The 287,733-nt window shown below is 39.0% G+C and overlaps 18 protein-coding genes across 38 annotated transcripts; 9 read left to right on the top strand and 9 right to left on the bottom strand.

Moving 5' to 3' along the window:
• Positions 1-2,930: 2,930 nt before the first annotated feature.
• tmem178ba (transmembrane protein 178Ba) lies at positions 2,931-8,039 on the top strand. Its single transcript, XM_053235602.1, has 4 exons — positions 2,931-5,690; positions 6,308-6,424; positions 7,141-7,278; positions 7,397-8,039. The coding sequence occupies exons 1-4, from the start codon at positions 5,336-5,338 to the stop codon at positions 7,654-7,656; spliced, it is 870 nt and encodes a 289-aa protein (XP_053091577.1). The 5' UTR covers positions 2,931-5,335; the 3' UTR covers positions 7,657-8,039.
• A 72-nt stretch (positions 8,040-8,111) lies between these two features.
• cnot4a (CCR4-NOT transcription complex, subunit 4a) lies at positions 8,112-22,754 on the bottom strand. 3 transcript variants are annotated; one of them, XM_026918404.3, is made up of 13 exons: positions 22,530-22,754; positions 19,709-19,940; positions 17,770-17,967; positions 16,215-16,301; positions 16,030-16,131; positions 15,355-15,480; positions 15,040-15,164; positions 14,710-14,919; positions 13,312-13,369; positions 12,959-13,214; positions 11,000-11,410; positions 10,535-10,780; positions 8,112-9,519 (listed from the first exon to the last, which is right to left on the bottom strand). In XM_026918404.3, the coding sequence occupies exons 2-13, from the start codon at positions 19,880-19,882 to the stop codon at positions 9,203-9,205; spliced, it is 2,310 nt and encodes a 769-aa protein (XP_026774205.2). In that variant the 5' UTR covers positions 19,883-19,940; positions 22,530-22,754; the 3' UTR covers positions 8,112-9,202. The 3 variants fall into 3 exon arrangements, with proteins under 3 accessions (XP_026774205.2, XP_026774206.2, XP_053091576.1); XM_026918405.3 differs by having other exon boundaries at positions 10,535-10,777; XM_053235601.1 differs by lacking the exon at positions 15,355-15,480.
• A 1,822-nt stretch (positions 22,755-24,576) lies between these two features.
• Positions 24,577-34,386, bottom strand: zgc:136858 (uncharacterized protein LOC678543 homolog). 8 transcript variants are annotated; one of them, XM_034305610.2, is made up of 19 exons: positions 34,237-34,386; positions 33,862-33,957; positions 33,064-33,178; positions 32,711-32,885; positions 32,513-32,624; positions 31,236-31,342; positions 31,010-31,136; positions 30,705-30,825; positions 29,529-29,614; positions 29,287-29,417; positions 29,041-29,100; positions 28,882-28,945; positions 28,667-28,761; positions 27,945-28,073; positions 27,668-27,782; positions 27,440-27,577; positions 26,289-26,455; positions 25,259-25,341; positions 24,577-25,140 (listed from the first exon to the last, which is right to left on the bottom strand). In XM_034305610.2, the coding sequence occupies exons 2-19, from the start codon at positions 33,920-33,922 to the stop codon at positions 24,942-24,944; spliced, it is 2,085 nt and encodes a 694-aa protein (XP_034161501.2). In that variant the 5' UTR covers positions 33,923-33,957; positions 34,237-34,386; the 3' UTR covers positions 24,577-24,941. The 8 variants fall into 8 exon arrangements, with proteins under 8 accessions (XP_034161501.2, XP_026773175.3, XP_026773174.3 ...); XM_026917374.3 differs by having other exon boundaries at positions 33,862-33,939; positions 34,237-34,374; XM_026917373.3 differs by having other exon boundaries at positions 34,179-34,370.
• A 716-nt stretch (positions 34,387-35,102) lies between these two features.
• Positions 35,103-46,057, bottom strand: LOC113529289 (interleukin-17 receptor A). The gene is made up of 13 exons (XM_034305810.2): positions 46,053-46,057; positions 45,903-45,924; positions 40,545-40,697; positions 40,406-40,430; positions 39,668-39,820; positions 39,403-39,527; positions 39,158-39,278; positions 38,420-38,467; positions 38,165-38,325; positions 37,973-38,047; positions 37,798-37,867; positions 37,575-37,697; positions 35,103-36,664 (listed from the first exon to the last, which is right to left on the bottom strand). The coding sequence occupies exons 1-13, from the start codon at positions 46,055-46,057 to the stop codon at positions 35,784-35,786; spliced, it is 1,962 nt and encodes a 653-aa protein (XP_034161701.2). The 3' UTR covers positions 35,103-35,783.
• Positions 46,058-46,641: 584 nt separating this feature from the next.
• On the top strand, positions 46,642-50,135 carry tnni4b.1 (troponin I4b, tandem duplicate 1). The gene is made up of 5 exons (XM_026917567.3): positions 46,642-46,683; positions 47,417-47,548; positions 47,643-47,732; positions 49,203-49,376; positions 49,485-50,135. Exons 2-5 carry the CDS (start codon positions 47,444-47,446, stop codon positions 49,569-49,571), a joined length of 456 nt encoding a protein of 151 aa, XP_026773368.2. The 5' UTR covers positions 46,642-46,683; positions 47,417-47,443; the 3' UTR covers positions 49,572-50,135.
• A 1,055-nt stretch (positions 50,136-51,190) lies between these two features.
• On the top strand, positions 51,191-54,254 carry LOC113528756 (troponin I, slow skeletal muscle-like). Its single transcript, XM_026917448.3, has 7 exons — positions 51,191-51,201; positions 51,309-51,312; positions 51,745-51,789; positions 51,921-52,052; positions 52,863-52,952; positions 53,109-53,282; positions 54,107-54,254. The coding sequence occupies exons 1-7, from the start codon at positions 51,191-51,193 to the stop codon at positions 54,191-54,193; spliced, it is 543 nt and encodes a 180-aa protein (XP_026773249.1). The 3' UTR covers positions 54,194-54,254.
• A 4,434-nt stretch (positions 54,255-58,688) lies between these two features.
• Positions 58,689-61,538, top strand: LOC113529383 (troponin I, slow skeletal muscle). Its single transcript, XM_026918549.3, has 6 exons — positions 58,689-59,230; positions 59,301-59,432; positions 59,515-59,604; positions 59,895-60,068; positions 60,665-60,754; positions 60,970-61,538. Exons 2-5 carry the CDS (start codon positions 59,307-59,309, stop codon positions 60,749-60,751), a joined length of 477 nt encoding a protein of 158 aa, XP_026774350.2. The 5' UTR covers positions 58,689-59,230; positions 59,301-59,306; the 3' UTR covers positions 60,752-60,754; positions 60,970-61,538.
• Positions 61,539-61,802: 264 nt separating this feature from the next.
• LOC113529382 (troponin I, slow skeletal muscle) lies at positions 61,803-65,130 on the top strand. The gene is made up of 6 exons (XM_053235282.1): positions 61,803-61,855; positions 62,473-62,611; positions 63,940-64,071; positions 64,210-64,299; positions 64,488-64,661; positions 64,805-65,130. Exons 1-6 carry the CDS (start codon positions 61,803-61,805, stop codon positions 64,892-64,894), a joined length of 678 nt encoding a protein of 225 aa, XP_053091257.1. The 3' UTR covers positions 64,895-65,130.
• A 520-nt stretch (positions 65,131-65,650) lies between these two features.
• On the top strand, positions 65,651-72,117 carry bpgm (2,3-bisphosphoglycerate mutase). Its single transcript, XM_026918592.3, has 3 exons — positions 65,651-65,802; positions 67,981-68,603; positions 69,401-72,117. Exons 1-3 carry the CDS (start codon positions 65,693-65,695, stop codon positions 69,574-69,576), a joined length of 909 nt encoding a protein of 302 aa, XP_026774393.2. The 5' UTR covers positions 65,651-65,692; the 3' UTR covers positions 69,577-72,117.
• Positions 72,118-77,178: 5,061 nt separating this feature from the next.
• On the top strand, positions 77,179-114,758 carry cald1b (caldesmon 1b). 3 transcript variants are annotated; one of them, XM_053235299.1, is made up of 16 exons: positions 77,179-77,338; positions 89,005-89,112; positions 95,417-95,554; positions 100,670-101,144; positions 101,248-101,286; positions 103,576-103,617; positions 103,762-103,829; positions 104,049-104,307; positions 104,506-104,643; positions 105,617-105,660; positions 105,773-105,848; positions 105,937-106,077; positions 106,175-106,294; positions 109,120-109,188; positions 110,059-110,089; positions 112,410-114,758. In XM_053235299.1, exons 2-16 carry the CDS (start codon positions 89,039-89,041, stop codon positions 112,421-112,423), a joined length of 1,728 nt encoding a protein of 575 aa, XP_053091274.1. In that variant the 5' UTR covers positions 77,179-77,338; positions 89,005-89,038; the 3' UTR covers positions 112,424-114,758. The 3 variants fall into 3 exon arrangements, with proteins under 3 accessions (XP_053091274.1, XP_026773922.3, XP_053091273.1); XM_026918121.3 differs by lacking the exons at positions 109,120-109,188; positions 110,059-110,089; positions 112,410-114,758 and adding an exon at positions 101,385-102,242 and having other exon boundaries at positions 77,180-77,338; positions 106,175-106,449; XM_053235298.1 differs by lacking the exons at positions 109,120-109,188; positions 110,059-110,089; positions 112,410-114,758 and having other exon boundaries at positions 77,180-77,338; positions 106,175-106,449.
• Positions 114,759-114,981: 223 nt separating this feature from the next.
• Positions 114,982-121,697, top strand: tnnt2d (troponin T2d, cardiac). Its single transcript, XM_026918127.3, has 12 exons — positions 114,982-115,127; positions 115,420-115,476; positions 116,290-116,297; positions 116,514-116,538; positions 116,620-116,677; positions 116,773-116,889; positions 117,714-117,791; positions 117,894-118,007; positions 119,151-119,263; positions 119,769-119,859; positions 119,988-120,025; positions 121,500-121,697. Exons 2-12 carry the CDS (start codon positions 115,439-115,441, stop codon positions 121,534-121,536), a joined length of 717 nt encoding a protein of 238 aa, XP_026773928.1. The 5' UTR covers positions 114,982-115,127; positions 115,420-115,438; the 3' UTR covers positions 121,537-121,697.
• A 598-nt stretch (positions 121,698-122,295) lies between these two features.
• dnm1l (dynamin 1-like) lies at positions 122,296-136,128 on the bottom strand. Of its 5 annotated transcripts, XM_034306213.2 has the most exons (20): positions 135,875-136,128; positions 133,562-133,706; positions 132,986-133,021; positions 131,757-131,803; positions 130,801-130,872; positions 130,612-130,698; positions 130,356-130,518; positions 130,090-130,210; positions 129,840-129,971; positions 128,636-128,842; positions 128,245-128,365; positions 127,771-127,926; positions 127,494-127,583; positions 127,321-127,413; positions 126,778-126,831; positions 126,527-126,598; positions 125,054-125,209; positions 124,679-124,788; positions 123,837-123,996; positions 122,296-122,670 (listed from the first exon to the last, which is right to left on the bottom strand). In XM_034306213.2, the coding sequence occupies exons 1-20, from the start codon at positions 135,974-135,976 to the stop codon at positions 122,614-122,616; spliced, it is 2,181 nt and encodes a 726-aa protein (XP_034162104.2). In that variant the 5' UTR covers positions 135,977-136,128; the 3' UTR covers positions 122,296-122,613. The 5 variants fall into 5 exon arrangements, with proteins under 5 accessions (XP_034162104.2, XP_026773926.3, XP_034162105.2 ...); XM_026918125.3 differs by lacking the exon at positions 132,986-133,021 and having other exon boundaries at positions 133,574-133,706; XM_034306214.2 differs by lacking the exon at positions 126,527-126,598 and having other exon boundaries at positions 135,875-136,127.
• Positions 136,129-136,635: 507 nt separating this feature from the next.
• On the bottom strand, positions 136,636-141,932 carry dnajb9a (DnaJ heat shock protein family (Hsp40) member B9a). Of its 2 annotated transcripts, none has more exons than XM_026917338.3 (3): positions 141,777-141,932; positions 139,558-139,788; positions 136,636-139,085 (listed from the first exon to the last, which is right to left on the bottom strand). In XM_026917338.3, exons 2-3 carry the CDS (start codon positions 139,772-139,774, stop codon positions 138,655-138,657), a joined length of 648 nt encoding a protein of 215 aa, XP_026773139.2. In that variant the 5' UTR covers positions 139,775-139,788; positions 141,777-141,932; the 3' UTR covers positions 136,636-138,654. The 2 variants fall into 2 exon arrangements, with proteins under 2 accessions (XP_026773139.2, XP_053091276.1); XM_053235301.1 differs by lacking the exon at positions 141,777-141,932 and adding an exon at positions 141,563-141,732.
• Positions 141,933-144,252: 2,320 nt separating this feature from the next.
• si:dkey-219c3.2 (transcription initiation factor TFIID subunit 4) lies at positions 144,253-188,256 on the top strand. The gene is made up of 15 exons (XM_034306108.2): positions 144,253-145,567; positions 146,642-146,805; positions 147,270-147,359; positions 148,190-148,351; positions 148,648-148,770; positions 149,417-149,506; positions 151,542-151,721; positions 151,808-151,883; positions 151,997-152,108; positions 154,127-154,296; positions 159,938-160,068; positions 163,280-163,405; positions 165,478-165,534; positions 171,158-171,274; positions 187,147-188,256. The coding sequence occupies exons 1-15, from the start codon at positions 144,274-144,276 to the stop codon at positions 187,306-187,308; spliced, it is 3,054 nt and encodes a 1,017-aa protein (XP_034161999.2). The 5' UTR covers positions 144,253-144,273; the 3' UTR covers positions 187,309-188,256.
• Positions 188,257-189,309: 1,053 nt separating this feature from the next.
• Positions 189,310-208,563, bottom strand: kctd15a (potassium channel tetramerization domain containing 15a). Of its 3 annotated transcripts, none has more exons than XM_026917749.3 (5): positions 207,844-208,563; positions 205,148-205,323; positions 202,822-202,966; positions 197,582-197,887; positions 189,310-192,209 (listed from the first exon to the last, which is right to left on the bottom strand). In XM_026917749.3, the coding sequence occupies exons 1-5, from the start codon at positions 207,853-207,855 to the stop codon at positions 192,051-192,053; spliced, it is 798 nt and encodes a 265-aa protein (XP_026773550.1). In that variant the 5' UTR covers positions 207,856-208,563; the 3' UTR covers positions 189,310-192,050. The 3 variants fall into 3 exon arrangements, with proteins under 3 accessions (XP_026773550.1, XP_026773551.1, XP_053091403.1); XM_026917750.3 differs by lacking the exon at positions 207,844-208,563 and adding an exon at positions 207,444-207,787; XM_053235428.1 differs by lacking the exon at positions 207,844-208,563 and adding an exon at positions 207,126-207,396.
• A 5,297-nt stretch (positions 208,564-213,860) lies between these two features.
• On the bottom strand, positions 213,861-276,383 carry si:ch211-269c21.2 (carbohydrate sulfotransferase 8). Of its 2 annotated transcripts, none has more exons than XM_034305850.2 (5): positions 275,070-276,383; positions 243,693-243,883; positions 217,705-217,736; positions 216,120-216,584; positions 213,861-215,951 (listed from the first exon to the last, which is right to left on the bottom strand). In XM_034305850.2, the coding sequence occupies exons 2-5, from the start codon at positions 243,850-243,852 to the stop codon at positions 215,355-215,357; spliced, it is 1,254 nt and encodes a 417-aa protein (XP_034161741.2). In that variant the 5' UTR covers positions 243,853-243,883; positions 275,070-276,383; the 3' UTR covers positions 213,861-215,354. The 2 variants fall into 2 exon arrangements, with proteins under 2 accessions (XP_034161741.2, XP_026773547.3); XM_026917746.3 differs by lacking the exon at positions 275,070-276,383 and adding an exon at positions 259,457-259,819.
• A 197-nt stretch (positions 276,384-276,580) lies between these two features.
• Positions 276,581-284,387, bottom strand: adal (adenosine deaminase-like). 2 transcript variants are annotated; one of them, XM_053235507.1, is made up of 11 exons: positions 284,197-284,341; positions 283,355-283,412; positions 282,879-283,009; positions 280,772-280,832; positions 280,600-280,687; positions 280,440-280,521; positions 280,236-280,362; positions 278,454-278,534; positions 278,223-278,361; positions 278,028-278,128; positions 276,581-277,936 (listed from the first exon to the last, which is right to left on the bottom strand). In XM_053235507.1, the coding sequence occupies exons 3-11, from the start codon at positions 282,965-282,967 to the stop codon at positions 277,745-277,747; spliced, it is 960 nt and encodes a 319-aa protein (XP_053091482.1). In that variant the 5' UTR covers positions 282,968-283,009; positions 283,355-283,412; positions 284,197-284,341; the 3' UTR covers positions 276,581-277,744. The 2 variants fall into 2 exon arrangements, with proteins under 2 accessions (XP_053091482.1, XP_026773548.3); XM_026917747.3 differs by lacking the exon at positions 283,355-283,412 and having other exon boundaries at positions 284,197-284,387.
• Positions 284,388-284,419: 32 nt separating this feature from the next.
• On the bottom strand, positions 284,420-286,725 carry cplx3a (complexin 3a). Its single transcript, XM_026917752.3, has 3 exons — positions 286,375-286,725; positions 285,082-285,169; positions 284,420-284,949 (listed from the first exon to the last, which is right to left on the bottom strand). The coding sequence occupies exons 1-3, from the start codon at positions 286,530-286,532 to the stop codon at positions 284,725-284,727; spliced, it is 471 nt and encodes a 156-aa protein (XP_026773553.1). The 5' UTR covers positions 286,533-286,725; the 3' UTR covers positions 284,420-284,724.
• Between the last annotated feature and the right edge of the window lie 1,008 nt (positions 286,726-287,733).

Raw genomic sequence — 287,733 nt, 5'->3', positions numbered from 1 at the left:
GTTTCAAACTGAGAATCACTGGAGCAGCTCTGCACCTTGTTAGAAAATGAAATACTGACTACATTAATACAGAATTATGCAGCACAGTATTATGGATATTAATTTGAAGAACTGAAACTGAAATACACACATTTATGGAGCTGAAGTTCTATTCATTCTGTGTTTGTTTTTTATATTTGCTTGCAGAAATATATCCCATTATAAAATCTTTTGTCAGCTAAACAGTTTGGACAGTAAATGTCCTACAGCAGCCTGTACTAATGTCCTCAGCATTACTGCAGAATTTGCTGCAGGATGCACTGGGATGCACAGGTGCGGCATAGATGTGCGTATTTGCAGAAAATATACTGCATACTCCATAATAAACTTTCCTGTGTAATCATATAGCTACCGTTTAATCTAGCTGTGAGCAATGCCACCCCCATAGCTCTTTTACTCTTTCACTCTCTCTCTCTCTCTCTCTCTCTCTCTCTCTCTCTGTCTCACCCCAGCTGCTGACTCACTGCCATTGGCCCGGAATATGCTGCCTTCCTGCATTACACACATGCTCACCTTCCTCCATTAGTACCAGATCAGCATTTGTGCAGTAGTCATTGGGGAGGGGCTGTTTAGCAGAGACTCATATCATATCATAACATAACATACATTATCCTAATATATATCTTGCAAAAGGAATAATCAAGAAATCAGATTATCATGGTCATGCCACCGTCAATGACATGACAATTATCATATTAATGTAGGGATTTTTTATTACAATTTTCTTTGGAAGGAGGGGAGGGCAGATACTGCTACTTTCAGCCTATATACTGAATACGTGTGTGACATTAGTGCTACAATTGTCAGTCACCAATGTTATTTTTATTTTATTACTTAAAGCAGCAGTTTGTCATTTTTAGAGCCCTCTGCTGGCTGTTAGACAAATCTCAAGCTTATTTCTGGGCCAGAAAAATAAATTCTTTAGTCTGTCTAGCTCTCTCACCTCCTTATCTGTATACTCTGCTAAAACAGATGAAGCTCTAAAACCTTCAACTTTCATGCTAATACCTCCGTAATATCGTTAATCAGCCAAGCTGGGTCTCTGCTGTAGCTAGGTGTAACTGCATTGTACAGCTGCATTGCATTCTGGAATTTTTGAGTCCAAAGTCTGCTGGCTCCACGACTTCTACATTGGATTTCTCATTAATATGATTCTCAGGAGTATGAATACGAAATTGTCATATTGTTGAGAATGTCACTGAAAATGGTGAGTGAGAAAACAAGCTCTTGCTTTTTTGTTTTAAGGAGTTAACAGTGAAAACTGACCCTTACCGCTTATGTTGAAATTTCTTTCATATTAAATGGCATTGTAGTTGCACTAGCAATGTCGCCCTGTGACGTCAACGTTACACACAACCACTGACTTCTCACAGGAATCACGGAAATACATCAACCATCAAATTACCATCAGGAACGCTCATTACAAAAGAGCTCAATATAAACATATTTAATGTGTTTAAGGGTGGAGTTTTTCTTTACAAATTTGTCACACTTGTAATTCACTTATACACTGTATTACTTAGATTGGTAAGTTTATTTAAGAAAGGAATAGTCTTATTGTTTTAATAACCAGTGATTTTAAAATGGTGTTCAGTTGCGGTCATAGCTGACTCTGCAGTGATGTAAGAGTCGATGGAGAACATTGCAGGGATGAGCTCACCACATGCTCTATTACACACAATACCAGCAGTGTATATCACTACATCACACTGGAGGGGCTACAGAGAAGCCACTACAATAGATTAGATTAGATTTTTATCACCTAGTAAAACACTCTCTGTAGCCAATTAACCATCAGAAAAGTTTGAGACAGTGTAATTATTCTCCACTTTTTCCACAGAGCAGTGTTTACAGTGACACTTATTTTCCAGCGTAAATCAGAAAGGATACATAAAGATTTGATCCAAAACGTTTATGTAGCTGGACAAAATCATTTAATACAAATGAATAAATGAATAAATAAACTGCTGTTTTGCTTGTATGGTTCTACTTATATTTACAGTATTAGCTAGACTTCATCCTGGGTGGGCGCCTGAGGACTGAGGCTGTGGCTGAGGGTAAGTGCACTGCTGCCATCTTGTGGACACAACTGGAACATCACCTATGTGCAAAAACGACATGATAATAAAAATATGGACATAATCATATAATTAATGTCACCCTACCTCAGGTGAAGAGACTTGGTATGTATGAATAGTATGAATGACAAAGGAATGTGATCAAATTCACCTTTTATGCTATCGTTTGAAAATATTACTTAGCAATATAATTTGAAAAGCTAGCCAAATGGTGACGTTATTTTATTGTCAAAGTCTTGGAGTCGACTCTTCGATTCTTTAATCCTAGACACTGTGAAGGGAGAGTCGACTCTTCGATTCTTTAATCCTAGACACTGTGAAGGGAGAGTCGACTCTTCGATTCTTTGATCCTAGTCACTGTGAAGGGAGAGTCGACTCTTCGATTCTTTAGTCCTAGCCACTGTGTTGCGAGAGTCGACTCTTCGATTCTTTGATCCTAGTCACTGTGAAGGGAGAGTCGACTCTTCGATTCTTTGATCCTAGTCACTGTGAAGGGAGAGTCGACTCTTCGATTCTTTGATCCTAGTCACTGTGAAGGGAGAGTCGACTCTTCGATTCTTTGATCCTAGTCACTGTGAAGGGAGAGTCGACTCCTAGGCTGGGGGGTGTGGGAGGGGGGGGGGCGTCACCATTGCTTATTTTTTGGAGACATTTTCAAATGGTAGCACACCAAGTCAGTAATGTATCTAAACCCTTTTTCATACTGTCTTCGGGACTGGAGAAAATGATTTTCCAAGGCAGCTAATTCAAACAATTTTGGCGCGGAAATGAACCAATCAGAAACCAGGAGGGGTTAGCGGATATGACGTGTATCGAGCTATATAACAGATGCCGCTAGGGGTTTTTGTTCAGAGAGTACACCTCCTAACCCTAGGTAATTTCTTGCTTCCTGTCCGGTGTGATTACTGTTTTTCTCTCCAGCTTTCAGTAAGTAACAGGAAGTTTGCCATGGCGCTCCGGTGTTTATAACAGTTAAAAAAAAAAAAGCTTGGAGAGTGCTCTCTGAAGCTCAGTGTTTCCGGTTTGCGCGTGCCGTGTTGTGGACAGCCAGGCTGCCGCCAAGAGGTCTCCCCTCTGCCGCAGTGCGCGCGAGCCCGGAGCACACACCACACACTGAGCAGATCAAACTGAGCATGGCTGCACTTTGCACATCCTTCCAGTGATCATGCAGAAGTGGCCCCTGCTCAAACACATGCCTTCGTAAGCAATTCCAGCTTGCTGTTTCATGTACTCTGAGCTGTCTTCATTTTTTTTTTTTTTTTTTTGTTACTTTAATGTTTAGTGATCTGACGCATGCTTTAGCTGTGTTTTATTCTCAGCCAGCAGACATGGACATCAAATCATCAACATAGAGCTTAGAATCATTTAAAGATGTTGCTCTGCTGTGTGCTGATATTCTTCCTTGCTCATAAATACTTTTTATGCTGGAAATTTCTTTAAAAATGTGTGAATGAGCCTACATCTAATTGCATATCAGTAAAATTTCATGATCAACCAAATCTTGTCTTGATACAATTAAAATTTCACTGAAGATGCTTCAGAGAGACTTGGACCAGTTTTATTTTAATTAAATTAAAAGTTTTACAGCACCCAATGTGCTTTAATGTGTTTCCACTCTAGTTAGTGGGATTTATAAAGAAAATTGACGCACATCATAATGACAAATTGACATGCATCAAGAAACAAGCCTTTCAGAGAGCTTAAGCCCTCAAAGTTGCTAAATTGCCTGATATAAAAGTGATTCTGAAAATGATTGACTTCTTTGACATTGTTCTTTCTTCCTGTAGTGGAAGAAAGGAACAGGACTATGCCCTTGCACACTTGATTCAGCTTGTATGACCAGATTATGGTTTAATACTAGCATGGAGAGTGAGATGTGTGGTTGTCTGGTCTAAAATGCATTAATGATTAACTATCAGGTTTGGCAGGGGTTGGTGAAAGCATTTGCTGATCTCTAGATGCACAGAATTAATTTGGCTCATCATTAAAACTAGTGTTTCTTGCTGGATAGTTTTGGTTAACTACTCTAATGCTCGGGGCTGGACAGGGGAAATGGTGAAATCTGTACATTGGTGTCTAAGCAAAGGCTTTTGCTCCCTTTAAACAAATTGCACTGTCTTTTTGGGAAATGCTGCATTAAAGAAATTCACTCTGTAATGATCTGGTCCTTTTATTTATTCTTTTATTTTAAATAAAAAAAAAAAAAAAATCTTAAAATACTTTGCTTGTAGTTCCTCTCTTTGCAGGTTGCTCCACTAGAGGTCACTACCTTCTCAACATGTATGCCCTTTTTATTTATTATTTTAAGAAAAAAAAATCCAATTTCTTTGCCTTTCAGAGTCTTCTTTCTCTTGACAAGACGAAGACTGGACAAATCTGCTGGCTTTTTGAGGCAACACCTTTCAGCTTTACCAAGAAGTCTCATTTCTGTTCAGTGTATGATCTCTGTTGTTAGGTTAAATACCTACTTGAGAGTAGCCTATAGGCCTACAATTTAACCACAAAATAAAGCCAACAGCTATTTTATTGGCTGGAATACTTATTTATGGACATTTGTGTAATTGTGTAGTAGAACATTTAATCCTCAGGGCTGAATTCTTAATTAACTTTAAGGACTACCTAATCATAGCAATGGATTAAACTGATTTGGAAATCTCTTCAGGTTACAGAACCAGAATTAAAGCAGATTTGTTCTAAGCACATGACCTGCAGTGGAAATGTGGACAGTCTTCTATGTATCTATGTATCTATCTAATGCATTAGCATAATGAATATTAATACCGTGTTATGCCTTTAGGGTATAAACAGGGTTAATTTATTAGGATAAAATGTAAATGTATTAAAATATAATGCACCTGTATAATTATGTAATAGAATTTTAGATATATGTAGATAGAGTAGGCAATGCAATGATGAAGCATTATTTGTGTACTGAAGAAATAGCTTGTTTTTTATTCACTGCAATGAACTAGCCATAAGTCAGTGAATGCAGTTGAGGGAAGAGCGGAAAGGTTGGATGTGATTCGCCGGAGTCTCGCGCAGCCGAGTCTGCCCTTAACGGTGCATTCAAACTGAACAGAGCTTCTGTGATTAACCGAAAGCTCGTATTTGCACGTGAATATTATTCTGTAGCCGGAGCATGCTGAGATTGTTTTGATCGGATGGAGCTGCTGGTGGTGCTGGGCTGCTGATGCGGCCTGAGCGGATCCGCTGCTGTGATGGCGATGGGTAAATGGCTGCTGTACGCCGGTCTCGCGCTTTCTCTGCTCGCTCTGTGCTTCCTCACGGTCGCGATATCCTCCGATCACTGGTACGAAACGGACGCCAGGAGGTACAAAGAGCGCTGTCGGGCTTTCTCGAGCCGTCGCACCGACCCGGGCTTCATCTACATCCCGAGCCACAGCCTGCCGCTGCGCGAGCCGCGGCCACTGATGCTGCGCGAGCGGAGGGAGCTGTTCGGCGCGAGCGCGGCGGACGAGTGCAAGCGCCGCTACAACTCCACCACCGTGGGGCTGTGGAGCAAATGCTACCGGCTCGGCTTCGACCAGAACATCGAGGAGCTCATTAAGAAAGGTAAGCACCTTCATCAGCCATTTTTTTTTACAAGCATTCCTTCCAGCAGTGTCTGATGTTTCAGTGGCATGGTTAATGAATCAGCTGAAGCCATGACAGTGCTGACACTCATGTTTTTCCTCACAACGCTTAGGCCACATCACTTCACACATATAACATCAAGCTGAGATGTGACACTGTCAAACCCTAACAGATCCTCACAAGCAGACACACTCCTCAGACACAAAGACCTAAGCTGCTGCACAGCTCTTTGCTACTATTTATAAAGTGGTTAATAACATTATACACTTGACAGCTTATAAAGTGCATAGATAAATATGATATAAAATATATTAGTTGGGAAAAATCATGATTTTACACATGTGAATGATAGGCCTTTTCCTGAATGCCACACATATATAAATAGATAGACAGATAAGGACCATATGTTCAGGAGCAGTACAGGCAAATGCCATCTGTGTAGCTGACTCATGCTGATGCTCATTATGAATACCACTGGCTCTTTTCCTTTGTCCCAGCTCCTGTCTTTCATATCTCTAGTAGTAGGTTGCAACATGCTCTTGTGTCACCTGATAACACTTGGCCTAAACTTGAACTTTCCTTCAAAATACACTTAGGGACTATCGAGAGGTGCTCCTACATCAAGTACTACTACACTTCGTCGACTCTGGTGCGTAAGGGTATCTCTTACAATATCACCAAGACCATTCAGCAGGACGACTGGCATGCCTTGCGTAAGTGAGATGTGCTCCATATTAAGAGAATATACTGAACTGTGGTCATTTATGTCATATGGATTAGGGGTTCGCAAAATTTTTGATGCCAGAGACACCTTGAAATGTAAAATAAATAATAATAATAAAATATGTAATTAGTCCAATTATTTTAATATTGGGCACATTAGATTTCATCAGATTGCACATTAGATTACATTATTTCTAGGCCTACTTGTATTTGAGTAATCTTCTATGCTTCTAATCGAATCTTCTATTCAATCTTCTATGGAAGTGAGCAAGGCAAGCAGGATTGTAGTTAGAAACTGTGGACCAAAAACACTCTTTATGTTCATATAGTGCTTTGTGCACCATAAATCTATTCATGTTCAGACATTGTCCAGCTGTAGTCCTCTGCATTCAACACCACCTTTCACCCCTCTAGCAATGGTCCTGAAGACAAGTGATAAAAATACACACCTAATCCAAACGGCTGCCTACACATGCTTTTGATATACTACATCATTGTATTAGCTAACCTACTGTTCATGTTGACCTTATGGCCTATCGGTAATAAATCAAGATGATTTGATTAGGAATATCATTCCAGAAAATGATTAAACCCTTGTGAATAAGGGGTGAAAGGTCTTTAAGATTATACCCCAAGCCACTTTATCACATTTGACACAGATAACTTGAAATCTTGATGGACATTTGATGCACAACTTGTTCCTCAGATCTGCGCCGGATGACAGCGGCCTTCATGGGCATGGCTCTGTCCATCATCCTGTTTGGCTGGACGATAGGACTGCTGGGCTGCTGCTGGGATCAGGGCCTCATGCACTACGTGGCTGGCCTGCTTTTCCTCATGGGAGGTAAGACTTGTAACATCAAGACCATCGCACATCTGACAATCTGTCCTGATGTCATTTCCCATTTCAAGCCTTTTTGCTTTAGCATTAAATGTTATTACCCCTTTTGTTTTTATCATAGGTACGTTTTGCATCATCGCTCTGTGTACCTGCGTGGCTGGCATCAATTTTGAACTTTCCCGCTACCCACGCTACATATTTAGCCTCCCAGATGACATAAGCCACGGTTACGGCTGGTCCATGTTCAGCGCCTGGTGTGGTTTGGGTCTGACACTTATTGCTGGTTTCTTCTGCACTCTGGCACCTTCTATTCAACCTCCACCACCACCTAGCCGTACCCCCTACCCCAAGTCCCGCATGGAGAATGGCACGGTGTGCTAAACTACTATGGAAAGGGCAGGAGGCGTGAAAGAATACATGCCTTAACTGTGTGTGTTCAGAGTGACATTCTGAACTTTTTAAAGGGAGTGAACACTCCAAATGTAAGCATGGACTTCCTGTGTGTGGACCACTGCAGTAAAAGCAGTTGTACAGATGTATAAACGCACTTGTCTTGACGTGATCAGAATATCCTCGATGGAGCAGTTCTTGTTCTTTTTCAGTGTGCATTGTGCATTTTCTTGATTTGAGAACATTTCACAAGACACATTCACAAAGACATCAAAGTTAAATATATAAATATATATCTGATGACAATAATGTGTCAGTAACATTACGTGCTGTTGTGATGTGCCCATTAGATAATAAAAACTCTTATTTTAAAAGTGCTGTGCATCATTTCTTTACTTTATGATGACTACAGAAATAAAAGGGGAAAAAACAGATTAAAACAGAGGCACTGAGTATTCAATTTTATTTAGGATTTTGTTGTTCCAGATCTGCAGAAAAGTCAATTCTTTTTTTTAGCTCTTCACTTTGTATTAAATGTGTTATCTCAGCAGCATGTTTAAAAACGAAGAGGTTGTACTATATTGAATTTTTCCTGAAAGAATGAAGGAGTGTGTCTGATAAATACTGTTTAGTATGGGCCACACAGCAGAGACCAAAACAAAAGAGAAATGATTAGGAGGGCCTGAATTGGCCAGGTGGTGTTACTAAAACATCAGTCATTACTAACCATTATCAGCACTTTATCTGCCATTTTTGCCACCCTTCCTTAGCTTTAGCACAACTACGTATTTCAGATAGTCATGTTTAGCAACCGTGCACTGCAATCTTGATGCTTTTCACTAGGAGTGGAGTGACAAAGTGCCACATAGTGGCACCTTGCACCCACCATAGGTCATGTGGTAGTGAGATAGGCCCCAAACCCCCGGCCATCAGCAGGGCAGCGCTCCATCCTCTGATACAGAGGTACAGCAGTGACTCCCCACATGCTGTCTGGGGGCATCAGGGGGTCTCTATCGATGCTTTGTGGCATTAAGACTTGTGCATTTAAACCATGCTTACACAAGGGTGACAAGTTCTGTTTTCATAACCTCCTTCTACTTCTGCAAGCCAGTCTAAATGTAAGACTGTCCAAACCTCACTGACATTGACAAGTATTTCCTCTGAAATGACTGTCCAAATGAGCTCACTGATAAACTAGTCATTAAGATCCCTGTCATTAAGTAACACATTCACAGTATTAGATCAAAAGTGGAGCCTAGAATGGATGAGTCCTGTATGAGTTTTTAACCATTATTAATAGTGTGCGCATCAAATGCTTCTCAAACCCTCCTTGATTGCTTACATGTGAACGATGGCCTTACCCCCCCCCCACCAAACTGTTTGTTAATGTGTGCCTCAAAATACAGGTGAGAGGAGGAGGATAATGGAGAGGGACAAAGGGTCAGACAAATAAGAGCTTATGTTATTAATGATCAGGATATTTGCGCATCATTACAGTTAAGTTAACAGGGATGGAGAAAGTGATGAGGTTCTGTCCCTAGTGGCGCTCCATGGCAGCGCTCTGTAGGAGGTCTGTTGTCGTCTGCACTGGAGGTCTGAAGGCTGTCTGGAAGCCTGGGGGAGGAGAGTGGAAGTGGCTGGGAGCGAGCGATGGAGGAGGGAGGTACGGCGCCCAGCCGCCTCTGTGCAGAGGAAGCCGAACTGTGGAGTCCAGCAGGCCCGAGTGACGAGGCTGAGACACCACTGAACCGCTCGGGCCGTCTATCTCAGTCAGAGCTTGTAGAGACTTGAGCCAGTGCGGAGGGTTCTCGTCCTGCACACAGTCCAAACTGTTGCCGGTGGATGATGGGATACCTGGAGCAGCAAAGCAAGAGAAAACAAGAACAAAAACAGAAGTTGGTATTTCAGTTAAAAGTCTGGTATTTGGATCATTTTTACAACTTTGCCATGAAAAACAGCAAATATTTTTAAAGACATTAATCATTTTTCTTCCATGACCTGATGTCATTCAGAGGGCATTTTTGCTTGATAAGGCAAAGGTTGGAGGGTCATAACTTAATATTTCAATAATAAGCATTTTGGTGGAAGATGATGGAAAAATAAGCATTCAGACTTGTATTGATACCAATAAACTGTGCACAATATGACCAGAGACACAGTCTAATGGGGGTTTAAAATAAAAAAGTTAGTTATGATTTTAGGCTGTATTTAAAAAAAATGTAGTCAGATGATATAAAAATCATAACAGAGAAGGATTATGTAAGCCTTGCCTTTGAGACAATATTTTAGCTTTCAATGTTTTTATCACTTTTATTCTACCTGTTATTCTGAGTGTATAGCTGCTCTAAAGGAGGTTCTTTTTAACAGTACCGCCTATGTAGTTTGCTGAAATTGCCAATATGTCGTCTGTTTCTTCCTTGGCCTGCAGAGTTCTTATTTTGTGTTTATTTTTTTCCCCCCTCACTAATATCGATATCCACCGTCACCATACTCGCTCTGTTCATGTCAAATTAGCTTGAGTTGATATTACAGAGATGAAATGACTCTGCTCCTAACCTCCTGATGTCAGTTTATTCGCAAACTCTTTTGCAAAACGTGGAATGGTTAATTAATAGGTACCTGTTCTGAATCAGCTCTGGCACTTCACCAGTAGAAAGGGGTTACAAATCCCAACTGGAAATGTGCCCAGGTGTGTTCACTTATACACTGGTACCACAAGTGTTAAATATTCAGACTACAAAGACCTTCAGTCAGCTGTTTTAAAAATCTTTGAGTGTGTAATCTGTAATATGTAATTTACATATTACAATTAATATTATGTACATATGTAATAATAAGTAATATGTAATAATATGTAACATGCAAGTACCAGTGATGATGGCTGGGTCCATCCAGCTTGTTGTGCCGTCCCAGCTCAGGCTGTGCGAGAGTCCCACTGAGCCTGTCGGGATCCCCATGTGGTTCATACTGGAGGTGGAGGAAGAGGAGGAAGAGGAGGATGATGATGTGGAATTTGGGATCCCTCCGAAGTTGATGTTGATGTTTGGAAGGAGTGCTCTCAGGCCGTCCTGCCACTCTTTCACATTTATGCTTTCCACTGAACCACTGTTTTCTGCTGAAAAAGGAAAGACAGTAAGAGAAGTAAGAGACAACTGCAGTGCATCTGAAGCAAATGTCCGAAGCACACAAAGAACTGGGAATGAGTTCAAAAACATGGTATTTGGATCACCAGGTTACAGCTGGACAGCTGCGCCTATCCCAGGTGTGACTATTTATTATCTGAAGACGCAGTTTAGTGGTTAAACAGTGTTAAAGCTATTGTGAGTGCACGCACCTGATATAGTTATTCCCCCAAGGCCTGTGCTGTGGTGTGGTGGTGGGCAGCCTGGGTCTAGGAAGTGGCTGTGTGTGATGTGGTTCAAGTGTGCGAGGTTGTTGCGGGTGGGCAGGCCCATCCAGGGCTGGCGTGCAGGGGTGGCGTGGGCGTGTGCGGGCAGGCTGAAGGAGTTGTAGAGGCCACGGTGCTGCAGCGGGGGAAGGCGTGGCTGGCCATTAGGAAGGACTGACGGGGAACGCGGCGAGGTTTCCTGCACCGACAGCTCCTTCTCGATGAGGTCAGCCAGTGCTTTCCTCGTCACATCGAACGGGTCAAAGCCTAGATCATCCTCCTGCTGCTGCTGCTTGGCCGAAGAGCCGAAGCCGAAAGCTGCTTGCCAGTCAGTGGATGAGGACACAGGGATGGTGTCTGGAAAAGACAGGCTTGGTGTTAACATTCACACTGCAGCATGCAATCGCTCTGTTCCTCTAGTATGACTTACAGGGCATGTAGCCTGTAGGCATTTATTTATTTTAAAAAAAAAAAAAAGTGAATCTCTGTGTTCATGAGCTAGAATTCGACAAATATGTGAAAGAGATAGAGAGCTCTCTGAGAGACAATTCTGACAATGATCCAGTTTCTGTCCTAATCTTGCATACAAGTAAAGGCTAATTATCAGGTTTCCTATTACATAACAGTAAGAAATTATAGAAGTCGAAAGTTGTCCTAGTGAGACAGGAGCTGAAAACATGACTGAAGATGAAGGTCACATCAGGAACGGAGAACTGTTTTACACAGCCTCAATAAAGTATAATATAATATAATATGCTAATAAAGCATAATAATATTTGGGCTATTTACTGGAGCCATTTATTCCTGAACTTCCCACTTATAGAAAACATTTTCATTAAAATTGTCTTTAGACTGAAGTTTATATAAGCCTACTTGATTTTGAATTATTAAAGTTTGGATTTAAATCTGTTCAAAAACCCATGATAATGTGGGATTTGACTTCCACTACATTAACATTTTTTTTTTAAATCACAGACCCCCCTGGCTATGAGAACCACTGGCCTAAATAATAATGAGCTTGCACAGCATTTCTGTCCAAACCTCTTCCACAAGACAATCTCATGCACTGGCGATGAAACTTAAAGGTATTTCCACAATGCGAAAGTCAGTAGATTAATCAAACACTGTTAGCACTTACAGCACAAACACTGAGAGATAACATTTCTGCACCATTAATCAACAAAAGTAATCAACAGGCCGGTCTCGAGCAGATTGACAGCTCGTCAGGGTTTACCTGAATAACTGACGGAACCCGACATTAAAATTATAGAGTCAGAGATGATGAACAAGTGTATGTGACTTGGAAGTGATATCATGGATAACTAGTACAATTAACAAAAGCAAACAAATCCTAAAAAACTCTCTCTCTCACATATACAGACGTGCTTTGCCTTTTCGGCGTGTCTATATTTGCATTCAAGTCATTTTGAGGTAGAAGACACACACGTATATATTAAAGACATGTCACAAGCAAAAAAATAAATAAAATAAAATGTTGGCAAATACAGTTAGAGGGTAAAAATATCCAGAGAACATCAGCAAACTGCTTAGTTGCAGCATGACCTTCGTGTAAAACAAAAAAAATTTTTTCATTCCAAATGTTGATAATGTAAGTAATTGTCCTACTCTTGCAAATAATTTGTTATGTCAGTCGTTAGTAATTGCAGTCGTAATGATTCTTAGGGGTCATTATGATAGGCTTAATAAATATGGGCCATGAACAGACTGTTAGCTAATCTGGGTGCAGTGGTAGCTCAGTGGTTAAGGTTCTGCTCTCCTGAATGTATGGTCATATGGTCAAATCCTAGAGCTGCAAGAGAACCTCTGCTGGGCTCAACCATTTACTTTAGATAATGTTAGATAAATTTAATGAGATAATATAAACACTGAGCTGAGTAAATATACCTGAGGTAAAGAGGCTCTGGGGTTCAGGGGTCATGGGCCAGTCAGATCCACCCTGTGGGGAGCTGGGGAAAGAGGGCAGGCTGCTGGGGATGGGGTTCGGATGTCTGAAGTTACTGTTGTCTGAGAAGAGCGACTGAGACTCAGCGGGAGCTCCCTCAAACGGTGAGCGAGCTGTGAGTTCTGCCACGCTGATGGGCACTGCCAGGCTTGGCTTAGAAAACCCAGGGGGAGGGGAAGGCGAGTCACTGTTCGGGACCTGAGAAAGCGAAAATACATACAAAATGTATGTAAACGTTACATAAGTTAACACTCCTTCAGCATGTATACCCTAAAGTGTAAAGAGTAGTTCTTACCTGTGCTATATTCTCTCCGTTCCCTATACTTACAGGTTCTGTAGGTTTATCAACAGGACTGAAAGAAAATCAAGATGTTTATCAGACCAAATGATTCCACATTAACAAAAGTACTATATGCCATACTGCATTTTAATAGCAGCTGGGTTACCATCTACCAATTTAAATGAAATACTGGTTTATCGATTAAAAAAAAAGATTTTTCAAATAAATGACACCATAAGTGTGCATCTCTCCATTACTACATTCAAGACAGGAAACACTAAACCAGGGGTGTCCAATGTCCGGCCCCAGGGCCAAATACGGCCCGTGGACAGATGTTAACTGGCTCGTGCCTTCTGTGTTAGAATGGACTGTATAATAGGTGGCCTGTTGGCCACACGTTGCAGTTTTTCCTGTCACCAGAAGGTGGCAGGAGACTGTGCTAACAAAATTAGCTATAATGCGAGAGCCTTTTTTTCTCTGACTAGACCTGCAAATTAATGAATGATATTTACTCATGGATTCATGGTTCCTCTCATATTAAAGCACTCTGAGTTAATATTCATTATTTATTTTCAACATCAATATACTATAGTAGTATTATGTCTCCTAACCTTTGCTGCTGTAACAATGCAAATTTCCCCATTGGGGGACGAATAAAGGATTATCTTATCTTATGTATATGTATGTATATACATATACATACATAGAGTATATATGACTGGCCCTTGGGTATTTCGATGCGGTCTAATGTGGCCCCTTTTGTAAAAAGCATGGACACCTCTGCACTAAACGGATGAGCCTTACCACCCAGGAAGGAAGTTCCTTACTAGCTATTTTTTTTCTCTCTCTTGAAGTTAATAAGACAAAAAACGTAGCTTGTCATGTTACTGAAAGACTGAAGACTTTCCTGTGGTGGAAAACTTGCAACTGACTGTTACAAAGTGCTGATACTGGAGACTCCTTCCACAAACATTAAAAAAACTATCCTTACAGAAAGCTTCATCATATTAACAAATATAAATTTTTCTTTGTTAATTAACACATTTTCTAAAAATACTAGAATTTCTAGAAATGACGTAAAGAAAGAGCGCATTAATATAAATCTGTGATTGCACCCAGAAAGGCTGCTGTTACAGAAAATCAATCAACAACTACTAACCAATCAGATTTGAGAATTCAACAGTGCTGTGGTATACTGTAAAATATATTCTCTGGCTATGCTTAAATTGCACACTATTGTACTAAAGTCTGTTGGAATAGTAGTATTTTGACCTTCATATGATGTGATTTTGATTTGCTCTTCTGATCAAATCAGAAGATCCAATGTAATCCTGTGACATTCTTTTCAGAATATTTGATTTAGAGTTGCTTGGTTAAAAGTTCTTAAACATTTGGATGAAACACAATGTGTACCTGGTAGGTTCTAAGACTGAGGGAAAGTGCGAGAGTCCTGTGTTTTGATCTGTTCCTAACTCAGTGTCTGGTTCTTCCGGGGTCATGTGATCTGAGTCTGTCAAACAATCTAAAAGGGGCGGGGACTTTCGATGTTCTGTCGGTAAACCGTTCACTAGTTTACCGTAACCCTGTAATAAAGGCCAACCATCTTTACCACCGCTGTTCTGTCTGTGGAGGAAAAAACACAGTTTGCTTACGGGATGATTTTTAAACCATAAGGTGAAGCAATCTTTAATATTTAAGATGCAACTTTGCTACAGTATGAAAAGCAGACCAGAAAATCCCCACCTTTGGGTAGCATTTGCTTTGTTTTTAGACTTTTCTCCTCCACATGTTGAAGTTTGTAGAAAGTTGGGATTTGCTTTATAAAGATCTTGGAGTAGTTTTTGTTCATATTCCTGGTGTTTCCCAGCCTACATAAACAAAATGACACATTACCAATATATTAAGACAAATTTTACAAGATGATCATCTGCTTCACTTGTGACCACAAAGAATTGCTTCAGTCTCTTCTATATGGTCTGTTTCAGCTAACATATTTTTTATAACTTTTAAGAAAATGCTTTTCCAGTGATGATAAAGAAAACACGGGTCTGCTCTCACCTGCATCTCCTCTTTAGTAAAACTAGCCGCCTCATCTCCTAGTTCATGCAGATACATGCAGTCCGGCTTAGGGCACTGCATACTTTTGAGAAAATAGCTGCAGTATTTTGTTGTGCCTAAAGAAGCCTATAAGACAAAAACAGCTAGCTCAATATAAACATCTACCTCCAATAAATAAATTCACTTGAAATTTCGGCCCAATTAAGTGCCAATAACCATCTGTTCAACATGAGATATTGTTACTGTAGGCAATATGGCAAAAAACACAATATCACCATATTTGAAGTCACCAGCCTTTTTGACCATACATCAAGTTGTGTATGGTCAAATCTGATCATAAAACAAGTGTATGCAAAATCCACCATCATTTTCCTTATTCATTAATTGAATCTTTGGCACATGTGTATGATCAAACTCATGTCTGGTCAAAGCGAGTGTAATATTTTAACAACCTCAAGAAAAGCTTGATCTGACCTGGATGCAGTCTTGAACAGGTTATTCGAAGGTACTCAAAGATGCTTAAATATCATCACACATTTCTTTAAGGTTATTAATTCATATCGACATTAAGACATCTTACATCTTAATGAAAAAAATCAGTCAAAGATTATAATATGAAAACATCACATCAGCATCAGTAAACCTATATGAAATGTGTTGCAGTATTGTGCTCACCTTGAGTGTTCTCCCATCGACTACCACATTATTAACACACTGTATTGCTCTTAGGGCATCTTCTGAGCGGATGTATGTAACGTAGGCACTGGCACTAGGACCCTGCGGAGTAAACGTGTATATTGTTTATTTACAGATAGACATTTTGGCTTACAAACCATTTCTGTGGTTGAGGTTACTCTCACCTGTGAGCCCGCATACGACGTACTGTTATTGATGACCACTTTATGTATTTTGCCAAACTTTCCAAAATACTCCGGCCTCTTAAGGACCTGCAAAATTGACATATAACTACAGAGTTTAGATCATCAGAACAGCACAGGAACAACACACGAAGACAATAAAGCAGCAATCAGTCTAAGGCGTATATAATCAAGAAGTGCTGTACTTTTAGTTGCAGTTCATCAACTGGAAAATGAGAAACTACACTGAATCATTTCTGCACTGAATAGGTTCCTTTTTGGAAGTTCCACTCACTCTGATATTAAACTCATGGTTAAGAGATTCACAAAACAAAGCACCAACTGCACCTGGGGCTTTTACAAACATTGATAATATAACAATGTCTTCTTGACAATATCACAATGACCTTCACTGGTTTTCTAAACCCATATATTCAATACCACTCTGATATGCACTGAGATATGACATTTTGGATTCCACATAAACACACTTAAACAACCTAAATACATAAATATAGCTTTAATCGTATGCCAGGCATGGTGCTTTTTTGGTTAGTTCCGCATCTCTTAGCAAACCAAGCATCCAGCTATTTTTACTCACTTTGCTGTGGGTTTTAAAATCCCAAATTAGTAATGAGCGCTCCTTCTTATCACACTACCAGTCCATGAAAGCAAAGTGGCTGGAAAATTGAGGTACAGTACTTTTTTTTTTTTTAAAAAAAAAAAAGGAATGATGACTCACCCAATCTGTTACTGACGGTACAATGCAACATGGCACATATTAGATCCACTACGCTACACTTGGGTCAGTAAGACAATTCTGATTTCTGCAATTGTATTTTATGGGTACAGCATAACAGACATTTCATTCTAATGTTAATCTTTACAAAATTATGACAGATTTTATATGATGTCTGCGTGCAATGATGACGCTGGGTCAAGTCACTATTACTGGTAAATTGTAACAGATGCTATTATATTCATTATATTACATTAATATTAATTTTAAATGATGATCTAGTCAGCATGAAGTATGTAATGAAAAGTTTCATGTTTAGCATGAGACATAGGCTGCCACAGTAATTACTGATAATGGTGACATAAAAATCTCTTTGGATCTAAACGGCCATGACTATTACTGACACAACACACCTGCCATATTTATGACATGATCATGTATGCAACAGAATCACTGGATGAGAAAAAATGTCATGATATAACTCAGCCTAGAAGAGTAATGACCTCTAAATAAAATATTATGCTAAATGTTACAGATTCATGTTCATTTCCAACCATTAAAGCGTCACAATATCCCATGCTGTGCTAAAGGTGTATCCCAAAGGTGAAAACAGGTGAAAATATACTACAGCATGATCAATCACAAATGGTCAGTAACAACAGTGTGTCTTAAACATGCGTAATTAAAGCCAGCTCTCTTGTTTACTAGTTACAAACCTGAAATAAGCAGGGGATGACATTAGTCAATGCCTGAGATGTGTTACTAACAATAGCTGCTGTTCCATCAGAAACTCTTTGTGTGTTGTAAAGCTCCTCTTACCTCAGGGTCCGCGAGCCTCTGCGAGAGACCCACCACGAACACGAGGTTCCGCTGCACCACGCGCACGCTGGCCAGGTGCTTCCGGTTCTCCGTCACCTTCTGCTTCTTCTCGTTCTGCTTCTGCTTCTTCTCGTTCTTTATCCTCTGGATCTCCTCCTGTGAGAGGGGCTTGTACACAGCCGGATCCTCAGGGTACGGCTATAGCACACACAGGACGATCGATTAGACACTGCTGTGCACTTTCATGCTATGAAACCCCACGAAACAAAACCCTCGCAAAACAAAAAAACACCTTGCAAAACAAAATCACAGCATAAATGTTCTAATCAGCAGTGTATAAATATGAAAACGATTAACAGCAGAAAAGGACACTGGTGAAGGGAAATATATCATCCTCCAAATGCAGACTCTAGCACTCAGCGACAGTAGTATTCCCGGAGACGAGGGTGGGTACTGAGCTTGCTCATTGTGCCTTGGGCCTCCACTTACACAATACTAATACAACTTTGACTTCAGCTTAGACTGTGACTAGACTGATTATTTGTGAACTGCAATGAAAATAATCTGTAACGTAACAGGGTCAAATCCTAAATGGCTTCCTATTGGACATATTGTGCACTACACAATGTTTATATTATATACAAATATAATTGTCCCATAAAGTGAATAAAGTGGGACAGTGATAATGTATATATGGCCAAAAGTTTGCGGACACCTGACCATCACATTCATATTTACTTTTTTGATCATCCCATTTCTGATTTAGTCCTCCTTTGCTGTTATAATAACCTCCACTCTTTTGAGAAGGCTTTCCACTAGATTCTGGAGCATGGCTGTGAGGATTTGTGTTCATTCAGCCACAAGAGCATTAGTAAGGTTAGGCACTGATGTCAGGCGAGAAAGCCTGGGGCACAGTCAGCATTCCAATTCATCCCAAAAGTGTTCAGTGGGGTTGAGGTCAGGGCTCTGTGCAGGCCACTCGAGTTCCTCCACACCAACCTTGGCAAGCCATGTCTTCATGGAGCTCGGTTTGTGCTCAGGGGTATTGTAATGCTGGAACATGTTTGGGCCTCTTAGTTCCAGTGAAGGTAAAATTGTAATGCTACAGAATGCAGAGACATTTTATGTAATTGTGTGCTTGCAACCTTGTGGCAACAGTTTGGGGAAGACCCACATATGGGTGTGATGGTCAGGTGTCCACAAAATTTTGGCCATATAGTGTATATAGGGAGCAGGAAGCCTTTCGGGGTTTGGCCCACTCTCTCAGGGCTGATGGTTACCATAGAAACAGGCATAAATATGGTTGGCATTGTTAAACATGTTATGGAGAAAAGTACATGTGCAGTATGTACAAATGTGTTTTCTACACGATTTCTATGTTATATTTTAAATTAAGGTATATTAGGTTTGAAAATGTTATATATCTGATCTTTTACAGGGTTATGAGCCTTTCTCCGTTCGAGTAAACATGAGCCTGGTCTTGTATAACTGGAAATAACTGCCCGGGAGTGCTGCCAAAATGGCCGCCTTTGTGGTGGTCAGACTTTACCATAATGCTTAGCATTGTTGTCGCTATGGTTACCACATGAGAGACGCAAGCGATTTTCATCTGCTGCATCAGACTCTATGTTGAGTGGGAACTCTGACTCTAACTCAAACAGGAAGTAGAGAGACACAGGCAAAGTAGAGAGAATTTCATCACCTGCTGTGTTTAAATCTGTGGGTTTGCTGGCATTCACATCGTCCAATTTACTGAACATCGCTATAGATGGAATCTATCAGCAATTCCCAATGCTGGCAATTGGCTCAAGAATAAACATCCTAATAAACATCACTCATTCATCCATCCCTAAACTACGAAATGAGAGCAATTAAACACACTATTCTCTAGGCGGGGAAGCAAGTCCCTAAGCATCATCCACCAGCAGCAGCACCGTACCTTTCTGCAGGCTGGGCAGAGGCCGTTCTCGTCTGTGCGGATACGATGCCAGCAGAAACGGCAGATCTGGTAGCCGCAGGTACACGGGAAGAAGTTGACGTCATCGATCTCCAGAGGCTCCATACAGAGAGGGCACTCCATTGGGTCTTCCTTCAGCTCAGGGCTACGGGACATCTTATTGCACTGGTACAGGGGCGATCACGGCAACTCACCAGAATGAGACACAACAAAGCTGGAAGGAGATGGGAGATGCAGAGAGGACAGATTTTAGGCATGAAGATGAGATTTGTGAGGACTGCTGGCGCAGGAAAACATAAGTCATTACCAGTGGCCACCAGCGGTCATGTAAATTGACAGCATATAGTAACATGATCACAATGGAAGTAACACAAGACTCAGTGTACATTCCAAACAGGGGAACAGAGTCATTTAGTCACCACATCTGATTTCACATCTCATCATCAAGGTTACGTCTAATCACTAATACAATAATCTTTGTGTCAATATAATACATTGATGAGGTCGTAGTGATTTTTTTAAAAATACAGTACAGATATCAAAGCTCTGAGTATTACCTGATACTCGATACTGATTAATACTGAAATCCTCTTAGTAACTGAGTCGATTATCTATGAGAAAGTTATGAGAAACATGATGGAGGTGTGCTTCATGACAATGTCTGCTCTATGTTCATGTGCCTCCCTAAGAGGCAGTAGAGAGAATTCTCCTAACTGTATATAATCCTATAGCTCTTAATTCTACTAATACTGAATTCTTAATCACATGGAAAACAGATGTTGTTTATTAAATCTTTAGAGTCAGTAAGTTTTCTGCCACAGGAAAGTCTTCAGGACAGAGGTCACTGTGCTTCGCTGTTTCTCTGTAACATGACAAGCTGCTTTTTTTTTTGTCTTAACTTCAGGAAAGAGAAAAAAACGATAACGTTGAGAGAACGACTCTTTAGAGTTGCTATAACGTAAGTGATAACAGCAACTCGAAGACAATCCACAACATTAAATGTAACTATAAATGGATAAAAACTATAAACCATTCCAACCGTCAGGTCACATCACACCACCCTGTCGTTGATTATGTTCTTGTAATTGCGCACACTGTCGTGATTTATCCCTTAGAAATATTTATAATATTTACAGCAAGAGATTAAAGCTCATTTTGGAAATTTCCTTCATATTTTGGAGGAAAATCAGTAGAAGGAGCTACATAAAATACATTCCTAACAACTGGTCAACACAAAGTGATGTAAAGACAATCAGGATTTTGAAAACAGTCTAAAGAGACAGTAAAGTTGGATACAATCTGACTGAGCTAAAAAAAAAAAAATCACAGAAATTAAGAAGATGCGTATCCAGTATTGAGTATCAATGGTGCTGGAAAGGTATCAAGGTGGAGATGACACATTTTCTGATGTGATGAGACGTTGACTGAGACAACACAGATTTTGCATTGAGCACAGGACATAATTTGTCTTGCGTAACATGGCCAGAGTAGCTCACTGAAAGTCACTTGGTTATCGTGAAGATGTCCGTATCGTGTATCAGTTGAAATTTCAGTCCTGTATCAAAAACGGAAAAGCTGGCATGTAGTAAATGCAGGTGGAAATTTTTAATCTGCTGTCAGAAAGCGTAGATTAATTTTCGATAACAGCAGCTTTTCTGTGAGGATGCGTTTATTTAACATTTATGGAAGGAGTCTTCAGTGTCAGCGCTTTGTAACAGTCAGTTATCTAAAAATGGGAAAGACTTCAGAACAGGGGACTTTGCGCTTTGTGGTTTCTCTGTAACATGGCAGGCTGTAAATTGTCTTGCAAAATACCTTATTAACTTCAAGAGAAATGAAAAAGAGAAGCTGGTGAGGGAACCACTGTTTATAGCGCCTATAATGTAAGTAATAACCCAAACCTGTCCTGCACAACATTAAATGTAATGATTGCAATCAATGACAAGTCGTTCTTTAATAAATAAAAAAAAATTATATGTTGCCAAACTGCTGTGGTATAAGAGGGATGAAAAAACCTCCTGTTCTATGTGAAGAATAAACCACTGCTTTGTGTCGATGCCACATCACACCACCCTGTTGTTGATTACTTTCCTATAACAGCATGCCCTCAGATGATGATTACATATCATGCTACACTAACAGTGAACAATATTTCCATTTGCCAATTATTTTTCAAAGACAACTCAGCAACAGCCAAAAACTCTGAAGAATTATAATAATTACAGTTACTATAATGTATGTATCGTTTTACAACTATAACCAGAAACGTCTAAAAGCTGGTGTTATATAAAAATCTGTCATCTCTGTAACTCGGGTTTCATGGTGACATGTTTCGGCGGTAACAGGTTTCAGAGTGACACCGGTCAGGTGCTTCCACAGCTGGGACAGAGCTCGAAGAGACGAGGGGCAACCAAAACACACCACATAAACCTCCTCTTTCAATTCACACACCAGCAGGAACAAATCTACCTCCCCCCTCGGGCATTTCAACACTTATGATAATCTAGGAATCACAGTTTTTCCGGTATATTCGTGTGTTTTTGAGTGGCTGAGTGTGTTAGAGACTGCGGCCTACACCGGCCCGAAGCCTGCGCCTCTCCCACTGCTCACTCCGGCTCTGGCCAAAGGGACGCCCGGTGTCAACCTTTGACTTTTCCCCTCTACTCCCACTTAGGCTTCGAGGTGCTTCCACAAGGGGTGTCGTATATAAAAATCAGTATAAGTCTATTAAAAACATAACATTTTCAACACAACTGTGGTGAGAACATTTACGGCGAGCGGTAGGTAGTTTTTGGATACTCACTTTAGCCGGGATTCCTCTCCGAAGATATTTGTACAAATATCAGGGCGGAAATTGTTTTCTCAAAGCAGCTGGAGTTTCTCTACTATCCTGTCCGGCTCTGTTCTGGTTTGAAATCTTGGTTTTGATATTTAGTCTAGTCTAACTATTTCTTTAGGCAGCAGCGTCTTACTACCATCTTACATTAAATTGAGGAGGAGGGAATACAGTATCCGCTCACCGCGCACTGTGTTTGCGCACATAGGGCCGAAATGCATTGTGGGAGATGTAGTTCATTACGGTTAGCGCCCTACCGTACAAAACTACAGTTACATTCTTGGGACAGGGGTCAACTTGTGAACTAAGCACCATGCGTATTCAAGTTTTTCTTTTTTTCTAGTAGTTCTTATTAACAGTTACAACACAATGCTGTTGAATTCGTGAATCTGTTTCATCAGAAGGTGTTGATTAATTTTCCATAACAGCAGCTCTGACAATAGTAATTCAATTCAATTTTATGTATATAGCACTTTTCTCCACTTTTAACAAAGGACATTGTCACATAGCAGCTTTACAGATATCTGGATATGGATACAGATTTAGATTTATCCCTAATGAGCAAGTCAGAGGCGACGGTGGCAAGGAAAGAGACGACATGAGGTGTGAGACAACACAAGGAAGAAACTGTGAGAGAAACCAGACTCAAGAGGGAATCTTTCCTCTTAGTGAGAATGTAAATCATTACTCGTCTACAGTTGCGTACTATAGAGTGAAGCAGTGCTAAGTGTGCTGGAAAAATCTTCAGTATAAGCATCAGGACCATTGTTGATTTCCATAGAGTTTTAGCTTTAAATCTTTAAATTTATAATATCTAGATGAATGAGACTTGAGCATAGTTTTTAGCAAGTCCAATCATTAGGCTGTCCAAGTGACAACATCGACAATCATCTTAAGGGTATCCATAAGGTACCATCCACAGCTACCTGATGGTAAACTTTAGGCTATCCATGCGGGGCCATCCTCAGCAGCAGTGATTGATTCTCAGGTCAAGGAGACTCCAAGCAGAAGCTAATTCAAATCACAGGATTATATGAAGTAACTATAATGATTATATTATATTAATAAACCTTAATTATTTAAGGTTGGCGTGGATGGTGTGGATCATTCTACAGTGGATAACTTCACCTGGACATTATAGATTTAAAGATCTAAAGCTAAAACTCTACTGAAATCAACAGTGGCCCTGATGCTTATACTGAAGATCTTTCCAACACACTTAGCACTGCTTGACACTATAGTACACAACTGTAGAAGAGTAATGATTTACATTCTCACTAAGAGGAAAGATTCCCTCTTGAGTCTGGTTTCTCTCACGGTTTCTTCCTTGTGTCGTCTCACGCCTCATTTGAATGTTGACTTGTATAGTCAACGCTCCACATAATCTAGTTATGATAAAGCATAAATGGATAAAAAAGTGTTATTGTTATTATAAAAGTTGCTGTGTTGAAGCTTTCTATAAGGAGACATTTATTTAAGGTTCACTTCAGTCAGTGTCAATGTGTTGAAGGAACTAACATGTTTTACAGATGCTCCACTACCTTTAATGTAGCTATAAACAAAGTATGACATGACATTGATAAATTAAAAATTGTAATTGTTGTCAAATTGCTATAGTATAAGGGGAATAAAACTTCAGGATGCACTATTATAGCATAATAATTAACGTTAAGGTGGTAACAGTAACTCTGCGTCCTGTCAGGTCACAGCACATCAGCCTGTTGTTGATTATTTTCCTAACAATACTGTTTTTTAAAAAGCAAGAGAACACTTATTCTCTCATGTGTGTCTCATCTAAACACTTATTGTTATAGAGTAACAGTTGTAGTCTGTTATTCATTTTATATAATCACATCTTTTACGAGTTTATTGATTAGACTACTATTACAAACGTGTTTCAAGTAAAGGTTTTTTTTTTTTCATTCTCTTCTCTGTGCAGAGAAATGTGACAAACTTCCTGTCTGTGGTAATCTCCCATACACTACAGATGAGTTAGAAATGAGGTTAAAAACAGTGGAGTTTAATATCCCTTTAATATACATATAATAGTTATAGAATTATGAGTGACTAGTAGGTGTGGCATCTAGTTTGAATGTGTCAGACCTGCTCCATATGTTGCACATGAGGAATGAGGTAGTCTTGAAAAACATCTCCTGAAAACAGTCTCCTAGGAATTGTAATAATCGTACATATGTTATGCTACAAAAAAAGTGAACAAACTTCAAAAAGCACAGCAAAGCTGTGTTGCTCCATCTGGTTCTGTTATCAAGATAACATCATGAATTAAGACGGGAATTATGTAGTATGATGAGATGGCAGTTCAAATTTGCTTTATTTGGGTATACTATGATTTTATTTAAAAAAAAAAAAAACAGTTTATTATGACTCCATCCACATGCAGGTTGGCTTGGGCCAGGGTTGTGGGTGCACCCTGTCCGGGAGGATGGCGTCTGCGGTCAGAGATGGAGCGATGGGGTGAGGAGAGAATAAAGAGAGACGTGCAGCAAGGAGGCCCATTCGCACACAGGTGTCTGTGTCTTTCCCCTGCAGGATCCCTGCCATCATTGCACCTGCAAGACTGAGATAGATAGAGAGAGAGAGAGAGAGAGAGAGAGAGAGAGAGATTGTGAAGGTTAGCATATATGGACAAAACAGTGAGACATGTTCCAAAAAGTGGACAGGTGAGGGTTGTGTACCTGTCTCCTGCTCCAGAGACGTTGACCGTTTCCTCAGAACGTACTGACAGTGCCGGGTAGTACACAGCACACAGTCTTCCTTTCTGCACAGAAACATCCTCTTCAGTGCCATACCTCACCGCAAACGCATCATGTTCAGCAGTAGCTGTGTGTGTGTGTGTGTGTGCATTCTAGTGCATGGAAGAAGCTGAATTAGTGACAAGCTCCATAGTACAGCTTTTTCTAGGCAGCACTTTCTCAGTAGAGTTTGTTATACATTGTGTCGACACTCAATGGCCACTTTATCAGTTAAACCTACCATATAGCTGGTCGTTATATGTGGACAGATCATAGATTCGTTTGAACTTGATGTATGAGTGTTCAAAATAATGAAATTCAACATTTTTTTCATAAAAAAAATCTACTATAAAGAGCAGTAAACAGTAATAAACTGATCAAAGACAATATCTGGTATGACAACCCATGGCGTTTTAAAAATGAATCAGTAGTCTGAGGTCCATTTTGTGCAGTTTTTTAAGGAAACTGGCTGGTAGGTTTTACTGAGCATCTTGGAGAATCTGTCACAGTTCCTCTGGAGACTCTGGCTGTCACACTTGCTTCTGTTTCTGCAGGTAAAACCTGACAGCCTTCATTATATTTTTTGTCTGAAAAGTAGTCTATTACATAATATGTTACTGACATGCAAACATTTTTCTGTAACATTAAGTTTTTTTTTGTTTGAAAAGTAATGTTTGGAAATCTATTTTTTTTACTGACTTAATAATGACAACATTTTTTATTTGCAAAAAAGTGAGGGTGGTTAAGACTTTTGCACAGTAGTGTACCATATGTCATGTGCCACACACCAGGATACAAGCATGTGCACTTACAAAGTGCATCTACAATATATGGTAGTTACCTGCTAAAATAGCCAAAAAGTGTTGCTACGGCATAGTGGTAGTAACTAATAAACTAGTATAGTATATCATAATGTGTTACGATGACAAATCAAGTTTAAGTGCTGTTAAGTCCTATAAGCAATCCTTCATACCCGTTTGTGCTTTCGGGGTCGCAGACTGACCGTTCCAGCCTCATGCTCTCCACAGACCAACACTCCCAGTGCGCCCAGTGTCACTACCACACAATGCAGGTGCTCCAGCAGGGGGCGAGAAAGAGCTGCTGCACACCCCAACATGTCCTCCAGAGAGCTTGGTAACACTGAAAATGTCATACACTGTTTTAACAAGGGACATGGAAATCATGTTGCTTTTCCTAAGTAAGAAATAAAACACTTGGGATTTGCTGTTATAGGAAAATAATCCAGACAGGGAGGTGTGACGCAGCCCGATGTGAAACAAAGTTACTGTTAACACTCTAAAGTGAGTTATTTTCCTAAAACAGCATGTCCTGAAGTGGGTTATTCCGTAATGTTTACAATTTTTAATTTACTATTGAATGACATGCCATAAAGTCTATACATTTACAGTTACATTTAATGTTGTGCAACGTATGTGAGACACATTTTTCCGGCTTGTCATGTTACCAAGAAACGGGAAAGGCTTCTGTCATGAAGACTTTCCTGTGGTGGAAAATTTCTGGAGCGTTACAAACCCAAGACTTCTTCAATAAACATTAAATAAAAGTCGCCATACAGAAAGCTTTGCCATATTAACATTTATGCATTTTTCTTTGTTAAATAACAACCTGTTTTTTAATCCATGTTTTATTATGAGGCTAAGATTATGTGACATCATCACATCATGTAAGTCCCTGTGAATGAGTTGCTACTATAGAAATGATAAAGTATGAAAATGAGCACATTCTAATTATTAATATAAATATATATATCTGTAAATCTGTAGTTTGAATTACAGCCAGCATTACTGTCAGAGCCATGCTGTTATAGAAAACGAAACACCTTCTGACCAATCAGATTTGGGAATACAACAGCGCTTTGGGATAATTCAACTTGGCAATCACTGGTTGCTTTTGGGTACAGCACAGACCCCAGAAATCAGCAGAACTCACAGAGTGTTTTTGATTGAGATCTTTCCAGCTAATACAGGAAATGAGTCATCGCTTGCTTTTTTTGTGTTTGTCTGTGTTCCTGAGTGTGAGTCAAGAGCAATATGACAAGTTACAAGCAGCATACACTTCACCATCAGTTATCAGTGATCATTTGTGGTTGATAGCATGATGTACCCTGTGGAGTAGGTAGACAGAGAGTCTTGTTCATGGTGCATAGCTCTGCCAGGTTGGGCGAAGTGTAAGAGAGTGCCTTCCAGCTCTCTGAAATGAAGGGCTTACAGGCCTTATCAGCATCCGTGGGCTCATACCATACTGAAATACACACACACACACACAGATGACGCACAGTTGTGGATTGAAGTATCTCAGTAGCTGAATCTGTTTTTAGAGCTCTGGATGTACCTGGAACTGAATGTTTCTTGGCGAGGCTGCATACATAGTCAATAGTAGAAACAGGAATGTTGCCATCAAGAACCACAAGAGACGCAGAGGAAAGCTGGTCCTCGTACTGCGAAACCTGTACAACATTTACAATCCGGCACAATTTCTTGGACATGCTATCTAGCCACTGATGTTAACCCTTAATTGTAGCTATTCTGACTATTTTGTACTTCTGGTGTCAGTCATTCAAAGAAATGTCATACTTACATACTCAATCAACATACTCAGTGGCACTCACATACTGCTCTTTGATTTCCTGGTGGATGTCCATGTCCCCAAGTCCTAGACTCAGCTCTCCACTCTCCATGATGACAGCACAGTAGGTGGCCGTTCGCTGACCCTGCAATCTCGCAACTGCATGAGTGTCCTGTTGAATGCACAGCAAAGATCTGGTATCTCATTCGCGTACGCACTAGTTGACGTCGAACTGAGAGTACACACTAGGACACTGATAAAGTCTACATATTCTAAATTGCTCTGCTTGTGCATGGCCACACAAAGACATTCTAGACAATCATGTGCCTCCAACTTTGTGGCAACATTTGGGGAAGATCCACGTATGGGTGTGATGGTCAGGTTTCCACAAACGTTTGGCCATAAAGTGTACCTAACACAGGCTCTCAAACTCAAAGCTAAGCAGATAGCTCCATATGGTGTACATGTGTATGAGGTGTGAAGACGAAAGGGAAAGATGGCTGTATGGCAGCAGTGTTTATTAAAAGACTGCAATGTCTCTATGTGCCTTTGTTGGAGGGTTTCCATATGAGTGCCCATGCACACAAGGAGGTATCCAAGTGTTAAAATGGGTGAAGTAGAACTACAGTTTCATTAAACTTAACTGTAAAAAAGTGTCAATTTTTAGTCAACATCAGCACTGCCATGATGACTGATCTCATCAGTCGATCAAACCTAAATAAAGCCCTGTCATTGCTGAATTTATCAGTGTCATACAGTGCTTACCATATGCTTACAGTAGTTGAGCACGGCATCACTATGCAAATCTGCTCCAATGGCTGAGATGAACAGAACTTTTTGACCCAGTCTACTCAAACAGTCTTTGGGGACAATTGTAAACAGAAAGAAAAGGAGTTATGAACTCTAGATTTACAGCAAATCATACATTAAAATAAAACTTTATTCATGAGAAATCAGCACTAAAGAACATGGTGTTTTACCTGCAATATTCCTACCCACTCCACCAAAGGACTGACAGACACTTCCTGGGTTTGTCTGTCCAAACTTATACATAAAACAGATTGTTGAACAAAAGGTTATGACTAAATTAATTTACAAAGCTTTATGATATCATGATGCATGAATATGTTTACCCATACCAATAACTTCTTGCTTGTTCCTTTAGCAATGAAGTCAACATTTACACCTCCAACAACAATCTGTAGAAGATAAGAAATTAACTCAGACACCTACTATAAAGCAAAAACTGTAAACATTTTATGTCAGTTTTCTGGACATGATTAATCAGGTGCACGGTAACATAATATTCAGTTCAAATTTAGGATTAATCAGCATCTGAGAAGTGTGTGTGTGTGTGAGATGGATATTATATGGATATTACATACAGTTTTAGGTTTTGAGGCCTGGTTCTCATCCTCATGTCTCCTACAGCCTCCTCGTGGATGACGTATGCGCTCAGAAAGGGCATGTGCTATCTGACTGCCCACCTTGGCATTATTATGAATTAGAGCTATGTCTAGGAGAGAGATGTGATAAGGAATTAACTGAACCACAAGTGAAAGTAAATATGTGAGGTAAATAATGATTGCTCTCTGTGAGAGATTAAGACAGATTGATGGATGGATACTGGCTCGGAGAGACTGTCCCACAGTCAGCTCATTGACTCTGTGTAGGATGAAGGGGGTCACATCTCTTCCTCTGATTCCTTTCATCCTGTGGATATACAGAACCTGCTGATGAAAATGGGATTCCTTTTGCTTTGTGTAATACCAGTGTCCTGTTGTAGACGTGAATCTCTTGACAGCCAGTTATAATTAACCCTAATACAAGCTTTAAAAATTCTTTCCACACAAAAAAACCCTTAAATTCTCCGCAGGAAGTGTAGATTAAAATCACCTACAACTTGTTTCTTTCCATATGGAGTAATGCTTTAGATTTGTGTAGCTGATTTAAAATAGTGTGACCAGATAATAGAAAAGGGTAAAGAAACAGCTACACTTTTACCCTCATCAAGATTATATGAATATGTAAATTGAGGACATCTCCAAATTGAGGACATCTCTTATTTTCCCCTAACAGCATGCCGTGAAATGTTTACTCCTCTTATACCACAGCAATTTGCCAACGCCAACATTTTTTATTTATTAAAGAACGACATTGTACATTTTATCCATCTACAGTTATGTTCAATGTTGTGGAATGTCTGCGAAACAAGTCAGTTCTTGTTATCACTTACGTTATACTCTATAACTGATATATGTTCCATCACCAACATTTTTGTTTTTTTCCTCTTTCTTGAAGTTAAAAAAAAAAAAAAAATGCAGCTTGTCATATTAGCAAGAAACCACACAGACTTTCCATGGTGGAAAACTTAAAGGAATTGCTTTACCACTGTTAAAATGTTGACACTGGAGGTTACATCAAAACGTCTCCTCAAAGAAAACCTCACCATATTAACAATTTCACGTTTTAATACGTTACTGTGAAGTGTCCTCCATGTGAATTAGTTGTTGCTATAGAAATGCTAACAAATTAGAAAGAGCAGCCGGCACTACTGTCAGAGCTGCTGTTATAGAAAATTAATCAACACCCTCTGATAAGTCAAGAATTCAACAGCGCTGTGGTGATATAAGACTGAACATTTGTCCCCAAAATAAAGAGCACTCGATCTAATGCCTCCAATAGCATTTCCAAAACCCTGGCTTGGATATAATTCCATTCACCCTTATTACAGACTGACGGTCTTGGTTTGAGAACGAAAGTTAAAAACCTCCATAAGTATTCCCCAGGCTGTCTGCATTACCTGGCTTCAGTCACAGCAGCTTGTATGGCATCTTCTATCTGCTGTCCAGCAGCAGCATGTTCATCTGGAATAGGCACAGCAAGCAGGACTCCACTCTGAAGGCCCAAAGAGAGTGTACTCGCTGTGAGAAGAGAAACAGTAACATGTCCACTTAGGAACAACAATCTGCTACCAAAAATATGACTATGCTCCTCACATAACTGATACTGATTTAGCAGATGATAAAGAAGCTTTTGTTGATTTAATTTATTCCCTACAATAAAAAAAAAAAAAGATGATCAGCAATGATAATTTTTCAAACTTACCAATAAGCTCAGCTGCTTCTTCAGCATTGAGGACATTGTAAGGTGATGTGTATCCACTTTTATGAGAAAAGAAAGCTGGGAAACTCTTTGACTCTCCGTAAGTGGCTACACAGACCCCTTGAGTTTCCTAGGATTATACCATATGTAATAAAATAAGTATACGTATCAGATTTTGCCACTGATCTGACTTAATAAACCACTTCCTTTTAAAAAAAGGATCACTGACCAAGAACTCCAGCGTGCGGCCAATGTCCAGGATGGACTTTACCCCAGCAGACACAACAGCAATCGGAGTGCGGCCCAGTTCAGTCAGATCTGCGCTGACATCCAGGGCTGTGAGGAATATTCACTTATTGCTCATTACAGAAGACTGTAACTTATTCACTTATTGCTCATTACTGTCATTCATAATCTCATAGAGCAAAATGATGCTTAAATCTTAAATTCTAAAAAAAAAAAATTGTCACACATTCACAAAGCGAAGCTGACAACTCAGTGGAGTTAGTATTGAACATGTGACAGGTACACTATATGGCCAAAATTATGTGGACGCCTGACCAATACCCCCATAGCTGGGTCTTTCCCAAACTTTTGCCACAAAGTTGGAGGCAAATGATTGTCTATAATGTCTTTTTGTGCTGTAGCATTACAATTTCCCTTCAGCGGAATTAAGGGCCCCAAACATGTTCCAGCTTGACAATGCCCCTGTGCACAAAGCAAACTCCATGAAGACATGGTTTGCCAATGTTGGTTTGAAAGCATTCAAGTGGTCTGCACAGAGCCCTGACCTCAACCCCACTGAACACCTTTAGGATGAACTGGAACACCAGCTGCACACCAGGCATCCTCACCCAACATCAGTAATACTCTTGTAGCTAAACGAGCACAAATCCCCAAGCAGCATTTCAAAATCTAGTGGAAAGCCTTCCCAGAAGAGTGGAGGTTATTAGAACAGCAATGGAGCACTAAATCTAGAAAAAGATGTTCAAATAGCACATATTAGTGTAGTGGCCAGGTGTCCACAAACTTTTGGCCATATATTTTAAGTATTAAAGCATCAAAAATATAAAAGCCAATCATATCGCAGTTTAGAAGTACACACCATGCAACACTACGGAAAGGGAGTGGTTATGGCCAGGAGCCAGGGGGGCAAAATTGGCCGTGCTCTCTAGGTGGGAGGGATGTTATACTCTCTCTCTCCCCTGTCAATCACAGTGACACTAGCCACTCTCGGGTATCTATATGCTCGTGTATGCAGAATAGGACAGATAGTGCTTTCCTCAGACGCAGCATGAGCAGCAGGTGGAAAAGATACGTTTGGCTAGCTTCTCGTGTCTCGAAGGAGGCACATGTTAGACTTTACCCTTCCCGGGTGGTAGCTGTTGTATGATAGGGGAGAGCTAGCTGGTGAGTGGGAATGGGCAGGTGACCAAACTGGGAAAGAATGTAATTAAATGATTCTACTGATTCTATTATATTTTAGTAATGCTCAGTGTGACTTACTATTTTCTCCATCTCTGTGTACTCCACCGATACCTCCAGTCACAAAAACAGGAATTCCCGCTTTGTGCGCTGCAATCATTGTACCTGAGACAGTAGTTCCTCCAGACAAACCCTACTGATTCAATCACTCACATATCATTCATATTCATAATGAAGATCTTTTTATAATGAGTGAAAAAGCATTATGAATGTTTCCACCTTGCTGATAACATAAGGCAAGTCTCTCCTGGACACCTTGAGGGTCGTTTTACTGCGGGCCAGGAAGTCAAGCTCATCTGAAGACAAGCCCACATGCACCTTTCCCTCCAGAACAGCCACCGTGGCTGGAGTCACGCCCTCAGCTCTCACAATGTCCTCCACCTCTTTGGCTGTACTAGAAATGAAGTGTTCATTCAATTCATGGGTGGAGCACATTTGATATTTGATATCAACTAATCATTCATTGTTTATCATCAAGATGCTTATGCTTTGCTTTCTCTATGTGGCAAACTATTTATATAGAAATACAACAGGCAGTTGGCATGTCCACTGATCAGATGGACATTGTCTACCTCAGGTTTTGAGGGTACGGCATTCCATGTGTGATGATTGTGCTCTCCAGAGCCACGACAGCTCGGTGCTCAGCTAGAGCCTCACACACGGTGGGGTGAATTTTAAACAGCACATCTGGGGAAAATACCCAACCGATTACACATCAATGGTTCAGGCTGCTGAACCATTGGCAAGTAATAGTAACTATTAAAATTATATGTAATTGGACATACAGATGAGTGACAAATTAAAAGTAAAAACCACATAAAGTAAGGTGTCACCACAAATGACCAAAACAGCTTCTTTGCAAACTGGCATAAATCCTACAAGTCTCTGGATCTGCACTGGAGCGATGAACACTACTCTTTATAACACTGAGGGATATTCCCTCAGTTGAATGTTTTGATGATTGTGATGAGGAGCATTGTTTAAAATGTTGCTCCGAAATCTCCCAAATGGGTTGGTATCTGGTGAGTGTGAAGGTCATAGCATGTGATTTACATTACATTTAATCCTCCTAAAAAAAAATGAGCTCTCATGGCAGGGCCATCCTAGAAGACACCACTCCCATCAGGATAGAATTGTTTCATCATTGAATAAAGGTGATCAGTCAGAAGAACCTGGTATTGATTTGCATTGTCTCTTCCCTCTAAGCTGAGGTAAAAATGGAAATGGAGGCAAATGGAGGTAAACCATATCAACAAAATGCTTCTTACAGCACAACAGAGTCAGCGCTTTTTTCTTTAATTTGTCACCTGTCTGTAAGTTTTTGGAACATCTGGGCTATAGTTTACTGAAGTATGCAGTAAAAGCTTTACCAGATCTGCAGGAAGTTGCTGATATGTAGCGCTGCAGAGTGGATGACAGCTTCCCCAGCATTTTTATACCAAAGGAATCTCAGCGATGGAAAAATACTGCAAAGTCAATCAGCCCCCACTCACACAGCAATCATTATAACTAACATAATATAGCACATTTTTTTAAGGAAACAATGCTCAGCAAATAGCATGCAAAGTGAAGAAGTCAATTAACTATTCTAGTGAAATAGCAGCATAGTGCTGGATTTGTAGGAGCTGGTGTACTTTGGATCAGACTGCAGAATGCACCAAGATGCATGACTTAAAACAACACTTACAATATGTCGGTTAAGCACGTGCCAGTCCTCAAATAAAATCCTCAGTCAGGTCACTTACTTGCGAAGAGGAGGCTCAAGTCTGATGACTCGTGTTACAGCAGTGCTGTCAAAGTCTCAGCTGCTAAAACCAGCACAAATACACAGGTTTAGCACTGATTTAACATATAGATTAGCAAACATGCTAAAGGGGAGGAGGTGAACTTCGACCAGAGCTGTAGTCTATTTGTTTTTGACCAAAGGCCACGAGTCGTTTAGCTGTGTCCATTTTAGTTTACTAAATAGTGCACAATAATGATCTTTAACTACCTAAACAGTGCTACTGAACTGCATGAACTGAATCACTGAACTTAATCAAATGCAATGTGTCTTAAAATTCATACAATTTTTTTGTTTTCTTTGTTGTTTGTTTGTTGTTTGTTTGTTGCCCAGTGTCTTGATGAATCAACAACAATAAATTCATTTGTTTGATTGCTTGTTTTTTTTATTAATGAAGACATTTTTTCCTTTTCCTATACTGATACTGAAACCTTGAGCAACAGCCGATATCTGATATTTTTTCTTTGAAACTACACACACACACACACACACACACACACACACACACATATGTGTGTGTGTGTGTGTGTGTGTAGTTTCAAAGAAAAAATATCAGATATATAATATATATATATATATATATATATATATATATATATATATATATATATATATATATATATATTAAAACTGAAGCACTTTGCTTAAAATACAGGAAAAATTACATATCTAAAAATATGACTTCCAGAAAAAACACAGCTTTTTTCAGTTAAACTCTTTCACAATAAAATCACTTACATTGCAAATATAAAAAAAAAATACAGTATAAATATAATAATTCTATCTTAACAAAAATACAATGAAGTCTCTTTATATGTAAACATTTCCAGTTACAAAAATATAATAATAATAATAATAATAATAATAATAATAATTCCCTCCATTTTCGCTGGTATACCAGGAATACCCAATACCATTCCTGAGTATCAGCTCTGTGCCATCTCTTTTATTTATTCGTTTATTGCTTGCATGCTTGCAAAAAATCACACTGTGCCTAAATACTCCAGAGTCTAGATTTCTACATTTTAATTCAGTAACCTTGAATATATTTATTCTCAGTATGATTACTTACTGCTGAAAACATTTTCATTAATCATCAAAAAAACGTTCCAGTGGTATTAATGTATTTCCACCTATGCTGAGGTATTTTCAATGGGATTTATATTCTGAATTCTTGACATCTTTAGAAAAATATATTTATGACATCAGTGTGATGTTTTAATCCAGTATGATTATTGGCCACTGAAATGTTTATCCATCGTGAAAAAAATTCCCCCAAAATTCCGCTTGGGGATCAATAAAGTAAGTACATCTATCTATCTATCTATCTATCTATCTATCTATCTATCTATAACCTTTACTTTGCTTCAGAGTGATTCATATCATGTTAATGCAGAAGGCTGTCGTAACGCTATTGTTATCTGTTCTTCTTTTGTCTTTCTTTCATGTGTGATTGACACACTTTCTTTCATGTGCAATGAGTACTCAAGCTGAGTGCTGTTTCAGATATTACAAGCTGCTTTGCCTCATGCATTTGACCTTTGACAGTGCTTGTGAGTACAGGAGCTGACACGAGATTTCCTTGATCTGCAGTTCATTCTGAAAGATGCAATAACAGTTGTTTTCTGTACCGTCCTCCTGCTCAAGGTCATTCTCCTCAACTTCTTCATGTACATCTACGAGCTCCATTTCAAACCAGTTTGGGTTTGTTAGTTGGTATTCCTGAAATGCCTTAATGGCATCTCTTAAGGCTCTGCCAGATGGACAACTGTGGTAGTCATCTCCTCCAAGGCCATCAATGTGTTTAATCCTTCCAGGTTCATACTTCTCCTTGTTCAGGAGTCTGAAGAAGAGCTCTTCAAATTGCTTCATCAGCTGGTAATTTACAGCCACATGAAACACAGCAGGTACATCCTTCTCACTGCACACGTCACTGAAGTAAGCTACAGCGTACTTCCCAAAAGACGGAGCACGCACAAATTCTGGTATGATGAGGCTGAGAGCCAGGGTCAGCATATCCCCCATGGGTGAACAGGCATCCTCCCGGGTCATCACCCTGCGCCCTCCGCACATGGCATTCCACTTGGCACACACCCCCGGAGAACACAAGATGAGTATTTTATCAGAAGTATTGGTGAGTCTCTTCCTCTGCATATCCAGCCACTGGAGGCTGCCTATAGTGCTGAGGCATGTAGAGTCCAGCAGGTCGAGTGTGACTTCAGTTCCACATTTGGCCCTGAGGAAAGCACACAGCTTCAGGACGATCTCTGTATACATGGGGTGGTCCTGAGAGTAGATGATCAGGACCTTACTGCACTCTAGTACTGGAACTGTTTCCAGGTTGCCCATGGTGTTATGGTCCGTGGTGTTATGAGAAGAGGAAGATGGCTCTGTCATAGATGGAAGATCAGGGAGAATTTAACTAAATACAATTTCATTTACAGTGTAAATGAAATAAAATAAAAATAAAGGAAAACAAAGGAAATGCCACAAAATAAAAATAAAAAATCTGAAACAGTCAATTATCCAAAAAATTAAATTAACAAATTAACCTTCACCTAAAAGCCATCAGTGGGGGAAAAGAAAATTTTTAAAGTAATGTATATGTATATGTATATCTCAGCATTGTAGAATTCTCAAATCTGATTGGTCAGAAGTTGATTAATTTTCTTTAACAGCAGCTCTGACTGTAGTGCACCTGCAAACCACAAGGTTATATTAATGTGCTTGTTCTAATAAGTTATCATTTTTATAGTAACATCTCATTGATAGAAATTTGTATAGCAGATGCTCCACATTTAAGGCTAATAAGAGCTAGATTAAAAACATGCTGTTATTTAACAAAGAAAAATGTATAATCTTTGATATGGTGAACTTTTCTGTAAGGAGATGTTTCTGGACATTTATGGAAGGAGTCTCTGGTGTCAGTGGTTTGTAAAGGTCAGCAGGTTTTCCACTACAGGAGAGTCTTCAGGATAGAGGATAATATGACAAGTAAAAAAGAGAGGCTGTGGAGAGAACGACTGCTTATAGCTTCTATTATGTATGCAATAACTACAAAGTAATTTGTCCTGTGGATGTTCCACAACATTAAATGTAACTATAAATTGATAAAGAGAAAGTACTATATGTTGTTTTTTAATAAATAAAAAAATGTAAATGTTGGCAAATTGCTGTGGTATAAGAGCAATAAAACACTTCAGGACATCTTGTTATTGGAAAATAATCAACATCTTTGTTGACAGCTTTCTTTTATCAGCACAGCCTAAGTGTTTTTTTTTTTTCTTATTTAATGTATACCTTTATGAATGGCTCTAATTCTGTTATACAGGAAAACAGCAGTGAACGCACAGAATAACAGTCCTGCTTGGCCAAGAAGTGTCCAAACCATGAGCTGTCTCTTGGTTGATGGAATGGTATAATCTGAAATAAACAGCAATTTAACATTGTTGATTACGGAAATAGTCTTAGTCTTGCATCCACATGTATAGGAAATTATTTAACAATGTATTAAAATACTTACAGGAGCAAATATTAACCTTTTGTTGGTGATGTGAACACTTTTCCATGCATCGTATAAAAAATGGTTTAATCTGTTAAAAAAGAAAGAAAGAAAGAAAGCATACATTTTTTTGTTATAAGCACTGGAAACACAGGGAAACTCTTAATTTGTCTATTTGAATTATTTTGGAACTCACCCCAAAGAAGACCTCACAGCGTTTTAACTGCCAAGCGTTTAGAGAGAAATTGACGCTGATTGAAGTACGATTGTCCTTTAAAACCAAAATATTTTGAATCATTTTAACCTAAAGGGGTCATGCTATGTAGAATGAAGAATAAGGAATTATAAAAAATGAAGTTTACAAAAGCAGCCAGTAAAAACACAGTACCTTTGAGACTGTGCATGGCAGCTCGGTGTGGAAATCAGCAGAACGAATGTATACTCTGTACGTGTCAGAGAACTGTGCTGTATTAAATATCAGTTCAATCATGACCCCATTTCCCCCGTTATCTCTCACTGACCATGTCATGTTGGGATCCCAGAGGCTGCCTGTTATAACACCACATTTCCCATTTGCACATAAGAAACAAGTATAACCTTATAAATAGGGCAATTTCTGGAGCCAGGAATAAACACAGCTCACCGTTCTCCAAGCACACACGGAGGCTTTGGAATTTATGATGTCCACAACCTTTACAAAAGTGAAATATTAATTATCATCTGACATACACTCACCATCCACTTTATTAGGAACACCAGTACACCTGGACATTCATGAATTTATCCAAACACCCAGTCATGTGGTAGAAACACAATGCATAAACAAGTCAAGAGCTTCACTTAATGTTCAAATCAAACATCAGAATGAGGAAAAAATGATCTCAGTGACGTTGACCATGGGAGGGTTGTTGGTGACAGAAAGGCTGGTTTGAGTATTTCAGAAACTGCTGGGTTTTTCTACACACACAACAATCTCTAGAGTTTACACACAATGGTGCAAAAAAACAAAAACAGTGAGTGGCAATGCATCCAACCAAAATCAAAATCCAGTGAGTGGCAATTCTGTAGGTGGAAAAGCCTTCTTCATGAGAGAGGTCAGAGGGGAATGGCCAGACTGTTCTGAGTTGACAGGAAGTCAATGGTAACTCAAATAACCACTCTTTACGACTGTGGTGAACAGAAAAGCATGTCAGAACATGGATAACTGCATGAGCCTGCAGGAGTAGAGGTGTTCCTGATAATGTGGATGGTGAGTGTATACAACATATAACTTTTTGTAAAGATTATTGTATATTTAAGATATATAATAAAACATGTAAAGAAAATATAAAGTGTAAAACATCTCAGTTGGTGACGATAATCATCACAGCCTCTTACATACCTGGAACTGTTATATTTAGCAATTTTGCATGTCCACCCACATCTGGCTTTGGTAAATTAGACACTGAAACCTGATATGTCATTCCTGGATCAACAACAATTTGATCAAGTGCAAAAGACCACTACAAACGGAATACAAACAGAATACAACGATAATTTAGAATAAGTTATAAAACTCAGTAATAAAAGCCTGAAGGTCATTAATTAGCTGAAAAAGCATCGACTACACTTCAGATATGATCTTACTGGCTCAAAGTCTGGCCGTTGAATCCAGGAGAAATTGCTCTTGAAGATATAGCTAATACACAGACTGTTGTTTGTGGTGAATTCAAGCACATGCACCTTCATCCCCTGCAGGCTGTATATGCTTGCTGCAGGAAGAATTAGAAAAAAAGATCAGCTGAATGAACACTGAAATGAAAATGTATCAAATATTTATGCAGTGCTTATGAATTTCATATAAAGTCCCACTGTGGCTATTAGCTTTAATGCCTATTTACTTATATCTTACCATCAGACAACTGTGTTAGTATGAGAGACAACACAGGAACTGTTTCGTTCCTCTCATCTGCCTTGGATTTCACCTGGAAGTCTACAGTGGGGTGTGGACTTGGAGCCTCGGATCTCGGCTTCACCCAGTCTTTAACCGAACAGTTCGGCCTGCCTGAAAGATTCATGGTGATATAGTGAGTAACTGCGGTGTACTAAAGTAGTTGTTGTAGATGTAGTAAAACTTAATAGTATGTTTTAGACAGATGTTCATCTGTTTTGACTGGATTAAAGTACACATCTGCAATGGGATTAAAGCTTTCACCTCTTACAGAAGCACTTTGATTGCATAGTGTTTAAATATGGGGAGTTTTTGTTTTGTTTTATATTATTTTACAGTTTAACCACTACTGGCAATTAAATAAGGAAAATAATTACACTTGTCTTCCCTCAAATATCTAAATAATGGAAAAAATTGGATTCTACCAGGACTCTAAATGAGTGCTTTATTAAAGGCAGTTGTTTGGCCAAGCAGTTACTGCATGACTGTAAGTTAGTGTAAGCTGAAATTTGTCTTACAGTTAATATTAGACAGTTATGTTGTGTGCTACATGTGCCTAATTAGAGTGAGCCTTTCTCAGTTAGATCTAAATATTTATGCAATTTCTAATTCTTTTAATATGTTCACCACTAACTTCTCTTCCTGTGGCTCTCAAAGTTTTAATAAATAAAAAGTAGTAAAATGAAATTTGATACTTACTTACTTGGACACTGCAGGATAAGTCCTAACAAAGAAAAAGTAGTGTAGTTAGTGAATCAGATTAGTCAGATCTAGATTTCATAACATAAACATAAAAATGAAAGAGAAAATTTAGAAATGAAGAGAAATGTCTTCTCACTGCCTGAGAACATTGCAGTGGAGGCTGCTCTATAAACCCAAGAGGAGAAATCTGTACAATCACACCTGAGAGCAACAAAAAGACAAAAATCATCTTTTTAAAATGTAAGACTTCAAGCAGCACAAGCAGAATGAACTCTCCTGAAGGTGAGGGCTGAAGAGTGAACAGCTTTTTCACAGGGTAAGCAGGAAATGAGAAGATCAGATAATTGCAGCAGTGAAACCTCTTACAATTTCATGTGACACGCACCTGGTCAAATATTTCCACTCCTTTCTATTTTCATTTCTTTGCTAAAGATTGTAGAAACATGGCATGTTTAGAGTATAGTCTTAGAGTATATGTAATTATGTGCTAAACACACAATTAAATAAGTAATTAGATTAATTTATTTACATGAGATATAAATTCACATCTGCATAATATAGACATGTATGTTTATTTCAATCATATTTTACACACTGCTATCGAATATTTATAGAAATACTCACTACTCACTAGAGGGCAGTAGGCAGTAACATATCAGCAATCAGCAATAAATTTGGAAACATTTCTAATGGCCTAATATATATATATTTTCTTTCATCCATTGTGAAAGCATATATACGCTTCATTCACAGTGTCATTATGGTTTGGTTCAAGACACATAACATCATGCTCAGATCCCACCTTATTTAGTATAAAATGCTATAGAACCAGTTAACACAATACATAATGAAGACAAGCATATGAAATATGAAATATGAAATATTAAACTCTACAGTATTATAAGAAGCTTTGAGAAGCCCCATTACCTCACACTGACGTTCACACTGACGCTCCCCAAAGATTATTACACATTCCACTTCCTGTCTGTCAGCCAGCTACAGATAACGACTGCACTGCTCATAAAGATATCACACTTGTACACATATTCTTAGTTATAGTAAAAGGTTTTGACCATATTTGTAGGTTCACCGATGACACTAATATGGATCATGCCATACTAAGAGCAGACCTGTTTGTGATAAAAGGATTTTAGTATAACATGAATTCAATTAACTGTTTTCTGTATAGCATTTTTAACAATAGAAATGGTCACTCATTCAACCATCCATCCATCCATTTTCTGTACTGTTTATCCTACACAGGGTTGCAGGGAGCCTGGAGCCTATCCCAGGGGACTCGTGGTACAAAAACGAGGTGGTGATGCTTCATGAAGCTTCAGATCACGAGCAGTTCCTTCCCTACTCCATACTCTTGTTTTCCCATCATTCAACTTGATCTTTGTCTAATCTGTCCATACAATGTTGTTCAAGAGCTGCACAATCCTTTTTAGATGTTTTTGACAAACTCTAATCTGGTCTTCCTGTTTTTGAGGCTAATGGTTTCCAATCTTGTGGTAAACCCTCTGTATTTACTCAGGTGAAGTCTTCTCTTGATTGTTGACTTTGACACAGATACGTCTACCTCCTAGAGGGTGTTCCTGATCTGACCAACTGTTATGAAGGGGTTTTTCTTCACCAGGGAAATAATTCTTCTGTCATTCACCATGATTATTTTCCATGGGCCTTTTGGTGTTCCTGAGCTCACCAGTGTCTTCTTTCTTTTTAAGAATGTACTAAATAGTTGATTTGGTACCTAATGTTGTTCCTGTTTCTCTGATGGGTTTGACCACATACAAAAATTGCTGCAATTCCTACACCATTTACCTGATTAGGATGTACTCTCAAAGTAAAGCTGATATTTGAGCTGATATTCATTATTTAATTTCAACTCCAATATACTATGGTAGATAGCTAAAATAACAATAACTTGGTCAGTGTCTCACTATGTATCGAGCTGACTGTATGTGTAGACAGATCAAATGATGAATATGTACACTGTAAATATGTACAGTAGCCTTTAAAAAGGTGCAGTAGAAATGGCAAGATATATAAGTACAGTGAGATAGATAGGTATATACTAGGGGTGGAAGGATACAACGTATTGTATAATTTTACATGTGACTCTCGATTAAATAGGTCTGTGTTATAAACAATAAATTTAGTACTTTTCTTTATCTTGAATCACGAGAAACTACAGGAGTTTTAAAAAAAACATGTGTCTCATATGTATACCAGCATATTGGCTCGGGAAATGCAATCAATGGCTATGTTCAGAAGTAAGCAGGAACTGGAAGATTCATCCCAATCTTTACATTGTGGAGTTTGGGAGCACTTCACCTTCCCAGGAAGTTGTGACACTGGCTGACTGAATCATTACAGTATGCAAAATCTGCACAGCTATGCTGCTAAGAGTTGGAATGGATCACACAAACACTGTGTCATTATTAAATTTCAGTAGTTTTACAGTAGTTTTAAAATTTTGAATGTTTTTGAATCATTTGAATATCGAAATCCAAGGAATACATTCAGACAATCATTATTATTATTTTTTTTTTACATTTGTGGAACCAAGAACAACAGCACCAGCAATGGTTGTTAGTAAAAAATCCACTGAATGGTATGAAGTAGAGGCTGGAGCTGAGTTCTTTCTAGCCAAGTCTGTAGTTACAAAGCCTATCTAATTACACTTGGTGAAATGCCCCTTAGCTTTCATGTGCATTGGGGCTAATTTATTTAAACCTTTTCTGACACATCCATAACCCGTCATTAATGGCGGTTGAGCAGTGATTGTATGGTAATTGTTTTTAGTGTTGGGAAAAAGATATTTACAATATAATTAATAAATATGTACTACCTGATAAAACAAACATTACTTACAACCAAATGAGTACTCAAACCATGTTACAGTCCTTGAGTTATATCTTGCCCTCACCCCATTTCTACAGCTATGTGGGGCACATACCAGCTGAACACATTTTGGTCTGATCTGCATATACGGTCTTCAGAGGCACGACTGGTCATAAGGGATGCCTCTTAATTTCTCAGTATTTACAAGGAGGTCATTCAATTTAAAAACATTGGTGATAAGGACTGCTAAATATTGACATGGATTTGATTTACATGTGTTACAGTAATGATATATAGTTATGTGATTTGATCTTATCTGCTTGAATGTTTACAGAATGTTAAACAGTGAGTGTGTCTGCATGGTTGCACTTGTTTTTAAACATTTATGATGATTTTTATGAGCATCCTGGATTTATATGGATTCTAAAAATTCCAAAGATGCCCCTGTGTGTGTGTATGTGTGTGTGTGTGTGTGTGTGTGTGTGTGTGTGTGTGTGTATGTGTGTGTATGTGTGTGTGAGTGAGTTTTAGAGCCCCATATGAATGCCACGCTAAATGGTGGAGCCAGAGATCAAGGACATGCCCCCCATGGTAATGCACACGTGAAAGGGACACAGATGCGTAACAGAAATAATTCAACAGCTCTATTTTGGTTAGCCATTCACAAGAGAGTATTCGAACCATAAATCTATCATGCAAAAATCATAAAATGCCTTTTCTTCTCTGGCCTTGCCACACAGCTCACTCTCCCTCTTTCTCATCGAGGTCAAGGTAGGTTTGGATTATGACTTGTCTAATAAGGATAGATATGAGATGGTGTCAAAGAATATTAGCAGCCTGGATTGATTGTGATTGTTATTGTACTTATAACAAACTCGAGGACTTTGGGTGAATAATATTATTTGTCTGGAAACTTCATAGTCTCAGTAATTGAAGTACTAACCTGGATTGTTCCTTGTTGCTGGGGTGGTACCAGTATGTATCTAAGTATACAAGTGTACATAATTGACCACTGAAAGCATTATAAAGCTTTATTATAAAAACTAATTAGAGGTACAACACATATGCACTTTTCCAGATAAAAGATAGCCTACATACTGAAGGTTCAAAACATTGACCCACACCAGTGACAAGGAAAAGTACAGTCCCTTTATTCCTGAGATTGTAAAGAGTATCTGAGCACTGAACAGTCTGCTGAGGCTAATTCTGAGGGAAAGTGTGCTATGAAATACTCCAGCTTGGTTCTTGGTGCTAGTCAGCCATCCTGAAAGGAGGAATGTAACTATAGACATAAATGGCGTCAGATTTACGCAATGAGGAGGTGCAGGTGAGCTTTAGTCTGTCTAGTAAATCTGCTCTGTGTGAGGCGCAAACTGTGATTTAAAACCCGCTGTGAAATGATGGAAATGAGAGAGCTGAGATCTAAAGAGGAAATGCACACTCAGGGGAAATGATAAATGTGATAATAAAGTGTAAACGGTTAATACGGATCATATGCTATTGGATCCCCAGCTGTTGTTTTTACGTTAATAAAACTATTTGGGTAATACTGCAAGCAAATATTAAAGCAATTTTCAAAATTTCTTGCGCTTGATTGCGGCTGGTATAACAATAAAATGTCCTGTTTGGTATGTGCAATTTCTTTGTTAAATGTAAGAAAAGTATCTGGTTGTGGTGTATTTGGGTTGCCAGATCTGCGTAAGAAAAGCAGGCATTATTAAACATTTCGTATTCCCAAATAGTTCTTTAACCAAGTTGCCAAATGGTTCAGTATTCTGTCCTAAATAAAAATATCTATGAGTGGTTAAAAAATTAACCAGGAGATATAAATCATCCAAATTCTGTGTGAAATCTGCGCACCTGGCAACTCCACAATTTAAACCTGTTTTTAGAGGACAACGATGCGCAAAACTTGCCATTAATTTCCCAATGTTTATATGTATATGAACTTTAAATCAGCCACACTTCCGGTTTCTCCAGCCCTTTTGCACAGTCATGAGGGACAAAAGCGCACTTTGCGCACTGAACTGCGCGTTTAGACTTGTGTGCCACATCCAACCGTGATCCTGCACATTTTAATATTTTCCATGCTCTCAGTACACTCGCGTCAACTAATCAGCTAATGAACCCTTAAATGTGCACTAAAATGGGGGTTCTCCAGGAGCAGGTTTGCAAGTACACATGGCACATTGTTCAGCCTGAATGCTTGACCTCAGACCCACTGCTGCTGTGGACCAGGAGTCACCTCAAGCCCTTTGTATCTGCTCCTTTATTAGCTCTGCTTTTATGTGCTTCCTTAATCACCTGTCACTCACTGGCTGTTGGCATGGGGCCACTTTATTAAAGAAATAACTCACCTCACTAATTGTAAGCAAGATTTGGTGTTGGATTAACTAAAAGAATGAGTAAAATGGCGGAAGAGTCACATAACCTTCTATGACAACCTTCTTGGGTTGCAAGGACAAAAGATAGACAGGCTCCTGTTGTGTGGTTGCCTCTTTAAAGATTTCAAACCTGGTAGCCAAGATTTTATGGTAGCCCTGGTTGCCATCCAGCAGGTTCAAGGCTGCAGCTGCTAGCGTATCTTTGAGAGAGGAAGGAACGGTAGCAATGTTCAAATATAGCCAGACAGGAACACTTATAGCACCTCCTGGCCTTCAATTAAGCAACTACAATAAAACATGAACAAATACACAGAACAGGACAGAGAACATCATGTGCAGGTCTATATTCAGTCTGTTGGAACTAAGATAAAGCTGTGCTCATGTCTTTCTAAAATTCGACAGACTTGCTTTACGTCATCTTGGTAAATGGTATTTGTATTAGGCAATGTTTCCTAATGATTCCCAAGCAAGTTGCACATACTTTCCAACTAGATCAGGACTGATTTAACTGTATTTAATTAGCATCAGTAACACTGTGTTTTCCTTTTCTTAAAGGGCACAAAGGGAACTATGTCTGAAGGGTAACGTGACAACCTGTTGCTGATTATATAATAGTAATAATGATTATTAGTCAGAGAAATGTTTATTCAATTAATCAATATTTGCTCTCTTTTTTCTTTTTTTCCACTCTACATAACAACCCAGACCGGTAAGTCGAACCATGAAGTCTTCTACTTCACAGTTGTTTCACATTACAATGCAATTTTAAAAATAGCTTTTAACCACTTTATCTCCCACTGTACATGTAATTTCTCTCATAGCTACATACTATATATTTTGCGTTAGTTTAACTGCAGTTCCTCAATAATTCATGGTAGTTACTGAATACCATGCTTTAGCATAGTAACACTGAGTAATAAGCTGGGAGTTTAAGAGGTTAATAAATGGAATTCATTCATGTTTCATTCAATCAATAATATATTTTCTTTTTTTCACTTTCAGAAAAAGAACAAGATCTCAGCCACACGCCGGCTACTCCTAAAAGTGAGTCCCATTCTTATATATTATGTCAGGAATGAAACACAACAGGGCATGCATGCTGTTACAGGAAAATAATTCACAATGGGGTGGTGTGAGCCCGTCTCGAAGTGAATTACTTTCCAATAACTGCACATCATAATGTGTTTTGTTCCTATCATATCACAGTAAATTATCAACTATTATAATTTTTAATTTATTAATGAATGACATATGATACTATTTATCCATTTATAGTTACAATTAATGTCGTTTTTTTAATGTCCACAAAACAAGTTAGTTCCTGATATCACTTATGTTATAACAGCTATAAACAACTCTCTTTTTCACTCTTTTGAATTTAATAAGAAAAAAACTGCATCTTGTCATGTTGGAATGTTTACGGACTGATACAAAGCACTGACACTGGAGACTCCTTCCATAACTGTTAAATAAGTGTCTCTTCAAAGCAACCTTCACCATAATCCATGATTATATGACTTTCTTCATTAAGTGACAACACACTTTTTAGCCTGTTTAGTATTAACCTTAGATTATGTGGAGCATCTGCCATACAATTCCTTCTGAACGAACTGTTACCATAGAGACGGTAATATATAATATAACGTGGTATTATTAGTTGGCACTACTGTCAGAGCTACTGTTATAGAAAGTTAAACATCATATATATTCTGACCAATCAAGTGATTTAAATGAAGTGTAAATCAAGTGCCTCACTGTTTAAATCCTTCCTCAACAGGGCAAGCTGCTGAAGAAGGCAGCGTCTATGCTTGTAGCTGAGAAAGAGCAGAGCAAGCGTGACAGGGAGAGTGCCCTGAACGAGAGAGTCCCTCCACTCAAACTCTCTGGATTGTCTGTACAGGAGCTGCAGGTAGACACAGTGTATCACACTACTGCCAGTAGTGTATGAAATGGAGCTTTGTAAAATCCTGACAGTTAATAATTTCTCAAAAAATTTTTCACAGGAGCTCTGCAAAGAACTCCACCGCAAGATAGACACCGCTGATGAAGCACGATACGACCTTGAAGTTAAAGTGGCCAAAAATGAAAAGGAGGTACAGTATTGTGTTCACATGTCAGCATTGATAAAAACTCACTAACAGGGCTAAGCCACCTTTGTCTTTCAAAGATAAAAAGACACCAATATAAGGTTTAATTTTTGGCATCCACATCAAACTATTTGTCTTAAAGTGATTTATTTTGGATTTTTATGGAAACAACGCAACAGCACCACCAATGGTCGTAAGAATTATACACAGAAAAGTATGAAGAAGCAAGGCTGGGGCTGATTTCTTTCTAGCCCAGACTGTAGATTTAGATCTTATTACACAGAGTCAAACACTCCCTACCCTAAATTTGATCTTCATTTGGGCTGATAATTTTCATACGCCATCTACAGTGCTTGAGAAGGCACGTGTGAAATATAGTCACGGGCGTAAGGAACATGTACAATGTGGATTATTTATACCATCATCCTTTTTTCCACAAAAATGCCTATTAAAAACATACATTGTCCAATTAAAATACAAATGACACAAAAAGAAAAGATGAAAGAACTGTAAGTTTAGTCTTTTTTGGTTTGAACAAAAATAATACAGCTTCTCTTTACTATTTTTAGTATTCTAAAGGAAAAACAGCATGAATCCAGTATGGCAGTTCAGGCACAGCCATGGAAACATTTCAAATCATGACTGTAGCTGCTTATTTGCCTTTAATTGTGTGTGTGTAATACTTTGCTCTAAATCATTCTTATTATGCCATTGATGAGATCTCGTGATATAGTGTATTGCTCAATGCTAATAGTTTCACTGTCAAGTTGATAGATATTAGATTTTAGCCTCCCATCTAATATCACCACCAGACATCACTGCACATCAGTGTATCTGAGTTTGGATTAATGAATATAGAAATACATATTTGTAGGCCAACGGTCTACATACATTAAGTGCTAAGACACAATTCTTTCATGAAATAGTGCAGCTTTTGCATTGTTTACATTCATAAGTGCAGAAGAGTAACCTTTCAGTTTGTTCTAACTATTATTCCTATATTTATACAAGTTTTTTTAATGAGTCATATACATAAAATAGATATTTTATCTTATCTTTTTAGTTGTGTGTGCATGATGAAAGATACAGTCTGAAGCTTTTCTTCAGCTTGCTAGAAGAGGCTTTGCAAGTACACTTGCATATCTTATGAACATCATTGACATTCCCGCAGACACTGACTGTAAAATCCTGCCATTGTGGGACTTATAGTGAAAAAAACACAGTACTAAGAAGAACGCGGAAGTGTTTATGCAATGAACCCATTCACTAAAAACATTGTTTAACCCTTTAAATTCCCAGGATCCAATTATTGTGTCTAAAGACACAGTCCTTACTCCTTTAACTATGAACTGTTCCTATTACAGTCACTGCAATGAATAAATAATTCAGAGTAGTTCCTAAATAATGAAATATCTGGTGGGAATTGAAGGGGTTAATCTGAAGATCTTCAGTAACACAAATGCTGTTTTGCTGTAGATCCAAATGCTGACGCAGAAGATTGGAGAGCTAAAGGGCACCATGAACAGAACCAAACTGAAGAGGGTGAAGAAATCTGCCGATGCTATGCTGGGTGCTCTGACTGAATCCAAAATGTCATCGAAGGCAGACTTTAAAGCCAACCTGAAGACAGTCAAGAAAGAGGAGGAGAAGGTAAGCTTTAAGATAACGCTACATCAGGAGATCTGAGTTATTAATGAGTCAGTATCACGAACACTGTGTTCAAGTGAGCACTTCTCATTACGAGCTTCTTTCCCACAGAAAGAGGAGGTGACTGACTGGCGTAAGAACGTGGAGGCCATGTCTGGTATGGAAGGCAGGAAGAAGCTGTTTAATGCTGGTCAATAAAAGGTTTATAGATGCAGAAGGGTCTGCTGTAAACATGTTAGAATGGCTGACTGTTTCATTTTGTGTAATATTGTGTCATAGTTAAGCAACATTAACTGCAAACTCATAACAAATAGATGGCATACTCAAGAACAAGGTGCCCCAAGATGAGAAGACATCTTTGTGGAAACTGAAGGAAATCTAAACTGTGCATATTCAATTTGCTTGTAAAATTAATTGTGATCTGTAACTTTCCTTGTATTTATGACTGTAGATAAACTTTTTGTGTCCCAAAGTTGTGTTGTGTCTCAGAACATGCTGGTCCTTGTGTCAAATCGGCTGATGTCAGCATAAATGTATCCTATATACATTTACTTCTTTCTGTGTTGCATAGAAATACACTGTGTGCATTGATCTGATCGATAGGTAAAATGAATCTGATTAGAGATGGATGAACTGTACTTGACCTTTTGGGGTGTAGTGTTGTAAGCGTTGTAAGATGACAGATATTGCAATCCTTTTTGGTCACTTGGAAATACAACTCACAGTGTAATGGCATTCCACAATTAAATATGATGCAATGTATTAATGAAATAGGTGTGGGTTTTTTTTCCATCCATTGCTCTCATTTGATCACAAGATCTGCTTTCATTCAGAAAAAAGTGTTGCTGTGTAGCTACTAAAATATACCAAAAGGTTTGACATACCACATATTGTTTGGCTATGACACTACTTACATTGTGTCCATTTTTAAAAAAAAATCATTTTATTGAGCCAGGTTCTACTCAATCAAAATCAGCTTAGAAATCATAAGCAAGTTTAAATCACAGTGTGTGGTTTGCATTGTTGGATCACATATTCATTCTGGAAGGCTTCACCCCTTGTAGGGTCAAACAATGGGAAAGAAGTAAAGGGAGCTTCAAGGGGTCTAGTCTATTTTAGTTCTCCACTCACAAGAGGCCACTGAAGCCATAAAACCTGAACCAGCATTGTCTCATTGCTGCATTGCCACACACTCTTCACTCTCTTGGGATTTTCCTGCACAGATCAGGTATTTCTTCACAACTTTTTTGGATGTTTTACAGAACTAGAAGAAAGATCGGTGTATAAAATTAAGTCTGTGGTTTATTTCTTTGTCCTGTAGAATCTGAGCTTTTGGAGGTCTGATTTTTCTCATGTAATTTGGCTTCACATAGACACCTCTAATATCTGTTAAGCCTTGTCAAGTTGTTATATAACTTTAAGTAAACTTTAAGTAACCATTTTCTAATGTTTAACATTTTTCTTCTTTTTTCTGTTTTTTTTTTTTTTGTTGTGTTGCTTATTTACCTCGTACTGTTAATCTTAATACATTTTGAATAATACTGATAGAGTGTATGTTAATACAGATATTCTTTACCTAAACATAAACACGTGTTTTGGCAAAGGTGTAAGGATATACTGGTATAAGGATATACTATGTCTCTTGCAAAGTCATAGAAGGGCACTTGTACTTGTGAAAAATAATGAATGACTTGGGCATACATTTTCCATCTAGAAAATGCAAGACTGCTACCTCAAAATTCCATTATAAATGATTTCCGCTGATTAGTCACACAGTCCTCCTATTTCCTATTTATGTTTTTTAACAGGAAGTCGCAATGTCTGAAGCGTAAGTATCTTTCTAGTTGTGTCTAATTTCATCACACGTTTCATTGATTGTTTTCAACATTTTATAACTTTCTTGTCATCTTTCTAATCAATAATCTACAACTCAAGACCGGTGAGTCGGCAAATTCCTACTGCATCTTTAGAGTAGAAGTGGTTTTCTTCTAAAGCAATAGAGAATGCTAATAGACTGTAATTTAATACTAAATCAATGGAGAATGCTGCATTTGGTTAATATATTAAGTGGAATCCACTAGCATTACTTTATTTTTTCTAGTGCTAATACTAGTAAGATCACTAATAATCTTTAATTACAACAAAACAAAGAGCAAATAAAAGTTAACGCCTTAACTCCTTAAACTCCCAAGACCATTTTTCCTGGACTCCTTTCTCTCATTTTTCTATTAATTTTACTATAGTTACTGAATTGTTTTAGTAGTTACTGAATAATAACTGAATAATAAGCCAGGAGTTTAAGTGGTTAATATATTTTACTAGTAGGAATCTGTGCCGGCTCAACACTGCTATTGTATGCCCATATTTTTAGAAACAGAAACCCAAGATTTCGGCATCCCGGAGGTTGTTCCTGAAGGTTTGTCTTTACATTCCGTCCTTCCAGAAATGCACAGAATTTCCCACTGGTGCACCTTGCACATTAATGACACAGAAAATATAAAATTAGCAATTATAGTAGAGCTCAAAAACGGCTGATTCTCTTTTCAGACTAAAATACTGAAGAAGGCAAGTTCACTGCTTGCAACTGAGAAGGAAGAGAAAGAGAGAGAGAGAGAAAGAGTCCTGAGTGAGAGAATTCCTCCTCTGCAACTCTCTGGCTTGTCATTGCAGGAGCTACAGGTTGGGTTTGATGATCGCTAATATGACATATTTTCTGTAATTTGTGCTAATATTTAAAAAGCCAATCATTTTATATATGTGTACATGTCTTTCGTAAGTAAACCTGTCCGCATGTGCCAGAGATTCTTGCTGATGCTGGAATATGATTTGAGACATTCTGTTTGTCAGCCTATATGGGGAACATTTATTTTCCTTAATGTTAGTTCTGGCTGCAAGGCAAATCACAACATTTTAACATTTAACACTTTATGGAAGAAGTCTCCAGTGTCAGTGCTTTGTAATAGGCAGTAGGTTTTCCGCCATGGGAAAGTCTTCAGTCTTCAGAGGACTTTACACTTTCTGGTTTCTTGGTACCATGACAAACTGTGTATTTTAAAGTTATTAACTATAACAAAGTAAAAGAGCGGCTGAGGAGGGAACGACTATTTATATCTGCTATAATGTAAGTGATACCAGAACTAACTTGTTTCACAGATATTCCACAACATTAACTGTAACTGTATGTGGTCAAAAAGTATGACATGCTTATTTATTAATAAATAAAAAATTATAATCATTAGCAAATTGTGGTATTAGAGGAATAATATGTGCAGTTATTGGAAAATAATTGACTTTGTGGGGGCATCACACCATCCCACTGTTGATTAGTTTTCTTAAATAAGGCCATTGTCTAAGATCTATGACACAATTATGTATTTATGTTTGTTTAATGAAGTGAAGTGAAGTGATGTGACGCGTAGCCAAGGATGGCGACCCATACTCAGAAGTTGTGCTCAGCATTTAATGCACATCTCTCATTTTAATCCTCAGGCACTATGCAGAGAACTCCACCAAAAGATCGACGTGATAGATGAAGAGAGATATGATATTGCAGTCAAAGTGGGCAAAAATGACAAAGAGGTACGAATTCCATATAAGATTACACAAATTTATATTATTATTATAAAAAAAGCACAGCTGAATCACGCACCTATAGTTTTCATGTTCATTAGCACATTATTAATGTAATCAACATGCTTATATTTTCTCATTAAAAAATAAAATTATTGACCTCAGATTGCAGAGCTGTCCCATAAAATCACTGAACTCAAAGGGAAAATGAAGAGACCTGCCCTGAAGAGGGTGAAGATTTCGGCTGATGCCATGCTGGGCGCTCTTCTGGGAGCCAAAGTCAGGGAGTCTGTGGACTTTAAGGCCAACCTCAAAACAGTCAAGAAAGAGGAAGAGAAGGTAAGGGATACTCCAGAGAGGAAAAAGGTGATATAATGATACTGAAATAACTACATGGCACTTACACTAAGAGGTTCTGCATCCATTAACCTATATGTAACATGTATTTATGCAACATTATATTTAATATTATACAATAATATACCTAAGTTCTTAACATTCTGAAGTGTGTTTGCTAAACCTGTGGGATTTTTATTGACTACTTTGTCAAAATGGTGTCTGACTACTGTGATTTGTGGCTGTAGATCTATGTACAAAATTTCTTAGGGGAATTAATTTAATTATATTAAAAGAAAATGTCAAAAGAAATCATCCAAAAAAAAAAAGAAACTTTTTTTTTTTTTCAAAACTGACTCGAGCACTCTCCAGAAAAATCTTATGTACAATGTAAACACATAAATCATTACTTTTGAAAGACAAACAAAAAAAATGATGAAATGCTCTGAATAATCTCAGGAACACAGTCACTTCGATGCAATTAAATTAACCATTCAGATTAACACTGAATAAATGTGGTTAAGTTACATTTGATGTCATCATGTTTTTATAGAAAATGATGAATGATTGGGCCGAACATCTTGCACATCTTCCCCCAGTCTACTCTACAGACCAATCTCTCAGAAAACAGTGGAAGAAAAATTAGCATTTGCTACTAGCTAGAAAGTAATGCTAGTCAGTCTGAGATAGGACTGTTACTCACAAATCAGAAGATATCAAATGGTGTTAGAGTAAAATTAACTGTATTCTTTTACCATCTTTGTGTTGTGAAGTGTAGGTGTAATTATTCATTTGTCTTGTTTCAAACACTGTTTTCTTTCCCACAGAAAGAGGAGGTGACTGACTGGCGTAAGAACGTGGAGGCCATGTCTGGCATGGAGGGCAGGAAGAAGCTGTTTGATGCTGGTCAATAAAACCTACACTGCTGTGTTTCAACACTGTTTCATCTAAATAAATAAAAGGTGCACATCAGTATCAATTTGTCTTGCATGATCATTTCTGTGATCATTTATTCACACTGCTATATAAATTCTCTTCTGGCATCCAAATTCAAGATTTGTTCATCAACATGTTGGTCTATTTTTACTTTGGTTAATGGTTTACTATATTACCCAGAATGCTGTTCGGCTGCAGGTTCATAGTGTTGCACACAGGAATTCATCTCTACCCAAACAGAAAGATGGAGCAGCACTTTTGTCCTTTCGTCTGTCCAGCTCTCTTACTTTCTAATCTGTAATCTCTCTCCACAAACACATACATTTCCAAAGTTTCAACCTTCATGCTAATACCGCTCATCATCTCGTAGATCACTAACTAGCTGAGTCGAATCTCTGCTGTAACTGCATCGTATAGCTGCACTGCATTCTGGAGCTTTGAGTCCAGCATTTGCTTTTCTCATAACTATGAAACTGAGCATCTCTGGAAAACGGTAAGGGAGACAAGAAGCACATGCTCTGTTTTTAGGAGCTAACTGACAGACACTGAAAATTGAGAGTTATCCCGTATGCTTGAGTTTAATTACATTTTTTATCCTACTGAACTCCATCATCAGCGCTGACAATGTCCGCCTGTGACATCAGCCCACCAGACGACCGCTAACTTTTCACAGGAAGAACAAAAACACAGCATTAACTAACAAATTAACACCAGAATCATTAAACATATCACAAGTATTTCAATATAAACATCTTTAATGTGTTTCAGGGTGGAATTTCGCCTTAAGCTACTACATCAATCATATATTATGGTAAAAGTGTTTTTTATCTGAAACAGTTTCCTACTTTCATGAAACTCTGATGAGGCATGCTACACTTATCTTAACAGGTTTGTGTAATTTAAGTGGGCAGAATTAAAGCAATCAGTACGAAATTTAATTGTGTAATTGTGTAGATAAGTGACCCAAATGAACAAAAGTGTGCTCTGCTTCATGTCTGATCAAACACACTGTGTGTATTTCTGTGTCTGAAACCTTATGACAGAATTATTTGATACAACACCAAAGCTCATTAGACTCACAGGGTCAGATTCAGGCCAGTGCAGCATATGAACATTGTATTATTTGATATGTGAACCAGTGACATAAGGACGAAACCTCTGCTAAGACCTGCTGCCAGTTTAATAGTTTAACGAGATCACAGCACAAAGCCATTTTAAGTAAAGGGACTTGTTGCATTTGTCCAAATGTTATCAGTGAACATTAGGACTAAAAATAAGTCAGCGGCAAAGGGCCGGTGATAATTCTTGACACCTCTGTCATGGACACAGTCCACACAGAGAGCTCACATTACAATAAGACAAAGTTTCCACCTGCTTCCAAACATCTAAATAAAAAGTGATTTATGCTGCTGAGATCCCAGATGAGCTACTCATCCATGGTGCTTAGAAATGATCACATTCATGTAATTCTGAATAATTAGCCTAACTGACCTAAGAATTATTTAATGTAATCTCATTAATGTTAGTCATAACCACTTAAAATCCAGACTTACACTCTTCACACATTTTTTTGGACTACATACCTATTCCTATTAGTTCTCCTGTAGTTACTGTTTACAGTGAATTACTGAGCTATAAACTGAGATGTCCAGTGACACCTGGATAACGCTTTGAATAGGTCTTTGGACCAAACCAGTTTCCTGTCACTCTTCATGGCTCAACAATGATATCTAAATCTGCAGAGAGTAGTAATACAAAATCTTTCTCAACCTACGTAATATGAGTGTGTCTCCCTCTTTGTCTCAGTGTATCACAATGTACCTCATGGAATTCAGTTCCATCTCTTGCCACCAACAGGCGGCGTCCAAACTCCACCACACCGCCTCTGCATGTCCCAAGTCCAATAAAAGTTGTTTTATTGCACCACTTAACTGAGTGAATCGTGTTGGGAAGCTATGCAGAATGACCAGTAGAATGTCACAGGCAGAGGTCTATTTTAGTGAGGCACTCACATGGGCGTTAGAAACTATAAATCTGAATGATTTTCCTCTATCCACCTTCAGCCAGTTTGTACTCTCGCTTGACTTTTCTTCCTCAAGAAGGTATGTCTCGTTTCAGTCATTATCAGAGGATAATTTGTCAATCTTGCATGTCTGACGCCAAATAACGCATGCTTTGAATAATTCTTGAGAGTGCTACAATGAGGTTATTGGCACTTCATTTGTTGAAACCTTGTTCAGTGCTACAATGCTGGACAAGTGAGATGGGCTCGGGCCATTCTTCACTTATTCAGATGCCACTGAAATTGGTTGCGATCCATGCTGATTTTCAACTATGCTGAAACTCTAGAGTGCTATGTGCAGGAGCCGTTCCACTGACGACAAATGATAAAATGTCGCAATGTTTTAAAGATCAAAATACAGTCTGTCATACATGACTATTCATCCAGGGGTTTGTATATATAATTTCACATCTGCTAAGAGTTGTTTCGTCATCATATTGCTTCATATTGCATCATATTTTTTCTATACACATGAAGTCTACAGAAATGAAAAAGCTGGCACTGGGGATTGATTTTCATCTCTGATGCATCATATCATTATCTTTATTTACTATCTAAAGTATATGAAAAAAGATGTGGAAGAACTGCAACCTCTCCAACTTCAATTTAGTTTCAGCTGAATGGCATAATGAGCTACAGTGCTACACAATAGCACACACATTTAATACAGTGTTAGATTGAATACAATTTTAGTGCCACTGGATGAATGGAAAAAGAATGTTTGGAATGATTTAACATCATGTCTCTATAAATGTCATTCAAATGCATTTAAAGTTGAGAGGTTATTTATTTAAAATATTTTTTCTTGCTTTTTTGTTCAGAAACAGGACTCACAAGGACAAATGGCTGATGCGTAAGTGATGCTACAAATGAAACAAATATGTACAATTCTATCAAAATTGTTTTTACCTTTAAGTAACTTCCTGCCATCTTTCTTTTTCTTCCCCTTCAAACAGACCGGTGAGTTTCAAAATATTCAAATGAAAGTGAATGAATCATGATCTTATTAGTATTAGTCTGAGTATTAGTATTAGTATTAGTATTATGAGTTTCTATCCGGATTAAGAATGAACGGATGATAGAACCTTATAACACTAAGCTCAGAAAATTTATGTAGCGTATTGGATGCAGCATAAAACATATCATGCATGTACTTAAAGGTGCAATAGTCTATTTTTTCTTACTTGTACTTGTATACCCTTCACTCCACCCCATCTAATTCTGTTCAGAAAGGATAATATAGGATAATCTTTTAAACACCAGCGCAGTCAGATACCTTTACCGTGACCCAAAAAAAAAAAAACATGCCGTGCCTCCTAAAAACTTAATGACAAGAATCACGTTAAACTAGTACTTTTCCAAGACAGAGTAATCCATGTTTTACTATGTTTCTTTTCACCTCATGAAAAGAAACATAGTAAAACTACAGGGTGTCCCAAAAGTCTCCATACATAGGGAAAATTAACACTTTTTTTTTAGCAAAATGTAACTTTATTTACAAAAAATCCTCTACATGATTGCCATTTCTTTGTAAAGACACACAGAGTCGTCTCTCCCAACTTTGGCTCCCAGTTTGGCAACAGTGTTGTGTGTGATGTGTTTGCCATGTTTCCTGTTACAGTCCATCGCAACCTTGCGACAGCTTCCCAATCCTGCCATGAGAATGATTTCAATACGTTCTTCTTTTGTCAAAGGCATTCTTAAAGGCTATCTGAAGAAAATATATATTATAAATTAAGTATGAAAATTTTTGGAAGACGTTTTGCTAAAAAGTGTGAATTTCCCCTTTGTATTTAAGGCAATAATTCAATATTTGACAAAATCATTGAATATACTATGATACAAAATGATTGTGATCCCTATTGCAACGATTTGATCTTTGACGATACCACTGAATCTACTGCTATACTATTGCAGTTTAGTAGCCTCCGATCAATATGTGACTAACCTTGTTCAGAATCTGGGGTAGGCCTACTATTACTTTGTGAAGGATGATGATGTAGAGAAGGATTATTTCAATTTTCAGAGTTACTGACAAATCACCTTGCTAGCCTATTTACACATAGTCCAAAAATATGAATTATTTTTTATACACTAGTTGCTTGTCTATTTTTGATAATAATCTGATGTGTAATCATTTATTATAATAATTTGATGTGCAATCATTTATTATAAATCTGATTTATTTGATTCATTTCAACTGCCTTTTGTCTGATTCCTCTATTGGAGACTTTTGAGACACCCTGTAAAATAAACAATGTTGGCACTTTTCTACTAGTGTTTATTCTACAGGATGTCCCAAAAAAAAGTACTGAAAATGGATTGAAGTTTGACTTGGAAGTTATGTTAGGAATGTCCCTTTTGGACACGTATGTACATGCAATCTGTATAGAGCATTGATACCTTTACCACTTAGAGATCCAGGTAAGGTAATGCTTTAGATGGACCAAAAGTATGTAGCTAATGCTAGCTAACCCTTTGTAGCTAACACTGCTAACTAGCTAACATGATCAGCTGAAAAACTCGTGTGAGCTCATTACCAAAAAAAGGACCACGAAGGCACGCTTTTCACAAATCGAAGGCACCATTTTCACAAATCAGTATGAGCCAAGTTTCACGTGTTTATAGTGTTATAACCTGGATATCAAGCAGTTGAATGGGTGAGTGGGCAAAGCCACACGTTAGGCGAAAATGCTAACGCCATCAGGTAATGGGAGGTGAGTACAATAAGTAAGGAAAAGAAGCTTCAGTGTTGTTGTACTTCACCTTCTTAAGCACTAGAGCACCAATCTTCACTAATGCACCTTTAATGCACATGTACAAAACAGAAACATATAAATGAAGTGCGAAGTAATTGTAACATTTTGTCCAATCAATATCATATTGAATTTGTGTTTTATAAATCCCTCAGAGAAAGTCCAAGATTTCCTCAGGACGTCGGCTTGGGTTGAAGGTGAGAATAAATAATTAGGCACACAGTCAGTTTATACTTGGTAGTTTTTACTGAGTCTGTTTCCTTACAGATCAAGATGCTAAACACAGCCCAGGAGATGCTGATAGTAGAGAAGGAAGAAAAGAAGAAAGAGAAAGAGGTCACACTGAGTGAGAGGGTTCCACCTCTAAAGCTCTCGGGTCTGTCTGTCCAGGAACTGCAGGTAAAGTTACAGCCATCTTAAAGCTCCACAATTTATCATCTGATTATAATCCAAGTTTGGTTTTTTCCCCCTTTTGGTTCAGGATCTTTGCAGGGATCTCCATCACAAGATTGATGTCATTGATGAGGAGCGCTATGACTTTGGAGTTAAAGTGTCCAAAAATGACAAAGAGGTAAGAGGAACTATGATGGTAGTTGAATATTGGCTTTTTAGACCATTTTATTCCTGGCATTCAAATGAACACAGATATTTGTTTTGGGAAAGGAGAAATATCATAGCCAGGTGAAAAAACTGACCCAAATTCAGCGTGTTGCAGGATGATAGTCTCATTCCTGTAGTAACATAGATGACAGGAAGAGCATCCTCTGAGGCCTCCAACCATCAGTTTGCTCTAATAATGCCTATGTAATTTAAAATAAAAAATAGAATAACAGTTCAAAATTGGGGTGTTTCCTGGGACAGATACAGGAAATGACCCGGAAGATCATCGAGATGAAAGGCAAGATGAAGAGGCCTACGCTGAAGAGAGTGAGGATCTCGGCCGAGGCTATGCTCAGTGTCCTCCTGGGTGCCAAACACAAAGAGTCCATCGACTTCAAAGCCAATCTGAAAACAGTGAAGAAGGAGGAGGAGAAGGTAAGACAATTTATCTCATGTCTATCACTAAGAACTCCAGGCTGAATCTGCAAAAACAGCATCAGCGTCGGACTGGGACTAATGCAGCCCTGATGAAGTGCTAATGCAGGGCTAATGCAGGGATAAAGCAGGGATAAAGCAGGGCTAATGCAGGGCTAACGGAGGGATAAAGCAGGGCTAATGTAGGGTGGAAACAATGCTAATTCAACCCCATGTTCTCAGGGTCTTGTGTTTCAGCCCCATGTTGCATCAATCCAGTATTAGAACGAGCGCATTAGTATAAAGCCGAGATTTGAATTACAGCTGGTACTGCTGTCAGAGCTGCTGTTATAGAAAATAAATCAACACTTTCTGACCAGTCAGAATCGAGAATTCAAGAGTACACTGGTATAATCCTAAAAGAAAGGTCATAAATAAAGGAATGTTGTTAAAAGAATAAACAACAATATGACATAACCGCATGGACCCCGATTACTCACAATAATTTCAACCACATAGAAAGGATGCAACCAAAAAAAAACATTGATCATATAATAAATAAAATAAAATATAACAAAAAGCTGAGACACTCTGGGCTTTGTTTCACTGTACTGCAGAAAGAGGAGGTGACTGACTGGCGTAAGAACGTGGAGGCCATGTCTGGTATGGAGGGCAGGAAGAAGCTGTTCGATGCTGGTCAATAAAAGGTAAGTATTGTTTAAGATCAGATGTAAGAGGCTCTGATGGGCATGTCTTAAGAGCTCATAATATATAATAATATGAAATACAGGAATCAAAATTGTGGCATTTAATTCATTCCATTGTAAAGTTTCAGTTTGTGCACTGTTAGTTTTTTTTTTTTTTTTTTTTTTTTTTTTGAGATTTTTGTAAGTTATAGTATTTTAATCTCTGCACCTTTCAGGTCACTGATGAACTCCATATTTGGTGACAGAGAGCTAAATGAAGAGGACGCTAGAAAAAAAATACTTAAAAGGTTTCATCAAAATTAGAGTTTGAAGAGCTTACTTCAATAGAAGTACTGACTTCTATTGTGATGTGAAATAACATTATGAATGAATGCCTTATTTTCTAAGGCATGCTTTTAGAGAATAGCATGGTTGCATAATTATTTGTATAAGCATGCTATATAACTAAGTGTTGGAATTGTATATATAGATGTATTAAAAGTAGAAATTCATATGTGTGTGCTGCTATAGCATCTGATATTCTTGTATTCTTTGAAAACTAGACACTGCAGTTCCTGTTTCAACCTAATGATGGTGGTCTAAACCCACTGAGTAAATCCAGCAGTGTGTTAGAGTCTGGTGTCTGTCAATGCTCTGTTAAGAAGATAAACTAGAAGTAATTGAACAATTTGAGCTTTTAATTTGGTTAGAAATTAATATTAATACTTCTCATAACATTGAATTTAATGTTTAAGACTAAAGCGAATTGTGTAACTAACTTTGCAATTAAAATCTCCTGCTTTTACAGTTGTCCCTACGTTTTATTTACTCTTTAATATCCACAGATCTTGGTTCTGCTAAAATACCCATACTACATGTGTGAACACCTTTGCTCTGATCAGTTCAGTTAAGCCACTTTGCTCACCCTTCCTCCAGTGAACTACTGTCTAGGTCATTATTCACAGGGCAGGACATTCACAGACAAGGCCCTGCACAATTTCTGAGCTAGGACAGTAGGTACCAAGGCTATTTTAGTGACCCACTCACAAGGGCTTCGGCCTCTATAAATATGCCGCCTTTCTTTGTTCGCGACTCTGAAGTCATTCATCTGTCCTCTGGAAGGTAAGTTTGAATTCATCTTCATGTCCCAGTCAAGTCTTAACAGCAGCAAGGTTAAGAGTCTGGACTGTGATCTGTTGTAAACAGCACAGTTTGCTTTCTGGTTAATAAATATTGTACTCTACAATAAATCTGACTATTCTACATACATACATACATGCATGCATACAATGCTTATGTTGTCGTGAGGCACAATTTTACACATTTAATTTGATTGAACAGTTACAGCATGTAGCTTGATGTAATCTGATTGAAGAGTTACAGGATGTAACAAAAATAATTAATAAAAATAAAATAAAAGGGTCTGTTTTATCTCTTGATAGTAAATAAAAAAAACAAAACAAAACCCAAGAGGTAGACATGTCTGAGGCTGGGTGAGTATTTCCAAATAATTATTGTGTTTTGTATTTGTTGATTAAATTTTTATGTACTATAAATCTTAATTATGATCTATACTTATGTATGTACATAAATATTTATATATTTTATTTGTATGCTTTTTTCATGGTCCATCACATCAAATGGCTTCAGAGGGGTGAGTAAGAATTACAAGTATAAAAACAATTGTCCTCTGGATGCTTTTTTCAAATAAAAGTGCCATTATTTTGGTCACATGTATAAGCCTATGCCAAAAATAAATTTCTTTTAGCATCCCTTCTATATGTTGTGCAGCATTTCTATCTGTATTACTTACTTTGCTTTTTATTTCAGAAGAAACAAAAGCCAAAAATTTCAGCATCACGGCGTTTATACTTAAAGGTTGGTATTATGATATATTTTAGATGTAACACACATTTTAAAAACTGTCCTTACCTATATGATTATTATTAGTATTAGTATATTAGTAATGTAGGGCAGTTATTACATGTATACACACATACACACAGAGAGAGAGAGAGAGAGAGAGAGAGAGAGAGAGGGAGAATGAGACACTACAGTGAGCACTTCTCTGCTCCCAATGTGCTTCTTCCTGAACATTGTTGTATCAGTGCCAACATGTCAAATGAATCATGTCACTAGTAGCACAACAGACAGTGTAAATGTAAATCGTTTCATTGAGCCTTTGCCAACAATATTCCTACTGCAGAGATCAAATCCTAGAGTCACGTACAGTTGGCATTGTTAAATCCAATATCAAGCTCTGGCGAAACCCATCGAACCAAGAAACTACATAAATTAGAGTTAGACTTGGAAAACTGGAAAAACAAGGAACTATAACTGAACAAGGTCACATTGTTGGGAAATGCACTGATGTTAAAAACGACACCAGGGATTTATATATACATGAGTAATGACACACATGATACAAACTGGACACAAGAGACAGGTGTGAATATCCATCATGCAGTGTGATGTACAGAGCAGAAGCTAAAGAAATCAGGAAGGATTGCTAAGGGGTGTGGCTGGATGTTTTGCATACATTCGATGCATTATTAAAATTGTATGCAAACAGTAAATGCAGAGTCTATTGCATGTATGTGGAATGTGGTTTTGATTACAGTGTAGTGAAGCAACAGGTGAAATTGTGTATTAGTAGAAATAAATTATTTTAACTAGGGTAAATACATAGAACTTAAGTATAGACAACTTGTAGTGTATTTGCTTGCTGCTTCATTAAAACTGCCTTGTGATTTGAATGTATAAATAGTACAATTCATCTGACAACAGACGTTACAGGGTTTGGTAGGCTCAGAATTTGAGCTCAGGATTAGTCTGGTTTCAGCAACCTATTTTTCTTTTTACAAAGACCTGTCAACCTCGTTTGCCAACTCAGCTCTGACCTCAACCACATCTCTAGGACTTTTGTGTAATTCATGCAGACTTAATGCATCATGTCTACCTCTCATTGATTTCAATCATCATTGTAGTGTTATATGTAATTTTCACCAAATCCCTTATGTATTAGGAATCACATATATTGAGAAATAGAGAAACTAGAAAGCCAATATATTCATTTTGCCATTAAGTCTTCATTCATTCATTCATTCAAGCTAATTCTTTTTTACGCCAACAAACTAATAAGATATTGTGCAAATGTGCACCTGTTCATGACACTACCCAAGATCAGTTTTTACTCATTATTCCAGACCAAAATTCTGAAGAAAGCTAGCACTTTGCTGGAGGAGGAGAAGAAAGAGAAACAAATTGAGAGAGAACGAGCCCTCAGTGAAAGAGTGCCTCGTCTCACGCTGAGTGGCTTATCACTGCAAGAGTTACAGGTGCCTGTAATCATCACTCATAAACCATAAATCATATATAAATCTTATGTAAATCATATAAATCACATGTACACATCTTATCAATACGTTCCCTACTGCTGATGTGTGTTATTTTAACTTTCTGTGTTAATTTCACAGAATTTGTGTAAAGAACTGCATCGCAAAATCGACGTTGTTGATGAGGACCGCTATGACATTGCAGCTAAAGTTGCTAAAAATGAAAAAGAGGTGATCATCGGTTTAACATTCAAGTACACAGAACATGATGGTCTATCACTGAATACACTATATCCAATGACAAATACTAGAATGTGTTTTTTGGTAGTCTCTGATGATGAAATTTCTTAAAGCTTGTTTTCTTAAAGGTTAGTTGGAAACTATAAATGTAATGCACACTCACTTCACCTTTGCTTTAGATTGCAGAATTGAACCACAAAATCTTCGAGCTGAAGGGCAAAATGAAGAGACCCAACCTGAAAAGGGTGAGAGTGTCTGCGGATGCCATGCTCGGAGCTCTTCTCGGCTCCAGACACAAAGAGTCCATTGACTTCAAGGCCAACCTTAAGACAGTCAAGAAAGAAGAGGAGAAGGTGAAAGTTTTTTTTTTTTCCAGAAAGTGTTTTGTCTACACTAAAATGTTGGACTATACAGTAGGCCTAAACCCAGAGGCTACAGAAAATATCTGTAAAAAAATAAAATGTTATAAAGTAGTTCAAATCTTTCCTTTTTACAGAGAGAGGAGGTTACTGACTGGAGGAAGAACGTGGACGCCATGTCCGGTATGGAAGGCAGAAAGAAGATGTTTGCTGGAACTGCATCATAGTGTAATAGAATGTAAAAATCCAAATAAAATGGAGTGGAAATAAATCTATTACTGCAACCAGTGTGACTTTCAAGCTGTAATTTCACTGTGACTAAAATGGCTTCAGTGGAAGCACATATAGAACACATTTGTTTATAATAATTTATGATTATTATATTTTTATTGTATAATAATGATTGTATTATAGCAATATGTTGTTTATATGTGATAGCTTAATAAAGTGCTATTTTCGTAAAGGTCATTTTGAAGATGCTCTGGAACATGAGAATGTTTTGCATATGAGATCCTACCATTCAATTTAGATGAAACACTGTTGATCCTGACATTTAAAAATTGAGCAGATGAACCAGATGGGTTTTTAAAAACAAATTTAAAAAAAAAAAAGCCTGATATTTATTTAAATGTGAATGCAAACTGGTCCTTAAAAAGATACAAAATTGCATCACACATGCAAGACTTGAAACTGGCTTTCCAGGTTTATTATTATTAGATATTAGATTTATTTTTCTAGGTTTTGTATTTCTAGGTTTTGTAAGATTTAAAACTATAGCTGTTTTTGGTATCAGAATATTGGTCTTAATATTACTTGACATCTTCGTCTGTTAAACTACTGCAGGTGTTTTGTTTTGTTGTTTCACTCTTCGGCCACCGTAGCGCGTTAACCCGCCTCCCATGTGGTGAAAGCAGCCTTCTCATTGGCTGGAATACTAAGTAAGTCGGCGGGTCTTAAACAACGCTCTACTTTCCTGGTTAGCGCACTAACTAATCGTGGTGTTTGTACCCTATGTAGTGTACTATATGAGTCATTTGGGGACATTTGGGATTAAACCCGGGTATGTTGTCAGCGGTTCCAGTATAAACCTTATATGGTGGCTAGTCTCTCTAAACGCTAAGGCTGTGCAATACTGGTGAGTAACGAACAGCTTTACAGCAGTTTCTGCAGCGGCAACCTTTTAATCTATTATGTTTTCGTTTGGTTTAAAGGGATAATTATTTTTGTGTGATGTTATAAGCGATGGAGCTCGTACAGTATGCTGTTAGCAGTTTGGCTTTGGACGCAATAGTGCTGTAACTGTAATAACTGCAGCTGGCACATATTTCCTCATTTCTCTCATTTGTCTCTGTAAGAAACTGTGTGTTTCACTGGAAACTTATTTATTGCAAGGCTGTAGGAATGGGACTGGTTGCTGTGGAAAGCTATAGCTGGTCCTTGACATTTAATCAGTGACCCCTGACCTTTCCTCTCCAGTATTTGCTCCTTTTCTGACCCTGAACTACACGTACACACATTTTAATAAGTGTTATACTGTTAGTGTTTGTGACATTTAGTGCTCTTTTCCATATGAAATGCACAGATTGTGTTTGTATGTATGTATGTATGTATGTATGTATGTATGTGTATGTATGTGTATGTATGTGTGTGTGTGTGTGTGTGTGTGTGTGTGTGTGTGTGTGTGCTGATTCCTCAGAGATCAGACTGAAATCCAATAAAGCAGCAGTTCTGTAAACATCCTGAGGAACCATTATGAAAATAATAATAATAATAATAATAATTATAATTATCCTTATCCTCCTTTTTACGCATACAACACAATATTTACGCACAATATTTACTTTTTACGCATACAACACAAACTAGTTCCACCGAGTGTATTACAGTATTAATTGTAATTGTGTCAACTGTCAATTTAGCATTAATATATATATATATAATATATATATATATATATTTTTTTTACAAGACCTTTCCTAATTTTATTGCAAATGCAGTTAAAGCTTACATTATTTATCACCACTGTAATGTCATTCAAATCATTTTTATTTAAAAAAAAAAAAAAAAAAAAAAAAAGAACAGAAATGATGTGAAGAATCGAGCTGAAATCCAGAGCTGAGGCAGGAAGAAATAAAATGGTTGTACATTTACTGTTTGTTTCTGTGTAATATTATCACACTCAGAAAGGGAGTTTCAGACTGTCAAACTGATACTGATTTCCACTAACATTTGATCATTTTTGTTACTGGTGATAAGGAAGGAACTGTAAAACCAAACACAGTAATTGTCTCGTTATCCATTGAGAGTTCTTCATTTTGTCCTCAGCATATGCAAACTTCTGTATTCGACTGTACTATTATTTTAGGTATGTGCAGAACCTCAGTAATAAGATTGCGAGCCGCTGTACCTGACTCTTGGCCCTGTATAAACCTACTAATTATCTTACTTAGGAGGCTTTTGGCTGTCAAGTAGAGTGACGGCTGGTGGTGACATTAAATGGGAGAGTAAAATGTAATATCGATGACTAGCGTGACGATGAAACTATTAGCGCTGAGCAGTTTATTTTATCACAGGGTCTTATCGATGGCATAATTAGAATGATGTGAGGCAAACTATTACACACACACATACACTTAAAGACAAACCTAAAGACAGATTGGCAGCTGTATTCATGATTTAATCATTTTTAAGTCTTTCAGATCTGTAATAAGATACTTGGTGTTTCTTCCGAATGGCAGACATGGTAAACCGAAAAGTTGTAACCCTTTTGTTCAAATCAAACAACACTTAAGTTACAGTTCTGTCTGTCCTTTAGTGTAATTTGAACTTTAAATGGACAGTTTGTGCTCAGTCTGTCTATTTCTTCTACATTTCTGTAAAAATGATAATGGAGTAAATGGTCCACCTTCTTGATATCCATTACACCTGTGATTGTGAATCATATGCATTTTCTCAGTCCCTGCTGCTGATGTGTTAGGGATTTGTGAAAAACATGGAGATTAAATCTAGGAAGAGTTTCACGTTGTGTATTCATCTGGCATGAGTGTCACTGATAGGCTGCATGAATCTACATTCTGGGAATCAGCCCCAGCCTCGCGTCTTCATTCCATTCATTGTGTTTATTTTATAACCATTGATGGTGCTTTTGTGCCTGGTTCCACAAAAATCCAAAATAATCTGCCATAAAACATTTGTTACTCGCAAATAATCTAACATGGATGCCAAAAACGGAAACTTATATTGATGTCTTTGTAGCATTGTTTCTACCAGCCACCATACATCTTAATATCAGTGGATCTTTTAACTCTTTCAGGCTCGCGCCCCACGTCTCCTTGATGTCGAAGCACAAACTCTTCCTGCTGCGGCATGGCGAAGGAGCGTGGAACAAAGAGAACCGCTTCTGCAGCTGGGTTGACCAGAAGCTGAGCGAGAACGGAGTCCTAGAGGCTCAGGAGTGCGGCCAGATGCTGAAGCAGCATGGCTACAAGTTCAGCCGTGTTTTCACCTCGATCCTCAGCCGCTCCATTCAGACAGCGTGGCTCGTGCTGGAGGCCATGGGCCAAGAGTGGGTGCCCATCACCAAGTCATGGCGGCTGAATGAACGCCACTACGGCGCTCTGATCGGCCTGAACCGGGCTGAGATGGCGCTGAACCACGGTGAGGAGCAGGTAAAGCTGTGGAGGCGGAGTTATGACGTCACTCCACCCCCCATCGATGAGTCCCATCCTTACTTTGCGGAGATCTACAATGACCGGCGGTATAACACGTGCGATGTGCCCAAAGAGGAGCTGCCCAAAACGGAGAGCCTGAAGGAGGTGCTGGACAGACTCCTGCCTTACTGGAATGATGTCATCGTTCCTGAAATTAAGAGTGGCCAAACTGTCCTCATTTCAGCTCATGGAAACAGCTGCAGAGCCTTGCTCAAGCATCTAGAAGGTAAGTGATCACTTGCAAACTAGTGTAGAAACCAGTTTAGAGTTATAAATTTGGGCCATATTCACAAAGAACTTTGAGGCTAAAGTAACTCCTAACTGGGTCATAACTGATTTAGGAGAAACATAGTTTTTCTATATAAGAAAAATATTTTCTGTATAACCATAAATGGTTATGTTAAAGTAGCCTGGAGTATCTTGAATGATAAAAGACCATCGGGCAGCATGTTACCGAGAAACTACAAAGTGTAAAATTCCTAAGACTTTACTGTAGTGGAAAACTTAAACTTACAGCTTTACCTCTGACTTTTACAAAGCTCTGACATTGGAGACTCCTTCCATAAACATTAAATAAATTTCTCCATACAGAAAACTTCACCATGTCAACAATTATATGTTTGTCTTTGTAAAATAACAACACGTCTTTTATATTAGCCTGATTATTGTTTAACATCCTCTATACAAGTCTCTCCAAATTAGCTGTTACTATAGAAACGATAAATGATTACAAAGAGCACATTAACATAAACTTGTGCTTTACCATGCAGCCGGCACTACTGTCAGAGCAGCTGTTATAGAAAATTAAACAATGCCTTCTGACCAATCAGATTCAAGAATTGGTATAATCACATGTAAATATCCCCAAAATAGATCCATTTACATTATAAGCCTGGAGATGTTTGGATAAAAACTTTCTCTGCTCTAATTACAGAATTGAAAATATTCCAAGTTTTAACATTCTAAGGGTAAAACTGTCTCTCTGACTACAGTTTTTTTTTCCGTAACTACATTTTAAAACAGGTATATCAGATACTGACATTGTGAATGTCACTCTACCCACTGGAGTACCGGTTCTGCTGGAGCTGGATGAAAATCTCCGACCGGTGAAGCCTCGAGAGCTGCTGGGAGATCAGGCCAAAATTCAAGCAGCCATCAAAAAGGTGGAGGATCAGGGGAAAGTTGTTGAGGGAAAATAAATGAATTTTTTTTAAATATGGCGATAGGTTTGAGAAAAATGAAGTTATAGCAAGTTCTTATTTATAATTGTGCACTGAACAGGAGAATAGTTACACTCTGCTGTACACCTTTGGATAGGTACTGGTTTTAGTTTTGTGTTTTGATAAATCCAGCAGATATTTCAACCAGGCTGATGAAGACATGCATTCATTTACTTGGATTCATTTACTTTTTTTGTAAAAGATTAAGAGAAAAGTGAATTATGTAATGTATAACTTAATACAATGGCGCTTAACCATGGTTGCAGATGTGTTTTTAGAGATTACTGGTCTAACTGGTCTGAACTGAAGTCTAGCTATGCTTTTGTCTTAATTAAAAGAGAGTCCAGGATCCACCCATGTTTACATTATTTGCTTTTTAAAAAAATGCATGTGTCCTACTCGGAACTGTTAGCAGATTCAGTGTTGTAGAAATTATTTTAATAGTTGATGCACTTAAATATAAAATGTACCTCAATGTTACTACTAGCCAGGGCAGTTCTTTACAAAAAGTGGAACTGGGCCTTTTGTACCCCGATGGGCCCTGGTGTCTGATTTTCCTTTCTTTAGAGCTGTTGCCAGATTTTTTGCCAAGACAAGACCAGTAAGCTCAAACTATATACTGTGTATAAGGAATAAATCCCAACAGGGCATTCTGTTATAGGAAAATAATCAACAACAGGGTGATGTGTTATGGAGACATACACTATATGTCCAAAAGTATGTGGACATCTGACCATCACACCCATATATGCTTGTTGAACATCTCATTCCAAAATAATGGGCGTTAATATGGAGTCGTTCCCCCTTTGCTGTTATAATAACCTCCACTCTTCTGGGAAGACCGCTAGATTTTGGAGCATGGGTGTGGGGATTTGTGTTCATTCACCCATCAGTGCATTAGGTCAGGCGAGGAGGCCTGGGGCACAGACAGTGTTCCAGTTCATTCCAGAGGTGTTCAGTGGGGTTGAGGTCAGGGTTCTGTGCAGGCCACTCGAGTTCTTCCACTACAAACCATGTCTTCATGGAGCTCGCTTTCTACACAGGGGAATTGTCATGTTTGGGTCTCTTAGTTCCAGTGAAGGAAAACTGTAATGCTACAGCATGCAAAGACATCCTAGACATTCATGTGCTTAAAACATTTTTTAGCAACTGTTTGGGGAAGAACCACATATGGGTGTGATGGTCAGGTGTCCACATACTTTTGGTCATGTAGTGTATTAAATCATATTGCTGTTGCCTCGTATGACACAAGAGAATGAACCAAATCATAGGCACAATTTTATTAATTTGATAAATTAAGCAGAAAATAAATTAAAACATGTGCTTAGATTACAATTTTATGACCTTCATTTATTAGCTTGTTGCCACATTAAATCCTGTGCATGTTTTGTTACGTTTTATAAATGGAAAATGTCTTCCTGTCCTCTCTGGGCTTCAGTCCCATTGTCATTAGTCACCTACTGACTTGCAGTATCATGGTTTCAAGTCTCAGTATATATGCTTTTCTACTGTTTCTTGGCGCCCATCTGGGGAAAAAAAAAAAAAAAAAATCCAAGTTTTTCTGCATAGTCTTGGCAACAAGTCTCACAACAGCTGATGAGTTAATGAACTGAAAAGTCTGGGATCGTGTTAATTCATCAACAGTCCACTCCCACTAACTCAGTAAACCATTAGGAAGAATGAGGCCCTGTAGATGTTTGATAGAAACATAGCCTGCTGATATTTTTTAATTAGAAACAGAAGAGTTAAAACGTCTCTGGCTTTTGAAACAGTGACTCTTGTGTTCATTCGTGTTAAGTTTTGAGAGGTAAGCTCTGCACTGTGAAAGTGGAAGCCACTCTGTTTTAGTTACTGAAAATTCTTGCACCTTATATTAGCTAGCAGATACACACATACAGTTACATCTTATATTATTTCTTTCTTTTTTTAGAAAGAGTGTATTTGGGGTTGAAATATATTTTAACTTGAAGTGAATGTTGAATTGAAAGTGAGGTATCTCTGTGATGCCTGAAAGCCAAGCTGTACACACACTAGGCAGTGTTTAACCTCATGTTTGTTTTAGAATGAATAGATCATTACAGGCTTCATTTGAAGCTTTCTCTGTGTTCATTGTGTATTGTGTGGTTTGTTTTGTGTCTCTGTAACCTTCTTGTCACAAATCACTGTACTGTGTAAATTATAGTCTAAGGGCATGTTTTTCTTTTCTACCACATGTCATCACTACTCGTATTTACTACATCTCTAATGGTGCAGTATAAAGCGCAGTTTTTGTGTTAAATGAAGTATAAGCACGCATTATGTAACGCTTTTTTTATTCATCTGAATGTGTATTGTGCTCTACTGAACTGTGGTGTGATCTCATGGGCTTCCACAGAATTAATAAGCGCTTATTTAAAAAAAAGAAAAAGAAAAAGCAAGAAAATTAATTTACTTAAATATATAATTATGTAATTATGTACTTTGGAAGTGTAAATGGAAAATCCAAGTTGAATAAAGCTAGTTGTCCCAAATGTGTTTAAAGTGTTGTACTGTACTGTACCTATGATTATATACGAATCATTACCAGAAGGAGGTGCTGCTTCGCTCTAATGCTCCATGAAAATATTTCTGTTTTGAAATGCACTGAAATGTGAATTTGATATGTTTTCACAGAAAGCATTTACAGCACATGGAAAATGACATTATGTGTACAACAGCGAGCAGTATATCACGTATTTGTTTTACTTGGCCTGTACTGTAATGGCCGTGATTCTTCATGTCAGGTGAGTTTATTCTCATATGTACGTGAACCATGTTCTATGAGATGACGTGTAAATCCTGCAAAGCTTTACTGTTCTTTTTTTCTCTTCGTATTACTCTCCAGGACTACACATTTATCACAGCCAGCCTCGTTCTTGCAAAGAATTATTACGCTTATTAAAAATGAGTCTTTCAGTTGGATACAGCCCGTTTTTTTTTTTCCCCAAGTGTGTGATTTCATGTGATGTATCAGGTGGAAGGGTTGCCAGGTCTGTGTTCAGAAATGGCCCTGGGGATCAGTGAGAGACAAGTCTAGTAGCACAGACTCCATGTAAGTGTTGTCTATAGACTTACATTCATACTCCTCAATATTTAAATGTATTCTCCTTTAAAATATGTAACAGAATCAAAGGGTTTTTTTGTAATGTTTGAAATTTGAATGAAAAAAAACTTGAATGAAAAAGGCCTAATATGCCGTAACCTGGAGTTTCTTATAAATTGGTAAATTCTGTCTAGCTACAACAGTGACTTTTCCTCCCAAAGTGGTTGTATGTAATAGTGACTACACTAATACAGAAACGGTTACTTAGTTGCACTTAAATAAAGTCAAATAGATTGTTTAATCAAGTAAACTAATGTTTGTAGACAAAATGACAAAATTTGTAGCTAATTCAGATTCCTAAAGCAGCCCTAAACAATCCATGCACATGCTCAAGAATAAAACACAATGGGAGGGAAATAATCAATGACGTGGCAGTGTGATGCAGCCCAACCAATGACTACCGTCAAAGGGTTGGTGTGGCAGGAGGTTTTCATTCCAACCAAGCAGGAGACACACCTGAGAGGTGAGTGAAGGCCAAGATCAACCGATTAAACAGGTGGAATATGGGGCGGCTCCTGCTCGGTTGGAATGAAAACCTGCAGCAACACCAACCGCTTCTGGATTAAATTGGACACTCCTGTTGTACGGTACGGAGAGAAAGTATCAGAATGGTGGTCAAGTGGCTTAATATCACTCTGTTAAGATTGATATCATTAGCTATCTGTGCCTAATACGTACAGTGGGGTCTAAAAGTCTGAGACTTTTGGACTAAAGAGTATTATTTATATTCTATATAGTCTATATAATATTCAAGATACTGCACTATTTCTAGGTCCCTATTTAAATGTAAACAAATGTGTGATATTGAGCATGTTAACTGCTTTGTACAAAAGGTCCAATTTTCCTCATGTCTAATCTCTTCTATTGAAGCATGTGTTTAGATGACAGTCTAAAGGAGTTGATCTAAAATGGATCATAAGTTTTTGCACAAATTTGTGGAGTCCATGCCAGCTCGAGCTCAACACTAGCCAATCATCGCTGTCTGTGAGCTCATGTATGTAGAAGAGGGCAGATAGCACTTTCCTCTCAGTGTGTTACACTGCCCTGTGATGGAGAGATGTTCGAAAAGATGTGGATGGCTAGAATCAGGTATCTCTGAGAAAGCACATGTTAGCCTTCACTCACTGCAGTTGATAGGGGAGAGCTAGCTAGGGGGTGGGAACTGGAAAGAAATGGTTTGTTACATTGAGATGTATTCAGTCCTGCAGAAAACACTGTGACAATGATGTCTACTACATTACTGGACATAATAAAGCAGGCCTGTGTACACAGATGGCAGATGCCTTCTTTAAAATGGCCACCCCTCTGACCTCAAATCACATAGCTACAAACTCTAGTAGATATTTTGACCACATCTTTCCATGTATTAGGAACTGTAAAGCAGCTATGAAGCAATACAATAATGAGATTGTTCATTTTTCACCCACCGTCCCATGTGTAAAAACCTGGACATGTCACTGGTATTACGACAGTGACTATTACTTCACACACACACCAACATCAGTTTCAAGGGCTCTTATACACTGTCATGCCAAAAACATACCCCATCCCTCCGGTACATAAATGACTTCGTGCAGGTTTCCAGCCCCTGTTTGAAAGTAGAGAGACTGTTGAATTCATACACAAAGCATTTACCATAAAACACTGGTGTTTACATGAACATTTTCTAAACTTAAACATGTACTGCAGTCTCAGCGGGAGCCAACAGCCTCGCTCACTTACCAAATATGTCCCAGAGGCAACATTAAGGCTGTCTGATAAATCGAGGCTCCGGTCTCACAGACGGTATAAACTCACTGCTGCTCTGACAGAAACCTACAAATCATTAAAGATCCTCAGAAAGAAACAGGATGAGAGCAGACTACGACTGCCAAAATGTTAAATAAACTCATACATAAGTGACTTAATAAATTAATAAATAACCCACATGTTATATGGTTCAATTCAAAATGAAATTAACCTTGTGTGGTGATATAATGGACAAAATTTGTATTTACATGCTGGAAATTATTTTTGCTTGCATAATACATCGATTTTAATAACACTTGAAATGAGATTTTTCATATGTAATACCCTAAAATGTTACTCATTCATTTGCAGTAAGTGTTTTATTCTGGTCAGGGTTGTGGTGGATCTGGAGCCTATCCCAGGAACGCTGTGTGTTAGGAGGGAATACACCGCCGACGGGACGCCAGTCATTCACACCTAGGGCCAATTTAGCACATCCAGTCCACCTATGGGCATGTTTTTGTGAGGTGAGAGGAAACCAGAGAACCTGGAGGAAACCCTTGTGGACATGGGGAAAGCCTGTGAGCTCTGAGGCAGCAATGCTACCTACTGCACCACCGTAATACACACATAATACACCTTCCATCTAAGATGTACTCCCGCCTAACGCTCAGTGTTCCAGGGATAAAATCTAAAATTGCCAATCAATACATACATGTATAAATACATCAGCTGGAGTATGAAAATAAATAAATGTATATAGAAATAAATTCATAAATATACAGAATATAAGTATTTTGATATGTGCATATTGCATCTATCTATCTATCTATCTATCTATCTATATGCTAATGCTACATCACAGTGTGTCCTTGTTCAATAACAGACTCAAATGGACTGTATGACAACAAATATCCAGAGATATCAGACTCATGGCTGAACATTTTTGTCCAAATTAGTTATTTTTCCTGACCAAAGAATAAATTACTGAAGTGGAAAATGTAAAATGTTAAAAGGTTAATGAGTAGGTTCAAGTTTGGGCTGCAATATGATTTTGAATATAAACAGCATTTTTAAAAGAGATTTTTATTAGTTGATTCATTTATGTTTTTTTTTTTTTTTTTTAGGTCCAAAACATTAAATCTTATCAAGTGAAAATATCTTGAATATATTCAGATTTATCTGGTATTTCTTATTGTAAGATTACAATAAACCAAATATAAGATTATTAAACCTATTTCTAGACATTTCTTTTATAATTTCAAGCTTGAAAATGGTGGATAATTTTGCTAATTTTAAGCATTTATTTCTAAAAATGATCTACCAGTGGATGAATTTTGAAATTAGGAAACACATCTAGAAATAGTTTTAATAATCTTATATTTGTTTTATGGTAATCTTATAATAAGAAATGCTAGATAATTTTGACTATATTCACATTTCACTATATTCACGCTTTCTGATATTTGTTTGTTTTTTTGTTTTGTTTTGTTTTTCAGCGTACAATCTCAGTAAAAAAGGTGGGAACAATTTTCACTCAGGTGGTCTTTTGATTACTTACAGAAAAGTGAAAAGAACTTCACTAGATTCTTGCAGATTTACAGGACATTTCACATGTGGGCGTTTTTTTTTTTAGACATTTCACATGTGTATATTTCACATTTACTGTAAGTGTTTATCTTTTTTACATGTTTTTTGTTACAAGTTTTTTTACATGCTGTTGTTCTGATTTTTCTTTTTTCCACAGTATTATTTTCACATTTTCCATGTAGTGTATGAGTTTTGAAGCTTGACATGCCATTTCTTTTTCTCACATTATTAACTTAATTCCACATTTCCACACTTGTTCCCATGTGTGTTTAATTTCCACATTATACATATATATATATATATATATATATATATATACAGTACTGTGCAAAAGTCTTAGGCACCCTATATTTTGATATAGATTTTTATTTTATATCTTCTACATCTACATTGATTCAGTACAAAAACATTTTAGATTTCCAAACATTACCATAATGTTACAGAACATTATTACAAACATTTCCATAATGTTACAGAACAATGTTTGTATGTCAGTAAAGAAAGCAGCATATTACATAAGAGACACTTTTCAGACAAAAAAACATAATGAAGGCTGCTGGGTTTTGCTGCAGAAATAAGAAGCAAGTGTGACAGTCAAAGTCTCCAGAAGAACTGTGGCTGCTTCTGCAAGATGCTCAGTAACACTTACAGCTCACTTCCTTATAAAACTGCACTAATTGCACCTGAGACTTTTAAGCAACAGGCTGTCACACCAGATATTAACTTTGTTTCATTTATTACTGTTTACTGCTCTTTATAGTATTTTTTTTAATGTAGAAACATTTAATTTCATTATTTTTGAAGGCATCTTTGCTCTACAGCATTTCCTTGCATGTGCCTAAGACTTTTGCACAGTACTGTACATATATATATATATATATATATATCCCTATATGTGTTTATTTGAATTCGCACGCGCAGTTTTAGGACATACCATGTTGAAATGGCCTTGAACAGGGTTTTCTCCTCTTAATCACACATTACACAGATTATCATATAAGCCTAAATGGACCTAAATGTGCAAGGTTACTTGGACGCAGAGCGCACGGTTTTGCGCGCAGGCTTTGCTTTATCCGAGGTAAGAATGAAGAGAAAGAGGAGAAGAGGAGACGCAGGAGGAGGAGAAAGAGGAGAAAGAGGAGGAGAGGTTTCTGATGGTGACTAATAACGGTGTGCAGGACAGATTTTGGGAAGGTGGAGCTTCTCCAGTGCGCTTTATTTAGCGGGATTTGGGGAAATGCGCGGATGATCGCGTTCCTCATTAGCGCGCGGCTCTGCGTTCATCAGACTACACTTTCTCAGGTAAGAGTCTCTCACATAGACTTATGTGCACAGGAAACATCCCCAATGCTCAATGACACACAGCAATGCACTTTTTTTCACTGATTAAACAACACCTGGAGTCCAGATTTGAATCAGAATTAACTTTTAAAAGCTCTGGATGGGGATTGATGGCACACTGAGGATTCTTTGGATCATTAGATTTTTTTCTTTTTAATATGCATAATAATTTTTTTTTTAAATCAATGCTATTAATGCTAATGCCTACTATGATACTCTGATACAATATGAAAACAAAGACCTTTTTTAATATCTAGAATAAATGATATATCATTTACCTATAAAATATCTATAGATTTTTGCTGTACATATTTCTGGCATAACATCTTTTAGGAGAACTGAAAGAAATCTATGCTGGATCAGTTCTTTAAAGTTCTTCTGCAAACAAGTAACTTGTACATTTGTATTAGAGAGTACATTTTGAGTCTCAGTCAAGCTCGGCTGGTCTCAATCTTCAGTTCTGTGTCTGTAAAAGGGATGAACTGTATTTGTAAGGTGAGCGCTGAAGAAAGCTGTGGGCTGAAATGTCTGCTCAATGGTCTGTTTTAACTCACCGATCTTTGTGCTTTTTCACTATGCAAGTTTAAAATAATAAATATATATATTTGATAGACCTTTGTGGTCTGGTTTTCATTCGGTGTGCAGACCTCCTTTGCCTTGGATTTTGAACACTTTCTTGCTTCACGCACCTGAGGATAGATTTATCTCATCTGAGCATAACTATTCCTCTTTCTTACATTTGTATTATCCATAAAGCTTTCCATGTGCTACTAATTAATTGCTAATTAATGTCCTGCTGGGCATTTTCTTTATTTTCCCTTAATTCAGTATAGTTTATGAGAATACTACTCTAATACTTCAGTGCTGTAGATGCAGAGTGTGTAAGAGACGGGAGTGTGAGGAATGGCCAGCAGCAGATACATTTGAAACATCTGATATCTGAGGCAGGATGTTAGAGTCACCACCTGCAGCTAACACAAAGAGACGGGACAAAGTTGGGAAGCACTGGCTGCAGTGTGTGGCCTCAGTGGCACACTTAGAAATAGCTGTAATTTTCAAAGTATAAACAACTGTAAGGTCCCTGGGTCCTAGAATGTTTAGTGTAGCATTAAACCTCCCTGAGCTGGGACATTAAGAACTAATGTACCTTGGAACAAAAATGGACATGTACAGTATCTGTTACGTGGCAGTGTGAGAAAATACAGGGAAGCTGCGGCGCATCAGGTTGTCAGAAAAAACACCAGGATTCACTCTGACTCTGCAGTTCTGCAAAACTATACATATAGTATAAAACGTCAAAATTTGACCATGTGAAGGGGTTTCTCAAGCCACCACACATATAGGTACGATGGTGTATAACTGTACACAAAGATCTGTGATCTGCCAGCACTGTATCAAACAATCTTTTACAATCTACAATCTTTTATTGTAGAAATTACATAAATCCTTTGCATGTGTCATTAATGTGTCAGTTGTACAGTTTTCTGTGTCTGAATATAATGCCACTAATTATAATGCCACCAGTGCACCCTGGTTAATTCATTTATTATTCATTATCAAAATGTCCGCAATGCTCCACCATCATAAAAATGAAGAAGAGCACTTCTACTCTCTGTACACACAACAGTGGACACAGTTTTAAAATGGTTAAATAATGAAAAGACATTAATAAAAAGAAATTTTATTAACAGATCATAACTGAATGAACGAATCAGCAATTATTTCCCTAGTGATATTAGTGTGAACGGAGATCAGTCGAATGAAGAGACGACGATGAGGATTGTGTTTAAATGTAATGGTTATGATGAGACAGAGACTAAAGTGGATGATGCTGATCATCAGAGTGAGAACTCGTTTCCTATTTTAAAGTTATAAGTCTTTACAATTTGTCAGAATTGTTGCATTTCTATAATACGTATAGATGGAACTGGAATGAAATCTTTAAATGTGATTTTCACTTTTTCACGTTTGGGAGTAACTGGGCTTTTAAATGAACTTTAGTTGCACTTTTTGCATACAAAAGAAAAATATATTACAGTTCAGGAAAGTCTGCAGTTTTTATAACTATACATATAGTATAAAATGTCAAAATTTGACCATGTGAAGGGGTTTCTCAGGCCACCACACCTATAGGTACAGTGGTGTATAACTATACAGTAAGATGCTGTGATCTGCCAATACTGTATCAAACAATCTACAATCTTTTACAATCTTTTATTGTAGAAATTATATAAATCCTTTGCAATTTGTCATTATATGCTTGCACAGTTTTCTGTGTCTGAATATAATGCCACTAATCAGACTGCTACTCAGTGACACAGTGCATCCTTTCTACATCCGGAACAAGTTAATGAATGATCTTCCATAGTCATTTAGATTGAAGATGTTTAAAGTACAGTACTCCTGCATTGTGCAGCCTAATCAGAGATGATGACGTGCTGGCACGATAAACGTTCCTCAATCATGAGGTCAAAACAAGCTGAAACCATCTTCTCTTCGGGTAGGTCCATCAAGTATGTGCTAAGAGGGCTGCAGATGTTCTTTGAGTAATAAAAAAATCTTCTTTGAGTTTTAGTCCTTGAAACTGTTCCATTCTAGCATGCTGTTTATCATACACTAAGCAGGCGTCTTACTGTGGAAAAGCTTTGGCGCTGGAGTACTGTCATGCCAAGTCAGGTCCTTTTCCTTAGATGGTATAAGCCACAAGACTGGAAGCCTTCTGCAGCAGAGTGCACGAGCATGTGTCTGGCCCTGATCGATGCCTCGTCTCCCAGGAGACATGGAATGTGTTTCGTTGCAATTAGAGTCTCCTGCAAAAGCATCCTGGTGCATTCAGGAGAAATCTGTAAACTCTCTGTGTAAATGATCCTACATGAGAGAATCGCTGGCCCACCGAGCAGTGACAGACTTTCCTGGGTGTTCCTAATTAGAAAACATGATGTCCTCCAAAAGTAAAAGAAATGTATAGCGAAGCTAACAGAGACTATGAAATTTATGTCAGGAACACTGTGTATTTTAATGTAGGGGTAATGGAGAAAATGTGGAAATGACAAACATTGGATGCAATGCCTTGATCTATTAAAGAGGCATGACCAACTTTTCCAGCTATGCTTGTTTATGGTCATATTAGACAGCAGAGACGTCACCGTGATCAAAAGCACAAACATATGATACAGTGGTTCCACAGAAACACACTGACTGAGATGTAAATGTATCCCTGCAAAAAACATCTTGGTTACTTCGCATGCTCTTGAATGATTAAGGGAGCATGTCCGAGTTTCCGAGATCAAAGTGTTGAATATTCTGAAGGAGTGAATGTAGTAATTTAAACATGCTCACATTGGCATCCTGAATTTTAAAAAGCCAGATGAGAGGATATAAATTAGACTTATAAGAAACAGATGTCCATGTCATAAATATGTGCTGGACATACAGTATGCTGTATATATATTAGTCTGATGTTACCGTGATGATGTAGCATGTGGGCAATTAGCTCTACATGACCTCTGAAATTGTTACTAGCTTAGCTACAATTATTTTCTGAAATGTTTACTTGTTAGTGGAACTCTGGAAAGTGGTATAATTTGCAAATGTTTGTGTATGAAACTTGCTGGAACTAAAATTTGAAAAATGGTATAAAAGCCAGTATGTGATTTTAAATTGTTTTTGATTCCTGCCTGCCAAGAAACATGTGAAAAGCCCCAGGCAGTGGTGTATAATTTGAAGCAAGCCTTGGAAATATTCATCATGTCACTTCAGTGCGTGCCATTTCAGATTAAATATTACAGGCTGGTAATGTTTTGTTCTGTAGGCTTTGAGTGCCAGAGAGCCACTGTTGGACCTTTTAGCAAGGAGCTGAACACTGAGCTGCACAGCTGTATACTTTCCACAGTACTTCACTTACTTATGATGGCTTGATTTGATGGGGTTTCCTGTTCCTCTAGTTTTAAATAATTGCAAACATCAATCCTTTTCATTTGTTATGTAGTGGAATTTTATGAAGGTTCATTTTATGAAGGTCATGAAGTTATGTACTGTATATAACTGTGTATGTGACAAATAAAAATCTTGAATCCTGAAAACTGGCCATTAGGCAAGTATCTAAATACAAATACAATATTGATTGGACAGATACAAATACAGATATGAATAGGAGGCATGCTATTCTTTTTTTTTTTAAAGAAAGATTGCACAGACAAGGTTCATAGACATTTGGTGAGACTAAAAATTGTGGATCAGGACTGTGATCCCATGGAATGCAGTTAGCACAGGAAAGCACTCATTCCTTTGTAGCTGCCTGGTCAGAGTCGTAGTGGTTTAAAATTAGGCTACTAGCTCATTTATATTTTGGGAAATAGAGCCAGATAACTTTGTTAAAAATTATAGGCATGTACAAACAAAAATTATAACTGCACAAGCAGGATTACCATAAAACAATCACACACAAGTGATATAGCTGGGGTTGAGGAATTGGTTGAGGAGCTAGAATTCAGTGCTAGTATTTCTGGTATATCTGCCTCTGGGTTTGTTTCGCCAGCTTCATATTTCTTCTGTTTTTTTAATTAGATTTAGGTCACACCCACTTTGGGTTTAACTCTGAACGCAGATACGGATACTTGGTACAGATACAGATACGTTGTGTTATACCCCTACTAACCATGGATAAAAGTGTTTGGCAAATGAATAAATGTACATGTAATGATCAGTGAAAAGAGGGAACAGTAAATAGAAATGTCTACACAGGCATACATGAGAAATTGTGCATTTACAGTACATATGGGTTTATTTGTTTGTGAAAGAGGGAGCTTGTTGACGCAAGACAGTCATCTAGATCTAGGTGCACATTAAATAGCGAAGCTTCTGTACAAAACACGAGAACATTCCCCTAAATTAGAAACAGATCTCTTCTGCAAAGAATTAAGCCCTTAAAAATTCATTGTGCACAATGCTATCTATTCTACCTATTCTTTATTCTCATGTATGTACTAAACGTATTATCCAACTACTTCATATCACAATTATCTTACCAGCCAGCATGCATTTACCGTGACTGTTAAGGACACCCAACTGGAAAACTGACTGTGTCTGTATCAACTCCACAACAACATTAACTACTGTAAACCAGACTCTGGTGCAAACACACAGCAACACAGCTCCAATTTGTTGTGGCCTTATATGGAGGAGGAAGTCCATCTTTCAGAAACAGTTGCCTTGTTTAATTATATATAACTCAAGCATTCAAGACTTTATCAAATATCTGATTAACTGCTTTACTTATGATCACCTTCTCAAGTTATGACAGGTCACATAGATCACTCTGATTACACACTGGTTCTGAAAGATACCGTACCTATTTAGAGAGAAGATGCACTTTAATATCAGTGAGTCACGGCACATCAGTGTCTTTTACCATGTTTGGTTATGCTTGTACACACTGGAGAGCAACAGACCAAACCAAAGCCCTCCTCGCTTACTCCACTTTACTGCATGTCATGGAACACGAGCGCTGTCATATTTTAGACCTGTGACTGTTGATTCTACGTGTCTCTGATGGGGAACCCCAGGAGTGGGCATCTGGAGATGGAAGAAGAGTGCTTAAGGAGTGATTCAGATCCTCCTATACTTATTGTTCCAAGGTTCTTCGGATATTTAAGAGGTCGAAGACCACGTAACAAGTGCTAAACGGAGTTAATGCTAATTTCAGATAAATAAGAAAGAAAAACATGTTTCTCTTTGGTATTGTTGTGACCCGTTACCCTGATTATATAAGAAATTTGTATGAATTCAAATGAATGATGGAGAGGTGGTTGGATTTCATTGGATTTAGAAAAAAGAAAAGGTATGGAAGCTAACCTTGCCCCTAGACCCATCTGTAATCTTACAAATTTGCAAAGCTGAGTTGGACCTAGAGTGGTGATGGCACTTACAGCTCAAGGGTCTCTCAGGTTACTCTCTGTGTCTGAGTTTCCTCTAGTCTCTCTGGTTTTCTTCCTTTTTCCAAAACATGCATAGGTGGATTGGTAGCTATGGGGACTGTGTGTGTGTGTGTGTGTGTGTGAGTGTGTGTGGTGCCCTGTGATCGACTGGGATAGGCTCCGGTTCCACCACAACCCTGACCAGAATAAAGCTGTTATGAATGAATGAATCAATGAATATTATACCTATATCTTCACAAAATTCTCACAATGTCAGTTCAAGTAGAAAAAAAGTACTCAATGTGTTGATCTTCAGTGATACATCAGTGCTCTATTGATCTGGTTTTGAGAGATGCACCATTGTCTGAGAATGCAGCACTTTTAAATTCCACCCTTATGTGGCGTTTGCAGATCCTCCGTAGTCACCTGATGGGAAACATATTTAGCCAACAACCTGCTCAGTCTCCTCACCGCAGCCAACATGTGCAATAGTTTCCTCCTATTTGCTGTTTAACAGTGTGCACTATTTATGGTACTGTGAAGAATCTTCTTTCATGAAAGGAAACTGGATTTTTCACTGAATAAATTTGATCATGAGCACATAGTTTGCCAGCAGATGGCTTTGTATTTCAGTAAGCCATGGATTTAGCCATGGAGTGTATTCTTCCCTGTACACTTCTGCAAACCTCATATAATAAAACTTTATAGAAAACACACAAGGCAGCACATTATGGTGATTTAACCTTACCAGACTTGTTCGTTAACCAGGATAAACTCCCTGACCTCAGTATGACATTACAGACTCTTGGAAGAAGGTGACTTCATGGACGTCAGTTGTTTCTGCAAGTATCTCTGTCCTGTTATGATTTCTGAAATTATTTTATGTAAACCATGCCATGCCCCCTAGGTCTTTGTTTAAGAGTGAGATGATTCATTTACACTGGAGTAGGACATTGAAGGAATGGAATTTTGACTACAACTTTTTATGGAATTTCAAGACCACAAGAGAGCGAGCTACACGGAGGGCATTATGCCCGGGAACTGTAATCTGTGGCAGATGTGTAAATTAGAATATGTCTTCAGCTTGTGTCATGTGGAAATGATTTATGAGTTTGATCCTACCTTGTGGTTCAAAGGCAGAGATCCTGGGAAATCTATACCATGCCCAGAACAGCTCTTCTTTTTCCTTGAAATTCTGTAGAGAAATTAAGGAGGATATAAGACTACAGTGTTACAATGGCTCAGGGAGGTGAAATCTTTCATGTGCACAGTAAGGTACTGATTAACTAAGTTCCCACTTAAAAAGTGCTAATTTGCGTATGCAGCCTGAACTTGAAGTGGCCATGTTGCGAGTATTAAGTCATAATTAGTCCAAAAGAACATTTTGCTCATTTTTTGAACTATGAAGACTAATTTCGAATGGTTTTGGATGAAGTGGCTAAAACAGGCTTACACAAATTTAATAAGTGTTCTTTGGTCGTATTGATTTACACATGTAATTGCTACTCTTTTGGGATGCTAAATCACACTGTGGCTACCAAATCTATCTATTTGCAAGGATACTGCCTATATTCTGTACTTTTATGGAGAGATGACCAAATCCTTCATAGATTCTGTTAGTCAATGAGTTGGTAAATCTTTTTTGCATGTATTAATTAATTTAATTTAATTTAACTCTGTAATAATTTAACTCTGTAAGAGTTACACAGTAAATTTCTGTGTATTCTCCTAGTTTAAGGATGCAACATAAATTTTGTTCTCTGTCTGTGAACTGTGTATCCTACACACATTGATAAAAGATCACATCCCTCTCTCTTCCCCTGCTGAAGAACAGTCTGCTGACAGAAATGACAGCTTTTAAAAGGATGGCTCTGTAGGTCAGCGAGGCAGAACAGCTCGACCTGTGCACATATAGACACTCTTTGGAGCAGAGCCGCAGAGTCAAAGCTGTAGCTCTGTTTCTGGAAGTGCTCCAGGTCAAACATAGGAGACTGAATGATGAAAAAGTGCTCAGAGCTTCAGTGCAGGAAAGTGAACGATGAAACAGTGCTCAAAGCTACAGTGCAGGAAACTGAACGATGAAACAGTGCTCAAAGCTCCAGTGCAGGAAACTGAACGATGAAACAGTGCTCAAAGCTTCAGTGCAGGAAAGTGAACGATGAAACAGTGCTCAGAGCTACAGTGCAGGAAACTGAACGATGAAACAGTGCTCAGAGCTCCAGTGCAGAAAACTGAACGATGAAACAGTGCTCAGAGCTACAGTGCAGGAAACTGAATGATGAAACAGTGCTCAGAGCTCCAGTGCAGGAAACTGAACGATGAAACAGTGCTCAGAGCTCCAGTGCAGGAAACTGAACGATGAAACAGTGCTCAAAGCTCCAGTGCAGGAAACTGAACGATGAAACAGTGCTCAAAGCTCCAGTGCAGGAAACTGAACGATGAAACAGTGCTCAGAGCTCCAGTGCAGGAAAGTGAACGATGAAACAGTGCTCAGAGCTCCAGTGCAGGAAAGTGAACGATGAAACAGTGCTCAGAGCTCCAGTGCAGAAAACTGAACGATGAAACAGTGCTCAGAGCTCCCTGCGTCCTCAGGTCGAACTCTTCTCATGCACACACAGTCCCTTCATGATGGAGGATGAAGGTGGACTGTTAAAATGTTCAAAGAGGTTCTCCAATCAGCTGCTGTTAGATGTTCTAAATGGAGTCATGGCAATTTATGTTAATAACAGTATTCTGTGTGGTTTTTTCAACATTTACAAATATATTAGGGAGAATTAAATAATAGGTTAAAAAAATATTTGAATGACCAATATGTTAACTGTTACAGTGAGTAACATTTGAGTACTGACACCTGGCACAACCATGATATTTAGAAAAGTTGATATATTCTTATATCACCCAGTACTTGGGCTGTATGACAACATGATATTGATATTGTGATATAATAACATCATTATACAATATTCTAAATATTGTCAGGTGTGAGTGCTTTTATTACTTCTTTGTTACTGGCTATACTGACTGGACATTTTTGTATTTTTTGCATTTTCCCTCCTTTTCTTCATGAAATAATTCATTTAATCTCAGGGTGAGTAGTGGCCCTTGTTGCTGCTTAACAAAACAAAAGCTCAATATATACTGTAAAACACAGTTTCACGCTATCCCCCTGTCTTGTCACTGGTTTGTTACCCGATTGTGTTCACCTGTTCTGTGTTAATCTTTGATTAATTTGTCTGTGTACTCTGTCGTGTCAATGTATTGTTCTTTTGTATTGTTAAGTCTGAGCCTTGGACTCCTGGCCACAGATGACTGTGGCATCATCGGGATTCAAGCTCGTGATCTCCAACGATAGGGTGCGTTTCTGTTATGCCACTCAGGTTCCCATGCCAATTTGATGTATTTAAGTACTATGATACAATATTTCTGCCATCTCTGCAACCATTACCCCTAGATGTGAGAGACTGAGTTAACGAGTGTGTATTCATGAACTTGGTGGAACCTGAGCTTGTGGTTTAGAGCTGCTTTCTTCCCTTAAACCACTGATTCAATTTCTTGAAGTTGTAATGAAGTGGAATTCAGGAGCAAGAGCTTTAGAGGAATAATATGTTATTGACATCAATTTCCAGCACTGGATTTTAAAACTAATAGGCTCATAGCCATTTTTACTGTATGTCAAAAAATAAAAAAAAACACATGGTCATGAATTGAGCAGTAAAGGTGGTTGAGATTCTCTCAGCTTCGCTTAATGCAAACTTTCTCAAACTTGTTTTCAGGGACCAAAGGTCCACATTTTGTACTCTCCCAGATCCTGACACAAAGGTGCCAGTTATAAACTGTTCTCGATTACCTTGTTTAGATGCACTGAGAGCTCAAAGAGAGCAAAACTATGGATCATCTTGTGTTTGGAAAACTCTGCTTTAAAAGAGCTAAAAAAAAATTCTTAATACAAATTAGCTAGTTATCTTCAAGGTTGAATCAGGGCTCTATTGATCTATTGAGGTATGCATCAGCATCTTCACAGTTCATCTTCATGTGGTGTATGGGAGAATGAAGAACATAACAGGAAAATCAGTATTGGATGTTTTTGATGAATATAAGGACTTGACATGAGTTGATGCAAAAGTCGTAACCCAGTTAATTTGAACTACTTTTGTATCCTCACCAGTGCAGACCATTTTCTATGTCAAATACAGATGTGAAGCTGAAATTTGCTTGTTTTAGGTCTGCACCTGTGTGTTTTATTAGTTTCACATTTTCCCTCAATACATCAAGGTAACATTGTTAATGTTCACATCACAGAGCAGGAAACCTTTCTAGTTAAATAGCAAAGTGTACAATGCTATTAACATATTTCTGTTTTTGGTTTAGCTTAATTTTGGTTGAATTACCATTCATTATTTCAGGGAATGTAAGCAAATTACCCTATTGTTTAACTAAAGTGTCCCTGTAGCTGAATTGTACATTTCCCCGAGCTTTCAAGCCAAGACAATATGTTCTGCCATGTAAAAATAAAGCACAGGAAACTCAAGCTGTAAACACAAACTTACATGCACTGGAGATTTATTTTTATTAGATTTTCTTAGCCAGAACGTCTGGAAGTGGCATGTTTTTGATGGGATCTCTTATTCCTTCCTTGGCTGACCCAGAAAGAAGTCAAATATTGCATTTCCTGGACCATGTGTTTTGCATTCTGCCATTTCTGGTAGGCCGCGCTGTCCCATTGGACTTACGTGTCCTCAGAGAAACCTTAAAAACGACCTTAAAGCTGAGTCTAGCATGCAAGAAACACCTTTCACTCATTTGACAGCAGTCCTGAGGGGTCTTTACACTGTACTGCTTGGGATTTCACAACTTTTCAGCTCACGAATGCCTTAAAAATAAGCTGTTGTGTTCAATCAGGTGTGTGAAAGTGAGCTTTTCTCTCCCTTCTCTAAGATGCTTACTTCTTCAGAGTTGTGTAGTGCAGATATTCCATCTGAAACAAAAAGGTAGAGTGATAGATGATGATGTTTAAGTGTGTAACAAGATTATTAACATGAACATGCAGGAGAGGACGTCTCACACTAGTTCTTGCATCATCATACTGGCTCTCGGTCTCTTTAAGGAAAGATTTTAATGTACTGCTGTTGGTTTTAAAGCATTCAATGAATTAGCACCATCATATACTGTATATAATGAACTGTCTGTCATTCTGTAAGATCTAGTACTACAGAAATTGAATGAATCTTTTTTACAAACTTTGTTTTTATGTTTTCATTTTATATTTATTTCTTGCTACTATTTCTATATTATTGTTAGTAGTAGTAGTAGTAGTAATAGTATCCTTTTATTCCCTTTTAGAGCTTTATTACTTTATTACTCCTATTTATGTTAGTGCATTAATGTATATTTTTATATTCTCTTTATTTTATTGCATTTACATGTTGATTCTGTTATTGTTGCTGTCAGTGTTGTTTAGCAGATAGAATAGACCAGTAGAAGAGGTAGAAGGTAGAACACACTGAGGAAGACAGGAGATGTAGAGGAAGCTGACTCGGTGTGTAGGGGCGATGCAGCATTTGCCTTTTCTGGTAGTTGTCAAAGGGAGAAAAGTGAGCAGGGATTGTGTTGGACAGCAAGGACATTATGCAGACAGTCGGAAAGATTATAATAGTCCTTTGTCAAATTTTCATGTACTTTAATAACCCCTGTGCTGTCTATTCTGTCTCCCAGTGAGGACACGAGAGAATTTTCTGCACCAGACACCATGGATGAGGACTTTGAACGCCGCAGGGAGCTCCGGAGACAAAAGCGAGAAGAGATGCAAAGAGAAGCAGAAAAGTAAAGTGTACACACCCACACACACACGCACACGCACACACAGACACACACACACACACACCCACTGACACTCATTCTTTCGAACTCATTCTTTCACTCTCATGTCAGTTAACGCTGGGCAATATGTAAAGAATAATACACTTGGGGACAATCAGTAACGGGTGGTGTGATGAAAGTGGAGTTACTGCCAATCCAAAGTGGATTATTTTCCAAGAAGCCTTTATTTGTCATATATTACATTACAGCACAGTGAAATTTATTTCTTCACATATCCTAGCTTGCTAGGAAGCTGGTGTCAGCCATGATACATTACTCCTCAAGCAGAGAGGGTTAAGGGCCTTGCTTAAGAGCCCAACAGTGGCAGCTTGAAACCCTGACAATCAGATCAGTAGCCCAGAGGCTTAACTGTTGAGCCACCACTGCCAGTAAGAGCATGTCCTGAAGTGTTTTATTCCTCTTATACAACAGCAATTTACCAATGGTTAAATTTTTTTTAAATTAAAGAGTGACATGTTGTACATTTAGCCTATTTATAATTACGCTTATTGTTGTGGAACATCCACAAAACAAGTTAGGTCTTGTTATCACTTACAATATAGCAGCTCTAAACAGTTGTTCCCTCACCAACCTCTCTTTTTATTCTCTCTCTTGAAGCTACTACGACAAAAAAAAAAAAAACACTTAGCATATTACAGAGAAACCATAAAACTCTCCATCCTGAAGACTTTCCAGTGTTGGAAAACATAAAGTTACAAAGTTTTGACACTAGAGACACCTTCCACAAAGGCTAAATAAATGTTTCCTCACCGAAAGCTTCACAATGTCAACAATTAAACATATTTTTTTAGTTTATTTATCTGGACCATCTGCTATACAGGTATCATATCAACATATCATATCATCAGGTGTCAGAACTTTTAAAACTCACATTGCTAAATTTCACTATAACAAGTAAATGAGTAGATGTTGTACCAGTCATTTAGTTTTTTTAGCATTTGCTTGTTAAATATTTTTTGTTATCATAATCAATTTTAAAAAAAAGTTTCTGAACTAGTTTTCATTATAATGGTTATATAATTAATGTTTATTTACCAAAGTATGGTTATAATTTATTTTGTATTATGACAAAGTATTGCAATATGATTTTTTCATATACCTCACCCTTATGTAGAGGATTTTCTATTTCTGTTTTTCTGTTTTCTCTCTCTCTATCTCACTTTGACTTTCAAGCCAAGTTGGAAAGGCCTGTGTTTCCCAATCTAAACAGCAGTCTCTCAGCTAGCTTCTCTATTCCTTATAAAGGTTGTAGCATCTGTAAATCTTTCTCTGTTGCTCTGCTGGAGTATTTACAGTCCAGTAGTTATAATATGTAACTGTAATAAAAAAAAAAAGCAGCAGCTCTGTAATGGAATGGTGTATTATGCAATGTTGAGTGTTACATTTTATGTAACATTATACACATTAGAAATATTGGAGCAAGATATTTTGACCACATGAAAGTACAGCATGATCTAAAAACACAGCATTGGCTTTAGGAGAGGCATTTGTGGCCCGTTGAGCGTCAGACAGTGAGTCAGAGAGTGAGTGTGTATTTTCTCTGGACTGCTTTAAAGCAGATTAGAGCCAGGCCTGTCAGTGCTCATTTGTGTTGCTTGCATTTCAGTGAAAAATTGTAGATGGCAAATTACTTGTCCATTTATCAGCCAATACTTGCATGTTTATCATAATCTAATAAGGACAAACCCCGAACAGCCCACACACAAGCCTCTGTGAACAGCTTTTTTAAAACATTTTCAGTTTTTTTTAGCATGTTTATCATGTGAGTTGATTTGCTTGATGTGGGCTAACATGGTTCTCTTACTTATTCTGGGTCTGTTCTATCCTCCTACAAATCCCACAATCCAGCTGGCCTTATAAGGTCTGGTAGGCAGTTGTGTACAGTTGAGGATGACAGATAGTCCCATGCAGCATGTGAATGTGTTTCGTGTCTGGAGGGTGAAAAACTAACTTCTGCGTCTAAGGGTCCATACATTTTGAGAATTATGGTGGTGGCCTGGGAAAACCCTTTACATAGCCAAATTTTGACATTTTCAAAATACATTATATGTGAGTTTGAAAACCTCAGACTTCTCTGAACTGGAATATATTTCTCTTTTGCACGTATCTCAAGCAGAATCAAAAATTCAAGCACTTTAAATTCTGCTTACCCCCAAAAGTGAAAACAGAGAAAAAAATTCTTTGAAAGATTAATTTCTTTTTATTAGGTTATGTAAACATTTTTAAACTGTGTCCACTGTTGTATGTACAGAGTGTGTAAGCACTCTTCTTTCTTTTGATGATAATGATGATGATGATGATATGATGATGACTTGCGCAGTTGCATCGTGGACATTTTTACAGCCAGCATCAGATCACAATCTGAATTAATTAGGCTTGTGTCCATTCTGCTATGGCATGTAACTATGCAAAACTTTTATCAAATTATGACATTCAGTGGCTCCTTATACAGCTTGGTTTGTTCTAGTAGATAAAGTAGCTTCCTCTGTAGAATGAAGGACATACTGATTGTATGGTCCTACAATCCATGCTAAAATTTATTTCACAGATATATAGATGGGTGACAAAATAAAGAAAAAAAGAGAAGAGTCACTGCAAGTCAAGTCACGTTATCCTATAATGAAACATTGCTCTCCTGATTGGAGTGGTCTTTTCCAGGATGACTCCATCCCCATCCACAGGGTACAAGGGCTCACTAAATGTTTTCATGAGAATGAAAATGATGTAAATCACATGCTATGGCCTGATGGAATATCCTTTGAAAGAATGGTGTTTATCCCTCCAGTACAATTTCAGAGAATTGTAGAACTGTAGTGGCTCGTCAGCTTACTAAGAGACTTTATGTTGGCTTTTCAATTAATTTGTCACCTGTAGCTATCAGCTGCAACACTCATTAATTGTGAAGCCTTTGTCATAGATCCATATTTGTTCTGATGTTAAGGTCAAAGCATGGTTCCAATCTTCTCCTCTCCTGGCTGTAATTCAAGCAATGAGCTACAGGAACTATTGCATTATAGAAATACTTTTGGAAGAAAGCAAACATCAAAGCTAATTATAATCCAGAGAGTATACTTTATTCAAAGCAAATAAAGAATGTCAGCAATATGTGGATAGCTGACATGTAGTCTTAAAACTATAACCACACGTGTTATTAATTACACGTGGAACAGTGCCCAGGTTAACCAAATTATGAGTGATGGTTCATGGAGCATATCCAAGTCATTTCTCTGCTGAAGTGATGCACCATTGAGAAAGAAACCTACGATTATTCTAATGTAGTGTGATGAAGGCTTGGTGTAGATCTGAAAGCTATGACCGTTCAAGAGTTTAAACAGGAAATCAGGCCTTTCACTGAATCATTCTTACGCCCCACCGACGCTGCTGTCATTTCCACATCGCCTTTCTGTAATAGCAACTTCTCATTTGGAGATACGATGAGCTCACAGTGGGTGAAGCCCTTCCTCTCTGCGCATACTATAAGCAGTGGAGGAAGAGAAAGAAAGAAAAGAGTTCTTATTGCTTTCTCATCATAGAAACATCTGAGACACAGTCACAGAGCATTTCTCTCCGTTGCTGCACTGTAATAAAAACAATAAACTGTATAATATACTTTACAGCCATGCAGGGACGTTGGACACCAGTTTGATGAGTTGGACTTGAGAAAGATGTTATTTAGATGGAACAGCTTTAAAATCTTAAGCATGTTATTCATGCAAGCAAGAAAGCCCAAAGGCATGTAGTGTTTACCACATTTATGCCTTTTTTAGTGGAAAAAAACAAGCTTTATTGGGAAGAGTGGGAAATTATTGATCAAAAGGCCTGTCCACTTCAATGTAAAGTGCAAATCTAAAGTGTCCAGACCATAAATTACTTTTGAAGAAGTTTTCATTTCTAGAAGAAGCATCTAATACTGGAACATTTGAGCTCTTAATGCTTTAAACATTAGTGTCTAATGCAAACATTATATTGATATTTTTGGAGTAAGCATTTATGCAGTTGATTGTATCTATATAATAACCTGAGATCGTAAAGTGTCTTTCACACTGCAGTCCAACCCAATGAACAAGTTAATGAAAAGAAAATCTCTTATTAATATAAAGTACATTATGAATTCCATTCATTCATCTTCAGGAACTGGTTTAACCTGGTTAGAGTCACAGCAGTTCCTGGGCGCTATAGTGTCTTAAAGCTGCAAGGAGGTTCTCTATAATATTCAGGCCAAAGAAACTCCAAATATATGCAAGTTCTTGATAACTCAGACTTTAATAAGATTAAGATTCAGCCTGTTCACTAAATTGCTTCCTCTCCCTACCCATCTGATCTGTGATACATTGTGTATTTGACAGATATAAATCATGCATAGACTAGATGATTCCTTGATGATACCTTGCAAATCATTCTAGAGAAAACTTTTTAAAAAAAAGCAGATGTGCATGTCCATCTGACTGTCTCTTTAGACGACCTTTCCAGTTTGGAAATCCCTGACCTACAGGATGGGATCGGAAGGAATATACAGGCTTGTTGTCTCTGTTTTGGATCTTTCCACCATCCGCAACATCTGTAAATCATCGACAAGGAGGAAGTCAAGAGGAGAAGGGGGAAATAATCCCCATCCTCTATCAATGGGCCATTTCAAACTCGCTCTGTCTGTTAAACACTGGCATGCTGTGGCAAACTGAGGCCAGACCAAATCGGTTAAACAGTGGAAGTAGGATTAAATGGTTTGTTCTCTGAACTGCACTGGTGCACTGAGTGTCAGAAGCGAGAGAGAGTAGAACAGAAACTGCTCCCAGAACAAGGCTGTTTGGGCAAAATTTGGCTCATTTCTTGGCTGAACAATTACGTAAATCACCATTAGCATGCAAACGGCACTTTCCATTCCAACTATCCAAATTGCTTTCTGCCTGTTTCTTTTTCATTAAGTTTAGCTGCAAGAATGTCTACATGTCTGACTGGCCTGGTCTTTATCCAGTACTGTACTGCATGATGAATATGTTAAATGTGACTTATAATAATAATAATAACAAGAAGAAGAATCTTTAGCATCAATCAAGGAATTGAATCTAAAACTAAAAATATTGAGAGTTAGACATAAACAGAGTTCCATATTCTTATTAACTTGATGTTGAACAAGGCTGGTATAAGGTGTGCAGTAAAATGCGAGAAGTATAATGTTTTTAGTAGATGTTTTATTATAATAACTCTGATCCCTTAATAAGTTCTATACTTTTATATATATGCTGCATATGCAAAATAGCTACATACCTGAATATTCTATCTTCCCAATGTTGATGAATGACTGACGAGAATTTGGCCTCTGTCACCTCATATTTCTACTCCAGAGAAATAGGAAGTCATGGGTGTCCACTTAAGTGTTCCTAAACATTTAGATGAACATAATAAAGTAAAATATAAATAGGAGCATGCTTATGTTTTTGGTTCATAAGAATTTCTAGGGGTGACAATAATTGTGACACATTATTTTTATTTTTTTTTTCTTGTGATAAGGATTTTTTATTGTCTTTAATGTACTTGAATTAAAGGTTAGATTTCTGTCATATTTTCAGTGTTTTACCCATCTTTACCCATCAGGGTGCCAATAATTCTGGAGATGACTGTATAGAACCTGCCTTCAAAAAATGAAGAAATTAAATGGTTCTAAGTATCAAAAGAACTATTATACTGAGCAGTAAATAGTAAAGCAACCAATAAAACGTTGACTAAAATCAGAAAACTGCACAGATCTCTTTGGTACGCTGCAAGAAGTTTTCTAAGGAAATTGGCTGGTAGGTTGTTTAAGTTTACAGTTTTGTTAAAGTTTACAGTTCTACTTCCTTTGCAAGTAAAATACCAGACAACATTGATGGTGTTTTTATCAGAAAAAAAAAAGATCTATTAATTAATATGGTCAATGTTTTTTTGCAGTAGGTATAAAATAGGTAGGTTATAAATGTAGGGGGCCTAAAGTTTTTGCACAGTAATCACTTCCTCTTCCACTTGAGTAACGTTTTTAGCATTAATTCACACCACACCAGTAAGGAATTTTTTGTCTGTGAGATGTTTTTCGAGCATGGCGGCTCATGACACCAGCACACATTCACAGCACTACCTAAATGTTGTGGTTTTTTAAAACCACTTGTTAGGCCATTATTAAGCATTAAGCTTATAACTCATCTTCTTCCATGCTCTTTGGCTTATCTCAATAAAATAAACCAACATGGATACGTGTATCTTGCTGTCTGTTAAGGATGAGCTACGTAAAACTTGATGAGGATGATGAAGAGGCTGCTCGAGAGAGAAGGAGGCGAGCCAGACAGGAAAGGCTGCGCAACATGCAGAACGAGGAGATTAGCAACACTGCCAAAGAACTCAACAGCACTGACAGGTACGGTGTGGTAATTTAACCGTGCTAACAGCTACAGTCTCACAGGTATCAACAATGCTAACAGCTACAGTCCCACAGGAATCAACAATGCTAACAGCTACAGTCTCACAGCTCTCAACAATGCTAACAGCTACAGTCTCACAGATCTCAACAATGCTAACAGCTACAGTCTCACAGCTCTCAACAATGCTAACAGCTACAGTCCCACAGATCTCAACAATGCTAACAGCTACAGTCTCACAGGTATCATCAATGCTAACAGCTACAGTCTCACAGCTCTCAACAATGCTAACAGCTACAGTCCCACAGATCTCAACAATGCTAACAGCTACAGTCTCACAGCTCTCAACAATGCTAACAGCTACAGTCCCACAGATCTCAACAATGCTAACAGCTACAGTCCCACAGATCTCAACAATGCTAACAGCTACAGTCTCACAGATCTCAACAATGCTAACAGCTACAGTCTCACAGCTCTCAACAATGCTAACAGCTACAGTCCCACAGGAATCAACAATGCTAACAGCTACAGTCCCACAGGAATCAACAATGCTAACAGCTACAGTCCCACAGATCTCAACAATGCTAACAGCTACAGTCTCACAGATCTCAACAATGCTAACAGCTACAGTCTCACAGATCTCAACAATGCTAACAGCTACAGTCCCACAGATCTCAACAATGCTAACAGCTACAGTCCCACAGATCTCAACAATGCTAACAGCTACAGTCTCACAGATCTCAACAATGCTAACAGCTACAGTCTCACAGCTCTCAACAATGCTAACAGCTACAGTCCCACAGGAATCAACAATGCTAACAGCTACAGTCCCACAGATCTCAACAATGCTAACAGCTACAGTCTCACAGCACTCAACAATGCTAACACCTACAGTCTCACAGCACTCAACAATGCTAACACCTACAGTCTCACAGCTACAGTCTGACAGGTATCAACAATGCTAACAGCTACAGTCCCACAGATCTCAACAATGCTAACAGCTACAGTCTCACAGCACTCAACAATGCTAACACCTACAGTCTCACAGCACTCAACAATGCTAACACCTACAGTCTCACAGCTACAGTCCCACAGCTCTCAACAATGCTAACAGCTACAGTCCCACAGATCTCAACAATGCTAACAGCTACAGTCTGACAGGTCTCAACAATGCTAACAGCTACAGTCTCACAGATCTCATCAATGCTAACAGCTACAGTCTCACAGATCTCAACAATGCTAACAGCTACAGTCTCACAGATCTCATCAATGCTAACAGCTACAGTCTCACAGATCTCATCAATGCTAACAGCTACAGTCTCACAGGTCTCAACAATGCTAACAGCTACAGTCTCACAGATCTCAACAATGCTAACAGCTACAGTCCCGCAGATCTCAACAATGCTAACAGCTACAGTCTCACAGATCTCATCAATGCTTACAGCTACAGTCTCACAGGTCTCAACAATGCTAACAGCTACAGTCTCACAGCTCTCAACAATGCTAACAGCTACAGTCTCACAGATCTCATCAATGCTTACAGCTACAGTCTCACAGGTCTCAACAATGCTAACAGCTACAGTCTCACAGCTCTCAACAATGCTAACAGCTACAGTCTCACAGATTTCAACAATGCTAACAGCTACAGTCTCACAGATCTCAACAATGCTAACAGCTACAGTCCCACAGATCTCAACAATGCTAACAGCTACAGTCTCACAGATCTCATCAATGCTTACAGCTACAGTCTCACAGGTATCAACAATGCTAACAGCTACAGTCTCACAGCTCTCAACAATGCTAACAGCTACAGTCTCACAGATCTCAACAATACTAACAGCTACAGTCTCACAGATCTCATCAATGCTAACAGCTACAGTCTCACAGATCTCAACAATGCTAACAGCTACAGTCTCACAGATCTCAACAATGCTAACAGCTACAGTCCCACAGATCTCAACAATGCTAACAGCTACAGTCTCACAGCTCTCAACAATGCTAACAGCTACAGTCTCACAGCTCTCAACAATGCTAACAGCTACAGTCTCACAGATCTCAACAATGCTAACAGCTACAGTCTCACAGCTCTCAACAATGCTAACAGCTACAGTCCCACAGGAATCAACAATGCTAACAGCTACAGTCCCACAGATCTCAACAATGCTAACAGCTACAGTCTCACAGCACTCAACAATGCTAACACCTACAGTCTCACAGCACTCAACAATGCTAACACCTACAGTCTCACAGCTACAGTCTGACAGGTATCAACAATGCTAACAGCTACAGTCCCACAGATCTCAACAATGCTAACAGCTACAGTCTCACAGCACTCAACAATGCTAACACCTACAGTCTCACAGCACTCAACAATGCTAACACCTACAGTCTCACAGCTACAGTCCCACAGCTCTCAACAATGCTAACAGCTACAGTCCCACAGATCTCAACAATGCTAACAGCTACAGTCTGACAGGTCTCAACAATGCTAACAGCTACAGTCTCACAGATCTCATCAATGCTAACAGCTACAGTCTCACAGATCTCAACAATGCTAACAGCTACAGTCTCACAGATCTCATCAATGCTAACAGCTACAGTCTCACAGATCTCATCAATGCTAACAGCTACAGTCTCACAGGTCTCAACAATGCTAACAGCTACAGTCTCACAGATCTCAACAATGCTAACAGCTACAGTCCCGCAGATCTCAACAATGCTAACAGCTACAGTCTCACAGATCTCATCAATGCTTACAGCTACAGTCTCACAGGTCTCAACAATGCTAACAGCTACAGTCTCACAGCTCTCAACAATGCTAACAGCTACAGTCTCACAGATCTCATCAATGCTTACAGCTACAGTCTCACAGGTCTCAACAATGCTAACAGCTACAGTCTCACAGCTCTCAACAATGCTAACAGCTACAGTCTCACAGATTTCAACAATGCTAACAGCTACAGTCTCACAGATCTCAACAATGCTAACAGCTACAGTCCCACAGATCTCAACAATGCTAACAGCTACAGTCTCACAGATCTCATCAATGCTTACAGCTACAGTCTCACAGGTATCAACAATGCTAACAGCTACAGTCTCACAGCTCTCAACAATGCTAACAGCTACAGTCTCACAGATCTCAACAATACTAACAGCTACAGTCTCACAGATCTCATCAATGCTAACAGCTACAGTCTCACAGATCTCAACAATGCTAACAGCTACAGTCTCACAGATCTCAACAATGCTAACAGCTACAGTCCCACAGATCTCAACAATGCTAACAGCTACAGTCTCACAGCTCTCAACAATGCTAACAGCTACAGTCTCACAGCTCTCAACAATGCTAACAGCTACAGTCTCACAGATCTCAACAATGCTAACAGCTACAGTCTCACAGATTTCAACAATGCTAACAGCTACAGTCACATACAACAATGCTAATACAATCTCATATAACAATGCTAACAGGTACAGTCTCATACAACAATGCTAACAGGTACAGTCTCATACGATAATGCTAACAGGTACAGTCTCATATAACAACGCTAACAGGTACAGTTTCCTACAACAATGCTAAAAGGTACAGTTTCATAAACAATGCTAATACAGTCTCATACAACAAGGCTAACAGGTACAGTCTCATATAACAACGCTAACAGGTACAGTTTCCTACAACAATGCTAAAAGGTACAGTTTCATAAACAATGCTAATACAGTCTCATACAACAAGGCTAACAGGTACAGTCTCATACGATAATGCTAACAGGTACAGTCTCTTACAACAACGCTAACAGGTACAGTTTCCTACAACAATGCTAACAGGTACAGTCTCATATAAGAATGCTAAAAGGTACAGTTTCATAAACAATGCTAATACAGTCTCATACAAAAAGGCTAACAGGTACAGTCTAATACAACACTGCTAACAGGTACAGTCTCATAAACAATGCTAATACAGTCTCATACAACAAGGCTAACAGGTACAGTCTCATACAACAATGCTAATACAATCTCATATAACAATGCTAACAGGTACAGTCTCCCACAACAATGCTAACAGGTACCCCTATGTAAGCGGTCTACCTACAGTTCATTTTTTGTAATTTTGTTATCTTATATAAATAAGGAATAAAACACTTCGGGACATATATATATATATATACATATATATATATATATATATATATATATATATATATATATATATATATATATATAAAACATGCTGTTATAGAATCAGTGACAGGGTGGTGTGTGATGCAAGCCAATGTCAGTTACTGTTACACTGAAGCTGATTATTTTCATACATTTTATCAGTTTTATCAGCTTTTCATACTGATATACATTCGCTGGCCACTTTAATAGGAACACCTGTACTCCTGCTAATTTTTGCAATTATCAAATCAGCCAATCATGTAGCAGCAGCGCAATGCATAATGTCATGCAGGTCAAGAGCTTCAAATAATGTTCACATCAAACTTCAGAATAGTGCCATGTGTAGCCTCAGACTCCCGTGCTTGGCTGACAGGAGTGGAACCTGATGTGGTTTTCTGCTGTTGTAGCACATCTGCTTCAAGGCTCAGTGTGTTGTGTGTTCTGAGATGCTTTTCTGCTCACCATGGTTGTACAGAGTGATTATTTAAGTTACTGTTATCTTCCTGTCAGCTCACATGAATCTGGCTATTCTCCTCTGACCTACCTCATCAATGTCTTCACTGGATGATTTTTTTGTTTGTTTTACACATTTTCTGTGTAAACTCTATAGACTGTTGTGTCTGAATATTCCAGAAGATCATCAGTTTCTGAAATACTTAAACCAGCCCATCTGGCAACCAACAAACATGCCACAGTCAAAGTGACAGAGGTCACACTTCTTCCCCCAATCTGATGTTTGATGTTAACATTAACTGAAGCACTTGACCTGAATCTATATGATTTTATGCATTGTGTTGCTGGTACATGATTGGTTGATTGGATAATTGCATGAATGAGCAGGTGTACAGGTGTGGCCAGTGAGTGTAGGTTCACTCTTAAGAAGTTACAGTATGTAGAATTTAACTAAATCTTATTATATCCCGTTATGTTCATAATCTTGGTACATATCTCTTTAGCACTGTAACAGACACAGATTCATCAGCACTGATTACCGCTCCAGCCACTAGTGAGGATGACCAGGCTCTTCTGGAGCGGCTGGCCAAGCGTGAGGAGCGCAGACAGAGGAGGATGAAGGAAGCCCTGGAGAGACAAAAGGAGTTTGACCCCACCATCACTGATGGAGAAGCCACTGTCACCACCACCACCAGTGAGGACAGGCCAAGCCGCAGGAGCCGTCTCAGGGATGAAGAAGGGGAGACAAACAAAAACGAGGTTCCATCCTCAGAGACCAACTCCTGGACAGAGAAGGAAGAAAAGAACAAGGACGAGAATGTAGAGGAGTCAAAGGTGGAGGTTCAGGAGGCAGTCCCAGTAAAGGAAGAACCTGTGCCAGAACCAGCTTCAGAGGAACCAAAAGACAAACAAGAAGACACTGTGGAGAAGAAAGAGGAGGAAGCAGAGAGGCCCCGGAGATCCTACCTCAGAGAACAGGTTATTTCCTCAAAGATTTGAAAGTTTGGTTTTTTTTACAATTGGTTTAGATATGCATGAATTGGGAATGTAAATAATGGATATGTTCTGGATTTTTCAACAGGGATCCACTGAAGAAAAAGACAAAGTGTCAACAAACGAGGTATGGTTGTGCTAACCTACAATTTCTGTGTTTTTGATGGAAAATTGGAAGCATTGGAAGCATGTGAACTTGTATAAATGATTTGCTGTATTTTGTAGGAAAAGGGTGAAGATCAATCTGTCAGTACAAACATTGTGGCTGAGGAGAAAACAGATACAGGTTTAGACAGTACAGATTTAGAAAAGAAAGAGATTAAAGATGAAAGTTTGTTGTCAAAGGAAGAAAGTCAGGTTGAACCTGCGAGAGAAGAAGAAAAAGTAGAGGCAGCTGTCAGTGAGAAACCTGTAATATCTAAGATGGAGGAGGAAGAAAAGCCTGTGGAGGATGAAAAACCGTTAGAGGCACCATCAGAAACATCTGCTGCTCCAGTGTCAACAGTTCAGGATGAACCTTCTCTGGAGAGCAAGGAAGTGGAGGAACCTCCAAAAGAAACACTTGAGCCTTCAGTGGAGAAGAAGGAGGTGGAGGAAACACAGACGGAAACACCCAAGCCTTCGGTGGAGAAGAAGGAAATAGAGGAACCACAGAAAGAAACACCTGAGCCTTTGTTGGTGAAGACAGAGGTGGAGAAACCCCAGAAAGACACATTTGTGCCTCCACCACAAAAGAAAGAGGTGGAGAAAATAAAGGAAGATGCGCTTAAATCTCCACTGGAGAAGAAGGTGGTGGAGAAAGTGAGACAAGAAGAAGAGAAACCAAAAATACTACAGAAAAAAACTGAAGAAAAGCCAGAGAAGTCAAAGAGGGAAATAGAGGTGAAGGTTGAACTTCCAAAGAAACAAGCTGAGGAGAAGCCTCCTGTGAAGGTTAAGGTAGAGGAGAAAGCAGTGCCACCAAAGAAGATTGAAGAGAAACAACCAGTTTTGAAGAAGGAGATTGAAGAAAAACCAAAATGGAAGAAGGAGGCAGAAGAAAAATTCAAAGCAAAAACTGAGGACAAAGTTAAACCAAAGGAGGTATTCACCTTCCAGCTTGACGCTCTACGCTTTACGCTCTGCAGATCACAGAAACAGTCATGTCATCTGTCTCACGTTTTACAGTTTTCCATACATGGTGTGGTCACAAGTTTGTTATGAACACAGTGTCACAGATTTACTCACCTTCTTCACATTTTTGGTATTTACCAAGTTCTATTAAAGGAAAAAATCCACCCTGAAACCCATTAAGTATGTTTATACTGTGAAGTGTTTAGCTATTCTGGTGCTAATTTGTTGCTGGTGCTGTATTTTTATTATTCCTTTCAGACGTTAGCTGTTGTCTGCTCTGCTGATGTCACAGGGGGACATTTCTAGTGTAACTGCAATGCTATTTAATAGGAGAAAACATTTTAACATTTATCTCAGAGGTAAGGGATCACAACCATGTGTCACTGTTAGTGCAAGAGGTTCTCATTCACCATTCAGCAACAATGTTCGGTATCATATTAATGAGAAATTACACAACGTAATGGGAACAATAGACTTTGAACTTCCAGAATGCAATGCAGCTATACATCACTGAGTTACAACAGAGACTCGGTTTGGCAAGATAGTGATCTACAAGGTGATGAGCGCAATGATGTTGAACGTGGTACTAGCATGAATATTGAAGCTTTGGAAGTTGATCTGTATGATGAGGAGGTCTAAAGGACTAAAGTGCTGCTGCATCTGTCGCTTAGACAGAGATGAAGCAAGGGTTAAATCCCACTGGCGCCACTATCAGCGGGTAGACAGGTGTCATTCTGGGTAATGTAGGAAACCGTTAACCAAGCTGATTAAATAAATTTAAACTAAAAAAAGTCATCTCATTTTGCTATTTCATCGAAAAATAAATCTTTTGCACAATTGAAGATGGCATATTAATTCTAAATCTTGATATGCGACTCGTTCAGGGTGGATTTTTCCTTTAAGAATGGCTTGGTGAGAGCTACTGTGGTGTTTGCTTGCTGTTTGTGACTAATGTACAGCAGGATTTTTTACACAAGAAGGCACACACACACACACCCACTGTGCTGTCTGCAATGAAAGACATCAGAGATATTGCAGTTTTGGTGCTTATTTATCTAAGCATGCTTTTTGCTAATCCTAGTGAGGAATGGCAATAATTAAGCAGGTCTGTGATTAGTGAAGCAATAATCAGTTAAATAATCTTCTAAACTAAAAGTTAGTTTTAGGGCATTGGACCATAGCCTTGTTTTGCCAATTCCTGACTGGATTCAGTACATTCACTTGTATTGCATTCTTTTTTTTTTAATTAAAAAAAAAAAAACTTGTATCACATCCTAATCTGTGCTTTTTTTTTTACTTGCAGGTTGTGGAAGAAAAGCCTAAACCATTCTTTTTGCGTGACAAAGTAAGCTGTGTCTGGTTTGGATCATAGAGTGCTATTTTCAAATAATTATCATTATGTGAAATTATGTTTAATTATTCGAAGATTTGTATACATAAACAATAGTCTTTTTTCTCTGCGTGTTTTGCTGTAACATAATTTGAGCAGAACGAATCAGCGAGGCAGCAGAATGAAGAGGACACCTCTAAATTCAAGAAACCCGAGAAACCATTCGGGTATGAGTAACTGATAAATGTTCTGATCTGAAGTTAAAAAAAATTGAGATTACATCATAGTTTAGTTGTTACAGAATATAAGAAGCTCCTGAATTTGTCAATATATCAACTTTGATGCCTGATTTGACTGGTAGCCTGATATGCTATTCATAATGTTGCTTGAGTTGACTTAAATGTATGTATACGTGTGTGTGTGTGTGTGTGTGTGTGTGTGAGTAGCCGCGTGGGGCTGCGCTCTCCTGAGGTAGAGAAGCCGGACCCTGTGGCGAAGCAGGAGGCCGAGCGGAAGTTGGTGGAATTGAAGCGCCGAAGGAATGAGACGGAGAGTGATGAGTTTGAGAAGATGAAGCAGAAACAGCAGACGGCTGAGGCTGAGCTCGAGGAACTGAAGAAAAAGAGAGAGGAGAGGAGGAAGATCCTGGAGGAAGAAGAGAAGCAGAAAAAACAGGAGCAGGAAGAAAAGAAGGCCAAGGAGGAGGTATACGCTGTAGAGACATGCTGTTAAAAACCGTAAAGAGGAAAGTCAATGTCCTGTCTCTAACATTGCGACTGAGATCTTGATAAACATTGATGTGGCTGAAAAATATCACACTGTAGCACACTGACAGTGAACTAATACCACAGTAAAATGAGATCTAAATCACAGATTCACCTGTAGACTAAACATTTTTTTCAGCAAGAGAGGCAGAAGATGAAGGAAGAGATCGAGCGCAGGAGGGCCGAGGCAGCTGAGAAGAAACGGCAGAAAGAGGAATCTGCTGAAGACAGCAAGTTGGCGTTCAAATGTCTGTCTCCAAAAGGAGCCTCAACAAAGGTGGGTTCACATCTTCTCAAAACAATAATAGTCAATTATACAAGGACTAATACACTAGGGCGTGTGCTATTATAGGAAAATAATCATTGATTTTGTGCGTTTATGCAGCCTGCAGTGAAGCGGAGTTGATTATTTCCTAATAAGAGCATATCCCAAAGCATCTTATTCCTCTTATACTACAGCAGTTTGTCAACAATTACAATTTTGTAAACAGGTCATAACAGGTTATAGTTACGTTTTAAGTTAGCTCTTGTTATCACTTATGTTATAACAGCTATAAACAGTCATGCCTTCACCAGGCTCTCTTTTTTTTCTCTCTCTTGAATATAATAAGATCAAAAAACACTGTCATTTTTCTGCAAAACTGGAAATCGCAAAGTCCTCTGTCTTGAAGGCTTTCCCATAGTGGAAGTGACTGTTACTGAGACTGGAGACTCCTTCCATAAATGTTAATATCTTCCATAAAACATCTCCTTACAGAAGACTTCAGCATATCAAAGACTATACACTTTTCTTTGTTAAATAACTACACGTTTATTATTAGGCAGATTATATGGAATGATGGCCTTACAAGTATTTGTGTATTAGCTGAACAGCGACGATGATGTATTAAAACAAATGAATTAATTTTAACCTGTGATTTGAGTTACAGCTAGCAGTATTGTCAGAATTAAGATAGAAAATTTATCAACACATTCTGACCAATCAGAATCAAGAATTCACCAGTGCATTTTAACATAATATGCTCTTTCATATTATTCATGAGTATTCATTGACCATTTATTGGGTATAAAACTTTACACAAGCAATTTCAGGACATTCGTTTGGACATTGACAAAGAACACTATTGACGCATTGACACTAAAATGAATAGATCCAGTTTAATACCAAGATAAAAAGTTAATAACTATGCAAAATGATAAATTAAGTTTGTCATTTGACTCACCCTTATATTTCTTACTGATTTGTATAGATTGGCGAGAAAGCAGGATTTCTGAGCAAGTCGGCCCTAAAAACGTAAGTTACATCATGCTAACATTATAATTTGCTTTAGTAGCTGAACAGAATCTGGCGTCCCAAGACACAATGATATTTACTGTGTGACATTTTGTTTTTTAAACACTTTTAGAACAGTAAAGGCGCCACACACTCCAATAGTGTGTAAGATAGGTAACAGGCTGGAACAGTACACCTCAGCTGTTCAGGTACTAGTGAAAAAACACATGCTTATGTGACTGACTCTTTGTAGACTCTTTGTTTATAATTCTTGTATATAACTTGTTAATTGTCCAGACTAAGGATGTGAAGTCACCTAAGTCTCCTAAGGACTTTCCTGTGGCAGAGGGAATGCGCAGCATCAAGAGCATGTGGGAGAAAGGTAATGTGCAGAGCCCTGCTGCTCCAGGACCTGCCAGTCCTGCCACCGTCAACAAGGTACATGACACAGTCTGCATGAGATACTGTACTTATAAAGCCAAATGTCTGCTGATCTGTCAGTGTAAATAACACACAGCATGCCTTGTCTACACAGGAAACAGCTGGATTGAACACAGGAGTGACAGGTCGCATCAACAGCTGGAAGACCAAGACTCCAGAAACAAAGGCTCCTGAAACCAAGCCACCAGAAACAAAAACCCCTGAAACAAAGAGCGTGAAACCTGCTGAGATAAAGCCGATTGAGACGAAGACACCAGAAACGAAGAGCACAAAAGTGGGAGAGATGAAGAAGACTGAGTCAAAGACCCCCCGAACCAAAGAGCTTGAAACCCATTGAGACGAAGGCGACTGAGAAAAAGCCTGTGGATATAAAGACCCCTGAAACAAAGACCACTGACAAAAAGACCCCAGAGATGAAGACTCCAGCACTAGGAAAACCTGCAGGAGGCAAACCTGTGAGTAGATTTTTTTTTAAAAAAATCTATTAGGCCAAATTGTTCAGTCTTCCAGGCATCATGGTGGTATACCAGTCTGTGTTGAGTTTTCACAAGTTCTCCTTGTGTTCATGTGGGTTTCCTCCGGGGTCTCTGGTTTCCTCCCACTGTCCAAAAGGCAGGATGGATTGGCTATGCTAAATTGACTGTGTGTGTGTGAATGTGTGTGCAGCATGCCCTGTGATGAACAAACATACGTTTGTGATAATGAGACTAAATAGGAGTAAAGACTAGGGGACTGTGGAGATGGCTTTGGACTGCGGTTCATATGGGCAGATGTGCTGTGATGGCTTGGAGCTGCGGTTTCCACGAGCAGTTTTGCGCTCAGGTCTCTCCATCAGTGGACAGTGAATAGGTTCAACAAAACAGACTTCATGTGAAAACTGTAATGAATTTCCTGGATACACAATTGCACTATTTGTCCGTATAGTATACAGTTATAGAAGAGATTTATTTATAATCGCATCATCCGTTATCAAAGGGTTTCTCTTTTGAGACTTGTTCCTCTCAAGGATTCTTCCTCATATCACCTCAGGGAATTTTCCTTGCCACCTTTGGCTTGCTCATTAGGGATAAATTCATACATTTACAATTTATATCCTAAATGTATTTATTTCTGTAAAGCTCCTTTGTGACCATTGTAAAAAGCGCTATACAAATAAAATTGAATTGAATTGAATTAAAGACTCCTCAATCAGTGAACATGGATCATGGTTACGTGTCACCATCTGGTCGACATGATGAATGCCTAATCCTCTGAGAAAAGGTAACAATTATAAGATAATGATTTTAAACATCTTTAATATTGGCGTGTATTTTCTTCTCTTCATACCTGAGAAGAATCCAGGCCCAAAGTGCACTAAAATGAGGATAGATGATGGTGTGTGTGTGGAAGTCAGTCACAGGTCGGGCAGTTGGATTGTTTCCATGCTCCATGGTGCTGTGGCAGGGATCCAACATTTCTTCTAGGAGTGTCTCCCTTCACTAGCTATAAGTCACACATGGGTCCTATTTAGTTTAAGCTGCACTTACCAGATTCGCAATCAGAACCGAAGAGGCACTTATGCTGTAACCTCTCAAATATGAGAAGCTGGGAAATGAATGGGACTCTTATAGAGAGGAGTAACTGTAGCCTGTAGCACAACAGCATTGATCATAATGATACACAGTCTGGATACACTGTACGTCCACAGCAGGACAGTCTCGATGGAGCTTCAGTCTGTACTGATACATGTGCTCTAAATTCTCTGCATGAAACGTACTATATAATGAAATATAAAACTGATCTTCTCCAGGGAGAAATTCCTTTTAAATAGCACTGTTATTAATCAGCTTGTCTCTAGGCTCTACATTTATCTGAAATTTCCTTGAAATGAATGGAACTCTCTCAGGACTAGCTAAGGCTAATCATATAGCTTTTCGCCAGAAGGACAATATGGCTTATAAACATATGTTGTCCTCTTGACATGAACTATATACTCAGTTTTTAACTGTCGGTCTACATAATGCAGCAGGACCCTCTAATGGTTTATGCATGTACTACACCGGAACTCTCAGTCCTGGGAAGGTAAAGCTGCTGTCCCATGTGAAATAAAACAAAAAAACAAAACGTATAACATGTCAGTAACACTTTACTATAAGGTCCACAGATAATCAGTATATTCATACTTAATGCTTTCATAATGATGAATGAATACATGCACTAATCCTTACGTGTCGTGTAGACATTAACACCCAAGTGTAGACATTAACACCCAAGTGAGTTACATTAACATCTCATTATCTCATTCTGTTAATTAATATCATGACTCGCAGTATTAATAAAAATCATTTACATTACTTAAAGTCTTGGAAACAATCTAGGTTAACTCAAAAAGATAATTTAAGTTTAAAATGCTTTTGAATGTTTGTTTTCCAGCACACCTGATTGTAAAGTAAACCCTAACATAGGATATATTAGAAATAGAAATGAAATATAGACATTGTTCAAATTTTACCCTGTGGTATGAAGCATACAGTTTATAATACAGTGCACTAAAGTCACATCTATACACAAGTTTGGCCTTAACAGTTACTTTTATTAGCATGTGCCACAGTTGTTATGTGTGTGTGAATGGATCAACATCCTGCAAGAAGATCATAACCATAACCAACCGACCTTGCATTGTGAAATTTGAGATTTCTCCCAGGTTACTTAGATAGCCTGACGTTTTCGTTAACTTACGATCATGTACTAAAACTGTACGGTGTATTAATATTGCATAAGTCATGGTATTAATTCACAGAATGAGCTAACAAGAAGTTAATACTTAATTATTATGATTATTAATAGCTAGTCATATACTGTATGACTCAAGGCTGCTAACTCTTGTATACTCTTTGTTCTGATGCAGTAAGAACAATTGCATGTATTTATTCATCATTACGAAAGCTTTACATATTATAAGTATTCATGTACGCTTCTTTGGGGACCTTAATAATAAAGTGTTACTGACATGCTTGAAAGCATCTGGTGATACAATAAATTACTGTGTGTTTTCTGTAGGAACCAAAGCCGACTGATGTGTCTAAAACACGTGGCCTGTGGGAAACCAAGGGCTCCACCCCCTCCAAGGTAAGCACAGCTGTGCACATGTGTACATCCTGTTGCATGCTGCACAGTCATATACAAAAATGGAGATCCCATTTTTGGTTTCTGTCTGCTTTCTTTTAATGCTGATTCCATTTGATACACTTAGCAAAATCACTGACACAAAGCCTGGAGGAAAGGTTAATACCGTAAGTATTTACTGCAGGAGTGTGGAGAACAACACTGCATCATTTCACCTTATAGCAGTTTAATGTTCATTAGAACACAGAATAGCGTCAGCATTACTAGCTGTAGTTACAGCATTATTTTTATATATTTATAGTGTTCTGGTGTTTAAATGGACTACAGAAAGGATCAACACACTTTACACAGTAATAGCAATGATAGAAACATTTAAACATTAAACATGTATACAGAAGAATTGGTATTGTATCTTAATTAAGACTAAGTAATGATAATATCACAGTATTGTGGCTTAGTGTTGTGCTGTGGCTTCGTGCTTCTTTTGTCATCATAAAAAAACTCACACATCTATGTTTTACAGTCCTGTTTAGCGCTGCCTGGTCACCAGAGATTTATAACTCATCATAAAACCATCATTATAGACATTTATTGATGGCTCCAAATTACAGATCAATTACAGTCATCAAGCTACAGAGAAATACACACAGATACAGATATATAAACACACACATGCACTATTTCACACAAGCATGTCTGCTCAGTGTGTACCGTGTGCTTTGTGGAGCACTGCCGCAATGCTTGCTGTTGTGTTGAAAATCTTGTGCATTAATATTACTGTAATGTAGAGCAGTGTTGCTTCAATGCTGTGATGATGAACATCTTGTAACACTCACTTATTGTATGTCACTTTTTGTCTTGCATTAATTCAAGGTGTTTGGACTTAAGACAGCATTTACGAATGGTAAGTATAAATAAAATAACTTTTTATGATGCATATATACTGTATATAGTACTACATACTATATTTCCTGTCTACTGTTGTTAATTATGTTAGCTCTTTGACATTAAGGTGCCATGCTGTATTTTATTTTGTCACTGAGGTGGTACCATCAAAGGTACATCGTTTGTACCTTTAGTATATGTTTCACATGGAAATATTAATATAGTGTAACTTTATTAATTTTATTAAAAACAATTTAATGTACATAATTGGGCATTAATGACCACCTGATATACCTTTATTTTAGCTTTCAATTAATGGTACAGTGCATGCACCTTACTAGGTATAAAAAAAAAATAAAAAAAAACCTTCAGGGATATTAGGGATCATAGCATACTTATATACTTGTATTATATAATCCTGTTCCTGAATCACTGACTCAGATTTGACTCTTTGGCCTCCCGTCATGTCTCTGAAGTTAGTATCACCTCCATCAGGGATTTTAAGTACACATACTTAGAGGTTTTAAAATGGCTCCTTATTGGAAAGGAAAATAATAAAAGTGGAAAAAAGAAAATAATACTAACATTTCTTTCTGAAATGTATTTAATGTAAATTAATAACACAGTTAATAACAGTTGGTAAATTAATAAGACAGAAAAATCGCAGTTTGTTACTGAAGAACTACAAGCTCCTCTGTCCTGAAGAAAACTTACAGTTACAGCTTCACGTCTGATTCTTACAAAGTGCTTCCAGAAATGTTTTCATAAAGATCTCCTTACAGAAGCATTCATCGTATCCATGATTGTATGTTTTCTTTGTTAAATAACAACATGCTTTTTAAACTGTTTATTATTAGGCTTAAATTGTGTGGACTGAGCTGTTACTATAGAAACTATAATGTATCAGAATGAGTGCATTAATATAAACCTATGATTTGAATTACGGTGGCGCTACTGTCTGAAAATGAATGAAAATCTTCAGATCAATCAGAATCAAGAATTTAAATGTCATGTCTAATAATTTCGTTGAATACATTTTTATAGCATTAAATTTTTGCTTTTTTAAATTTGCTTTATTTTTTCACTTTTACCCTTTTCATAAAAATAATTTAGTCTGGTAAAGGGGTACTTTGCTTCAATGTACTTTACTTAAAAAGGTTCTGTAGCCAAAGTGGGAGTATTTGTTAGGGGTGTAATTATCAATACACTGATTTGGATCAATGCATCAATTTAAAAGGCAACTGTTGAGTGCAGTTGATTATAAATTGATAATTATTAAAAAAGGACAGACAACTGGTGTGTAAAAAAAAATTTATATTTAAAGCTGATGTGTAAGTAGGCTAGCAAGGTGATTTGGGGCAGGGTGGTTTAACAGAAAAGAGGTACAGAAGCGCTTAAAAATATGCAAATTAGAAACTTCTCAACTCTCAAACACTCTTAACTCCGTCCTGCGGTGTCACATGGTCTGCATTTGCTTAGTGAAACATTGTTGGCTCTTATGTGTTATAACATGATAATACTCATCCCTCATGTGTTCAGTACTAACTCTGATTTTTCAATGAGATCTTCATCTCCCTCGATTCTTAAAAGAATGCAACAAAACCGATTCAGTGACAGTTATCATACTATGATCCATTTTCAAGGATTTCGTCTTAGAAACACATTGTAATAAAATTTAAAACACATGTTAAAAACGCATCAGATCCACCAGAGCAAGATAGCAACAAAGTCTCTGGAGCATCTTTGACAGACAGCACACACTCCTGTCTACGTAAATCTTGCTGTCCTGCTCTGAATTCCACACAGCTCTATATTTACAGATATGACCTTACCTCTGGCCTATATGGAACATACTGTAGCAGGCCAGTGGCAGGTCGAGCACATTTGTGCTACACAGAGCAGCGCAACACTGCTGCAGCCGGTGACGCATCACATTCCCCACTGCAGCTGTCCTAATGCTGCATAACAGCCACATGTGTTACCACTGTGATTGGATGATATACAGTATACTGCTCACTGGAATTAACATCACACACTATAAATATCAGAGGTTGCTCCAGTACCTCTACATGCGGGGGTTGTTGTTGTTGATCAAATCTTCAGGTTTTGCGTCACCGGAAGATATTGTAGGTCAGATAGACACTTTCTAAAGAGTGATGAGCTAAGCCTGTGCTCTGTCCATCACGCTGGCATTGACCTGTGTGACCTCTGACCTCATGGTTGACGAATCATCTGAGTGCCATGAACTGGTGTCAAGGTGGCTGGGTTACTTGATCTGAGTGTAATTGCATGCACGATTAATAAAGTATGTAACATTTTCCTTTTTATTTGTTCCGCAGGTACAAGGAAGTAAACACCAAAGCAAACAACGAGCTTTTGAAACAAGACAAGATTGCTGCATACTGCATACTTTTTATACTTTAATATCCTCCAGTTGTGTATAAAATAAAAATTAAAATGCATGGAATAATTACAAAGAATAATGTCATAACAACAGCATAAGCACATGTACACCTGTATCTGAGATCCTGTTTACACCTGGTCATTTAATGCCTCTCGTATCTGGATTTTATTCTGTTAAGATTTTAACCACATGCATTTACACTTCACAGTGCCAGAGATCTGTGGCATTGTGAGTAACATGGAAACCAGCTTCTAACATTTGACCGCCAGGTTGTTGTATTGTTCCTCACTTCCAGAACTTTTATTTATAAAATGGTTTCCACAATTAAAAGTAATCACCTCAATGTTACAGTCTTCAAAAATAAAGCTCCTAAATGGTTAATTAGACAGCTATGGGTAACTAAGTATAACTAAGTATTGGGATGTTTTTTTTTTGTGGCTTGTAGAGTCACATGGATATGTGTGGTGCTCTGGGAAAACCCATCAAATACAACAGTTACAAGCTTTTATTTACTAAAGCACAAGAAATTGTGCATTTTGTCCATTTATAGTTATACTGTATTTAATGTTGTGGAATGTCTGCAAACAATTTAGTTCTTGTTACCATTTATGTTATCAGCTATAAACAGTCGTTCCCTCAACAACCTCACCCTTCATCCTTCGTCTCTCTCTCCTGAAGTTAATAAGACAGAAAAATACAGCTTTTTACTGATAAACCACAAAGTTCTCTGTCCTTAAGACTTTCCCATCGTGGAAAACATAAACAGCTTAGCACCTGACTGTTACAAAGTGCTCGCACTGGTGACTCTTTCCATAAATGGTAAATAAACGGCTGTTCAAACATGAATTCTGACAAGTAGCCAGAAACAAGTAGACAAAACGTCAGGTGCTTTTGGCTAAAATGAGGTTTTTAATGCCTATAATATGATAAAATATAACTTTAAGAAACTTTATTTCACTAAACTGACACAGAATGTTTTTAAATGTTTATTTTAACCTTGCCTAGTTTAACTTCCTGCAGAGATCATGTGTAAAGAGTCAGTTTAACAAACACGGTGGTAAAAAGAGACAGTCTGCCTAAAGATGTCTAAAACCTTGCTAGCTAAGTGTGATTTCCTCACACAGTGAAGTCATGCTTTAATCAGGCCATTGGATAGTTAATAGTCAAAGTGAAATGGACATAAGTCTAATTAATTCTGATTGTAATCAGATACCAGCTGACAAAATGTCTGTGATGCTCCTGTACCTCAGTCTGAATGAAATCCTTAAATTCAACTTTCTCCTTTTCCACTTTTCATATTTTTTAAGAGAAACCAGACTTGAATAAGAAATGCTTGAATATTTGTGGTTAAAATGCATGCAAAAGGGAAACATAGTTCAGTTCAGGAAAGTCTGTGGTTTTCAGAATTATACAGAGTAGAAAATGTCAGAGTGTTCACCAGGTGAAGGGTTTTCCCAGGCCGCCGCACATTTCCACTTGTATGTATAAAATTTTCTCAGATCTCCTGAACTTATTTGGATTCATAATTGGATTTGAACACGTTTTAAATTTGTCTCATGCCCATTTCCGCTCATGCCTTTATATGAACAATCTCCATCCATCTATTATTCAGATAAAATGCAAGAAGTGACGAGGTGATAACTGGGTCGAAGTGCATGGTTCTGTGTTTTATTGTATTTTTATGCTTTATACAGTAAATTTGCCTGGAAAGATTATTTTGGTTACCAAAAAATATAGAGATGCTTGCTGTATTTTCACGCAAGTGTCAGTGGTAATCACTAATCATTCGATCAATTGAGCATTTGTTTCAGAGCGTCGGGCTGATTGTACCTGCGTAATGAAGAGAGTGATGTCCAGTTTTGTCTGAGTTTGGCTTTTTTCAGGTCACTGCATGGCAAAGCACAGCTATAATATCAGCTTTTAGGCCCAGTGTAGCATTCACAGTATTCACAGTATTTAATACGATGCTGCCATACTAGCCACTTTAAAGGTTGAACGAGTCTGTTTTAATTTTCACAGAATAGTTTGTTATCAGGTTGCTGGTCTCTCTGAGAATCATAGAGCATGCAAATCATCATGCTTTATCAGCACGCGTCACATATAAACCACCTCGAATTTCTGAGTAACAAAATGCAAATAGGCTTTACAAGTACTGCAAATTACAATCTTGGATGATCTCTGCCTTATTAAATCAGATTCCTAATATAGAAAAGAGTGTCCTTGAGTGTCCTGGCTGTATCGTGTACCAAAGTGTAACAAATAAAATCGATTATTAAGATGCTGATTATAAGCTGTCTTCTGTCTTCATTTGATTTATGTCATTTGACTTGTCCTTTCAGCCAGTTTACACTTGAGAGCTGAACTTCAGGACTACAATAGAGGAGACATAAGAATTCTAACCATTCTCACAGATAGGATTTCAAAGGAGGGGCAGGAGAAAAAAGGTTCGGCAAGCAGAATGTGAGGTTTTAGAATTTCTTTGACTCGTGTTTGGAAGTCCTGTGCTGTCTAACAATAGACCAAGGCCTTCAGCACACACCAATGTGAAAAGGCCTTGCGATCACATGATGTGCAGTGTGTTAACTTTGACGGCAGGGCCCACCTGTCTCGACAACACACTCCAAAGCAGAGCCGCTCCTCCTCTGGAAGCTCGGTAAGATGAATTCCACTCCACATCACTAACTCTTTACTTTACAGCATGATGCTTTTATACTGACACAGACTGATTCTCTTAGCTAAAGTCTCAACTCATTTGGGTTGGAATTTCTTCACCAGATTTTATTTTTTTTGATCATATGTGTGTTTTTGTGATTTGACCTTTGTTGACTTTGTAATTAAATGTGCTGGAAATACATATTTTGAAATCGTGAAAACCTTTTGATTGATGTAAGGTTATTTATGTGAATTTGAGTTTGTACTGTATATATTGTTCTGATGTATTTAAGGTAATAACTACAAACAGACATGGCTGACACTGATGAGGTTATGGAGGAGGAGGTCCAGTGAGTAGATCATCTTTTAACACTTTCATGCATCAATTATTTAAATCATATCCAGGTTCTTCAGATTTTTTTTCAAATTATTTAATATTGCATGCCAGTTGAATTTGGACTTTTCCTAAATATCACATATTAAAAAAGAAAACAGATTGTCTATGTACAGGAACACCATGAGTATTAAAATATAAATATATACCTGAAATAAAAAAATCTTGTTTATAAATATAAATCGCTATAGAAAATATAATTTCTGGATAAGGGCGTCTGCCAAATGCCGTAAAAAAAAAAATATAGAAATATTCTTAACATTCTTGACGTAAGACTGTTGCATGATACAACTGAGGTAAAAACCTTTCATGGTAAAAAAAAAAAAAAAAAAAATCACAGCAAAAACTAACTAGTTTTAAAAAAGATAAGGTGTTCACTGCAATTTGGCAAAAAGATATATATTTTTAATTAAGTTTGGTTTAGTTTAGATTTGTTTATTTTGAGTAGAAAGTTTGTAAAGATACACAAGAAACCTGCTGCATTGAGAATTTGCAAATAGTCTAGAGAGCAACAGAAATGTCACTGATTTATATTTAATTACAGTCTCAGTGATTTGAAGGTGATTTATAGCTTATATTTTCCTAAAAACAGCCTTAAGTTGACTCTCTCTAAGTGTGGACGCTATTCCTGAAAGGGTTAAGCATGCATGCATTTTAAGGTTTCTCTTAAAAAATATGAACGGTATGTAACTATTGCCTAATAGATGATCATTTCCTGAGTAATAACAGGACCATTGTTTCTATGTGTTTGTGTTTTTCTTTTGAACAGGGAGGAAGGTATGTTTCCACTTAACTTATTTGGCTCTAGTCATGAACAGTAAACTGTTTGCATGTGAGAAATTTACCTTTGCATCCTTATTTTTCAATAAAGCTGACATCCAATCCTCCTGCATGTGAACACACACCCTCCAAACTAGCATGTAGAACCTCGGCATGAACTCAGTACTTATATAATATTTATAATGGGCTTGTTTTTTTTCTGCACAAATATAGTGGACGACTCAAAATCCAAGCCTAAGTGAGTTCCTCTTTACACCTTAATCAAATACAAGGTGAAGCGTCTGAACACTTTTCATTCATGTGATCTCTGATTTTATAGGTTTATGCAGAATATTCAAGCGCCAAAAATTCCCGAGGGGGAAAAAGTAGATTTTGATGTAAGTTTCTAAGTTTAGGACATCCTCCATTAGAAATGCCAAACCAGTCTAATAAGAACCAAACCAGGTGATGTGTGTGTGTGTGTGTGTTTTAGGACATCCACCGTAAACGTCAGGAGAAGGACCTGGCTGAGTTGCAGGCCCTGATCGAGGCTCACTTTATCCAGAGGAAGAAAGAGGAGGAGGATCTCGTCGCTTTGGTTAACAGGATTGTGAGTGTTTCAGGTTTATAACATTTAGGGCATTAAATAAAAAATCCATATAAATCTTTATAATTAACCTGACCTTCAATTGCATCCAAGATTTATTTTTGCACTTTGGTCAACAGTTTCCTACATTACCCAGAATGCTGCTAGACTGCCCACAGATAGTGGTGCAGTGGGATTTAGCTTGTGCGTCACCTCTACCTAAAGAGAATGATGCAGCAGCGCTTTAGTCCTTTAGTCTATCTAGCTCTCTCACCTCCTCATCTGTACCCTCTGCTCAAACAGATCAGGTTCCAGAGCTACAACTTTCTGGCTAATACTAACATCAATGGCATTACACTCATCGTCTCGTAGATCACTAACTAGCCGAGCCAAAGCTCTCCTGTAACTCTGTTATGGAAAAATGCTTTCAGAACACCAAGGGAACATAATAGATCAATGTTTTTGGAACCAAAAAAAAAAAAGGTTTCTAGAGCCATAACATTGAGGAAAGGTTCTGCTAGCCAGAAGTTTAGATAGGTCCTCATGATTTATATTGGACAGACTCCTAAACTGGCTGCTACATTTGTATTGTGTGTGTGTGTGTGTGTGTCCTGACAAGGTTAGGATATCTGAAAGTTTTGGCCTTGTGAGGACATTTGGCTAGTCCACATGAGGAAAATGGCTTTTTTGTTTATAAAAACTGACTCAATTAAAGTAAAGAATGTTTTGTTTTTGGGTCTGAGGTTTAAAGTTCGGGTTAGATTTAGGGGTAGCATATCATTAATTAGCTGCATTAATAATCATGATAATGGAAGTGTGTGTGTGTGTGTGTGTGTGTGTGTGTTCAGGAGAAACGCCGTGCAGAAAGGGCCGAGCAGCAGAGGATCCGAACAGAGAAAGAAAAGGAGCGACAGGCCAGACTCGCCGTGAGTTCCTCCTGAGCGTTTTCTCTTTAGAGTGAGAGAAATATCATAGACCAGCGTATAAAATAAATTGGTGAACAGATCTGAAGATAAATTTGTTTGCAGGAGGAGAAAGAAAGAAAGGAGCAGGAGGAACAGAGGAAGAAGCAAGATGAGGATGCTAAGAAAAAGAAAGCTCTAAGCAACAAGACTCATCAATATGGAGGCATTCAGCAGAAAGTGAGTAGCTTTAATTCCACTTGTTTGTGAAAATCATTAAAGGAATACTCCAGCCATTTTTTTTTAAATTTAAGCTGTATTCACTGCATCTATATCTTATTGGTGATTATCACAGAAAGCATTTTCAATACATTTTCCTGGAGTGAGAAAAGAACAAGAAACCTGTTTCCTCAAAATTGACTTATAATGGAGGTTTAAGGGCAGTTGTTATAATCCATCAGTTAAAGTTTATAATACATGACTATTTAAAGTGAATTCAAAACTAATTATAATAACAAAAATGACTTTGGAAGTGGTGCCTTAAGAAGGGTGGACACGGGGCAAAAAAATCTATAAAATAAGTAAGAGCACCTACAGGGCACTTCATCTCATTTTTCCGCATATAGGGCACTTGTTTTCTCCACTGGAAGGGCACCTTTAGGGCACTTTATCATGTATTCTCCACTAGAAAGGCAGCCTAGAGGGCACTTCCATTACATTTTCTCACACATAGTGGCAACCAAGAGAGCACTTGATCACGTTTTCTCCACTATAAGGGCACCTAGAGGGCACTTATGTGGTGTTTGACTATAGGGGCATCTTCAATAACCGCTGAGGTTTCCTTGCATGTAGGGGACTCCTATACGGCACTGCATCATGGATTCTCCACCGGAAGGGCACCCTATTGGGCAATTCATCATGTTTCTCACAAGCAGGCGCAGCATAGGGGGGGTTTCATCACGTTTTTTGTTCTTTTGTTTTTTTAACCATGGGGCCTCTTTAGGGGTTACTGAAAGTGAAAGAATCAGTGAATGAAGAATTCATGATTATTCAGCATAAACGTTTATTGACTGCTCAAATAACTGCCCTTAGACTTTGAAGTTTTTAGTAAGCTTTAAGTCTTTTCTTTGAAAAAGTGAAACTTGTTGAAATTCGTGTCTGTGGCAATCACACACACACACACACACACACACACACTATAGGTGCAGTAAGTATAGATTAGATTGAAAATTTATGGAGTATTCCTTTGATACTCACCTGTCTTAGAGTAATGTTCAAGCACTTAGAGTAAAAGTGCCACAGAGGCCAAGTTTTTCCCCTTTCATTATAAGATGTATAATGTATCACAACACATACATAATGATGTATAATAATGACTTTCAGGCTGACGCTCGCAAAGGAGGCAAGAAGCAGACAGAGAGGGAGAAGAAGAAGAAGATTTTGGCCGACAGACGGAAGCCTCTAAATATTGATCATCTCAATGAAGACAAGCTCAAGTACGATGTCAATAAATCCAAATGTGTTTCACTGATAACGAGGCTTGTCACTCTACCAGCTAAACGATGATTAAAAAGAGCAGTTCAGCTCAGCTACAGTACACGACAGAAAGACAGTAGGAGGTCTGAGATAAGAGCAGATTTTAAAAGAAAAAAAAAGTTTTTCTCTGTATGTGGGAAAAGAACCATTTAATTATGTGGTATAATATGAGGCTTCCAACATTGTTATCATGGAAATTAAATCTCTTTCTGTACTGAGTTTAATTTAGCTCACAACATCTGGATTCCCAAATGCACTGCAGTATGTCTCATGAGCACGGTGCAGTTTTATAGAGAATAGTGTATGGACTTTTGTACTTCCCAAAGTATAACCCACTGGTTAATTGTGATACTGACAGGAACAAACGTTTGTACCCACATCCTGTTGTTAACTTTTCTGGAAATAACTCAGAACACAGAACACAAAATGCAGAACTTCAGCAGCATGCTCTCGGTGTGTGTACAGGGATAAAGCCAGTGAGCTGTGGCAGTGGCTGATGGAGCTGGAGGCTGAGAAGTATGACCTGGCTGAGAAACTGAAACATCAGAAGTATGATGTAAGAGAAAACACAATGATACAAAACACGCTGTTGATCACTAAGACACACCTTTTAAAATCATGCAGCATTGAGAGGAGTTTGGACTTGTCCTTTTTGTCTGCTTACTGGTTTTCTTTGTCTCACAGATCACTCAACTCCTTGTTCGGGTCCAGGACAATCAGAGGTAAGAGCTGGGCAGGAGAGTTTTAAATCCCCTTTGGATTGGGGAACAGAATGAATCTACTTTATCTTAAGTAAAGATTAAAACTATTATTATATATTAGATTATTTTCTAATAGCCACATGTCCTGATGTGTTTTATTCCTCTTCAACCACAGCAATTTACCAAAGCTAACAATTTTGCTTATTTATTAAAGAATGATGCATTGTACTTTATATCCATTTATAGTTACATTTAATGCTATGGAACACCCATAAAACAAGCTAGATCATGTTCTCACACATTATATAAGCTATAAACAGTCATTCCTTTACCAGCCTCTCTTTTTTTTTCTCACGAAAGTTAATACCACAAAAAACACAGTTGAGACTTACCTACAGTATGTTGGAAAATATTTAGAGGAACAGCTGACACCGCAGACTCCTTCCAAAAATGCTAAAGAAGAGATGGTCCTTGGTAGAGCACCAAAAGTCCAGGGGGTGGAGCTACATCTGATCCAACTCCTCCTATAAGCCTAACCCTAATCCACATAGCACTGTGCAACATGAAGCAACACATTTAACACACTGAAAAACAATGACGGGGGCACGGTGGCTTAGTGGGGAGCGCTGTAGCTTCGCACCTCTGGGGTTGAGGGTTCGAATTCTGCCTTCACCCTGTGTGGGCGGAGTTTGCATGTTCTTCCCTTGCTTCGGGGTTTCCTCTGGGTACTCCAGTTTCCACCCCCAGTCCAAAGACATGCGTTGTAGTCTGATTGGCATTTCCAAATTGTCTGTAGTGTGTGAATGTGTGTGTGTGTGATTGTGTCCTGCGATGGGTTAGCACCGTATCCAGGGTGTCCCCCGCCTTGTGCCCCGAGTCCCCTGGCATAGGCTCCAGGCTCCCCCTGACCCTGTGTAGGTTAAGCAGTACAGAGAATGGATGGATGGATGGAAACACAATGAGTTGTCTCTACGCCAGGTAGGAGGAGCTGGATCAGGTCTGACTCCACCCCATGGACTTTTTGTTCAGCAGTGAGGGGTACTTGAAACAAATGTCTCCGTCACCATATCAACAGTTACAAGTTTTTAATCTGTTTATGTGGAACATCTGCCATAAAAGTTCCTGTGAATGAGTTGTTACTATAGAAACGATAATGTATTAAAACGATTGCATTAATAGAAACCTGTGATTTGAATTACAGCCAGAACTACTCTCGGAGCCGCTGTAGTAGAAAATTAAATCAACACCTTCTGACCAAACAGAATCAAAAATTTATCAAATGTTTTCTATCAGCACTTTGACACTAACTGGAAAAAAATCCAAAGCATTATGCCGACCAGTACTAATCCTAAACTTTCCTACCATCTGGAGTGAAGCAGCACGTAACAGGGAGCTGATTGTACGTACTGTACTCCACCTGTCGTCTCTGTGCACTCCCACTTTCCCTACATCAGCAATGGAACTCAGTGTCCTCTCTCTCTGTGTCTCTCTGCAGCGCGAAAGGACGAGGAAAGGGCGGCAGGAGGCGGTAGAAATGCTGACAGTTCAGAGACGGGAAAGTCTTGTGCACTGTACAGCCTTGTGGGATTTGTTAACGTCATTAAAAATTATGTAACTGAATGTAGCATAACAAACCCTTTAACTGTACATTTCTGCTTGGCATTACAAATAAAGCATAGTTTGTTTGACCTTGGCTTGTCAGAACACTAGACTTTTGTATCGTGACAAAAATGTGGGGAAAAAACTTGTACAAAGCAGAATGTAATGAGCCTCAGTCACATGATGCAGCACTTCATTTAGAAAAAAAAAAACAAGTCAGATAAATGCATTAAAATACATTAAATATATAAAAAGCAGCAAAGCCCTGCGTCACTTCTCACAGAGTTATACAGATTACAGGGAAAAAATGATGGCTCTGTTTTTCTGTGGGAGAAATTTGTCACCCATCTGTATGTATAAACAGTGTATGATATCTAAAACAGGGGTTCTTGCCTTTTCCACATGAAGAAATAAAGAGGATGCAGACTTTCAGTTTTGCTGCTAATTTTAGGTAACGAAAACATAATATGTACTGTGAAACATATGTACTGTGAAGGAACTTAAATTTAGTAAGCAATTTAAATTTAGTACCAGATTTCTCACTCCTGCGTAAGATAAAAGTCTGTACTTTGACACAAACAGAACACACAGCACTCAGCTGCTCTTTTTTACATTACTAGCTTTAATTGAAGCTACATCTGGGACACACGGTGCTTGGTAAGCCACACATGAAAATGAGGCGTGCATGGTTGTTTATATATATATATATATATATATGATAAGATTCTGACAGACCCCACTGGAGTGGACAGTCTGTGTGTGTGTGTGTGTGTGTGTGTGTGTGTGTGTGTGTGTGTGTGTGTGTGTGTGTGACAAAATGGCATGTGCCGCCCTCAGTGTACTTCAGTAAGAGTCCATGGCGTGTGTGTGAGACATTATCAAACTATTGACACTATGCACACACACAAGCTAACACCAGTGCATTTTCAAGTTGGCCTGTCTGAAACGTCCAGAGGCTGGATGCAGACAGTGGGCAGAGTGAGACGAGGCTGTAGAGCGGGTACGAATCCTCACCATAGGTGCGTCTCCCGGATCTCAGCAATGACCTGACTGGCTTTCTGTAAGGCCTGTGGACACACAGAGGGAGGGGAGGAGTTAGAATATTTAGAAGTATAGTTAGTAAAAATTAGTTAGAATAGGAGTCTGATTATTTTTTTACCAAGAATTTCTAGGATCTATGAATAAGTAATGTGGAAACGCCCTGGTTCTGACATCCCTCACAGCTAGTTTGCTAGTTACAGTAAGTACTACTAAACTAGCTCACATCATTTCAGTGTCTGAGTCTCAATCTGCATCATTATATTTTCAGAGATTTAACACCAGCCAAATTTGTCAAAATGCAAAAACAAAAGTTTAGAGGTGGACACATCAGTAGCCCAGATGCCCAGGACAAACGGTTTTATATGTGTAGTTGCCCAGTGGATAAGTAGGTTTTATAACCAGAAAAAGAAAGAAATTGACTTATTGACACACCTGGACACACATGGATGCTCTTTCTAACTATTCCTCTTTCTGAATCCCATCACCTGCTGCACTACACATATCAGCCAAGGCAAGACAGTAGAATGATTCATACTAGGTGGATTAATAAGCGTGCACGCATAGCAGATAATCTTTTCAGGAATCAGGAACACGTAGGTAAGTGAGAAAAAATATTGCAAATATTGCAGTGCAAAGCGCTTCTGCTTGTAACAGAGAGTCACCTTGTGGTTTTGAACATATCAAGAGAAAATAAAGACGCTAGGCAGACTCAAATACCTTTCATGTGTGATGTGAGGACAGAACTCCTACGTTTACAGTCGAAACATTCGCCAACGACTTACTGACTTTTTGTCAACAGCACAAACATGGAATGTTACATTAGAAATTTATTCGATGAGGATAATAATCATATATATATATATATATATATATATATATATATATATATATATATATATATATATATATATAAAAATATAAAACTTTTAATCTAGTCTTCTGGCCAACAAAACATGGGGCTGTGTAAGCACATTGGAGCTTTTACTTGCTTGGTGGTCTAGCTAATAAATGTATAATTTGTCCACCCCTGAAGTTAACTAGACAGATTTCTGTGGCTAAAGGCTTCTTGTCATGCTCTAATAATCTGCATGTCTGACATGCTTGCATCCAGGCTTTGGACCCATTTGGTGCTACGTTATGTTAGTAACTGATGTGACAGCATGTGGTGGTAGTGGTGATGCTGTGAGCTTGCCTGCAGCATGTCTGCGGCCTCCTTGCGGCGCTGCGCCATGTCCTCTGACTCAGTGAGCAGTTCGTCCAGCAGGCCCGATTTATACAGCTGTCCTACCAGCTCACTCTGCAGACTGTCCTTCACATGGTTCACCAGAAAGTGCATCACTGCCTTTGGCACACTGAAGAACACACAGAGAGGGAGTGAGTGTGTTAGAGATGTTAGTGGATACAAAACATCCAAATGAGAGAATTTGGTATGAATTCGCTTTTTTATTCTAATTCCCTGATTTATAATCTTTCCTCCTTATTTTACTGTGTTAAATTTAAAATGCAACTTGTGGAATGAGACTATTAAATCTACCCTAAACTTTACAAATAATGGTTTCTTAAATATGTAATTCATTACAGGGAACTAAATTGAGTGTGAAACTGGTACACACTCATTGAGCACTGCGTATGTGGCAGGTGTTACTGCATCATAAAACATAAGAGCCACTCATGTTCCAGTATGCAACTGCAGACCATAGAGCACTGTCTAACCAGGGAATTAGGATGTGTAGAGGTGGGGTCGTTTTCAAGTTGCAGATTAATAGAATCTGGCTTTCTTAATAAGTGTGTAAGTCTGTTGCATAATGAATTTATTTATTTATTTTTCTTCACATAAAAATTGCACATTGTTCAAACATCTTTTGGGTGGAAACCAGTGGACATAGACCATTAGACTGTACTGTATTTGTATGAAAATGAAGCACAGTAAGGAAAACCATGCTAGTGCTGGACTTGTGCTTGTTTAGTGAGCATGAAACAGTAGGTAGAGTTTCAAGGCTCTGAGTGGTGATAACACAGCCAGAGATCCGTTACCTGTCCTGTATGTTCTTGCGTACGATGAGGAAGTAGGACTTAATGAGTCTCTCTATGACCTCACAGTCCCTCTGCTCACGAGCCGAGAGTTTCCTGGCAACCGGTACAGGCTGGCAAAGGTACGGCAAAAGCAAATTATTACTAATGAGTGCTGGCAAGCAGCTAATAAAACACACACACACACAGACACATTTGTTTGCCTCTCTAATTAAATTAAAACTAAGCTAATTTCTTGGACACGCTGAATGAATTTCTCAGTAATTAATCCGGTGCTGTTCAAGCTGGAACACTGGTGTTACTTTAGAGTGACATGCAGTGTGTGTTTGGTTTAAAGGCAGTAGTGTGGTCTGTGGTGTGTAGTGTGTATGGACGCACCACATCTAGTAGGTTGACTGCATGGCCTTTCTGAGGGCTGGCTGGCAGAGGACCCTGCTGCTTCAACTTATCATCTGGCTGACCCTCTTCTCCTTTTTTCAGCATGCCTCTCCAGGTCCCTGTGCCTGTTTCCTGATCACCCTGAGTAATGGCGCCCTACACACACACACACACACACACACACACACACACACACACGTGTGAGGATGTGCTTAAATATCAGCCACTGAATATTTTTGGCTTGAAAATGGCCAAAAACGGGTTGGGGTTTTCAGCCGAAACACAAAAAAATGCTGAACATTTGTACTGATTAGGTTTCCATTTCTTAAGATTAAATACAACAACTTATCAAAATGGAACACTTCAGTCTTAATAGTGGTTAAAATATGTATCTACACTTGTTCATTTTTTGCCAGATCAGCAGAGTTCTCATCTTCTCATGACTGGGTCATTTTAATCAACTTCAGTGGTCTTGGGCTGATAACTGATTGTAATGGTACATTTTGGAGCTGCTTTACAGCGAACTGGGTCGTGTGTCCAATCACAAAATATGTTGCATGGGAACCATGCTCATGCATGGGTACATTTTCACATTTTCAAGCACTACCCGATCTGTAGCCCACATGCAGAAACATTTTATAGCCTACGACAACATCCATACTGGTACGTTTCAGAGTACCATAAAGCATTAGAAAGCTAAATAAATGAATTTATGCAAATGTAGGAAAAAATGCAAATCAGCTAAAACATTGTGGCACCAGGTTTTTGGCACAGGGTGCACAGAATTATTATTATTTTTTTTTTACATTTAGGACAGTGGCTACCTGAGGGCCTCCAGATGAACCCATTCATAAAAGACAGGATACACAGAGCAAAAAAACACACATTGTCCATAACTCTTGAGCATTAGACAAGCACTGTGGACCTTCAGTCAGAAAGTCAGGTCAATACGTCCAAGACATACAGCAAGACAGAAATTTATGAAGGTGCCAACACTCCTGCATGACAACAGCATCTCTTGGAAGCACCCTAAACTAAATTGACTATAAACACAGGAGTCTACGTCTCATAGACATACACTGCTGTGATTACAGGTCTGAACGATGTGAGCTTTCACATTTTATGCCCTCATAAAAAAACACAAAAACTAAACAAACAACAAGCTTATGAAGCACAATTCTGTATCTTAGTTTGGCTCGCTGCTCACTGTCACTGTATATGCGACACACAGAGACTCAGAGAACTCACCTACAGAAACGATCAGCATGCAAAAATACATCCTATCTGAAGAGAACACACTCAAACACAAGCATTCCCTTATAAGGACAACACGAAGACACTCTAACTAGAAGCTCTTTCCAAGACACAAGCTTAGGAGTCAGAGTTCATGTGACTCAGACAGTTTCACAAACAATGCAGTACTGGGGGTACTAGAGCCATGCCATGCGCACACAACCATCGTGCGCCACACACCTTAGCCATATCGCCCTCAGTTGAGGCCTGATCGCTGGGGGGCAGACACTGGCCACCGGGACCCTTCAGAGTCTACAGAGAGAAAGCAAGATGAGGACGGAGATGCTTGCTAGACAACTAATCAGAATCAGGCCTTTATAGAAGAGAAATAGCCACATGTTGCTTCTTTCAGTGCACAAAGCTTAAGAAGCACATAAGGAAAAGAAATATGTTAGTGAATGGGAGAAAACATCCAGATTTCAACACGCTACCTTGTCTCGCGGTACAGCCGAGGGGAGGTCTCTCATTCTGTTACGCCTCTGTTCCTGCACACAGCAGAACAGATTACAGCAGAATGAACTTTTTTGGTAACATGGTTTGTAAGATTTAAGAGATTAGACTAGCAAGCTCGATGGGAAAAACATTGTACTTTTTTTAGCTCAGGGTTGTGGTTGTACTGTCACTGAGTAATAACATGTCACTGAATACAGCCATGGTCATTACCAGGTTTAAGTTATTACATTTTTTGTGAGTTTGCTGCAAACAGGGCTATTATTAATGAAGGTGAAAGACAAACAGACAGTATTTTGCTCAAGGATTATTCATTTTCAGACTGGGAAAAGCAAAAGATATTACTGTATCATACTGAATTAATTACAATCATGGAGCTCATCCGTAATCATCACTAAATCAGCTCAAATAAGGCTTTAGATATGATATGGTCACAATATTTTCACAAAAATGATAGGGTCTATTTTTACTGTTGCACAATATGGTCAAATTAGCAAACTGCAGAAGCAGAAAAATGATCCAACCTCTATGTTGTTGTTCATGAGTCCACAGGCATCAGCAAAGTCTGGATGTTTGGTGTTGATGTACGCCAACTCGATAGCTACTAAGTTGTGAACCTGCAACAGAATTACATCCTGAGTGACACAACCAGCCTGTGTAGAGTGAAGGTAAATGAATGAACAAAAGTGAGTCACACCATCTCATTAGTGACAGGAAGTCTTTTCCTCAGGAGAGACGTGACTACTTCTACTATGGCATCGTGGAGCTTTGGAAAGCGCAGCAACTCCTGAAGACAACAAGAAAAAAACAAAAGTCCCTTTATCAAGTATCACACTGTGTCATCTATGTAGAAGTTTATAGAAAGGCAAGTGGACATCTGCTAAATGACAGACGTGTTCTGTTCCAACTGGCTCTTTTTTGAGAGAGAGGGAGTTGCAGAAAGGCTCCAGATAAAAAGTGAGAGACATACAAACCTGGGTGCTGTAGTTACTGCAGTGCTGGATGATTCGCTGCATCTCTTCATGTACGAGCTCCACACACCGCAGGCTGGGCTCCTCCAAACGCTTCACCTGTCTCTTCACCAGCAGCTCAAACGACACCTCAGGCACAAACAGAGCAGGACGTGGACCCTGCACGCACACAAGCGCTACATCACCCTGCTGTCTTCACATAATCTTCCAAAGCAGACTACAATCCCAGCAACCTTTGCATAAAGGTATCTGATCCAACAATAGGCCAGGTTCTATCCAGGTTCTGTGCTTTACCGTAGTACGAATTACGCATAGTACAATGGAAACTGCATTACTGCCTTTTAGCAAATTTTGCAAATAAGTGTTTCAAAAAGGTATCCTCGATACATCTATAATACATTTAAAATGGACAAACTCCACCTTAAAACAAGAGTTATAAGAGTCAGACATGTTTTTAATTGAGACTTGGAAAATCACCGTGGCATTTCTGATGGCTGTGAGCACATCTATGGTCGTAAGTCCACCAAGAGGATCGACCGACTCCAGTGTCCTACCAAAGGTTTCATGGAAAATATAGCAAATCCTGGCACCACCACACCTGAAACAGAAGCAAAGGATTAACACGTGCTTACAGGCGGCACTGCTTAACTGCCTCATACCACACACCATGACAGGAATAACTAAGCAATGTAGAAAATGTCATTGCACGTAAAGCCTCTGAGTTACATACAAAAATATTAAAGACAAGGAAAGCCAGTTGGCGAAGTTCAGCAGAGAATGTGTTTGCATAATAAACAACAAAGAGAGCTCATTCTATTTTATTTCTTCACTGAATCAAGTTCACTCTAACAGTTTAAAAGACACCCACAGTTCAGCAGTCTCGATGTATTTGGCTGTTCCCTCGATAGTGTTGCAGTACTCTGCGGCGAACTTGGTGATGAGCTGCAACAGGGTGGCGCTCTTGTCCTCCACAGGCTCTCCGTAGCTGCTGAGCAGAGACTGGTACTGAGCGGCAAGGACGTTGATACGTGTCTTCAGCTCTGGCAGACAATCCCGAATGTGGTGCATCAACAACCTGAGAGAGAGATGATGTTTAACATAGTGAAGGTGAAAACACACTTTTATTTGCATTAAAAATAGAGAAGTGGAGAAAGCTGGCCCACTGTAATGAACTAAAAATTCTGTAAAATAAACAAGGACACAAATTAAAGGAGCAGTTTGTAATTTTAGAGCCGTCTTCTGTCTAAAAGACAAAATGTGTGCATAAGATTTAATTTCCCTAAAATGACCTTTTAGGAAATTACAGTTTACCTGAGGGGTGTGTTCACACTTTATTATTTTCCTTTGGTACCAACATTCAAGCTGCACAGAACGGCACTTTTCGGATGCATGGCATGTCATCATGCAGGAATACTCTTTCCCAGTCATCACGAAACTTGTAATGCGACAAGTTGAACCAGTCACATTACTCTGTGCAGTGCTGGGAGTGACAGCTTCCACGCCTGACACTAACAGCATTATAAATCAGTGGCAGCGAGCATCAGACCACATTTTCAAGCGGATTCAAGCTTTCACACTTCACCACACATACCGAACTCCCAGGGCAAAAGCCCCAGAGACCTGATGTGACGTAGAAAGCCCCCACCTAATAAGCTGCTTCCTCACAGGAAAGCAGAACAAGCCACTACACCAAATGGTCCAATCACCATAGCAACAAAGAAACATCCTCACAACAAGCAGCACCTTCATACCTCAGTGAATACACCTGAGCCAAAAAGTGTACTAACGTTTCATATATGGGTCATAACTCCTGCTTAATATTGTAGATAAAGGTATGATGCTCGGGTGATGCTGACTCTGCTGAATCTGAGGAGCTTTTCATGTGTCCTGTATGACTGCTTTTATAACAAGAAAAAACCTGCACTTTTTCACCAAGAGATCTTCTTGTCATGTACAAGACAGAGTTGAGTGGTTTTGGGCAGAGCCCGTACATATTTTTGAAATTATATCATTATTATACACAAACTGCACCTTTAAATGGAAATGTATTGAAGTCGTTTAAAGAATCGTACCTATTCAACGTTCTGGCCAGGTATTTGGTTCCGTTTCTGTTAGCTAAGGAAGGATATTTCTTCTGGAGGAAGGCATACTCGTCACGGATTGCATCAGCCACTGATTTCTTGTTGTTGATATCAAGCTGACTCCTGGTTTAATCAGGACAGAAATAAATGCACAGGGAAATTACAAAGAAAGAGGTGTATTATGTATAAATAATAAATCAGGTTCCAGAAATAACAGAAGGCTTTGTTATTCTTTGGTCACCTATTGACGACTCCTATGAGTCCCAGTTTAACAGGAATGACTCTGCCCATGAGTACGTCCATGGCGTCTGTGCCAGCATCCATCAGATCCAGTTTTGTCACCACAGCCAGTGTCCTTCGGCCTAACGATGACAAAGCACAGTGCATGAGAGTGAGACGCCACTTTAGAAAACATCTCCAAATTCTCTATTGTTCTGCAGAGTAATTAGTGAAAAATTCACTGGTTGAAACAGATCCACAAAAAGAGTGTTTGTCTAACAGACTAACCATCGGGGTCGACCTCACGAGCCACTTTGAGGGCCTCAGACGTGGCCATGTCTGTGTTGGCAGCTGTAACAGCTAATATAATGCAGTTTGGGTTGCTAATGTACTGCAGGATCAGCTCACGGATTTGGACCTCAATGTCTTTGGGCTGGTCACCAACAGGAACCTGCAAATAAACACACAGCAAGCCACAGGTCATGCTAAAAGCTTGATGATCAGGATATGACCATGCTGATGTTGTGCTGAAAGACAGAATGACCTTTGTGATACCAGGCAGATCCACCAACGTGAGGTTCACCACATGAGGAGAGAAGATCTTCAGGTGGATCGGCTCACTGCTGATGCCCTGATGAAATTATAAAGAACATCAGCACAACAAGGATAATAAAATTATAAAGCTGCATGCATATGGTTTTTATTAGTTTCTGACAGGAACACATTGATGTACCTTGTTGATGCCAGAAATTCGTTCTGTTTCAGCTTCAATTTCTTGCCTGATTTCATCAAAATCTGTGTAAATCTTAAACACAAGAAGCAGAAGTTTTATGCTGTTGCAAAGTGAAGGAAAAAAACACTCAAGGCCATCAGGTATGTCATAGAAAATTCTGAAAAATTGAACACAAAAACAGCAGATCCACTTTTTTCTTAGATCTCCTTCTTGTAAACCAATAAATTGATTTTAATCCCTAAATAATATTGAGCAATGCTATGTAGAGGACATCCTGCTCCATCATACACAGCTCTCTAAGACAGCGGGTTATCTTCTCAGAAGCGGTTTGTAATTTTTTGAGCCCTCCTCTGCCTTCAGGGTGATTTGCAATTGCAATGAAAACAGTGTCTGGTCTTTATTTTCCTCCATCGACATCAGACAAAAACATGTGAACAGAAGCCTTAAATAAAGAAATTAGGCAGAGACATTCCATGGCAATATTGAGAATCACAGCTTTAGGGCTAGAAATACTTTAACTATTATCAGCTGCACATTTAAAGTTTAATATATTGACAGATAGACTGATTGTCACACAAACAAAAAAAAATGCTTTCTCAGTTTCTGATTTCACTGTTTTTTAAAAAAACAACAACAACAACAACTACAACAAAAAACACCCTTCCAGACAGGGTAGTCTAATAGACTACAATGTGAAATAGCTAGAAAACACAAATTACCCATTTAAATATAATTTTAAACCACTGATGTCTCAAAGACGCATCAAGAAAATAACATGCCGATCAATAATCGATATTTCGATGTTTATGACATCCCTACTGAATACGGATACACATAATTAAATATTTGGAGCACTAACCAGACACAGATACAGATATAGACAATGGCATTGTATTAAACCCCTTGTAAACATTTACAAAACTGTAAACTGATCATGCTGAAGTGTAGAAACATACCTTATTTTTGGTGTGTAGAAATTTACCCCATTCTTCACCCTCCACACCTGTGGAATTAGTAAAAATTAGTGAAATAGTGAAATGTTACAGACATGCTGGAAACATTAGTCTCTAATCCTAGTCCAGAGCCCATTTTTGGAGCTTTCTATAATAGAAAGCAACCCATATTAGCTAAATTATCAGTTCTTGAACTGGATCAGGTGTAAAAGTGTAAAGCACAGAAAAATGGCCCATATGGACTCAAATTACAAAACAGGCACACTGTACAATTGATTTGTTTATTCAGATGTGAGCTATGAGCAAATAAAGAAACTCAAAATAATCATAAAAAAGCCTGAATTCACCATCTCCATGTACAGTCCATTATGTGAACCCCAAGCACTCTATTCTATCATAAGCTTTCCACTTTCGCTTTAAAGGAGCAGTTTGTCATTTTTAGAGCCCTTTGCTGCACTTGTGGTGAAAACATCCCTTTTCCCCCCCATTCCAACCGACCTTACACACGCTGCCATTATATAAACCTTCGAGTTGCTATGTCTACCTTTACGAGAAAAAGGCGGGGCTAATTTCAGGGCCGAAAAAAAAAGTAAACTGAAACCTGAAATAAAGTGATGAGCCACATCCACTGCATTGCAATATTGAAATGAAACCTTAATATTACAAACTGCTCCTTTCATGCACAGATACACATATTAATGTTCTGCTGAAGCATGTTATGTTCACACTAGCAAGCGACCATTCACTGTCATGTATGTACGTGTGTGACACAATGCCGTGATATATGTACATATATCTTTTCTACCGTTTATAGCTAAAAAACAAGCAGGACAGTGCACACCCATGGCACACCACCAAGAAACAAACTATGAACAACATGAGCGACTTGTTGCTTGCTAGTGTGAACGTACGGGAAAAGGGACACTCTGTTAGTGAACTTCGTAAATTAAGGGTCTGCTTTAGAAATTGATCATGGCTTTCATTCATACTTATTAGTTTAAAGAAATGTAGATGATCAATTCAATTTTATTTCAGGGCTATTCTGAGATCTGTTAGTTTGTCTGGATTATTCTAATCCACTATACTGATGCTTCAACTATTTCAGCTAGCAAATTAAAAAAAAAAAAAAAAAAAAAAAACCAATGACAAAAGCAATACAAAGGTGAAAACCAAATGATCAAATGGGAGCTGCTCAACACAAACAGGAGCGCAAGCAACAAGGAAAAGGAGACCTTTATAAAGGCGTCCATTTTTCCAGGAATTGGGGTCTGTGGTTAAAGAGAGACGACAAAAAGAACAGGGTTAGCCCAAGACAACTGTTATCTCCATATAGCAATGCAGTCTCTAGAGGCGGTAGCACATGAGCCAGTGACCTGAATGCCGACATGAACAGCACTCAGAATATCCTGTTTAATTCTGCTGGGATAAATCAGTGAGATTAGCACTAGCACAAATAGCTTTATTTCCCAAATCAAAAGCTGACCTACATAGTTTTTGGGGCTTTTATTTTACAGAAGTCGCTCTGCTTGTTCACAATAAAAAGCTGAGGAGTGATTCAGGAACTGTTCTCTATGCTGTGTGTGTGTGTGTGTGTGTGTGTGTGTGTGTGTGTGTGTGTGTGTGTGTGTGTGGGCAGATAAAGAAAATCACACTGCATGCCAGTCTTATTGTTGTGACAGGTTGATTACAAGTGCTTGCCTATCCCTAACATGCTCATTCGTGTGCGCTCACACACACACACACACACACACACACACACAGATGACAATGGGAAAGGATGAGGAGAGTGTGGGGGGAAGTGCAGGTACCATTCTCCTCACTCGTCTTTCTCCGGTCCTCTGGGTCCACGTGCACCAGCTGCAGGATGAGCGGCCTGCGCGTCACGATGCCAGTACCGCGAGGCAAGAGGTCTCTGCCAACCAGACTCTCCAACACGGAGCTTTTCCCACTGCTCTGTTAGAGAGAAAGGTCACTGCCATGTTAGCAACACTTCCATTTTCAAGTGGGTTTTCAGTAGCTATATAAGGCAGTATTTATTCTGTTAGAATTGAACCCTGGCGCTTTCCCCCCTTGGCGTGGTTCGTTTCGGCAGCCGTGAAGCCGTGAATCACACTCGAGTGCGGATCAAAACAATCGGTCAGAGCCCCAAACTGCCATTACAGCAGTTTCATCCATTATATTACCCACAATGCCATCCTACCGACTACCCGCTAGAAGTGGTGCCAGTGAGATTTAGCGCTCACTTCATCTCTGCCTAAAAAGAGTGATGCAGCGGCGCTTTAGTCCTTTAGTCTGTCCGGCTCCATAAACTCAAAAACATCAGCTTCCAAAACTTCAACTTTCATTCTAATATCACGATCAACATCATCGTGCTCGTCAGCTCAGAGATCACTAAAGAGCTGAGCCGAGTTCAAGACAACTCGGATCCTACTTCACAGAATAGAGCGTTCACGCGAACTCATCTGTCTGAAGTCAGAATTAAAATAAATACTCTCTGTACGCTGTCTACAAAAACGGGAATTAAAGAGATGTTCAGTCAGTGCTTCATTTATTTTTAAAGTAGATGTGATAATTCACTGTTATAGCACTGGAAATTAAATGAAAGTGCAGTCTGATTAAAAAAAAATCTTGTGGAAAGCAAATTAACATTTCGACGAGCGGAACAGCAGAAAAACGTTCACTCTATCATCCAGAGATCGCAAGTTTGAAGCCTGATGATGCCCAAGAGTCTGTGAGCTCACGCATGCTGAAGTGGGAGGATAGCACTTTTCTCCACGTGTGGAACGTCGACGCCTGATGTTGCACGAGCAGCAGTTTGAAGTGATGCGTTCGGCTGGCTTCATTCGCCTCGGAGGAAGCATGTGACAGCCTCGTCCTCCCTGGATGGTAGCTGTTGTGTAATAGGGGAAGCTGCCTGAATTGGCCGTGAATAAATTAGGGAGTAAACTGGTGGGGGGAGAAAAAAAAAAAAAAAAAAAAAAAACACCAAAAAGTATCACTCAGTATTTAGCGATTTCAAACATAACCAGATACTCCAAAGACTGCTTTAAAACCTTACGTTACGCTGAAATTTGTTGCTTTTATTTTTCATTATGAGCGCCGCCATGTCAAAGTGCCATCATGACATCGCAACTCGGACAAGTCACAGCTCTTGAAAAACTCCTTGTAGGAATTTCTTGTAATTTATTAATAAGTTATATACTCGTTATTACTCACACAACTCATAGTTAGAGAGCCATTTAAACTGATCTGTCCTACTGGAACATCAGAAACATCTCTGTTCGCACTTAGTCACGAACGCAGCATCATCTCAACAGCATCGTATCCCCGCACTGCAGTCTGTCTCCCTGTACTACATTCATCTGTTCAACTGTCACTTACATTTTTCCTCCTTTAAACTCCACTGAAGCTGTGCCAGAAAAGTCCCCTAGTGACGTCAGTGCTGCACACAACCACTAACTTCTCACAGCAACAACAAAATCACAGCAACAACAACAACAACAACCTCTCACCATGATCTCTAAGCACATCACACACATGTCAGTGTAAACACAGGTAATGGGCTGCAGGCTGGAGTTGCCCTTGAAGCCAAGAAGAAGAAATTGTCTTGTTTTAGGGCCTAATCCTAAATAACTCCCTAATGGAAACAGAGTGCACTACATAGGGCCCCTCTGCCAAAAAAAAAAAAAACAGCAGCTAGTGTCCCTAGCTGTGGCTCATCTTCACTCCCACCTGCCTAACCTTCTGCACTGTATATCCAAGTGATGTTTCCTAGATAGTGCACCCACTAACACCCACAGCATCCAGCTAAAATAACACTAATAAAGCTAGGTGCAGGTTTGTGTACAGCTCTGGTAGTTATTATAGACAGCTAGATTAGCTAAAGTTAGCTAGCTGTTTACCTTACGACTGACTAGCTAACGTTAACTAGTTATATAAAAGGAGCAATGAGTATAGCATACAACCTTGAAGAGTCGTAAAAATAAACAAAAACTATAAAGCTATTTTCAGTTTTTTCTTAATATATTGTCCCGGCATTCATTACTGTTAGCTAGCTAATGCAAATGTTAATGTTAATGCTAATGCTAACGCAGGACCGAAAGTGAAAAGCTCCGCGTTACCTGCGTCCCGACCACAGCGATCTGCGGCAGCTGAATGATATCCGCGCCCACGGTGTTAAACACATCCTGCAGCTTGTTAATGACGGGAATAAGAGCCTCCATTGCTTCTGCCAATCGCTGCCTGTCAAAATGAATGAACCGGCGAGTGAACCGCGCTGCTAAACACGGCACAAAGTCATCCGAACGTCCCTCACACAGCCACCATTAGCAAGCCGCTCTGACAGCTGCGTGCGCACCGAGCTTCTCGCACGGAATTGTGGGACTTGGAGTTTTCTAAGCAGAGCGCCTAACTCCTCTTGAAGCTTCTGGAAACTACACTTCCGCGTTTCTCTTTTCATGCCCCGTGAAACAACTATTTTGAGCGGATTTTCTATGTATGGCTACAGTTGATGCATTTACACAATGCAGTGTACTCGGCTTTAGTGGCAAAAAGTTCTAAATATTTATAATAATATAGTTACTTAAAAAAAAATCCTTCACTGAACCTTATGTGCTCAGATTGCTCTAATTTCAGGGACCACTTCAACTGCAAAAAAAAATATTTAAAAAAATTAATTATAATATTTAAAAAAATAACATTATGTGTACAATAATATTTGGTGAAGCCAGAGAGTTTTTTTTTTTCCCTGAACTTTCCAATGGTGCCATTATTTATAATAATCTTTGTGGTTTTCCACAACTGTAACAAAATGAGAAATTCACAAACCCCACTTTGAGAATCATCACTTAACATAATCAGAAAAATAATAACTTAAGGCAAGTGCAGTTTCACATTTTATTCCACCCAAGAATATTATATAACATGTCTGCTTTTGAGTATAGACATTCATATATTGTTCTATTTATATTTAGATATTTATCCTCTATCCATAGGATTTATGTAAGTGCTTGATGAGTCAATTCAAAACAGCGACAAGTCCAGCGATATGAACGGCACAGCTGGCTTTAACATATTGCACGAGAACAAAACGATTCAACATGAAAAATCAGGTAACAGGTGATACAAGAACAAGACTGAATTAGACAAAGTACCACAGTATGTGGTGTTGAGGTGTTACATGCATATTAGGGGATTTTCAGGCAAATGTTTAAAGCTACATCCCAGTTTTTTGGGGGGTTGTTCACATTCATGATACAGAGCGACAACATCATCCGTAATCTCACTATCCTTGACTGATTTTCCAAATAACAATGACCTTTATTAGGTTCACTCCAGAATCTTCGTGTTTGGCCATTTCTACTTATAAACGTAGTAAACTGACTGGAGTAACGCTTTCCAGTTTACATATATATATATATGTATGTATGTATATAAATGTGTCTAAGCATTCTTGTAGTACCTTTAAGCCTTAACCACTCACGTTTCTATTTAAATGTATGAGCAAACCCACTCTGTGAAAATCTTCTACGCATGGAAGAGGGGTGGACAAATCTCTACCCCAGCTGCCCAGAACAAGCTTATTTCATGTTCAAACTTTTTAATTTTTTAATTTTTGCTCATAGCTCCTTAGTAAACCACCGTAAAAATGAAAAATAAGCCCTACTCCTTATTTTCTTTACCAAAACAAACCTTTCATTGGTGTATATAGCTCCGTTTAAAGAGAATGCACATCACGATGGTGCGACGCTGTTACTATAGCGTGTGCTGCTCTGAATCCCACCACCCGCTGCACTACACACATCGCCTGAGGCAATATGGCTAACGAGGGAATGACTTTTACTAGTCGGATTCATTTGTGTGCACTAATGACAGACTATCTTTTCAGAATCGGGAATATGCAGGTAAATAATAAAGTCCAGCACAAAGATGTCATGTAACTCTCCAGCTAGCAAAACATGCAGTGACTTTGCAAATTAAACACTTCGATAGGAAATAAAGACGCTAGCCAGATATGAATAATATCTTTTACATTCGATGTGGGAACAAAACACTATGTCTTAAAGCCAAAATTTTGGCCAATGATTATTTTGTTGAGGTCACAGAACACCTGTGCTACATGATCACATACTCGTTAGGTATCTCTTAGTCTGTATTAATGAACTTAACTAGCTAACTAGCTTGCCATATGTTATTATATTATGTTAGCTACAATCACACTTCTTAGCCTAATCAAGTAGGTTTCCAGACAACCAAAACACAGAACTGGGCAGCACACTGGAGCTTCATAGTGGGCTAGATAATAAATTTATGCTTTGTCCACCCCTGATGGAATAAGATTAATGTCTAAAAGTACTTACGCATTAATTAACAATGCATGTACCCTGCAAAAGGCACCTAACAAGTATTAAACCTTCCAAGCAACTGCAAAAAAAACTAATTCTCCAAAGCAATCCATTGTGTGCCATGTGTTAGTGTGTTCAGATCTACTTGCTACACGCTGTCCATCCGGAGTGCTGTCACTTATATGCTGAGATTTCTTTTAGTCAGCATTTCGCAACTGATTATGTTTGTGTTTCTTTTATGCTTAGTTTGATCTGAATGGCTAAGTGGCAGACTTCCGCATCATATGTGTGACTAATCAGTAAATCAAGTCTAATCTGAATTTGACAGTCAAACAACAGGAGAGACTTTGTTTTGTAATTCTGCAAGAAGTCAGTTATCAATGTCAGTTAATAAACGGAAAATCCCTAATAATGCTCCTTATCATAACTTAGTCATTATAAACAACATTGAGCTTCATTCATCTCAGCAGCAATTTTATAAATTAGTATGTCTAATCCAGACACAATTAGCTTAACTCTAGGTGAGGAGGAGACTATAGTGAGGAGTCACGTCGCTCTCAGGATGAGGTACAGTCCGTGTAGGTGGTCACCATATTCCCCCTCCTCTGAGTCACAGTCCTGCAGTGCTGCTTTGCCATGCCATGAAACCTGCTCTCAGTCCGCTTGGCATGTCTGTCAAATGTAAACATTCTCTCCACGTCGTCAGACAGATCCTCGAAGAGGCCAGCTCCAAAAGCTCCTTGGAAGTGCCTCTTGTGGCGGTTGTGGCCTTGCTGGTGAGCCCGGAAATGCTCCTCGAAGTTCCGTTTGGGGCGTGCGTGCCTGTTTTGGCTGTAGATATCGAAGTCTCTGAACATGTCCTCAAAGTTAAAGTCAAAGGACTGGTGGAAGTACTGGTTTCCTCCTTTCACATCTTCGCTGGAGAAAGCGCTCTGTCTAAGCCGATCATACTCTCTCCTCTTTTTCTCATCCGACAGTGTTTCATATGCTGAAAAAGATGAGAGGATAGACCTTAGACTGGACTGTAATGACTTGACTGAACATAATGAGAAGCATAAGGAGGGAAAAATCGCCATCCTTTGACAACAAGGGAGGAATTTCAAACATAAAGCAGCTGATCAAACTGAACTGTCCAAGTTTTCACTGTACACAAGGGAAATTAATGATGTCACACACTTTGGAAGATTGTTGTGATGTAGAGGTGTGTACAAGGCTGTTTTTTTTTTTTTTTAATCCCACTCCCTAAGGAATTCTGACCAATCCCGCCCCCTCCTGTAAAAAGTTGGACTTGCAGAAGTGTAAGAAGCTTGAATAAGCTACGATTACCATAAGAACTTGGCCTTAAACATTTGGACACTGATGTGACTGTGATCTTTTTATATTATATATGATAAATTTCACCAACGTGTGTGACAGTCCTGTTGCGCTGTACAGGCATTACAAACTATTCAATGACTTACCCTCCGCTATTTCCCGGAACTTTGTCTCTGCATCGGGGCTCTTATTCTTGTCTGGATGAAATTTCATGGCGAGCTTGTGAAAAGCCTTCTTAATCTGACGTTCAGTGGCATCTTTAGGTACACCCAAAATATCATAGTAGTCCTTTTTGGCTAGTATCAGTTCTGTTATCATCAGGATGCACACAGCGAACATTAGCGTCGACTGCACTGTGGCCATGCTGTTGCTTGTGCCTGTTTGATAAAAGACAGAAGAGACAACAGATGTATACGTCAGTCTACAGGCTCAATACGTAGATTAACATAATAAGATTTTCATTTTCTGAATTGAATTTAGGTCTGCTATATATTATAGCTTGCAAATCTCAGCATGGAGTTGTGTAAAACAGTGAACACCAGCACTTCTTCAAATCCTCCAAATATCTCAAATATCAGGGTTAGTCACTGTGTATGATCGCATAGTTACTTCACCGTTAAAGTTTTCAAAATACAGATTAAAATGTATTTCCATCTATTACTGTCTAGCCGCTAATTTGTTTACCCAATTGAGTTTTCACCCTAAATCATACAACAGCAACCTCCGTTTCTGCGTGTAGAGCACGGGTTCTCAAACCTTTTGTAGCCAGACACCTGTTTAACTGTAAGATAAATTCCACTGACCCACTGAGTTATTTCACGGGATTTTTCAAATAATATTTTTTGGAGCCATAGAGCTTTCTCTTCCTGAGATTTCCACTGAGATCACACAGGTCTGAGTTGACTTTGGTGCTCTGACCCCTAAACATAATAACTCTGATAATGTGGGTTGTGATTTCCACCACTGTAACAAAATAAAAATTAATTCACCGACTCCCGGGATATGCTTCCTGGACCCCACTTTGAGAACCACTGCTGTAGAGGATGTGACAGCTCTGAAAACCCTTTGGCTGTGTAATCCACTATGTTTTCTTTGCTACCTCTACTGCCACTCTTAAGATGTTTGTAACTTCATCATACATGACAGCTGTCAAACGCACAGAAGAACTTGGCGTTCCTGATCACCTTGTGTATTTTTAAGGTTGATTAACACAGTGATGTTTTTAAACTACGTTATTTCATGCCATGTCTGGAGCTTCACTGCACATAGACGAAGCTAGATCTCCAGGACGAGCAGGTCACTGATGTAAAATCCTCAATACAACCCCTTCATAATGTGCAGATCAGATTCATTCAGAGAGACCTTTAGGGTACAGATGGTCTGGTTAGAGTAAGCATGGTTTCATGAGAAAGATGATTCTCCACTTAAATTTCTGATCATGAGATAATCCAAGACATCGCTGTAGATCTGGAGTTGTCTAGTAGGGCTGTGCCATATCGTATCGTTCATGATATACCGGTACAATTCATCCACATGATAAGAATTTGTCATCCTGTGATATTGACGATATAGTGGGCATCTCACACGTAGAACGAGAACAAGCATGGCGAAGGTATCTGATGTTCCAACCCTAGACGAGGTAGAAGAATTAATCCCTAAAAAAAGGAGTTTCCTCTGTAAAATGGAAGTGGTTCGGATACAGAAGATCAGATGTGAATCAGACGGCTCTCAAGACTTTGCTGATGTGACTTGTGGCCAAAAAGATAGTGTTCAATGTTACTATTTTCATATCATCATTTATATAGTTACCGCAAAAAATACCATGAAATATCGTGATACAGTTTTAAGTCTATATCGCCCATCCTTATTGTCTAGTTTATTGATCTTTAGATTAATCCATTAAATTCAATTGTCCAATAAGTCTTATAAGTCAAATTATTACGTAATATCTAGAGCAAGTCTGACAGTGTTTGTTCATGATCTCCACCAGCATAATATCACTTCTTTAAAAACAAACACAGTGGTCTTGTGGACATGCCTCACATCCCTGGGAGTCTCCTGGACCTCACATCGAGCGCTGATGGTTTACACTGTTAGCTATATAACCGATAATCCTTATCACACTCGCTAGCACTGGGTTCGCTTACTTACTGCTTAGCTTCGGTAAAGCTGCTAGTCACACACACCGTCAGCCAGCCGCCTGGCGTCGAGGAGCTAGCAGCTAAGCTAACGCACAAACCAACCACTTGTATCAGTATCCTAACAGAATTAACACCAACAAAAACACAGAACGGGGAAAAGAAACCGCTTGAATAAAACGCAGTCATTATTCCCAATACATTATGTTTTTTTAAATGTATGTTACCTTTAATATACACAGTCACCGGTGAAGCCCAGATAACGGTTTGCTTTCGTTTCCATCCCAAGCAACAACACGAAGCGCAACCCCATTGGTTGGTTGTGTACCACGTGACCTTCACGTGCACCGAACGATGGCTCGTGCAGTTTCAGTAAGGTGGAGCAGAGATAAACTGTGGAGTTATTGCATTTCTATCTCCCATAAAATTCTGTTTTAATTTCCACTTAAAGGGCCAATAACAACTGAACTGAAATTCTATCGACTCATTCAGAGATTTTGCATATTTGTATAATTATAACAGAAGTTACATTGTAGTAATAAGCAGCCACTCAGCCCCTAAAAAACCCTAACAAAGTGGAAGAAATGCAAAATATTACACAACTTTCATGCTTGTAATGACCCAGTCATATATATATATATATATATATATATATATATATATATATATATATATGTAGAGAGAGAGAGAGAGAGTATATGTATGTATGTTTGTATGTGTATATATTTGTGTGTGTGTATATATATACACATACATTCTCTGTACCACTTATCCTACACAGGGTTGCTGGGAGCCTGGAGCCTATCCCAGGGGACCCGGGGCACAAGGCGCAGGGCACACACATTCACACACCCATTCACACACTACAGACAATTAAGAGATGACAATTAGCCTAAAATGCATGTCTTTGGACTGGGGGAGGAAACCAGAGTACGCGGAGGAAACCCCCCAAGCATGGGGTGAACATGCAAACTGCAGAGGTGTGAATCAGACCTCCAACCCTGGAGGTGCAAGGCAAACATGATAACCACTAACCACCATGCCCCCCTTAGTTATTTGTTTGTTTGTTTGTTTGTTGAAAATCTTCTTAGGATTCTCTCTACATTTGCACCTTGTCCCAATTAACAATGATCTTGTTTATAAGCTGTGACACTATCAATAATGTTGTGAAAATGTTGTGTCTTTTTGGACTTTTTAGAGCCTAGGACCCTTTAACTGTAAAATCAATCCGTGGCGCCCTCAGTACAGATTCATTTCATGAACATTATTTAAATGTGCACGGTAATATCTTAGCTATTTATTACAGCCATAGAGTTTTCGAGTCATGAAATTTCCACCCACCCAATATACTAGGAGTTGTCTTGAATTCTAATATATATATTGGAATTAAATATTTATTATTTACAGGCCTACTTGTGTTAGAGTTATTGAAGTTTGGATTAAACCCATTTAATTTGAATGACCACTCAAACTACTACTACTACTACTAATAATAATAATAATGATAATAATAATAATAATAATAATAATAATAATAATAATATGCAAACTCATATGATAAATATCACTTTGATAATGGTGGGTTTTGATTTCCATCACTGTAACTAAATTTAAAAAATCACAGACCTTCACAGACCCCACTTTTGAGAACCACTGCTCTAATGAACAAGTCATTTTCAATAATCTTATTTTTAATAATAATAATCTTAAAGTATTCAAAATAATAAGCAAGCACAAAAAGTTGGTTTTAGTCTATTACACAACTTCCAATTGTTATTTACACGCTCACTTTGTGTTGGGATTGGGGGTTTTGCCTGTCTGTTTCTATTTGTTTATTTGTTTGTTTGTTTGTTTGTTTGTTTGAAATCCTCTGAGGGATCTCTCTGTATTTGTAACTTGTCCCAGTTAACAACGATCTTGTTTCCAAGCTGTGACACAATCAATAATGTTGTGAAAATGATGTTTTATAATAATAATAATGTTGGGAAGATTTCATGTACATTAAGTGCACAGTTATGTTGACAAACATCCATTTTAAGTTATTTTCTACTAATTGAATCCCATGGCTCTGTATTAAGGACACCTCACAAAAAGTAATGAAGTCATCTGTTAATCTGAGCAAAATTTACTCACATATTCAAATTAAAAAAAAGACTTTAAAAAGTAAATAACTCCATTTGAAATACATTTTAAATATAGTATTGTTTTTTATTCACCTATAAAGGGTGTTAGCTTTTCTTTGTATCTTTGTGCATCAGGCTTTTAAAATGGTAAACAGTATTCCTCTATATTACCCTGTACAAGTTAAAAAAAAAAAAAAAAAAAAAAGAGGGGAAAGACTCAAAAGATCATTTTAAATGCTGTTTTATTTATTTACAGAAATAATAATACACGTCAGTAGAAATGACTGAATAATTTTTAATGAAGATTAAGCATTAAAACAGCAAGCACAGTAAACACAGCAAATCCTGATCAACTGCACTTTAAACAAAGGTTCACACTTCAGATGACTTTAGTGGATTTTTTGTTTAAAAGATGGAATTATCTCAGTAATATAACCAATACTGGACTGAGATAATTCCAGCTTTTCATCAATAAAGCACTAAATTCCGTTATTTTTGTCGTGTTTTGTTTTCACAGACACGCTCAGCGGCCTAGCGCCACAGACCATTTCGGCACGTCCGCTAAGCTGAGTTGTGACGTCACCCCGCCCATTTCCCCACAATGCACTTCGCGGCAAAACAACGCACGCGCACGACACGCTCTGTCGAGCGTCTTCCAAAGATGGCGGGCGTCCCCGATCCGCTGGAAGATATGCTGTATTCAGAAGTGGACGAAAAAGCCGTTAGCGACCTCGTGGGTTCGTTAGAGTCGGAGCTCGGCGGTCAGAATAAATCCCAGAGCGAGGCGCGGAGGTCAGGAGCAGCCGAGAGCGGAAACAACAACTTAGGAAAAGCCCAAGCCGCTCAAGCGGGAACCGCATTGGAGGCGCGAGCGTCAGGACTGCACAGAGTGGAGGTAAAGCGCGAGAACGGCTCCGAGAGGACACCGAGCACCAACTCTGTCCCTGTCCCTTCCGCTCTGAGCGCCGGGGGGGTGATGGCTACCAACCGAGTGCAGCCAAACATCACGTTAGTACCAAAGCCCGCTGTACCGGGACTCACAACTTCTCCGAACTGTTCAAGTGACGCAGCAGTTGTAGCATCATCATCCTCATCATCACCCTCACCATCACCATCATCATCATCAGCTACCGATACTCTCCCTAACACCAATCACATAGCTTCAACTATCCGCGCCGTTTCCTCCAGAGCCCTGGCTGGTGAGAATGGCAGCAGTGCCCCTGTAGCTGTCGCCCCTGCTCCCACTCCTGCAGCCGGATTACAGACCGGTGTGAATGGTGCTGTCACTGGCTCTGGCTTAGGCACCGACAACAGCAACACATCCACTTCCAAAGGCACTAATGGTACTTTTCTTGGTACTTCTGGTCAGCCTAATCATATACTGTCCCAGCCTGTGAGTGTATCAGGTACTCAGACAGTCGCTGCTGTTGCCCTGCACCGACCTTCCAACATCGCACCCAATCCCAGCGACCCTAAACTTACAGCATCTGTGAGCGTCACCTCTGTCCCAGCCCCTGCGCTGACCTTTTCCAATGCGAGTTTGATCAAGACGAACCCCCAAACCCAGATTAAAACCATTGTCCCAAATCAGCTTGCTGGTTCTCCTGTAGCTGTGCGGCCTCCTATAACTGGCACACCCGTGCACTCGGTTGCAGTCAGTACCCCGCTTCCGGTGGTGAGCACCACGTCAGTGCTGGTGAAACCAGAAGCAGGTCTTACGGGGCAGGCCACGGGTATGCTGAGACCCAGTACTCCGTCTCCAGCAACGAGCACTGTGACTGTGCGACCCGGGGTTCCTGCGGCACCTGCTCCGAGGGCGGTGGTACCTCAGCTTACAGTCAGACCCCAACAACAGGCCACGATTCAGTTACCACCAGGATTCACTATACCGCCGGGTAAGTGTGTATTCACAGCAAGCATCATTTACACTCCACCCTTACGTCCTTTTGGACTCAATATGACCATTATGGAAAAAATGATTCTTCTGAAACCTTATGTGTCAGCTCAGTTTGCCTAATGCAGGGGTTTCTCAGACTTTTTAGAGCCCGGGACCCTTTAACTGTAAAATCAATCCGTGGCGCCCTCAGTACAGATGCATTTCATGAACATTATTTAAATGTGCACAGTAATATCTTAGCTATTTATTACAGCGGTAGAGTTTTCTAGTCATGAAATTTCCACCTACAGAATATACTAGGAGTTGTCTTGAATTTTAATATATATATTGGAATTAAATATTTATTATTTACAGGCCTACAATTAAACTCATTTAATTTAAATGACCACTCATAATAATAATAATAATATTCAAACTCGTATGATGAATATCACTTGATGGTGATTTTAATGATGGGTTTTGATTTCCATCACTGTAACTAAATTTGAATCACAGAAATTCACAGACCCCACTTTGAGAACCACTGCTCTAATGAACAAGTCATTTTCAATATTCTTATTTATATTCCAGGGATAAAGTTTGAATTGTGTTCACCTCCGAATGGAATGAAAGTTTTCATAATAATAAGCAAGCACAAAAGGTTGATTTTAGTCCATTACACAACTTTCAATTCTTATTTACACGCTCGCTTTTGTGCACGAGCTGCCCTCTGTGTTGGGACGGGGGTCTGGCCTGTCTGTCTCTATAGACTGTTGTTTATAGAAGCAATCCAATAAGACATTCAAAACAATAGAAACTTGTTTATATTCTCGTTGTATTATCAGTTTTCCAGCTGAGTGTTTCAAAAGGGATGGCCTGAATCAGTGGGATATCCATTGTTACGTTATTAACAGAACATCAGAAACTGATTTAAAGACTAATCTAAAAGAGCTGATGATTCAGTATGTCCGAATAACACGAGTTCTTATCTTGATTGAGAGTTGCGTTAAAAGTTCATCGGTGCCAGAGAGTCAGTTCCTGCTTCCTGTTTATTTTGTGAAAGTTCTGATGAGGTGTATCGTCTGTGCTGTAGGAATGGTGCTTGTCCGGACCGAAGCGGGCCAGTTGGTGCTGGTTCCTCAGCAGGTTCTGGCCCAGGCGAAGGCTCAGAATCAGACGAAGGCGACTCTGTCACCTACACCTGCCACGACCACCACCGCCGGAGCCACCATCCGAGTCACCGCTCCTGTGCAGCAAGTATGTGACTACACTAAAAAAAAGGGTGCTAAACTGAACCTGTTCGTGTCGCTGCTGTGGTACCCTTATCTATTGCACGTTTACTATCTCTTTCACCTGGAAACTTTGACAGTTTAGTGTAAAAGTTTAAAGCTACATAAATGGACTGTGATTCATTTTTAGAGTAAAGCTTTAAAGGTAAACTACATGCACATTTCTAGGTAAAAGATACCAGCTAAAGATACAGAAGGTTTACGATTAGGGTACCATGCCACACTGTAGATCATGATCAAAGGTCCCAGAAGACATCTAGGACATGTTCAGATTAATCCATCATTGTAGTATCATTTTAAATGAGAAGTCCTCAACTGAATTCGAGTGGCAGGTTGTTTTAGTGAAGGTCCAGGCGTAATCTGTGTCTGAAATACTGGCCCATATGATCTTGGCTCTCAGGTTTTAATTCTGTGTCATCTCTCGCATTGCAGTCGCCAGTGACATCCCAAGCTATCCGACCGATTCCTCCTGCACAGGCTAAAGTGGTCCAGGCAGCCAGCCCTGCTAGCCCTGCTCTACAGGTACATGTCCTCTTTATCTGCGTTTAACTTCCAACTTTACTAATCCAACGCAACTCAGCATGCCCCTTTAATTTTTACTTAATGGCAAAAAAAAAAAGCCATATAATGCACTGTAGTATCACAGACCAGGCGAGGTGGAGGTGAAGCACAGCATGTCGCTACATTTCCTGTGAAAGCTTACATGTCGATTTCTTGGGCAAGTTTGATAGGTTCCTTCCCAGTTTATTTTGAACCCGTTCTCCAAATATCAAGTTCCCACTGAATGTAGTCACTGCTGTTGCTGTCCTTCATGGTTGTTTTGCCACCTTGCTGACACAACAGCGATGTACGGTTTCTCATTAAAGTGCGTTGGGAAAATCTACACGAAAATGGATCAGGTCTGTTAAGTTAAGGCAGAAGATCTATGCACAGTACGCAGTGAGATGAAATAATATTTTTCCGGGACCCACAGTGCAACATACGTGCATGACATACTCAGTGCTGACAGGAAAACAAAGTGCAGTAAGAATAAAAAAGCATGCAGGGACGGGTTAATGGGAAGCAGTTGGGGCAGTAAGAGTACTCAGATCACAAAACATTTACACTATCACACCTTCAGCAGGCTTTTTTTTTTTTTTGACCCCTGCTAGCTGATCACAAACAAGTATTTCTCATGATCATGGTATAAATATTATTGCAAGTGGGATCCTTTAATGTTCCAGTGATACAGTTAGTTTTGTAAGGGATGTTTTAGAGTACACTGCAATATTGTAGTATAATGAGATATAAATGGGAATATGAATGCAATATAGGCCTAAATGTGATGAGTGTGGTTTGTGTTGTTGTGTTAGAAAACCCCGCTGGTGACAGCGAGCACTGCTCCGAAGCCCAGCGGCCCCACTGTGATCACAACCGGAGCTCGTGTTCAGGCTCCAAATCAGACGCTCCTGAAACCTTCACCCACTGTCACGGCACCGGCTGCGTCCACCACGGGAATCAGCGGCCTCTCTCAGGTAGCCGTTATGAGCCGACCTCTCACCCCGACCTCTTCTGAGTAGTTCTTCAACCTTCTCTTGGCTCCATAACACATTTAACACATTTTATTTCTTTTTGAGTTTCATCTGGACAGAAAATTTCTGCTTTTGCCAAAACTGTGGTTCTTAAGGTTCTCATACGATCTCTTATGAAATAGCACAAGAGCTTCCAGGGTCCTTTAATCAGGATCAAACCCATCCATTTTTCTGATTTACATTTTTGTTGGACCGCTTCTAAGTGATCAGATACAATCATTTTCCATGCCTTATCTCAGGAAATGCAAGAGAATGTGAAGAAGTGCAAGAATTTCCTAGCAACATTGATCAAACTGGCATCCCATAATTCCCCCTCTCCGGAAACTTCAAGGAACGTGAAGGCGCTCGTGCAGGACCTGCTGGTGAGTAGCATCGCTGGTTATCAGTAATATTACACAGCATAGGAGGCATCACTGCTTCATTGTGCGCTCTAATAAAAATGTACAAAATTAAACATGACATGTTGAGAGGGAGCGTAACGTCAGTTTATAGTACAGTCCTGGTAATCTGGTGGACACACAAAAGTTTTGGTTTTTTGTGTCCAAATCTCCCCCCAGCTGACATTTGGCAGTCATATATGACTGCAGTTGACATTCTTTTCTGAGATAAATGTGCAATACCTTCATACAAGGTTAAGTAACAGCTTTTTACTGAACAACAGGAAGATTCAGATAAATCTTCAGATAAAACACGGTGCTAGTGCATCACAAACAGGCCTTTGTCCTTGTTATTTCTATCTATTTACAGTGTATAGTGGGAAATTCAGTGTATTAGTCATAGTGTACACTATCAAAGCTTTAGAAGAAAAACACATTTGTTTTTTTTCCCTCAATATCTCTATCAGTCTATCACTTGGGGTTTCCGCTGAGTTGTGTACTGTAAAGTCCTGTACTTTTTTTTTTTTTTTTTTTTTTTTTTTTTTTTAATGAAGTCTCATCCACAGAAAATAAGTTTTATCATGTTGGATGTACAGTAATCCTATGAAACGCTGTGTTTAATTCTGTATAGGATGCCAAAATTGAGCCTGAGGAATTTACAAATCGTCTGCAGACGGAGCTGAAGTCGTCTCCTCAGCCCTACCTCATCCCCTTTCTAAAGGTAGTCTCCTTCCCTGCTTCCCTGTCTCTTCCACCACAGAGCCTTGGTTTCCTTTTTTTTTTTTTTTTTTTTTTTTTTTTTTTTTTTTTTTTTTAAAGAAGAACTGGAGGCTTGTATTAAGGCCTCTTTGCTCAGTGATAAATAAGGGAGAGAACACTTGATTTTTGCATGAAAGGTGGTCGACGTAACATTTGGCGGAAAAAGAAACCACATCATAGTTTCATAACTTGTAGTTGATACTTCATACTCATGTAATTGAGTTTTTCTTGTATGCACCTATTCGGGCGCTCCGATAGTTTTTTCTTGTAATGCTGTTTATTTTAGCACTTGGCGTAAAGCATGGAACACGTGCCTTGTAGGTTACACTATTATCGCTGCTTGTTCAACATAAATTAGTCAGATTTAGAAAATGAAATTGAAAGTTGCTGGTTGTGGTTAGTGCAAGGACAAATGCACAGAAAGCACAATGCAAATTCTGCAAGAATGAAATCGCAGATTGTAATTTGTTCAAAATCTGTGAAGCAGCGTAACTGTAGATTCTACAATATCATACATAATAAATCGCATACACAATGTTTTTCTTCCTCTAATACCGCAGAATCGTGCTTACAATTACAATGCGTAGCCATTAAAGAACACGCAGTCATGCTTTTTTCAGTTTAAAGTTACAGTTAATGTTGTGGAACATCCATGGAAGAAGTTACTTCCTGTTATCATTTACATTATAGCAGCTAGAAACAGTTGTTCCCTCACCAGCCTCTTTGATTTCTCTTTCTTGACGTAAATAAGACAGAAACCTTCTTTGTCCTGAAGAATGGTGGAAAACTTACTATTACAAGCACTGACACTGGAGACTCCTTCCATATATGTTAAATAAACATCCCCTTACAGAAAATCTCAACAAAAAGAATTTTCTTTGTTAAATAACAGTTTTTTTTTATCTGTTTATTGGAACGAGGGCATTAACATAAACATAAGATATGCAGCTGCACTACTGTTGTAGAAAATTTATCAACACCTTCTGACAAATATGATTCACAAATTCACTAGTGCTGTGGTTTAAAACATTTTCAAGCATTTAAACGAATGACGTAAATTAGAAACTAGCTAGCATCGTATTAGGCAACTATTTAAGTGTTTCAGCACTCTCAGGTTTGACGTTTACCCACTTCCTGTTTTAAATTCAACTTATTGTGTATGTGGAAGAAATTATACTCAAATAAACTGATAATGAAGTTGAGAGCAGAAAGTGAACTTGATTTCATAAAATACTAGTGATAGCTGATGTTGTTCTTGGAAGTGTTTTGTTCTTTATTCCAGTCAGCTAGACGTACACAACGTTTTATGGAGCTTTACTTTGGTAAAAGTAAATTTGGTAAAATTACTTTGCTGTCATTAAAAAAAGCTAACAGTTTCATCTGTGTAGTGCCAAAGTGTGTATAGGGTCTGTGAATTGTTTCAAGACAACAGTGTTCCCTCTGTGTGGAATAATTATCATGCTGTAAGGCTCCTCACATCATCGAGCTGATCACTTTATCAAACTCTCTTTTACTCTTTCCACACACACTTGAAGAAAGTTAGAGTTGCAAATAGGGATAGAAACAGACACCTGGTCACTCTAGCACACACTAATTCAAACCTGAGAGAGCAGTGCTGATGGAGACATGTGTTTAATTTCACCTTCCCCAGTGCTATATGATGATATATGCTGATCTAGATTGTATTTTACAGAAATTGTATGAACGCTGTATTAGTAGTAGTAATGGTAGTAATAGTAGTAGCAGTGAGTAAAAAAAAATGTATTGTCTGAGTGCTTGTTACTATATTACCTCCCCAACAGAGTTTTTGGACTGATGGTATTCCTAGTTTGTGACCTAGCGAGCCAGTATCAGAATGTATTTATTGATAGAGACTTGAAAGCACTTTTGTAAGTCGCTCTGGATAAGGGCGTCTGCCAAATGCCATATATGTAAATGTAAATGTAAAAGCTCGTCTCATGTTAAAGTATGACACGTGACTGCGTGTGTGTATACAGAAAAGCCTGCCTGCTCTGCGGATGACGCTGTTGAACTCGCAGCAGTCTCTGACCCAGCTCGCTCAAACCACCTCCAGCCCTCTGACTGTGAGCGCCATTAAGGCTCCGCCCCCACGCTCCCTCGCCACCACGGTGCCTGCTGTCCGCCCCACCGTCGCGCAGGACCAAGCCACGCTGGTGGTACTGGCCATAAACATTACCTATACAGAAATAATGGATGTGAGTAAACAATGCAACGCAATCACCATTTTCACCTCCTCCTGCAGGCTGTGAAGAGGACAGGAGCACAGACGGCTCCAGTTCGGATGCCCGTGGTGATCACCCAGTCGGTCCGGCCGCAAGGTGCGTGATTTTTCATGCTGCTGAGTGAACACTTTCGGGAGATTGATCACTGAATCAGCAGCAGCATGTTGTGGTTAGTGGAAGCTGTGAAGTGTGTAATTTGTGTGTTGCAGCCACTGTGGTGAGAGGGCCAGCAGTACAGGTGAGAGGTCCAGTGGGCGACGCCATGCAGGCTTCAGCCAATCAGAAACAGAAGCTGAATGACCCAGGAGGTGGAACTTTCAGGTACTTGTGCTCAGCATCTGGTGTGTATGTGTATGCATGTGTGTGTAAGTGTGTGTGTTACCTAGAAATCAACACCAGTGTGTGATGTGTGTGTAGTGTAAGGCTTCTTTCAAACTAGGCTGAAAAAAATGCTGGCCAGGGCACTTTTTGTGCTGATATAAAAAATATATATATCTCCCGCGACATGCACACTGTAACCATAACAACGCTCTTACCAGTTCTACCTACAATCAGCTAATTAACTTACCTAGCTTGCTATCTAGGTTAGATTTATTATCAGTAATGAAGATTTAATAAAGATCGGTTTTGGAGATGAGGAGCTTGTCTGCTTGCGTGACTTGACTGTATACAGCCACAGTTAAAATGGGACGTACCAGTGAATGTCCCAGAAATAGTCAGGTTATGTTACTTTTAGTTACAACATTGGAATAATGGCAGTTTTTTTTTTTTTTTATTCAATATAAAATTATAAATCTGGTGATATTTGCTCACTAACAAGACTCTGGCTTGCCCTCAGAGCTGTAACCTGATTGGTCAGGAGTTTAAGAAAAAAACACGCAAGATGCCATTTGAAAGTTTGTGCTCCCGAGTGGCACAACAGAAAAACGTTGACGCTATCCTCGGGAGATCCCGAGTTTAAATACCGACCATGACACAGCCATCTGTGACGTGGAATCATGAGAGCAAAGTTGGCATACTCTCTCCCCTGTCAGTCACTGCGATACTAGCCAATCGTGGGCTCATATGTGTGGAAGAGGGCAGATAACGCTTTCCTCCACGTGTACTACACTGCCCCGTGATGCAGCATGAGCAGCAGTTGCAGACGTGGCTTCACCTGTCTTGGAGGAAGCACGTTTGCCTTCACTCTTCCTGGTGGGTAGATGAGGGGGAATCCAAAAAAAAGTTGATCAATGGCAACACTTAATTTAAAAGCGGTCATTTGCCTGCTTTTTGTGGGATTATATGCAAAATGTGCAATAGCAGGTGAGGGAAAAAAACAAAAAAGCCAAGTGTGAAAGACTCTAAGTGGTCTTCCTTCCAAGCTGCATCACTCCCCTGTCTGTTTTTTAATAACAGTAATAATAAATAGAAGAAGAAGAATACACAATGCTCATAGGCACATAAATGTCAATGGCATATAAAGGGGCTTTAATTAATAACACATTTCACTTACAGTTGACCCAAGACAGTGAACAGAGCATTTTTGTGTGTATGTTGGTTACCTATTTTTGTCATAATTTTAGTGCAGCTGCACGCTACAAAGCTCTAGCATGATTTTTTAAAAATACATTTCCATATCGAAAGAGGGAGTGTGTGATGTGAATGAATACAGAGTTTAGGTTTCACTCATGTGCATGTGTGGTTAAAGGAGAAGTGTGTCTTTCAGGAGGCAAAAAAAAAAGACTAGAAGTGATTTCGGTGTGAAGTGATCTATAGAGTGTATACATTTCTAGTGAGTATTCCTGTGAGCGAGTCAGTGAACCAGAATTTATTCTTTTATGTCTGTTTACAGTCTAAGCAACATCCATGAAGCACAACATTGACCTTAGGTCGAATGATCAGGTCACGTGTGTGTGGGTGTGTGCGTCAAAATTCAAAAAGGAGACATTTATTATAGGCTTTGGAAAGGAAATACATCTAATACTTCCTGGCTGTCACTGTGAAGATGATCTTTCATTAAAGGGCCTAAATGAAGCCAAAGGTTTCTGCATGGATTTATTACACGTTGTCTTTATAATGATGGCCACTAGGGGGCAGCACGTCTCTGAGAGTTTTTCATCAGTGTAGTGAAGTTTGAGATTGAACAGCAGACAGACATATGTCTTGGCTGAATTTTTATTGATAAGAAACATATTTTGAGTAATTTGCTTAAACAGATTGAGTACGGATATTTCCTGTCCTTTACACAGAGACATTTATTTCTGTTTATTCAGAGGTCTTCATTCAGACTATAGCTTCACTTGCAGTTAGATGTGACTTCAGGCGATGTAAACGATCCTGTATATTATGTATTTCAGGGATGATGACGACATCAACGACGTGGCGTCCATGGCGGGCGTGAACCTGAATGAAGAGAACGCTCGTATTTTAGCCACGGGCTCTGAGCTGGTGGGCACGCAGATCCGCTCCTGCAAAGACGAGGCATTCCTGCCAGCTAATCTGCTCCACAAACGCATCCTCGAGATAGGTAGGGAACCCCAATGCACACACTCTCATTAATATATACATTAATTAGCGTGCGCTGTGCGCGCATATATACATTTATACATCGTAGTGGCTGAAGCCTGGAGCTGCTGATACACAGGTGAAACAATAAGTCTGGATCACTGAGCATTAAGCGTGAATGAAATCATTTTAACTGAGCCTAAGGTAAAGTGTTTTTTTTTACACAGCACATCTGTCAGATCTCACACAAAAGGTTCATCAGTGGTGATGTGTGCCTCGAAAGAAAACCTTACTGATGCACATCCAGAGTATTAACACATGTCCAACATAAGCCTGCGCTATACGGTGTTTTCAGTAAGTCAGTCCAGAGTCTGACGCATGGCCCAAATTCTGAGCCACAATAATAAGGCATGTTTTACTGCATCAGGAATGCCATTTTAGTTCCCTGTTTAGTTTTTATCCTGTTAGTTTTGCTGCAGTTCAGTGTTGTGTTCAGTCTCCAGAGCTAAAGCTTTTGCTACAGTTCTTCTCTTAATCGGTCAGGTGTTAAAAATCTCTCCACATATAACAATGATAGATGTAGAAATCTCGTAGTTCACTTTAGGTTTTGTTGTTTGTTTTGTTAGTGCTGATTTGATAATGCCGTTTTCATGGCGGTTATATTGTTGTTCACCTTCCTTGATTCTTTCTCAGAATCAAGAAATCAGCACTGCTGATTTCTTGATTCTGACTGGTCAGAGGTTACTGATTAATTTTCTGTTAATAACAGTAGTTCTGGCTATAAAAATAAAGATACACTATAATACGTTTCTATAGTAACAAATAATTCACAGCAACTTGATTAGCAGATGCTCCAAATAATCAAAGACCAATAATAAATGAATTTTTTAAAAATTTATATATAAAGATATAAAAATATATTGAGAGATATTTAAAAGATATCTATTATATATAGCAGAAATGCTGTAGAGCAATGTAGAGAATTTAATGTTTCTACATAAAACAAAATACTATAAAGAGCAGTAAACAGTAATAAATGAAACAAAGTCAATATCTGGTGTGACAGCCTGTTGCTTTAAAAAAAATAGTAGTCTCAGGTACAATTAGTGCAGTTTTATAAGGAAGTGAGCTGTAAGTGTTACTGAGAATCTTGCAGAAGCAGCTACAGTTCTTCTGGAGACTTTGACTGTCGCACTTGCTTCTTATTTCTGCAGCAAAACCCAGCAGCCTTCATTATGTTTTTTTGTCTGAAAAGTGTCTCTTATGTAATATGCTGCTTTCTTTACTGACATACAAACATCTTTATGTAGCATTTAATTTTGTGCTGAAAAACTAATGTTTGGAAATCTGCAATGTTTTTGTACTGACTCCATAATGTAGAAGTCATAAAATACAAAGCTATAACAAAGTCATAACAAAAAAATAGAGTGCCTAAGACTTTTGCACAGTACTGTATATATGAGAGAGAGCTAGATATTTGGGGGAAAAAAAAAAATAGAAATGTAGAGATTATTGATATGGTGACGCAATGGTAAAGGTGATTGGTATGGTAAAGCCGTTCCTTTAAATTTTCTGAAAAGTCTTCAAGACAGAGGACGTAGCGTTTTGCGGTTTCTCTACAAAAAGTGGGGTTTTTTTTCCTTTCGTTTTTGTGTTTTTAACTTCAGGAGAGTAAAAAAAAAGCTGGTGATGGAATGACTGTTTGTAGCTGCTACAACATACATGATAGCAGGAACTAAGTTGTTTCGCAGACGTTTCACAGCCTTAAATGTAACTATAAATGGATAAGAATTATGATGTGTCGTTTATTAATAAATAGCAAAAGTAATCACTGAGAAATTTGCTGTGGAGGGTCGTGCTGTTATTGAAAAATAGTCAGCTTTGGGGTGGTAACAGTAAAACTGGTTTGCATCACACCACCTCACCGTTGATTATTTTCCTATAACAGCATGCCTGTTTTCCTATAACAGCATGCCCCTGTAGCAGCTGGACTAGCGCAACATCACATGAGTGTATTACTAGTAAGTTGGTGCAAATAATATAGCAGTTATCACGTGTATTGACTCAACAGCATTGACGCATCACGCTGTACAAAGTCTGACAGTCTACACAAACACTGAATGCTCTCTATTCACCTGTGTTTAGCCTCCCCTTAGTCCACTACACTTCTAGTGCACTTCTACTGGCCTCTCGCTCCCTCTCTGATTCTAATGAGTGCTCAGTGTAGTGAGGCTCAGGCATCCTCAGGCTGCGTATGAATACTTTATGGGCCTCCCTCTGATGCCTCTCTGTCAGTTTGTCATGTGTGCCGGACAAGAGAGAGCCTGCGGCCGTCTTCCCGACAAGGTCGCCTCGAAAACGTGCAATACATGCTCTCAGTGAGCCAAGCAACGATGAGAGAAGAAACGGCCTACAGTAATGGGGGAAAATAAGTCTTCTTTTGTGATTTATTGAGTTATAAATGCGAGTTTATACTCATGTTTGAGAAAGTTCCACCAAAAATATATTCTAATTGAGGATTATGCTAAAAGAAATGATGCCAATTCTCAAAATTGTGCTTCAATGATTTTATTATCTTATTTTTACATATAAAACGTCAATATTATATATACACACAAGCAGTAATGGAGAGGTCTACATGATGTTTACGGTCCTAGCTCACAAGATTCTCCACAAGGGGGAGCTGTGACTCAAGTAGCATTTAGTACTGGGCGATGCGCCAAAATGATATAAAATCCTGAAAACTTTCCTCAGTATGCAACAGGTATTGTGATAGCATATACAACATACAGTGCACATGATTTACAAAAAACAAAGCAAGGAAGAAAAAGTAAAAGATTTGGTTTAAAGCTGATTGTAGTAGAAAGACAGCTACTAGCTACTCTCATTTATCTATTTTTTTTTTTTTTATGAAACTTGTGATGAAGCATTAATCATACCCGCACTGCATTTGTCATGATCAGGGCATTATATTTAAATCATATAAGCATTTTGCCCATCTCTTGACATGAATCTGACAGATCTGATGAATGAACGCTGGTTTGTAAAAGGCCTGAAACACAACCTTACATGGCTAAAGGCTAATCGAGTCACAGTACAGCTGCTTTTCCTGATGCTGGTGTTCTTCACCTGATCAGTGTAGTCTGATGGAAAGTGTTTGTGAGCTGCATGCATATGGTGTACTAGTCCTGAATCACTTTTCATGTGAATATAATGGACATCTCAACTCCAGTATTCAGCCGAGACATACTGAGATGGAGACAGGCAACAACAGCAACAACAGAAAAAAGAAAAAAAATGGATTGCATCAGTTCACTGTCTCCATATATATCTTCTGTACAGATAAACACTGAATTTGTCTGTATTTTCCAATCCTGAGGTCTGTTTAAAAAAATAAAAAAATCTCTCGTTTCAGCAACATTTAAATAAAATAAAAAAAAAACTGCTCATGCAGTTTTAATTTCTAGTAAATAAAGATTCCTTCTATTACAGTCTAGAGTTTTGTCTACAAACTGAGTTAAGTGTGTTTTGGGTATAATGATGAACAGATACATATCAGATACATATTGATGCATCTGTGGAATATTGTTTATAAGAAAAAATGTAGAACATATATCATTCAAACTACAAACGTAATTTATAATTAAATTTTAGGCAAAATTGTCAAAATGAGTCAAGATTAGGTCTCTGAAGGTACGCTCACACCAGCGAGCGACAAAGCAACCGTTCGTTTTCTGTGTACTCGCGTGACAAAGCGACAACATGACAAGTGACTGGCTCGAATGATTCCTCTGATCAGTTGTGTGGCAGGTGTGGTACATTTTCTCATTTCCCTTCTCACAACTTTACTTCATACCTGCTTTTAGTTCCTATGTACTGCTTAACTTGGGGGAAAAAAAGAGGAATAAGAATGTAAAATCTATGGTTTCATCTTATCCTGTCACCTACAATCTTTCATTAAATGTGTATAGGAACATTATGAAGAAAAATACTGCCTTAAAGAAAATAGCAGAGATCAGTGTTTTCTCTGCAGAGTATAGCTAGTACAGTTAGCTTGTGCTGCTAATAGTTAATATGAAAACGCCTGGCATGTAACGCACATATGTACGTTTTAAGGACATTTTAAAGACAAATAAATCATATACTGTGGTAAATCATGTGCTGTGGGCTGCATTTTGGCCATGACTCTTTCTCATCGGAGCTGGATGGTCGGTACATGCCCACGGGCAGCAACAGCAGCGCTCGCTCCACCATCACAAGAGACAAACTCCAAGCAACACAAGCAGTGTGTCGCTCGCAAAATATAATTCTGTAGCCACGTTATAGCTCTGTAGCATAACACTGTAGCCACGTTATAACTCTGTAGCGTAACACTGTAGCCACGTTATAACTCTGTAGCGTAACTCTGTAGCCACGTTATAACTCTGTAGCGTAACACTGTAGCCACGTTATAACTCTGTAGCGTAACTCTGTAGCCACGTTATAACTCTGTAGCGTAACTCTGTAGCCACGTTATAACTCTGTAGCGTAACTCTGTAGCCACGTTATAACTCTGTAGCGTAACTCTGTAGCCACGTTGTAACTCTGTAGCCACGTTATAACTCTGTAGCCACGTTGTAACTCTGTAGCGTAACTCTGTAGCCACGTTATAACTCTGTAGCGTAACACTGTAGCCACGTTGTAACTCTGTAGCGTAACTCTGTAGCCACGTTATAACTCTGTAGCCACATTATAACTCTGTAGCGTAACACTGTAGCCACGTTATAACTCTGTAGCGTAACACTGTAGCCACGTTATAACTCTGTAGCGTAACACTGTAGCCACGTTATAACTCTGTAGCGTAACACTGTAGCCACGTTATAACTCTGTAGCGTAACACTGTAGCCACGTTATAACTCTGTAGCGTAACACTGTAGCCACGTTATAACTCTGTAGCGTAACACTGTAGCCACGTTATAACTCTGTAGCGTAACACTGTAGCCACGTTATAACTCTGTAGCGTAACACTGTAGCCACGTTATAACACTATTGCCATTTTATAACACTATAGCATAATACTGTAGCCACATAATAACAGTAGCCACGTTATAATGCTATTGCCATGGTATAACTCTATAGCATAACACTCTAGCCACGTTTTTACTCCATAACCATGTTATAACGCCGTAACCATGTTATAACAGTACAGCCACGTTATAATTCTAAACCCATGATATGAGGAGTGTGATGAGTGCGGTTGCTGTCCTTTTTTCTTTGTAATGGGGAAAAAAAAACAATGGGCTGTTGGGGAGTGTCTATAAAATGAATGACAACCAGCCCATCCATACACAGATAAGCACTCCGGACTGTAACACGGTTTTCCATACAGGTTTTCTCAGCCAACACTTGTGCTGAGACCATGCCTTAAACAGTTATGTTTTAATCATGTTCTGCATATTACAAGTAAAGAAAAAAAAAAAGCTTATTTTGTTGTTCAGAAGTCATATGGAAACAGCACTGGTTTCTCCTGAAATCTTTAATGTCTAGTATTTAGTTTATTAGTGCACCTGAAACCATTTCCTTTTTAATCTGTTGGTGTAATCAGTTTCTCTCTCTCTCTCTTTCTCGTGCGCTCTCTCTCTCTCTCTCTCTCTCTCTCTCTCTCTCTCTCTCTCTCTCTGCAGCACGTGGGTTTGGTGTGAACGAGGTGATGGCAGACGTGGTGAGTTTGGTGTCCCACGCCACAGAGGCCAGGCTCCGTTCCACGCTGGAAAACGTCTCTGCTCTCGCACGACACCGCACAGAACCCAGCAAGGTAGGAACCAATCACAGTCCAGCAATCTGTGGGCGTGTCTGACTGGGCCAGATGGGCATGTTGATCAAATTCGATCCACTGATCATATAAGCATCTTGCAAATGTTTGAATAGCTATCCAGCATTCAGAAGTGGGTTTATAATTGAGATGTTTATGTATAACAGCAGCTCTAACTGTAGTGCTGCCTGTAATTCAAATCACAGGTTAATATTAATGCGCTCATTCCAAAATATGATTGTTTCCATAGTAACAAATTAAACTGGTATGGTGAACGCTCCATGTGCTTTAATTGTTTGACATTTTTGGAAGGAGTCTCCAGTGTCCGTTTGTGGTAAGTCGGAGGTAAAGCTGTAACTTTGGGTTTTCCACCATGGGAAAGTCTTCAGGAGTTTGCGCTTTGCAGTTTCTCGGTAACATAACCTGTACTTTCGTGCATCTTATTAACATCAAGAAGCTGGTGAGAGAACAGCTGTTTACAGCTGTTATAACATGGTAACAGGAAGTGATAACCGGAATGAACTTGTTTCACAGACATTCCACAACTGTAAGTGTAACTATAACCTGATTAAAAAAAAATCTGTGGAAAAAAAAAAGTATCATTCTTTAATGAATAAAATTAGTTTGTCAAATTGCTGTGGTATGATAGGAATAAAACATGTCCATGGGTGTGCTGTTACAGAAAAATAATCAGCGTTGCGGTAGCAAGTCAGCCTGACCCTGCTGTTGATTATTTTCCTGAAGCAGTACACACCTCATGTTTTTTTCCTTACGTATGCCATGCTGCAGTGCCAGTGGTTTGGCTAAGGTAAATTTTTGGACCAATCATCTGCTGTTGGATTTCAGCTCACCCCCGTTCACTACGCTCCAAACATTTAGTTTCTGCTTGCCCATGGGTCTTAAAAACCTCCCTTTAAATAGCTCAAATTGCAGAAAGATGTAAAGAGCATTTGAATTGAACAATAAGTTGTGGAAAATCAGGAACATATACTGGTTTACTAAAGAAAGGCATTTGATATGTTACTGTTTAAATACATTTTAATTTATTTTTGGAAAAAAACATGAGAATTGTTGTAAAGACAGCACTTTGTATAGTCCTTGAAAACAAAACAAAAAAAACAAAAAAAATTGAGAAGCTTTTGGAAGTCATGGAATTTCATTTTGAAGTTTCTGGATGAACTCTAAGCCTGATAATAGCCAGGAGTCAAGCAAGCTTCATTATTGTTAAATTAATGCAGTAAAAATGGCCTGTGTTTATTATGGTGTTTTCCCTCTAAGCATATAGCTACTTAGCTAATTCTGAAACGGCTGAAACGACTCTTTCTAAAAGAGCTGCGTTTAGCAGCATAGTGGGAAGCAATATTTAACAATATAAAGGATCCATTTTGTAATATTTAGAGCCTCTGCTGCCTGCGAGATGGATTGCAATTAGAATGAAAGTTTTTGCCTTCTCACCAACCCTTTCTGTTGAAACTAATGGGTTGTGTTTTAGGGCAAAGACACAAAGCTAAGCAGCTGCGCTTCAGCTAAGGGTAGGACTAATTTCCTGGCTGGAAAAAATGTGAACAGAAGCCTGAAATAAAGAAGCTAGCCATGTCCATGGCACAGCAATATTGCTAATAATTTCTTTTTTCTTTCTTCGAAACGGTATGTTTAACAGTTAAAGAGAACTGAAGATGTACTATTTATACAGAAACCTTAAAATTCTTGTTCCTATCATTTATTGAAACAACACAAATTGACAAATCAGTAGCTCAGGTGAACCATGACGAGCAGATTTTGCGTCCTGGCTAATAGTTTTTTATTTGGAAAATTGATTCACCAACCAGGAAACAAACCCTACTTCCTTCCTACTGACTATCACAAAATAAAAGTTTTCATTTGATGTGTATGTTTAAACTTGCGTCACAGTAACGCAGCACACCTCAATGCTGTAACTATCGCACAAGCTTCCAAATCCCACCACCTGCTGCACTACACACATCAGCCGAGGTGTGATCTGGCTGACGGCAGAACGATGTTTACTAGGTGGATTAATTAGCATGTACGGAAGACACTCATAGTGCGAATCTCGAAGACATTTCTACTATACAAAATATGTATCATGATATGTAGGTTTGCGAAAAAACTGCATGTCTACAACAATGAGTTTTGTTATTAATAAATACTTAACAATAAAAAAGGGAAAAAAAGAAATGTTTAACATTTTACAGTTTTAAAGATTATAAATACCAAATTTTAATATCACAATATCTGCTCCCAATGAGTCTGTAATTATATATAAAAAGAATTAGTACAAAGATATATTTCATGAAATATTTCAGAAAAGCATACTGTGACACAATTTATCAGGATATTGATAGTTTGTCATATCTTCCAGCCATATCTTCCACTAAACACCTGCAGCAGCTAAATTCGAGGTGACATCAGCTGCTTATCGCTTTCTAAACTTTCTACAGTGAACACTCTTACACTCTTCATATGATCTATTTTAATGATCTCACCTGGAGTAGCATCTCAAATATACTCCTCTATCTATATAGGAAAATTAGGAAAATTATTTAAATTAGGTTTTAGTGACAGGCAAGAAAAAACAAGAAAAACGTCTCCCTTGGGTCTGTGTGTGTGACAAGTTGAGCGTGTTTTGTAGTTAGTTTATAGTTTTGTGGTTGATGGAAAGTGCCGAGAGGGTTGAGTCATTTACCTGCTATTCAAAAGCAGGGCACACTTGAGCAGTGACAGGAAAACTTGCCCTGGCAGCGAGGCACAGCCACAACACACACACACGCGCACACACACACACATACACACACAGACAGACAGCGCAAGACGAGAGATGAGAGACAGAGAGAAGCGATGTTACTGCTTCTACCAGGCTACAGCCTCAGAAGTGTGTGTGTGTGTGTGTGTGTGTGTGTGTTACTTCGTGCACTGCCTGGCTTTGGTCCTTATACTGCTTTAAGTGGGAAGTGAGAACAGAGCCTTGGCAGCGAGCATGTCAGGGGCTGCCTCCGAGACGCTCTGCGAAACAAACAATTATCCCATTAACTCAGGGTGACCTACTAACTTCTCCTCACTTCAGTCGCATGAGAGAGAAAAATCAGCGAAAAGTTTGGAGCAGATGTTAAGGCGTTAGATGAAAGTGTATGCGTTGTGGAGGTGGAGTGTGTGCGTGATGATAAGGAGCTTGTTGCCGTGTGTTTTCCTGCTCCAGGATGAAGAGCACCACGAGCAGACGTCAGATGTGAGGGCGCAGCTGAAGTTCTTCGAGCAGCTGGAGAGGCTGGAGAAACAGCGCAAAGACGACCAGGAGAGAGAGATCCTGCTGAAAGCAGCCAAAGTAGGTTCTGCTTTTCACACACGTGTCCACTCCGAGGTGTCCTTGTTATTATAAAGACAGCTTAATAAACCTTTACTTTTTCATATTCCCTTTTTCTGGATACAAAAAGGTACAAAGATTGATTTCAAAGAGTACTTCAGCATTTTTCAACCCAATCTCAATCTACCACATATTTTGTTGAATAAACTTTTAAATACGCAATTATATAACACAAATTCAAAACTGCAACAGTTACACACTAACAATAAGGGTCTTACAATGAGAAAAGCTCTAACCAAAGCTGTTCTCATGTAGTTTCATACCACAATGCTGTTGAATTCCTGATTCTGATTGCTCAGAAGGTGTTGATTAATTTTCTACAATAGCAGCTCTGACAGTAGTCCTGACTATAATTCAGATCACATGGTTATAGTACTGTGCCCATCCTAATGTTATCGTTTCTATAGTAACAACTTACATAGGGACTTAAATTGATTATGGTGAAGTTTTCTGTGAAGAGATGATTATGATTTTTGAAGGAGTCTCCAGTGTCAGTGCTTTGTAACCATCAGAGATGATGCTATAACTTTACATTTTCCAGCATGGGACCATCTATAGGATGGAGAACTGGCAAAGGAATGTTTGTTTATAGCTGCTACACTAAATGGCCAAAGTTATGTGGACACCTGACCATCATATGTCCAACCATATGTGGGCCTTCCCCAAACCACAAAGTTTGAAGCACAAACATAATTTTCTTTACATGCTGTAGCATTACTATTTCCCTTCACTCAATCAAAGGGGCTCAAAATGGCTCCAGCGTGACAGTGGCCTTGTGCACAAAGTGTGGTCCATGAAGATATGGCTTGCCAAGGTTGGAGTGGAAGAACTCGAGTGGACTGCCCACAGCCCTGACCTCAACCCTACTGAACACTTTTGGGATGAACTGGAACACTGACTGCACCCCAGACCTCACTAATGCTCTTGTAGCTGAATGAACACAAATCCCCACAGCCAAAATCTAGTGGAAAGCCTTCCCAGAAGAGTGGAGGTTATTATAACAGCAAAGGGGGACTACATCTGGATTGGGATGTTCAAAAAGCACATATTGGTGTAATGGTCAGGTGTCCACATAATATATAACATAAGTGCAAGTAATGATGTTCCATAACATTTAAATATGACTATAAAAGCATCAAAAGTACATTTATTACAATAATAAATAAATTGTAATCATTGGCAATCTGTTGTGGTGTAAGAGGATTAAATATTTCGGGACATGCTGTTAGTAGAAAATAATCCACTTCAGGCTGATAACAGTAACTCCACTTTGCTTCGGGCCGCATCACACCATCCTGTCGTTGATTATTTTCCTTACAAGACACTGTTTAATTCCTTACTTATCCAAGTATCAAATGCTGGAACAATACAGTAAAAGGGAATTCCAGTTATCCAGGGGGTTTTTTTGTGTGGGGAAAAAAAGCAGTCACATCTCTAAATATTCCCTAAAAATCTCCAAAAGTTTTAGAGAATCATTTACCTTTGGCTGACACACACACAGCTAGCTGCAAGTTTCCCAGCATGCCTTTCAAATCAGCAAGCAGCTAGCTTTAAACCTCCCAGCATGCCTTCCTCCGCTCAGGTTTTGCTCCATAAACTAAGTCAGGGGTGGTTTGGGATTCTCCACAGGAGAAGGCGTGCGACATAAAAGCAAAAGCAATTAGTTGACTTAAACAGCAGTGATGATGAGGACGTGAGGACGGTGGTGTCCCGATCCTCAGCCTCCTTTGTTACACCCCCAGTGCTGCGTCCCTCTTCTAATTAAGCAGTCGACTAATTGAGCTGTCAGCCTGGAAATAATTGCTCTTGTGTTGCTCTTTATTGTTTGTTTGGGAGTTAAGCTGACCTATATGCACACAACAGGTTTAATTATAGAAAGGTTTCTTCTGAAGTCAAACTTCCTGATGGTTCTTCTGCTTGAATTTCAGACCTACAAGACTTTTAACAACAGTGGCAAAACGTTAGATGAGCTGCTGAAGACTTGAATCTGAATGATAAGTCTGTGTCTCTAAGTCTAACATTGTTTTCTGCAGAGTCGCTCCAGGCAAGAAGACCCTGAGCAGGCTCGGCTAAAGCAGAAAGCTAAAGAGGTGAGTATATACTGTATAGACTGTCTGTAAATATAGAGTGTGTGGTGGTCTGGGAAAACTCATTGGATGGTGCTGTGGCTAAATTCTGCCAAAAAACAAAATGACAAAAATTGGGAACATTTTTAATGATGGGAATATAGTTTGAAATATAGGTTACATTTCAGCCTAATGAACGGACATAACTTAATCAAATATCGTCTGTCACAATGTCTTAAGTGAAGATTTGAGATGCCGTTTTCTCCCTGTTAACCTGCAGACGTAACCATAACGCATTTTACCACAATGCTTTTGATTGGTCAGAATATGTTGATTTAATTTTCTAGAACAGCAGCTCAGGCTGTAATTCAAATCACAGTTTTATATTAATGCACTTGTACATTATTGTTTCTAGAGTAACAGCTGACACAGGGACTTGTGATGGCAGACTCTATACATAAACACATTTAAAAATGTGTAATCAGATGCAAAAGGACTCACCCCACCACTGATACACTCATAAATAAATTAAAATTGAAATCTAATAATCTTGTATGTATATATGAGCAAGTATCGGAACACCATTGTGTTGTATGTAGACGTTCACTTGTATGACTTAATCAGGCTGCTTTTATTGTTTCGGTCTTTTTCAGTCTTGTCTTTTTTCTTCTTCAGTGAACATAATTAATATGTTGTGAGCATAATTTAAAAAAAAAAACAAAAAAACAAGGGGCATGAAATGAGTTGATAATTGGCTGTTTGGTCTGCTGCCTGCAGAGATTGTGGTGTCCTCAGACACATTCCTGCTAATTGATGTATATATTTTTTTAACTCCGTTTTCCTCCTGATTTTTGTCACTGCCAGTTCCCACCCACTAGATACCACTGTCCTATCACATGACAGCCACCACCTGGGGAGAGTGAGGGCTAATGTGTTCCTCCTCTGAGATACATCAAGCCAGCCACCACATCTGTTTAAAATCGCCCTGTTCTGCCTACATGAGCTTATACATGGTTATGACTGGTTAGTGTCACTCTGATTGACAGGGAAGAGAAGAAACCCATCCCTCCCGCCCAGAAAACACTGCCAATTACTCTTTCTTGGACTCACAGCCACAGATAGCTGTTGCATCACCAGGATTCAAAGACACAATCTCCTGATGATAGGAAAACTCTTTTATGAAGCCTCTGTACTGATTGATATTATTTAAATATGTGTTTCAACAATCATTTTCTATTGAAAGGTTACATGTTTATTATCTAGTTGTGACTAGTTGTGGTTAAGGAGGTTTTCTTTAAACCGCATTTTCCGTAACCCTTAAGAGCAGCGCGAGGCAGTCATATTATTGTGCCTGAGTGGCTCTTTCTCGGTTGTACTGCTGGTTTCAGCACTCTGTCTTGTCTTCGACCTGAGGCCATGCTGTGATGGAGAAAGAGCTGAGCGCTTCATGAAGCCTCCTTTGCTCTTTTTGTTCTTTGGTGGTGTGTTTTTTTTTTTTCCCCTTCAGATCTGAGCGTGGCTAACTAGAATAATGAGACATTAAAGTGTAGACCGAAGGAACTTTTGCATTTCGCCTTGAGGCAGCATGCCGGTCCTTAGTTTTATCATGCACATGTTTTCTAGCCTTGACCAGGGATCGCTAACTAGCGGACTGCGATCCAGATGCAGATCCAGCTGAGTATTTGTCCTCGGACCGAACTGAGTGCTTGAAAAAATATTGTATTGTATCAAAACCAATAAATGTATAATAAACTGGCCATAGTTCAGCGACTCTGGTTTTCCTAACGTGAACCAGTTTGTCTTCTGTAGCAGATTCTCTGTTGCGGTTTATCCAATCACATGCATTTATGTAAATTATTTAGCTAAATGCAGCTCATCAGACCAGAGACTAGCTATAGGGCTAGAGACATTATCTGGGAGTTTAGTGGGAGTGTTTTCACAGATCTTTCATTTTAAAAAACAAAGCCAATCATTCCTGGTTAAAAATTAAAAGGTAATTGTTTTCTGCCATTCAGGCATGTTAGTTGTTTATCCGGATCTTTGTAAACAAGGCGTTTTATGTAGCTGGATCTTCAAAAACTGTAGTTATATACCTCTGATCTAGACTCCCGACACACAAGCACATAAGCTATTGCACAAACTCCACTCTTTTCTCCACTTTAATCTTGAATATTCTCTAGGAGGGAGACTTGGGCTTTTCACAACATGGAAACTAATGTGCTTTCACCTGATTATCTTAGTAAGAGAGGACTCTGTTCGTAGTTAATGCTCATCTTTTTGAGGATTTAGACAAAGAAAGTGAGACTTCACGAACTGAGGAAATTCCAATTGGGAGTCTGGAAAGATTTGAAAATTCCTGTTCGCTAATTTTCTTCAGTTAATTTTCACATCAAACATCAGAAAAGGGGGAAAATGTCATCTCGGTGACTTTGACTGTGGCATGGTTGTTCAAGTTTGAGTATTTCTGAAACTGATGATTTTCAAGTGGTAAGTTTCTGTCATCCTGTGCCCACTTTTGCACAAGATTCCTGTTCTTGGCTGAGAGGAGTGGAACCTGATGTTGTAGCCCATCTCCCTCAAGGTTCAATGTGCTGTGCATTCTGAGATGCTTTTCTGCGTACCATGGTTGTAAAGAGTAGTTATTTGAGTTACTGTAGTCTTCCTATCATTTCGAATCAGTCTTGCCATTCTCCTCTGACCTTTTCTAATCAACAAGGCGTTTCTGCTGGCAGACCTGCTCTCATTTAATGTTTTTTGTTTTTTTGCAAAAGACTGCATGAAGCAGCAGGAGAGCAGCAGCTCCTGTAATACTTAAACCTGGCACCAACATCCATGCCATGGCCAAAGTCTTGGACATGGGCACACAGAGAGTCCTTATGCTGATATTTGATGTGAACATTAGTTGAAGCTCTTAATCTGTATCAGTATGATGTTATAAATTACTGCTGACACATGATCGGATCATTGCTAAATGCTTAGGTGTTAAAGCTTCACTGGCTCGTGAGTGAAGCTTTGTGATCCTATTTGGTCCACAAGGCAAATATGAATAAAAAAAAAAAAACTAATAGTCTGGACTTGAAAACCAACTCTAATCAATTTTTTGAGGCCGGTCCATCGCTACTTTGCTGGCAGAGAATAGCGTATCTGTACTGCATTCTGCTACCGTTGTGTAATGGCGGCTCATTTGGGAGTCACCTTGCTAATCAGAAAAAGACAGACAGCCCCTAAAGGCCCCTAAAGTGCCCTGAAGCGATCACTTCCCACGCTAATATCAGCCGCATACCCAACAATCCCAGACCGGTGTCGGCATTGCCGTCGGACACGTAGCTCTTCAGTCTTCATGTCCTTGACTTCAGTCAGCTGCCCTAATTGAAGTGCTGCGTTCAGCGCTCTCCTGCACGTTTATTAAGCTCTCGCTCTGGGGCCAGTCATTGTGGAGAGCTGGACAGCAGATAAGGATCAATAAGGGTGGAGAGCAGTGCTGGCGGCGTCGCTGTCTCCCTCCGCTGACCTTTTGGAAATGATTAGAGATTACAAGCATTTCTCTCTCTGTCTGTGTCTGTCACTCTCTATCGCTTTCTGTCTCTTCTCCTCCTCTCTCTGTCTCGCTGTCCATTTTTGATGAACATTATCTTAATCTGAGTAGGAAACCTTGGAGATTTCTGTTTCCGTACGTTAAAATCTTTGCATGCGGGGATGAGCAGAGGCTGGAAATTGAGCTCTGTGATTGAGGTTGGTCATTAAAGTGAGATTCAGAGCAGGGGGAGTGCAGAGCTCTGGATTACAGATGGCGTAACTAGGTTCCCCTTTCACTCCTCATCAAATAAATGAATATGAAAGCAAAGCGCCACTCTGGCTGCGGGCGCTGAGGAGATCGGCTCTGACACCAAGCAGTCTCTCAGCTTCCAGAACCTTCTGTTTAGCGCTAATAGAGCCGCTGCAGTGTTTGTGCGGCGAGACTTCTTACTCCGCCACCTCGGGCAGCATCATCCCCACCGTAGCCATTAGAGACGGCTCGGAGTTCAGTCACGCGGCCACCGACGTCTCGTACAATCTGCATGCGTGTGTATGTGTTGTCTGATTTCTTCAGGGCAACCATGCATGTGCATGCATTGTGCATGACTTCCCCTTAGATTAGCATAACCCCTGAGTTAATTAGCCTGCAAACGTTTCTTTGAATTAGCTTTTTGTCAATTCCACCTCTTCACGATAGCTCAGTGTCTGTGAGAGGAAGAAAGGGGCAAATATTTAGAGAAATGTTTGTAGCTTAGTAGTGTGGGGGGGGGGGAAATGTGTCTAAATAATTATGTATAGAATTATCTCTCAATGATATATAGGAGATAACACTCAATGAAGTGTCTGAATATTAAAAACTGAAATGTTGCAAATAGTTTTTGCTTACTCATAACTGCCTACGAAGAGAGTAAACTCATTGTTTTACGGTTGTTTTCGACTCTTTTTTACTTTTTATGGTTAGGAGCATTGATTGAGCTATGATTCCATTTTTGACTGGTTCTTCTTTCAAAGTGTATACATTAATTGAATGCACACCTGCCAGCCAATCAGAAACTAATACTGCAATCATATAACAATGAAATAGTGATGCACTGGGTCGCATTGCTACCTCGCAGATCCAGGGTTTGATCCTGAGCTCAAGTTACTGTCTGTATGGTGTGTCTCATGTGCTCCGTGTGAGTTTTCTCTGGGTTCTTTGGTTTTCCTCCCACCTCCCAAAAACATGGGAATCGGTTTTGTGGGTTGGACATCCAGGGTGTATTCCCACCTCATGCACAGAATTCCCAGGACAGGCTCCGGATCCACTGGAACTCTGACTAGCATGAAGCAGTACTGATGAATCAACGAATGAGAAATATCAATATCATGATAAATTATGGCATAATACGTGTTTATGCATAGCATAGACCTTGTGTGTGTGTGTGTGTATGTATATATATATATATATATATATATATATATAGTTAGATATATATAGATAGGTATAGATATTTGTTTTAACAATTCTCTGATGGTGTAAATTATAGTGTGCTTAGAATAAAGTCTCAAGTCACACACAGCCGTGGTTGCTTATTGCAACTGAGTGGCTGTCGTGTGTAACATTCATGTGCATAACACACACTCATACATCCACACACACAGTTTTGGCGAGGTCATGGCCACGGTGGTGTTGGTATGACACTAAGTTTCTGTCAGCTGTGTGTGCTCATCAGTGCCCGAGCTGAGTGAGGACCCCTCCCCCTGGCATGGCTGTCTCTGTCATTGCCTGCTAGGGCAAGATGGCTTCACCTGCAGGCCGTGCCTTTCAAACCTCTGTCTCTCTCGCTCACTCGTTCTCTCTCTCACTGCTGTCTGTCATGGATAGAAATTGAATTAAGTGCCTGAATATGGAGGGAAAAAAAGGTGAAATGTCTGTCTGCTGCATGTATGTTCATGGTTACATTGAGGTTTATGACTGACGTATTGGACATGCTTTGAATCCACTCTGCTCACACGTATAATGTTGACTTTCAAAGCACATGTTTCTCCCAGATGTGTATTTGTGCATACAAGAGACTTTATCTGCTCTGTTGTTGCTCTTGTGATTTTTTTCTATACATACTTACCATGGTTTTTGTAATGCTCCATTCAGATGCAGCAGCAGGAACTGGCACAGATGAGACAACGTGATGCTAACCTCACTGCACTCGCCGCTATAGGGCCACGCAAAAAACGCAAACTGGACTCTCCCGGGGCTTCTGGAGCAGAGGTAAGAGCACCTAACCTCTTACATCCACATCTTTAATGATAGTTTTGACTTAGGATTGGGGAAATATTCCAAAAAGGTAACACACTAGAGAAAATGATGCAATTATCAGCACTAATTAATCACCACATTTTCTAATTAAGAAGTATGGACACATTATTGTGCATCAGAACAACAGGGTAGAGTTTGTAGCATGTGAAAATTGACAGTATTTCTATTTAACACCTTGTTGTGCAACACTGGCACACATAAGGTTTATTTTATTTGAGTTCACCTATATAATCAGACCACTCTACCATCAGATTTTAAATGCTAATCTTAGTCTAGGGCTTGAAACACAGAAACATGTAGTAATGGTCAAGTATCACTAGGAAAGCAAGCAATGATCAAATAAATCTAAAAAATAACTGTGTGCTGGACATCATTACACTGAATTAGTGCTACATGCAGTAATAATGTGAAACAGTTCCAAATGTCAGGCAGTAGGGGGCGTAAATTTGAATTAAAGTTCATTTCACTTTATTTCTTTTAATAAAGGTCATGAAAATGCATCTGATACACTTGTATCTCCACTGCCATATCAGTGTCACTACTATGTGTATCCACCACCCACATAATATCTGACCCTTTCCACTGATGGACAGGGAGAAGTACAGGGAGACTGATAATCTGTAGATAGCAACAGATGGGTTCAGGAATTGTATACCTACAAAGTTACAAGATAGATCTATCTAATAAAGTGGCAACAGACAGTGTTTTCATGTATCAGCTTCATTTTCAGTTTTCCCCTCCCGTGTTTTAATATCAGTACACACCACTTGAACTTTTCCACATATTGCAGTTACAACTTGAAACTGAATCTACACAAAATAGCTCCTAATACTGAAGTAAGGGGAAATCAATATATTTTACAAAATTATTTTTAAATAAAAATCTTAAAAGTTGTGATTAAGTACTCACCCTCGTTGCTGTCAAACCCCTTAATTGGCTGTTTTGGGAAGAGACATGATTTCAGCGTTTTCAGCCTGCTAATGAAGAATTATACACCATTAGCACATCTTAAGGAAAAACTTAAAAATGGACAAAAAAATTCAGAAGGGCATTTACTCTAATTAGGAGAATGCAGTAAGTGATGAAAGCAGTGATAGTTGAATAAAAATTGTGGATTTAATTTAGACACGAATTGAAATTTCAGCCACTGAAAATAGTCAGTCAGCACTTTTGGAAGAGGGGAAAAAAAGGCCCAAAATTTGAATTTATACACTATACAGTCAAATTTATGTGGACGTATGTAGAGTATGTGGCCTGACCTTGACCCCCATATGTGGGTCTTCCCCAAACTTTTGCCACAAAGTTGGAGGAACATGATTGTCTAGGATGTCCTTGTATGCTGTAGTATTACATAGGACCCAAACCTGTTCCAGCATTATAATGCTCCTGTGCACTAAGCGAGCTCCATGAAGGCATGGTTTGCCAAGGTTGGTGTGGAAGAACTCGAGTGTCCTGCACAGAGCACTGACCTCAACCCCACTGAACACCTTTGGGATGAACTGGAACTCTGACTGCATGTCAGGTCTTCTTTCCCAACATCAGTGTTTGACCTCACTACCGCTCTTGTGGCTGAATGAACACAAATCCCAATGGCCATGCTCCAAAATCTAGTGGAAAGCCTTCCCAGAAGAGTGGAGGCTGTTATAGCAGTGAAGGGGGGGCCAACTCCATATTAATGCCATGCTTTTAAAAAATTTGCCATTGCATGCCATTTGGAGTCAGACATTTCAGCCATCGCTTTTACTACTGACAAAAAAGAACTTCTTAAGTTTTTGGTTTCCGACAGGAATGTTCATTTCTGTTCACTGTCATTAAGATTGAGTCAGTCAGTTGATCCACCAAAGCAGGCCGTCAGAGCCGAGAGTTAGGAATCCTACAGCCCTTCAAAACACGTTATGAATGTGAGTGATCCATAAATTTATCAATACTAATATGTACACACATGTACACATTAAAACCAAAACTAACGTTGTCAAAGCATTCTAACAATAATTTGAGGTGATAAACAGGTTCAGTAGTATATCTGTCATCATTTCAACACTTCTTCAAATGGAGCAATCAGACGTATTTGCATTTACACCATCTTGTTGAAAATGGTGTGATTTCCTATGCAAATTACATTGGAAATACTATAAACCTATGGCTCTGAGTCACTAAGTTGATTGTGTTCCATACCAAAACAATAATTACTCCAACACTAACAAGGCTATGCATATTTATTCACTTAGCCACCATTTGTCTTCTTACCAATGCAGTTACTGTTTAAGTCTGCAAGGACATTAATTACTAGAAATGTGCCTTCTAATGTTTTAGGTGTGAATAGTAATAATACCACAGAGATATCAGTGACTCAGATGGTAGAGAGAATATGGCTGTAAATGTCCTCAGTATAAAAAGCATGAATAACTAAATAAAGGCATTATTTCTGCTCTGAGTGCACTGCTGAACCACTTACAGAGGAAAAGAACAACAAAGAAATGCAATTATATAAAGCTGTATGTACAGTTCTGGTCTTTTTCTAATGTTCTAGTTTCACCCGGACTTTCAGAATGACGCATGAACATGTATCAGAAGTGAAGGCAACGAAGCGATCTTTCTCTTCATTTTCGCCTCACCACGTTTCAGTCTTTCACATCCGCCTCGAAAGTGCCTTTGGCAATTCTTTTTTTCCTTCTCTGGCTCTCCACTCTGTCTCCAACCCCCCCTGTGGAGTTAGGTGAATGTGACTTTTCTAAAGGGGTCAGCACTGGCCTCGAGGGCTGTAGCTCAGGCCGCTCTGAAGGGGCCAGTCAGACATTTCATCTCCGCAGTTATGCGCCTGAGGGTCTGCGCGGCCTGGAGCGCCAGCTAGCCTGCCAGGTGGCCAGCTGCGCTATGAAGGCTCGACTGTTGTTATACTGCAGCTCCCTGATAGAAAAAATACACAACATTTAATTCTTTGGAAAGGCTTATTATAGTGTCATTGCGAGGATATGTGGAGGACAATCGATCTGACATACAGAATCATGTAGTGTTAAGTGAAGGTGACTGAACTTCTTGCCATGATCCTCAAGACGACATCATTTAACAGATATTAACACGATTTCTTGACTTGCTAGGCATTCGAAATGATCCACAGGGCTACAAACACTGAGAACAAAATCCAAAATCCTCTTGGTTGCGTGTGTATTCAAAGGAAGGTGGTATTTTTGCCGTGCCCTTTGTTCAAGCCCCAAGCCCTCTGGGTGTTTTCTATCTGATTGCCAGTCAGGAACAGAGCTGCTATCTCAGACTTGATGAGCCGTTGAGGCTGAAGGCCGGGCCTGAAGCAGAGCCTGAGGATGGATTAGTCATAGAGCAGGTGATGAGGGCGTTCCTCAGAGGTGAGTTCTAGGCCCAACTTTAATAAAAGCTGCCGAATGGCCATGGGCCTGCATACCAGACTGAGCCTGCGGCATGACTGCACACAGAGCCGCATATTAACATGTCCTTTCCACTTTGGAGGCCAGAGGGGCTGCGGTAAGGAAGGATTGAGATGAGAGTAGAAAAAAAGCAGACTCCGAGAAGAAAAGAATAGGGTCTGACAGAAAAAAGAAGGGAGGAGGTTTTAGTGAATACGCTCTCTGGTACACGCTCAGATCGCACCCTTTCATCTTTAATGACTGTACAATAATAGACGCTGGTATGTGTCGAATTTTTTTTTAATTCAGATTCTTTTAGAGCATTGCTTTTTGCCATTAACTTTGATTTAGTCAGTGCAGATGATCAACAAGGAGAGGAAAAATAGAGGGAATGAGAGACAGCAAAGCGATGAGGTAGAGAAAGGGAAAGAGAGGGAGAGATATACGCTTGCCCTTCCCTGCAGCAGAATTAACAAGGCATCACATGGAAAACTATCTGAGGCTGGCTATGAAAGGGAGGGGGGGAGAGAGGAGCCATTAAAAGCAGCCTGGAGGGATGGACTGCACCCAATATCACTAAAGCAAGTTCTCTCAGCCACCGAAGCAAGGGCTCGCTTACAGGCAAAAAAGCGCGCCGAGTTCTATAGCCACAATTAAAACCTCCCCTTCTGCCAGATGAGCCTGAGGCAAGGGAGACGGCAGTGGGGGAAGGGACAGCCGCGGAATACCAAAGGCACACTGAAACACGGAGCCAGTAATGAGCTCTACCAAAGCAGCCTTTTTTCACACGGGAGCGCAGTTTAAACGTTACCAGACATGGCTTTCAGAAGTCAGTGCGTATGTTCAGTGTTCTTTTCCAAGCATGCTTGACTTTACACAGTCGCATGTTGCAATTCAAGCCTACTTGTTGCCTTTTTAGTAAAAAGCACATTGAGGCAATATGAACTTTCTGAAGTTCCTTTGCTTGAAGTTCCTTTGTTTTGCAACTAAAGCCAGTTTTCAGGAGGCCTTTAAGGTTATTACTTGTCAAACCAATAAAATCTTGGATGAATTCTATAATAGCCGGTTCAATAACTTGATCTCCATGACCGTTTATACGATGAAAGGTAGACCTGCAATTAGTGAAAGCTACACATTAATCAGTGTGATTCAGGCTCGTGCTGAAAATGGAGAAAAAAATCTTTAGTATAGCAGCAAAGTTATGAGTAGAGAAAACATGTTTAGAGGGGTTTGGAGTCATTTATGTCTGGGTAAAAGAGGACATTCAAGGAGACATTCCCCCTGCTGCAAGAGTTCAACAAATCTCTCGTTTGAAATCCCACGTTTCGTTTTTTACGATGTCTAGTTATTGGGCGAAAATTGTAAATCCGGCTTAACATGACCGATTATTTGACAGAACAGTTCTCTTGTAATACTTAATGTAAAATGCTTAAGGCTAACACATGCTTCCTCCCAAACGCATCTTTTCAAACTGCTGCTCATGCTGTGGCACAGGGCAGTGTAACACACACCGCCCTCTTCCACACACATGAACTCCCAGATGCCCACGATTGGCTAATGTTGCTCTGATGGACAGGGAAGAGAGAGAATACCCTTCCTCTCACCCTTAGAGCATAGTCAATTTTACTCCCTTGACTCTCCTCCATGGCTGATCATCTCACGATATTCCGATTACTGCGAATATTACTCATAATAAATGTAATTATTTATCGAACTCTAGATTTTATCATATTGTTTTTGTCTCAGTTTTATAGAAGAGGTAAACCAGTTGAGGACGTGTGTTCTTAGACACAACACGAAATGGCTTATTGCCTTGATCTGTGAAAGCCTGCACAGACTCGATGAGCTGCCTTCAGCTAAATAATTTACATATGTACATGTGATTGGCTACAGGTTGTGCTACAGTAAGCAAAGTAAACTGGAGTTGCTGATCTACAGCCAGTTTTCATGTTTTAATACGCTGATCTGTGATTTGCTGGCTCCATATCTGGACAGTCAACCAGGTGAAGAGCCTGGCGTTATGCCTTGGGCACACTTTACATGATATTTTGTGAAGATTCAGTTTAAGTTTCTTTACAGTGGCACAGTATTCAGCCCATGCACTCGGAAAAGCATGGCTTGCTGACTTCTTTATGGAGGCATCCAGTGGAGGCAGGTGCAGGTTATTAGCATATAAACAGGCAGATAGTTCATTAAACTGGCCAATGTAGAAGAGGAAGAAAAATGGACAAAAATAGCCGCACTGCGCTTCTATTCCTAAAACCCTGCATGTTTGTTTCTCTTTTTAACCCCAGGATAGTATAACGCTGAGGAGGAGGAGGTCAGCCTTCCTCTGAATATCATCTCGAAAACACGTTTCAGCTAAACCCAGACATATTGCACCGATCGCATGCAAATTTTTTTCTTAATCATGTTTTTAGGATTTTGCTGATTTTCCTAATTCTTATATACTGTGAGAGTGTTGACAGTTCAGTTATAAACACACATTAGAATGACACATGGATACCGGTTCGCTTTCCTGATCATCTTTCACTCTCCAAGATTTGCCTCAAATTTTACCTCCATACCTCTGTCAAATATGTTCTAAGGCTGTAAATATAGTTTCTCCCCCCACATCTAATGCTGCCCTTCAGTTCTCACCTACATCAATGAAAAACATTCAGCTCTAGCAACAAAGTCGGGCCTTCGGCGCATTTAAGATGCCCATCTCAAGGAAATTAATTGCCTCCCTTGTTAATCTTGGCTAATTAAGAAAAGTTTGTGAGCAATAGTGAATTATTTTTAGTCTCTTTCCTGAAAAACTGTGATAATTAAACAGAAAATGACTCTTTTTCCGAGAACCTTTTGTAATCAGTCAGAAAGCCAAGACATTTTAAACGGGATTGAAACAATACTGCCCCATTCTACAGCTCCTCATATTCTGCAAGGTTTAATCACACTGTTGTATTCCTCCTGTTTCCAGAGCGTTTGATCCTTTGGGAATCGCTCTAGTCGGAGTAATAATTCGCTACAGACCTTGTGTACATGTAGTCTAATCCATTAGTGTTGAGAGGTTATTGGCTTCCTTTCTGCAGCTGAAATAGAAGCCCATTAAGAGAGGTAATGTGTGCCTGCAGCATGGCCAGCAGCCCAGGCAACCAATGGAGGGTGTATTTCACACAGCGCAGCACACACTCGGCTTAAGTAGACCGAGGGTGTCGAGAAACTACAGATCGCTTTCATTTGCTCCTTCTTCCTTTTGTTCTCCTGCTTTTTCTTCTCGCTGATCTAACTTTTAGTCCTTGCTCATTCTGTCATTATGTCTTCATCACTTTCACACACTCTGTTCTTTTTGCTTTCTCTCTCTCTTTCTCTCTCGCGCTTTAGCTTTCTCTCTGGCACAGGCTTGGGCACAGTCTCACATTGATCTGTGAAATGCCCTGCGGGTGATTATAAAATATTAAATCCAAGTCACACACTAGCACTTCACTCTCTTCCTTCCAATCTCACGCTCTCAAACTCTCTCTCAATCTCTCTCTGTTTCTTTGCTTCATGTCCTCACTGCTTTGCTCTGTACACTTTTACTCGTACGGCTTGTCGTACTCATCCCTTTGAACAGTGAACAACTCGCACATACTTCATGAAGAAGACAAACTCCACAATTCTTGAACCCAGTTTTTTTTTTTAGACCTTCTCTAGACTTAAAGGAAAACCCCACCCTGAAACACATTAAATGTTTATATTCATATATTTGGTTGGTGCTGTATTTTCCCTATTCCTGTGAGCAGTTAGCAGTTGTGTGTTACACTGATGGCACAAGGCGATATTGCTAGCACAATTACGATGGTGTTTAACAAAATCTGATCATTATCCTTTATGAGCTCCTACAAAAAAAAACAGAGAGCAAGAGTAAGAATACTTACAATTTTCCAGCTACATTCAAATTCCTATTAAAGAGAAAACAGACATAGAACTGGTGGAGACAACAAATGCTGGATTCAAAGTTCCAGAATGCATTGCAGCAATACGACAAAACTACATCTCAAAAACCATACAAAATATTCACGCCTTTGGAAAAGGGAGACACATTTTCTTCTTTTTTCTCAGCTTGGGAAACGATCGCATGAAATGGCACAGAAATGGTGCACGTGCATTTCTGATGACTTCAGACTCAAGGACTAAAGTGCTGCTGCAATGCTCTCTTTCAATAGAGATCTGAAGTGAGGACTGAAATCCCACTGGCACCACTAATAGTGGGTAGTCAAACGGCATTGTGGGTAATATAAGAAACCATTCATCAACATGAAAATAGACTGAGATGAAAGGACTAAAGAAGTCAACTCAGTATTTCAAAATAAAACTTTGACGCTATTGAAGATCACATTAACTATAAAGATGAAGTAGTTCAGGGTGGATTTTTCCTTTAAGCTGAATCCTTATCTTGTTTAGAGACACAAGGCTTTAAGGCTTGTTGATGGTTGAGTGAAGAAGCTAGTTAACGTGTTGTTAAGAAAATAATGACTGCTTTTGGATCTTTTGTCTTTCTGGTAAAGCACGATCGAGGTGACACCACTATGGGCAGTTGTGTAAATGATTCCATCTGATATTACCCCCACAATCCTCAGGGTGTGTGTGTGTGTGTTTGAGAGAGAGAGAGACTGCACCAGGGGGCATTTGGCTACATTTCAGCCTCCCTGAGTAATATTCCAGCTTCTTGTGCTGGTTTTATAGCATATGCTGCTTCTTCATTGAAATGGAGACATGATTAGTGCTCATGGTTTTGCTAAAGGCCGACATGAAGATCGGTTACATCAATCTATTTTAAACATCAGAAATTAAGCTAAGCTCTCACTGCCTGGTTTGTCCTGAATCCTGCATGCTTTTGTTTTATTTCTCAAAACTTGTTTTTTTTCCACAATTGATAGGGAATTTATTCTACGCTTTCTAAAATACAAATGTCTGAGTGGATGCTTTTGTGTTCCACTATCTCTGTCTTTCCTTTTGTGTTTGTACAGTGTGGCCCTGGAGCTGAGTGCATAGCCTACAGCCGTGTACTCTACACACGCACACACACACACACACACACACACACACACACACACACACACACACACACATGCATCTTAGTGAACACAGAGCGGGAAAGCTGTTTGAGTTGCAGATGGAGCTGGAGTGTGTGTTCACCTCGAGGCCCAGCCTCCAGCTGCCGAGCTTTTTGTGTTGAAAAAGTGAGAAAAGCCAGAGAGAGAGAGAAAGCTAAGGTTCTTCTAAAAGGTTCTGACTATTTACAGACTTAAACAGAAAAGCTGTAATGACACAGTTGTAGAGAACAAGCAAACATCTTCCTTTCAAGTCCATGTGGAGGCAGTGATTGCTGCACTATAAAAAAAAATGGTGTTTCCAGAAGTGTTGGTTCGTTCTGATTAATCTGACTTTTTTTTTTTTTTTTTTTTGAAGTCTGGAGGAGATGCTCGACTCCCACAGCAAAGTGCTGCATGAATCACCCTGCATGTTTTATCCTCTCACTTTTACCTTCTCTGACCTCTGGGTTTGATAAACAGTCGGCTGTGACGATCGCTGCAGCAGCTCTGGCCTGAGGTTTTATTAGCGCTGTTGAGCTTGCATAAGAGAAGAAGCATGTGATTAGCGATGATACTGTGTCTCTGTTGTAGTGTTTTAGGCTAAAAGCTTCTTTGCCCAATTCCCTTTTTTTTTTTTTTTGCTCAGATTGGATCCATCTCTGTTGATGGTTCACATTCATAATCGCAAGTGACCCATATCTGTATTTAAGTCCCAGGAATCGCCACAAATCACAAATCACCCAGGAAACTAAATCACCAATCTCCCCTTTTTTCCACAGAATATATTCACTATTGTACATGATCATTGGTGGGGAAAAAGGCACATAAATTCCTATTTGACCGTTCATGTCAATGTGGTGACTATTAGCACATGTATCCAATCTAGAACCACATATGAAAATAGCTCAAGAATGATTTGAAAAGATCGGCTATTGTGCCAACACAGCCCTGGGGAAAAAAAAAAAAAAACAGGTCTATGTCACATGAAAGTAAAAAGTTGGCTTTGTGTCACTTCAGCTTGGTAATGTCAACATAGTCTTAGTTTATTTGCTCATCACCCAATTTAGTAGCCTCTCAAAATCGTCACTATACTACAGCGATTACTGAGCAAATAGTGGCATTTAAATATTTACATTTACGGCATTTTGCTGATGCCCTTACCCAGAGCATTAAGCAAATATGCTATTACATGAGTTGAGTAGTAATGAACTGAATAGTGCCGAGTAAGCGCTTAGCCACACTGGCATTCATGCCTATGATTCCGTTCACTCATAAGATGCATCGTCAGTCTTCCTGGGATTTTACTTCTGACTTGCGTTTACGTTTGGTTAATTGCTGTTAGATATCTGTCTGCATGTGAAAGAGGATTTGCTCAACTACCTCATACATTATCAGAAATATTGTCCGCCTCCTCTGTTTGACCGTTGTAAATTGTAAATTTTTTCTTTGTATGTCCAAACACCACTATGAGCTCAGTGTGTGTTGTTGAGCTGGAGGCCTGACTTTCATCCTCGGTTCTACAGCACAGCCTCTTGGCTCTGACTGCAAGCCAGGGAACTACAGCTTTGTCAATACTGCACTAATTAGAAAATCCTCCAGCCTTAAGCAAGACGTTTTAATTAGTCCTTGTGTCAACTAGTTTACAGATTGGATCCATGGTTAGAGCAACAAACCAAACTGAGAGCCAGGATCGTGTCTCGAACAAACGATAGTGTCCGTCTCCACCAGCTTTTTTTTTTTCCCCATATTCCACCTACATTTATTCTCAGAGGGGACTGGGGTTATGTTCTTATTGACATGTTGTGTGATAGGGTTCTGGATGAGGTGGTCAGACTGGTGTCATATCAGCGTCCACCACTTCCTTTGTATACACACTCTCCTTCGTGGACTCTCCTTAGCCTTTTCAGGCCATAACTCCAAGTCATTTACAGTAATAAGGTGCTAAGGCTTCTTTGGACCTGCCATGAATGACTTTGGGACAGGACTAGGAATGTACAAATACACTGTCTGGCCAAAGGTTTGTGTAAACCTGACCATCACACCAATATGCGAGTCGTCCCTAAACTGTTGCCACAAAGTTGGAAGCACACAGTTGTATAGAATGTCTTTGTATGCTGTAGTTTTACAATTTCCCTTTACTGGAACTAAGAGACCCAAACCTGTTTCAGCTTGACACAAAGCGAGCTCCATGAAGACATGGTATGCCAAGGTTGGAGTGGAAGAAGTTGAGTGTACTGCACATAACCATGACCTCAACCCCACTGAACACCTTTGGGATGAATTGGAATGCCGACTGCACATCAGACCTTCTCATTCAGCATCATTGCTTGACCTTGCTAATGCTCTTGTGGCTGAAGGCTTTCCAAAATCTAGTGTAAAGCCCTCCCTGAACAGTGGAGGTTATTATAACAGCGAAAGGGGTGTCTAAATTTGGATTGGGATGTTCAAAAAGCAAATACGAGTGTGTTGGTCAGGTGTCCACAAACTTTTGGCCATATTGTATACATTATGGCGAGTGACAGAGCAAGTGAGCAGTTTGATATAAAGCTTGTGGAACAAACAAAGACCTGTGCAATGCATTTACAGTGTTCTTTTATCCATCCTTAGTAAGTGCCTGGTCAGGGTCATGATGGTTTAATCAAATAAATGGTAGAATCAATTAAATTTGTTAGAATATATTGTGTGCAGGTAGAAAAAAAATGGTTTCTTGTACATCTGTATTGGTGACTGATTATGCACTTGAGTGATGTAGCTGAGGTTGAGGAACTGTCAGAGCTAGAATTCACACATCTTGCTGACAGTGCTGGCATTTCTGCCTGTTTTTTTTCTCCCCAGTGCTTTCCTTTGTTTCTGTGGGCATAGGGTTCATATAGTGATAGCGTTCATGTTTAATTCTGGTTTAGGCCACACCCACTTCTAATACAAATACGGATGTTTGGAGCACTGTGGATCGTATAGTGGCACTGTGTTATATCCCTAGACTGAACTATGCTCTTTGACTTTTCTTTGAATGAATTTAAAGCTTATTTTCAATCCTCGTGTCATTTGTAATCAAACCATCTGGACCACTTTTTGTTACTATGCTATAAATGGTAAACGCCATCACTTCAGGATATACCATTTACTATTTTTCCAGGGATGGCTACCTGTACTCCTCCACATGTTGAGTTTTATAGTTAATGTTGCAAAATAAGAGAGGAGAGAAAAACAGGAGAGTTTTCAGTTACTGCCCGGGGTGTAGAAATGCTCACATCGGTAATGTATTCATCCACATCTTAACACATTTATGCAAGCTTAACAAGCCCGTTCTGAGCGCAGTGGTAGGATGGTGGCAAAATGCCTCCAGCATGTTCACCCACACATGTTAACTGTGAAACACCATCTTCCAACCTTTCAGTGTTTGAAACAGTTTTCAGTGCTAGCTAAATGATAGTGTTGGGCTCACTTTGCATGTGGGTTTGTGTAATGAGGATGATGTTTTAATGATGGTATCTACACATGTTCTGTAAATAAGTCATCCTTTGTAGAAACTCGCACTGTTGTTCCTCAGTGCAAAACAGGAATGTAGCAAATGTTCAGTAGCTATTAGATTCAATCTCTCCATAAATGTAAGTTCTTCCAAGCATTAGGATTGTCGAAAACTAAAAAGATACAGCTTTCAAAAAGTTGTGGATGTTAAAGTGCATCATTACCAGGATGTTTGTACTATTTTAGCCCCATTTATCCCTCATCATACTCATCTGGACACCTTTGCATTTGGGGTGTAAGGCAGGGACACTATCTGTATCTGTTTAGGTCTCCAAATGTCTGTACCTGCATTCGGATTTAAACTCGAAGTGGGTGTGGCCTAAACCTGAATATTTTAATATAAATATAAAAGACTGGAAAACACTGGAACGGGAAAACAATGGTCTGTGAATTCTGACTGACAGTTCCTCAACCTCAGCTGCATCATTCAAGTTGCATAATAATTGATCTCAACTGGATCACTAAAGATGAGACGATTTTTTTTTTTTTTTTTTTTTGGTCCTATTAGCTATCTAGTGTATCTGACATATCACTCGCACCCGCATGAAAACAAAAACCTTCCAAATGTGACATTTTTGTTGCAGCCTGCAGGATCCCAGTCCGGATACACTCCTCTAGTCTCAACCAGATACCCAAATAAAATAATAATAATAATGCACACTGATTCATATCTGTATTTATATTGGTTTAGAACACATTATCGCATTATCACATTAATTTTTGGCATTGAGGTAGATGGTAAACTTTTCATATATTTCATATATTCTAGGTGTGTTTATTCAAAAGTCCAACCACTGCATGTCGATAAGATAGTAGTCCAGGCCCCACTGAGTTTGTGCGTGTTGTCTGTAAGCAGAAGCCAAACAACAGGCAAAGCACAATATCCAATCCTAAATCTTTTCATATAAATGAGTCTTGCCTGTCCTCAAATAATAGCGTAATTTTGCCAGAACAGATGCACTCCCAAGACCACGCACTAACTTGCCTGAATAAACACATCAGAGAATATGATTCGTGTCAAGAGACACTTCATGGGAATTTGGGGAGTGTTTGGGTGTGTGTTAGAACCCTCATTGCTGTAGGGTGTTCCTGTAGGGTGTGGTGTGTGTTGTGTGCCCAGAGGCTGTCTGGCACTTCTTTCACATGCTCTCCTTTTCTTTCTCTCTCTCTCATTACTGACCTACTGGTGTTGTTTAGTCATACCACTAATCAGAACCTTGAGTTAAAAAAAAAAAGAAAGAAAAACACAAAAAGAAACATCTGGGTCTTCTAATGCCCCTCATTACCTGAGTAACATTATAACAAGGATACAAAGAAAACACACACATTTATACCACCAACCATGTTGCAATAACATCATGCTCCTTCAGAAACGGGTGTTGACCAACGTCACTTGCTCCCAGTGATGTCTAGTTTGAGGACCAGGTGTTTTCCCATCCTTTTTCGTTCCTCTTCCTTATTGTACTATTTGGAGAAAGTGTGTTATTCTACTGATGGCTGTTAGGCTGCAGGCACAGGTATGGCTCTGTAGCCCAGGGCAGCCCTTCATTTATAGGTGTGGTCATACATTTATACTCTTAGACACACATATATGTACACACACACACACACACACACCCAAGCCTTAGCTTGCTCGATTTTCCACACTTTAAGGCCAGGAAACTAAAAAGTCCACTGCAGGCCTGCTTAAAGCTGTTTTATCTTAGAAAGGATTGAGATCTCCAAATGTTACACATGATCATCTCAGTCAAAACCTGGTACTGAAGTAATAATGTGCTTCACTGCCATCATCACGACATCGTCATTCTAGGATGTCTTCGTATACTGTAGCATTGCAATTTCCCTTCATTAGGTTAGCTTAGGTTGGGTAACAGTGACATATGGGTGGAACTAGAAAAAGTGCTGACCATTGATTGGTCAAACCTAATCATCATGACTCATCCCCTGAGTCAGACAGCCAGCATTTTGGCGAGAGGCGAAAACACGAGCTAGCTTATATGTAGGGAATAAGGGTAGCAGTATTCAGTAGTAATGCAGTGACGGTCTGCTGAATTTTCTTTTTCTTTTCAAATGTCCTTTTGTGTGGCAGGTTTAGGATTAATTATGTAATTTAATGATTATAATGATATAAATGTATTTTACACCAACGTTTGTTTGTCTGATCACTGATATTTAGCGCAGTTAAGCATTTCTTATACTACCAGTCAGTGTCACAGGCAGTAATTAATTTCAGGGGAGGATGAGGACGTACTAAATAAAATCACTTCATCACACGTACAGTTATATTGAGGAGTGTGATGCGCACAAGTACTTTGGGTTGAAGACAGACAGTAGTAGGAGCAGTGACGGCACAAATCTGTTTTTTAATTTCAGTTATTTAAGGCACAATCTACCATCAACCACTCTTACCATGTTAATAACATTTCCATAAAAAGCATTTAATCACAGTTCCAGTGATTAAAATAACATGCTATTGACAACTTGTACGTTCTTCTCCTCGTGCAGTAAACCTCCAGAACTGTCGCCTCGATATCCCAGACCTCAGAGTGCAGGTAGCTAGCTTTCAACTAGAAACAGACAAAATATCCTGAACCTGGTTGGTTAATCCTGTTTCTAATCATAGCAGCTGGTAGCTGGTAAAAATGTGATTAAAAAATTATGGGATACATTCGTTTGATTTTTGGGGCAGTTAAATATCGAATGGTAATGATGACTTCCTTGAACTTTTAGGAATGTCATTGTCATTATACAACTTCATATAATGACATTTTACTGCATAAAATTTTGTTTGACAAGTACATAGTCAGCTACACTGTGTGTTATGCTAACCACCCACAAATAAGTATTAATATCAAACCCGAAATCCACTCACCCCAAGTTACACCTCAGCTACCCATGATCTGCTAAATACCTTCCAGTTAGTCTCAATCCCAAAAGGCTTCCTTATCACTATATGTGCTCACCACATCAGGTACAATATAATGTGTTTTTGTTTTTTTGTTTTTTTTAAATAGAATATAGTCTTTTTTGTTTGTACTTTCCATTTTTACTTCCGTTGCGGTATTGGCATACTCGGCTATTATGCTCATCAGGAGCTCTTGGGTAAACAGGTGACAACACCCCACATTTTAAAGGAAAATAAGCAGGTTTTACATTGTCAAAGAAAACCAAAGAAGGCCTCCAAGTGCTGCACCAGAAAAGCGTGGCGAGGAGCCAAGGGAGCAAAACTGGCCATGCTGTCTAGGTGGGAGGGACACTAGATCCTAGCCAATCGTGGGTTCCTGAGCTCATGTATGCGCAAGAGGCCGGATAGCGTGTTACACTACCATGTGATGCAGCATGAGCAGCAGTTCAAAAAGATGCGGTTGGCTGACTTCACATGTCTTGGAAACACATACTAGCCTTCACCCTCCCTGGTTGGAAGTTGTCATATGATGGGCGGAGCTGGTTGGTGAGGGGGTGGGAGACTGGTGACAAATGAAAAATAAGGAAGTAAATAAAAGGAAAACTAAAAATTGTAGTAAACTAAAAAAAATCACTCAATTGGTTGACTAATTGTGCCCATCAATGTTACCACTTCATAACCTCCAGAAAACTGCTTCTACATTCAGGGGCGGTGCTGTGGGATGGGATTTGTATTAGTAACTGTGCCTTGATGTGCCACACTGTCTAGTGGAAAAGCGCTGTTACTGTTGAGCCCAGTCCGCTTTTGATGCTTGGTTTGTGATAGAACAGAGACTTCATGAACTGGGAGCTTCCTGTGAGATATATGCATTGAAAAAGAGTGAACTTTCATGTATGTTGAATTTTTTTCTATGCAGTAATTGATTCTGTGCATGGTCTCATTATGTTCTAGGCATCAGGAAGCTCTTCAGGCTCGGCCGGCGCCTCCTCATCCTCCACTCGGCAGGTGAGGCAGCGGATCACACGGGTCAACCTCAGGGACTTGATCTTCTGCCTGGAGCAGGAGCGCTCCACGGCCCGCTCGCTGCTGCTCTACAAGGCTCTGCTCAAGTAGAACCTGGTCCAGGCTGGAACTGCGCTGCCGTTTCTCCTCTTCCTGTGCGCAGGGTGTGAACAGTGGACTGTCTCTGCGCTCGAACCCCGCCTCCTGCCGTCGTTTGATTTGCAAAGTCTTTTTCTTCCCATGCCTCATGCGTCTTTCTTTGTGCCTTCAGGCAAAGCTGGGACATAATCAGTAAGATCCTGTCTTTGCTTTAAGAGGAATGTATGAGGTTTTCATGCTCCAAACACACCTATATATTCAGGAAGTGAATGAAAGCCATGAAGAAAGAGAAAGTCGTGGGTAAAAGCAGCATTTATTTCCTGTTACCACTTAATGCCGTCTGGGCGTTTGGTACAGGAGCCAGCATATAGGAGAAAAACTCATTTTGACTTTTTTTGTGAAATATTTGAATCTGTTTTGATTTTATGTTCAAGGATAACTTTCCCTTGGTGGTATCAAGCGTGATGGGACTCGAAGCTCAGTTTTTAACTTAAATGCCTCATTTGCAATATGGACACTGGAAGTGTGAATGTATAGTTTTTGGGGATTTTTTTTTTTAACAGTCTAACAAATTCTTAAATATTTTAATAACTTATGACTTTTATACCTCCAGTAACTACATGGTTCGTTTAGATCTGGATTTTGTTTCAGTAAAATTATGCAAATGAAGGATCTGTGCTGTCCTTCATCCTGTCCGATGCCGTTTTGTAATTCAGAGACAGTATTTTCTCACGCTCCTGTGTGTGTTTGTGTGTGTGTGTGTGTGTGTGTGTGTGTGTGTGGGAAGAATGGGGAGGTGATAGTTAAATGTGCTGTGAAGAATTATGGTGTAGGAAGTGGCATGATGCCATCTGTACTGAGAAGGCTGCCATAAATTCATCCGAAAAGATGACGCGTGAAAATGATTTTTTTTTTTCTTCATATTTCCCTCATCAAATAAACTGTAGACTAAGATCACAACAGAGCAGATGATTACTATTTGATCTCCTTTAATCAGCCTTGCACTGGAATTTTAAAATTCATATTATTGATCAGATGTGAGTAATAAGGCCATGTAGATAAATCCACCATTTCACTGACTGCTTTTGTTTTCTTTTGGAACAATTTGAGTGCGGTTTTAAGACCCCCAGCAGGACATGTAGTGGACAGGAAGTTTTTATTAGCCTTGTCTTTGCCTTCACGAACAGTAAACCGTTATGCAGACATTGGTTCAGATGAACATGGCCTCAAATTCGGCTCAGTCCTCTGCTGTGAGGCTGGTGTACCGAATTATGTACCTGCACACGACGGAGCTCAGACAAGCCGAGTGTTTCTGGTGAGAGGGTCAGGGCTTTTGATTATTTGTATGTTGTATTGTCTACAAAGACCATATATCTATTGTAAACTCTATATTTTTTGGTAAATTTAACAATTTTTAAATGTTTGGCTGGTTTGAAAAAAGTGTTCATCTCTATAAAATTTGTACTATTTTGTAAAAGAATAAAGTTGCTTACTTACATGTTCGACTGTTTCATAAAATGTCATTTGATTATGTCTTAACTTACTGCAGGATCCGAAGGAAAGGCACATTGTTCCATCACCATGCTGGTCTCAGTTTGTTTTTCCTGAACATTGTGTTTCCTGCTGCCATTTTGTTCCTGTAAATTTGTTTTTTCGTCCCTTTGTGGATAGTGCCAACGTTCCCTGTTATCACACCTCGCTCAACTGAACTTACGCTTCCAGCAAGATCTCATTTGCATGATGATCTGCCAGCACACTTTCAGGAGTGTGTGTGTGCGTGTGGGCATGTTTTTATATCATGGTGGGGGCCAAATGTGCCCAGAAGGAAAGGATATCTGACAATTTTGACCTTGTGGGAACATTTGACTGGTCTCCATGAGGAAAACAGCTTTTTTTAAATTTTTTTAACAAAAGGTAATTAGCTGCATAAAAGGTCTTAGAAGAATTGTAAGCTAAAGTTAAGCTAATGTAAACCCAACTTGTTTCTGATAGACGAATGTTAAAAATCAGGGGGAAAAAATCAGCAATTTATTAAGTCTGTTATTTTTTTTTTCCTCAAGTACAAAAGGAAAAAAACACATGCCTGGAACACTACAATGATTATCCATTAACAAAAAATGGATTTTATTTAAATAATGTACATAAATTTGCACCTTACTGTAATTATACATTTTGACACAACATCGATTAGAACAGCATTTAAATAGAATTTTGTTTTCACGCAGCTGAAAGTCCGAGTGTGAGATCCGAGATCAGCTTCTGAGGCTGTGGTTAAAAACTGTACGGCTGGAATAAAGATTTATTTTGTATATTTGCTTAAGGGCCTCATCAAGCCGCCAAAACATCCCACACGATAGCACAGATGGAACAATTTGAAGAATAACAAAGGATAACAAGCTCCCCGGTCTCAGCAGTTCATTCTGTCTTGCTACACTAACACTCAGCGTATGATTGTGTAGAGTGCGTTGGCATTTCTGTGACCTTTGCCCCTGCCATCCGCTTGTGTAGAGAATGTCCTGAAAAATACTCGGCCTATTAAATGTGTACTTTTACAACACATTAAGCATCATCCGGTGTTTTCCTGCCACATAAGTAACCTTTCGTGTTTATTCTCCCCCACATTGTGACTGGGCCTTTTTGGCCTGGGGAGGTTTGGCTGACTAAATGGATTGTGGGAAAGTGACCTTGGCTTCTAGGGGGTGTTTGGAAGAAGAGGTTGGCTTCTCTCTGACCTGTGGTTTTTCTCTGGAGCCCTGAAGAAGCCTTGAGCTGCACACTAATCTCTGTGCTGCCGTGGTAGACCTAGAAATCCTGATAGTTGTTGTAAACGCTGCATCACAGAAGTGCATTCATTTAGTGAATGAAGTAATCCACCTGCCTTCATCAGAACAGAGTCGTAGAGAATGTAGAGGCAAGTGTATCTCCAGAGGATCTTTGGCTGTTGGCTTGCCAAACAGCATGTTGATCATGTTCATTTGATTACACAAAACTGAGAAAGGGAATTTGAGGCTGACAAATTTGGAGCCTCCTGATCAAAATGATCCGCTGTCATTATTGTAGCTACAGCAGGTCATCAGGTTCCCGGGGCTTACAAAAACCACTGGAAACGTTCTAGCAAACTTGACAAATCTGATTTATGTATTAATTATTAATAATTATGTGTTAATGATTTCTTATTCAGAGTATTGACACTGCAAAAGAAAAATGAGCATATCTGATTTCACAGTAATGTCTGTAATGATGCAGATGTGCGTACTCTGTGAAGTTTACGGCAGCTAGTTAGAGATCCAACATGGAGATTTCTCTATGGATAACTAAAACTTGTAACCTAATTTCATGCCATTGCCAATTCCCACACACTAGTTCTCCCCATGAATCAGGGAGTGTGAGGGCTAGCATGTGCTTCCTGCAGTATACATGAAGCCAGCGCATCTTTTCAAAATTGCTGCTCATTCTCTATCAAAGAGCAGCTGAACACACTTGGAGGAGAGCACTAACTGCCCTCTTCTGCATACAAGAGGCCCACTATTGGCTAGTAGCACTCTGATTGACAGGAGAGAGAGTAATTCCATCCCTCCCACCCAGAGATCAGGGTTAATTTTAAAATCTTTAGCCATCGCTCGCTATTAGAGTGAACACCACTCGGGAATCCAAATCTGTAGTATTTCTTCTCTGCTAACAGGGTTTCATGCTTCTTTTCGTCCATGTTGTCTCAGATTTTTTTTTATATTCATTGAATATAATTGATTTTTAAATCCTGAAATCTAGTGTAATTTGAAGAGTGTCGCAACTATGGAAATAAGATTTTAATCATTTAAGCCACATACAAATGTCGGTTAAATCTAATTGGAAAAAATCTGACTGCATGTATTTTCTGCTGTTCAGACAGCAGACACTCTTTCCTGCTCAAATGAGATTTGCCATTGGATGTGAGCTGTTTGTCTGAACCTAGCCTTACACACGCTTTCCTCTGGCCGTGTTGTAACTACAAGTCAACTACAAGACATTAACTATGGATGCACCAATACACATGGCTTGGGTGGGTATTGAATTGGATTTGATATTTTCTCATCTGATCCTCTGATGTATTTTCTGTAATGAACAAGTGATATTTTGGTTGACACGACACAGATCTAGCACACACACACACACACACACACACACACACACCTAGAATGCTTCTGGTAAAGCATTCAACCATCATGCCTGTCATGTTGCGGATCACACAGCAACAGAAGATCAGAAAGAATCACTCCCTTGCTAATGCATCATCGGAGGATACTCAGAGAAGAGAAACTGGGATCGCTATCAGTTTGAGCACAATGCCAGCCAGCCAGCCAGTCCTTCTACACTCCACAATCATCATAAAAACACCAATGCGCTCGGAAATGATGGCAAGAGCATGCAAGGATCTGATTTATAGAAGACTGGAGTATGAGATGTTCCACAGTGGAAAAACTGGAATGTGGATTAGTGTGCAAAAAGAATTCTGCTTTAAACACAAACAAGGGCATGACTGAATACTATACCAACAGTGTTAATGTGAGTGGAAGACCAAATTATACAGAAACGTAATCTTGACATTTTGAACATGTCCCTCTACTGAGTCTTGGTGTTCAGTCAGATGTCTTTCGTTGTTTAGATAGAGTTCCATCATGATGGGCTCCTTATAGTCCAGTGAGCCGGCAGAGAAGTACACACCAGCTCATTCTAGTCCATAGCTGATCTTTTGCAGGTCTGATGGAGGCTTTGGGCTAGTCCAGTGGCTCCTGTTTTATCCGGATGGGCGTGTGGATGGTCTGACAGCGTCTTTCCTCCCGACTCAGGATGTACTCACTGAACTGAGACGAGTCCACTCCTCCGCCGCACGATGCCACCATGGTGAAGCCTTTCTGGAACAATCTCTCCAGCACCTGAGCAATAACAGTGAGGTTAAATATTTACCATTTACATTTACATTTTAATTGAACTGTTCAGAGAGACAAGATGTGGTTTAATAATGGATACGCCATTAAATCCATCAACTTCATATTCTCCAGAACATTTTAATCAATTAAATATTAAGTTATATAGATTAATAAATTACTTAATATGAGCAAAAAAATGACCTAGGAACATCTCTGATGTCTGAAATTATATATATATTTGACTTTTGAACTCATGTCCAAAAAACAGAATGATGTGGTACCTGTAAACTTTTAATTAATTACAGAAGTTTTGATTATTGTTGTATATTTTGCTTATTTATTAATGAGAAATGACTAAAAGCAACCTAGGAATATCTCTACACCTTTATTCAGGATCCATGAATATACACAGGAGAGTACTTTGAAAATGCTGTGCCGGCTAGCTAATTGGTGAGGTGTTTTTTTTTTTTTTGTTTGTTTTTTTTTTGGTAAGGGTTTTCAGGACCCGTGTTTCATTTAGTATTACCATGTTTTCAGTGAGTTATTTAACAGTGGGCAAAGCAGTCCACTGATGTTATGTGGTGATGTGTTCATCACTAACATCAGCTAAGTTAGCTAGCTAGCTAGCTAGCTAGCTAGCTTCACATCGGGGCAGTCGTGGCCTAATGGTTAGAGAGTCAGACTTGTAACCCGAAGGTGAACCTGAAGGTTGCGGGTTCGAGTCTCAGGTCCGGCAGGGATTGTGAGTGGGGGGAGTGAATTAACAGCGCTCTCTTCCACCCTCAATACCATGACTGAGGTGAGACGCTTGAGCAAGGCACCGAACCCCCCAACCGCTCCCCGGGTGCTGCAGCAAAAAAAGGCTGCCCACTGCTCCGGGTGTGTGTTCACGGTGTGTGTGCACTTGGATGGATTAAATGCAGAGCTAGCACAGTGTGATATCAGCTATCAGCAGTTAACTATTTGAATATCACAATTAAATTCAGAAGTGTTTTCCAGTTTCTATGTAACATCAAGCTGTGTTTTTCTGTCTTGACAAAAGCAGCCTGGAGACGGAACAACTGTTTATAAGTCCTATAATGTAAGTGATAACAGGAATGAACTCATTTTGTGGACATTAAATGTAGCTGTAAATGGAGAAAAATGGCAGGTCAATCATTAAGCGGCAGATTGCTGTGGTATAAGAGGAATAAAACACTTGTTATTGGCAAATATTCGACTTCAGAGGACGCATCACAGCAGCCTGTCCTTAACTATTTTCCTATAATGGCATGCCACCATGTATTTTATTTTATTCCTTATTTATAACATTTTATCTATATTTTATCTTTATGCTTTTATTTGCCTGCAACATTTCCCTCTTCAGACAGTCCAGTGAAGATGAGAGAGCGATCAGACTCTCCCTGGAGCTGTTTACTGGAGTTTGATGAGGAGTCAAAAGCAAACTGTTTCCCCCTCTGACAACCGAAACCAAATCACCTCCTTCTTTTCCTGCATCCCCAACAGCACACACACACACACACTCACACACACACACACACACACACACCGCCAACGTCGGAGATCCACTGGCGAGCGAGCTCTCTGCAAACCCTGTCACTTGCTCGTCCACAGATCACTGACATGTTTTATCTGGTGCAGTACTTGTAGATTTTTTTGAAATTCAACACATGCAGTCTGGAGTATTCACTTACTCCTCCACTTCTTTCAAGTGTGCTTCACATGAAAATGAAAATTCTGCCTCAAGGCAACTGAGCCAGATAAAAGTTCCTCCAATGAAAAAAAAAAATAATAATAACACTCAGTCGAATCACGGGGCCCTGAGTAAAATGTCCACCCTTATCCACCCTCTGGAAACCTCTGGCAGAATTTCAGTAAGTATTACAGGGGAAATGAATTCATCTGGTGTGTTCCTCAGGTAGAGGAGAACAGGTGACGCAACAAGCGCATGCCACTTTACCGAGTTCACAGGCTGAAGGAAAAAAACAACACCAAATGAACGTGTGGTTTAAAACTGATGTTAATACACAGAATAAATAGAAATGCAGGAGTGATGTCATGTGATGCATTAAAAAAAGAACATTACAGGCTGAAACCTCTGAAACATTTATTACAGCCATGTCTCTCTGACTCTCTGTCTCTCTCATTCTCTCTGTCTTTCTTTCTTTCTCTCTCTGTCTCTCTCTCTCTTTCTGACTCTACATATCTGACTCTCTCTGGCTCTCTAACTCTCTTTGTCTCTGTCCCTCTCGACTATTCTCTGTCTGTGTGTCTCTCTTTGCCTCTGTCCTCCTGTCTCTCTTGTTCTTTCTCTCTGTCTCTCTCTGTCTTTGTCTCTCGTTCCGTTCTCTCTGACTCTGTATACCTAACTCTCTTTGTCTCTGTCCCTCTCTGCGTCTCTCTCTCTCTCTCTCTCTCTCTCTGACTCTGTCTCTCTCTTTCTCTGACTCTCTAACTTACTTCCTGACTCTGACTTCCTCTGTCTCTCTGATTCTCTCTCTCTCTCTCTCTCTGTCTTTCTGACTCTATTTGTGTCTCTCTGTCTGTCTCATTCTTACATAATTCCTCTGTCATGTTACTCATGACTGGTTGGGCTTAAGAGTGCCTGACATGTGGCAAGCAAGAAAAAAAGATCTGCACCTCTAGCGTGATACAATTAGTCGAGTGTGCAAAGGCGGGAAAATGGTGTTAGCAGATGCAGCGATTAGTTATACTGTAAGTCAATTAAGCATGTGTAAAAAGGAGCATAAACCAGTTTAGGTTGTTTAAAGAAACCAAAGTAGGTATTAAAAATGTAATATGTGTGTTTAAACCGCTGCAGGCACATACGCTGGAGCGCTTTTTAAAAAAGAAGGGATTTGTCTTGAGGATGAGTTAAAAATAAATTATGCATATCATTTTCCCCTCGATTTCTGCACTCATTTACGGCTCTCTATATCCCTACATTAAAGGTGCCCTACATTACTGTGTGTGTGTGCGCGCGCAGGCAAAAAAAAGGTAGTAGCACTTCATGAACAGGTGAAAGCATTAAAGACAGGTGGATTGATACTGAAGTTTCCATACTTTTGATCCTGAAGTTTTTTTTTAATGGATCCTAACATACGAATATTGATATTATGTGTTCATTTTTTTATTGAACAGAATCTCACAAGCATATTGTAGCCCTGTACCTAAGAATTTTCTGTGTAATCATAGAAAACTATAATGCTTACACTGAATAAACATTTTAACACACCTAGTGCTGTTTGACTTTATAATATACAGCTGTGGACGTGTAATAGTTCATCATTTTACTATCCGGTGCCACCCAGACAGGAATGGGTTTCCTTTTCAGTCTGGTTGTTCTCAAGACGTCTTCCTCATGATGTCTCAGGGAGTTTTTCCTTGCCACTGTCACATCTGGCTTGCTCATTGTGGATCTAAATCTACATCTGGAATTCTGTAATGCTGCTTTGTCTATTGCAATGTCTATTGTTTAAAGTGATATGCAACTAAAATTGAATTGAAAAATAAATGTAAGAAGGATGTAATGATGCGGAGGATGGAATTACTGCTCCTTCCACAATATCCCTCTGCCCGCTGACAGAACTGAACCGAACCGAACTGAAAAGTATGACAGAGTGAATGTCTATTGTAAATGATATGTATGTATATGGTTTATTTCTGTAATTATGCAAAACCTAAATTCAAACACTCCTGAATTATGTATTTTACATATAATTAATTCTTGATATCCATGTTTAAAATCCATGACTGTAGAAATTTCCGCACAAGAAGACTTTTCAAAGTGTCTGTATCAGTATCAGGATACTAATGTTTTACTTGGTATTGGGTCGAAAATAAAATCAGTGGTATTGCCGGTCCCTATGGGGGATGTAATAACATCTCGTGGGGCAGAACTGCACCTCTGCAGCTGTGTAGCTACACCTTTCTCAACACCTGCCAGCTTTATCCTCTCCTCCTCACACCAGTTCTCTCTACTTCTTCCTGTGTGACACTCGTGCCCTAGTCCTGCTTTCTAACATTCTTTCCAGCATCTCAAACTTTTCAGTGAACACAATGTCTCCTTCCTGATCACGCACATCTTCTATACACATCACTGATCTGAATTACATAAAGCAGGGACATAAAAAGTAAGCGGTGAGTGTGTAAACCAGCAATTCAATATATATTTATACAAAATACTACAACCAAAAATGGATCAAAATTAAATAAAGTATTCTTATTACATAAATACAATTTGGATGATTTGTTAAAAGTATTGCTAGCATTGCTGGTGTATATTATCTAATGCTAGCTAGTCTAGTTATCTTTTTATATTGTTATATTTATCTAGTTGTTTTACAACATGATAGATAGAACTGAGTCAATCAGAGGCGTAGCCACGGGACAGGCATGTTAGGCAATTGCTTGGGGCCCCTGAGTTTTATGTCTATGAAAATATCCAAATCTCAAAGTGCAGAACTTCCCAAAACCTCAGATGGGGTCTTTAAAGGGGTGCCATGTCACTAGCTAATTGTTGCACTTTTCAGAATGAAGAGAATTTATATCTGGAAGCCAAAAAGAAAGAGAAAACAAGAAGAAGAGGAAAAGAGAAAGCAGAACTATAGCAAGTGGAGGAAAGAATCTAATAGCAAAATAATTATCTTGGATGATATCTATAGGCTAAGCCATAAAATAACATAATGCTAGCCCAGCATCACTTTGTCAAGCAAGCAGCTAGCTAGCTTGCTTGGTTTGGAGCAAATAATGTTAAATATTTAGCTAGCATTATGGGTGGACTTTGTCATTTTGCTCAAATTGTCTTGATGGCTTGCTATTTTAAAGTATATACAGAGAATAAAAGCCAAAATTTTGCCAAAGGTGTTCTGTTTTAGCCTATTATATAACTCTACTGTATATGCCACAGTTTAGCTTAGGTCAATTATTATTTTTTTTCTGACATCTTGGTATTGCCACTTGTATAATCCCTGATTAGAGATAGATTGAAATACACAGGGAGGGCCCCTTGCCTTGGGCCCCCACAGTCCCTAGAATCGCCTCTGGAGTCAGTCACACATTACTACATCTCTGTTTTCTCCCAGATTCGTCAGTCAGATGTTTGGAAGCTGCTGTGCTGTTCATGAGCTATGCATATGATAAGCAAAAGATTTGTAGAATCCAATAGGTATTGGTCACAGAACATAAAAGACTGTGTTGTGATACAAATCACATACTGATGCTTTCTGTGATCAGCAAATCTAAACTATTTCTAATAGCAGCAACTATCCCTGGCTCTACTACACCTTAGTCAACTTTCCTGCCAATTCTAGACTTTGTGCCAGTTTCCTCACAGAACATTTATTCATGTAAGGAAGGTATGAAACATGCAGCTCTACCTGTACAGAATTGAGTCTGCAGTATCCGTTCAGCGGAAAGCGAATAACATGAGTAGGGTCCTGGTTCCAGCCGGCGTTGACCGAGTTGCACATGACGTCGCCCGTCTCGGGGAAGATCTCCTCGATGAGAGCTTTGTCTCCACTCAGGGCGATCCTCTCGCCAAGGTCAGGGGTCACGCGCACCACCAGGCATTCACAGGGCTGAGCTCCCCGCCGCTGCTCTCGTTCCTGCTTCCAGCGCTCCAGCTCCTTCACCATGGGGCTCAACTGGTAATAACGCGCCTCCTCGTACAGCAGCTGGAACTCCTACACAGCCCACAGAGCAGGAAGCAGATGTGAGCGTGGATACAGACAATGTACAGTCATGTGTATGGATGAAGGAAGGTGCTTGTAATAGCAAATACATAGAGGTGCTGCTCTAGCAAAGAGTTCTCTTAAAGCATGTTCCCAATCTTTTCCAATTATTTGTTCATTTTATATTAGCCTAAATATCAACTAGTAAACCATGCTAGCTAATTAGATAAGGTTAGCTAACTTGGGCAGTGTCAGATGCTAACATAACGACATAGATTGTAGATTAGCCAGAGACTAAAATTCAGTTCAGAAGATCTCATTATAATGGCCACTTGGAGTCAAACCACCATGTTCTAAAGGAAAACAGTAAATAATTTAGAAAATGTTAGCATATCATCATTAAGGTCAAGCATTATGATAACTTGCTTAGTCAGATTCATTTGACCAGAGGTGGTTGTTAAAATAATTTGGAATTTGAGATTAGGATGGGATAAATATCTGTGGATTTTACCTGTATTACCAGGCAGAATTGATATAACATCAATGTTACGTGACACATGCTACACACAACAACAGTAAAACCGCACATGGCTGTGTCCTTTCCAAGGTTTAATTATTACTCTATTTTATGTGCATTTACTTATATAGTTTAGTTTAGTTACATTACCATGAGGTTCAATCAGAACAGAGCTATAATTAATGAAGGAGCTCTGTGTGTGTAAATATGACCAAGATTACAATGACTGCAAATTTTTATTTTTTTTATTAATATCTGAACCATAGTTTTAATACTTCCTATTGTTATACAATATTTCCATTTCATTCCAATGTTGCACACTATCTTGCACAATATAGCACAAATAACTCACAAGTCTATACGGTCTGTGTGTAGGATTATGTCAAATATGACCATGAGAATAAACATGAGAAGGATCCTGGTCCCAATGGTTTTATTATCACTACTCAAAACAGCAGCTATATACTAACTCCCAGAGCCATGTAGGTCTGTAAAATTGCTCATACTGTGGTACACACACACACACACACACACACACACACACGTTCTCTAGTTTGGAAGCACAGATTGGCTGTATTGTCCTGAGGGTCTTAGTGCCCTGAAGCCACTTCACCCCAGCCCTTTTACCCCTACCATTTTCCACCAGACCAGATGGCACTGCCACAGCACTAAAACAACATAGATGAAAACTCACTCGCTTAACAATAGACAGATAAATTTCTTACGAATATGAGAGAAATAAAAAACTGACACAAGCTAACAGATGTCTGGTTGTAGAAAGTCAACAGGACTGAACGCAAATATCCTTATTAAGACCTTTTACCACTCAGGTAAACTACTACTAGAGCTATTACAACTCTAAACTTCTTGACTGACTGACATGCTCACTGAGGTTGCCAGATATGTGGTTTCCGCATTGAATTGGGATATTTTTGACTTGAGTAATTATAGCGTTAGTGTTTTGAAAGCCAAAGAAGTAGAAATTATTTTTTAATGCAAAGACAAATTGTGGTAATATGTGGTTGTGGTTATATTTAAAATGGAAATATTGAAATAACAGGTAAAATAATGTATTAGTAACAGTGTAAGGTATTACAATAAGAAATCTGTATGGTTTTTTTTACAGTATGGTTGTGCTTGTTGTGTGTTAGTGAACTGATTTACTCATTCTCATAGATGTTATTTATTTATGATACGAGTGTAAAATCTGGGAATACCCAGGTGGATGTTTCTAAGGCTGAATTCAGCCAAAAAAAAGCCATATATTGACACCTTTGCTTTAAGAAACCATTAAAAAATATTTTTATATATACACTGTTTCATCTTCCAGAGATCTGCAAAGATGAGGTTGGATAAGGAGCCAGTTTAATGAAGTGGTAGAAACAGTCAGACTGCATGAAGATAAAACTCATGCTAGCTAAGTGTGATTTTCTCACACAGTGAATGTCAGGATTTGATCAAGTTGTTGGATAGTGAAACAGACATCAGCCTAATAAATTCAGTTTGTGATCAGATCCCGGCTGCGAAAATGTCCGCAATGCTCGTGCGCCACAGCCAGAAAGAAATCTTGAAATGAAATTTTCTCCTTTTTCACTTTTGGGGTAACCGGATTTTAAAATGCTAGAACTTTACTTGTGGTCGAGACACATGCAAAAGAGCGTTATTCAGTATGTATTTCAAAATTTGACTATGTGAAGGGTTTTCCAACATCACCACACAAAATATATATGAAATAATACAAAACCATTTTAGGAGATTGATGTTTAAAAAAAGTTACATGGTTTTAGTGCTACTTCACTAAATTGTATCATGCAACGTTATTTTGTAAATAATGTAATATATTTGGCATGATTTTTTGGACTTTTTAACATTTGGAATTAGACCTTTTTGACCATTGGAGTGGTTTTGGTCTATTTTAATAATGTCCATTTGACTTTTGAAGACATGGCAACCCTTAACACTCACACTAATATTGAGGCAGGCAACACAACTGAAGGTAGGTAACAGTCAGAAATTCTCTCATCTTCTCTCTCTCTCTCTCCCTCTCTGTCCCTCTGCCATTAAGCACTGTGATCTGTTTCCAGTTGAGGAGCTTGTGTAACACCGATCTCTTCCCTCCCTGCATCTCCAAAAAGTTAGCTCTTCATCTCCACCTTGTATGAACTATTCATTTTCCTGCAGGCTATGCCACAGTGAACAATACTACCCAGCGTCTAAGACTCCATACTTTCAGTATGCACACAAAAAGAAGCTGCTTTTGCTTGCCCCTCGCCCCACCCCGTCTGCCTATTTCTTTCTCTTTCTCCCCGTCAGCATGCATGCTAAGACTTCAGGCCTGGAGGCTTGGGGTAATTCAAAGGGAAATATAAGTCTTAAGGTGCTATTCATCCTCGGTCTGTAGTGAGGGTTAGATATGTCGAGACTTCTACAAGGCAACATTCTGAAAACCTAATCCAGTAAATACGGAGACCTATAAAGGAAGACTACTCAATAGCTTCTCGTGATAGCTTCAGCGCTTTGAAGCTGGTACTAGACAAAGAAATTGATAAAAGCGCAGTGAATTGCATTTCCATTAGCAGAAATAGTCAGAATTGTGTTTGACACTTTACAAAATTCCCCTCAAGGGACAAGCGACTAAGTATATATCTGAAGTAACAAGTTCCTCAGACTGGGAATGAATTATAGCTTTCACTGTTGTAAATTTGCGAACATGTTCAAAGAGTGAATGAGTTGATGAGCGAGTCGGCGCCATTTGGATATGCTATGAAGACAAACAGATTGATCTTGTGAACCCTGTGTGTCAGAGTCACGTGTCTGGGACAATTAAAGCCCTACAGCATTTCGATGGGGCTGCAAATGATGATCAATTCAGTCAGTGGCCGCTATTTGCATATTTCCCAGCTTGCAAAGGGTGAAGAGTGTGTGAAGAGTGTGATGGCTGAACTGTGAGGCTTGACTGTAATGAGATGTAATGATTTGAGCTGTAACTGCTGTCTATGCATCTTTTCACTATTCCACAGCATCCTGTGAAATCCAGAAGGAGCTGGGGGTTGTGGAGGAGACTGTCCAGACTAGTCTTAATGATGAGGATATGTTCTATTGGTTGAGTTGCAACTCGGGGAAGGACAAAATGTTTTTTTGAAAGAGCTGCTGAAATTTCAGTACACAATTCGGAATCATGTTGTTTGCTAGATGCTATGCTGGACCTAAAGCTTCCCTGGCCAGGTAACTGTAACCCATCCAAAATCATTTATGCAAATTAATATTTTTCAAAAGCCTAGGAACAACTCTACCCTTTCACCCTTATTACAAATGCCACAATCGAATAAGGCTGAATATTCATGAACATGCACATTGGAAATGCCGCATCCTTTCAATTCAAATAGCTAACGGCAGCAAACAGTTAGTAAATTAGCAGGTAGACACTTGTGAGATTTCCGTATCTGCATTCTGATTAATCATATCCTTAGTAATATATTTAGCAGTAGTCAAACCTGTCTAAATATACAGTAGCCCAACACCTAGCTAACTAACATTATCTAAGTTAGTAAACTAGCTTGTCACATATAGATGAGAGTGAGGTTTCAGCGTCTGATTCTGGTTTGTCATTTTCTCAGAATTATATTTACCAGTAGCTAAATCTTAAAATATACCAAACAAAGCTATTTGTTAAATCACTAACATTAGCTTAGTTGGATAACCAGCTAGCTTAGTGCTAGTAAGCTAGTTTGCAGTGGTTTACCTATACCATAACAATAAAGACTACTTTATTAATCACTAATATTAGCTAGAGATATCTAGCTAACCTAGCACACAGCTAATGTGACTACTACGTAGTTTCAGAATACCACTATATTACGTTACAGTATGAAATATTCAGAAAGCCTGTTTTAAATGGGAAAATGTGACTTTTGCAGAACAGCAATCTCTATAATCGTGTAGAAATCTCATTTCTGAATGCAGATGTACTTTAATCAGTTGTATCCTTAGCACACTTTAGACAATTTTAGCACAATTTTAGACATTTTCCTTATAAGAATGCCAAATAGATTATAAAGTATTTGTATGAGCTGCAGTATTTTAATACATGAGCTGTATGGGTCTATATGTTCCAGTTGACCACTGCTTACCAATTTTTTTAATTTTATAATTTATTATAATTTATTTTTAACATTTTATTTATTATTATTATTTTATTTTTATGCAATTATTTTATTATACTAAATTTAATTTAATTTTATTTTTTTATTTTGGAGAGGTTGACTAATATTTTACTGTTTACACTGAACATCTTGGTGTTGTATTTTCTTAATTTGAAAATCAATAAAAATGATCTTTAAATAAATAAATAAATAAATAAATAAATATCTATCCTCGAAACAGTGAAATGATTGTGCATTATGTTCTAGTTCTTGCGGAACAGATTTACCTTGAAGTCTTCAGGAAGAAGCAGTTTGCTGGTGCGGAGGTAGCTGAGAATATAACGGAAAATCTCCCCGTCCCGGTCAATAAAGTAGTGCTGTTTCAGACTGTCCAACACGATGGGCTCCGTGCCGTTAAACAGCCGACTGATTCTGATGAAGACAGAAAAACAAACACATCATGAATTCAACCCTCATGCAGAGGCTGACTAATAATCACAATCCTTTACCACAGTTGGAGCAATATGACAGTTTTAAATGCAGTGAGAATAATGCAGTTTTATTGTTTAACCTGGTTTGAAGAATGAGGTCGAACATTTGGTTTCATGTCTTATGCTATTTCTGCTCTTGTGTTAAATCAACTTAAATCTTGTCATTGCAAAGATGTTCCCATTTCATTTCATGTTCTCTCTCTCTCTCTCTCTCTCTCTCTCTCTCTCTCTCTCTCTCACTCTCTCTCTCTCTCTCTCCCTCCCATTCTGGAAACTGATGCAAAACACTTAATAAGAAAACCAATTCCCCCTTTTGTGCCTGCGGTGCTTCTTTTCTCATATGGTCTTGCAGTTCCCCCAGTTAGAATTTCACCATATAGCTTCAGGCAATCTTAGTTTTTCATCTCCGTTTCTTTTTCTTTTTTTTTCTCTAAAAAGCAATTAAAATGCTGCCTGCTTTCCCCCCCGCTTCCCCTACCCTGCTCTCCTCCTCCTCCCTGTCTCTCTATCTACATTATTAAATCAGAGAAGGCCATGGCATGTGTTAAGCTGAGCAGATGTGAGGGAGTGCTCTCCTCTCGCTCTCCTTGTACTCTTCTTTTTCTAACAGGTGGTGCTCTTTTCCACCCGCCTCTCATGGGGGAGTGAATTATCAGCAGGACCTCTGAGGATTGAGGTTGAGATGCAGCAGGTAGGAATTTCACAGCACCACAAGTGGGAACACTGCTCCTTTTCATTTGTCTGATTAACACAGATTTCTGTTTTTTTCACAATTCAGAAAATAATATATGGACAATATCTGAATCTGGTCCAGTTTCACTGCAGCGTCTGTTTCCTTGCGACCAACGAGATGCACGACAGCCGTGACGTGGCCTCAGCTTTCCTCTCAAGCAGGATTATGTTCAGTACAGTTTTCTCCATTTTTTATTTGTGTACAAATGACACAGCTTTGACATCATTAAACACACATCAGCTTTTCTACGGAATAGTGATTTTTGTCTCAGTGAGTTCAGCATTTCTGCTAATAGCCCTGTTAGTCAGAGGGAGGGCAGATGCTGAGACAAATATACTGAGGATGCGAATGAGGGGGTGGAATTTTAGAGAAGCATTTCTGATCCTCCTGCACAGCACTGCTGCTTTGGTTTACAGCAAAACTGCAGTGGACCATGAGGTCTTCACTTGACAAAACTAAGACCCACCTCTTCAAATCTACTCCAAACTTCAAACCTCAAATATAATCTTGCAACAGCACATATAAAATCCTGTTGGAAGAGCTCTTAAATTTGGCTTATTTGTCATTAAATAAACATGTGTTTAATGTCAGCGCTGCAGTTATTAAAGGAACACAAGCGGTTTACAACTCAATCTCTATCGAGCACATCTGTGGTCTATATGTGATTACAACAAACAAGAATTTGAACATGTTTCCCTGCAATGAAAAAAGAACCAAAATAAACCTGTTTTCGTAAAACTCACTTAAAATACAGTATTTCTCTAGAATGTTTTCATGAACTCAATTTCTTTTTTTTTTGCAAATTACGTCTAATTATGTATAACTCATTCAATCAGACGAATGTTCATTCATTCATTCATTCATTCATTCATCTTCAGTAAGCACTTTATCCTGCTCAGGGTCACAGTGGATGTGTGATGCGGATGTACACCCTGGCTGTGTCTTGCAACACACACACATTTTGGGCCAAATTCCATTAGCAATCCACCTACTAGCTTGTTTTTGAGAGGTGAGAGGAAACCTGGAAACCATTAGGAAACCCATGTGGACAGGACGCAAGCTCAAACTCAGGATCAAACTGGGGATCCTGGAGCTGTGAGGTGGCAATGCTACCTGCTGCAACACTACAGGAAAATGTGTTGAAATTCATGTTAGTCTTACACACACACACACACACACACACACATTAGATGCAGTAAATAGAGATTAGGTCGAAACCACTGGAGTACTCCTTTAAGAACCAAAAAACCTTGGTTTTCTTCAACCTTTGTAACCAATCACTGAAAAAGCATTCAAAATGTATCTGCGTAGGCAATCCATGACATCTGGCGCAGCAGGTTCTCTCTAAGTTTACACTCACTTCCATCACAGAATATAAAAGCGTCCTACCTTGAGTCTGGGTACTTTGTGAGTGTAGCTAGGCTGCTGGTGTACATGTGTCCTCCTACATCGATGTGGACGGGGGCGTTGGCTTTAGTCAGCTGAGCAGGAAGAGGGATGCCCTGCGCAGCCAGAGGAGACACTGGAGAGCGGGTCAAAGAGAGGCGAGACATGCTTCTTCCCTCCTGCGGATCAGCACACACAACACACTCTCAGCAGAGCACACAGCACACCACACACACCTGCAGCACTGCTGCTCCGAGTCAGTCCTCTCCCTCCTGAATCCCTAAGCATAAATGCATGCTCCAGGCCTGTCAACACCTATGAGATCACTCTTACATCCACTTCACTCCACATTTCGCTCAAGAATTAGTAGCACACCTCTAATTAAGAGAATTTGCATCGTGTTTTTTTTCCCCCAGAACCGGAGGGGAGGAAAGGATGAGGCTTATTAACGAGCATGAGAGAGGGAGAGAGACAGAGAGGGATAGATCGTACTGTAGGTGTCTACCTTCAGGGAACACTGAGAAAGTGTAAACTCCTAATTAAAGGTAGTGGGAGTGAGTGTGAGACGTGAAAGGTTTGATGACATCCAGCGGTTTGGTTTGGAGCCTAATAAATCAGCATCTTCAGGTGACATAGAAATGCAGATATTAAAGAAAACTCATATTATATTCAGAGATTAAGAATCAAAACATGTTAAATTAAGACACTTTCCTACTGGCTCGGAAGCTCTTTTACATTACTCAGTGTGGTGCTGGTCAGGATTTAATAGAGTTTAAACAATGTTATTGTTAAAGGCAGAGAGTTTGAGAAGTAGTATTTAACACCTAGATGGATAATTCAGGATTGAATCAGAGAGAAAATAATTTGGGATGCACAAATCCAGTACTGAGCATCAGTTTTGGAGCTGATACCAGCCTGAAACTCTGGATCAGATGTATTTTATTAAATGTTGACTAACTCAATACAGATGTTGCATTGAACACAGGAAACAATCCACTTTAAAGCTTGTCTCCATCACGCCTCTGATGTTTCACATCACAAAACTGGAATAGGAACAGAAATCAGCCCGTGCTTACAACAGATATCGGTATTGTATTGAAAATGTGCGTTCAGTGCCATCCTACAAATAATGATAGCTGTTCAGCTGGAAGCAAATCAGCATTAGAGTGAACACTGTAGGTCTTCATTAAAACACAGTGTGAATTCAGTACAGTAGATCTTCATTCAACATGGCTGATTTGGTTTTCTGCCTTTTTTGGAAACACATCTGTCATTTACAGTTGCACCCTTTCAGAAATCTAAACTACCATTGTGGAGTTACAAATGCTGTTACATGAGCCGCCTGAAAATGTTAAGCAGATGGTTAAAGGCTGCTTTGCTTGGGGCACAATGCTTTAGGAGAAGCGTCTTCATTCATTTTCATCTGGGGTTTGAACTTCAATAACAAGCACAAACATGGGAGGATTTGGGTCTGAAAGCTCTGGACAGCTCACCTCAAAGGCGTCAGCGGGAATGCTGGGTCAGAGGTAAAGCAGGTTAGTGTGAGAGGTAGGGTGAAATCTGTAGCATTGGTTAACACTGTATTTGAATGATATAACGCTACACATTTACACTCTAAACAATGAAAATGTGGGTTCTATTAGGAACTACTCATGCTGCAAAAAGGTTTCTGGAGACATTTTAACTCAAAGAACATTTCAAAGATCTTCCAGGAACCTTTTTTTCCCCTTACAGTGTGATTAAAACAGTGATTAAAAACATGGCTGTTTATAATTTTTATATTATATGCTATCAGATATTGAGGTTAACTCCAGTTCTGCTAGACAGCAAATCAAAAGGTGAATGAATGAATGAATGAATGAATGAATGGTTCAGTATTCTGTACTATACTATTTAAGCCTGAAATACTTTCAAAACCACATATTACAGCACTGAATGGTCAGAATATGAACGATATCAAAATGCGGATTAGGGAACATACCTTTTGACACATGAGTCTGTATAGTAGGCTAGTTCTCCTTCTCTCCTTCAGGTTAAAATTTGTGAACTAACTCTGTCGCACTTCCTGTAATCCCGTCGCTCAAATCACAAATACATCACTACTCAGTGTACCAGTGCACTATTTAAACTATGAAATAATGCCACATCCACCCTACGTAGTGCACTATATGTCCGGTACTGAGCTGCATTTGGGATGCGGCCAGAGGAGCTCCTGAACACAGCACGGTCCTGACACATTAAAATATGGCTTTATGTGTTTATAAATATACAGATTTAAAAAAAGTGTTATAAAGATTACCGTTTCAAACATGTTAGGATGTCCGATGCAATCTGATCAGGAACTCTGATCTCTCTCTCTCTCTCTCTCTCTCCCCGTGTGTGTGTGTGTGTGTGTGTGTGATCGAGGAGATTTCTATTCCTTTAGAAATAACTTTGGGAAAATGTTCGATACTTCAGCGCTCCCGGATTTCAGCCGATTCGGTTCTTCGTACAGTATTGACACGCCGAATCCCGCAAAACGTTAAAATCCGCAAAAAGAAAGAAGAAAAAAAAAGCAGCTCCGTGCGCACATCAGCGGCGTGTGTATGCGTGTGTGTGTGTGTGAGGTCGCTGTGGCTTTAAAAGTCGGTTAACACAGAGAGGAGATACAGAGAGTTTCCACAAAAAGCAGCTCCATGGGGAGAGAAGCGCGTGCTTACCTTGGAAGTCATGGCTCAGTCGGCGTCGATCGATCGTCTCTCTGCCTCTTTTTTTGGCTTTACGGTTCCGTTTGTGGTTGGAGTGTGAGACAGGAAGAGAGTGCGCTGAAGCCAGAGATCCTTCCCGAATAACAGTGGAGGAGAGCAGAGCAGGAATTCTGGCTCGGGGCTCTGAAAACGGCCCCGGGGGGAAAGGGATTAGGGCTCCAATCAGCTGCGCTCTGCCCGCCTCACCACATTAACATCTCATCCTGCTGCGCACATGTGCACGCGCGCCGTCATTCTTTAGGCTCACATTCATTTCCATTTATTCTCATTTCTGTCCCAACAAACAGTGTGTGCGCGCGCGCGCAATGCTGGCGCAAAATCCTGTGTGTGTGTGTGAGAGAGAGAGAGAGAGAGAGAGAGATAACGGTTTAGATGGTTACCTACAATGTCACCTGAGATGATTATTTAGAGTAGATTAGTCATGATAGTGGCTGAGTGGTTGATGGTAAAAGAGCACCATGAGGAAGGCTGATGATGATGATGGACCTATTCTAAATAAAGCTACAATTATTTTTTTCAGTCCATAAATGACTGCCTGGCCCTTATCTCTGCATCTCTGCTGCGTTTTCTCTCTATCTCTACTGTTGTGTCCGTGCAGACCGGAGTGACGCGGATCGGCGCGCGCCGCACGACAGAGCACAAAGCGCTTCCGGCCACGCGCGCCATTTCAATTACAGCGCGCGGCTGGATGGACGCGACCGACTTTAATGGCATGTGTTCGGGAAGAGAGAGAGAGAGAGAGAGAGAGAGAGAGAGAGAGAGACAGGTTTATCCCGAGGGAGACAGACAGGTCCAGCCCGAATAGCAGGTTCAGCCCGCAGATTTTACACTACACAGAAGGCGAAAGTGTAAGTGCGCGCGCACTTTGAACTCAACTCTTTAACCCTCGTGTTAACGATTTCCTCCAGAGCGGCGGAGTGGCGCCTACCAGCGACCACAACACAGCCTGCTCATGCGAAAAGCATGAAGCACAAAGTCATCAGATTACAATATCTGAAATGTTAGATAAAGGCTGATACTGTGGGAAAAGGTACTTTTATAATAGAGATATCCTGCTTCCTTTATAGTTATCAATGTCACGTGATAAAGGCATCAACACCTATAAACTAACAACGCACACTTTTCGCTTATCTACACACTCCTGGGCAAAAAAAAAAAATGGGCCGAGCCCAAAATGGCAAAAATATTAAGCTTTTAATGGTTTTAGTAACAAATCATAGGTCAGAAAATGAGCAAGAATGAAAGAAATGCACTCCTGAGAGCTCCTGTGCTCGTGCAGTTCTGCTGCAGTGAAGTGTTTGTTTGGGGGAAAAAGCCAGAAACAGGGAAATTCACTTAGTCTTCGTGTACGCAAAGGTGAAATCATGATAATAATTAAAATGCTTTATGTATTATTCAAACTAACACATGTCTGGGTGTACAAAATTTTCCCAAATATTTCCTGGGATTTTTTTTTTCATATTAGTCATTATTTGTTTATCTGCCACACCTGATGCAGCTCATCATGAGCCTGATAACAAGCTCATAAAAGGAACCAGGACTGATAGAGCAGGGAGAGAGCCACAGTCTCTGTTTAATTCTTGCTAATTTCCTGACCAAAGATTTGTTGTTAAGACCAATAAAAGCTTCATATTTTGGGCTTGGTCCATTTTTGTCACAGGAGAGTGATCTTGTGACACACAGATCGTCAGTAAGCACTTTCTCCTGCTCAGGGTCGCGGTAGATCCTGAGCCTATCCCGGGAAGACCGGGCGCGAGGCGGGAATCTGGGGTGTATTCTGGGTGTGTATTCCCGCCTCGCGCCCGCTATTCCCAGGACAGGCACTAGATATATTCAGACCACACACACACACACACAAAGGGCAATTTAATGCAGCTAATCAACCTAGTGGGCGGAAACCGGAAACACAAGGAGAACATGCAAACCTTCAGACAGACAGTAACCCGAGCTCAGGACCGAACCGGAAACCCTGGAGCTGTGATACAGCAGTGTGACCCACTGAGCCGCCATGTAGCTGCAGCCCCAGCACTTTACATCCGCCTTAACTAAAAAAATATACAACTTTGAAATGAAAAAATTTTCCATATAAGGGAATGTGTTCTTATTACATCATGATTATAGGCAGCTGTCTGTGCACTTCGATAACATTCTAGAACAATATCTTGTACAACGGCGCTTGTCTAGGTCACGTGACATGGCTGATTGCTTTTTGGAGCACTGTGTGGCGAAATGTCTGTCGGTGCGATTTATTGCATGGAAGAATTTTGCAGGAAAGATTGGCCTAGAAATGATTTCCATTTCCAATTGGAGCTGACTTGGACTAAAGGGTGTTAAACTGGGCGCTGTGACAGTTTAACCCCTGCGTGTGTTCGGAAACTTCTACACTTGCAAATACTAGTCCATTTTCCACTCCCCAGACAAAACATACAGCAAGTGCAACACTTTGCATTTGCATTCAAAATTAGGCTATGTTTCAAATTATTTGGACTAAACGATATTGCCAACTGATGCCTTTTTCTTCCTCGCCGTTGGCTGAAATTAGTTTCCCTCGTCAGAGCAAAGCAGCAGGAAGACAAGATATTTTTGCTCAATTAAAGCAGCAAGCCCGGAGTTAGTTCAATTACTTGAGGCAGGAGGAAGATGTAAATTTAAAGATTTAAATAGCTTAGGATGTCGCCTCGAGCGCCCGCACTTAATTTCCTTCATTTACGGGGGATGTGAGAAAGAGATGGGAATAAACGGGTTATCCAAATGATGTGCATCCCAGTAACATAGCCTCTGTGTGCATATAACACTATCTATCGCCCCATGTTGCAGCTTCCATTCAACTTCATGGAAATTGCCTAGAGGAGAGAAAAAAAAAACCACAGCCTCTCTTGCTGAGATTTTGGAACAGCATAACTGTTTTAAGAGATCTTTACAAACCTGTATGAAAACTAGGTTGCATGCACCAAATACACATTATCACACACACACACACACACACACACACACACATATATATATATATATATATATATATATATATATATATATATATATATATATATATATATATAAAGCTTGTAGCTCAAATGAGTAGACTGGCATTTAAAAATATGGTCTAAATATGGTTTAATTATTGCAGCATAAGTATAATGAATCCTTATTTATTTATTTTATCTGTAAATGCGTTTTTATATACAGTACGAATTCAGGAACGAAACTTATCCCATTAACAAAGTAAATATTATCTGTTTAGTATCATATTAATGATGACATTTTTTTAAAGCGCCCTCCGACACCTTCACGCCACAGAGGCGCCATCTGCTGGATGTTAGCAGTATTACACCTCTACATATCATTTATATCCCCGGCTCACGTGAATCTGCACCTGTTCCGGAAGTACCACGGCCTGGCCAGAGTGATCCCGGAAGTACACACGTGCACATCGTGAAATATAATATCTTATAATATCAGTTATCAAAACTTCAGTTTCCAGTGATTTCTGATTAGAGCTTTGATGATAATATGCTCATGAACTTACCTGAATATAGTATTCAGTGTTTGCTTAGTCTAATCAACTGATCATTTTAAATACAACTTACACCTTAACACATTATTAAGGCTAAATTAATGCTCTCTGAAATTGGACAGGTGTAGATTAGAAAAACATCACCTGGACTTTTTCCAGTCTTCAGCTGCCAGTTTCAGTGGGCCTGTGATCATTGTGGTCTCCGAGTCCTGTTCTCGGTTGACGGGAGTGGAACCCGATGTGTTCTTCTGCTCTTGTACATCTGCTTCAAGGTCTGAAGTGTTGCTTTTCTGCTCACCACGGTTGTAAAGAGTGGTAGCCCTCCTGTCATCTTCAACCTTGTGCATTTCCCACAGAACTGCCCCTCACTGGGTGGTTTTTGTTTTTTTGCGCCATTCTGTGTAAACTCTAGAGACTGCTGCGCATGAAGATCAGGAGATCAGGAGTTCATCTGGTACAGTCAGTCACTGAGAGACACTTTCCCCCATTCTGATGTTTGATGTGAACACTAACTGAAGCTCTTGACCTGTTAACTGCATGACAGGTGTTCCTAATAAAGTGGTTGTTCAGTGTATATGGTCTATTAAATAGAATGTACACAGATGAGAGATTCTTAGCTACATCTTCAACAATGTCCTGTCAGTCCATGTTTCTGCTCCTTTTCCGTTCCCTGTACACTTGGGTCACATCACCAGAATCCTACCCTCCTTATTCACCAGTCTGAGGTTTGTTGTGTGATTCTTGTGCTAGATTAATGACCCACTGGGTTACTTGTGGTGTTTAACTACAAACACCAGGCAGACAGGATTCTAAGAAACAGAACAGTTGTACATTTCTTTGTTCTGTAACCTTCATGACAAATAGCAGCTGATTTGATGTGCCCTTTGAGTGGCGCAATCTGAGATGTCAGAGCCCGAGGCTGTCCCTCAGAGAGAGAGAGAGAGAGAGAGAGGGAGAGAGAGGGAGAGAGAGGGAGGGGTAATAAGAGGGGTGTGGGGTGAAAGTGCCCTGAATGCCCGAGGCAAGGGGAGAGGGGACAGGCTTACTGTAGCACGAGAGGGGGAGGGAGCGAAGCAGATCACTGCTGATGTAGAGAAACAACAATAACTTTATAAAAGAGGCTTTCACATACATTCTTAATTATAAAAATATACAGTTTTACATTGGAATCATATTATATAGTTGACCTTAAAGCATATTATTCTGGGAATTTAAGCGGTTAAAATGACTACAGGCCATAAATAATATGACAATAACAAATAATAAAACACTGAACATGTACAATGCATTTCCACTGTACATGCCATATAAGACCCATGAATCAAACACAATCTATAACAGGAGTCAAACAAATCTGTTGTATTACACCACATTAAAACCAGTTTATTTGGTTAAAATTTGGTAATCCACCTCCCCAAATTATTTAAATAATCTAATCTGAATACATCATCAACAGTAAAAAAGGCAATGGCACATAGATATACATTCAACTTTAAAATTAAGATGCTGTCATTACTTTGTGAGGTACATACTTTTTTTTTATACATTACTATATGTCTTCCTTTAAACTCAAACATTCCCAACAAGTAAAAATGTGGATATGTGCTGACCGGCAGTATGCTGTAAGGCTAAAGGCATGCTACACTGTGTTTTATGGTTCCGTACAGAACACCAAATCACATCAGACATCCACATCATAGACTTCGAACATCCATCATTCATCAATAGCCCAATAACAGTGTGTGTTTAAGCTACTGGTGGCATCCTGACACAAAAACTGTGCAAAGAGAGAAATGGTCAGGACAACAAATTAAAGGTGAAATGGATGATCATTTTAGAACAAATAATCAGATTAAAGTGGAAAAGCAGTTCTTATAAACACAATCAGTTAGTTCTGCACTGTATTGGAATACCGTGCAAACCTGGTAAAGAACAATGTATAAATAATTAATACTTCATTTAGATCTTAAAAATAGTACAGATTAATCCTTAAATATACCACAGCACTGTTTTGATTTCTCAGTTCTGATTGGTCCGAAGGTGTTGATTAATTTTCTATAACAGAAGCTCTGACTGTAATTCAAACCACAGGTTAATTAATGCATTCCTTCTAATTTGTTTCCGTAGTAACAACTCATTCACAGGAACTTTTACTGTAGATGCTCACATAATTTAAGCCTAAATAAACAGTCAGGCTTGTGCGATATTGTAATTTACCATTTACCAGTTTACAAAAAAAAATAAAAAATCATAATAAAAAATTTATTCATCCAAAACCATCTAAAAAAGTCAGGAAAATGAGCATTTCTGCCATTTCAGGTTTACGGAAAATAGGGACAGCTGTGAAACATCAGCTGGATGGTGGATTTTTAGGAGATTCTGCAGTAAACAGTAAAAAAAAAACCAGCACATTAATGATATATTTCTTTTACAAAGCAGTTATTTTTTGTCCTCATGGTCGAGATTTTGACTTGATTTTCTGCTGCTCAAAGTGTTTGAACGCGTCTGAGTGCTGACTGCACATACAGCAAACAAAGCGTATTTAATCACTTTCTAATGATCATGATCATTAATATGTGTTAGATCTGACACTTTGTTGTAGGTCTATTTAATATTATTAGTTCAAAATTGTTATCCTTTTTTCTCTTGTGGCCGAGAATTGAAAACACATAGTTAAATGATGTTAAATATATCCTTGTATACTGTTAGCTAAGCTGAACATACATCGATACATTTTATTCATCACACCTCCCAGTCAATTTTATCTCCCATTAATGAACTCCAAACTTTCCCTTTAAGCCTAGTACAGAGCATGTGAGTTAGGGAGAAGGGGTCAAGGCATCTAGCCAGAGTCAGTTAATACTGAGAGTTCAAAATGTCTGCACAAATCATTTCAGGTTCATGTGTCCAATGGCTCATCTGCTGTTTTATTGTGGAGAAAAAGACTGCTCTTTTGGCATATTTTTAAGGGATAACTGGTACTAATGTTCCCCCATGTTAAAATGCAGAGCTTCTCAGCGAAATGTGTAAAGGTTGGCAGTTCTGGTAATATAATATAATCGGAGTAAACGTTACTGGATATCGTGGCAGTGTAATATCGTGTGGAGATGATTAAATCATTATATCGCACAAGCCTGTTAATTATAAACAAATACTTTTAAAAAGTGTTGTTATTTAACAACAAAAAATATATAAATGTCACTCCTTTTTGTAAGGAGACGTTTATTCAATGTTTATGAAAGAAGACTTCAGTCAGTGTGAGTGCTCTGAGGTAAAGCTGTTCCATTATGTTTTCCATCATGGTAAAATCTTCAGGACAGATGGCTTTGTGCTTAGCGATTTTTAGTTATATTGAGGTTTTATGTTTCTTATTAGCTTCAAGAGAGAGAAAAAGAGAGGCTAGGTTTATAGCTGTTATAATGAAAGTGATAACAGCAACTAACCTGTTTCACAGATATTACACATTATGTGGTATAAGAGGAATAAAACACTTTGGGATGTGCTGTTATAAAAAAAAAAGATTGCATTAGGGCACATCACACCACCCAGTCGTAAATTGTTTTCCTATAATAGAACACGCCATCATGTTTTATTCCTTCATAATATCCCCGTTTATGCCTTTTGATGGATTGGCATTCCAGCCAGGGTGTATTTCCTGCCTCATTCCCAGTGTTCCCGGGATAGGCTCCGGATCCACGGCGACACTGATCAGGATAAAGCGATTACTGAAAGTGAGTGACAGAGTGAGTGATAATGTCTACGTTTATGAGATCTGAAAGAGTAGTGTAGGCTTGCACAAACCAGTTTGCCGAAGCCAGAATAAACAGACTGATGAATTACATTAAAAAGCGAAATTAAATAAAGAAAATAATTAATAATTAGACTGAAGTAAAACACAAACAACAGACCAACAACTGAAAAGTTCTCAGTCTATACATTCACAAACTCCTCAGTGTAAATCTGAGAATGGCTTGGAATAGTTGAACATTAGATAATCCATATAGAAAAAGTCATAGGTTTTCTGCCTCTCATTTAAACTCAGCTGAGAAAAATACTCTTGTGTAATGCGTGAGGATGTCCTGGCTGCATTCGGGTTCCTGTCTTTAAAGCTGGGGAAAGTCAGGTTAGCAGGCGCTCCGATATGCCTAAGGAGGAAATTAGCTTCCTCTTCGATTGTCTCAAACTTGCCAATGAAGTCGTAGTCTATGAGGCAGGGGCTGCAAAGCTGCACCACACGCTCCCAGTGGATATCCATCCCCACAGGACGCCGAACATCGAGCAGGTACTGGATGAACTCTTTGAAGGTCACACCCTCTCCAGTGAGCAGGGCTGACCTCGATGCATTAGCACGGTACTTGGCAATGATGGGCTTCCCAAACACTGGGTGATAGTACGAGTTCGGGCTCTCAAACTTGTCCCGAAAAGCTGAGACAAGCCTCTCGAAGGGCTCCCTCAGGAAGAGCACTTTGGTGTAGGTATTCAGGCGATGGGCAATTTGTTTGTGGTCGAAAGAGTCCAGTCGCTTTAAGTGGTTCGCATAATGCACCTGTTCATACAGGGGAGAATATAAACAGCAAAGACAGTAAAAAGGTTAACTACATTACAATCATTGACATAAAGACCAAATTCAGTTTAATATTTTAACAGAACTTTACATTAATGAAAACTAAACTAGAATTTGTGACTGTTGCTTTAGGCTGTTCCCATAATGCACCTGTTCATGTCGGAGCTCCCTTGTGGAGGACGCCTGGCCCTGCAGGACCATCAGCACACGCTTCCAGTTGGAGCAGCCTGCCTTGGGCACCTCACAGTACAGGAGCTTGTGTGTGTCCTCTACATAGATGCGGGACACCTGCCTGCGGCTTACGGTCCTCGTGAGGCTTCTGTATTTGGCACACACGTCTCTCATCAGCTTGCGGCGGGACTGCTGTATTTGGGTCAGCCTGTGAATGTGATTGGAAGCCTGGCCAGCAGGAGTGCTGTTGAGCTGCCGAAGCACGGCTGAACTCTTCAGAAGGAGCTTGCGATAGTTCTTGGTGATTTGCGGTGCGATGCCTTTGGAGTGAGTGACAAGAGACCGTTGATTCCAGAGTTTTCCTGGGCGAACACGACTGAGCTTTTGGCTGTCTTTTGGACTAGAGGTGTGTGTGTTATTGTCTAGACAATAAGGGCACTGGTCCTGGAAAGAAAATGAAGATTTAATTATAGATAAGCTATATAGTAGCAGAATTCAGAATGAGTAACAGAGCAGTCACTGAAACAATCACTTACTGAATGTATCTAAGCCAATTTGTTACCTCTATATAAGCTTGTGAATATCAGTTGATTATATATCATTAATTGAGGAAGCAAAAAAAAAAACCAAACAAGTGAAATATGATTGATTTCATAGTTCCTTTTTCTGCTTAAATGTAAATTCTTGACAAGTATTTTCTTAAGTTCTCATTTTTTCACTGCTGCAAATGACTACTAATAAATGGAATTATTAATTTATTGCACTTCTGCTATATATGATTTCAAAAGGTAGTACAGTAATTTTATGATTTTTTTCAAAGCTCATTTTGAACACATTTGCCAAAGGGAAATCTAAGTTGAAATACTGAGATATAGACAGGTGACAAAGGAAAAAGCAATATAAAGTGTCTTAATAAGGTGTTGAGGCATCACAAGTGACCAAAACAGCTTCAGAACACAAGTCTTTGGAACTGTACTGGAAGGATGAACACCAAAACCAAAAGATATTCCCTCAGTTGGTGTTTTGATGATGGTGTTAGAGACCGCTGTCTGACACATCACTCCAAAATCTCCCACCAGTGTTCTACTGGGTTGAGATCTGGTAACTGTGAAGGCCATAGCATATTATTTACAGCATTTTCATCCTCATCAAGCCATTCAGCGAGCCCTCGTGCCCTGTGGAGAGGGGCGGGGTCATCCTGGAAGAAACCACTCCCATCAGAATATAAATGTTTCATTATAGGATAACAGTGATCAGTCAGAAAAACTTTGCATTGATTTGCAGTGACACTTCCTTCTAAATGGACAAGTAGATCCAAAGCATGCTGACAAAATAAATAAATGCCCCGTACACCATAAAAGAGCCAAGTTTTTCCTCCTTAAATTTGTCACCATTGACTGACATTATATTTGTTCAAGCACAACCACAGTGTGGCGCTCCTGTGCAATTTTTTTTAGGTCTGCTAGTTAATTTAGAAGAAACAGAACACTTTTAACTGAGATGATGGGATTAGTACCTGAGATTTTATTCTAATGCGCAGAAAATGTGAACTTAATTTACTCACCGGCTGCTGTTGTGGGAATATGAGCTTTCCACCTACACAAGAAGAGAAACAGAGCAATGTTTTAATTTAGTATCTTTTCTCACAGTGACTAAACCACTCCAGCTTAAAGCAGTGAGGTGCATCTGAACCCGCTGCTCTTAAAGAATACCAAATCTCTCTCTCTCTTTCCCTCTCTCTCTCTCTCTCTCTCTCTCTCTCCCTCTCTCTCTTACATTTGCTTTGCATCAACTCCTAGAGATACAGTGAAGGAAAAGGGTGAGGAGATGGAGCAAGGCAGTGTACGGAAGAGAGAGGCACAGGGAGGCTGACTCCCACGGCCGGCACTAATGTTTATGCCACTGCTCACTGCAGCATCCAGATGGCAACTCAGCAGCGTCAGGAACATCATTAACACCAAGGTTACTATATGCAAAACATAGGTGTGTGCAAGAAGAATAAGAAGTTATCATAAGCAAAAAAAAAAAAAAAAAATCCTAAAAAAATGCCCCAGTCAGTATCATTCACTATAAATAATAGCAAAGTAAGCCCTATGAGAATGATGTACCTATTAGTTAGAGGTAATAAGGGATTTAAAAAAAATAATTTCTGCTGCTTTAAGGTTCTGCAAGTGTGTCTAAAAATGTGATATCTCACTAGTGCCGAGTTTGCAAATTATTGACAGCTGAGGCTTCTCCCCAGCTGCTTCACTAGCGGCAGTGCCTGGCTCTCCATCGTGAAGCAGAGATTAGACCAAGACGTGAGTCACACTCAGACAGGCATGAGTTTGGACGAGGTGTCTGAGTGCCTTGACACCGGACCTATAGTGGGCCGGAAATGTAATCTCTCCTCTCTGTCTCTCACACTCTCTTTATCTCTCTTACTATCATATGTCTTTCCTGTATTATAGTTAATAATCACTATGTTGTATAGACTACTGAGGAAATAGAATCTGGTACGTAATTAGTAATGTAATCAACTATTTAATTACTATCTTCTGATCTGATTACCTTCAGACTGCTTCTGATCTAACTGGGTCGGATTTCAATAGACTTCTGTGAACCAAAACAATGTCCTGTTTTAATAAACATAGAAAAATAAAGAGGGACATACAGTCACCAGCCACTTTAATAATGCCTGCTCATTCACACAAATTCATACAATCATGCTGATACAGAGCAAGAGCTTCAGTTAATGTTCACATCAAACATCAGAATGGGTGAAAAATGTAATCTCATTGACTTTGACCACTGCATGGCTGTTGGTGTCAGATGGGCAGGTTTGAGTATTCATGCACAGTCTCTAGAGTTTACACAGAATGGAGTGTAAAACAAAAACTATCCAGTGAGAGGCAGTTCTGTGGGAAATGCCTCGCTGATGAGAGGTGAGAGGAGAATGGCCAGACTGATGGTAACACTCTCAAATAACCACTCTTTACAACTATGGTGAGCAGAAAAGCATCTCAGAACACACAACACGTCAAAGCTTGAGGCAGATGGCCCACAAAAGGAGAAGACCACATTGAGTTCCTCTCCCATCAGCCAAGAATTGGAATCTGAGGCTACAGTAAGTACAGGCTCACCAAAACTGGACAGCTGATGAGTGGAATGTTCCAATCTTCAACTGCCTGTGCTCACTGTAGCTGTCACTGTTGGAGACAGTATCCTTCATCAACTGTTAATATTATTACCAAAAAAGAGCTAAAGTTCTTCTTTACAAAACTCTAAGTGACCATTCGATCCAGCCACTATCTTTAGGATATTATAAGTCTAAATCCTGATGGTGCCACAGCCATTCAAGCCTAAGGCACAGATCAAGTTAATCATGGCCCAGTTTCCCAAAAGCATCATAAAATTAATATCACCTTAACTTCTAGAGATCGAGTTTTATGTGATGCTTAAAAACTCTCAACTAATAATGAACTCTGTGCCGCAATGCCTTCGGGGAACTCAACTCAGATCAGAACACAGATCAGTTACTGCGCTTCTCCAAGTGCGTTTAGCTAGCCTACCTAGCTAGAGTTGAGTGCACACCCTTAGGACAGAGGAAGAAGTCAGTGTGTTGCATTACACATTACATTACTTCATTATTGCAGTTTACAAAAATTGCCAAATAGTCACATATAGTTAATAGTTAAATAGTTTAAGATATTTATAGCGAAAAGTACAATTCAGTTTGCAGCTTCCCTTTCTGAATACGATATAAATATTCTCTAACACCTTTACTCAACCTTTGCCTTTATAACCTCCAACATTTTTCTGTACCTTTGAACAGCCTTTGAAATTCTATATTCTCTAGAATGCTACAGATTATAGTTATTTTTTCCCTGAAAAAAAAAAAAACACAGGGAATGCAAACTTTTGCACTTTCATTTAGTTAACAGTCACTTTATCATCTACTATTGAGTGTGCTTGAATAGTTAACTACAAGAAATCACACAAATCATGTCATCTCAGTCTCAGCCATTACTGAGTGAATGATGAGTAGATTATGATTTGTCACTTCAATAACGTAAGCAAATAATCCATAAAATAGTAACAATTGTCATTAAATAGTAAATGTCTTGTAAGAGTCAGTTTTTTCCACTTCAATTACAAGCTCATGCTTTTTCTAATCAGACTGTATAGTCAAGATTAATAATAACACTGATTATCACCTTTTTAAGTTACAGAACAGTTTATAGGAAGCACATACCTGTAAACTTCACTGAATACTTTTCCAGTGTGCATGGACTCTGAAGTTCCTTGATTATGATTATAATGGTTGTACATTTATACTCCTAAATAATTTTAAATGCACCTGCAGGAAGCAGGCTCTTGGACAGACTATGGTTGTTCATAAAGAGACTTTGAATTTCAAACAAATTCCACAACATATTCATTATGTCTCCTCTCTTTTATTCATAGATGCAGAACCCTGCTGATGTGCCCAGGTTTCAGCATAATATTTGTCCCCGCATGAAGCTCAGCTTTAGACTTATAAAGAAAGCAGAAAGCTGTGTAAGTGCTACGTCTGCCGACTCAATGCGCCAAAGTGATACAATATGCCAACACAATTGCACCAGTCTGTATCTAATGACCGCTACCTGCAACTGAAGCTTGAAACATAACTGTAATTGCAATTACATTATGAAAGCAAGAGAAATAAAAAGAGTCGCGTGTAGTGACCTGACAGTAGCAGTGTGAAATGTTGTTCAACACTAAACTGCCATGTACAAGCAGTGTGGAATAAGTGAAGGAAAATGGAAGCAGAGAGGAAAAGTACAGATGATCGGTGTTAAACGACTAAATGTCGTCAGCAAGCTCTCCTCCCTACAGGTCCTGGCACATCTCTCAGGTCTATTAGATCAGAGTCATGGCACAGACAGGCAGAATAAACGACACGACTTGGAGCTGGAGAGCAGCACGTCAGCACAGTGGGTGCTGGCAAAGATGGAGCACTGCACACAGCGCTCTGATTCAACTCTCCTTATAGCCTTCAGGATAACTAAGAGTCTTGTGTGGAAGAACTGAGTCCTGTGGAAGAACCTGTGCCCTGGTATTGGGCTCGGCTATATATTCACCAGGGTTGAATCTGAAATAATAATATGTAGTATGTCCTTAACTTATGCTATGTAACGACGAGGTGGTGTGATGTGGCCAAATGTGAAGCAGAGTTACTGTTACCACACTGACGTTGACTGTTTTCCAGTGAAAGCGCATGCCAAAGTGTTTAATTCCTCTTATACCATGGCAATTTTCCAACAAGTACAATTTTTTTTATTCAAGAACGACACTATAGTTTTTATTACTTACATTATAAGAGCTATAAACAATCGTTCCCTCACCAGCAATTTACTCTCTTTTAAGAGGGAAATATAAGACAAAAAATTCATCATGCCATGTTACTGAGAAACTGCAATGTGCAAACTCCTCTGTCCTGAAGACTTTTCTGTGTTGGAAAACATTTAGCTGTTTAAAATTGCATTGTGCAGACAGTCACCATCCAGTTTAACAGCAATACCTGTATACCTGCACATTCATGCAGTTATCCAATCAGCCAATCATGTGGCAGCAGCGCAATGCATAAAATCAAGCCGATACAGATCAAGAGCTTCAGTTAATGAAACATCAAAATGGGGAAAATATGATCTCTGTGATTTTCACTGTAACATGGTTGTTGGTGCTAGATGGGCTGGTCTGAGTATTTCAAAAACTCTTGGTATTTTCAGGCACAACAAGCAGTTCACACAGAATGGTGCAAAAACCAAAAAAACACCTTGTTGATGAGGGAGGTCAGAGGAGAATACAAACTACTGGTTTGAGCTGACAGGAAGGTTATAGTAATTCAAGTAATCACTCTTTACAACTGTGGTGAGCAGAAAAGCATCTCAGCATGCACTACATGTCAAGCATTGAGGCGGATGGGCTACAACAGCAGAAGAACACATCCTGTCAGCCAGAACAGGAATCTGAGGGGCAGCTGAAGATAGAAAAAAAGACTGTCAGGGTATGTGTAACTGTAATATTCACATTGTAGAGGTGCTAAAGGACAGGAACGTATCCGACATCAAGCCATGGGCCGCTAAAAACAACATTGTGGTTAATTTTAGCTGTTATCATCTATCAGTGCCTAAGCTGACAGGTGTGAGTGAGCCAAAGTAGGGCACAGACACAGGCGTATTCATGAGTAAAAAACCTGTCATTGTGGCACAGCTGATTTACATTCCAGTCCTGACATGGGAAGAATCAAGTGCTCACCAACACAAGCAGACTTTAGTTACTGAGTAATAAGGTTAAACAGAACATTATCCAGTTCGTGCACATGATCAAGATTAAATGAACCTCGAAATGTTAAATCAATATAAGGTCATATGTGGTATCGGTGGCTAATTGCACTCATAATTACCGAAGCAAAGCAGATGGTGTCATGGATTATTTCACACACACCATACTGCGACGGCTCCTGCGAAGCCTGAGCCTAATCTTAGCGCCGACTGCCAGTTTCACTGTCTCAGACTCGGTGGTGTGTGTGTCAGTATGGGGGCTGATATCCATGTTCCTGAATCCAAGAATGTGTTTCAGAAAGTGTTGCTCCATGGTGGGTGTGTGTGTGTGTGTGTGTGTGTGTGTGAATGTGCGTGTGCGTCAGGTAGCTCTAAAAAAGGAGGCCTATAATATAAGGAAATATTCAAAATCGGTGTCATCTCAACAATACCAGTAATTGTATATTGAAAAATAAGCTAGAATGTTTATGTATTTTAGAAATATAAGGCAAACCTGCCATAACAATAAAATATTAAAACGACAATTTACATACAGGACGCAAGTATATTTTGTTACTTTCCCTTGTTAACATGGATATTTGTGTTTCCCTTATTGTAACTATGTCCCAGCTATAGAATAGTTTGCGCTCTGGCGTTATGTGATGCTGTTGCTGTTGCCACCTGCTTGTCTCACAAAAATCTTTAGATTTAAATCCCACTGTATAAATATCCTGACGTTTGTATATCATGATGTCTGTAGGGGTGGACAAATCGCTATCCCGGGCACTTTGGAAAAGCAACTTACACATCAGTTTTTCATTCACAGTTTTCCAGCTGACAAGCAGATTGAGTAAACAGTTAACATAACACCAACATTTTACTTCACTCATCCAACAACTGGAGAAAGAAACAGCTCTACTTCCTGTTAGCTTTCACAAAAGAAAACTTTTATTTAATGTTTGTTTAAATGCAACACGGTCCAATTGGTTTATACTCTATATTTCTTGACTTGACTCTGTGGCGCACGCTATTCTTTTTCAAACCCCGCCACCTGCAGCACTACACCATGTGAATCGGGGACATGGTCTGGCGCTATTTTTTACTTGAACAGATCTTTCCAGAATCAGGAGTACAGCGCGATGTGGAAACAGTGACTACACTGAAGAAAATACAGTACAGCACGCCACAAAAACTGTAATTCTAATGCTAGCACAACATACAGCCACATCATATTTAAACACTTCATCAAGCAAAAATGAAGACACTAACCAGACGAACAGTGTTTTTAAGTTAAACCACAGCGAAAAGACTTTCCTCCTTTTTGTCGAGGGTACGAACATGATGCTTCATCACCAGAGACGTTATAACGATACAACAGAGACTACAGCTTCATAAAACAACTCCTCTCTTATTTTTCACAGTCTGTTTTAATGCATATAATAAGCTCATCATACTTTGGAGTTACAGCTATAAAGCTACAGAGTACAGCTCTACACAGTCATTCCCACACCAGACTCTCTTGATGTTAATCCGTTTATGCGGAGCCTCCACCATACAAGATCCTGTACTTTCTCTCTGACTTTATCTGATCTCAGCCAGGCTATATATCAATATTTATATCTGGCAGACAGAAGACGGAAGAAAAGTAAACATCTCTAGACACCAAAGCCAGCAGGGAAAAGAAAAGTAAATGTATATTGACAAAAGGTTTTTGTGTCTGTGTCACTATACGACTGATTGGATTGGGGGGTGGATGGATGAATTGGATTGATGAATGGATGAATGCGAAGATGGATGGATAGAAAGCTGTCTAAGTGCTTTTTTTTTGTCCTCCTACCAGACTTCAGACTATTTACAACACAATTCAAAATACAGGAGAATAGGAGAATAACACCTACCTTCACCCTTATTTTTTTTTCCAAAAAAAAAAAAAGAAAAGAAATCCTTTCAAGTACACTTTGGGAGTGTGAACTTCTGCAGCAGTCTGGTCTTTTATTTAGAGTCTGTCTCCTCATTTATTGTGAGGCACTTCACTTGTTTACTCCTGTTGTGTTAGCAGACCCCCTGATGCCGTCGCCGTCTGTTGTGTGCTGCTGTGCTGAAAGTCAGAACGTGCATGTTTCCTCATCAGTGTGCTTCTGTCTCTGCCCCCGACATACCCACGACGAGCCTGCATGCTCTCCAACTCTTCATTAACTTTATTAGCATGCATCTCTCTCCTTACTTTTAAGTTTTCTAACTCTCTAAAGTGCAGAGAGTTGATGCTCATATGATGGACACCTCGCCGCATTATAATTATTTATAAGAAAAGCAGACATGATTATGATGATTAAGATGCAGCATGTTAATGCCAGGACATGATAAATTGGTTAGAATCCAAAGATAAGCATTAGTGACCAACTTACTAAAGCACAGACAATGACTACAATAACATGTTCAATGAGGAGTAAACACCTGTTACTTGGCTCATACTCTACGTGTATGTCCATCCTGTTTTATCAGCCAGGTCATGTATTATGCACACCCAGTTTTGTATACAGACAAGACTTGGCAGTTTCACTGGCTCACACATTATCCTTGTGTATCAACAGGAAGAAATACTAAGTGAATGATGTCATTCAAATACCGTGTTGAATGGTTCTTGAGTATTACTATTTATTCATATTAGTTTCTGTGTGCTTCTGTACATGTATTAAAAAGGAGTTAAAAAAGGAAACAAAAAAAGAACCTTAATCTGCTTTTTCTTTACTTCTCTTTACAATTATCTTCCATGCAGCAGGTATGAAGCACTTCAAATGCAACAGCCCTCAACACCCAAAAGAAACATGGCCTAGAACAAATGACATACATTTATTTTGTTTTACAAAAAGAAATCAGTTGTAGCTTTTGCAAGGTAGGCTTATGATCTGTAGAAAAAAAAAGCATCCATTATTGCAAAGCCATCCATTACTGACTACTGAAATGGTGGCAGACCATGTATGGCCTGTCTCACTGGAGCTGGAGTTTCCATTGTCCATGGACATATCAGCAGGAGCAATCACTCGCAGTTGGAAACCTGAACTGCAGGTGGCTTTGCTGTGTACGCTCTATCCACCCTTTCTTTTGTTGCCATGTGGAGACCATCTCCCTCGTCTGCATGGGAGTGGAGGAGATGCCATTATGTTGAATCTTTCCACTCCACTATTATCTTCCGGAGTGCAAGTATAAGCTGTGCCTCATTAATTGTTGTGATAGATATTCATCAAAATGCATCACAATGCAGTGCCAGCAAGTAACCCAGTGGGTGTGTTCCTGCTTCACTGTGGCAAGACTTGTTGGCAAGATGTGTGCTGGCTGGCTGGCTGGACCTAAATGGATTGGACAGGATTGGATCTGATGCAGATTCAAGCTCATCAAGGGATATACCTGGCTGGAGAGGAAAATAGGAACAGATGGGGCTAGCCTTTAGAAAGTATGGAACACAAGTTCATGCATTTCTGCCATGCATGAAGTGTAACTGGTAAATGAAGTGCTCTGACCAACGATTGTGTCTCAGTCATTTGTGGCCAGAGCCTGATATTGCTAGTAGTGCTGTTAAGCTCTGGTGATCTGTCCTGATATGCAATCTCCAGCATAGACCAAAGCCTTACATTTGTCCACAGAATACCACTGGTCTGTAGTGGTTAGAGCATGTAAAGCAAAGACATCTGGTTGCTCAATGTCATTCTGAAGCTGTCAGAACACCACATCCACTGCAGCAGCTGATATGTGACAGCTAAGAATGGTGGAAGTTGACAGATGAAAGCTTCAGCACACACTATTTGCTCCTTTTTTTAAGGAGCCTGTGAATGGGGTGCCATAGTCTACGAGTATTTGGAGATGGAAGCATGGGTAATATGCAGAAGTCCAAGAAACAAGCAAACCTTATTAGCACAGATGGATTCTGATTAGAGAGTGGTGATGCCCTCAACTGACAGTCGGAGCCCACACAACATGCACTACAATGTTACTGAGATACGCAGTGACCCTTCCAGAAATAACTGCAGACATCTCCTTTGGGAAGCAGCTGTAGGATGAACTCAGGACAAAAGGCATACCTGTGTTTATAAAATAGTACAGAGCAACAAAAGAGGTCACGTAACAGAAGGTTAACCTTGGCAAGCTAGACAACCCTTGGAAGAAGAAGGAGGGCAAATGGTGTGAAGTGAGTAAGTCCATGAAGGGTGGCCAAAGAGGAGTATATGGCTTGTACAAAAAAAAATTCTTGTACGTATCGACGTTTAAGAGAGTTGCTGCAGAGAGTTGTTCAACATGAGTGGAACGGCTATGTTCTGAAAGATATATGACCTGCATTCAGTGCATCCAGAACTGGCTGTGTGTGCTTTCCTGTTGCTGTCTGGACTGCTACAGAATAGCAATTGGTGAAAAAAGTTTCTACATACCTGCCAACAAGCAGGGCACTGGTGTTCTCAAGACGCATTCCAATGTAACCCACAATCTCCAGAAGCATGCCTGTTCTTTTATTGTACTTGTTAACTGTCATCTGCACTGGGAAATGGTTCTTGTACCATGGTATGGAGATGATCTACAATGCCGAATTAAGTAGAAGTTGTGTGCATTGCAAGGAATGCAGACCATTCAACAGCCAAGTCCGCTTTTGACTAATTCTGGAGGACAAAATTTAAATCACTTTGCAATTAGATTCTATTGTTAAGTGCTCTGCATTTCTTGCTAGGCAGACACGTCATCAGAACCCAGAAGCAATTTCTCCCAGATTTTAGTGCCCAGTGTTAAATGACTTGATCATATAGCACAAGGATCTGCAATCTTATCCGCAGTGGGTTGGAATGTGCTGCAGGTTTTCATTTCAGCCAAACAGAAGTTGCACGTCATGGCCTTTTGAAGACTCAATTGATTAAATAAGTGGAATTAGGTTGGCTACAGCTTGGATGGAATGAAAACCTGTCGTCACATTGGCCCTTTATGGGTAAGTTTAAAGATCACTCATATGGTGTTCTGAAAAGACATGACTTGGCTAAAACATGTTATTCAGCAGTATAAGCTTCAATCAGTCCATTGGGTCTTTGGTGGACTCTGTACTGCTGTAGTAACACTCTCGGCTCACTAGCAAAGTGTGAGATGTGAGAAGGTTGGTTGCATTGCTCCTGTGCCCTGAGGCAGTTGATGTGAATGAAGGTTTGTCAGGTTGCTGCTCTGCTGATAGTTATGTCAATGGACATTAAAACTTGAGAGTGTATGTCACCATGGGATTAGAGGGACTTTTTGCACTAGGGGTATATCTGTAACTGTTTAGTGCTCCAAATATTTGCATCTGTATCTGTATTCAGATTTAAACATGATGGGGGTGTGGCCTAAACTGGAATTAAAATAAATAAATAAATACGAATCCTACCACTAGGCCCATATAAACACTGGAAAACACTAGGGTAAAAACCCCAGACACTGAAATGCCAGCACTGTCAGTGTGATCTATGAATTCTGGGTTTGACACTTCCTCAACTTCATATCACTCGAGATATGTGTGCAGGACGGTTTTTTTAATCCCACTCACAAATTTAGTTGGTTCCCAAAATATAAACAAACATGTAGCCTAATTTAAACCACCATGACCCTGACCAGGCAGTTACTAAAGACCGCTGCACATTCATGTTAATGAATACAGTCTTTATTTGAGCTTCATATCAGACAGCTTTCTCACACCCACATGGAAATAAAAACCTCCTGCTCATGTGGCATTTTTGTTGTATTCCATGGGATTCCAGTGCCAACATACACCTTAGATGCCATGTGAACCATTCTGGCAATGTAAATAATATATCTTGCACAAAGTGCAAAGGATTAGGGGAAGGTACGTTTTAAAAAGGCCACCTTCACTGCCAAATGTTTGCAGCTTTAATCCGTTTTTTAAACTCAGTTTAAACATCTGCATTCTTCTTCATGTCCGTTTTCCATTAGATTTGTTTAACATGACCCAGAAGATGCAGCATGTGAATACGCCATGACTCTACACAATGGTGGGTTTGAATAGTTTTCTGCCTGGCTAGTTATTGTGCTCACCTGTCTCTTATCCCACCACGCATGCAGTACAGAGCTGTGTGCATGATTCATTGCTGAGTCACAAGCAGCTGGAAGTTGGTTCCCTCATGGGACACCACTGAGTGCTCGGCCTGATTCTCATGCACTGGCTGAGATGAAGAGATTCAGAGCAAGTGAGCTACTGCATGCCAGAGGCTGTGAACTGTGTGAAAATATGCTGTATATCTCATGCACTGATGCTGTTTACACTGCCACATATTATAGCCACTCATATCTCTCCGTATACTGCAATACTGGGAACAAATTAATGTAGAGACTCCCTTCGAATATTATTGTGGAGTGAAGCAAAGGTCACCTGCAGCTCGTAATAGATCCTCAGAGGACATGATGTGCACTGGCTAATATTAAGGCTGAACAAACAATCTAAAAGCCATCACTTCTTTTAACTCCAGTAATAAGCTCCGATGTTGTTTCCCAGATGCTTGACACGACCTCCTTCCTGAAGGATGATGAGGCTGCTGTGTTCCACCTTCTGTTTGCGTAGATTCATCTTAAGATATAATGAAAATGGATTACTCTCTAAATGAAAATCCAGGTCAGCCCACAAACAAGATTGTGCAAGTGCTGTGCTGCATGGGAGAGAGGATTTGAGCGTTTTTCAGTGTTTACAAGTGGAGCAGAAATCTGTGCCGATCTACCTGTATCGATCTTGAGCAGTTTCCTAGGGTAATAGAGCACTCTGCCCTGCTGCTTTGCCAAGCTTTTCTGTATTCTACATGGCTGCTTTGACATTGAAAGTCTTTTGCTTGCACAAAACTATCTCGCATTCTAGACTGAAAACTTTAGATAACTTGGGTATCTTTTTAATGAGATGAATGAACTGAATAGATTTGCACACACAGGTGCAGCAACAGATATTTTGCTGAAGAGAAACCGTTAGTCTTTTGTGGCTGAGTCAAAGCGAATCAAAAATAAATCCACAAAGTAGAATTCAACCAGGGCACAAGCAAGAACCAAAAATCTCAAGCAAACAAAATCTATGACACTGTAATACTAAAAAGCTGTGTTTCGGAACACCTTGAACCATGTGAAGCACCCTCACCTCCATGTCCTCCTCATGAAATCAGGAGCAAGCAATGGTTACAATTATATCCAGTTCTCCAAATTTATAATAAGACAAATACTTGCCAAGGAACTGTATTCTGTATAGGAGCCCTGAGATTGTTCTGTTAACTGGACTCTTTATGGGTCTCCAGTTATTTCATTTGTGGGCACCCTACTGGAATAGCACACGCTGACCCAAAAAGAATGAGCCATTTGAAGGTTTCAAGAACAACATCATATATAGAGAAGGGAAGAAATCGACTGCAATGCCACTCTTGTGCATTAGTGTGAAACGGCTTTCTAAAGGAAGTGGAAATGGTCAAAAACAGAAACTACAGAACATACAATGCCACGAAGCAAACCATTCTGTCTGTGTATCTAAATAACAAGCCTAATAACAGTTTCTTTTTTGTATCAAGAAAACAAAACTGACATTGATTTTCTAAGCACGGTGTCCTCAACTGTGTACAAATCTGTGCATAATTTTCACTGTAAAGTATGTGATCTACTAAAATGAACGTAAGCTTAGATTTGTGCACCTATTTTGACAGTGGTGAAAAATAAAGCCACAAGTGTAATGACTTCGTGGGACTGGACTGCTGATATGTTTAACTTACTATGAAGGTATCAGTGTTAAACACAAATAGGGTCGCTCAAATCTCATAAAAGGCTAACAGACTGGGCATGTTAATGAATGCAGCATGCCTTATCTCATTTTGATAGAGGATGTTACACATTGTGGCATTCGGAGAGAGCGCATTTTTAGGGAACACACGTTTTTCAGCTGAAAGCTACAAGTAGCTCATCAGCATGTACTGATTCCCAACACCAGTATTGACAAATTAATGCCATTAGCTGGGACCTAATTTTAAGAGGAAAACCAGACACACAAATGTGATTCCTGTGCTACCTGTGCATGCTCAAACCCTTTCAACCATATGATTTTTGGCTACCGGCACATTTCAGAGAGAAACTAGGAATATAGTGGTTATTTCCCAACCATCACTGAGTAGTTTGGATGCAATAATTTCTTTTATCCAGGTCCTAATAAAGGCCCACTGGGGCAAGAATCACACTGCCCCATCCTCGCATTATGAACTTTTTTTTAGTGGAGAAGGTAGACAGGCCAGGTAATGGGGTTGCCAGACTGTGCTAGTTAAAAAATACTCTGTGGTTGCCAAGATCTTTTTTATAGCAAATAATCAGAAATTAAATCTAACAAATTTAAACACAAAAGCAAAGTGTAAGTGCATGCAGTACGACTATGATGTACAGAACTATTTCTATTGTAAGATATGTTTATTGCAAAGATTTGGAAAAGGAAAGAGGTATTATGGAGTGGAAAATGTCGTAATGTACATCAGAGATGTGTGTGCACGACAGAGACCCACAGAGTTTCCCAAAAGCTGCAAAAGCTGAGAAAAGGAAGAAGAATGTGTCTCCCTTTTGCCTATGCTTATGCCTAATGCCTATGTTTTTTGCTAGTTTCAGGTCTTTTGTATGTTTTTGAGATGTAGCTGGGCTGGAAAGTTTGCTGAAAATCTACATCTCTGCTCCATAAAAAAGTTTTTTCCCCACATTTCTCTGTGGCACTAGCAAAATGTCAGGCTTTTTGTTTTTGTTTTGGGTGTGTCTATAGTTAAATGACCAGTGACATTCACACACACACACACACACACATACACACACACACACACACACACACACTGTGGCTTTGAACAATTAGTATTTCTTAGGTTTGAAATTGAATTTAAATTTCATTTGTGAATTTGAGACTTCTTATCCATAAGAAACTATTCAGAACCTTTTCTACACAAATGAGACAAATGTGAGTTCTGGTCTGAAAAGACAGTACAATGCTCATTTTTGGTGTTTTTTTCTCCTCCCTGCTGCTACATGAGTTGAATCAGATGTGTGGATTCAGATCCATGCTTTAGCCCACTGGGAATTCAGTGCATTCTTCTGCGTCGCATCTAAAGCTTACACCTTTGTCCACTCACATCGGCTTCTCTCTAGGTCAAGTCCATAATAAGACCCAATAAGTATGAGAATGAGAGAATGACTCATTATGACTCATGAGGTCATCACTGCCACATAACCAAGGAAGAGCTGATATAGGACACAGATTTGGGTCACACTGAGAGGAATACTGAGAGGAATACCATTTTACAAAGTCATTCATTAAGACGGATTATTCTGGGTGGGTGACATAGCAATTGTTATATTTATTTAGCATGATATCGGATTTCAAAAGTACAAAATATTTCGCTATAGGTCCTTTAATTAACCAGCTAGCTTACAGAAGCTTGTGACAGTGTTACATGCTTCTGTAACAAATAGTGTAGAGACAAAATGATCAGCTTCACAACATCTCAGCAGAGAAGGGAAGTGAGGATAGTTACAGGGAAATACAGAGAGCAGTGTTTGTAAAAGATGTTAAGCCATCGTTCACCTAGATGGATATTTTTCATCTTCTGTGAGGAGCTGTGAGCCATCATGCCACCCTCAAGATGTGTAAAGGTAAATATATGTTAAGAACTTCTCTCCTCTCTGAATAGACTAACAGATTCATAAACAGTCTCAGCTGATTTTGCTGTTACAGGGTTGCAATTTCAATTTTTCTTTGATATTTAAAGTCATGTTTAGAGAATTGAAGAATGAATAGGTCAGATGTACTAAGGTCATAAATTAATACCTAAAGGAGGTGTAATATACTAAATATGTTTGAATACAGAGCTCTGGATAAGAGACAAAACATAAGCAAAACTCTGCTTGCACACTGGCAACTGGAAAAAAATGTAAATGCAACTGACAATTTGTATTGAGACATGTAACATATTGCAGTGAGAAATCCATCTATTCCAGCTGGCCGGCTCTAGCACAGAGCAGCTGCATGCACCAAAAGGTCTGCACTTGGATGGGTTAAAATAATTAGGTGCTTGTCATGAGAAAGTGGGCTGTGGTGCAATGCTCCTTGAATGCAAGCCCTACAGTAAATTAAATCCAGAAATGCCAAGTATCCAATTTCTTACCATTGCCATTATGGCCACCCACCCATATCCATTTATCAATTTCACCCAGTGATGGCTCGCTGCAGTATATCACAGCAGTGTCTGTAAGGAATCTGTAAACAGCCTCAGCTCAAAAACCTGTAGTGAGATGGACTTCTTAACATGCATACATACACACACACACACACACACACACACGCACACAGTAGGTCTTTAGCATCAAATAGTAGGCAATAATATTTACAAGAACACATTAATGAGGAAGTTAATGTTTAAAGACCATGAAATCTTTAAGAGATGTCTGAGGTCTTGCTGTGGGTCCATCAAGTCCAAGAGAAGAATTAAACTCAGTCTGATCTATTCCAGACCTTTTTTTATTGATTCTGTCTGCAGTTAAATTTAAAGCTACTTTCCATCATGAAATCAGGAACAGAGTCTGTTAGTGCTTTCTCCCCTATTAGTCTGTTTGCCTAGTCCAAAATAGAGTGAAACTTATACTTTCGGTTTGTTTTCTTTTTTGGACATTAATAGGCACCTGGACACATTGAAACAAACAAAATGGTTTCATTGATTAGTCAGAAATATGGTGACAGAAATCACAGAAATCAACTGAGCATGTAGATCACAAAGTATATAAACAAACAGTATAAAACTTCAGGATTTTTGTGTTTTTAGGGCCAAATACACAGAAATAATTGCACTTCTGGTGCTCTAGCTCTGTCCCCTGACACTCGTTTCTCCATTTTTTGTGTTAGCTTAGCAGATTGCATGTTAAAAAAATACCAACTTGCATAGCATGTTAGATTTGGGTTGATTCAGGGTTGAACCAAGACTGAAACAGAGGTGAAACAGGGTTGAATCAGGATTTAATTAGGGTTGAATCAGGGTTGAATCAAGGTTGAATTAGGGTTGAATCAGAGTTAAATAAGAGTTAAATCAGGGTTGAATCAAGGCTGAATCAGGATTGAATCAGGGTTAAATAAGGGTTGAATCAGGGATGAATCAGGGTTAAATAAGGGTTAAACTGGGGTTGAATCAGGGATGAATCAGGGATGAATCAGGATTGAATCAGGGTTAAATAAGGGTTAAATTAGGGTTGTTCACTTTGCAGCATTCCATAGCTTCACACTGAGTGGGTAAAGACACAAGAGTTCAAATCAAATTGACTAAACTGACTAAAATATTTGTCAAAGTGCCATGTGAAACAAAGTCGTCATTCCGTCACACTAAATTATTTTAAGAATGTGATAGAAGATGAGGACATAGCTAAACAGAGCAAACGAAAAAACAAGAACATGAAATTCTGGTTTGTTCTATTTGGCATTTGTACTCGAATACACTGTGTGGATATTAAGTTCCTTTTTGGCCACATGATAAAAAACTAGGTAACAGCCATGTGTGAGCTTTTACCGTGCCTGACTCTGTTCTATAATACTAAGAAAAGCAATGTAGACATGAGTGCAAAGCACCAGTTTCTGAAAACTACCTGCAATTCCTTGATTGGCACCACATGCATCAATGACAGAAATATTTGTACATGTAGAAGTGCCTCAGTCACACAGTTAAGACAGTGTGTCAAGTCTTGTACCAAGGAGGGCAAATTTATTACAGGCTGTAGAACCATTGTGTGACTAGAATGACAAATGAAGAAAGAGTAGCTAATGGATGGATATATAATAGGACATAACATTATAATGCACCATCTTTCTTTGGAACAGCCCAAATTTATTTCAATTAGGAACATTATAGGCAGCAACAATTTTCCTCTGAATTCATTTATCCCACTGGAACATAACGTATGACATTTAAGTGACATTTACTTTAAATGACTAAGGCTTAAGATAAATGTGTGACAAATTAATTATTTAATTGGGACACTGTATCAGCGGTTTATGAAATGCACTGAAAATGTGCAGGGATTTCATCATTTTTATATGCAATATAATTTGTAACTTGGAACAAGCAGGTTGTTGAGACTTTTAGAGAAAACAGTGAGTACTGAACTGAGTTTGAACTGTGTGAGCTGTGTGTTGAAGGATGTCTTGTGTGTTGATGGTCCAGAATGCTGAAGATGGAATCAGAAAAAAAGAGACTTTCAGCATAACATGTCACTGGCTTGAGAGAAAGCTAGTGAGCGGTTGAAAGATGCCTTACTCCATCTTACCCATCACCATCCCAGAATCAGAGCTGACAGAACCTAATTTGGCATAATGTGCATTTTTGCCTCAGCTCAGATATGCATAATCATGGAAATGCAAAACTTTAGAGGATGAGAAAAATTATCATAATTTAATCGTGTTTTGGCATTTAATTACATTACACCAGTAATGTCTGAATGTCTGAAGATGATATGAATTGCTTAAGAAAGTGGTTCTCAAAGTGAAGCAAAGCAGTTTTTTTATTTTGGTAGAGTGCTGGAAATCAAACCCACAGTTACCAATCTTATATTTATTATTGAAATATTATAGATTTCAATCCAAATCCCAATAACTGAAAAACAAGTAGACTTACAAATAAAGTCAGCTTGGATGATGGAAACCTCAAGAATAAACACTTTCTATCTCCAATAAATAGGCAGGATATTACTGTACACGTTCAAATAATGAGCCTAATATCTGTATAATAATCGGAAGTGTAGAGAGGATCCATGAAATTTATTTTACAGTTAAACTGGTCCCTAGGTGTCAAAGAGAGAGGTAAGAGAGGTAAGAGTCTCAGAACCCTTGGTCTAAGAAACATCCTGCTGTCCTTTCCCACACTAAAAAAAGGAGTGTGTGGTGTATGAAGAGTAGCCGCTGGCCTCATTATGTCAGAGTCTCTGCAGTTTCCAAGACCTCTGCTCTGGGCAGCAGTGGGTGGGCAGGAGGTGGCCTTCAATAGGAATCAATTACGGCACGTGCGGTGGAAAAAACTGGACACAAAGCTATAGCCATGTCTAGAGGGAGTGTGATAACCTTGACTTGTTCCTGATGCAAGCATTTTGGCCCCATATTATACAAAGAGACAGGGTGTCTCATCATCACCCTTCTTAAAAAAACAGAAGAGCAATGATGGGCTGTGCTACGTCAGCATAATACCCTCAATGTCATGAATATATTAAGGTTCGGTGGAATATGAGGTTTCCACTGAAACATGTTTTAAATTAGGTTACCCTAGATCAAAAAAAGATAAATCGCATGCTTTGCAACATGGAATGACATTACCATGAACCTTTTAGTAAGAGGGAGGGCTGATATGGTTCGAACCGCACAAACTACAGATAAAAAGAGAAACATGGAGACTGTTGACTCAGAGTGGTCATGCCATTTGTTTTATTAACAGACAGATGCTGCCTTGGCCTTGGATTAGTTTGGTTTGAAAGATCCCCACCCACCGTTGTGTGGGTTCACAAATCCCTCTATTGCAGTAAGCTTAATTCAAAACAGGACTGTGCTTTTCTTTACAAATCCTCCAAAATCCTCCTGTCGTATATACAAGTACATACAGAGACCACCTACACACTTCTGCAGGACAAAATCACTCAGTCCATCATTTCAAGATTTTAAAGGCTTCTGTCAAAAATGCAAACCCTGCTGAATGCAAACCCCATGGCATTATAGTTAGTTTACACATTATATACAGTATAAGGGAAAAAAACACAACAGGTGTGCTGTTAGAGGAAAATATTCAAAGACAGCAAAACGTCAGTTACTGGTACCACCCCAAAGGAGATTATTTTCCAACAACGGGACTACGTAAATTGTTTTATTCCTCTTATATCACAGCAAATTACCAATGAGTGCCATTTTTATTTATTAATGAACATGAATTAATCATTTATTGCTCATTTTTAATGCTGTAGAACTTCCCATAAACAAGTCAGTTCCTGTTATCACTTACATTATAGGAGCTATAAACAATCATTCCCTCTTTTTTCTCCTTTCTAAAGTTAATAAGCAATGATTTTTAACAATAATTTTTCTTTCTTAAATAACAATTTTTTAAATTTTGTTTATTATTAGCCATAGATTATGTTGTGTTTCTGCCATACAAGTCCCTGTAAATGAGCTGTTACTATAGAAACAATAACGTATTAGAACGAGTGCATTAGCCAGCCGTACTGTCAGAGCAGAACTGCTGTTACAGAAAATTAATCAACACCTTCTGACAATGAGAATCATGCATTCAACAGAACTGTGCTATAATATATGACATCTAATTCCCTTGCAGAACTCATGCCCCTGCCCTCGTAATAAACATTAATAACATTCATTATTTTGTTCCAAGCAGTCTGTAGTAGTGCCATCCTGCAGCTATAGTGTAAAACTTCTCACTCTATTATGGCCTCAGATTTTGTATTCATGTAGATCTTGCTATGTTGTGACCCAGGCTGCCTGACCTTGAATCAAAACCTGGTGTTACACTCAAACATCTTTGTGCTGAGGCGTGCTGGAGTGTTGATTTGAATAGTGCAGTTTTTTCCACACACGTTACCTTCTTCCTCTGGGTTTGGAACCCTAGGGAGGAAAATGTAATCTACAGCTTCACACCTCAGGGTAACTGGAGGCAGAAATGCTTTGCTGTGATACAATGGATCTTGCAGGTTCGTTTTGGCTTAATTACACGTCAGTCAATATGCACTAAATAATCACCGATTTTCTGCAGCTGTCACTACAAGCCCTGTATCATATTGGATGAGAACTGGCTTTGAAATGGTAACCGATCATGTATTGATCACCAGTGCTCATCACTCAGATACAGGGCATCTAATTTAACCACTCATCAATTTACTGACTAGAATACGGTATCAGGTATGCTTTTAAACATTGTCCTTTGTGAAGTGAAGGAAGTGGACATAGGGATGAGACAGATAAGACACAGTCAATCAAATCAAAGTTTTATGTTTACAGGATATACCCAATTGATTACAATTTATAATATGAAGAAGTACAGTGATGCAATGTGAAGTTCCCCAACAAGCTACACTATACGGCCAAGAGTTTTTTGGACACCTGATCATAACACCCGTACGTGCTTTTTGAACATCTCATTCCAGATTTAGCCCCCCTTTGCTGTTATAATAACCTCCACTCTTCTGGGAAGGTTTTCCACAAGATTTTGGAACATGGCTGTGGGGGTTTGCGCATTAATGACGTCAGGCACTGATGTTGGGTGAGGAGGCCTGTTGGGTGAGGAGTTCAGTTCAACCCAAAGGTGTTCAGTGGGGTTGAGGTCAGGGCTCTGTGCGGGTAACGAGTTCTTCCACTCCAATCTTGGCCAGCCATGTCTTTATGGACCTTGTTTTGTGCACAGGGGCATTGTCATGCTGGAACATGTTTGGGCCTCTTAGTTCCAGTGAAGGGAAAGTGTAATGCTACAAAACACAAAGACATCCTATACAATTGTGTTTTTCCAACTTTGTAGCAACAGTTTGGTTAAAACCCACATATGGCTGTGATGGTCAGGTGTCAACAAACCTCTGACCATATAGAGTATGTTACATAGAATATGTATATATGAACTTGTATAAATATATTAAGTACAAATAACAATATTGTGCAAACATATTTGCATCAGGGTGATGTAGTGCAAATAAAATAGTGCAATATTTGTAGCCTGGCAAGGTGTCATAATCATCATACATAGTAAGTATATAATATATAGAATTTAACTATAAGTATTTGTATATTTATATTATACATAACTAACAGTTTGTAGAAATTAATTTGTTATTTAGGTGGCATGGTGGTGCAGTGAGTAGTGTTGTACCTTGTGTACCTCCTGAGATCCTAATCTCAGGTTACTGTCTGTGTGGAGTTTTGCTTGTTCACCCTGTATCTGCGTGGGTTTCCTCCAGGTTCTCTGGTTTCCCCCCACCTCCCAAAAACACACAGGTAGGTAGATTGTCTGTGCCAAATCGCCCCAGTGTGTCAAGGTGTGTGTGTGTTATTTATTTATTATTTATATCCTGTATTACTATTTTGCTGAGTGGATATAAATAGTTTATGTGTGTGTGTGTGTGTGTGTGTGTGTGTGTGTATATACATGGTGCTCATCCAGGATGGATTCCCGCCTTGCACCCAGTGTTCCCGGGATACCCTGTGTGACCCTGACCAGGATAAAGATAAATAAATGAATGTAGAGTTGTTATTTGCATCACTGGCATGGATCTTTTCACAGGCATAAAATTGGTTGTGCCTGTGGTTTATGCAGTGTGTAAAGTGAGCTCCACAGCAATTAAATTAGGAGGGGAGGCTGCTGGAAAAGCTTGCGATAATGTAGCTCTCTTTCTCCCACTGAGTACAATATGCTCCACGCAGACTGAACTCAGTTTAGAATTTGAGAACTCATCCTAAGAGCTGCACAAGCACTTCTGCTGAGACCAAATGATATCACTATAGACAGATAATCTCATTGTAATGATGCTGTATCTGACTGTGAGCCTCTCCTGGAGAGCTGATAAATCATTCTCTGTGTTAATTACCGAGCTCAGGGGCGTGGCACATCTGTCCCCTGCTTTACAGTAGGCACCATGGGGATCTTCTGAAAATTCAGAGTTATAATCAAATGTTCTGTGGGATGAACCTTTTTCTTTTTTTTCTTTAGTGATCTAACAGTTGGCTTTAGTTTTTAATCTATCTTTTTAGCCTTATGTAGAAATAGCACAAGTTCCAATCTCAACTTAGGGCAGATGAATGTCTTATTTCTACTTTACAAGAAAATTAATTAACTCCTTCTCGGGCAATTTCCAGTCTAGTCCTAGTAATGGAGTAAATTACTGCCAGCTGTGACATCCCTTTTAGAAGCCTAATTGAAAAACAGCATTAAACATGTAGTTCCTCTGAACAGTTCTTTCACCAAGGTACTAAAACTGTCTTTTTCTGTCGTAAATGAAAATATGCCCAATTCTGCAGGAAATGATCTGGCAACACTGCCTCTGTGGCTCTGAGCAATACGGCTAATTAACAACTAGTTTTCAGAGGTGGACAAAATCATATGCAAAACTTGCCGCCATTAAATGTCCATTAAAAGTTTTTTATATCTATACTCAGTTTTATACTGTGCAATTACAGTGGTCTTTTAAGATTATTACTTGTCACACTGTATGAGATGATCCCAATAAAATTCTGGCCTACTTCTATAACAGACTGTGCAATATCATCTTCTAGCATGCGCAATAACATAACATGCGATTTAAGTAAAAAGACTACATTCTGCTTACGTCATTAATCACATGCTGAAAATGGGGTCACATAAACAGAAACGTTCTTCAAAGGGAGCTTGAGGTAATAAGGTTATTTTTCTGTCCATTAGTTTACATTTCACCATATTTGCAGCTGTCCAATGAGTTTCACATAATTCTATGTCGTCCTCCTGCTGGTGCTGTCGTAGCAGCGATCACACTCTTAGATTTTATTAAAACTGCCAGAACATTATCACTGGCAGTCTTTGGTCATGTGAACAATTACAAGTTCTAAAATGGCGGATTTCAACTCATGTCCAATTAATTATTTTACCATAAGTGATTTTGTCTGCAATAGCAATATTGGACAAAAACTGCACAGTGTATAGCCCTAAGGCTTAAAGGAATACGTAATTAGCCGCACATTTTGCATGTGCATACGTCTGAGAAGTAGAATAGCACTCTATGTATTACCACATGTCCATTTATGCTTGTTTTGTACACAGCATGGAAGGTATTTTCCACAGAATGCAGTCTAATTACGCCTGAAAATAAGCACAAACAGCTTAATACATCTGTCCTAGTATGTTCAGGACTTTGTGTGAATATGCAGGCTTATTATATTTGTACCCATTTATTTCTTCTCTTATATGGTTGGTTATTTATGAATATGAGTCACAGCAGACACAGGTAAAACAGCCAATGCGGTAAATTAATGAATCTGAGCCCAGACGTTTTAAATGAACAGTGAGGAATATATTCTGCTGAGCATGTTTCTTTATTTTCAATCAGAGCATTTTGCGTTTCAGTCATTTCTAAAGTAAAACGCTGACACAGATGAACAGGTAAATTGCCAGTGTGTATTTGTATACAATGGTTCGATACCCAATTACTATGTTATTTCTGTAAGCCAGTATGCTGATTGATGCTTTGTGTTTTTCATATATCCTGAAAAATTGTTTTTCCTTGTTTTTTTCAATAAGAGATTTTTCTGTAGTCCATACTAAGACTGGCGAAATGTATTTCCTAGTAGATCATATCAAGTAAAAATCCAATCAGCCAATCATATGTCAGCAGCACAGTGCTTGCAATCATGCAGATACAGGTCAAGAGTTTCAGTAAATGTTCACAGAATGGGGAAAAAATGGGATCTCAGTGACTTTGAGTGTGGCATGATTGTGCCAGACAGAGGTATTTCAGAAACTGCTGATCTCCTGGTATTTTTATGCACAACAGTCTCTAGAGTTTACACAGAATGGTGTGAAAAACTAAAAACGTCTTGCTGATGACCGAGCTCAGAGGAGAATGGCTGACTGGTTTGAGCTGACAGGAAGGCTACCATAACTCAAATAACCACTCTGCTCAACTGTGGTGAGCAGAACAGCATCTCAGAATGCACAACATGAACCTTAAGTCAAATGGGCAAACAACAGCAGGAAACCAAATTGGGCTCCACACCCATCAGCTAATAACAGGAATCTGAGGCTATACTGGGCACAAATTCACCAAAACTGGACAGGCGAAGATTGGAAAAAGTCCAGGTGATGTTTTCCAATCTTCAACTGTCCAGTTTTGGTGAGTCTATGCCTACTGTCCTCAGACACACGAAAGGAAGGTCAATTCCATCTACACCAGACCCAACTGCAAACCCACAATCCATAAGTAGTCCATTACTTTCTAATATTTCAACTCTTAATGATTATTTGGTATGAAAATCTTTAGGAGGCAGCTTAAGATGGGCTACAGCTGCACTTCTACTAACGGTACAGTTGGTGCTGTTGCATTAATAACTACTAACGTATAAGAGATTGTGCTCAGCCTATGTACACTCTTTGGTTTAGTGCCACCCTTGGTTTTTTTTTTCGAAGACATGAGTGTGTTTTGACAGAATGAAAAAAATTCTGAGCAATATACACTCATTTATACTGTTCATAGGAATCTCATAGATATGTCTGATATGTTTTTATCTGCATTATCTGCTTCTGATAACCCTACGCAAGGCTAATACTCTCTATTGTAGTATATGTCTACTAGTACATGTATACTATATCGACTTTGTATGTTGATGTATGTGTATCGACTTTGGCTCAAACACACAGGCTACACGTATATGTTAAGGAGGTGGCATTATTAGCGCCCCGTGTTTTTCTACACAATTCTATAGGTGTTGCAAGAACATATTTGTCATATCACATGTACAGTACTGATATAAGGCACTCTGATCAGAATAATATACACACAATGCTCTTAAAGGCAAGGTAACAAAAACAGTCTACTTCGTATAAAGACATAAAGAGAGGTCGTGTAAAAATAAAATGTGGATGTTTTCGTTGCATAAAAGTGTATAAACAATTAACTGGACTTTATGGTCACAGTTTATAACTGGACAAAAAAATAAAATGCAAGAAAAGTTCATAGTAAAAATTTAGACACAAAACTGAACCAGGAAAAGCTTAAATGATTAAAGAACTTTGACAACAAGAGCAAAAATAGCATAAAAACAGATTTTACTCATTAGTACAGCACTGCTGATCTGCTACCCGTCACACTGTCAAAGCCATTTTGAAAATGATCACATGTCTGTTTATTCGTTCATTGCAGCTTATATAACCTACATAGCAACTTATAACTGTGATTACGGTTTACGTTAATATCCGTGGCCCATCTACGATCAGGCTTTATGATTTGTTGAAACAAACCCAGAACATTCCTGTGATCATGGAAGCATTGATCCCTGGAAGAACAACTTGAAACTATAGACAAGAAGAAACCACACAGATGGAGGAGAAGCCCTCTGGACATTATTGAGTTGTTTCTTTAGTTCCCTTCCACTGAGTGCTTACACAGGTTCAGTCAATAGTAATTGATTTGATTCTCTCATCACTGGTCTAGCTATTCTCTAATAGTCAGAACAATGGTTCATGATTTAATTATTTGCAGCTACTTTTACCATTCATACAAATTTAAGTTGCCATTTTCGAGTAAAGAAATGCTGTAATATTGCGCTTTATATAAGACTTTCCAGCAATCCTGTTAGATTTCCTGGCTTACAGGATGCCGTGGGTGCTGTGAATGATGGTGGTAGGTGTTGTGAATCTTATAACAGCATAGCATGGAATGTTAAATTGTGTCTGTGAAATCCTGCAGATTTCAATTCAGCTTTAAGACATTTATTTGGACTGGGCTGATAATTGGAAGGTTCAAGATGACAGGAAGGCTATGGTAAAAACCTTAATAACCAAATAACCACTCTTTACAACTGTGGTAAGCAGAAAAGCATCTCAGAATGCACAACACGTCAAACTTATGAGCTACAAGAGCAGAAGAGCACCTTAAATGTTTTTTTTTCCCTTTGGCTTTTTGAAAGCAAAACAGTAAGCCAGCATAAACTGTGTTACTTTTTGTAAAGCCTTGTAATGACCTATATTTTTGACAATAAGATAGAGAGATAGGGGACAAAGAAAAGACATCCTTACATAACAATCCACATGTGCATGGCTCCCATGTGTAGCTCGAAATTAGTGTAATATTATTTTCTCATAACGCTCCACTCGCAGTTACTGCTTGCTCAGTGTGAAAATGTTGAAAACCGAGCTCGTATCTGCTACTTCTAATGGCTCAGCAGGGAAGACGTAGTGTAATATAGCCCACTAGACATGCTGTAGCATGATACACGCTGCTGCCTCTATCAGCCTAAACATTAGGTTGATAGAGATGTTACTAAACATGTTACTATAAGCTCTGACACTACGCAGGATGGCGCTATGGATTTAGTTCTATTTAATTTAATTATTAGGGACCATTTTGCAAAAAGAAGCATATGGTGTTGCTGCACTGGGAGTCACCTGTGCAATAAGCAGTGATGTGAAACTCATTAGTTAGAGAGGCAAAGCAAGAAAATGACATTCTGCTTAGAATAGCATATGAAGTAACACTCAGTGAAGGTTGGACAAACCTGGAGCCTGTTCATGGAGGGTTTCTGTGAGGTACTGTAAATGCAGCAGGAGCAGCAAACCTCCGGCGCTGAACAGCAGCAGGAACAAGAAGATGTACGGCAACCTCATGGTGGCCAGGCGCAGACACCTCCTGCCTCCGTCTATTACCTTACAGTCCATGGCCTACTGAGTATGGCCCTAAGCCTGGAGCCTACAAACACACACACCAACACAAACACACATAATGCTTTTCTTCAGACAAAAGCAATGGCATTTACAATTCAAAACTTTACAGAAGAGGTGCTCAGCATGGCACACCTAATCTACACATGGTATAATGGATTAGCATTTACCGCTACTCTCAGGCCATGTAAATAAGTACTCGCTAACATAAATAATCTCCAAGAAAATTCTTATTAAGGGTCCACAAAACAATGTATTCTCTAAATAGAGAGGCTCCTTATAAAAATAGAAATGGAGCAATATTTTGCCAGCCTCTTCTCATTTGTTTCTGTCCCTATGCCCCAGGCTCACAAACGCTAAAATGATGAGCTGGCATAAACAATGTAACCGATTAATCGTATCCATCATGGACTTATAGGTAAGCATTTGGCACAGAAATATGTCCCCATACTGGGGATGTAACAGAATACAAATACATTATTTCAACTGAAAAGATAATGTGAATACAAATAAAGATATGAATATTACTTGCAGTATTTTTTTTTTTTTTTAGCTTGTCAGAAAGTTTCTCAGAGCATCTGGTTGAGACTACAGTGTGCGGCAGGGCTGGAATCCCACAAGACACAACAGAAATGTTGTGTGAGAGGCAGATTTTTACTTTCATACTTTCATACTTCATACTCGCTAAGGGCATTAACATGAAACTCACGGGACAGAGAAAACATTCATTTACGAATAGGGGGCACATTATTCTTTTTTCTTTAATGTATATCACTAATGGTTTACTCCAGTAGCCTTACACTGCTTTCCTGAGCTCCAAAATAAAACTATAATTCTATCATAGTTCGTACAAACTAGTGTGAAATTCACAAGAGAAATATGAAGCTGCCACTCCATAACTCATGAAGTCCATACTCTTTGTACAGGGCAGCTAATCTCTCCTGAGTCTCCAAAAAAAAATCATTTAGTTAATTTTCAAAATATGAACTTGCTCGTGTTCATTGTTCATATTCATTGCATGTGTTTTGCATAATTTTTAAAAGAATATCTGCCATCATTATTAAAAAAATATCTTCCCAGAAAATCATATGGTCATTATAACATAAAATAACATAAAATCCTGTGGGAGATGGAGGCATGGTTTAGCAGGAGTCTGCAGCAGGTGTATGGGGGAGTGAACAAATAAAAATAATACATCTGTCTCTCATTTGTGTAAATGCATATTTAACATGCTGTTTCTCTCTGTCTCTGTCTTGCTCACTGAGTGAGTGAGAGAGACAGTGACAGAGAGAAACAGCATGTTAAATATGCATTTAGGTGTGTATGTGTGTGAGTGGCAACAGAGCTGAACTGAACTGAACCGAGCCACTGGAAAGCAGCTGATTTTCTGTGTGTGAGACAGTGGAGCTGAACTGAACTGAACCGAGCCACTGGAAAGCAGCTGATTTTCTGTGTGTGTGACAGTGGAGCTGAACTGAACTGAACCGTACCGAGCCAAGCCACTGGAAAGCAGCTGATTTTCTGTGTGTGTGACAGTGGAGCTGAACTGAACTGAACCGAACCGAGCCAAGCCACTGGAAAGCAGCTGATTTTCTATGTTTGTGACAGTGGAACTGAACTGAACCGAACCGAGCCAAGCCACTGGAAAGCAGCTGATTTTCTGTGTGTGTGAGAGTGGAGCTGAACTGAACCGAACCGTGCCACTGAAAAGCAGCTGATTTTCTGTGTGTGTGACAGTGGAGTTGAACTGAACCAAACCGAATCGAGCCACTGCAAAGCAGCTGATTTTCTGTGTGTGTGACAGTGGAGTTGAACTGAACCAAACCGAATCGAGCCACTGCAAAGCAGCTGATTTTCTGTGTGTGTGACAGTGGAACTGAACTGAACCGAGCCACTGCAAAGCCAATGGAAAGCTGCTGATTTTCTGTTTGATTTCTTGTGTTTTTTGCCCTTTTTTCCCGTTCAGGGGCATGGACATAAAAAATAAACACTTCCTAGTCATCGCACCCTGAGTCTGCTGTGTCCTTGAGTTTCACAGACCCTATTTTGATTAGCAGTAACACTGTGTTCCAGCTTCATAGTAGTGTCGAGTGAACTTTTCTGATCTTTCTGGAATGTAACATAATAAAATATTTCTTTGCATTTTCTCCCTAATTTGGGTCTACAAGCCAAATCATAGGACAGCTACCAACCAGGGAGGGTGAAGTCTAACATGTGCCACCTCCTAGATCCATGAAACCAGCCAAAGGCATCTTTTCAATGAAATGCTGCTCTGATATCCACCTTCTTCCACATACACGAGCTTCCGCCTATAATTAGCTAGTGTCATTGTAATTGACAGAGGAGAGTGTAATGCCATCCATTCCATTTAGAGAGCTCAACCAATTGGAGAGCTCGACCTCTTGGACTCCTGGCCACAGATAGCTGTGGCATCTTCAGGATTTGCAATCTCCAGACAATAGGGCAACTGCTTTTCTGTTGTGCCAGTTGGAAGCCCCAGATGGCTGTTGTTATCAACTATAAACAACAGTTCCTTCATTTGGGAAAGACATCATTGTTTCAAAGGATAGCTTGTTTCCTAGCTCCCTTAGTTACACAAGAAAGCTTTCCAGAAGTCTGGAGAACAATTATGCACCAAAGTGAAGCAGCTGATGTACTGTACAAGTATAAGAGTTGAATACAGTTATGTTCTGCAAATTGCTATTTGTTGTTATCATTTGTGAATGAAAAAAATTACTTCTTATTCCCAGCAGCCCTGGATTGACCCTGAAAGCATAGTGGCCCTGAAAGCATAGTGGTAGAGTTCATTTAAAAAGCTTAGACCATAGAGTCTAGACCATGTGTATTACCAGCTTAACTCCAAATCAGATATTGCTAGAAATATTTTGAGCACTAAATCAATAAAGATACAGATAAAAGCATTGGGTTACAGCCCTAGTACAAATGAGCAGCGTATTACAATGATGAGTGCTAATTTCTTAAGGTCACAAAAACAATGCCTTTAGTATTTCAAATATTGCAAAAAGGGGTTTTCATTTGGCAGATCTCCTTATCCAAATTAACTTACAATTGAGCTGCACAGAGGGCTAAGTGGACCAGAATTTAAACTCTCAATCTTCAAAACAGAAGTCCAGCGCTCTAACCTCTGCACCACCACTGTTTTTTCCACAAAGAGTTTTCTGTACAATGCTTTTCAAACTAGTCCAGATTTCCCTTTTAGCTTTTCCTGTACTTGCTTAATGTCATTTGAAGCCAAGTCAATTACACAACCAGACCTCTGTAATAGGTGCAATTATTCAGACTGTGCGCAGTTTTTCTTTCTCAGGTTTGGCATTTAGAATACAATAAGGGTGTGTTTTGATTGATAACAGGGCTGCTATGTTGTACACTTTTGGCAGACGTGCTACAGTAGTAAAGATGAGGATGTCTTCACCAAGTGTTGTGTTTGTGACAATGAAAGATCCGCAGATTCCATGAATGCTAGTTGTTCTTTTCGAGGTATGCACAGGGGTTTGTATGCTGTGATCGTGTCAGATTTATAATGGTGGCTCTTGAAGAATTCATTTCTAATTCATGGCGGGCGTTATCCTTTTCATATGGTGCTCGGGTGTAAATAAGCGCTTCAGTAGGTTTACAAACAGGATTTTCTGTCATAATATAAGGAAATTATGAATGCTTTATATTCAATGTAGTCTTTTTTAGTGATGCTTTAGTGTTATTGGTAACACTGTGTCATAAGGACAATGTCATACACAACATGACATGGATGTCATACTTTGTCATTAGTTGTAATGACAGGTTTATGCAGTCATGTTACTATTACACATAACTGTCATGAGAGTCGTGACACGATGAATGATGTTGTGTTAGTTTTTGCTAAGCATGCTCTGTTTTATGACAGATGTTATGGCATTCTTCCTTAACAAATTATAGCATTTGGCATAATGACATCGTACTGTAATTTCTCATAACAAGTCAGGACTTCTATCATGCTAACTCTATGGCAGCATCATAAATGGCTTATCATGACATTTGTCCACACCTATATGTTAACGAAGTGGTCGAAAAGATAAAAAAAAAAGAGGAAAAAAAACAGAAAACAGAACAAAGGTGTCAAAGTTTAAAGTTTTTGATGGTGTAGATCTAGCTTTTACCATGCCTACTTAGCAGTGTTTAAAAGACGGAGGTTTGTTCACGGTTTTGAATCCTCATAAATGACACTAGCAAGCCTGTCATTATTAAATTAAATATTTATATGCACATAATCATAACAAATTATAATAAGTGTCCTATGTTAAAGCAGTTTCCATAAAGAGCTCACTTAGCAAAAATGAGCATGTGACATAAGCTGTAATGGCATCAAACACTGTGGCGCTAGTAAAAATAATTACCAGTAATGATGACATGACAGTCATTGGACATGAAGTGGCACGGGAACAAGACGCTGAATTTCATGACATCCTCTATAACGTCTGTTTTATGACTTTAAATAAAGTGTTAGCAAAGGACTTGAGGTTTCTTAGAAAGAATAAGAAAAAAAATGGGTCAATGTGTTTTAATGGTTATCTAAATCTCTTTATAAATATGTAGCCAGCACTAGGAATTTTGCACAACAAAACTAGGACCTGGATCTTACACTGTACACATGACCTCGCATGCACTCTGTGCTACCTCCACACTTCTTTTATAATATCATAATGATTATAATACCATGAATACCAAGTAGCACCTAATGATGACAAAGCTTAGCAACAACTCGGTAGCACACCAAAAGGACTGTGTGACATAATCACAACACAAGCCCTGTGCTTATAACAAACAAACCCTGAAATATTTCATCAGGACTACACTGCATTTTAATCATGCCCAACACTCCAGATTCATATAATGCCATGTTTAGTTACTCCATGTTTAATGCGTGTCAAACATTTTAAAGCAATGGATTTCACAGCCTATACGATGAATAGCTAAAAGCAAAACAGTGAGAAATGGACAAATTAGCAGTGCTAGTGCCAACTTGCTATGTGTTATTGATCGCCTTGCTAGTATTGCTAGTACCATATCTACTACTTATAGCTAATCAGTTTCCTGTGTTTACACTTCCTGTGCTATCTTTAATAATCCCTTCATTAAAATAAATTCTGTTGAGTTCTTGAATCTGACTGGTCAGGTGTTGAATTTTCTAAAACAGCAGCTCTGACAGTAGTGCTTGTATGGTGGACATCCACGTAACCTAAGACTAACAATAAAGAGATTTTAAAAAACGTTATTCAACAAAGAAAAAATAATTATTTGGTGAAGCTTTCTGTAAAGAGATTTTTTTAACATTTATGGAAGGAGTCTCCAGTGTTAGTGATTTTTAACAGACAGTAAGTTTTCCACTTGTGGAAAGTCTTCAGGACAAACGACTCTGGTTTCTTGGTAACATGACAATTTTTTTTTGTTAATAGAGAGAAAAAAGAGAGGCTGGTGAGCAATGTTCCCTCTCTTTTTTTTGCGGAGCAAAACCCATTTCTACTGGGCAGACCCTGATACCCCACAATCCGCAGGGATTGTGGCTGTTCTGACCCTACCTGGCTAGCCGGCTAGCCTGGAAACAGGCATCGCATCGCTATGCTAAGGTATAACGGGTGATTGTCACAGATGTTGAATAATTAATGTGGCTTGCTAAGCATTATTTGTGGTTGCCACAAAATTTGGATGGCAACAGTACTGTCTCTTTTAGACATGCCTTGTTGTTTGGGCTGTCAAAAAATAAGAAAAACACAACACTGTTATGAAAGTCAAGTGTACTCGTGGCTGGTCTGAACAGTAATGCAATCATCTGTCAGTTACTCCTATTAACTAACACAATTATGTGGCAGTGTTCTGAAGAGATTTTTTTTCTGCATGGGAGAATCATCAGAAGTGTGTGACCAGAACAGTGTTGGTAAGGGAACAACTGTTAATAATAGTTATAACAAGGGAAAACAGGAACTAATTTGTTCCACAACATTCCACAGCAAATGTAACTATAAATAGTTAAAAAGCATAACCTGCCATTCAATAACGAATTAATAATTAATAAATTAATCAGCAGTTGGGAAATTACTGTGGTATAAGAGCAATAAAACACATTTCGTAAGGTTCTGTTATTAGAAAATAATCACCTTTGAAGTAGTAATAACTTTGCATCAGGCTGCATCACATTACCCTGTCATTGATTATTTTCCTATAACATCACATCCCCAGTTGTTTTATTCCTTGTATATTGTGGTAGTTTCTGCACTATTTCATTGTCAAACGCTACTTCAATAGGATGACAGGAAAAGTAATAGATGCAAGTGGCCATAAGAACATGCTGAATTAGATATGATCCATTTTTAAATATCATTACAGCCTATTTCTCTGCATCCATTCAGTAAGATCTTTACCAGATGGGCCACATCAGTCCCAGAGGAAAGCACCAAATTTGTTTGCTTGATGCATGCAGTTTTGCTTTTTTGCAGGCAATCACTAGAGGGGCGACGATGTTGGCTTTCTTTAACAACAGCTCTGAGTAAAAAATACCCAGCACACCTGCTCACATCCCTTCACCCTCCGTCCCTTTATCTTGACTTGATTGCTTTCCTCTGGACTTGACCACTTCCCTCATTATCCACAGGCTGGCGGCATCGCTGTTCCCTGACCTGTGAGATAGAGGGATTTCAAAGTGTCGGCAGTGGCAGACAGACATCTGATGGATGTAATCTAGAATCCAGTGATCTCAGGGGAAGTGGAGGGTCTCTGTCTAATGAAGTTGTGGACAGCAGAAATAGAGGCACAGACCTAGGTGATGACCTAGTGCACCTCAGACACAAGGGACTGCAGTGCACAAACAGGTACTAGTCGTGTGATGGGTTTCATTCTGACACCTGTCCTCAACTCTGTCTGAACATGTAAAAAAAAAATGTATTATACATTATTATATGGAGAAAAAAAATATACAGCATACATGTGACATTTTGAGAAGACTATTAGTACTGAAGTGCTGTCACTTTCTTGTCATGCTCATCGTTCTGTAATGAAATGAATACACTCGTCACATCTCAAGCCATTATTCTTATTCCGCTAGTCGCGTGGCTCATTGCAAGTGCACTCAATGGTCTTTTTGGTCTTTCGTCTAATTCTCGAATAGATAATACTCCTGGAATGTAATCGGAGAGCTGCCCATATTAATGATAATGAGAATATAATTCAGTGAGTGTGCTATGGTCTGTCTCTGCCATAACTAATTATGTTGCTCACCGAGTGGAAATTTAATAATGGAATTTGAAACCACATCACAGGTTCGGGTGTTTAAATATGCTCAGAATAAATTCAATATACTTGATTTTCTCAGACAAATAGATTTCATTTGCTTTAATTATGGAATAAAAACTGTGTGCTCAGTGGCAATGATTTTGCATATGCTTATCAGAAGCTGATAAAGAAACATAAGGGATTTCTCTGACTAGTAGAAGTGAGAGTGTAGGCCTATTTCTCAATATTCACTTCAATCAAATTCTGAAAGTTTGTTTTAGTGACTTATTAAAACAAAGAGTCTTTTAAGGCTGAGCTCCAAATTTAATAATTTATTATTTCTTTTCTGTTAAAAGCATTACAAATTCAGATTCATACCACATTAACAGTGATTAGCTTGACATTGCATCTTCAATATCTGTTTATTCTCTCTATATCGCTCACATTTATCTTTATCCTGTATATTCCCAGCTCACCTAATGCAGTTAACTGCCTAAATTCACCGAAAGCAACTGCAACCATCAGTCAAGGTTTCCCAAAAATCGAGAAACTGTCACTACTGTGATCTCAGACATGTCTTACAAGCACAATAATAATAATAATAATAATAATAATAATAATAATAATAATAATGTGTTCCATGTTTACTGTGCCTTTCTATAACTCAAGGGCACTGTACACAAATATACACCAAAAGAGAGTAAAACAATAGTAGGAAGGGAAGTGTTGGGGCCCAATCACCTGCCAATCACCCAACAAGCCAGCATTTGTTTTTCGAACTGCTGTTCATGCTGCGTCACAAGGCAGCGTCACACACTTGAAGGAAAGCATTGTCTTCCCTCTTCCTCATACATGAGCTCACAGAGCCTATAATTGGCTAGTATTGCTGTGATAAACAGGGGAGAGAGAGTAACACCATCCCTTCCACCCAGAGAGCATGGCCAATTTTGATTCCCAGCCACAAACAGCTGTGGCATTGTTGGGATTCAAACTCGCAATCTCCTGACAATAAGGCTTATGCTCTTCTGTTGCGCTGAAAAGCTATGTTTCAAGTTGACTCGTAAAAAATATAAGAAAGTAGTGCAGTCCCAAAGGTCCTGGTGGACGGCATTCCAAAGTTTGGGGGTTATGGCACTAAAAGATCTGCCCAGTGATGTCAGTCTGGTCTTAGGCACCACCAATAGACTAATATTGGTGGACCTGAGGGTCCAAGCAGGGGTGTAGGACTGTAGGAGCTCAGAAAGAAAAGGCAGGATGAGGCCATTCAGTGTTTTGTAAGTGAGAAGTAGGAATGTAATGTGTGCTGAATGTTTTGTATGAATAAGGACTCTAGCAGATGAAGTTTGAATATGTTGAAATCTATTTAATGTTTTACCAGAAATGTCAAAGTAGAGGGAATTGCAGTAGTCTAAGAATGAGGTTATGAAGGCATGAACCAGGGTTTCGGCATCTTTCAAACTAATCAAGTCAGACAATATAGTGCGTGGACTAAAAAAATTGTGAATGACCTAATGTGAGGTTCAGATGAAGTGTGTTGTTAAATACGTAGAATGAGAACATTTGTAGAAGGAATGAATTAATAGTGAATGAAAATGGTGAAAAGTAATACTCACACTCATACCAAACCATGAGAAAGCAGTCTGAGTGAGTATGAGTGTGAGTATTACTTTTCACCATTTTCATTCACTATCTCTCCTGTTCTTCAGGTGAAACTGGATTACAGCATGTTAGTCATTGTTCTTATTCTCCGCCCTTAATACTCAGCTTGAATTCCGTATCAAATTCAGCAGGACGGTAAAAGGTATTTAAAATTACAATACACTCAGTGGAAAAGACAATTATTCCAATGGGTGCCCAGTTAAAGACAATTTAATATTTAAGCGCAGTTGGAATTGATCTTCTTCAGTTATAATATTACAGAATTAATCTTCTCCTTTAGCAAAAGAAAGTGCTTTTAAACCACATAATGTTTGGATTACAGGATTATGGATTATGCCTGGATGATTCAGACATGGTTTTTTGTTAAATGTATTAACAAAAACATTCTGGCGAGTCTGTTAGACTGTTCATTCATTCATTCATTCAGTCAGTCATTTGTCTACTTAGTAACTTAGTCACAGGGTCTTAGAGGTCATGGAAATACCTGGTATGAGGCAGGAATACAACTAGAATGGGACACCACTCCATCTTAAGGGACCATGCACACACTTTCACACACTCATTCGCATGTAGGGGCAATTTAGAGTCATCAATCCACCTACCAGCATGTTTTTGGGAGGTGGAGAGCCCAAGGAAACAGGGGAACCAAAAGAATACCCACATGAACACAGGCAGAACATGAGAAGCTCCACATAGTGGCAGTTCTGTGGGCGAAAAGGCCTATTTGATGAGAGAAGTAAGAGGAGAACTACTGTTCACTAAATTTGTTTTGTTTTGTTTTTTGCATCATTTTGTATAAACTGTATAGACTGTCTGCATGAAAATCGCAGGACATCAACAGTTTCTAAAATACTCTGTCCAACCCATCTGGCACCAACAACCAATGAATTACCCTGCTGCCACACGATTGGCTGATTGGATAAATGCATTAAATTGCAGGTATGCAGGTGTTCCGGGACACGGGTGTGTGGCCGGGGAGTGAATATTGTTATTAACATGATCTACTGGAAAAATACATTTCACTAGTATAATCACAATCGGGGCATTTCCCTTGTCTCAAAATATCAATGATTACTTACATGAACATTTATTTAAAAAGAAAAAAAAAAGAAACAGAATTACCAAAGAAATACAATGTTAGATATTGAAAAGGTTTGTACATTTATCCTGAGTAATGCTCCTTTGTCTAAGTGATCAGATAAAAACAGGCAGTGCTCTCCAGCAGTACACAACACTAATGCTAATTTGATTGTGTTTCATATTGATTTCTTCACCTTGAATAAGACATTGCCTGGAAATAAAGAAAGTGCCCCTGACATGACCCATAGTTTTCCCTCGCGGTTTTAACTTTAATATTGATGGCTGTACACATCAGACCTGTGCTTTGATTCTCAAGCCTGTGTGAGTGTGGCATTTACTGTCAGGATAAAGGAATTAGAAATCAACATCATTTTCCATTAAACTAATTGCATTATGGAATGACTCAGATTACTTGGAAATGAAGGGAAAGACAGGGAAGAGGGTTATAAACAGCTTGTATAATTTATAATGTAGAACCATGTAGTGTAAATGTAAACGAATTTTTGCATGATTAAAAATGTACAAGTTTAAAAAAAGATTACAGTTGGCTTAATTATACGGAGTACCAGTGAAGTGATCATTCAATCATCATTCATTCATCTTCAGCATGTGCTTTATACCTAATTCATCCCGTGGATTGCCTCACAGCTCCAAGGTTCCTGGTTTGTTCCTGAGCTTGGGTTACACACCGTCTGTGTGGAGTTTTGCGTGACCCTGAGCAGGACAAAGCACTTACTTGAAGTTGAATAAATGTTTTAATGCTTACAAAGTAAAATGTCATACAAATATCTCTATTCCCTCATGAAGAATGCAAGTATACAGTCTTTTAAAAAAAAAAAGTTAAGCACTAGATCCCTAAGGGTTCTTCAGCTGACCTTTCAGGAGAACCAAAGAACTGTTTTCCTAGAACTCTTTAGGGAAACTAAGAATCCTTAACCCTTGACTATACAATGTGCCCTTGACAAATCCTTGAAGAACCATATGAATTAGTATGTAAACTGGTATGCAAAATGCCTCCATGTACTCCTGCCATCACAACCTCACCCTTTCCCCCACAATACCCAGGTTATCTGTGGCATACTGCTCTATCACAAACAACTGAAGAGCCTCACTGGGGAAATCACAACCCAGTCAATAGAATAAGCTTGCAATGAGTAAATGTCTAGCAATAGGCTTAGTAATCTTATATATGTTTAAAAATCTCTTTATCTAATAAACAGAAATATTAGTTAATATTTTCACTTGCTAAAATATCATTTTTTTCCAGTGAAAGTAAACAAACCTTTACAAAGCATGCAAAAAAAAAATCACCCAAGTATAGGGAACACAGAGCCAGTGCTTGGGAAATTATTATATAAAGGACTAGTGTAAAACATTTTGTGCATCACAACTGTTTATTTTCTCTTTCAGTTCGTCATTCCAAATTTCCAGAACACATGGCATTTCCGCAGCCACTTCAGCTCTGTCCTTGGGTTCAGTTTGTTCCTTGTGGCTCAATTTAGCAGCTCACATCTACAGAAAAAAGCTCACATCCCAAAATACATGACATGTTCAGTTCACTTTGTACAGCTGAGTTGATTCAGGATCGCTTTCATGCTGCAATGAAACTGGGTTAGAGTTCGATTAGAATCACACCAAGAGCATCATGCATGGTGTCAGAACAGTTGAAACCCAAGTAAAAAAAAAAAAAAAAAAAAAAGTACCAGGGTTAGATTCAAGTGGACTAATGAAAGCACCTTGACAGATCCTCTTCTCTCACTCGTCACACTACAGAATAACAAAGGACATGCTCAGCCTGACAGAGAACCCTGCTGTCTATGCATGTATGCTCTGCTGAAACAGTAAACACATCATCCATCACAACAGTGAAGACTCACAACACCCTGACCCTCACCTCAGGAGAGGTGTGTGTTTGCATGCATTCAGAATTTCTTTCAGTCATGACACCCTCCACAGAGGCTCATGCTTTCTCTGTCTCTCTCTCACACATACACTATTAGAGACGGGCTTGGTGCCATATGTTGACCTCCCTTACACACGAGGTGTGCTGTCTCCTGAGGGAAATCAATCACACGCTAACGCTGGCCGGGGCTCCTTCCGAAGCAGCTGTTCAGCCTGATGATCTTTAAACAAGAGATCGGAGTGGCTCTAACCGTCCCCGTGACCCCCACCCCCTGCGGCTCTGCTCTGTACTCCAGCCTGGCATCCTACAGTGCAGAGCGCTGAGCAGCTTACTGAATGTTAAACCCTGCGTTCTTGTAGGGCCTTATTAATCATACAGAGTGAGAACTCATCCTGTTGCTTTATCCGCTGGCTGCCTACCACTGTCCTTGACATTCATGCTCACAGGAAGTCTGACAAACGCAGTCAGAAATATTGTGTGGGCTTGTCAGAGCGTGTGCCAGGTATTCTAAAGCGGTTTGTGTGTGTGTGTGTGTGTGTGTCTGTTTGCTTTTGAAGCTGTTAGTCCTATCATAAATGACTATATAACATGAACCAAAGTAAGACCACAAGTGAGGTGCTGAACACAGATTATTTAGCTGACGGACCATCCTCAGGACAGCAGTGGAGTTTTCAAACACTGTGTACATGTATTGTATTACATTTATCTAGTATGTCATGTGTTTCCATGCACAGTGTCCAAACTGTCCTTTAGCCCTTCACTGCTGTTGGCTGGATATTTTTGTTTGGTAGACTTCTTTCTCGCCTTATGTTCACAATATTGAGCAATAAAGCGACAGATACGTGTACAACACGGAGTTGCGATTTCAGCAACAGCACAATTTCTCAATTTTATGCAAATTAGGTATGACACTGTAAAGAAATGATACCAATATAAACAATTGGCTCAAATGATTACTCTGACTGGTGTGTGTGGTCTGAAGTTTCTCCAGTTCCCCACTTTAGCTCTTACCTGCAATTAGTTCCCATTTACTGTTTGACATGCAAATACGGAAGAAAAACTTATAACCATGGTTTCATCTTATCCTGACGAAGAAAAATAAACCTTGGAAGGAAGTAGCAGAGATCACTGTTGCCTCTGGTGAATATACAGTAAGCTTGCTTTGCTAATCTGCCAAAGAAGCTAGTACGAAGCCTTGCATATAACATGCAACCAATAGTCACAGTGATTAGTTCATTATCGTAGTTAGCTTTAGAAGCTATATATAGCTGCTACTGCTTCTCAACAGTAGTAAAAAATGCAAGACAGTGTGCACACTCACAAGCGACAAACTACAAGTGACATGAGCGACTTGTCGCTTGCTAGTGTGAACGATGCATGAACTCAGCAATGATGCTGAAGTTTACCTACTAACTTACTTACATACTAAAGTTAACTTACTTCATTTAACCACTCTAGCTCATTCCTTCCACCTTTTAGTAGCAGACAATGAAATCCAAATACACCTACTTCCTGGTTACTTCATGGCTATAGCTAATGCATTTGGCAAAAGTATCAGAATGCCTTGACCGTAACGATAAGAAAACTGGAACCCAAAAGCAAAGCATGAGGAGAGAAAGAATTGGATTATGGAAAGCACGCATGATTAGATACATTTTTTACATCTGGTCCTTTTGGTACCTCGTCTCCCTCCTCGACAACAAACTGTTACTTTTAATGCTCCTACTAACTAGTTAGCTAACAGCTACAATTTATGCTATACTGACTGATCTTGTTGTAGCGTATGTAAATGCCACTACACACAGCATAACGTCACTCATTTGTTGGTCAGGACTCGCAGCTATCTTTCATATCCTATCTAAATTAGGTAGCTAGATAGATTATTATTATTATATTCATTGAGATAAGTGTCAGCCAAAATTATCTGATGATAGCTGGATTTAATGCTAACAGTGTCTCAGAGCCAAAACAGTGCAGTGGGTACAAATGCCATTATTTGTGTCTGTGTTAATGGCTCAGTAGCCATGCTTGTTTTCTGCTTTGGTGTAATAGTGTTGGATGTTGAACAGGTACAGACATGACTACTGGTCAGAACAGGTTTAGGATTCTTACTGTTTACAAAATATTAAGGGTGTGGAAGTTTTCACATGCAAATACTTTACTTGGGAAGGCAATGTGAGAGGGGCATAAAATCTCAAAGCCACCTGTGACGAGCTTCCACCACTGACTGAGCTTATGGTATGAATACTTTCGCAAGTACCCATCTACATGAAAAATGTCTCAAATGTGTCCTACGCCAACAGTTCCTGTCGTTAAGCGGTTGTTTTAAAGCACACCAGCTCTGCACACAGCAAACAGCCATTAGCATAGCGCTAAAACAGTATGAGAACTCCCACAAGTGTTGTTTCCTCAGAATTAAAGGAAGCCATTATGGATGCTGCAGCAGCAGAAGTCAAAATCACTTTCAGCCAGTGTAAGAGCTTTTACATAACAGATAACGGAGCACTAACCAACCAGAGAAACTAAACCTCCATGTGGGGGGAGGAAGCTGTTTCTCTGTCATTCATAATTCACCGGCTGCACTCTGAATAACAGCCTTTGAGGAATAGTTTGACATCCCAGATGAATAATTAAAAGGTGCCCTTTCCCCCATTAAAAGAGACAGACAGATAGCATTTCCATCGTCTGATTGGCCAGACACCGGTCTCTGATGGCTGCTGCGGCTTTTCTAAATGCCATGCTGTCAGTAACTTCAAATAACACGTCGATTAGACTTTTCATCAGGCACGCATTTCATGCCAAAAACTTTTTTAATGGATCGTAATTATTAGTCATTTAGAAGCAGACGGTTGTTAAAGGACAGTTTTATTCTAGTCAATTAAAAGGAACTTTCTGGCTGTGGCCAATTTTTACATACAACTGTTAGTGTTGCTTGCAGACCCTGGAATCTGAAACTGAACATCCACATCTGGAAAACAGAATACATCTTAAAATTCTTTGAATGCACGAGCATGAATCTCCATGAGTCTCACTAGTTTCCTTGACATCCTCAATGACACACAAAGCCAAAGCCAAATGATCAAGGTAGTGTTAATGAGATCAATGAAGTAATGAAGTGCTGCTTTGATTTTGGAAAAGAGCCCTGCTCCACTAAGCCCTGTTCTTCAGTCTGCATCCATTTCCGATTGGCTGGGTGGGAGGACGAGCAGCCTTGTACTATTTATAGTCTGGTGAGAAATAATTCAAAGCTATCAGAGAGAAGATCTCGCAAATCTCTGACAGCAGGAGGAATGGCTGAGGAAATCTTTTGTCTGTCTCCCTAAGACTGTGAGACGATGTTATGTAATGTGCTTTGCCTGTCTGGGAATCAGTGCATGAGTGATGGGAATGATCTGAACATGGGACAGGAGGGAAAAGTCAGTCTTTCCATCACTGCTTTAAACACTCTTTAGTGATTAGTATTTAACTCACACACACACACACACACACACACACTCACACACACACACAGGCTGGTGTAAGGTTTACTCACACAGTCTAATAACAAGCTCATTTAATATGTGACAAGAGATCTGTAAGTTTATAGGCTTAGGTGACATTTATTTTCAGAATCTGCAGTTTTTTTTCTTAGTTTGCATGTTGTATTGTTTTTGATTATATTTTGAGTTAACATCCAATAAAGCAAAAGCCAACACTGACCTTAACTGTCTTCATTGTGCTCAGAAAGTCCCTCTGCTCTGTAACTCAGCAAGTCTCCTTTCAGTCTTCCTCAGAGCTCAAGCATGGCTCAGGAAAACGTGTAACGCGCGCGAACATGAAACCCGTTTTATCTTTGCAACTTGTGGTGCACGCTAGGTGTCCGCGAGGAGCTCGGTGTCCGCGTGACGCTGCGCTCGTGTACAGCTGAAGTGTGTAGCGCGCGCGTTGGCGCATGCCCGCTTCTATTCCTGCGCTCCCTCGAGACTCTGCGCGCGCACTGCCAAGCAACAGCTCCAGCTCCAGCCCCAAAAGCACCGACACAAAGACAACCTCCGCCAAGTTTGCGCTTCTCCTTAACGGTTCTGCGCCTCGGTTTCAATTACAAGTGATTGAAGCATCACGGTTTTAACTCTATAAACACACACACACAGAATGCACCACACACACTAGGCGTCATGGACAGATCGTTATTATTTCCTGTTTGAAACAGTCCAGATGGGGAAAATCCCAGGAGAAATGGGAAAACTGCATCAACCCGAGTGTTAAACAAACTGAGAAAACCTGCATGCATCAGCGTCAGACGGTTGCTGCTGGTGATTTCTGTGGGTTTCAACTGAGCAATTCCAGCTTGAATGTAGGAGCTGTTTCATCACTTTCCATTACTCGAACAAACAAAGCAGAAATCATCAGAACTCTTCTAGGCCTAAATACAGCATCTTATAAGTATTCACCCCCCTTGAACTTTTCCACATTTTGTAGTGTTACAGCTGGGTTTCACAGCAACAGGAGTGAACATGCAATCACAACATTGTTATTTCTAAATAAAAAGCCCCCCCCCCCCCCCCCCCCCATATTATGGGCTAATTTGTGTGACGTTTAATTCTAATAAAATCCATATCAGTTCCAGATGATAACATGGACATGGAAGAGTTCAAAGGGGGTGAATACTTATGCAAGACGCTGTGGAATTCTACAGAGATAAAAGAGAGAAGGGGTGAAGAAAGAATGAATGAAGGTAAGAAAGGTAAGCATGGATGAATGGATGGATGGATGGATGGAGAAATGAATCAAAGACAGAAGAAAAAGTACTAATGAGATATAAAAGAGAAAGGAAGAAAAGAGTAGGAAGAAAGAAGGAGGACAATTGGACTGGGGATGGTGCAGGCCATGAGATATAATAGAGATATTAAAGATAGGAAAAAAAATTAAGGATAGGAAGAAAGTTAGAAAGAGAAATAGGTGGCAAATTTTTAAAAACCGTTAAGCAATTTCTAGCACAATATTTACACTTCCAACATTTGAGCCTTCTCTACTACTCACTTTCAGTAAATGCTTTATCCTGGTCAAGATCATGGTGGATCCAGGGTCTATCCCACCAGCGTAGGGCCGGAATACACCCTGGAAGGGACGCCAGTCCATCGCAGGGCACCATTCACACACTCATTCACACCTAGGAGCAACTGATCTTAGACAGTCCACCTACTGGCATGTTTTTGTACAGATGGATGGAAAAGGAGAACTCGGAGGAAACCCACGCAGACATGGGGAGAACATGCACAGAAACTCCATGCAGAAGGTAACCCCAGCTCAGGATCTTGGAACCGTGGAGCTGTGAGGCACCAACGCTACACACTGTGCCACCATGCTGCCCATTTTAACCTCCTTCCATCCATAAATATATATAAACAAGTTACTCATTCAGTACAATAGTGAAATAAGAAAGTTCATTTGAGATCACACCAACCCAGTCATAAACACAAAGATTTTATGTTACATTCATAAAACAAGACTTCAAAAATCAAATAATCTCAAAGCACCGACTAAAATAGCAGAGCTACATGTAATGCGGTTATCACTTACCAAAAACAGAGTGTATTGAAAAAGCTTAGCATCTGCATACAAAATAATTTGACTATCAAGTGGATTGTCACCCACCAAATGAAATTAACACATTAATGAGGAGTACCCCATCAGATTTCTGGCTCTGAGATTAAATTATAATGAGGTACTCGGGTGGTGTGCTTCACACCAATCCTGAAATAGTGAACAGCGTATTTAAACTCCCTTAAGTGCCAACAAATTATTCAGTTATTCCTCCAAATACATTATTCTAATTCAGTAGCTACAGGAAATTATGTAGTTATGAGCAGGCTATGTCTAGCTATAAGCAGTATAAATAGTCACTCAGAGCCACCAGGGCGGCCGATGGGAATGCAGGGGAGCCAGACAGCAAGTCGATTAAGGCCACCAAATATTCAGAAGCAGTGGGTGTTAAGAGGTTTTAACCTTTGAACTGAAATAATTATGATTTGTTATTATTAGGACAGGGCGGCATTGCTTCTCTGGGTACCGGTGTGTGGAGTTTCACATGTTCTTTTCTGCATTTATGTGGGTTTGGATCCAGGTTCTCCGGTTTCCATACACCTCCCAAAACCATGCGGTAGGTGGATTTGCTAAGCTAAATCGTCCCTTGATGTGATTTAGTGTGTGACAGTGTGTGTATGGTGCCCTGTGTCCCAACCCGGTTAAGAATAATAGTTTTATATATATATATATATATATATATATATATATATATATATATATATATATATATTATATACTAATGTCTGCTTCTGTGGTGACCTGAATTTGTCATGAATTTGTCGTATACTCATATTTATCAAGAAAAGGGAGATACTGCATTTAGTGAGTCAAGCTATAGACAGATCTCACTGATGATTCCAGATTACTCTGCACTGATGCAAAATTGTATGCCCGTGTTTATGTATTTCTGTGAAGCTGCTTTGTGACAGCTTCACAGAAATACATAAAAAAAAGTACTATACAAATAAAATTGAATTGAATTGAATTATAGTCTGTCAAAATGACCAGCAAGCTTTCTCCTGATTGTCTTCATTCAGATATTATTGATAACCTTCTTAATGTCATCAGTGATTCTCAACATGTTTTGTTTTTTAATTTTTTTTTTTTCCAGTGGAGGAACTACTAACAACTCAAAAACAAGTAGGCTTATAAATAATGTCAGCTAGGATCTAGTATGTTTTGTGAATGGAAAGTTCAGGAATAAAAAATTGTAGAGCTCCAGTAAATAACCAGATTATGATTGTACATATTGCCTGGCTGCAGTCTGATTGTGTAAATCATGCAAGTTTCTTGATATATGCAGAGAAAGCTTTTAGGTGCCATTTTTAATATTATATGCTCATAGTTTGTATTATATACTAATGTCTGCTTCTAATACTACTTTGTATTATATACTAATGTCTGTGGTGACATGAATTTGTCATGAATTTGTCATTGATGCATTTGAGCTCAGTAGAGGCACAACACAGGTATGACCACTGTCGCCTCTAGTTTTTCTTCTTTCCCTAAAGCCATTAGCTCAAGCAATGCGATAGGATTGACTCACTGCCTCAAATCACTCTTTCCAAATCTAGACGTCATCATTCCCTTTTTATGGATGACATCTTTTTACACCTATCAAAGATATCATCCTCTATCTCTCAGTGGCTTAAAATATTTAATAACTTCAGATGCAGAAGTGGATATAAAATTACTAAGACAAAGTGCATTCTAATGCCCTTGGCAGAATCCGGTAAGCATGCCTATGTAATTCCCGTTAGAACTGATTTATCCAAAAATACAGATTAAACTCTGACTCCATTCACTCTGTAGATCAGTCAGGACCTACAGAGACATGGTTCCCTGCAGAAACAGGGAATATATAATCCATGGGTTCCAGGTTTTCCATTTTATTCTCCATAAATCCACTTTCTCTTAACAAAAGGTTTGTTAGGAAACTTTTTTAAAGCTGCCAAAGAATTTATCCGGAATAAGAATCTCCAGTATCTCCAATAAGACAAACTATTTGTCTTTAAGGACTGGTCAGAGCAAACTGTAGTGTACACAAGCTCCATAATAGCATCACGCATTGCAGTTTTTTAGTTTCTCCCAGGACACTCTTGCTTTCTGTATTTAAGACTGAGATGTGCATTACATGCTTATAGGGTACTGTGGGACTCAGCGATTGACTGTCACACTCTAATGAGCTGTTTGAAGTTCACAAGCACATGTGGAGCTGTTTCTTTGAGTTACAATAAATTACTCTTGGATTCCTCCCACACACTCCCATTGACTGTAATATGGGACAGAATATTTATTATTCCAATCAACCTAGGATTGGAATTGGGAAGGCATTTCCAACACTGGCAAAGCATAACATTTTAAAAATGATAAAGGAAGCTTATACCACTGCTTATATTGTATATTTTGCACAAGATGAAACACCTGTCTACATGTTTCGATTTGCTCACAAAAGCCTGTCAGCACACACATTCACAGATGCCAAATTTTTGGATCAAAATATGGATTAAATTTGTCCTCAAGATTGCACATGTGTACAAATATTTCAAATTTGGTGACAGTCTTAGCCACTTAAGTCTGACAATCTGTCCATCCACACTGATTGACATGTTACCCGCCTAACTATGAAGGTCGAAATGTTTTGATTATTCTTCACACTAAGAATTCCCAAATGGTCTCTGTACTACTTTTGAAGAAGAGAAGAGATATAAGATGATCTTAATATAGTATCTACAGTACTGTGCAGGCACATGCAAAGAAATGCTGTAGAGCAAAGATGCCTGAAAATAGTAATTGCCTGAAAATAGTAGTCTCAGGTAAAATTTGTGCAGTTTTATAAGGAAATGAGCTGTACGTTTTACTGAGCATCTTGCAGAACCAGCCACAGCTCTTCTGGAGACTTCGACTGTCTGTAACATTTAATTTTGTGCTGGAAAACTAATGTTTGGAAATCTGAAATGTTTTTGTAGTGACTCGATAATTTAGATGTCATAAAATAAAAATCTATAATAAAGTTTGTACTTAAAAACTGGGTTCCTAAGTCTTTTGCACAGTACTGTATCTGTTTAATACACCACAATGCTTTCTTTGCATATTTCAGCTTGGAAAGAAGGTGTGATCAGAGCACAGGGTTGGCAATACATAATATGAAATGTGATAAGACATTTTTAAATTTGTAAAAACATGACTCCAAATTGGTTTTGCATGTTCTCTCCATGTACTGTGGGTTTCCTCAGGGTTCTCCAGTTTCTTCCCACTGTCTGAAAACAGGCCAGTATGTGGATCGGCTATGCGAAATTGCCCCTAGGTGTAAATAAGTGTGTGAATGTGTGTGTGTGCTTGGTGCCATGCAATGGACTGGCATCCCATCTGGGGTGAATTCTCCCATCTTGCACTCAGTGTTCCCGGGATAGGTTCTGGATCCACACTGACCCTGACCAAGTTAAAGTGTTTAAGGAAGATGAAATGGAAATGACTCTCAAGGCAAATTCCAATGGCTAGGTCCTCTGTTCTGCTATACAAGTCCCTGTGCAAATTGTTACTATAGAAGCAATAGCATAACAGAACGAGTACATTAATAAGAACCTGAGATTTAAATTGTAGCCAAAACTATTGTCAGAGCTGCTGTTATAGAAAATTAACCAACAACTTTTGGCCTATCAGGATTTAGAATTCAGCTATTTATTTGACATTATCACAAATATCCTCTGAGTGTAAAAGAGAAAAACACTTGTTTTAAGTTGAGGCAGGAACAAAATAACGAAGTATTGATTGATTTTGTGATTCATGCACTTGCACTGTCCCTCGAGTGCTCACATCAGTTTTCCACTGACATGAAGTCTGGGAGTCAGTGGTCCTGGATTTTATTGAGTTTTCCTTTAAGATGGTTATTTTTTTTTTTTGTTTATGAACCATATAAAGCACTATTATTACTATTATTATTATTATTATTATTACTGTATATATAATTGTACTAAGCAAATAAATACTAGGCGCTGAGCAAATAAACTACTTATAACAAGAGCATAGTTTATAAGATAAAAAAAGATTCTAGACACTCCATGAGAAGTGTGAGCTCAGCATGGTCCTTGACTTTTCCCGTGTCGTTTTTTTTCATCACACACTCACCTCAAACTGCACCGAGTTGTAAATTTTACACACTGCAAAAAATGACATCTTAGCAAGTGAACATATCTTGAATATAGTCTTGAATATTGAAAATATCTCGAATATAGTCCTATTATAACATTACAATAAAGTAAATATTTGATTATTAAACTTATTGAAATAATCTGGTTCTAATTGCAGACCTTTTTTCTGATTTAAAACATTAACTTCTAGAAAGAAGCAAAATTATCTGCCAATAGAGTAAGAAAATGTAAAGATTGAAATTTGTAAAAACAGGCTGAATAAGGTTAGATTTGACTGATAATAATCTCAAAACCAGAGATATTAGATAAATTTCCCCTTATTCAATATATTTTCACTTGCTAAGATCATTTGATATGTAGTACATTTTATATGTAGTCACATGTGATGTTCATGTGACTTTTGTGTAAGGGTCTTACACCTTCCATATTGTTAACAAAATGCCTCTGGTGTAAATATAACAATATTTAAGGTTAGGGAAAACTGTACATTTCATTTTAGTAGAAGTATCCCTGTATCTCAGTACTTATTATCTATCTGCATCATTATAAGAGCTAAAAGCAAATCTAGTGTGACCCAAATTAATGAAAAGAAAGCAGGCTCTCCCTGAGCGGGGTCATAAGCATAGATCTGCTTCCTGGGAGGCTTTTTTTTGGAGAGATGTTATAAGGATGGAGCGTCACAAGATCCTCCTGGTGTGCAGCAAACACAACATCGCGCTCTGCTGGTGGTCTGTACCGCATACTGCAGCACACAAGCAGACGTGTCTCTGTGAGGTCTTTACAGTGGACCCCTTCACTGATCACAACATCCTGGACCTTAAGAAATCTTACAGAACACACGAACACACTGTCATTGGAGTGTTGTGGGTTTAGTTTGAACAGCACTTTGTTTTCCGAGTCTCTCTCTCTTGACTTCACTCCTCAGAGAAGCACTCAGGAGACATCATCATAACTGCTAATGTGATTGGACACACATTGTGGAGACATCTGACACCTCATGATTACATCATATTCAGCAGAGGTAAATGATTTTACGTCACACAGACATCAACTTATTTTATTGGTTACCATATTTGTGTGTGTGTTTATATGAGAGGTCTCAGAAGGACTATCTGTTAGGATATATTCCCCAGTTTCTGTTCTCAGGGTGACTCAGCCTCAGGCACACGTTACAGTCCTCACCAGAGAGTTGATCTCCCATGCTGCTCACACAGCACACCCTCTCCTGCAACACCACCACATGGATATGATCAACTTTTAACAACAACATGTTGAGAAAAAAAATCATGTATTGTTTAAATTGGGTGCTTTGTTTAAAGGGGTTCTCAGCTACAGTACTGGGGAACCATGACCTGCAGAGATGAGATTATAGTTTTCCATGTTTCCATACCAATATGAAGAGATAATCCATACGTTTCCTGAAGCCCTGCCCTAACCCGCACCATCTCCCCAAAGAAAAACTGAATCTGTATTTTGCATTAAAGAAACTATCTTGAGTGAATCATATGAATGAATCATATGAAAGAATCATAATGCTATCTTTAATCATTCTCCCAAATGGATGGTAGGAAATAGTAAAGATCTTCAGTTCTTCATTTACTAACATCTACTGCATAAAATCAATGTTGGTATGAATATAGACCAAAAAACATGCATGTAGATGGATTTAAAATTAAATGGCCCTTAGGTGTGGATAAGTGTGTGAACATTTACTCATCCAGGGTGTATTCCCACCTCACAGGAAGTGTGCCCAGATCCACCGCAACCCTGACCAAATGAAAGCAGTTACTGAAGATGAATGAATGAATGAATGAATGAATGATTTTGCACAACTTAAATCACACAATACATGGCATATCATTCTTTTATTCATTTTTCATTACAAGAAACACTGGGTTAAAAGCAAGAATACACCATGGATGGGTCACATGTAGGGGATATATAGAATAGCCAGTCCACTCCCTGGCATGTTTCTGAAAGGTTATAAGAAATTAGAAAACCCATATGGACATGGTGAGAACATGTCAAAGTAATGGACTTATTACATTACCAGATATTGTTGCATATAATAATGTCCAGTCATTCTGGGAAAAGATCAAGATTTTTATTATTTTTTTTAGATAATTACAATTAAAAAGTTGAAATCGAAAGGTAAAAAGTGTGATTTATGATACAGCACAGAGCCATCTCTTATTGAGAGTATATTATTTAACTGGATTAATTAAGGGAAAGATATACACTATTATGCAAAAGGCATCCTAATTTGTTTAATACAAATGTCTATTTTATGATTTCTGAATTATTGGATCAGTAAAAACATTTCAGATTATTATCCAAACATTACTTTTCCAACAAAAATTAAATGTTACAAAAAAGTCTGCATGTCTGTAAAGAAAACAACATTATGAGGTAGACAACTTTTCAGACAAATAATATAAGCAAGGCTGTCAGAAGCAAGTGTGACAGCCAGAGTCTCCAGAAGAACTGTGACAGATTCTCCAAGATGTTTTGAAAGATGTGCCAGCCAAATTCTTTATAAAGCTGCGCAAGATGTACCTGAGACTACTGATGCACTTTTTTAACATTTCGTTTCATTATTTTTGAAGGCATCTTTGCTTTACAGCATTTCATTGCAAGACTTTTGCTCAGTACTGTATATATTTTTAATTTAAAAACTAAGAAGCGCTATTCATTGGAAAAACTACTGTACATTACAAACAGAATAAAGATCTTAAAATGATCAATGCTGACATGAATTGGAAGAATTGTTTATATCTTATGGTCAAAGATAATTTATGATTAATACAATATACAGTGATGATAAGAATATATTACACTACTGATAAAATGCATTGATTCTAGTGCTTTTGATTTAATGCATAAAATGTGGCTCCTACTGAGACTCCCTTATGCATACTTATTGTGCAAAACTGAGAAATAACTGAGAAGAAATGCAAAACATAGGGCAGAGAACCTGTGTGTGTGTGAATGTAGATATGGATGCCTGTGGAATATTACATAGTGTGGAGGCATACGCTGCTATCAAGGACCACTATGGATTACTGATGGAGTAAATGAGGACTCTACTGCATGTGCTGCAAAGAGCTGCAAAGTGTTCATATTTCTGTGAGATATATAGCAGTAATCTCCTCTTATATTAATTTAAACAATATCACTGACTAAAAAATATAAAATAAATAAAAAGAATTATAAAAACAAAAGAGAAAATGTGAAACTCCACACAGATTGTAAAGCAAACTCACGATCAAAGCGCTGACCCTGGAGCTGTGAAGCATCAATGCTATCTGCTATGCCAATAAACTGATGTACACTACATAAAGACTTGTGTTAATCATTGAATGATTGTCTTATATAAAAAAGCACGTAAGGAATAAAATGCTTGCAGGGCATGCTATATTAGGAAGATAATCAATGACTACAAGAAGCAGAATTACCATTACCTTCCCAAAGTTGATTATTGTCATACAAAGGCAGGTCCTGAAGTGTTTTTTTATTCCTCTTGTACCACAGTAATATGATTACCATTTTGTCAACTAATAATTACCATGTCTTACTTTTTATCAGTTTATAGTTACATTTAATGTAGTGGAACATCCGTGAAACAAGTTACTTACTGTTATCATTTACATTATAACAGCTACAACCAGTCATTCCCTCACCAGTCTTTCTTTATTCTTATTCTTGAAGTTAATAAGGCAAAAATGTTACCAAGAAACCACAACAGACAAAGCCCTCTGACACTGGAAACTCCTTCCATAAGTGTTAAATAAATGTCTCTTCACATAAAAAATCATTTATATAAATGAGTATAAATATAAGTTTTTCTTTGTTAAATAGCAGTGCATTTTTAATCCATTTATTACTACGCTAAGATTAGGTGGAGCATCTGCCAAGTCCTGGGTAAGTTGCTACCAGAGAAGTGATGACATATTAGAACAAGAAAATTGATATAAAATCCACTTTACACTTGGCACTATTGTTAGAGCTGCTTTAATAGAAAATTAATCAACACCTGACCAATCAGATTTGAGACATACCCTCTGTAGCCATTTCTCCTGCAATCTCTAAACTAACATTGTGTGTGGAAACTACACCTATGCGTTTATTCTAACTAATCAAGTAGTTATGAAGCCTCTCATGAACAGGGAGAAAGAAAAACCTCATCCTCAGCGCAGTGGATTCTCAGAAACACACTCAGAATCCTATGTGCGACACGATCTCAAAGTCTCAAAACCTGTAATTGTTTTGCTTCTGTTCTGTTCTTCAAAATAATGAACGCCTGTGCTGCATGAGTAAATCCTGGTGCTGAGCTGAGACTGTCACTGGAGTGCAGATACACACACTATAGCTGACAGCTGTCACTCACCCAGAGGGAGCACAGGCACCACTCACTGCGTATCTCCAACTGGCAGGTGGCGGCTGTCTCCATCATGGCAGGTGCTGACACTTCTAATGCCATGTGCTTTGTGGAGATCTGAACTAACACAGCCCATTCCCTAACACAGCCCATTCCCCAATGGTGTATGTCCTTAATGGTAGATGGTATAAAGTGGGAAGTGTAGACTTCAGATTCTTAATACACCATACGGCCAAAAGATTGTGGACACCTGACCATCACACCCATATGTGGCTCTTCCCCAAGTGTTGCCACAAAGTTGGAAGCGCACAATTGTATAGAATGTCTCTCGTAGCATTATGATTTCCCTTCACTAGAACTAAGAGTGCACAAAGCGAGCTCCAAGAAGACATGGTTTGCCAAGTTTGGAGTGGAAGAACTTGAGTGTCCTGCACAGAGCCCTGTCCTCAACCCCACCGAACACCTTTGGGATAAACTGGAAACATCATCTGAGCTCCAGGTCTCCTCACATGGCATCAGTGCCTGACCTCACTCGCTCTTATAGCTGAATAGACACAAATCCCCACAGCCACACTCCAAAATCTAGTGGAAAGCCTTCCCTGAAGAGTGGAGGTTATTATAACAGCAAAGGGGGATTAAATCTGGAATGGGATTGCGGCAGCGGGGGCGTGGTCGAGTGTCGACTGTGGACGGAGAGAAGGCAGGTCAAACCTGCCCCAGCTGCCACAGGAAAGTTCAACAAGCACATGAATGTGATGGACAGGTGTCCTCAAACTTTTGGCCCGATGTAGGGCATTATCTACCAGTTTTAGTCCTGAGTCTTTGGAAATAGCAACGGGAACTGCTGATCTAGTCTTTGTGTTTTCTTCAACCTTCAACCAACACCAAAACAAATAAGAGATTTCTTCTTCTTCTTACATTACTATTGTGTAGGAAACACTGTTGTGTAATGTAAATGTTTTGTATTTATTTGTCTACGTCCTGTATCTTACATTAAGATTATGTGTGCAAGTCAAGTATTGCTCTACTATAAGCTGAATTAGACTCTTTATGTCCATAACAGTCCAACTCTGTATGCTGCCAAGGGCAGTTTCCCAAAAACAGAGTTCAGATCATGGTGAATACTACAAAGAGTTTTTGGGAGATACTTAGTACAGAGGTAAAAGCAGGTTAATGGCATGAAGGCTATTACAAATTTCCATTGGCTCCTGTTGGTTTTGTAACAGTCTGGAATAGTTAGTAACTATTTTCCAGTATGTCTGATATCATATCCATAAAGGTGTCTGATGGCTTTCTAAGTAAAAAATAAGTGTTGTGTATAGTATAGCGTAGTAAGAAATTACAGTTTGTTAAGTATTTTCCACCCCTGGAAACCATATATTTGCTAGATTTTGAAGGGGGAAATTTTGGTTTGTGATGTTTGTGATGGAAACCACCAAGACGAATCCGATTAGGTTGTCAAAAATATGTTTGTTTGTTTTGTTTTTTTTAACATGATGGGTGAGCAAAGCTAAGGGTCATATACTGTTTCAATCTTTGTTTATGATTACAAATACATAGTTCATAGTTGTTCATATTCATAAGTATATAGGCATAAGACATATTATGTGTGTAAATCTGAAGTGGATATACTGTAGGCTCTGGAAGTAAGGTATATTAAATAATAATAATAATAATAATAATAATAATAATAATAATAATAACAATAATAATAATAATAATAATAATAATAAATTATTTGTTTTGTCTTGTATTTGTCTTGTAGGTCCTGCCTTTGTCATGCCTTTGCACTGTGCTGTTTCGTACTGTATGTTGTAGTACCCGCACTTATTTTCTATTTATGGTTATTTGTAATTTTATCATTTTTATAACCTGAAATAACCTGTTTATTGCCATTGGCTCAGGATGCTACCAACAGAATTCCGTTATTTCTAACACAATGACAGTAAAACTCTGAATTTTGAACAAAACGAAATACTTATTTCCCCTCCCTGTAGTTCATTTGTTCAAGTTCATTCAAGTCTTGTCAACTCCCAACTGCCTGTTATGTGGTTACTCTAAGACTCACTAGGTGGTAGCTTCTTAACTTAATTTAGTTTGGGGCTATGTCATTATTAATGTCATCCTGCCCTACCAATATCTACAGTTACTATCTGCTCTTGTTTGGTAGTAACTGTTAGTAATTGTAACATTTAGAACATTGGGTATTGTAAAAGAAAGCATTGCCACCAATGGATATGTATACGATTTCCAAACTTTTTCTAAATTTTTTTTGTTTAGCTTGTAACTCTTTTACCCTATACCATAAATGACATTTTATGACATGATTTCAACTGTGTTGAGGGGAAACAGGTAAAAGCTGTTTGCTGTTTGCTCCCTCCATCATCCTCAGAGTAAATAACTCGATGCTGTCATCAGCATCACTGCTCTTAATGTGTAACAGTCCTGTCAGACAGTGTAAACCTTCAGCTTCTTGACAGTGTGTCAATTTCTCCATCAACTTATAATTATTCTAGCTTAGAGTGTCACCTCAAGGTCCATCATAATGAAGATGTGTTTGACTACCAAGAGAATAAACTCAAAGCTGCTGCTCCTATTACGATTAAAGTCTTCAATAAAACCATTTCCGTTCCTGAAAATATACAGCATTTATTGTATGAGGCAACACCTTTTTAAGGCATCATTTGCATTAGAGATGAATATTTTAGCTCCTTGATTAGAACAATGCCCAAAGAGGAAAGCATTAGCACTTGATTTATGCATCACAGTTATGAAATTAGAAGCCATCATGCAAAAACGTAAGTGTGGTAACACAAGTGAAAACAGTTTCCATCTCAGTTTCTAAAGTGGTTCGATTCCAGCATTAATTAATTCATTCATTATCAGTAACTTCTATCGTGGTCAGGGTTGCAGTGGATTCAGAGCCTATCCCGGGAACACTGGGTGTGGTGTGAATGTGTATAACGGATCACTCACACAGATTGAAGACTTTCCGATCTTCTGATCTTGTTGGAAGTGAGAAAGAGAAAGTGATAGCTACTGAAGGAGTAGAGAAAAGACAAGGCTAATGATACAAAATCTATTTTATTAAAGCATGACCACAAACGTCATGTAGATATTTACATAAATGTGATCATTTTGCATATAATTTGTGTAATGTAAAAAAAAAGGTGTTCCTCCAGTCATCATCTCCCACACACAGTCAGGACTGTAGCACGTCACTAACTAGATTAATGAGTGCTAAAAGAGATGACAAACACATGCTCACACCACAAACGCAGTGTTAAAGCACCCTGTACACAACACATGATTGCATCAGCTGTTTTCTCTCTGCAATTACCACCCTGAGTCCTCCAACACTTTAATCTTGTTATATAAAAGCTAATATGTGAGACTCCAACTCAGTTCAGCATTACACCTGACACTCACTCACTTCTCTGTTGAACTTCGAGAAGAAAAAAAATACTAGATGTGTTAACATCTCAGTGTCAGTGGTTGAGAAACAGCCCAGAAATACCCAGCCTGACACTGATGAAAGGCTAGAGAACGACTAGCACGCTGTGCACAGGGAGAAATGACCTGTAGTCTTTATATGCACGTCTACAAGGTTGAGTAGCAAAGCAGGTGTTTTATATAAAAAGTGTCCAGAGTGTGTAAAAACTCCAGCAATGCTTTTTTGTACCTGATACACTCATTCCAACATCAAACACACCAACATGTCACTACTGTGTATGCTAAGAATGTTCCACAACCCCAAGTGCAGGAATTTTCTCTCCATTTATTTCTCCATTCTCTCAAATTGAATTCTTTTAATTCACCATTTTTAAACCTAACTCCAACCTTAAGGGCAGTGCACGCACACACACCTTACTCACCTTGCATGTGAGCACCTCCCATTCACCTAATTATTAAGGCAGCTAATTAACACTACACTTACCCGAACCTAACCCTAACCTCTACCTCAGTGAACAAAAGGTAGAGGTTAGGGTTAGGCTCTTTTAGTTTTTTAAATAAAAGCTTCAGGTCTTGTAAAAAAAAAAAGTTTACCTCTTGACAATCAGCCAAATGTACCAATAAGATCAAAACGTTAAGATATTCCTATACACAAACACACACACACACACACACACACACACACACACACACTTGTCTTCCTAAATCTTTTTTCTTTAATTTTCTAATCTTATTCCTATTCTAGTATTAAAAAAATAAATAAATAAATAAATAAATAGATAAAAATTAAAAAGCCCACCACACAGACATTACCATTGAGAGGCTCTACTTGTGATTGGTTCAGTCATGATAAATTTTCTTGTTTCTGGAAGAATGAAGACTGTGCAATGATGGAGAGGTAGTGTAAAGACAAAGAAAAGAAAGGTGCAGAAAAAGAAAAGAAAAGGAAAGAAAAGAAAATCTGTCAAATCTGTCAAATCTGTTGTTCGGTTGTGCTACAATCCCACAACTTTCCTTGTTTTGTCTCTCGGAAACTTTACTAAGCTACTGAAACGGGAATGTTGGCTGGCGAGACATAATTAGCTAGTGAAATTAGTTTCAGTGCAACACCCTTTGATACCACAGTGAAGAACTAAGCTTATTATTATTATTATTATCTACATCTTACATTTTTAACACTGCTTGGATTCATGAGCACTGCAGGCAGCGTGCACACACAAATACACACACACACACACACACACACATATACACACACACGTGATACTGGTGCTGCAAACACTTGGTACTGGTGATGTTTCTGAGTTTGTTTGTTTTTTAATGCTGGCACTCCTAGTTTTCTGATATTTGAGCATCAGTCTAAGTTTGAGTTCCGCATTAAAATCACTTAGCAACAGAATAAACGATTATGAATGAATGAAGAAATTATTGACATATATAAAAATGTAGATACAACATTCTCTTGCAGAACTCTAAGAAGTCTGTGGTGCACTAATTGCAAGTCAGCCGACATTCTGGTGTTCCTGCCCTTACCCAGGCTCCTGTGTAAGTCTTAATAAATATACTCTGAGCCTTTTGTGCATTTTCAGGCCACAGCCTTCAGCATCTTGAAGGTTGCAATCTGACTAATATTCCACTCACTGAACGTGCATCAGGAAATTTGCTAGTCTTCACAACCTAGTTTTCTTTTGGTTAAAATAATGCACCACCTACACTTCAGCGTTTGAAGTAGTAGTTCTTTATGAAGTGAAAAACTGATGCTTACCTTGACGAGGTTTTTCAGAGATAAGGACACCACCTCAGAGTCTTAGACCACATATTTACTTGGCTTCTTTGAATACAGGAAACTGTGACTTTAGTCATATCAGCGCTGACTCTCGCTAAGCAGGTTGGACAGGGTACCAGTTGCATAATTAAAGTTCAGGCTGTACTGGTCTTTCCTGCAAAAGTGTGGCTATGTAATTTATTATAATTGCTGCTTATTTGTGCTGAAATAAGATGCATGTGATGCATCTTATGATTCCACCTATCAATTCTGTACCAAGCTGTCAAGACATCATTGCAGATTTCACCATTAAGTGATGCCTGGAGGTACTGGTGCAGGAGCTGTTCTTCTCCAGCAAGACGCTCTTCGGACAACCAATTTACTTTTACTCTGAAAGTTTAATCGGCTAACGAAAAGGAAGCTCCGGCACTTTTGCTCACACTCCAGTATTTAGCAATATATACAGGTATATAAGTTCTCACCAAGTTTTTAGAGTTGTCCAACAGCAACCAAAGGCTCATGCGGCATGTTTGTGGAGGATTTTACATGATGCACTCTGCATAAGAAAGGCTCTGACGGTGTAGTGGCTGATTCACTATTGCAATGCCAATCTACCAAACCTTAAGAACGTGACTGTCTTAATGGTGATATTACTACTTCAAATGTTTTCATGTTTTTACATGTTATTTAAGAGTTTTGTATGAAACAGTTTGCAGTGTATAATTGAGATATCTTTGTGAGTTTGCGGGCATGTTCCGGAAATGGGTGGGCCTTGGTGAAAACCACCAGACTACAATATATAGCAAAATCTAGAGGTCTGGAAAACCTATTTATAGCTGCTGTAAAACAAGTGAAAATAGGAATCAAATTGTTTCATGGATGTTCCACATCATTAAAAGTAACTATAAAAGGATAAAAAGTATAATTTGTTGTTTTTTAAAAAATAAAAAGTTGTTAGTCATTTCCCTGTAGTAGATTATATCTAATGATATTTACAAAAATGCCAAAGTCTACTCGATTAGTGTGCCCCAGCCTCAGAGGGTATTAGCAGTTAGGCACAAATATCTGCAGTGCATCAGATCACTGCAATTACACCGCGAGCAAGCAGCACGCTCCAGCAACCAGCAGGAACTCAAGTGATAGACAGTATGATAAGTAATTTTTATAGAGTAAACATATCTTTCCCTATCATGAATCATGGGACTGCCCTTTAACTGCCTGATAGCCCTGGACAGACAGGAGTGATAAAAGAGAGCAGCAGGCATCAGGTGGTCCACATCGAGCTGCAGTGACTAAAGGCAGCTGTGGATTGGGAGCTATTTTGCCCCCAGCTAAAAAGAGACTGACAGGGAGAAAAATCAATACAGGTTTAGATGCAAACAGGTGAAATGCCACAAGAAACATGAAAGCACACACAGATACACACACACCAACTGCTTTAAATCCCCACAGCTTTTAAAACATATAGACTTATATAACATAAACCATAGCTAAAAGTCACACATCAGTTTGATCATTAATCAGTTTTGGGGTTTGAGGCTTCTTATACTTTTAGCAGCTATCTTAAAAGAGTCAGCTAAACCCTTAGCTTTGAAAAGTGTGTCATTTTATACCTCAACACCTTTTCTCCATTCCAGTGATTTGCATCCATCTCAGCAATGATTAGCGAAGACAGAACCATATGGTTGTCCAGTAGATAAGTAATAAAACTGATGATCCAGTATGAGGGTGTTACCAATCCTGATTGCGGGGTAACCCCAACATGGACGTGTCAGTGTTTTCTCTGCTTTAACACACCTAAGGGAGGGGCTTTTATTTAGCTGATTAGGAGGGTTTAAGCCAAAGAAAAACAATGAAATATGCAGAGCAAGCTGACTTCAGGACCAGGGTTACGAACCATTGCAGCAGTGTATTCAGAGCAAAACAAAAATCTTTTTAGTTGTGCTTCTGCCCCCTGCTGGTAATCACAAAACACAACAACCACATGCATTTATATTAAGAGCAGCATTATTTACTAAAAAGCAGTTCAGTGGTTCATTGTATTTTTTTTAAACTATATGCACAATCATTGTTTAATTCCTAACAGAGTGAGTTAGCTCAAATATAGATGTACTCCCTTATTTAAGTAGTCTCATAGGCTGCCAGTTTGTAATTTAATATAAAGAGACAGTACAGGAGAGATGCTTCATTAACACTCACTTCACCATCTGGCTTTTGGAGGTAATTACATGGCTATGATGACAGAGACAGCAAATGTGTGTGTGACCGAGACAGCAAATGGCTAAACTGCACAACGTCGAAATCACAGATTATTCAGTGTTCCAGTATACAAAGTGAATATTTCCTGGGGATAACATTAGAAAATCAGGGTTGATACAGATGCATAAAAACATGGATGGATTAGTAAATCCTTGGCCTTTTGGGCAGGAACCTAAGCAACAAATCAATAAATGGCACCCTGCCATTTTCTGATCATTATGAATTTAAAACATAACCTAAAACCGTAGATGTCAGGTATGAGGGTCAGGTCTGTGAGGTTGGTGATCACTTGGGGAGGCAGATATACAGTAGTTAAAACAGTACTACGAATATTTGAAGATATATCTCGAGCACATCATATGCCCCCTGTATCACTGACATACAGTCAACAAAGACAGAAAAGAGCATCATCCTCGTCAGTGAAGGATGTGAGGTCTTAACTCAGCCCACCTCTGCTCCAGCTTCTGCTTTAAAGCCTCTGGGGCAAAACTGCAGTGAATTGCCTGCTGGGAAAGCGACCACACAGCCTCCTGACTGAGGCCGAACGTAGACGCAGCCAAGTGGTACTCCTGAGAGAGATCGGTGCAAAACACCCCCTTATCATCCGTCTGAGTGGAAAAACAGGAAAATCAGGATGATGAAGTTATGTTATTTTAAATCTGTTAGCACAGGCACCATAAGATGAGAAGAGACACTCACACAAAGCACACATGGGTGCTGGCGCTCATACCAGTACTGGAAGTGATGCTTGTCGTACGAGGGTACCGTCTGACCTTTGATATTAGAGGTCAGGCACAATTCTGGAAACAAAACATTAAAAGGTAGATCATAGCTTAAAGTGACACTAAATGAAAAAAAGACAACAACCTGAGACCCTAATTCGAGATTACTCACCCAAAGGGATGTTTAGCTTACGAACTTTATCCACAAGGCTGTCCGAACCTCCTACTTCAGGGTGTAAAAATGTTCCGTGGCCAATTCTGTCTGGAGGCAAATCCAACAGCAACTCCGACTCCTCCTTCTGAGAAGGAACCTAAAACCACATGGCTAAATATTACTATTATAAGGCTGAGGTCCAATAGGAAAAGGTACATGAAGGGTTGAATAGTGTTGATATGAACAAACCTCAGACATATGCAAAGCCAGCTTGAGCCCACAGTTCCTGGCTCTCTGAAGAGCAGAAAGCAAGTCTTTTCCATGCCCTACCTTTTAAAGACCAACACAAAACACTTTTTAAAAGCCAGATACAATAAACTGATAAAGCAAATGGACATAAAAATTGAATCTGCAGGTTTAAGAAGATTAAATTTAAGACTTAAGACCTTTTCACATAACGGTACTAATGCAATTCCAGGCCATTAGTGCAACAATGACAATGAACTGGTGCTGATGTAGTAACACAACAGCTTCTCTGAGAGCAGATGAGGGATTTAAGAAAATAATAATAATAATAATAATAATCTCATAATAAGAAATATAAGATAAATTTGCCCATATTTTAACTTGCTAAGATATCATTTTCTTGCAGTGCATCAGCAAAACTTGTGTCAGAAAACTGTTGTTGAATTTGCACTACTGTGAATATTTATATTCATACAAAGCAGGCAAAGCTAAGAAGAAAAAACTCTTCTACTGCATAAAAAAAGAGGAATGCTGAGGGGGAAAAAAGGCTTCACTGCTCAACAAAGCTGCAATCTTGGTAACCATTTTGCATTTAGGACAATCTACAATTTAGCACAATTTGCATTTCTACAAGTGGTAAAATTTGTAGTTAAAAAGACACACAATTGTTTTGGTACAAAAAATAATTACATCCACATCATTACACATTTAAAAAACTACAACTGTTTTCCCTTCAACACACTCAGCTGAATTTAAAACTTAAAAGTAATTAACAATGTTTGTAACTAGTTTGTAAATAGTAATTAATAATGTTTTATGTGCATATATTATCAAATTCCACCTATTATATCAGGTTTGTTATGGAAAAGGATAGTATTTACAGTAATAACAATAAAATAGCAAATAACATTGATAATCACAATTGCACACTCAGGAACCTCAAACTAACATAGATAACGTGGTTTAGAGTCACTGTGTAGTTTGTAAATGTGAATCAGAGGTGCAGACGTGAACCTTCATCACCTCACTACTCCTTTAATGGAGCATTAGGTGCATTTGTGTACAAGCTCTGATCTAGACGTATTCATATCAACACTAAAACCCACCAGATGCCATTTTATTCATTTTAGTAGTCTGATTTCCAGTGCTTAAATAATTTCTTTCAGCATTTTTGTTTATAAGAAATATGCATTTGTTTATTTGTTCAGGATATTAACTTGACTCAAATATATTTACAGTACAAGTTTTATTAAATCTGATGCCAGTTAAATCCAATATAGCTGAGTTCTAAAATGAACAAAAAGCCAGTTATAATTAGAATTTAAATAACTATCTACAGGTAAAGTTGGAAAATGATTAGTTTTCTACCTGATTATGGCCTTAAACAGCTTTAATAATAATTTTAAAAAAGCAAACATTCATTAGATTCTTTATTTGTAGCGACCTGGGATAAAAGCACCTTTTCTTTCCACAGATCGTAGGTAGCCTGCTCAATTCTTTCCACTGATTTGATGACTTTTGCAACACCTGCATAAATTAGGGTGTGTTTAATGTAAATGAGATGTATGTGAGGGTAAATTGGAGCATGACATATGCATATGATATGTAAATAAGGAACTAGCTGGGAGGGAACTGTCATCCACCACACAGCTGAAGCTGAATCGTTTGTGCTCAAATCACCTCAAATCATCATTTTGAATCAGACGCAGGTTCATTTCTATGCAGATTAAGGGCTAATGTGTTGATCTGGGAATTCAAGCTATCCAGTCAGGCAGCTGTACTAACTGTAGGGTCACCGCTGAGGTCCAGTCCCACCACCACACCATCACTGGACAGCATGAAGTCCTCGGCTAGCTTCACCGTCTCCATAGCAACCTCAGGGCCATTTCTGCGGTCCACAGCCACAAGAAACCTGTTCAACAGAAACGAACTCAATGTGTGCCACAATTCAGAGGAATCTACAGAAAGGTTTAGGAAGGACTTACAAACCTGACATCTATGTCCACTCCTTCTTGCTTACACTGATGGATGGCTTCAAGGATTGTCTCAATATATCTTCTTTTAGACAGACCTTGATCAAAAAGGCAGAGTTCATCCTGAAATATTTTATAAATTGCTTCACAACATTTTGATGTCCGCTAACAAGTACCTGTTTTGGATTCTTCTCGTGGAGTGCTGCGCAGTTCCAAGTACTTCACCCCATCTGCAGCAAACTCCTCAATAACAGCTTTGGCAACCTGTTCAAATTAATATTAAGAAACATTCTAGTAAACATTTCACCAGGGGTTTGATACTGAAAGTCAAAATCAACATCAATTTACCATTAAAATGTCTTCCTCGGAATCAACAAGCTGATGGATCACTTTGAAAACCTGGAAGCATCTGTAGAAAAGAACAATGCATGTGAAATCAGTGATCACAGACACATGAATATGACACACACTGCATCATTTACACCCCATGAGCAGGGCTGTGGACTGGTACTGCCTGCGATGCTCCTCCTCACATGATCCCAGGTTTCTTACTATTTGAAACATTCCGACGCTTCATTAGTGGTACAGTTGATTTTTGCTGATTCTACCTGACATACAGAAAGTTCATGGAACCACAAGTAATCGTCCCTGGACATTTTGCAACACATTCTCAGACTAATGATAAGGAAGGTAGGAGAGAAGCCAGTAGCTGCTTGAAAAGAGTTGCAGGACAAATGAAAGCAGCAGGAGCATCAGTTACACAGAGGACAATAAGCAATGAACTGCATCACATTCATCTCTGTTCCTACATCTCGCACTAAACTCCTAAAAAGCACAGAGATGTGCTTCTAAAAGCATTTAGACAAATCAAAACTCTTTTGGAACAAAAGACAAAACAAAAATAAAATTATTTGGCAATAATTCAGCGCTTCATGTTTGGAGACAGAAGGGTTGCGCGTATGAACACCACACCCACAGTGAAGTACAGAGGTTGGAGCATCATGATACAGTGCTGCTTCTCTGCAAACGGTACTGGAGCATTACACATCATCGAAGGAAACATGAATGGAGCAATGTACCGGGACATATTAGAGGAGAATTTAATCTCAACAGCCAAGAAACTCAATCTGTGGAGAAGCTGAACAAGACAACCACAACCACATACAGGTAAAATAACTCATGACTGCTTTGTGTATTAAAGAAAAAAAAAGAAAAGAAAAAAAAGAAGAAGAAGGTGAAGGAGCTTGCGTGGTCTAGCCAATCTCCTGACTTTAATTATGTAGGATTTTGAAATTGCGAGTCAATAAGAGGGACCCTTATTACCTTGGGGAACTGAAGAGGATTTGACAAGAGGAAGGAGCCACAGTGCTGCAAAAAGCTAATCACTTCTTACCGTAGAAGTCTCGAGGCTGTAACTGCCAACAACAGCTTTGCAACTAAGTTGGTCATTTGTGGTGTCTGAAGACTTTTTCCCATCAATTTCATTTTTTTTTTTAAACATATCTTTGTTTATGCTAATGAACAATTTTTTGTTCATGTTTATAAGTACAAAGTCAAAAGGTGGTATGTGTGTAAATTTGAGTGGATATATGCACTGGATGTATATTAAATAACACAAATAAAAGTGTTCGAATACTTCTTTCCCCTCACTGTACGTGTGTAACTCTGTCAGATGTCACACACTGTCTTTGTCACACTACAGAGAGGGTCATGACAAAAGGCTGACTTCTTGTTTATGGTTCTTTTAACTATTTTGCTTGTTGATTTTGTTGGTGGCTTAGTGGTTAGCACTGTTGACTTGCACCTCCAGGGTTGGGGGGTCGAATCCTGTGCCCTGTGTGTGTGGAGTTTGCAAGTTCTCCTCGTGCTATGGGGGGTTCCTCCAGGTAATCTGGTTTCCTCCCCAGTCCAAAGACATGCATTGTAGGCTGATTGGCATTTCCAAACTGTGTGTGATTGCACCCTGTGATGGGTTGGCACCCTGTCCAGAGTGTCCCCTGCCTTGTGCCCCGAGTCCCCTTGGATAGGCTCCAGGCTCCCCGTGTAGGATAAGCGGTACGATGGATGGATAGATGGATAGATGTATATGTTTTAGATTGCTGTCTCGTTGCTGCATACAAACATTTCATTTTCAATTTCTTGAAATCATTTTTTTTATAGATACAGTATATTACACAATATCTGTATTTTCATCTGTTCATCCAGAAAACACGGGGGATGTAAACTATTGCTCTCAACTGTATATTACAGTTTCTGTAAGCAATTTCACCTTGTTCTATGATTCGTGAAAAAAGCAATTCTTTAAACCTTCTATTTCTACAGTTGTACTAACAAACTGGATTGTATCTTTTTGAGTGCAAAAGCGCATGCTACCTTACTAAGCTATACTATTAGTGCACTGCTAGTAGACTTGTACTAATTAGTGACACGACTCAGTAAAGAGCTGAGTACACACTCGGCCAGTGTGCGCCGCTGTCCGCTCTGGATGGCCGTCCTGCTAGACTCGATGTTCAGATGCGGCTTTCGGGCAATGAGTTTCTCCATCGTTGCAAAGCTGACAGAGCCATTAAGATGTGCATGGAGCTCCTGTAAGCAAAAATAAAAGCAATTTTGATAACATCAATCCAATACACTGATAAGAATGATAAGGATTATAAAGGATGGACAATAAGCAAAGAATAAAACATAACAGGGCATGCTGACATAGGAAAATAATCAACAGGGCTGTGTGATGTGGCCAGAGTTAATGTTACCACCCTCAAATTGATTACTTTCCAATAACAGCATGTCCCCAAGTGTTTTATTCCTCCTACACAACAGCGATATGACAAAAAAAAAAAAAACATTTTGTTAATGAATGACATGTCATTTATAGTTACATTTAATGTTGTGGAACCTTCCCAAAACAAGTTAGTTCCTGTTATTACTTACGTTATAGCAGCTATAAACAGTTCCCTCACCAGTCTCTCTTTTTTTCTCTCTCCTGAAGCTTCATAATTATGAAAGTAAAGAAAATGTACAGTAGAACTGGTGTAATCTGATGCTTTGAACACAGTACATCAGCTTTTATGCAAAATAAGTATTAGTATATTCAGCCAATTTGCATTTGTTTATTATAATTATTTTGTATAATTCTATTTTTAATTATAATAATATTTTTGTTATGTTTTGTTGATCTCATAATTTGTTGTCAGGTTTAACAGACCATACAGAATTCTGCAGTCTTACAGAGATTAGGAGAAAGAAAGGACTCCACCAAAATTTGATAAATTACTATTTGATCCCTCTTCAAATAAGTATATAAAGTATTTTTAAAGTATTAAAAGTTCAAGAAGGTTCCCGTTTTGTGAAAAAAAGCTAACATACAGGACATGACCTGCTCACTAGTCAGTAAATAAAAAACTAGCGGCGACACGCTGCAACTGCAGTATGATTTTAACGTGAACCAGAACATCCGAATAAAAACTGCTGATTAAGACAAAAACCACTCTTACAGATGACTCGGTCTCCATAAGTATTGGCACCCTTCGCCTCAGCCACCTTTCTATCATACCAGGTTGTGTGGTTTACCTTTAGATAAACTGAATGAACTTTTCCTTCTTAAAAATGTGGTGAATCGTAAAGATTTCACAATCCGTTTAGGCTCCTAGCTGTTGATAGCAATGTGCTAATTTTCTTCCTCAGATTTAATAAACCATTAATCTACTGTCTCAATAATGTCAGCATATAAGCAGTTGTTAAATTACACCCTAACTTTGTATTAGTCTACTTACCACTTTAGGTATCTGTCGATAGAAGAGGTCAGCTTCCTTGTCCATTAATATTTTTAGTTTAATATATACTTATATAGAAATTATCTTTTTAGTGAACTTTCTACATGTCCAATGCAGAACAGTGCAGGCTAAATCATTTTTCTAAACAATTAACACGGACCGCTTTCCTGGTTGCACAAAAAAAGTGCGACACTAATAATATTCCCCAAAACACACAACCTCGTGCAGTTAGTTCCGGCCTTTATTTGTTATAACAGTCTGCAATACTGATAGATTAATATACTTTATTATCAACAACAACAACAATAACAACAACAACAAAATATGTGAATAATTATTTTAACATTTATACAAAAATGTAACTAAAAGTTAAAGCTTTAGTTGATCAACATTGTGTAGGATATTTGCATAGACTAAGTGTAAGGAATGTGCTGTTTATGCTTAAATAGGTGATTATTATTAGGAGAGCTAATAAATATCTCAGATTAGCTCTCTCATCCTGAGATTGACTGTGTATAAGAGCCTTAATCACATGACTTCACATTTTTCTGCTGTCTCTTTGAGGTCTCCGAGTGTGGCCTGCGCTTTTTCCTTCAGCTGGTCGATATCAACATCCTGTAAGCTGCTGAGTTGACCCAGGACTGACTGTTTGTGCTCTTCCTCTTGGTTGTCCTCTGCGATCATCTTAGCCAGCTCTGAGGGCAGCTCCACATCCTTGCCTGCTGCCTGGATGTGTGTTTCATCCAGCTCACTCTAGAATGAGACAAACCCAAGCAGGTAGGCCCAGGACACAGTGATCAGCATTATATACTATATGGATCTTATATGAGAGGCATGGTAAGCATATCGTACTGTAGTTGGGATTTGTTATGTGATGCTACTTACCTTGGGCAGCCTGTATTTTTCCCTGAAGTGGCTCCTGACTGTGGCTCTCTCCGCTTTCCTCTGTGCAAAACCGACTTCTCGTTCCAACCTGAGTGATACAGAATCAGTTTGTAGCATTATAATAAGCTTAGGCGTCCTGTGTGTCAACATGGTACACAAAAGAAAGTACAAACTGTAAAAACTCAGGCCCATGCCAATTTTCACTGACCGAAAACCCAACATCTGTAAAATGTTAATTACCTTTAGTATACTTTAGTATCTGTGCTACGAATTTCCCTCTGGGATGAATAAAGTGATCTGTCTGTCTGTCTGCCTGCCTGTCTAAGTAACTAAGTAGCTAAGTAGCTAACTAACTAACAAACATATTCCTGTATCTGTCAAATTTGTAGTGTGAAATTTTCCTGTTAAAATATTTGATTGACCAATCAGCTGCTTTGGTTAAACTCACACAGCAACACAAGTACACACTGTAGGTGTGTAGATTGTTTTCTTTTTCTTCAATTTCTGCTCTCTTCTCTTCCTACTTTCCTTGTTTTTCTTTCCTTCCTTCCTTCCTTCCTTCCTTGAAATACCCCTAGCTGTGAATGTGCTGGCATCCCATCCAGGGTGTATTCCCACCCAGCATTCCCAGGATAGCCTCTGGATTCACCGTGACCTTGACCAGGATGTGGTTACTGAAGATCAGTGAATGAATGGATGTCGTAGAGGGCTGTGTACAGATTTAGCAGATTTTTATGCCTTGAAGTATAATATGATTCCATCCAGAAAACACACATGACAGAAGTAATAAGCAAGATGAACAGTTCTGGGAAGAAATAACAGAAATAAAAATCTACCCCTAAAATGTGTGTCACATAAAGAATAAATGAATATGTGTACAGTATGTCAAAGAGGAAACTGTTTGAGATTCGGAACAAGACAAATATGTTCCTAGGTCACTGTGATGTACATTATTGATTAAAGGTACACTGGTCTGTAATTTAAAACCTAATCCCTTCTATTATTACATGAGATAGAGGTGATGAGGCTATTTTTATATTGCAGGATTGTGGAAACTAAATATTTTTGCAAAACTAGCTTTAAAGGTTATGTAAAGGTGTAGATCAAAAGACTCTTCATTTTACATGGAATCTTAAGGCCTTATTGTCATGCATAAAGATGAGATGAAGGGTTTTTTTTGTTGTTGTTGTTTTTATCTGCCACTCTTAAACCGAAGATACAACTAAGGATCAGTCAAAAAACACTCAGCAATAACTTCAGAAATAAGACCTAAGAGTAAAACGTTCCACTTACTTCTCCTCTGCCAGCTGCTGCTGATACTGCTCAAACTCCTCCTGTGTCATCCCCTTAGCCGCAGCCTCGGACTTCTCTCCTTCAGCTTTCTCTTCTCCGAGACCCCCAGTGAGATCCTTCAGCTGTCCCCCTATCATGTGTTTCACCATGAAAGCCATCGCTCCACGTCTCCTCAACACAAACCCTTCACAAACACTTCACACAAATCAGAACTGAATTGAAATATTAATAAATACTCTGTTTCAAAACATGAAATAAAACTTCAAATCAAGTGTCCATCTGTGTGGAGCTTTTGGAGGGGCTCCTGCTTCAACACCAGCTTCTCATGGACAGCTCTGTTTCAGCGCATGGACTGTGTGCTCTCTGTCTCTGACTCTCTCTCGCTTTATATAAATCCATCCTGTCCTGTCTTTCCTGCGCTCTCTCTCTCTCTCTCTCTCTCTCTCTCTCTCTTTCTATATAAAGCTGGTACTGTACTGTTTCTGTCCCTCTATCTATACTATATATACAACAGAACATAATAGCACAGACGTTTTAATGGGTAATTAACTGAGGCAAGTGGAAAATTGTCAATTAATATTTTTTTTCTACAAACAGATGTTAATAGATTATAGAGTAACAATTCCAAACCTTAACACAGTCACATACAAGTACAGGACATACACATACAACATGCAATACAGATACAGATAATGAGCAACGATTATATCTAGAAATTTAAATGTACACACGATGTACACATTCACTCATTCCCAAGGAGTGTTAAGCAGTGTTAATCGATGCAGATTCATTCCAATGTGTCCATACGAAGACACGCTGCCAGCTGAAACAAAGTCTAACAGCCCTGAGCATTGCTCAGCATTGAATAATTATCTTGCTACTTGGTGCTTAAATGGAATTTTTGTTTGTCTTAAAGATTCCTCATTAGATGGCAATTCCCATTCAGCAGAGAGAACGTTCACTGAACATTCAGTAATGTATTTGACAGCTTCTAAGAAGGTTAGGTTGTAATGTTTGCTGTGTTGATCATGTTTATGTGATGATTCTATGACTCACTGTTGTGGTAATCCTGTGGTATCTACAGTACTGTGCAAAAGTCTTAGGCACATGCAAACAAATGCTCTAGAGCAAAGATGCCTTCAACAGTAATGAAATTAAATGTTTCTACATTAAAAAAAATACTATAAAGAGCAGTAAACAGTAATAAATGAAACAAAGTCAATATTTGGTGTGACGATCCTTTGCTTTAAAAAAACAATTATATTCTCAGGTACAATTTATACAGTTTCATAAGGAAATGAGCTGTAAGTGTTACTGAGCATCTTGCAGAAGCAGCCACAGTTCTTCTGGAGACTTTGA

The sequence above is a fragment of the Pangasianodon hypophthalmus genome, chromosome 7 (genome assembly GCF_027358585.1).
Source record: "Pangasianodon hypophthalmus isolate fPanHyp1 chromosome 7, fPanHyp1.pri, whole genome shotgun sequence".
Classification (NCBI taxonomy): Eukaryota; Metazoa; Chordata; class Actinopteri; order Siluriformes; family Pangasiidae; genus Pangasianodon; species Pangasianodon hypophthalmus.
This window is presented reverse-complemented; position numbering and strand designations above follow the sequence as displayed.

Bases quoted from the DNA above. Each gene is read 5' to 3' on its own strand.
- tmem178ba (XM_053235602.1), top strand. From the start codon at position 5,336: ATGGCGATGGGTAAATGGCTGCTGTACGCCGGTCTCGCGCTTTCTCTG. The intron at 6,425-7,140 runs GTAAGTGAGATG...CTTGTTCCTCAG, and splicing joins GGACGACTGGCATGCCTTGC to ATCTGCGCCGGATGACAGCG. The intron at 7,279-7,396 runs GTAAGACTTGTA...TTTTTATCATAG, and splicing joins CCTGCTTTTCCTCATGGGAG to GTACGTTTTGCATCATCGCT.
- cnot4a (XM_026918404.3), bottom strand. From the start codon at position 19,882: ATGTCCCGTAGCCCTGAGCTGAAGGAAGACCCAATGGAGTGCCCTCTC. The intron at 16,132-16,214 runs GTGAGAGTAACC...TTTACTCCGCAG, and splicing joins CGTCGTATGCGGGCTCACAG to GGTCCTAGTGCCAGTGCCTA. The intron at 13,215-13,311 runs GTAAGAACTACT...TCGCTTTCTCAG, and splicing joins ACGGAGAGAATATAGCACAG to GTCCCGAACAGTGACTCGCC.
- zgc:136858 (XM_034305610.2), bottom strand. From the start codon at position 33,922: ATGCTGGGGAAGCTGTCATCCACTCTGCAGCGCTACATATCAGCAACT. The intron at 29,101-29,286 runs GTATGTAATATC...TATCTTCTACAG, and splicing joins AGGCCTCAAAACCTAAAACT to ATTGTTGTTGGAGGTGTAAA. The intron at 25,141-25,258 runs GTACACAACCCT...TATCTATCTCAG, and splicing joins GTCTCTGGAGCAGGAGACAG to TCTTGCAGGTGCAATGATGG.
- LOC113529289 (XM_034305810.2), bottom strand. The intron at 40,431-40,544 runs GTGAGAAGACAT...TTTCTTTGTTAG, and splicing joins CACTGCAATGTTCTCAGGCA to GACTTATCCTGCAGTGTCCA. The intron at 38,048-38,164 runs GTACTGTGTTTT...TTGGTTTTAAAG, and splicing joins TGCCATGCACAGTCTCAAAG to GACAATCGTACTTCAATCAG.
- tnni4b.1 (XM_026917567.3), top strand. From the start codon at position 47,444: ATGCTTGTAGCTGAGAAAGAGCAGAGCAAGCGTGACAGGGAGAGTGCC. The intron at 47,549-47,642 runs GTAGACACAGTG...AATTTTTCACAG, and splicing joins TGTCTGTACAGGAGCTGCAG to GAGCTCTGCAAAGAACTCCA. The intron at 47,733-49,202 runs GTACAGTATTGT...GTTTTGCTGTAG, and splicing joins TGGCCAAAAATGAAAAGGAG to ATCCAAATGCTGACGCAGAA.
- LOC113528756 (XM_026917448.3), top strand. The intron at 52,053-52,862 runs GTTGGGTTTGAT...TTTAATCCTCAG, and splicing joins TGTCATTGCAGGAGCTACAG to GCACTATGCAGAGAACTCCA. The intron at 52,953-53,108 runs GTACGAATTCCA...TATTGACCTCAG, and splicing joins TGGGCAAAAATGACAAAGAG to ATTGCAGAGCTGTCCCATAA.
- LOC113529383 (XM_026918549.3), top strand. From the start codon at position 59,307: ATGCTAAACACAGCCCAGGAGATGCTGATAGTAGAGAAGGAAGAAAAG. The intron at 59,605-59,894 runs GTAAGAGGAACT...TTCCTGGGACAG, and splicing joins TGTCCAAAAATGACAAAGAG to ATACAGGAAATGACCCGGAA. The intron at 60,069-60,664 runs GTAAGACAATTT...ACTGTACTGCAG, and splicing joins TGAAGAAGGAGGAGGAGAAG to AAAGAGGAGGTGACTGACTG.
- LOC113529382 (XM_053235282.1), top strand. From the start codon at position 61,803: ATGCCGCCTTTCTTTGTTCGCGACTCTGAAGTCATTCATCTGTCCTCT. The intron at 62,612-63,939 runs GTTGGTATTATG...TCATTATTCCAG, and splicing joins CACGGCGTTTATACTTAAAG to ACCAAAATTCTGAAGAAAGC. The intron at 64,072-64,209 runs GTGCCTGTAATC...TTAATTTCACAG, and splicing joins TATCACTGCAAGAGTTACAG to AATTTGTGTAAAGAACTGCA.
- bpgm (XM_026918592.3), top strand. From the start codon at position 65,693: ATGAGTCATTTGGGGACATTTGGGATTAAACCCGGGTATGTTGTCAGC. The intron at 65,803-67,980 runs GTGAGTAACGAA...TAACTCTTTCAG, and splicing joins GCTAAGGCTGTGCAATACTG to GCTCGCGCCCCACGTCTCCT. The intron at 68,604-69,400 runs GTAAGTGATCAC...ATTTTAAAACAG, and splicing joins CTTGCTCAAGCATCTAGAAG to GTATATCAGATACTGACATT.
- cald1b (XM_026918121.3), top strand. From the start codon at position 89,039: ATGGATGAGGACTTTGAACGCCGCAGGGAGCTCCGGAGACAAAAGCGA. The intron at 104,644-105,616 runs GTGGGTTCACAT...TGATTTGTATAG, and splicing joins CAAAAGGAGCCTCAACAAAG to ATTGGCGAGAAAGCAGGATT. The intron at 105,661-105,772 runs GTAAGTTACATC...AAACACTTTTAG, and splicing joins AGCAAGTCGGCCCTAAAAAC to AACAGTAAAGGCGCCACACA.
- tnnt2d (XM_026918127.3), top strand. From the start codon at position 115,439: ATGGCTGACACTGATGAGGTTATGGAGGAGGAGGTCCA. The intron at 116,539-116,619 runs GTGAGTTCCTCT...CTGATTTTATAG, and splicing joins GACTCAAAATCCAAGCCTAA to GTTTATGCAGAATATTCAAG. The intron at 117,792-117,893 runs GTGAGTTCCTCC...ATTTGTTTGCAG, and splicing joins AGCGACAGGCCAGACTCGCC to GAGGAGAAAGAAAGAAAGGA.
- dnm1l (XM_034306213.2), bottom strand. From the start codon at position 135,976: ATGGAGGCTCTTATTCCCGTCATTAACAAGCTGCAGGATGTGTTTAAC. The intron at 129,972-130,089 runs GTGACCAAAGAA...TGATTAAACCAG, and splicing joins CTCATAGGAGTCGTCAATAG to GAGTCAGCTTGATATCAACA. The intron at 123,997-124,678 runs GTAACGGATCTC...TGTGTTCTTCAG, and splicing joins CGCAAGAACATACAGGACAG to TGTGCCAAAGGCAGTGATGC.
- dnajb9a (XM_026917338.3), bottom strand. From the start codon at position 139,774: ATGGCCACAGTGCAGTCGACGCTAATGTTCGCTGTGTGCATCCTGATG. The intron at 139,086-139,557 runs GTAAGTCATTGA...CATCTTTTTCAG, and splicing joins GTTCCGGGAAATAGCGGAGG to CATATGAAACACTGTCGGAT.
- si:dkey-219c3.2 (XM_034306108.2), top strand. From the start codon at position 144,274: ATGCACTTCGCGGCAAAACAACGCACGCGCACGACACGCTCTGTCGAG. The intron at 145,568-146,641 runs GTAAGTGTGTAT...TCTGTGCTGTAG, and splicing joins AGGATTCACTATACCGCCGG to GAATGGTGCTTGTCCGGACC. The intron at 148,771-149,416 runs GTGAGTAGCATC...AATTCTGTATAG, and splicing joins CGCTCGTGCAGGACCTGCTG to GATGCCAAAATTGAGCCTGA.
- kctd15a (XM_026917749.3), bottom strand. The intron at 197,888-202,821 runs GTAAATCTGTTC...TGGGCTGTGTAG, and splicing joins TTCTTCCTGAAGACTTCAAG to GAGTTCCAGCTGCTGTACGA. The intron at 192,210-197,581 runs GTAGAGCTGCAT...GTTATTGCTCAG, and splicing joins GCAGACTCAATTCTGTACAG to GTGCTGGAGAGATTGTTCCA.
- si:ch211-269c21.2 (XM_034305850.2), bottom strand. From the start codon at position 243,852: ATGGACTGTAAGGTAATAGACGGAGGCAGGAGGTGTCTGCGCCTGGCC. The intron at 217,737-243,692 runs GTTTGTCCAACC...CTTCTTGTGTAG, and splicing joins CCTCCATGAACAGGCTCCAG to GTGGAAAGCTCATATTCCCA. The intron at 215,952-216,119 runs GTGCATTATGGG...CTGTATGAACAG, and splicing joins GGGAGCTCCGACATGAACAG to GTGCATTATGCGAACCACTT.
- adal (XM_026917747.3), bottom strand. From the start codon at position 284,241: ATGGACAAGGAAGCTGACCTCTTCTATCGACAGATACCTAAAGTG. The intron at 280,833-282,878 runs GTGTGTACTCAG...TCTTTTCTACAG, and splicing joins CAGCGGCGCACACTGGCCGA to ATGCTTCCAGGTTTTCAAAG. The intron at 278,129-278,222 runs GTGAGTAATCTC...TTTTGTTTCCAG, and splicing joins TAAGCTAAACATCCCTTTGG to AATTGTGCCTGACCTCTAAT.
- cplx3a (XM_026917752.3), bottom strand. From the start codon at position 286,532: ATGGCTTTCATGGTGAAACACATGATAGGGGGACAGCTGAAGGATCTC. The intron at 285,170-286,374 runs GTAAGTGGAACG...TGTATCACTCAG, and splicing joins CAGCAGCTGGCAGAGGAGAA to GTTGGAACGAGAAGTCGGTT. The intron at 284,950-285,081 runs GTAAGTAGCATC...GTCTCATTCTAG, and splicing joins AAAAATACAGGCTGCCCAAG to AGTGAGCTGGATGAAACACA.